The sequence below is a fragment of the Diorhabda sublineata genome, chromosome 5, assembly GCF_026230105.1.
Source record: "Diorhabda sublineata isolate icDioSubl1.1 chromosome 5, icDioSubl1.1, whole genome shotgun sequence".
NCBI classification, from domain to species: domain Eukaryota; kingdom Metazoa; phylum Arthropoda; class Insecta; order Coleoptera; family Chrysomelidae; genus Diorhabda; species Diorhabda sublineata.
In genome coordinates, this window is record NC_079478.1 from 29034376 (window position 1) to 29278168 (window position 243793).

Genomic DNA, 243793 nt, shown 5'->3' on the forward strand with positions numbered 1-243793 from the left:
AGAACACTTTATTATACACTTCCTGAACTAGTCCTGCCAGTGCAGCTACCAAGAACAAACCTCATAAACAAAATACACTCTTTTGCTACTCGATTATACTCTACTTCCACTGCAGTATGATTCTCACGGGACGCTGGACTTTATCGCAACTTTTTACATTTTGAATTTATCATTATTTAAAGTATAAAATTGTTACATAGATTACAATTTAATGTCTGGATCAAATTACATTATTTTTACACTATCCAGTGGATTTTGTTGCTACGTATCCAATACTGCTTTTAAAATAAGTGATCAAATTAGTAATTTTGCGGTGCCCCTACCTGCTTGTCTCTGGGGCTCCAGCCCCTTCCTAGACCCTCCATAAATTCGACGTTTCAGACAACCTAATAAAAATCTTGTGTCTCAGTATTAATTGTTATGACAATAAAATTGTATGTAAAATAAAGATTTTTTTTTAATTATTACTATAATGTATCCTCGGACTAATCAATGATGGTTGACCATATTATTTGTATTAAAACTACTTTGAAATAAACTATTTATTAAACGATAAAATAATTAGTTAAACTTGGTTTCAATCATCCGACGACCATACTCGACGAATGCCAGACTGTTAAAGGCCTCGTACCATGGCCCCCACATATGATTGCGGGCCCTGTAACCAGGATCAGATCCGCTTCCCCTTTCCTTTATGGTCGCGTGCTACCGGTATACTATGTTTCAAAAATTAAATGATAGAAGGGGAAAGTAGTGGGAGTGTGTGGGGCCTGAGCAGGCGTGGTATGCAAATTAGTAACTAACCTCCTACAATCTATAATTTACATTAATTTACGAAACTTTGACATTGTCATAATTATATATTTTAATGAAGATCCACGGTAAAATATTCTGCAATAAATTAAAAAATTATATTAAAAGAAGGCTATACCCAGGCCCTGTGACGAAAGTTGCACCAGCCCCACCCTTGTGGGTGCCATGCCTCGTACATGTTTACAAATCGCTTTTGTACAAAAGGCTATAAATAATTATGTGTATGGTCGTTAGAGTTGGGAACATTTGGGATCAATTAATATGGGTCTCCATTAGGATCGAGTACCATAAATTTTAATGAATACAATAATCGTTAAGCTAAGTTTATGATTCTTCACAGTCACATTAATATAAGTCAAAAATTTGGTAATTCTAGTCAATACATTAGTGGAAGGAAAAAAAAGGAACGCTTTGTATCGCCCAACCAGATGGTTATAGATCCTTATGGCTCCCATCAGGAGGTGAATCAATTTGTCCAAAAGAGGTTGTATCTTTGTCTGGCCCAAGCAGCACAGTGTCGTTACTATGACGTCAATTATAGGCCATTGGCGACCAATGGGAACGTCTAAAATGACGTGATTATGACGGGTTAATATCACATCCTACAGACGTCAACTAATGACGTACCTAGTCCGGCTGGTGAGACGTCAAAATGACGTACTTACTTTTGACAAATGACGTATAAGTAGGATTAAAAATATAAAAAAATGCGTTCAAATTAATACCAGTTTATTACAAAATCTTAAAAAACTACGTACTATTACACTTATAGAACATAAAAGTTGAAATAAGGAATTACTAATGATGCAATAATGAAAATGACAACCATTCCTGCTTGAAAGGAAAAACAATACATTTCGAAAAAACTTTGTGGCAGTGCAATAACTCGATATACTCTGATAAATTTTGGATGCGATAAACATAGAATTCTTTTGAGTCGACAGGGTATTTGTAAAATGAACGGTAATCCTGAAACCTCCTACCTAATATAAAAACTGCTCCATTATTATCCACTACTATATTTTCTATTTTGAAAACCAGTCCTTCTAAGGTAAGACAAAAACAATTTGCTTCTGAATATGATGCAATAGAAAAAATAAAATCTTTATAATGAAGGTTTTTACACTGCTTGCAAGAGAAATTTGGCGTTGGTCCTAAGAAATGGGACAATTCACATTTACAGAAGTGTTCATCATCAGGTGAAGTAGAGTCATGTTTTTCGTACACTGTCATTTCAATTTCTTTTAAGCGTCTATTAATCTGTTGTAACGGTTTATTCGGAGACTGAACTAACGATTTTAAATGGTGGAAATAATTTTCAAATGGAAATGCTGACGAATTGTCTAGTGGCCCGAAATTTTCAACGTCATCTGCCAAATGTAATAAGGAATGTACATTGTAAACTAAGAACTCTAATCCGTAGATCTTTTCACTGTGCGTTACGAATAAATGCAAAAGTTGGCGCGCAAATGGAACTCCGAATTTTTCAATATGGCGTTTAGAAATAAATATCATAATTGAACAATGAAATAGCAAAAAATGCTCATATATTGCCAAATCGACATTCCCATACAAAGCAACTGGCCCAATATACAGTAAAAATGTTCGAAATTCCGTTGCTTTCCAATCTGCCAACTGAGACAAACTGCGCCCTTTCCGATTGAATTCTACTGGAATACATTTACTGAGAAAAACAATTTTTTCAGATACATTTTGAAATGCAGTAGAGCTCATTTTGGCTCGGCTTGCGCGTCCTGTCCAAATACGCAAAAGTTTTTTCATTACACCTAGACAAACTAGGTGCATATAGTCTAAAGAAAAGACATAGATCAAATCTATAGGAAGAGCTATTAGAGGAGATTCTCCATGATGATGAGATACATCAATTTTAGTCCGAAAAGATTCGTTGTCTCTTTGTTAAAAGGTAAATTTTTGAAAATGACACGTCCCAGGTGTTCTCCAGAGTTATCGCACCTTTCACAGGAACTATACCCTGAATGGGTCTTCACACATTTCAGATATGCGCGCGCAGGAGCATCGCAAACAAAGCTGTGAACTTTTACTTCATGGATATTATTATTAATTTCAATGCCCGTGGTAAGTAAGTTCGATAACTCAATTAAAAAATCTTCTAAAAACGCTGACAATAAATTTGGTTTGCCACTTCCTAAAAAAGAACCAACAACAAACGGCTCACTCTTAAAATTTTTTACAAGTGCTAAAATGGGCCAGAGATCATGTTTCTGACCATTTCTATAAATGGGCAGTCCATCTACATTAAATGAAATGTTGATAATGCTGTACTGAGAAATATTAGGCACTGACAATAACTTTAATTTTAAAGCGTTAACAAGTCCAAAATGACAATATTCGCCATTTAACAACGATTTTGTTTTCGTTTCTCTGGGCGTTTTCAGCAGCGTTCGACTGTCTAACGGTAACTCATTATGGTATGGATGCAAGATATGCAAGAGATGAGTAACTACTGTACGTCGAACGTACCTTGAAGCTGCCCAGTTTGACAATTTCGAATGCAAATCGCTAGGCGGCGGGTCATTAGAAAATAAATCGTTAGGGGGCACGTTACTGGAATAGGAAGTCAAATGGGTGTATAACGTCGCATCATTGAAGAGCAAATTTTCATTAGGCGAGTTTACATTAAAATCTAAATCTCTTGAGGAACAGGTGTCATTTTCACTTTCACACATTGAATCAGCAAAAAAAACGGAATTTGATGATTCATTGGAATCATTATTAACTATTAAAGATGTATTATAACAATTCTGACTCACAGGTGCTAAATTTGCTTCTGCCACCCTTCTGTAGAGTTGTCTTTGACTAACAACACTTTTTTTCTTACGGGTTGCCATGCTGCTGCTTTTTCAATTTCTCTGGTGCATGTTTCAACCACACCTTGATGGTATCTTCTATTTCTTTCTGACTGACTAGAGGGGAGCTTTTTCTTACAGCACCTAAAAATGTTGTTTCAGATTAATAATAAGTATGCACCTACAAGTGAAAACACTTACCAATAATCACATCCTTTACGTTTAAGTTTTTAAAAGCCTTTTTCTCACCTCGTTTGCCACAAAAATTCCAATTAGTTGCAAGAGAATAAGTGAACAAAAAATTTAAAATGCGGTTTGTATGTCCAGTAAAATCTCTCCCTCCAAAAGTCGATAGATATGCCGACTGGAATCACATAATTTAAATTGTAAAATACATATTAAGTGGTACAGAACACCCACCAAAGCCAGGCAATTATTTTTTTCACTCAGGTATGTTTCCAATTTGGTAATATCCTCTTGAGAATTCAAAGGAAACTGTACGCCTATATCATCTGGTAAATCTGTATTACTGGCGTGATTGCCACTGCGATCTTGTTTTCGGATCCACTGCAAAATTTGATTGTTCTGTTCTCTAATGGTCTTCAATAAAGTGATTACATCATCTTGAGTGTTTGCTGGCATGGACAAAATATACCTTAGTACCAAAACAGTTTTTACATTATTTTTTGGTTTTTACCTCCATTACTTTCCACTACAGCTCTGATGTTGCTCTGTACATCAGTTGCTTTACTAGTTGACGGATTATATGGTGACGAGTTCGAAACAGCAGCCTGGCAAAATGACTGATTTGACGCAGAACCTGTAAAATAGAGAATTAACAAATTCTCCTAGGAAATAATGGACATAAATAATAACTCACAGTTTAAAGTATACATTTTAAACAATTCATGCAAATGGACAATTATATTTTTTACCTCTAATAATTTGTCCTGAAGATTTAGTCAATTGAGTATCTTTTGCTGAATGTTGAGGTGGCAAATAATAAAGTTGATTTGTAGAATCACTATCCTCAAACGACCTTTGCGATTGTCCAGCTGAAGCTAATGGAAAAGTTTGAATTGGGCCAGAATAATCTAAAACAGTAGACAGTTAATAATTTATATGTGCCAGATATCTTTAAGTATAAATCTCATTACCAGATAATATGTTTGTAATAGACTTCCGTATTATTGGTTTTGGTCTAGGTAGAGGTTTCTTGTTTTTTGGAAAATCATCTTCTGATGATGACAGCACTTCTTCCTGCTCATCATCAGTGGAAAATTTCTTTGGACGTATTTTCCTTCGAGGTGAAATAATTGCTGATTCCTCAGCATCTGTAGTTAAATCTGAGGTAATTTCAGCCTTTTTAATTTTTTTCTCCGCAATCTTATAGTCGTCTAAAAACAAGTAATAAATACGAGTTTTTTGAAAAAAATTACAGATATTTAATAGAAAGTGATAAAGCAGTTTAGGTTTAGGCAGCAAAACTAACCAGTCTGGAAAAAAATTCGCTTAATTTGGTGAAGTTTCCAGCTGTTATCCTGGGGAGGCTCTTGTCCAGATTTTAATAATTTTATAAAATTTCCGGTTGTCTGTTTTGGCGGCCAAAAGACTTCTCGTTTAAGCGGTGTTAACCAGGCAGAGTGAACAAGAGAAATTCCACCATTGTTCTGGAATTCAACGCCAACGTAACAATTCATCTAAATAATAAAGACAGTTCCCAACACCAAAATTGTAATAAAATAATGCAGATTTATACTCACTTTGAAAAATTTGTTGCCACGGCCGAAATTAACAAGAATCACCCCGGAAATGCTAGAGTTACTTTTTGCTGCCGTCCGCCATTACGCGCACACGCGTTCACACCAGCAGTCCAGCACGCATGCGCCTGCACGTCTCGTATCGTATCGTGGCATTTCGATTAAAAACGCGCCAAAATTAAATCTTGATCGACAGCCTCGACAGGAATCGATGCTAAAAATAATTGTTTCCTACTAATAAAATAGTTAAATAATTGTTAATTACAACATTCTCACTTCATCTTTAAATTCAAATTGCATTTCCACTTAAAACGTCATTTTAGTATTTTCATTGCTAATTAATGAATTTATATTTATATCCATATTTTAGGTAAACAACAATTTAAAATGTACAATTTTTTATAAAGCACGTATAGGGCTTAGTTTTTGTAATAAACTTTCGTTCTAATTTTTTTTATAGTTGATTAAAAAGCACTTAAAACGACCGAAAACAAACGTACGAAAGACGTCTCTAGACGACGTCAAAATGACATCTGAAATGTCACGTCATATGGACGTCGCTTATTGGTCTACGACGTCGCCGACTAATAATGTCCAATAATTGACGTCATTATAACGACACTGTGCTGCTTGGGGGGTTACATTCGTGCAATGTTTTTAAAATTAAATTTTAAATAGGAAATCCGACTAGTGATCGGACACTGTCATCTAAGACGTCACCTTCACACCATGGGCATCATGGATGATACTGAGTGCTGTTGGTGCATGGGGGAGGACGAAACTGCAAACCACGGGTTCAAGCCAAAGCGTCCGATCCTCAAAGGACATTGGATGGTAATGTCAAGTGGGGCACGACGGGTTTATCTGAAGACCTTGTTAACTTGCTACCACTGAATATTAAATTATAAAACGTAAATAGACGATTAAAATGTACCTGCCTGTAAGGAAGTTTCGTTTAAACAGTTTACCAGACGTAAATTGAGCCCTTTTTGTACCCCATTCGTCTATTAGAACTTGGGTAGTCTTTTTTCTGACGCAAATAATCTTGTCGCCTTCGAACGATCCTTAACATTTCGGTTGTTACCATCCGTTTATTTAGTTTTTTGTGTTTAAAACCACATGCTGACAAAACTTGACGCAATGTTTCTAAACTGGTATAATTGTATTCTGGATAATTTGCCGTATTACTCCTAATGTCGCAACCTCGTTGTCCTTATATAAACTATAAATTATCCTACATATAATATCTTGAGTAGCTTTGTCAACAGTTATTCTTTACATGTTTTTCGTTTCTGTGAATGATCCACAGCAACCCCTTTAGTGACTACCCGATAAATGGAAAATTCTAAAAAGGAAGAAGCTTTGGAGACGAAGCAGTTATTGATAAGGCTATACTTGACAAAATTCATGAATGAAGAAGTTTCTTTAAATAAACCAAATTACATATTTCCTTTATTTGTAAATTTAACATTCTAATAAATTTATTTATTCTAGTTAATTCAGCAATTCATATTATGATTGCATTATCAGATTACTGAATATTTTCCTTTTTTAAACATTCGAATATATTTAAAATAACTTCGTGTGTTTGTATATCTAAATATTTATTATTAAGTTATTTAAAGAAATTTATGAATTAAATAAATCTTACTCAATCACGCCACTGCTTTTCGCAGACTGTCTGGCAGGAATATTTCAAAGACATTGTGTACATACGCCTTCCGACAGCTCCAGCCAATAGAAATGCATTTATGTTTACGATTCGATGTTTTCATTGGCCATTCATGAGACCACGTGGATTGATAGATATTTACCGAATTTTATACGGGAAGTAAACATTATTTTCCATTTCTTAATTTGGTATGAGTGTCGTACGTATTTATGAAATATTTATTGTTCCTCGCATAACTGTCTTCTGCAATGGATATTGGACGAACTTTACCGGCAATGGATGGAATTTTAACAGTAGTGGACGAAGATAAGGACTTGCCGGATTTTAAAAGATCAACATTATATAATTTATTAAAAGAAATGGGATTTAGATACAAAAAGCGATGAAGGAACAGTTTATTATTGGGAAAAGCAGATATAATTGTGTGGAGGCAAGAATACCTAAGAAAAATTAAGAAATATCGAGGAGAAAATAGAATAATGTAGTATATGGATGAAACAAAATAATTCATACAAGTTTTATTGGCATATGTTTATTATAATTATTACAAATCGATACATTTTATAACAAATTTACAAAATTACAATTTCTTGCTTTTGTCCTGAAAATAATGGAGTTCAGAACTACATTTTATATAGGAAATCTAATATATTTGACAATATTCATACTAAAACAACATTATAAGGCTCTTTCGATATTTTAAGAAATCTTTTTTTGTTATCTAATATCCAACATATCCGACTAGAATTAAAAACTACCTCCTACCAACAATTAGTCCAACAAATTTTTCAAACAATCCAAAAAATAATTTTCTAGGCGGTTCGTAATTTACGCGTTTGTGTCTGCTGTCACCTCTAAACTTGTCATGAAGCGCTTTTCACCAATCCATTTTTAAAAGTTTAGGAAGAAAAGTAATCAGATGGATCCAGATTAGGTGACTATGGTTGATAACGCAATAAAACTTAACGCAGTTTGCATAATTTCTCTACAACGATAGCGGGAGAATGTGCAGGCCTATTGTCGTGATTGTACTATACTCTATTCATCAAAATAGTTATGCATCATTCCAAGTAATGAATAAAGTACTATGGAATCCCAAAACACTATGGCTATGACTTTATTAGCCAGAAAACGCGGTTTTTTTGCTTTCTTTGGAACTCTTTCCTTAGATGTAGTCTATCGTTTTAAGTTTGGTCCGCTATTGAAACAAAATCTCAATCCTTGGGAGTCCCAATCTTTTCAGCCAGTAATAGCTAATTGGAGGGCTTATGAAAACTTGATACACTGGAGTACCGATAATCCGCTTAATCGAAAATATTCGAATAATATCGAGACCGCTTGCGGCTGAGGCAAGATAATCTTGAGGTCGTTAAAAAGTTTCGTACAATCGTTAATATAATAATCAATTTAACGATTAAAAAAATTATTTTCTGAATAATTATTTCAACATAATTCAAAATCAGAATCTTACTTCCAAATATCTTCTGTAGGTTCATTATTTGGTTTGTTTTTATTGGGAATCAAACCATAATGTCTTCTGTATATTCCTAGTGGTATATTCGCTCTTTATCTTGTTTTTTGTAGGAATCAAACTACAATCGTTCTTTTGAAGCTTTATTTCCGATTTTCGAATAATCGAAAGTTGATTATTTTGGATTGATCGACTATTTTCGATAAATCGATTATTTTTGATTATTTTATATAATCGATTATATTTTTTGATAATTGCCCAGCCCTAGACCAGACCCATTTCGGATTAAACGGTATCATTACCAAAATTCGTATAAATACCGATAAGGGCAGTTTATTTTATTTTATTAAATCTTAAACCATACAATTGTGTGTATAAAGTGCGTACCAAGGGAGCGAAAGTTTTTAAATGTAGCACAAGTAATACTGTACAGTAAAAGTAATTTTAGGGTAAGACATTCAAAATACAGTACAGTACATACCACTATTGTACTGTAGCAGCCATTAAATTTATCGGATATCACTAAATAGTATTAATATGCCTTTTCTTAAATTATTTTCCACAAATTTGCCAGAATATTTAATTTAATGAAATACTATTCTAGTTGACGTCAATGTTAGGTACTTACATGCTAATACCACGATAAATTTCAACATTTAGATCTATCTACTCTACATTCAAACGATTTTAACGTAGAGAAGATTTTAATTTTACTCTTAAATGTTTGAACAAAAACATTAGCGTTGATATTAACATACTTCTAGCAATGAAATTTGCAAGAAGAGAGTGATATGCAGTAAGTAGTGATGCCGTTAAAAATTGTTTCAAGAAAGCTGGATTTTGTAACAATAAACAAGACATTTTGTCAGAGGACAGTAAGATTGATGTTGAAGCTAGACCCGGTGATGACGAATTGGCCAAGCTTGTACCTCATGAAATGACTTATTTTGAGTTAATATCAACTTTCGATGATTTTACAAGGATTAACGACGATGTCGCTACTGGTGGAAAATTCATCGGGGAAGATTTCATTCAGAATTGTGTAACTGACGGAATTGAAAGTGAAGATGATGATGATGACCAATCATAAATTTTAGGTAGAGAAATCGAAAAAATTCTAAAAAGGAAGAAGCTTTAGAGACGAAGCAGTTATTGATAAGTCTATACTTGACAAAATTCATGAATGAGACAAACATACGCAGATAACTAATAATTAAGTAAGAAGTTTCTTTAAATAAACCAAATTACATATTTCCTTGATTTGTAAATTTAACATTCTAATAAATTATATTTATCTTGTTTATACCTGTATGTTTAGAATATTTTTAATTGACTTCTGTAAGTGAGACACACCTTTACTGCACCTCTATATAATTAGTGAGGAACCTCTATAAGCGAAAAAAGAATTATGCTTCCTTGAATTATCTTCAGAGGAGGTTTCACTTTATATATACTATCATACTATGAACCACCACGACTTCAACAATACATTCAACGAGATGTTTTCGCATAAATTTTGAAAAATGAGCGGATTTGTAACAGCAACATATTGATTATGAATACGCAGATACCAATGATTGAAGTACAACTCTTATGTAAGAGTAGCCGCTAAAAATAAAATAATCAATCGTTTGTACTTCAAACAAACATTATGTCGTTAAATTCATCTGAAGTAATTCTTGGGAGCTATTAGAAAAATAGACATCTAAAGAAAAACTGAGTTTATCCAGAATTTATCAACAAAGTTGTTTGTCCGCTCCGTCCAAATATAAACAGTTCAAAGGGCAAATTGCTACAATAACTTTAAAGACAAAAAATTCTATCGATTAATAATCTTCCAAGTTGTCCAATATCCATTCCATATAACTGGATACCTTCGTATAAACACCTGGTATACCTTCAGTTCCACAATTTTTAGGTCCAAATGACACAATCCCGTATTGCATAATTCGTATAACACCATTCACATCTCCCACTTCTTGCAAAGGTCCTCCACTGTCACCTCCGCATGAATCTCTTCCTTTACGTCCTCCAGCGCAAATTTGGTTGTTCGAAAGCGAAGCTGACTTTTGGAAAAGTCGGTTACAGTGTGAAAGTGGTAATATTGGTATACGGACTTTCATCAATACTTCAGTTTTGTATCCTAGAACATTTTAAAATCAGTTATTAGTCAATTTAATGTTAATCATTAATGTGTCATTGTTTTAATCACATAACCAGTAAATTGATAGAAAATTTTCAACAACATTTTAATTACGATATAAGGAAAATTAACTGAATTAGAAGTTGATGCATCAAAAATTTCAATTAGTATTCAATTAATTATTCAAAATTATGTCCATGGACACCTGTATCTGTTTTACTTTGTTTTTAGATATAGTTGTTATACTTGACTTGGTGACAGGCTATGATGCGGTGGTTCAGTTTGATGTCACCCTTCTGGGAAATTGAACAGATTCAGGAGGCATCACCCGGAGTTCCCCCAACTTAGCAATATATTTTTATGTCTCTATTACATATAAAATCTCATCAGAAAAGACTAGCATCTTACAGATTGTTTTTCGTTCTAGATTTCTTTCTATACTCGATACAATCGGCATCCACATAAATTCTAAAAACCTTTGAGAGTTGCTTCTACGATCTCGATAGAGATGATGAAATTCGCGTACTTTATTAATAGGATGGACACTATACTTTCCTTTTCTTCTCTTCCGCCGTCTTATACTAAAATTTTCGATTCGTCCTAAACGACATCCTACATCACCAGTAATCTCATTTGGTAAAAGTAATGGAGATGGCTTGCATCAAAATCTTCCTACGTTTACCAAGCTTCATAATAATTTTTAACTATATGGTAAAAACAGAATAGTGCCCTATAATACTGAGAAATATGTTTCTGTTTCTCTATTTAAAATTTTGTGTCATAACATGGCTCAACAATACGATTCCATAAATTCCTGCCCCAACGGCAACGTTTAATTTAATAAAATGCTGGGTATGTGGATTACTCTAGGATTTCATTCAAAGCAGAATTCGCAATTTAATTGATTTTCAGTACCGTTTACGAAGCATTTATCCAAAAAACAAATACCGCAGTCCTTTGTCGATTTCCTGTTCCTATATTTTGTAACGAGTTCAACAACTATGTCTTAACGACCGGTTACTTTTTGTCAAATCGATGCCCAGTATAATCAGAGGGAGATAAAGAGAGATTCGTTGGATATATTTGGGTGAGATGATTATATTTTTTATAAAGAGGTGGGTTCATTGGAATTGGCCCTGATATAGGAGTTACTCCTGCCGGGCTGGGGTTGTGGCTTTTGTTAGTTTTTGCACTACTGATATAATTCTAATTTTTATATTTTCTTGTTTGCTTTTTCGTTCATTTTTAATAGGAAAGCGGGTAATAAGGGGCGCGGGTACAGCTGCGGCTGTATTATTCCCTATTGTCGGCCACTCGGCTAGTGAACCGGTTCAACAGGTTACAGGAAAACCGCAGAAATATTTTTTTATCTTTATATAGCTTATACATACCGTCCTCAGTAACTCCCCATCCAGATACAATCCCTGACCGCAGGGATAATGGTGTTTCTATTGGTAAACAAATGGGCTGAATATTTTCTAAAAACAAAATATCTTATTCAAATTAAACATTTCTGTAGAGTAAATTAGTTTATGCCATCTGTGAAAATAATCACAAAAATCTGATAGAAAAACTATTTTTAATACTTATTAAAAAAAACTATTATCGTATAAAAAATTTCGAGTGTTAATCCATAATAATTTTTTACGTGGAAAAACAATTGAAGGGCCCGACTAAAAGTTACGTCAATATTATAGTGAACGTGTTTCTTCCCCCCATGAAATGAAGTGTAAACGGGTTTCTGCTTTTAACATTGGCCATTTGAATAAGGATCATGTGAACGTTTGGGACTGCACTAAAAATGGTTAATAACATCTATGCCCTTCTGGTTAGGATCATTTAATAAAAGTAAAGTATCTGTAAGGTGGGTGCCGCGATTGCTTTATACTAATTAAAAGCTTGCTTTAAAAATCAAAGGAATGTAATTGAAATAAAAGTTTTCGTCGATATGGACCTGAAACAATGGATTTTATTCACCAACGTGCTTCCAGAAAAGCTAAAAACAAACCGCTTTTTCGGCCAATAAGATCATGTTTTATAATTTCAGAGGTGTAATATTGATTATTTAGAAAACGGTAAAATGATAACTGACCAATATGATGCTGATTTGCTGACACGTTTTGATGCAAAGCTTACGAAAAAAGTTTAATCGGATGTTTTAATTTGAACTGCTAAAATACCCTCTGTTTTTAATCATCAACTTATTTCAAACTTAAAAGGATCCACTTGAACCATATGTTCGGGAAAAGAGTGGCGGTATGCAATCTTTTTCGTGGTTAGTGGCTTTTATAACTGACTGTTTATCGAGAACTGATTCGAAGTTGCTATTTTTCGTTATGATTTCTTTTTAAAGGGTTAGAAGAAAAAGCTATGTCGAATGACCATCTTCTAAAATATGTCTTTTCCTGGTAAAAAACAAAGCTATTAAATAATGGTTGCAAACTAAGAGTTCCCAGAAAGTGATTAAAAAGTCCTGAGCAGTATTTAGTCTAAGGGCCAGTGAAAAGCTACCTGTATGTATTTGACCAGACCTGGGCTTTTGTACATTGAGACCCCTATACCTACCATACATGAGATGGGGACTCACTAAGCCCAGAGTGGTGGACGCGGCGGGCGCTCAGGTAAGACAGGTAGTGATTTTTAGCAAATTTTAAATTCATTTGACCACGTCTGCCGTTTAGAAATTTAAAAATATATTATTATTATTATCGAAAAATAACAATGGCAGATCATTATCACGCGTTAAACATTATGGCAGGCAGGTATGAAAGTACTAAAAAAAATAAAATTTTCAAAGTAGTTGACCAGATCTGCCATTGATATATTTTGTTTAATAGGGTCTTAAAAACCTATATTCGCCACAGCAGACGTTTTCATTGAGTACACACTCCAGCAAATAACAAAACTTAGTCACTACAAGGTCAGAGATGTATGCAAAGACTGTCTATGTAGCTCTTTTTTTCCCCTATGTATTACTATTGTACTCATTCTAGCCTACAGTATTTTCTTTGATAGTTATTAGCATTCAAAGAATTCAAAATTTATACCTGAGAGGGCTCTGTTAAGTTCCCACCCTAACGGTTTTTGTCAGATGTTTTTAGTATAGTTGTAAACTCCCATCCAAATGCTTCGTGTTTGTGAATGTAATAAAATATAAAGTGTTGCTTTATTTATTTTCGTTAATTTTGCGTTCATTGAATTAATTTATTTTACATAATGTCGAATGAAAAAGAGAAATTGAAGTGTGTATTTTGTAGTGCCGTAAAAACTGATAAATTAATATTATTTTCTGAAGAAACCATGACAAAATGCCGAAAAATTTTGAGGTTAAGGAAATTGCATGACTTAAAGTATAAAGATATTATTTTACCGGACGAAATGTTTGACGCTGCATATCATAGTAGTTGTTATAAGACATTTACAGCACTGAAAAGGAAATTTTTTCGACAGATGTTCAAAAAAAACTTCCTTCACAGCCCAGTACGTCTTCGTCTGGAATTCAACAACCATCTACATCATCTGACAACTTAATAATTAGTGATAATGTCGCACATGATTCCCTGGTAGAAGATGTGAGTGTTACTGAAACAGAAGAAGCTGGAAAAGAAATTGAGGCTGAAGCAGAACAGCCGTTGGAGGAAGGAACATCTGAAGTTTTAGTGGAAGCATCAACTGTTCAGACTTCCGATCCTGCTGTTTCAACAAACCCAAACTTTTGTTTTTTTTTGTAACAAAAAAAAGAAGCAAAACCGGTCTAAAATTGAACCATTACGCATTTCAGAGAAAGAAGAATTTGAAAAAAGTATTTTATCAAAATTGAAGCTAGATACCGAAATTTACAATGAAACTTTAGTCAAAATACAAAGTATTCCCTCTTGTCAAATATACTATCATGATGTTTGTCGACAAAATTTCAGAAACCAGAAGAGATCACTCGTCAAAAGTCCTGTCCGTACTTCATGGCACATTCACCGAGAAATACATGCAACAGTTTATACAGAAATTTGTCATTTAATTGAGGAAAATGTAATTAATGGAGGACGTTGTTATTTTCTAAGTTATTTGCATAAAGAGTATCTCGAAATGTTTAAAGATTTCAGTGGAGGCCCTGATGCAACATCAGTATTTACAACGCATTACTTGGAAGAAAAGATTTACAAAAAATTTGCTGATAAAATTCAAATTTTGGTATGTAACAAAAAAAAGTTGTTGCCCCTAAAGGCATTTCAACAATTGACGATTCGTTATTTGCCCACTTGAAGGACCAAGATATATTGCAAGAAGCCGCAGCCATTTTGCGAGCGGAAATTTTGGGCATAAAAAGAAAAATTACCTGATTTTTTAACTGGTGAACGCCTAATAAAAGGTGAATCTTCAACACCACCCATGGTTTCCGATTTTTTCTCATCTATTCTTGGAAGTTACAATCGTAAGCGGCGGAATTGTGATACTTTTCAACATTATGTATCATCTTTGTCTCAAGACTTGGTATATATGACTCACAATGGAAACATTAAGACCTCGAAACACATCTGCTTAGGCATAACTTTAAAAAGTATCACGAGCAGTCGTAAGGTTATCGATATAATAAATCGTTTCGGTCATTGTATAAGTTACATCGCAATCGAAGAGCTAGAAACAGAAGCAACGTTTTCAACAGTTTCACGAACTTGAATATGTCCAGAGGTTATTAATAAAGATAAGAATCTTGCAGCAGGTATGGCATATGACAATTATGACCGATTCGTTGAAACCAAGGATGGAAAAGACACTCTTCATGATACAGTTGGAATAATGTATCAAAATATTGACCCCGATTTCGTAGACGACAATGTAGATGAAGAAGATGATAGAGAAGAAACTGTAGTTAGTGGACGTAGAAGACGATCTTTTGCAGACATTGATGTTGAGTTACCACAATGTGCTAAAAAACTCAAAAAAACAAGTCTTTACAATCGGATTGATAATATTTTTCTTCTAAGTCATGCTTTGGGATTGTTAAATACCCCTATGTGGACTGGTTTTAACAGAGGATAATGACAGATGACACTCCACGACAATTAATTTTGTATTTGACTCCGATTAATCACTCACCAACAAACAATGCAGTCGTTTTGGCAACTATGCAACAATGCATGTCAGCCTTGCAAGAGTTAAATCAAGAATACATGCAAGTGACTTATGATTTAGCTATTGCAAAGATTGCACTCCAAATTCAAGCGACAGAAAGTAATACTTTCAAAAAATTATTTATACATTTGGGTGCGTTTCATATAATGATGTCGTATTTCAAGGCAATCGGAAAAGTTATAAATGATTGCGGTTTATCAACCATCACGGTTGAAAGCGAAATGCTTGCTAGTGGATCTGTTTCAAGTTTCATTGAAGGCAAACATTTTAATCGCTGTAAAAGATTACATCCAATGATGGCTTTAGGATTACAAATAATGCATTTTAGATCTTTTCTAACACATAAAAATATTCAAATTTCCGAAGATATCATTGAAGAGATTGAACGATTACGAGTTGTCAGACACATTCATTTTTCATTCACAATGAAAGCTTGAAAGAGATTTGTAATGATTATGCTATTTACGAGCAACAAACATTAAATGGTGAATATGGTAAAACAGCTCAATTTTATATGATTTATATCAAACTCGTTCATCATTATTTACAACTGAACAGGAGCATTCGTGCTGGTGACTATCAATTGTATCTTAATACTTTACCGAAAATTACAAATTTATTTTTTGTATGTAATCATCAAAATTATGCAAAATGGACGGTCCAATACCATTACAATTTAATTAAAGTTCCTACTACTCATCCAGGCTTAGAACAGGACTTTCAAAATGGATTTTTTGGAATCAAGCGTACCAGTAAGCCGTTTTCAAGACAACCTATTGATCTTACATTAGAGCAGACTATTAATGCAGATGCTGCGAGAACGCTTACTGGTATTTCACATCTGACTCACTCGATTTCAGCTCGTCAAAAGTGGACGAGAAGTCACGACATTCGCTCAAGTATAATTACACACGTGTTGGATGAGTTAGGAATAACTAGAAAACAAGATATTTCAGTAGAGTTGCAACCACATAATATTAAGAAAAGTGTTCAACAACTCAAAAACTTTATCAATTCATTTCATCAATATATAAATCCCTTCAGCTCAGATTTACCGCCTGATCAATTATTTAACATAAGTTCCGGGAAAGCTGCATCAACTCAAGTGGAAGAATTTCTCTTAAATATCCAAAATATTGGTGAAGAGCTACGAACATGTTTTATATCTGAATGTGCATCTGATCCGAAAAGATTTGAGAAAGCCATCAAGAAAACACCACTACACAATTTTTCAAGTCTACTTGTAAAGAAAAAATCTGTTAAAATTGGAGGTAAACAGCAAGAGATCAAGTTACAGCGAGATTTATTCGGACGTTTGTTGGGAATTTCGATGGATCACCAAATTGATGTTCTCAAAATTTTAGCGTATCCAATATCTCCTGTACCTCTCGCTTTATGTCACCTAGACGGTGGTTTCTGTAAAACTGATAAATCTGTACTAACAAAGTGCCTTGAACCCAATATTGATCAGGAACCACCACCTAATACAGATGTATTCTTAATTGATGGATTTTTCATTCTGCATTCTATGAAAGAAGTTCCCAAAACATTCGGAAGTATTTCTAAGAAATTTTTACAAATGGTATCAAAATATTCCACTCGGAGATTTGATGTAATCTTTGATCAATATTTGTTTCCATCAATAAAAGATAATGAAAGGTGTTTACGTGATGAAGCATCGTTGATTGATTACACAATATCAGGGCCTGAACAGGTGCGACCATCAGATTTTGCAAAAGAATTGAAGAATACTAAATTTAAGGAAGCTTTGGTAGATTTTTTTACAAATCATTGATGTACTGAGGAAATGAAATCATTTTTGGGTAACCGACAAATTTTTTTAAATTTTCGAAATTGTCAATCATATAAAGTTATTGATGACAAAATTCAATGAAGTGTTGTTGAAAATTTATGTTGTCCTTTACATGAAGAAGCTGACACCAAGATTATTTATCATGCTTGCAATATCACTGACCAGTCGAATATTGTTATTAGATCTTCTGATACCGATATTTTAATTATAATGATTGGGAATATGAAACAATTACAAAATTCTAATTCTAATATTTGGATGCTCAATGGAACAGGAAATAACGAAAGATATATTGACGTCACAAAAATTTATAACGAGTGAATTGTTAGCCAAAAGCTTAATCGGCTTCCATGCGTTCACTGGGTGTGATTTTAATCCGGCTTTCTTTAATAAAGGAAAGAAAAGACCTTTCACTTTGCTGAAAAAAATGTAGAATTCCAACAAGCATTTGCTACTCTTGGTGAAGAAAATTAGACTGAGGATCAGTTAAACGAGGTGTTTAACAGTATTCAGAAGTTTACCTGCCAGCTCTACAATACGAAAAAATCAGTTGACGTTGATGATGGAAGGTACCAACTTTTCATCAGCAATTATAAAGCTTCGGATGTTAATGAAAATTTTAGCTAGAAAATTCAGAATTTTGATGCAAGCTCAATACCACCGTGTAAGAGTGAGCTTTACCAACAATTTCTAAGAGCAAATTATATTTCATCTGTTTGGAAAAATGCTTACAAAAAGCAACCTACTACGTTGGATCCATTAGAGTATGGTTGGATGGAACAACATGATAAGTTTTTATTTAAATGGTTCGAAGGAGACCAACTTCCTACATCTGTGAGTGACTTAATCACCAAAATCCCTGGTAAGTTTATACTAATTAATTCTTTACCCAATATATTGAATCAAGGAACCCATTATTTTTATTCTATTATTTACGTTTTATTTTTTCAGAATCCGATTCAAAGGATGATGAAGACGAGTTAGACAACGTCATATGTGACTCCGACGATGACGAATGAAGATTCAAATCAATAGAAAAATATATATATTTTGTGATGCATGATTTCTTTTTTTAATCTATTTTTATTGTTTTAAATGAATAAAAAAACAAAATAATATAAATGTTAAAATAATTATTTGTTATCTGTAATCAACCTCAATGTATGAGATTCATTCAAAATGGGTTTACTTTTTAATTATTAAACTTATAAATTTTGTTCCACAATTAACAAAATTCAATATTAATTACTATAAAAACATTGATAAAGTTGATCATTGATGTAAAACATAGACAGTCTATGCATACATCTCTGACCGTGTAGTGACTAAGTTTTGTTATTTGCTGGAGTGTGTACTCAATGAAAACGTCTGCTGTGGCGAATATAGGTTTTTAAGACCCTATTAAACAAAATATATCAATGGCAGATCTGGTCAACTACTTTGAAAATTTTATTTTTTTTAGTACTTTCATACCTGCCTGCCATAATGTTTAACGCGTGATAATGATCTGCCATTGTTATTTTTCGATAATAATAATATATTTTTAAATTTCTAAACGGCAGACGTGGTCAAATGAATTTAAAATTTGCTAAAAATCACTACCTGTCTTACCTGAGCGCCCGCAGCGTCCACCGCTCTGGGCTTAGTGAGTCCCCATCTCATGTATGGTAGGTATAGGGGTCTCAATGTACAAAAGCCCAGGTCTGGTCAAATACATACAGGTAGCTTTTCACTGGCTCTTAGACTAATTAGTCTGAACTTGAAATGAATCGGTTCGCATCTCATCACCGTTCAAGTTTTACAATCTGTACAAATGCTTTACAATTTGTTGATCACTATACGGTACGAAAAAATGTTTACTTAAACTACTTTGATTATGGGGGTATTATTTATAAACTCGATTCATAAGTAAAACAGTACAAGGAACAAAATAAATGATTATTAGTATACAAAAAACTAAGAAGAAAATCAGGCCAGTTGTCTAAAAAATACAATTAGGAGTAAAATACTCAAAATTAGAGTATGGTCAAAATGGTAAAAATAGTTTTTCGGTCATTAAAGTCATGTTTTGGAATATTGAAAGTGTAATTTTAATTATTTGGAAACGGGTTTTAATGCAGAGGCTAAGAAAAAGAAAAAAGTTTAATCGATTTATCCAAATTAGACTTAACAGTTCAACAATATTCTGTTTGTGAATTTTGGGGTTACAAATTATAATGTATAAAAAAAATTTTCGACTCACCATTGTTAAATGTAATAGGTCCTTTGAGTTTTATTAAAGCGATATCATTGGAAAAAGTTTTAGTATTGTATTCAGGATGAACAATTATTTTTTCGATTAAGAAGTCTTGTATTGGGGGAGAACAATATCCAGTGATTTCATCACAATCCACTTGCGATTTTACATTATATTCACCCAATCGCACTCCAACACTAAAATATAAATAAATTATAGAAAGACTAATTTATATGGATAATTCTTTATTTCTAGAATATAATGCAATTAGAAAATTTACCGTTCCAAGTAAGAGTAACACACACATTTGAATTGAGTCTGTTGTCACAGTTTATTCAACTCACTTCATCTGCTTGTGTTGTACCAATTTTGTCATGCAATTAACTATACAATTAGTAGTAATGTCAACAATAGATGCTCTCAATTGATGAGAGTTTGGCGGTAATAGTTTTCATTCTTCATTTCTTTGATTCAAATATCAGTTTATACGTTATAAATTTTTTATAACACCTGATATATAAAAAATAATAATATTTGATTAAAAACAATATTTTTTTTAAAACCTCACTTTATAAAGATTTAAAACTTCACTAAAAAAGAAAGGATAGGGGTCGTGTCGAACAAGGCTGCTAAATATCAGTGCTTTTCAGATAAAAGTATCCACCTTTAATAACTTTTGTAATACTGGTATTTAGAAAAAATCCAAAAACACGTCAATTTAGGTTGGAAGGGGCAAGCATTATGGCTTATTTAAACTTACTGGAAAAGCCACTCCCTCACCCCTAGCAGCATCCCCTTTATTTTTTTAAATTACTTTTCATATTTTTTATGTAAAATTTGGATACTCCTCTTTGAGCTGATTTCAAAAATGTATAATACTTGTAGGTTAAAGTGGTTAGTTTATGAGATAAACAATTTTTCTTTTAAGAGCACAAATTTTATTTATTATTTACTTTCACCTTATTTGCCTGTACTAAAATGGGTTGTACAACAGTTCAAACTCTTTAATCTTAAGATTAAAAATTTTTAACTGTGCTATTTATTCTACTTAAAAAATCCAAACAACAAAAAACTCTACTTTTTATTAAAGTTTGACATTGTCAACTAGAATTTGTAGTCACTATTGATAGTGTAATTTGATACATTATTTATTTTGTTTCTCTGAAATGGTTTACTCTTTGCACGAAAGAATTGAAATTGTAGGTTTATACTACCAAAATAATAATTGTGCAAGAGCTGCTGCTAGAATATTTAACGAATTACATGACGGAAGACATGCAACTCATAAGTATGTAATTCAACTGATGGTGAAATTTACCACAACAGGGTCTGTTTGCAATAAAGTGCATAAGCGAGAGGCACTCCTAAATAACGAAGCAATCCAAGTGGCAATTTTAGGGCAAGTCAGCTTAGAGGCTCAACAACCCCAATCGTTGTCAATGTCAATGTCAATAAGTAGAGCGATCGGTGTTTCATCTTCTACAGTTTTCCGAGTTCTACATAAATTCAAGTACCACCCATACAAAGTTAAGTTGGTGCACGAGTTGAATGAAGATGATTTTGATCGTCGTCTAGAGTTTTGCGAATCAATGATGCAAATTATCAATAACAATCCACAATTGTTAAACAATATTTGCTTTTCTGATGAATGCTCATGGTCATTAAATGGCTTAGTAAGTAGGCATAATTGTAGATATTGGGCTGAAAGTGATCCACATATTATGCGTGAATTCCATACACAACATCCCCAAAAGCTAAACGTTTGGTGTGGTATCCTAGGTGACCACATTGTCGGACCTTTCTTCATCAACGGAAATTTTAATGGTGAATCATATCTTGAGTTACTCAGGGAAGGGGTTGACCCACGTATTACAACAATAATAGAAAATGATGATAACCTTTCCGAAGATTTACTGGTATTTCAACAAGACGGAGCTCCCCCACACTATGCTATGCCTGTCCGACAATTTTTAAACGAAACATTCCCCGCTCGTTGGATAGGTAGAAGGGGGCAGATGATGGAGTGGCCACCTAGGTCACCGGATTTAACACCCCTAGACTTCTTTTTATGGGGGTATTTAAAAACAAAAGTTTATGCTACCCAACCAGAATCTCTGGATGATTTACGAGAGAGGATAGAAAATGAATGTCGACAATTAAATCCATCCGTATTAAGCAATGTCAGAGAGGCATTTCAAAATAGATTATATCATTGTATGGAAGTGAATGGTACTCATTTTGAACACTTATTGTAACTTCATAATAAATAGCACAGTTAAAAAGATTAAAGAGTTTGAACTGTTGTACAACCCATTTTAGTACAGGCAAATAAGGTGAAAGTAAATAATAAGTAAAATTTGTGCTCTTAAAAGAAAAATTGTTTATCTCATAAACTAACCACTTTAACCTACAAGTATTATACATTTTTGAAATCAGCTCAAAGAGGAGTATCCAAATTTTACATAAAAAATATGACAAGTAATTTAAAAAATAAAGGGGATGCTGCTAGGGGTGAGGGGGTGTCCTTTCCAGTAAGTTTAAATAAGCCATAATGCTTGCCCCTTCCAACATAAATTGACGAGTTTTTGGATTTTTTCTAAATACCAGTATTACAAAAGGTATTAAAGGTGGATACTTTTATCTGAAAAGCACTGTATACATATATAAAAGTTGGTAAAGGTAGAGTCGATCTGAGCTGAAATTTCTGGAACCATTGATGATATTCATACTGAACACACTGTTTACTGCTACCACTCCAACAGTCACAAACACACTATCTAACTCGCGTTTCTATAATAAAGTTATCGTCTTCAGAGAGTGGAAATAAACTGAAACTTACTAACTTGATCTACCTCAATAGTCAATTTTCTCACCAATGAACATCTTCCCATGAAAAACAATTTCAGTTAAACAACCACTTGGCAGGAAATTTAACACATTCAACAGTTTCGATACTTTCGAATGTATCTAGCAATCTATTATTGTATACATTTTTTAACAATTATAAAAATAACTACGTGATCATAGGGCAATTTGATAATGAAGGTACATAGGGTGAAGTGCAGATTAGAAAATATCTTCAACGGAGTTGGTAGATTTACATTAGAACACTTGTTGGGCAATCCCAAAAGCACTAGATTTTGAAAAGAGTGGTGTTTACAAAATTAGCAGTAGTAATTGTGATAAAAAGTATGTTGACCAAACCAAGAGGTTTTATACTATCCGGTTGAGTATTGGAATTGTTGAATTTAAAAATAGTTTAATTAGGGAATGAGGGCTAATACCTTACAGCTAACCAACCCTATTAGTTATTAGTTGATAAGTGTGAAATTTTCAGCCTAATGGAGGAGGCTCAATGTTTATTTATTAGCTACCGAAAGACCGATTTTTGGGTGTTTACTTGGCATTTCCAAATTTTCCAAAATCAAACTAGAATCTACAATAGACGGCACACTGCCCTTTGCAATTAAATTAAACTTTTGAGAATAAACAACTTGGACTTCCTTACTTATTCAAAAAAATTTTATGAAAAGGGTATGAAATCTTAGACACACAGGGTACAGGGTTTTCGCCCTGTCGAAACCTTGTCCTATTATTCTGTACATCTTATAGTTATAAAAGATCAACAAAAGAGCGAAAACTTGTATTAGCTTTGGTACTTTCATGAAAATTTAAGAAAATATTTAGATTACTCTGTAATAATACTTAAAATGACCGAAGTTTTGCATTAGAAATTAGGTTTTATTACTCTCTTATACATAAAAATGGACTATAGTTTTGATTTGTGAAATAATCCCAAAAAATTATAGTTGAGTGATTATTTTGTAGTTTAGTATAGTGATATAAATAATTCTTCTAAACAAAATATATCGATAACTTTTTGTCGTATTTGTACAAAAGTGTCTTCACCTATTCAGACACAGTATATATTCTAAATCTTGATCTTTTTGATCTATTAAGTGCTATCATTAACTTCTGAATAATTTTTTTACAATAAACATTAATCGAATGGGATAATTCTTTCATTTCAGTAGATAGTAAGAATCAAGGAAAATCAACACATAATTATTTATTGATGTTACTAAAAATATCCGAAATTGAAAAAACTTCTCGGTACTTACATTGATGAATTGATTATGCAATGTGCTGCAGTGAGTACATATCTGTCATTGATTACCGTGCCACCACATCTAAAATCTATTACACCTTCTGGAATAAAAACTAATTTGAAATTAAGTTCGAATTTACGTAATCACCATTCTAGTTACCTGAACTATTATAAAAAATTAGAGCCATCCATGGATATTCAATAACTCCAGCAGTATGCCCATTAGTAATCCTGGAATCTGTACTTATAGTTCCACATGTATCTTTGGGTAATAAGTGATAGTTTGGATGATTAGTGATTGGATCGGTGAATGCATTTCGGTTAGCAGTTGATATTAACTTTGTCTTTATTGTATCCTCTTCGGGAGTTTTAGTAGATTTTTCGCAACAAACGAAAGGAATTTTATTTTTAAATCCACACTGACGATCTCTTATTTGTGCTATTACATTTCGAGGACGTGGAATCGGACTGTTATTAAGAAGGTCGTTGAAATAAGGACATTGTCTTATTGCTATGCAGACTTCGTCTTTTGATGGCGTACAAATAAACGTTCCATAACCTGAAACTTAATATTTGTACTCACTAATCCTATACACCGAATTGTCTTCAATAAATTTATTAACTACAAATAAATAAGTGATAAACAATCAATTAATACATAAATCATAGAAAAATTCCACAAATATATGTAAACTAACAGAGGAACACTATGAAAAATCGAGAAAATATTGTTTCAAAGGTTTTCAAATACTCTAAAAAATGTCTTAACATTAATACATTGTACAGAATAAAATAAATTCAAACATCAGTGATATAAAGGAAATGTATTAACAAATAATTTAGAAACACTATGTTAACAAATAAAATATGATTTAATTTAATTTTTATACTGTTGAGACAATTAATTATTAAATAACAATTATCTTCGAAAGCATCAGCTTTTTATCATTATTACTGTGACGAACAAGCTCGCGAAATTGGTCCTTAGGCCGGCCCTGTCCAGCTACAATGGAATTTTAAAATTCGGTCAAGTCGCGATGCCTTTCATCAGTTTTTTATAAATGGCGGACGCGCCTTTGATGAACTTTTTATTATAGAAGGCGGTTTATTACAATATTTCTTTTACATAATTTCTAGGAAAGTCTATTCATCTATTTCTGTGTTTCTTTTTGTTCTAGAACTTTGTAGAATTCTATTTGTGGTTTATAAAAAGTTTATGTACCGCATTAAGTTAGTTTTAAATGAATAGTCGTAGTGAAAAGAACGAATTAGTAAAATTAATCGCAGAAATTATATATATAAGTATTTATAAGTTAAGTGTATTGTACAGTGTGTAAATAAAAGAAAAACGTAAGGGATAGTGTTTATTAATTCACCTTACGAATAGAACGAGTGTAAATGAATACGAAAAACGTTACATTACTATAATCAGATTAAAAAACTTATATATTAGCATGACTTAAGTCACCCCTTGGCGGAGATGACGTTAACAACTTGTCTTCATTCGTTTAGCATGCATGCAAGGGTTTGCCTTAAGTACTCAGTTGGGTTTAGATCTGATGAATTACCAACCCAATCAATCAATTCAAATTAATTTTTTCGCAATTTCGGATTTTGACAAAGAGCCAAGTCATTTTAAACGTTTAAACATTTAAAATGTTTCCATGAATGAAACAATCTTTACGTTATAATATTTCAATATATTTGACAGAATTAAACATGGTTCAAAAAGAGCTAAGCTCTCGGTGTTATTCATTTTTATCGGTAAGAGACTAAAAACACTTCTTTTTGGGTGCTTAACAGTCTGTTACATGTTCACCTTTACTTCTTATAACTATGGATTTATCGTTGAATATAATATCTTCCTCCAGTTTTTCAGGCCTCGATCGGTTTTTGTAGCCCATGCTATGCGCTATATTATCATTTTCCGAGATATAAATTGTTTATTCTTTGGTTTTATTGTCTTCCGGACAACTTTCAAAAGACTCCTCCTCACATTTCAGCCACTTACTTCAACAATGTACTCCAGAAAATCCCTAAGTATACACTCGAAATTGATCAGTTCTTGCATTTGTTTACCGTTACAAGCCACATTTTCTCTTTGAAGAAAATCTTGAAATAATCATAACATTTTTCAAATACTTGATGTTTCCACAATAAATACCGTAACTATATCTCTAACAACCATAGAGTGCTCATCAAGAACAATTATTTTTACACGTTTCTTAGGAGACATATCCATCTTTGAATAAGCAACGACCGAAACGCGGATACAATCACAACTGAATTAAAAACACTCTAACACCAGTCAAATGAGTTTTTAATGTTCAAGACAATTCTGCAAACTATTTTAAGGCAGTTAGAACCAGTTCGAGGTGTTCGGGACATCACCTAATATAGAGAAACAAGTTTTTCACAATTAATTAGAAACAACCAAACAGATAAAAACAAAAAATACATGGGCGGTATTTGGGGAAAAACAAAACAAATAACAAATGTAGAAGACTAAGAGGGCCTTAAGAAATTAAGCGAAAGTATTTAAATTAATCAGAGCATATCTACGACCAACAGAAGATTAACTCATTGCTCCAATAATGAAGGAAATGAGAATTTCTTAAGATGCAGAAATAATCCCTAAAGACTAAGATTTCTTCAAAGTTACAGCAAATGACAAAACAGTTTAATGTTCTAACTAAATCTAATCAAGCAGTAGATATTTAGCCATGTGCCCAAAAAACCAAAGCATCAGGGATAAATGTGGAGAAATAAATAAATGAGCGTCAAAAATCAAAAAAGAATTAGGTTACGTATGACAGTATGGAGAGAGTACTAAATAACTGATTGAAAAAATTGCTAAAGAAAAATGACAAATCACACCGTGGATACCTGAAAGATAGTGTTAAAGCTGTTCTTCATTACCCTAACTGCTGCTAGAGAAGTCAATGGAAAAGTAGAAGAACCACAATGGAAGCTGGCATTGAAGTATTTGGATCTCGCACTAAATGCCTCACTACCACTAGGAACTTTTGCAAGTGTCTTTTGAGTAAAAATTCTTGTTCTTGTATGGATCTGTAGAGAAATACTAAATAGCAGTCAATTATGAATCCGATTAAAGCGGTCAGCTCCAACACCATCGATTTAAAGCTGAACTTATGGACCTTGGTAATAACAATTAGGCCTTTTTGGTTTTTGTTGCGGGTAATTCGGAAATCAAAGAACACAAAGAGAACAATATACTTGTGAGAAAAGCAGCACAGAAAATTTAAAGAAAGCAGATATTTCTAAGCTTGGATAATTACAAAACAATCCTTAAATACTGCATTATCTAAGAAATATCTAGATCTTTAGTAGTACGATACTACAGTTTCCGACTGGTCTTCCGTGAGGAACTCCGGATCAACAAGTTCAGAATGTTCTGCAATCACTATCTAATTCAGAAAATGTTTTGGATGAAAATCTTGATCTTAAAACTACGAGTATATCAAATATAGAAACCAAATACGCGGGTTGTCTTATACGTTTGTTATTGTGAAGCCAGTGGCAGATTAGAAATTGACTAAGTTCTTCATAGAGAAGGTTTAAAAGAAGCAGGTTTGAGCAAAAATGGATATCACCCATGAAGGCTGGACGATTTTTTAACATTTCTAAGCAACAATGCATAAAATCGCTTCGAGCAGATTTGGCAATGAAGCACAATCAGGGAAGACTACAAGTGGTTCGTAGAATTTCGTCATATTCATGTGCCCGTCAGTAATAAATGTCGAGAATATCGAACAAAATTAGTTGCCATTCTAAGAAAATCGATGCAGTGCGCAACATGATTGAAGAAGAGCATGTGACTTACAGACAGATAGAGGTGTCTTTAAGTATATGACAAACTTCAATACAATCGATTTTCCATGAACATTTGGATGTGAGATAGATATTTTCCAGATGGATTCCATATGCCTGCTCTCCAACAACTGAATATTTCCCGTATTCACAGAATTTATCACCTAATGAGTTTTTCAAGAAGCTGTTAAAGATTTTCAAAACCAAATTTCTCTGATATAGAAAATGTTTCCAGAATTAGTTTGAACGTATGCAAAAATGTAAAAGCCTTGTACTAAATATTTCGAAAGGCAATAAAATACTTTGTTTCGAACTTGTACATTTTAGTTCCACTTTTTGTAAAAACTTAAAAGGCAACCATCGTATATATTAAAGCTCTGGAATTGGAGGGCGAGCACTAGATGGTTCAACGACGAGGGCAACTCTGATAGAAGACATAATAGACGTTATAGGTCACATTGTTTCGATTTGAATCTTTGAAAATGCGGGCATAACGAAACCGGACTATTTTTAAGTCATTTGGTTGGTTGAAAATGCTATCAATTCCTCTTAAATTTTCATAATATTTAACAAATATCAAACAGAGCTACTCAACTCACATAAAATGGCGCAAGTAGATATGAAGGAAATATTGCATAGTATGGTTTTTGGTAACTGATAACAAAAGAATTAAAAGTAGAGATTATACAACTAGGTTATACATTATATAATGTATCAATTAATAAAATTCATCATCTACAATTATAACAATGTCGTAAGAACCAAGGACTGCTTGAGTAGTTTGAAACGTGAAATTTTAGTAAAACTCTGATTTTTAACATGTTTCTTGTAAGCAATTGGACAATTATTCAATGGCAAATTTCATTAAAACAACACACATCTAATGTAGAAAAATATTTTAAGATTCTCTCAATTTTTCTCAATATATTGATATGGTTTTTGTTGTAATCAACTGAAAGAATGTATACTTGCCATGTTAGAATTAATAAACACTCCCTCGTACATAGCACTTCTTTATAAAAGCCACATTAATATTAATCCACTTTATATTAAATACTTACTCACGAGCAACTTCTCTTCGGATATTTTTACGAAAATTATGCACAAAAACAAATTATAAATTACTTCCATAGTAAATAAACAAGTTTTTCAATAATTAACTACTTCTACTTGACTTTAAAAGTCGAAAGGATATCAAAAATTGGTTTTAAAAAATTACTTGTGAGATTTCTTAAAATAATATTTGTATCCCTCGAATAGTTTATTATTGATAAATACTCAGTCACAGAATAATTTGTTACAAAGTCCATGCAAAACTGGTACAATTATAATTAACATTCAATAATGAAATTGTCGATTATTAGTGAATGATAATTTACTTTTACTCGAAGGAATCGTACGTTGTGACATTTTAAAAAAGTTTTTTGGTCTATTTCTTACATTTCAGTAATTATTAATCAGGGTTAGGTAGATAATCTGTCATTTGATTATCGGGATCAAAGGGTGGGAATGCCGCGCTTTGTGTTTTCGAAGGAAATTTTAATTTTGAAACTCAACTTATGAAAACCTTCTATTTTTATATAAAGGGTTCTAAATACTTTATTAGCTATTTTTAATCTAAGTGCTACTGATTCATCAATATACCCTGCAACGACTGTTGATGACTATCAACCGCCATATTACTTTAGTTTCATTAAATCTCCCCCAGATTCAACTAAAAGTGTAGCAGACAATCTTCGAAATGAAAGACCTGTATATAAGTTAGCACTTTGAAGTTGAAGAAGATTAGCCACTGTTTCGGGAACCTTATAAAACTGGTTTTTACCATAATATGCATAACAGGCGGCGATTCTTTGCTGTTGCTATGTACATTAGATAAAATTTAACATATCTTTTAGTAACTACTAATCTCCTTTTTGCATCATTTTTTGCTCCCTTAAGTTTCACAATTAATAACGTTCCCGAATCTTCAATATCATCTAATGTTACCTGGTTGATTTCACAAATTCGACAAACTCCTGCAATCCCAAATACAACAACAATCTTGAGCATTATATGAACTTCATCCAGAGCATTATTTAAAAAATTACTGGTATGTGTACTAGCCAAATCTCAGATTTTAAATGTATACATCAGTATTGGATCGTAAAATACTTTTAATCATAGAATAATTCTTTCACATTGTTGATGGATTTTGTTGTAACAATTTCGAAAAATAAGCCAATAACATCGTCTAGATAAAGAACTGCATATTTCTTTCATCTTCCATTCCATGAATCTTGAATATACGGTTTTGTAAATTTCACGCAATTTAGCTGGCAATAATTTTTGTGACGCTACTTCGGCTACTTCTACTAATTCCAGTGGAGTCGAAGAAAACACGGAATCAGATATTTTTTTATGATAATGAAAATAGTTTCTAAACAACCACTAAGTTCAGAATTTTTAAATCAAAGCACAAAATTAAATTGACAAATTATTTGATTACTTTAAAAGTTTCTTTAGCAAGGCAAGTCTAATTGTCAACGTACAACATAGCATACTAAATTCAAAATTCAATTTCCACATCGATAACTTTCTGAATTGAATATTGTAATAATATAATTTTGCCATATTAAATCATGATTTTTCCCATCACAGAAAAAAAATAGAGTATGGAGAGATCATGTCAATAGAATGAACAACGATCGACTGGCGAAAATCGCAAAGGAAGAGAGACCCAATACAAGTAGACCGCCTGGAAGACCACCAAAGCGCTGGTATGAGACCTGGTCCTCGCAGTCACAACTTAGGCTGCCTCTTTGAATACACAAGACACAGTCTTAAAATAAGAAGAAGAAGAAAAAAAATAGTATAGTATTCACGGAAGAACAGTAGCTTGGAACTAGGAAAGATACTAGCTTTCGGTTTTTTGTCTACAACCTCGTTCTAAAAAAACGACAAACTTCGGAATAAATGGTACTGAAGGTCTAGGGGTAGTTTAAACTTTAGTTTAACATGAAACTGAGAATTTCAACCTAGTTTTTCAAATTGTTTTTACAATACGTTTGTACAATATAACTTTGAAGGGTTTTTGATTTTTTCAGTCAGAGAAGTTGCATGTTTTTTGTTCATTCTTCTTTATACGCATATGTTAAACAATGAAGACCACAATGGAAAAATGTTGTTACCAACATGTTTGCCAGATCGGCAATTTTAGTGGAATAACATTGAATCTGACGATTGAACAGTAAGTGATGGGATAAGTTGGCAAGTTTGCTAATGCACGTCTAATGCTTCCAACGTTGGACGCTGGTATAATTGGATGCATCGAGTGGTCGTAGTGAGCATGTCATTCGACGAACAACTTGCTTCTAACGTCGGCTATGGAAAGTCGGTTTTTTTTACCCGCGTCAAAGGAATATTCAACATTGGAACGAAGCTGAAGCCAGCACTTGTTATACAACTACACATACTTCTTGTACTCTTACGTGTGAATGGTACGTGTTTTTTATGAAAAATCAAAGTTTCATGAAGTTTATTTCAAACTAATTTATATCTGTTGTATGCTGTTTATCACTTTTTTGCCAGATAGTTTAGGTATGGTACCAGATTTCGTCCAATTTTCAGCCAACATTGGAAGGTAAATGTTGGTGCAAACATTGGACGCATCGTCTAGTTGCATCAATGCATCCAGCCTTCCTTCCAATTTTCTGCCGTACGTTGGAGCCGAAAGCACCGGCTTTAGTGGAATAACGTTTGAACCGTTTAGAAATGGACGACGCAGTTGCTGTTGGGATGTCACCAGCCGGTTTAAAATCGTCAAAACTAACGTTTGAATGCAAGTACAATAGAAGACGCATATTAAGACGAGCAGTAAAAAGCTATGTGGTAAGGAAAGGAAAAGAAAAACCTGAAAAACAAGGTCCATTTCTGACAAGTGGAAAAACCTTGTAAGTAATGTGGACTGGTTTAAAAAGTATGTATTTATGTTTTTGTTTAATAAAACACTTTATTTCCGAAATATATGTAGGGTCTTTGTTTGATTCGACTAGTTTAATACTACATTTTGATAAACAATTTACGAACTTATGAAATTGTAACTATCAGGAAAAAAAAGTGAAAAAAACGTGTTATTCCTTCGCTTACACCTTCAATTAGAATTTAAAATCAACCAAGCGGCTTTTTTTCCTTGAATAGGTTGGGTATTATTTTCGCGAGGATAACAACTGACAAAAAAATATGGATTCAGCTGTGAACTGAAAATAAAACCATTTTGCTTATTCTTGTTCAAAATAGAGTTTAATCACCAGTTGTAGAGTTACGCCTTAATATACTTTTATTTATTTGTGTAATAGACTTTAGGTCTTCTTATAGTTATTATTGAGCAGTTTACAACATAAATAAGTAAAAAAATTGCAAGCCTCAGTAACTTGTCACTTAACTGATCGTAAGAATTAACCATTGATATAAGGGGAGTTAATTGAATCAAAATCAAAGGCAACAACTCGTCAGTTGGTATGAACGAACGAGATCTGATTACTTTTCGAACACTCAGAGCATGATTTTATAAATAGTTTGATCAAATTTGATTAGTGGTGTATTTAAAATGTGCGGGTGGATCGAATCTATAAAATTTTTTGGTATAACCATTTATGATATTCGTATGAAGTTTGAGTGCCATATCTCAATTAGTATGTGAGTGTCAGCTGTTTGTTTAGGATGCTAAAATTTTGGCGATATTGATCATGGAAAGAAAAACTGAGCAACGAGTTTGCTTGAAATGTTGTGTTTCCAATAGAATTGCGATTAGGCTATAATTGAAAATTTTGCAAAAGTGTTGTAAGTATTTTAGTGGCACCAAAGTTTAGCGAAGGTTGTGAAATCGTTGAACAATTCCCTCATCCACCTCTGTTAACGACGACCAAACAAGTTGAGTAAATGGTGCTCGAAAATTGTCGTATCGGTAGTCAGAGGCTCTCAACATCTCTTATGGATCGATTCAACATATTTTGGGTATGAAGCATGCCAATGGAAATATTTGTAACATTCTAGCAACTGGTACTTGAAAAAAAGAGCCGAAACTGGAAAAACTACGTTAAACTTAATCGAAAATCAAGGTGACGCTAATTGTTTTCTTCGATTATTTTGTCGTGGCTTACCATGATTGATTCCAGAAGTTTAAATAGGTGTATAAGAGCGATAACGATAATTCACAAATCCGCTTCGGCAAGTTGAATCCATTAAAGTATTTCGCTTAATAAGGTGCTGATAGCCATTTCAGCCGATACTTACAAGTATATGGAAAATTGGATTAAGCGTTGACATGCTTGAATCAGCTCTTTCTTATTGTTTATAATATTTAAGGATTGTTGAAATATGAAAAATTACTATTTATTCAATATTTAAATTAATGGGTAACCAGATGACTGATTATTTCACAGAGGAGGTATCAAGATTTTTAATAATTGTTATGGAATGATTGATTATGGGTGAAATATATGTAACAAAAGTTTTCGGAAAAAAATTGTAGTGCACCATTTGAAACAACAAAATAATGTTAACAATTCAATTCAGCACTTTTTTCTTAACAAATAGTTAACAAGAAACACAATTTAAATTATACTCAAAAGGATATTTTCCTTCAATTGCGGTAACTTTTGCTTAACGCGTTATATCATATGCTGAACGTGACTGTGAATTTCGCGAATTGTTTGAAATATTCTTTGTCGAAGCTGTTGCTTATTTTCCGCTTCCCAACCCTTATCATGCACTTTTCAACTCAATATCGAATAAAAATTTTTCAATAGAGCGAGCCTGGGGATTATCTTGCTTCGGTACAAGTGGTATGTCGTGAGCCTCTATCCAATTTCTGCTTATTCTGGCGTGCAAGAGGCTGGATCAGGTCAAAATATTATTTCAAGAAATTCTTGATTGCTTCCAATTTCTGAATGTGATAAGATGAAATATTTTTCGTCATCCATAATCACAACTCTGTTCTCTGTACAGAGACATCTTCTTGAAACACGCAGCATATCAGAATTCTGCGCAACAGATCTCCAGTATATTTTGGACATTTCTCCCCTTTTCTTAATTAACTCTCTTTCTCTTTATATCTCGATTGATAATCATGTGAGAAACCCGAAACGAGTTAATGTTCATAATTTGTCTTTTGCAAATTCCATCTATCTATTTAACTGACATTTATTGTTTTATGAATGGTCGAAAGTACAATATTCTGCTCTATAAATATTTCTATAATGTCAATTTTTAAAAAATACCTACATTTTTTCATACATAATAAAACGAATTTTTTCCGAAAACTTTTATTACATACTAAGTAAAAGATAAGTCCGTGAGGCCCAGGCCTAGGGCAGCATGCAAAAATAAATCCATATCCAATTATAAATATTTGTTTTTATTGTGTATCTCAAAACATAAGTAGCTGCCCTCGTATTAGTTATACTTCAATAAAATAAAGTTATTTTGAAATAATATAATATTGTATCAAAATTTATGAAATCCATTTTATTAAAAAAGGCGGCGCATCGAACGGGGCCTGGGGCGGCAGCAAGCCTAAATCTGTTACTGTACCCTTTACTTTATTTAACTGAAAAAGTTGCTTTACTGAGAAAATGAATCCCATACTGTGGAGCATCTTTAAAGTCATACTGTAAATAAATAGTTCAATTTTTTATTGTAGGAAATTTTACAAAATTCATCTAATTTCTACATCTATTAACATATCAGCATCTAAAGATCTCTGTTGTCTGAGTAATAAATCAAAGCTATCGCCATCATCGAAGAATTCTGATAATTCTCTATTCACTTCATGAATCTTTTTCTTTCCCACGTCGGAAGAAAATGTTTTGAGTATTGATAGTTGTGTTTTTGATTCTAAAGTTGCCGTATTAACGGTTTCATCATTATATTTGTGATTTTTATCCACATCTTTACTAGCAGTCGTAGATTTTTGTTTTGGTTTATTTTTGTAATTAATTTGTTTCCGCAAGTATTTTGGAATCGATTTACAACAAATTTTTGGAAAACCTTCTTCGAAACCGCATTGCTCATTCCTCAGATAATTTACTATGCACGCATCTAGAGGTTTTTGTACCGTATTGAGAAATTGCAAAACGGGTGTACAATATTTTAACGAGATGCATTGTGAATCTTCGCATTTATTCTCTAAAACAAAAAATATCGATGAAACTGAGTAAAATAGAAAGGGGTGTTAGTTTAAATCCATCTCCACATCAAATCATGTCAATTTCCAAGAAAATGAGAAGACATTCAAGGATTAGACGATCAGATCATTTTAAAAAATGGTTAGGAAACTTATATAGGGTGTTCCGAGACTTGATGCAGAAAATTCGGGAGTGAATAGATGACGTGAAAATAATACTGTGTGTGATAATTCTCATAGGTCCCCACGTTTCTGAGTTATATACAATATTAGGCTAGAGGCGGCTTATGCCCAATAGTTTACAATCCGTAACTTTTATAGGGACAACCTGTACCATCTAAAGATAAATTTTTCAATCGATTTTTCAACAAAAAGTTACTCCTTGTTTAACTTGATAAAATTTATGGTTTAGGAGATATGGAGAATTTTAGATCGTTGTACATATTAAGGAAATCGTTCGCCATAAAGAGACATTCTGAAGAAAATTATCATAAATTATAATTATTCGTTGGAAATACTTACGGGAGGTATTAAAACACACTAAAAAATTAGTTGGTTAGCCCGAAACAATAAAAACTATAATAAATGTGGGCAGTTAGCACTTGTACACACTTCGGAGTCTACGAAGGATATTTCTTTGAACTTGGAAAAGCGTTATAATGGAAGTTTATTCTATCGATCATTTCGTTCCTTGTATTTACCATTTACCAGTGCTGCATATACCAAGCTTTTAAGATATCCTCAAATGAATGAAACCATTGTATTTAATTCGGCGAAACGTGGTGGCCATACAACTAGACTTCCCCGACCAATTCACTTATTAGAAAAAATGTTATCAAGATGATTTTTTACATCATTTAGGACGTGGGAGGGGCTCCCTCGTGTATGAACCACATGCCTCTGTGAATGTTTAAAGGAATATCACAAACATGGGTGCGAAATCATTTTGGAGAAATTCTAAGTATTGCTGACCATTTAGGCTATGAACAAAAAAATATGGACCTACTGAATTATCACACACATTAACAAAAAATCGATGTTGATTCTCTGTTGAAATTATACTGTGAGGATTTTCATCTGCCCATTAATGTAAATTATAGGAATTAATACAACCGTCTCGTGTGAAACTAGCTTTATCAGTAAACAGTACTTTTCCAACAGATGTTTTATCAACTTGTTTATCTAGAAACCAATGAGCGTAGGCTAGTCTTGCTGAATAATCCTCTACTTCCATGGCATGCACTTTCTGGATGTGAAAGGGGTGAAGAAGTTGCTTCTGGAGAATCCTGGTGTTTTGATACCTCCTGTAAGTATATAAATAAAATCAAAATTGTCGAAAGCGGGTCGAATACTTTTCCCCCACGAACGACAAGTTTGAAAGTGCGCATGCGATCCGTCTTCAGACTGATTCGGAATCAGATCCACGAACAAAGCTTACTATTTTGGAAAGTAGAATCGGTGAAACAAATATTGCTTAGGTAATCACACAAATTTCGTTGATATTTTAACTTTTAATAACAAGTAAATTATTCTGTAGTATAAAATGGACAAAAAAGCAGTAGGTCACAGAACGTGATTTCAATATTTTCAACTAATTTGAATTTGAGCATATTGTGGAAAGTATTATTTTCATTAATAAAATTATTTGTTTTTTTTAAGAAAAAAAAACATCATATAGTTTCTGAGAAATTTTAGTACAAAATGCGAATATTTCAACTAAAACAGTTATTTTTCAATTAATTATTGTGACTTAAGTGAACTTTTAATCAAAACAGAATATTAGGAATAAATCATCCAGTTTTAGTAAATGTTATAAGTTTGAAAAATATCACAGGCGCCGACATGGGCAACTTACTTGGATTTAGTAAAAAATTATATAAAAAAGATTAATTGAAAAGCACATTTTACATTTCAGTATGGTTTACACTAGAGGTGGGGAACCTTTTTACCATTAGAGGCCACATTTAAATTAGGCAGCAATAAGAGAGGCCGCATAAGCTGATTGACCTAAGAAAGTGACTTTTGTGAAATTATTATAGTTTTTCTATAGATTTAACAATTTATTGCATTATATAGAAAAAATAAAATATAATACTACAAAATTCTAAATATAATATACATATAAAATAATATAAAAATATTACAAAAAAATACAAAAATATTTTTTTATTCACTAAGTTAGTGACTTATTTGGCTTTGTTTTTTGTTTGACAGTAATTGTATATTTGGATCAAGCTTCGTAACACACAGCCTTAATTATTGATCCTCTAAATGTGCATCTGTAATTTGCGTTCTTAAATTTGTTTTTATTTTTGATATGAGAGAAAAAGATGTCTCGCAACAGTAGGTACTTCCGAAGCAGGAATGTAAACGGCGTGCATATTCTCGAAGGCATGGATATTCCACAGCATTTTTCCAGATTTCTATGGGATCCTTTTTAGCGTTAAAAAGGGATTTGATGATACTATCTTCCCCTAAATCAATTAACTCCATATGTAGTTCTGCAGGAGCCTCGGATATATCTATTAAATGTGGTTCAAATGCCAGTTTCATAGCAGGAGTGTGCTCGTCAAAATCAGAAAATCTATTAGTATACTCTTTATTTTCACAGTTCTGCTCATTTAACATTTTAGCTAGCTCCGGGAAGTGTTGTGCAGATATTTCCGATCGACAAGGTAATGTTTTGAAAAATGATAAATTTTTTCTAAACGCTTGGATCTTTTGCAACACTTCATAAATATACCTCGTTTCACCTTGCAGGCAAATATTTAAACTGTTTTGTTTTGTCTTCATATCCGACAAAAATGCAAGGTTTCTGGGAAATACTTCATCTGATAGATCACAATGTTTTCCTTGTTCTTAATAAAAGTTTGTCGTCGTAAAGACAAAACTTTTATCAAAACCTGACCTATTGATAGCCAGTGAACCTTGCAGTAGTATGGTAGGTCAACACTATACGTTTCCTCATCTAAAGAGAGCATCTGCCGAAATTCACGATGACGCATTGCATTTACGCGAATATAGTTGACAATTGCAATGGTTCTATCCAGAGTGTCTTGCAAAATTGGTAGATTTTGCGCAAAGATTTTGTTGATGCAAAATGCAGTGAAATGATATCAATTTTTTCAAGTTTAAGTTTTCTTTTTTAACAAAGCAACGAATCCTTCTTTTTTGCCTCTCATGGAAGGTGCGTCATCGGTGCAGACACTGACTAAATTACTGACATTCAATTGTAATTTATTATATACTTCTTTAAAGTTTTCGAAAATATCGGCTCCGTGAGTGCTTCCAGTTAGTGTACCCAACGCAAGTAGTTCTTCGTAACCTTGAAAATCTTCAGTTATAGCACGAATAAAATATAAAACTTGTGCCGAATCTGTTTTATCAGTGCTTTCATCTGAAGCAATTGAAAAATAAACATCTTCATTTTGTATAATTGTTTGAAGTTGCTCTATTACATTTTGCGCTAATTCGTGCTGTCGATCTGTTACAGTTCTTCTGGAAAGAGAGTTTCTTCACTTCCTATTAAAGTCCTTAGTAACTATTATTTACAAGCCAAATAACCAATAATTCGGTTTCTTGGCTTTCTGATAAATTAAGCCTCTGAATAAATCGAGTTATTTGCCAAATAAGTCGATTTATATCCCTGTGACACTTATGACTGCCCAAATAATTCATAAGTATCAATTAAAGAGTTTCGTAGAAACTTAACCTAAAATATTATACATCAAAAGTGATTTGTTTGTTTATAATACCCATATACGTATGTAATGCTTCTATATAGACAGTTTCTATAGATGGAAGCTGTTCCGGCTAAGAAAGATAGAATGGCAACGATTTCTTTATCCTCCGAGATTTCAACTCAGTTCTGCGCATTCTCAAGCATGCGCAGTATAGATAAAGTGTCTCGAACGAGAGAGAAAATGAATATTGTCGGCACCGTAACGTTTTTTCCCGTACCAACTGTCCATATGATTATACTTATATTTGATTAGTTCATTTTTGGAAATATTCGTCAATATTTAATATGGATGCTTTCCAAGATTTAAAAGATTTATTTGATGAGGAATTGATTGAGGAAATACAGCAAATTCCAGAAAATCGAGTTAATTCCGATCTTCATAAACTTGATCATTACAATTTTTGGTCCGATAATGAAATTTTTTTGCCGTTTTCTGTTACCTTTGTAATTTAATTATTTTCAATATTTCTTTATATATAAGGACGATTGCTACATAGGCATCTTTCATGGTGTTACCAACATTAGACTATTTGTTGAGTATATAATAAAGTGACAAATACTTATTAGTTAGTTCGGATTTGAAGAAACTAGGGTGAGGAAATGGTAAACACTTATTCGACAATTAAAAGTTTCGACTAAAGTTATGAGGCTAATAACTATTTGGCACTTTATTAGAACGTGAAGAAACCGGACCTAAGGTATATTAAAGCTAATTTCGAGTGTCCTCATAAGAAACATTTGAAAAGTGTAATTTTAACGTTCAACGTTCAAAAAATATTCATTTGATTTAGCTGAATAGTCTTATAAATATAACAAACATTGATTTCCATTATCTTAACAGAACTTATCAAATTACTTACTTGGTAACATCTGGGTTGTAGATGTGATAGTTGTAGTAGTAAAATTGTCCTCGCAACATACTTTTATAGATTTATCCTGGATTCCACACTGTTTGCTTCTTAAAAATATGATAGAGGATTCTGATAAAGGTTTCTTTAGACTTAGATAATACCGAAGAAAAGTTGGACATTGTGTCAAAGGTATGCAACTACATTCTTCGCTACAGTCAACTGGAAATAAGAGAAATGAGGTTAGAGGCAACTATAATAGCACTCTCGTCATTTTTATTTTCTGGAAGAAACAGTCAATTAATATATTAATATGTATTTATTTTTGTAGTAGTCAAAATACTTGATATATTTTTATTGTGTGTATAGAAATGTGTAGAAGATACGAGGTGTGAAAAAAAAATGCGGTGGATGCATTTTCGTTGCATATATCGGTTTCAACATTAAGAAACATGTGTACGAGGTCTGGCTATTAAATAACGAGACCGGTTACGAAAAATGGTTTTATTATAAAAATTATTCTACATTCGAATGCTTCTCTTCAATATAATCCCCTCCCCTCGCCACTCACCTTTCCATACGTTTTTTCTATTGATCGAAGCAGTGCTGGAAGTCTTCTTTGGTGAGCGCCTTAAGGAGCTCTGCCGTTTTTTACTTTACCGCTTCCAACGACTCAAATCGGGTCCCTTTCAAAGCAGATATTTTTCTAACCTTTGAGGTAAATCTTAGCAGACCCGTTGACGCAAGAGCTTTTGGTCAGGAGTCAGATTTTCTGGCATTAACTTCGCACAGACTTTTGTCATGTGTAATTCATCGTAAAAATTTTCTAACCGTTTCTTTATGGGCGTTCATAGCCTCTGCATTAATCCGGATGCTTATTCGACGATCTGGTTGATTTCTATCACCGTTTCCGGAGTTGAAACAGTCACAGGGCGACCTCAGCGCTCGCTGGTCATCTTCAGGGGTCTTTCAGCCTTTACAAAAGCGCTTACACCACTCAAAAACAGGGGCACAAGATAAAGAATTGTCCCCATAGGTCCCTTGCAACAATTTATAGCACTCAGTCGGAGTTTTTTCCAATTTAACGAGAAATTTGAGATTGATACGTTGTTGCTCCTGTTTTTCGTCACACATGGCGCGCAGTCTCGTTATTTAATAGCCACTCGTAAGTGACATGAGCAAATTAAAAGTTGTAATAAATCAGACGAGTACAAGAAACGGTCGAAATGTCCTTCAGCAATAGATAAAAGTGTATCACAAGTGGACAAACTTGTAGAAAGAGGTCTAAAAATGGCTTTCTCTTTATCAAAACAACGCGACGTGCCACATATCGCTTTTGAATCACGAGTTTTAGGCACATAAAGTCTTCTCATCAGTCTACATCAACCTTAATCATTTTAACACCATATGACTTGTGTCTTTTTCCGAAAAAAAAATCCTAGAAGGGATGCGTTGTGACATTGAAAAGACTACGATTTAGTTATTCCATAACAACCCTTCTAAAAATGCTTCCTGTCATGGATTCAACTAAGTACTTTCAAAGAGATATTACTGTTTTTGATTAAATCTTAAACTCTATTTTTGCTCAAACCTCGTATTATTGACTGCAGTGTGTAATATCACATGTACAAGCACATAGATAAGTATCAACAACATATGTATTTGTTATTATTTTTTATGTATTTTTGGAAAATATTGTAACTGAAAAAGTTAATTAAAATCAATAACTAGCTACTTACCAACTAGACACGTTAATAATATAAGTATTACTTGTAAAATTCCATGCGACATTCTCTCATTGTGAGTTTAGTCTTTTTATATGATTCTTATCACTATCTAAAGTTTTTGACATACTAGTTTAGAATTAACGACACTGAAGAAGGTATTGAGTGATACTAATTAATAATAAACAAAAATTAATATGCGGTTTCCTAATAGACACTATTTTTAGGTTATAATTGCTGCCAAATATCAATAGTATGGGAGCCAGTTTACCGTAAACTCTCATAGCGGAAAGACAAAAGAAAAAAAAAAGAATGTGAGTTTTATGTCGTGGAGAAAATCAAGTAACTAATTGTGATAATAATGAGGGAGATAGAACAGAACAAAGGAGGATTAGAGCACTTGGTGCAAATATAAAAATATTGGTCGTTAAAGAAATAAAAATGAACGGAAAAATATATAGAACAATAATATGGCTTGACATATGTAGAAGGGAAACAAATTGTTGAAGAAATAAAAGAAGATTGGTGTGAGGAAATGTGACAAACATAACTAAAAAAAATAGTCAGATCGCTAGGACATAGATGGAGAGTTGAACTGGAAACTGGGCCAAGAATGTCGATCGAGTGGACGCAGATTGGGAGAGGAAGAGATTTGGAAAGAAAGGGTGTGAGAAATTAGAAAGAATGGCCATGGAGATGCATAAATGGAAATGGCTGGTAGACAAGGAGCTCCGCAAAGCTCATGGAATCGACCAAGTTCGACATAAGGGCTTGTCATGACTTTTACTGCATAGACAATGAATATGACAAAGAAAGAGGCAAAAATTAACTTTTATGAGACCGAAAAAAGAGAATGACATATGTAGAAGAGGACCAAATTGGTGAAGAAATAAGGGAAGATTGGTGTGAGAGAATGTGATAAACAAAACTAAAAAAAATAGTCAGATCGCTAGGACATAGATTGAGAGTTGAACCGGAAATTGGAATAAGAATGTCGATAGAGTGGACGCAGATTGAGAGAGGAAGAGGTTTGGAACGAAAGGGTGTGAAAAATTGGAAAGAATGGCTATGGAGAGGCATAAATGGAAATGGCTGGTAAACAAGGAGCTCCGCAAAGCTCGGGATCGGCTAAATTCGACATAAGGGACGGAGTGCCATTATATGTAATATGAATTATTGGTTAAATTGAATTGGATTCTTAGCTATGTTAGCACTTTTCCTAGCCTCTTCGATTGGTTCGAATCCTTACAACTTTTACTTTCTTAAAATAGATTGGGATAAACTATAATAAACATTAATAATTTAGTATAAAATTGTATTATTTTGTAGTATTTCAAAATTGTATGGAAATCAATCAAACGCACACGGTAGCTTTATAATTCAAAATACTCCACAAAAACTCTACATTGTGCTTTATAGACATATTGTTATTAAATAAATCAAATGATAACATGTGCGACTTGTATATTTTGTAGAAAAGGGTCACGTGATTGGATGTGACATCTAAATATTTAGTAACCCATGTTATTGATAATCTAGACCTACCAATCCATCGGTTAGAGAAAATATCATTTGGAAATTTCGTTAGAATCCGACTGTAATGAGCAAGACATTCTGAAAAATTTTGATGTGGTAAATTCGGTCAGTTGCAAGTGTTTAAAAATAATGAAAGAAATGTTAACTAAAAACTAAATATTGTAAAGTAGAAACGAATTATTCACACAGCATAAAACCAAGCAAGCGATTTTACGAATTTTATTATTTTTAAGCTTGTCAATCTTAGCTAGTAAAACCCTGTGCTTTTTGACGCTTCGTATTTTTAATTTTTTCGTATAATCGTCAAACTATTAATTTTTATATATATTTCAATTTGAATGTTTCAAAGCATATCCAGCAAATAAAAAAATGCGTATCTACAATAAAAATAACTATTGAAATGTCTTTATAAGGATTCATATATATTTGTGGTTTTATTCAGTTCTGCTGGTGTTGGTGCCGAGATGAGTGGAGGAAATAATGATGCCACATTCCGATTAGGAATTTTTATCGTTATAATGCTTAATCCTAAATTCTGTATTTGTCTCCACCAAGATTGTGCAAGGTTATTTGTTGTTATTTTATTATAATTTCAAATAATTTGAGTAGCAACATCCCGATCATATCTTTTTTGATTTATCACAGTTCTTCTTAAGGATTCACCAATTGTGTAAATTAATATTTTTTAGTGCACTTCCATGTAGTTTCACCAGCTTTAGTAATATTACTAAGGCAAATTTATCTTGTTTATACCACAACAAAGGTTTACCGCGCTCACTGACAATTTCTTTCAACTCCATCTACATGATGTCAGCGAAAATATTTCATTAACAGAAGAAATAAAATTGTACGTACCCCAAAAGTGTTAAAAGCTCTAACGATCACGATTTTCCAAGAATTTAATTCTTATGTTACAGCTTTGTACCGATTCAGTGAAAACTTCTCTTCTCCGTTTATGGATACTTACCTGTAACACTTTACAGCTTACAAGTGAATCCAAAACGAACCGTAAGTCGAGTTGGCCGAATGTACATCCCCCTAACGGCTTTCTTCTCAATCACGACAACGCACTCTGTTCGAGTCGCTTTGGATTTGATCACTAAAAGTCTTACTGTTTGTCTATTTTCGCCTTACTCACCAGATTTAAAGTTATTTCTGAATCTGAATAAAAATATACTAAAAGGCAAATGACAGAGCAGATAAAAACCATTTCGAAAGAAGCCTTTTATTACTTAATGCTTAATGCTTTAAAATCCAAAGTTGCTATAAATGCATTGTTAGCCAAGTATACGAGGTCTGGCTATTCAATAACGAGACTGGTTACGAAAGAGGGTTTTATTATAAAAATTATTCTACAATCGAATTCTCCCCTTCAATATACTCCCCTCCCCCACCACTTACCTTTCCATACATTTTTTCTATTGATCGAAGCAGTGCTGGAAGTCTTCTTTGGTGAGCGCCTTAAGGAGCTCTGCCGTTTTTTGCTTTACTGCTTCCATCGACTCAAATCGAGCCTCTTTCAAAGCGCATATTTTTCTAACCTTTCAAGGAAATCTGAGCAGACCCGTTTCCGCACAAGCTTTTGGTCAAGGGCGTTTACAGCCTCGGCAATCATCCGGATTCTCATTTCAATATCTGCACGCACAATTTTGTTGATTTTGGTCATTGTTTCCGGGTGTTGAAACAGGCATACAGCAACATGGGCGCTGGTCATCTTCAGTGGTCTCACGGCCCTCACTAAAGCGCTTACAGCACTCAAAAACACGCGCACGAGATAGAGAATTGTCCCCATAAGCCTCTTGCAACAATTTATAGCACTTTGTCGGAGTTTGTTTCAATTCAACGTTTTCGGCACGAGAAAAAAACGTTCTTTTCAAAACGCTGCTGCTCAAATACTATTTCAGTGACGAAAACGTGTTTTGGAATATGCATAGACAAGATATCTAGATACCCAACGCACTACTCTTTTTTTACCCCACCCGTCTAGGGCGCCCTGTAGGCGCGCAATCAAGTTATTTAATAGCCAGACCTCGTAGTATTTTTAAGGAAACTAATTCAAATTTTGTATTACTTTGTCTTCAATAAAAATTATTTACCATATTTTTCAGTCACTTCGTGTATGTATAACACGAATTTATGAAGTGAATACATTGTTGTTTTCGAAAATTTTGAACAGAGAATATTATTAGAGTTTCCCATTATCCAAATTTTTGAATTGTATGATGATTGTATATGATTTTCCTTGCTGGAAATGCGACTCTCTATAAGAATTTTCCGAGTCGATCGATATTTCCCTTGACAACGGCTCATTGTTTGAAAATTCAATATAAACAACTCGAATTGTGTAAGTTAAAATTGCAATGTTCAGTCACACTTCATCGACGTATAATAATTTGTTACTTACGGTTCCGCGAAATCCGATAGTTGGTTTACCTTTACCTAGTTACGAACAAAAATACAAATATCATTTGGAAAATCAAGATAGAATATTGAATATACCCTCGATGGAGGGAAAACAATATTTAGATAGAGAAACAACGAAATCATTCGTGGAGTTTTTTAGTAACATACCAGATTATGATGACATCCATCATTTATCCAATAAAGAATTCTATGAAAAACTGGAAAACTTGAAGGAAAAGAAAAAAATTTTCGAAGAAAACCTCAATAAGGAAATCAAATTTGATCCCCAAAACTCAAACGTGATTGAAGAATATAAAAAAGAAAAACTTGGTGCTAACAAAAATAAAGGAAAAAAGAAACCAGCTATAAAGCAAATCAGAGAAACACCTACAAAAAAACCTACAAATGCAGTTTTAACGCCTGATATTGATTCAGAATTTTCGGATAAGGAATATATTAAAGAAAAGAAAAAATCTTCTCTTAAACCTTACTACAATGTATTGAATAAAAATTTACGTCCAGCTATAACTCCTGACATGGACTCTGAATTCTCTGACAAAGACATTTCCAATAAACCTCCTTCTAGAAGATCGGTAAGAATAGAAACACCAAGTGATAGATATTCAAATGATGAAACTCCTGAGCCTTTTTTAAAACCAAAAACAAATACTTCTTTTCATCAGCTTAAAAGAAGTACTAGTCTTACAGGCTGGGAAGACTGGAGGCCTAAATCCAGAACTCAATTTTCGTCTTTCGGGACGAAACATAGTAACTGGGATGACATAAATTTAAAACCCACAGTTAACTATTCTTCTCAAGACTTTAAAAATGACGATTTGACTGACTGGGAAGAGTCAAAATCTAAATCAAAAGGAACCTATTTAAGAAGTACTGGAAATATTTCTGACTGTGATGGTTACAATCCCAAATCGACTGGTGAATGGAATGAAAAATCCAAAATAAAAAACTTTGATGACTTCAAAAACAAATTTGACAATAAAAGTGTTGGTATCAATAGTGAAACAGAAACAATCAGAGCAAAATCTAGAAATGATTTAAAAGGTAATTTAACTGATTGGGAAGATTTGAGTATCGAAAATTTGAATTTAAACTCGATAAGCAACAGTCCTGAATTGCTGGAAACTAGAAGCGCACCAGCTTCTCCAATAAAATCTCACCTAAAAACTAACTGGACTAATAAAGGTATCACTATACCAAAACCATTTCAAATGACTGTCAGGTGAGATATCAATTTTAATAGCACACAGCATTCACAAGTGATATAGTTTTTCTTATTAATTTCATTAAACAACACCAAGAGTCTACTTTGATTAGGTTTAGATCTTTGTATGGAAATTAGAAGTGGACTTGAATTATGAACAAAAAGCCAAAAATCTCATAGTTATACAATTTTACAATGCTCCAAATTCAATAACACTTTATCGAATCAACGTAATATATTTCATTCTTATTCAAACCAATTTAATCATCATCAATTTGACTTTATAGATAAAACTTTGACACACTTTTTAAAGTATCACATTATTCTTTATGAAAAAGGGTTTTTGATTGATTTTTTTGTTACTCAGTAACACATTTAACAAAAAATACATGATATAGCAATTCTTGGCTTCTTTGTTGACGTCGATTGCAGTTTTAACTTCCAGAATCTTAGTAAATTAGTTTTCCAGGAAGCAACATGTCTGTCGTTCATTATGTTTGATTTAGAATATTTGTTGGAGGTAGTTCAGATCCATTTATTAATTAACCCTTAGTTCAATCTTGAATTTTACCGATCCAGCGTGGTTTGTGGCTCTGATTTGTCATGATGATCTTTTGGTAGATAATAATTATAAAAATTTTTTGTAATAATATTTTTGATAGTGGATATGTCAGCATTGGAGGCCTTGGACAATTTCACTTGTTTTGTACCTCCTGCTTTGTACAGTGCTGTAGACTGGGGCACCGTAAGTTAGAATTGGTTTAATTTTTTTGCTTGTCTAATATCAGTATGATTTTTCATATTGAATTTATGCAATAGACAATAATGTTGACAAGTTGGACGAAAATCAAGACTCAAATTAACCAAAAGTAGTGTAGAGTCTACTTTAATTGCGTTTAGATCTTTTTATGGCAATTTAAAGTAATTGCATAAGTAAGTTCTGAATAAAAAGTATGAAATCAGCATAATATCTTGTATTCTTATTAAAATCAATTCAATCATCATCATTGTTAGATCGATCAAATTATGACATCATAAATAAAGCTTTGACATGCTTTTAGATCCTCTTATTGTAGGGATCAATTTATTTTTTATTTAAAAAGGTCTTTGATATTTTTTTTTTCAATTAGTAACAAAATCTGCTGAAAATACATGGCAATTCTTTGTTGACATCGAAAAGCAACTGAAAAATAGAGTATCAAAAATCTACCTGGTAAATTGGTTTTCGAGGAAGCAACATATCTGTCGATGATTATATAGATTTAGGAGATTTCTTTGTTAGGGTCAGTTCAAATCCTTCAATTAGACGAGGAGGAAGATCTTTTGGCAGATATATAGATGTAAGGATTTCTTAGTTGTTCATGGTTCAAGGTCAAAAGATTGAAAAATAAACGCGATCCTGATAGTAAAAATATTTATTATCGTAACACGTCGTCGTTATTAAGTTAAATTATCGAGAAACCCTCTTTATAAGCGCGGGCGTCGTCTTTGGCTGCGTAACCTCCGTCGTTTGGTATCGTATTCCACACCGACTGCAGACCGTTCTCGTTGATCTATTGCTAGTCGAAGAAAACTCATGGTACTGCTTCAGGGTAAAGTAGAGTAATAATCCTACATCCATATATCATAGACCACCAAGGCCTATAGCGTGGTAATAATTTTCTTCCATTCTTTTTTATTTCTTGTCATCTTCCAGTCCCAAACTCCTCTTTCTATTAGATATCATTGTGCCCTCTCATACCATCTCTTTTTAGATCTTTCTGTTTTTCGGTTTTCCCATTTTTATGTCGGTCATTTCCTATGCAGTTCTCAATTCCGGCATTATTTCTAAGTGTCCCAGCTACCCTAACCTTCTGGATCTTATAATTTTGCTAATTTCTTATTCATCATACAGGTTGTTAATTTCCTAGTTTGTCCTTTTTCTCCATATGTCTCCCTCCTTTTCCCTCCTAATATCCTCCTTATTTAGTATCCACTTTTCGCTCACATAAAGTACTATTGGTCTGATGACTATCTAATATAGATGCAGCTTAGTTTTTGGGGATATGTTCTTGGAGACTAGTATCTTGTTTATTGTTCCTTTCTGTTTGCTTCCTCGAGTTAATCTTGCTTCTATATTTTCTTCCACATCGCCATGGTCTTCGATAATTGTTTCGAGGTAGACGTAACTGTTGACTTGCTCGAATTCTTAGGTTCGCTACTTGTGCCATTTACATAAAAGCACTATACGTTGTGTTCAATTCTTTTTCACTTGTTTTATTCCGTTTCTTCGGACTATTCATCCCAGTATTATGTTGGCCAACGTAGTAGATAGAAGATTTTCCCGTTTCAACAACTAATTATTGTAAAAATTCGTTTTGTAATAAAGTTTTTGATAGGGGGTATGTCAGCTTTTGAGGTTCTTGATAATTTCAGGTAAATAGAATATCTGATTATAATACATAGACACTTGTACCTCCTGCAGAAAAATGGAAGTTGTGCTTTGTAAAATTACAGTAGATTGGGATACAATAATTTACAATGGGTCTTATTTATTGCTTGTTTGATATCAGTATGATGTTTTTTATATTGAGTTTACTATTTCTGTTTATGAGAGAATATCATCTACCCATCGCAATTTAAACTCTTTGTACTTGTTCAGAGAAATGTACATTGATGTTTGTGTTTCATCCGGTAGTGAAGTACGACCTCGATGTTGTTATTACCAAAAGTTGATGGGCACACTGCTGTTGGTTTAACCCACGTCGAAAATCATAGAAAATCATCACACGAAAATATTCGCGATTTAATTCCATTTTTTGACCAAAATGAATGTTTTAAGTATCTTTACGTGCGCCACTAAAATTTGAAACTATATGATGGTAATGACAAATTTGACATATTCACCTCAGTGTTGCCATTAAGAGTCAATATAAAATTTTCCAAGTACGCCGAAGTGAAAACAGAAAGCACGTTATTGAGAGAAATTGTAGTTACCTGTAATGAAAAGTGAATCTCCTCCTCATATGGGTTTTTTAAATGTCAAGAGAAAAGTAAAGGAGTGTCCTTTTCGAGAGAAAACCCCTAAGCGAGTACGCTGTAGTCCTTCCCGAAGAACAACCCGCAGCGGAAGTAGAAAATATAGTTTATAAAGGAAATTTATATGTCTTATTTTGAAAACGGCACTGAATAACATTAACAAAATTTAAACAACCTAATTCTAATATTTACTTGATCAAATTTTCTACAGCCATTTGTTTGATTTAAAGCAGTGTTCCGCAAACCTTTTGTGTTCAAGGTAACCTAGGAAAAGGTAAACTTTCAAAAGTACACCATAAATAAAAAAACTTTTTAAGTAATATTAATCAACATTTATTTATGAAACATCGAAACAATATTTATTATTAATCAAAAAACGTAACGTTTAAATTGTAAAAAAGGTATTTAATGCCAAAAATGAGCTTGTTCAAACGAGAATAAACGGTCTAAATTTGAATCTGCTCTCATTTGTTCGTCGATTGTTCTGAGGCATCTTTCTTTTTGGTTTTTACTGTGGTAAGAATTGAAAATGCTCATTCACATGAATAGGTCGTTGCAAATGGTAAAAGTATTGCAATAGCATGCTTAGAAAGTTTTTCTTGCTCATTTATTAGTAAGTGTACAAAAAGAATGCCCTCGAAGAATGGTTTTCGAACCCAGTCCATAGGTTGCCAATCAATCTTAGGGAAATAGAAATTCATTTTCTCTGCAAGAAGTTTCAAGTGCTTGACAAGATCCAATTTAGCGCGAATGCTTTCAATTTTATCTAAAGATTTAAAAATATTGGAATTTCTGCCTTGCATTTTTTTTATTGGGTTCATTTTAGTGAGGAAATAAATCCGCCAGATAAGCAAGTTTTGCAAGCCTTTCTTCTTTTTTAAGCAGATACTCAGTCTCATTTTTCAACTCGTAAATTGAGTGAGTGATGAGCTACCCTCATTTCTTAACACACTGCATTAAAAAGACGAGTTCAGCGGTCGCAACTTTATAATTTACGATTTTGATAATTTCTTGAAGAACGCCCAATAGTTCCTCTGACAGAGACTTTGTCGTAAGAGCTTCCCTGTGTAAAAAACAATGTTGTTTTTCAATATTAGGATTTTTTTCAGGAACCTTAGCTAGCCCTCCTGTCATAGCTGCTACTCCGTCTGAGTAAAAACTTATACAGTTACCCCATTCCAAATTATGTTCATTAAAATATTCGTCCGTTACTTTAAATATTTCTTCACCAGTTATATAGTTAGACAGTGGCAAACAAAATAAAAAGTCCTCTTTAATTCACATCTAACAAGGTATTTAACATGATTCACGTGAACATTGATATCTGTGGACTCATCAACTTGTAGATCAAAAACACCACATACACTCAATTTTTCAATCAACGTCGATTTAATATCGTTAGATATGTCATTGATTCGACGTGAAATAGTTCAATTTCTTCAGCATCTTCTTGGCTAATCATTATCTTGACAATTTCTTTGCATACAGGTAAAACTAAAGTTTCAGCAACAGTGTGCGGCTTTTTTGCTTTAACTAACATGTTAGCGATCACGTAGCTTGCTTTTGGAAGACGAATTCATGAGATTTACCTGCTTCTACGATTTATCTTTCAAACGTTGAAAATACGTTTTGTCTTTTTGAACTATTAATGGGTGTTTGGTGGTTAAATGTCGTATTAGTTTACTGGGCACCATCAAATTATTATATAAAGTTAGTCTGCGCACAAAAAATTTTGGTCTAGGAGAATATTCGTCTCCGCAATATGTAAAACCGTAACTTATGTAGCTTTCCTCATATTTTCGATGAAAAATTTTGGTTAGGCTCTTATGCTTCTTTATTACTTTTACTTGAAAAAATTACACTACGTTTTATGACTTTCAAAGGCGCACACGTACTGATTCGACGGGAGTACGGGCAACGGGGGCAGGAGGCCTCCGCCGTCCGCGCCAAACGAAACCACGCAATAAGTTGAATGAAACAAAAACCACTGCGCTCGCATGAATATAATAATAAATGATGGTAAGAAAAATATCTAGGAACTTATACTTATTTTTACTTATAAGTTTATGAAACAACTTTATTTTCACGAGATACACCAATGTACCAAGGTACACCAATGTGTCGTGGTACACACTTTGCGGAACACTGAGTTAGACCGCTTGTGGTCGTCCGTTTTTTTCATCGGACAACGGACCGGACCGTCAATAAACAGCTATTCTTGTATATATTTTGTATGGACGTTACCTGGGACTGCGCTAGTTAATAATTTTGAACTGGTAGTCAGAGATTACGCACGTGTGAAATGAATAATAAGAAAAAAATTTCGTATTGTCTTACTATTTGTACAAGAAGAAACAAAGAGAAATAGAAAAACGTAAAATGTCATTGTGGGAACATCCTATATTATTGGAAAGGGAAGATTATGGTGCATTTCATACTGTTTTTAGACAGTTGGAAGAAGATGAAACTAAATTTGACAATTACTTTCGGATGAAACTATTATTAACAGCCATATATAATAAAATAACACACCAGGATACAGCCATGCGTAAATCCATTTCACCGCCAGGGAGATTAGCTGTGGATGACAGCACTTTCTTACACCGTAACAGTGTCAATCGCGCCGAGGGGAAGCGTAAATCATACATTACCGCTAATCCGGCAGAAAACACTGTCTGTTGTCCGGTAAAAAAACGGACGTCTACAAGCGCTCTTAGAGCTTAAAATGAAACGTGTAATTCAATACCAGTTTTTATTTCTTTCAGAGATGAAGAAAACAAAATTGTCGATGAATTATATTTTAAAATGAAAAAACCCAAAGAAGAGAAGCCTGAAATGTTTAAAGCCCACGATATACCTATAGAATCACAAATTCCACTATTTGATAAAATCGTTGCAGATCAGCAAAGAAGGTAAAATTATACGATTCAATGAAAAATTTTAAAAATAGTGTTTGGTATATTTCTTCTCGTTTTTTAAGGAGCTTCATATCGAAACATAAGAGAAAAGAAGCTTTAAGAGCACAAATGAAACCATTCTCTTTCACCAAACGTGACGAAGAAATTCAAGAGCTTAACAGGGAATTGTCAAAATCTTCTCCCAATTTATATTCCGAACCTCCTTTAAAAATTAAAAAATTTAGAGCCAAACCTATCCCTAAAAGTTTGTTCAGTAATTATATTTACAGGAAAATGCATGAAGATGAATATTATAGGTAACCAAAATATATTGTAGTTAATTATTTATAATTATCAAGTGTTTTATAAAATTTATATTTATGTCTGATTATCGAACCCTGCAAAAGAGATAATAATTGTTATTTGGATTTAGTAATACGAAGCTAAACCCTGACCTAACAAAGAAAAGACAAATATTTTTGGAAGAAATAGCAATAAACTGTCCACATCCCTTTTTTTACCGTTAAAAATATTCAACCACCAGAAATCAAAACGGGTAATGGGATGTATCTAGTAAACTGTATTAATTAATTTTAGCTATTAGATTATCAGATTTGTGAGCTGACTCTTCCTTCTAAGCCAAATGTTATTTATTGGGGTTCATTTCTTGTCTTAGACGTTGCAATAAGTTCGTATAATAGCTCTGTCTCGCCAGCAACGCAGAGTCGGGAAATTGCATTTAGGAAGTGCCAAAATTAGGTGCTAAGTTCAAAAATCAAAGGATATATTGAAAAATTCTTAGCCTACTATACAACCAAACAAAGTTTCAATGTCAAAATATTTTATTAGGAGGAAAGAGACGATAGTCGAACGAAGCCAAATTTGGTGAATAATGGGGGTGTTCTAGTAATTCCAACCCTAAATCACGAAATTTTTGCATCGCAACATGAGATTTGTGTGCAAGGGCGTTGTCCTGCAAAAACAAAACACCTTTGGATAGCTTTCTGGGTCTCTTCTTATAACTTTTATCTTCAGTTATTGTTCTACCCTTATACAAAAAATCAATTATAAATACTCCATGGCAATCCCAAAAAACTGGAGCAAGAACTTTTCCAGCAGATTTTTGGGCACAAAACTTCTTAGGTCGTGGAAAACCAGTTACACGAATAACTTTTTTTTGTAGAATTTTTAATATTTTTTTTATTATTTTAGTTGCAAGTTTAGTCCAAAAAAAGTTTACTTTGATTTAATTAGCACAAACAAGTGTATCTAGCGCCCTCTATTAGCAATGTTAAATTAGAGTGCAAATTATGATTCCTCATGACAAAAAACGTAAATTGCCAATTTTCAAAGAGAAATTGTGAAAACATAAAAAATTATTGCGAAAATCAAAATTTAAATTTATACTTTGAACACCCCGTATCACGGAAACCAGCAATATTTGCACAAGGCATGATGAGCCGAATCATCATATTTTGAGATCTAGAATCTACAGTTCAGAGATTGGACATTCTTAATGAATCACCCTATATGTAATATATTCTTTATATGTTACACCTCGGAAGACTTCTACTTTCATAACACCTAACGTAACCTAACCTAAACTACTACTTTTTCGTTAATGTTATGTCTCGTACGGCTCCTATTTTCATAATACCTTTTTTTCCTTACTATTACTATTTTCATACAACTTTTATATGTTACACCTTCTACTTTCATAATACCTCTTTTCAATTTAATACCTCAACAATTAATGTATTATAATTATTTTCATTGCATTGCTAGCATCACGTTTTCCTAGCACCGCAACTATGAATTTTCCTCTGCTGGAAAAATTACAGAGCACCTACTTACTGACCTTGGTACCTAAAAAGCACCTAATTTTGGCATTTTATAAATGCAATTTCCCGACTTTGCGTTACTGGCGAGATGGATCTGCGTATAATACTTTCTTGTCTTTCAAAAATAGCCAATAAAAATTGTTTCTCGAGCATCCCCAAAAACCCTCGTCTACAGATAAAACGGTATTCTGAAGACTGTTGATAAAATAACTTTTCAAATATCTCAATTGTTCTCAATAAACATATAAATATCAGCCAAGACGGTAAAGCTTATTTCTCGAAAAATTTTAAGTATTCAGTAATTTTCAGAGGAGCGAGGAGCGCAAAAGGCACATTTAAAAAACATTTCGTCAATCTAGCGTACACTACCTGTATCGAATCCGAAATATCGTTCAACCAGCGCTCAAAAAAAAAATTAATCTGCCGATGTGAGTCCTAGAAATGAGCAAACATACGAACTTTTGAATAATTATTATCATTAAGACAAAACGAAAAACCATCAGCAACATGTAAGATTCTCAAAAATAAGCAAATGCTCAATATTATATAAAGTATTGAACAAAAATTGATAAAAAAATTATTTTTTCAAAGAATGGATGCATTTTGGTTAGGCTAGGTTCTTCTTTTATTTACGGTAATTAAATTAACATTTCAAGCTAAATATAGGGATTGAAGATACCGTTTTTATACATGAAAATGTGCGCTCGATGTACCCTCCTATATAATCTGTGCGCTATAACCACCATGCGCTCGATGCACGCATTCATTTTCTGTAACATATCGTTTGTTTGTAATTTCATTTTTTGGATAAATACAGTGCTTTTCAGATAAAAGTATCCACCTTTAATAACTTTTGTAATACTGGTATTTAGAAAAAATCCAAAAACACGTCAATTTATGTTGGAAGGGGCAAGCATTATGGCTTATTTAAACTTACTGGAAAAGCCACCCCCTCACCCCTAGCAGCATCCCCTTTATTTTTTTAAATTACTTTTCATATTTTTTATGTAAAATTTGGATACTCCTCTTTGAGCTGATTTCAAAAATGTATAATACTTGTAGGTTAAAGTTGTTAGTTTATGAGATAAACAATTTTTCTTTTACTTTACACAAATTTTACTTATTATTTACTTTCACCTTATTTGCCTGTACTAAAATGGGTTGTACAACAGTTCAAACTCTTTAATCTTTTTAACTGTGCTATTAATTCTACTTAATAAATCCAAACAACAAAAAACTCTACTTTTTATTAAAGTTTGACATTGTCAACTAGAATTTGTAGTCACTATTGATAGTGTAATTTGATACATTATTTATTTTGTTTCTCTGAAATGGTTTACTCTTTGCAAGAAAGAATTGAAATTGTAGGTTTATACTACCAAAATAATAATTGTGCAAGAGCTGCTGCTAGAATATTTAACGAATTACATGACGGAAGACATGCAACTCATAAGTATGTAATTCAACTGATGGAGAAATTTACCACAACAGGGTCTGTTTGCAATAAAGTGCATAAGCGAGAGGGACTCGTGAATAAAGAAGCAATCCAAGTGGCAATTTTAGGGCAAGTCAGCTTAGAGGCTCAACAACCCCAATCGTTGTCAACAATAAGTAGAGCGATCGGTGTTTCATCTTCTACAGTTTTCCGAGTTCTACATAAATTCAAGTACCACCCATACAAAGTTAAGTTGGTGCACGAGTTGAATGAAGATCATTTTGATCGTCGTCTAGAGTTTTGCGAATCAATGACGCAAATTATCAATAACAATCCACAATTGTTAAACAATATTTGCTTTTCTGATGAATGCTCATGGTCATTAAATGGCTTAGTAAGTAGGCATAATTGTAGATATTGGGCTGAAAGTGATCCACATATTATGCGTGAATTCCATACACAACATCCCTAAAAGTTAAACGTTTGGTGTGGTATCCTAGGTGACCACATTGTCGGACCTTTCTTCATCAACGGAAATTTAAATGGTGAATCATATCTTGAGTTACTCAGGGAAGGGGTTGACCCACATATTACAACAATAATAGAAAATGATGATAACCTTTCCGAAGATTTACTGGTATTTCAACAAGACGGAGCTCCCCCACACTATGCTATGCCTGTCGTTGGATAGGTAGAAGGGGGCAGATGATGGAGTGGCCACCTAGGTCACCGGATTTAACACCCCTAGACTTCTTTTTATGGGGGTATTTAAAAACAAAAGTTTATGCTACCCAACCAGAATCTCTGGATGATTTACGAGAGACGATAGAAAATGAATGTCGACAATTAAATCCAGCCGTATTAAGCAATGTCAGAGAGGCATTTCAAAATAGATTATACCATTGTATGGAAGTGAATGGTACTCATTTTGAACACTTATTGTAACTTCATAATAAATAGCACAGTTAAAAAGATTAAAGAGTTTGAACTGTTGTACAACCCATTTTAGTACAGGCAAATAAGGTGAAAGTAAATAATAAGTAAAATTTGTGTAAAGTAAAAGAAAAATTGTTTATCTCATAAACTAACAACTTTAACCTACAAGTATTATACATTTTTGAAATCAGCTCAAAGAGGAGTATCCAAATTTTACATAAAAAATATGAAAAGTAATTTAAAAAAATAAAGGGGATGCTGCTAGGGGTGAGGGGGGGCTTTTCCAGTAAGTTTAAATAAGCCATAATGCTTGCCCCTTCCAACATAAATTGACGTGTTTTTGGATTTTTTCTAAATACCAGTATTACAAAAGGTATTAAAGGTGGATACTTTTATCTGAAAAGCACTGTATAATATTAACTTCAAATAAATGTCATATTGCACTGAGATGCTTCAATAAATACCTATTCATATCTTTCACATACTTCATAGTACGAGGTTTGATAGAATAATACAGTTAATACAGACGAAAAACTCGGGAATTAAAAGCGATTTGTGACACGGAATGTTGGAACGTCAGAAGTGGAAAGTAGTTGACACCTCTACATCTATTCATCAGATTTTAATTTGTTCACCAAAGGTGGTTCCACATCTGGCATAAATTCTTGTCCTCTACGTGCCAACGATGCGGCGCGTAAATGTGTGCCGGAAAATGTACAACACAGAGCAAGAAAGACCAAACTTGGAAATCTCATCCGACACAAATAGTAAATTTTCTTCGCGAATTTGAGTGAGAGCAGTTAGTACGTCCACATATACATCATCATGTGCCCTAAATCCTTTGACGTTCGTTGACAAACCGACAACTGCCGGATAGTATTCGTCATATCCGACAAAAATTTTTTTAGTAAGAAATGTGCGCGTCACTTGACTTAAATCACATGCGGCGAAAAAAATTTTGCCAAATTCTACTCAACACAAGAATTTATATGAGATATGAACACAGTTTAAGCTTTCACCTATTTAAACGAACAGATTCGTGGACTTATTTTTAAGGTTAAAGAACGTCCCTACTATCGAAATTATCCACTTAAATCGCTTACAACATTTGTAAATAGTAAGACAGTTTCACTATAGAAAGATAGATTCTGACATTTCGTGAGAAACAATAAAAATTCTTTCATTGCATTTTGTATTACACCTCGTAAGTTGCACGCCAACACGAATCATTCAAATCAAATAGAAAGAGGTATCACAGACTTTCAACAGATATTGAAGCATTTTTTACTTCAAAAAATATTATGCTATTATTCATTATATTGATTTTTTATCTTCGATTCAGAGCACTGCAGAAAAAAATTCGAGCTGAAGAAATGCTCAAAGCTGCTTCATTACCACCATCCATGGCAAAACGAGAAAAGACGCAACCGAAGATGAATGTATGTCCACGTTCTTATAGCACTTTACCTAAAGAAGAGAAAATTAAGAAAAGCAGAAATATTCCTAACTATAAGATCTATCACGACAAATTTGAGAAGGAACTAGAAGACATTAAAAATGAATTTGTTACTACCAGCCCCAGACCTTACAAGCTGAAGACTTCTAAAAGAGTATACATTGATTATAACTTATATTATTAATAATTATTGTATAAAAATTTCATCATATTTTTAACAAATTTTCTTTTAGCATGTTTTTTCTTTCTTTTTATAATAACCAATTCCAATTAAAAGTGAATAAAATTTCAGGCACGAAAACAATTAAGACAGTCTTCTGCTAGCAGTAAGAGTTCATCGTCCAAAACGGTAACGCCGTGTTCCTTTGATATGTCATCTATAAATACTTCAAATTTAGCAGCAATTCTTAGAATTCAGTCATCAAGGTAACACCAATCAATTTCTAGAGCTAACTGAAAACAATTTCTAATTTATAAACATCCAACTTCAATCTCCATTATTGGATTGCATTGTGTTAGTTGCCTACTATCAAAATTGTAGTATTGATACGTTAGCTAAAGTTTAATTTCGTCGACAATATCACCAATTAAGTTTAGTACAGTACAGGTCCTATTGCTCTATTGTGGCACCTTACGTTTCTTTACCTCCGAGTAAGTTCTGATGTGTTTATACTTCTAGGCAAAAAATTATTTGATTTAAACTCAATTTCATTACGCCTGTCAAACGTCCGAGCTGCATCTAGAACAATAGCAGTAGAGACCTTTTTCTTCTCAGTAATATTTTGAGGCATATATGTATCCCAGTAAATGTTTACTGGGGACATATATGATGTTATTTCAACGGAGGTGTTTCTGGTTCAGAGATAATTGAAACCTTATCCTAGACTCAACGAATTGCAAGTAAAAGTTACAGGCCATACGAAAATCTGGACGCAAGTACTCACAGACAACAGTGAATAGGAGATTCCAGCTCGCAATACTGTATAATGGAGCCACCTGTTACTTATATGGCTCCAGAAGTAGCTATCACATCTCTAAGTAGTCTAGTGTATGGATACACCTGAAATAAGACCAGCTAAGGCACATTGACATAGATCTTCTCTTGCCAATGAACAGGCGCTAGATACGACTGGTGAGTCTTTGTACCTGATAGATCATCTATAATGCCATCTCCATCAATAGGTATCACGAAAGATCCGGAATGTACCCAGTACTCACACATAGGAGATTCAAAAATATAGGCACCCTTTACAAGTTGCCCAGTGACGTTAAAAGATTCAATTCGAGGTGCTTGATTATATATAACATTGTCCTTTGGTAGCTTAAGAAGGTTCTTGACCGCCCACTGTCTACTACGAAGCGTTAATATCAACAGTCTTATGTCCAACTTCAACCATTCTAGTCGTTCCAGGCAAACAGTTTTTTGGAAACTTAGGCCCTAGTGTCGTGCTCTTTATCAAACCCTTTTAGAATCAAAATTTTTGATTTGAGCTATTTTAAATCAATATTCATTGAATACCAACTGAAAGTTTTATTAGAGGTTGACCGAAATCGATAAAATTCAGTTTAGTCTCAAAGTATTAAGAGTCTACTAGCCCGGTTGCTAAGTCAGCAAGAAGTTGGTTTTATCAAAATAGAAACATTCTAATCACTGTCTATCTTTTCTTTTTCGTCATATTTATAAAGAGCTAGTTTCTTCAATAAATCGATTTTTTCTTGTTATAGACAGAAGATTGAAATGGCAATGTATAAAAAGTTAGAAGAAGTGCAACGAAGAGATGAAGCTAGATGGCGAGAAAAGTTATTTCGTAAAAAACCCGTTTGGCATTATTTGGACTATAGCCACGAAGAGGATTTGGCAATGAGACTACAACTACGAAAAGATGAAGAAAAACTGAGAAATGAAGAACATAAAATGAGAATGATGTTAATGTACGGAAGAGTTCAAAAACAACCTACATTATTTGAAAGGCAGTCTCAGGTAACAATATGTGAAAAAATTAAACTAAACTTATAAGGGAATTAATGAGGGAAACTATCCCCATAGTTTATAAAAGAATATTATGAATGTATATCAGCAATAATGTCTCTACAAATAAAAGTAGAAACCTTAAAGGCTTGAAGGTTACCGACCTCAAAATGGAGAGCTGAAACTGCAGTTCATCCTGACTGTATCCGCTCGCGAAATTCCAATTTGTAAACGAAATCAACCTCTTGAAGTTCGTGGAGGAAACGCGGACGGTAAACTCGGGTGCATGCGTTTCAGATTTCAGATGCGTGAACTTGTATTGGTTATTCAGTCTGAAAACGCGTCTACTCGACGAGCAAGTGTTATCATGACACAGACACAGCACGACCATGCTTCGTTTTAATCTTTTTCTACAGCATTGCCGGACCTATGCCTATTTTTCGAAAGCGTTGTTCGACTTATGCCGACCTCTGTATAACGTCTTAGAAACGTTTTTAAGAGCACATGCAATATTTTGCTACTTTTTTAATTTTTGCAGATAAAATATCCAATTACAAGAGAGGAGTTGGAAGATCAATTACGAGAAATTTATGGGAAGAAAAAAAATCAATCAGTAAGAAGTATAAGTAATTTGTCAGGTAAAAGGTCTGTAGGGAAAAAAGATTACAAAATCGATCCTTCAGAAAGCAACTTCCATATTGATTTAGAAGATAGTAACAGAAGCAAAGAGAAAGAAAGCTCAGAAGAAAAAGAAAAATGTGATTGTCTTAGTGATGATGTTGACAATGATAATAATGAAAAATTTGATTAGAATATTCCAATTCAATAACAAATATTGTTAGTAAGTATGTAGAGAAATCTACGGCTGCTTCTGTTGTTCTTATGTACAAAAGAACCAAACGCGACATTTCATTTCATTTGTTTTTATTAGTTAACTAATTTTACTTTATAGCTATAGACAAGTGAGATCATGTTCCCTGCACTTCAGAATATCGTAATAAATATATGTACAGTGCTTTTCAGATAAAAGTATCCACCTTTAATAACTTTTGTAATACTGGTATTTAGAAAAAATCCAAAAACACGTCAATTTATGTTGGAAGGGGCAAGCATTATGGCTTATTTAAACTTACTGGAAAAGCCACCCCGTCACCGCTAGCAGCATCCCCTTTATTTTTTTAAATTACTTTTCATATTTTTATGTAAAATTTGGATACTCCTCTTTGAGCTGATTTCAAAAATGTATAATACTTGTAGGTTAAAGTGGTTAGTTTATGAGATAAACAATTTTTCTTTTACTTTACACAAATTTTACTTATTATTTACTTTCACCTTATTTGCCTGTACTAAAATGGGTTGTACAACAGTTCAAACTCTTTAATCTTTTTAACTGTGCTATTTATTCTACTTAAAAAATCCAAACAACAAAAAACTCTACTTTTTATTAAAGTTTGACATTGTCAACTAGAATTTGTAGTCACTATTGATAGTATAATTTGATACATTATTTATTTTGTTTCTCTGAAATGGTTTACTCTTTGCAAGAATGAATTGAAATTGTAGGTTTATACTACCAAAAAAATAATTGTACAAGAGCTGCTGCTAGAATATTTAACGAATTACATGACGGAAGACATGCAACTCATAAGTATGTAATTCAACTGATGGAGAAATTTACCACAACAGGGTCTGTTTGCAATAAAGTGCATAAGCGAGAGGGACTCGTAAATAACGAAGCAATCCAAGTGGCAATTTTAGGGCAAGTCAGCTTAGAGGCTCAACAACCCCAATCGTTGTCAACAATAAGTAGAGCGATCGGTGTTTCATCTTCTACAGTTTTCCGAGTTCTACATAAATTCAAGTACCACCCATACAAAGTTAAGTTGGTGCACGAGTTGAATGAAGATCATTTTGATCGTCGTCTAGAGTTTTGCGAATCAATGACGCAAATTATCAATAACAATCCACAATTGTTAAACAATATTTGCTTTTCTGATGAATGCTCATGGTCATTAAATGGCTTAGTAAGTAGGCATAATTGTAGATATTGGGCTGAAAGTGATCCACATATTATGCGTGAATTCCATAGACAACATCCCCAAAAGTTAAACGTTTGGTGTGGTATCCTAGGTGACCACATTGTCGGACATTTCTTCATCAACGGAAATTTAAATGGTGAATCATACCTTGAGTTACTCAGGGAAGGGGTTGACCCACGTATTACAACAATAATAGAAAATGATGATAACCTTTCCGAAGATTTACTGGTATTTCAACAAGACGGAGCTCCCCCACACTATGCTATGCCTGTCCGACAATTTTTAAACGAAACATTCCCCGCTCGTTGGATAGGTAGAAGGGGGCAGATGATGGAGTGGCCACCTAGGTCACCGGATTTAACACCCCTAGACTTCTTTTTATGGGGGTATTTAAAAACAAAAGTTTATGCTACCCAACCAGAATCTCTGGATGATTTACGAGAGAGGATAGAAAATGAATGTCGACAATTAAATCCAGCCGTATTAAGCAATGTCAGAGAGGCATTTCAAAATAGATTATATCATTGTATGGAAGTGAATGGTACTCATTTTGAACACTTATTGTAACTTCATAATAAATAGCACAGTTAAAAAGATTAAAGAGTTTGAACTGTTGTACAACCCAATGTATCAAATTACACTATCAATAGTGACTACAAATTCTAATTGACAATGTCAAACTTTAATAAAAAGTAGAGTTTTTTGTTGTTTGGATTTTTTAAGTAGAATAAATAGTACAGTTAAAAAGATTAAAGAGTTTGAACTGTTGTACAACCCAATGTATCAAATTACACTATCAATAGTGACTACAAATTCTAATTGACAATGTCAAACTTTAATAAAAAGTAGAGTTTTTTGTTGTTTGGATTTTTTAAGTAGAATAAATAGCACAGTTAAAAAGATTAAAGAGTTTGAACTGTTGTACAACCCATTTTAGTACAGGCAAATAAGGTGAAAGTAAATAATAAGTAAAATTTGTGTAAAGTAAAAGAAAAATTGTTTATCTCATAAACTAACAACTTTAACCTACAAGTATTATACATTTTTGAAATCAGCTCAAAGAGGAGTATCCAAATTTTACATAAAAAATATGAAAAGTAATTTAAAAAATAAAGGGGATGCTGCTAGGGGTGAGGGGGTGGCTTTTCCAGTAAGTTTAAATAAGCCATAATGCTTGCCCCTTCCAACATAAATTGACGTGTTTTTGGATTACCAGTATTACAAAAGTTATTAAAGGTGGATACTTTTATCTGAAAAGCACTGTATAAATCGAACTAGTTATAAGAGTTTACAAAACCTTTTATCAGTAGTGTTGTTTCTTATATGTAACTTTATGGGTACTCGTGCAATATACTTAGAATTATACAACAATTATTAGTTTTATTCTCCCAAAATACTTAATAGACTAGTAGTTGACCCTACCATTATTTAATAAACAGCTAGAGTCATATATCGCCCAAACCTAATAAAAAAAATTGTATTATAGTCCGGTCAATTTAGACAAAAATTTAGTTGTCAAATAACACAAATTCCTGGAAAGCCAAATATTGGTGGAGTGCTGGGGTTTACCATTACAAGTGAAGTTTTAAAAATCCCCATCGATCCTATGTGCGCTACAAAAGTTATTCGGAAACAAAGGTCAAAATTTGAGTTTTTTTGGATCTCTCTCGAAAACGAAAAATTTTATAAAAAAAACCTCAAACCAAAATTGTAGATCTAAAAATTCTCTACATTTATGTCATAAAAAACTCATGACATTCACCATTCCAAATTATTTACATCTACACAAAAAATTTGGAATTCAAAGGAAATGGTTGAGAGGGGGAGAGTACAATTTCCGTGGCGCCAGAATTTGGCTATGCTATTTTGTAAATCTGCCCAAAATAAAACAAAAATGAAGAATAAAATTTTCGGTTATCTCGCTTCGTATATGAGATATAGATACTTGAAGTCACAACAAACAACAAAAGATTTTATCGATATCGATATCTCGAGAAAGAAGCGAGATATAGAAAAATTTTATTCCTTATTTTCGACTTATTATGGATCGATTTACAAAATGATTTACCCAAATCCGGGCACCACAGAAATCGTAATTGCCTTTAAGAGGAACGATGCACTTATGGCGAATTTGATCCACAAACCATATGTGAACTGTGATTTGATGGAAAGAAGCCATTTAATGGAAGTGCTTAACTCCTTCAACTACTATGAAATTTAAATTCTACACTCTGCATTAATTTGGATTTTCATATTCGTTTTAAATTTAGCGCGTACGCGTCATTTCATTGCCACAACGTAGGCAACTGATGTATATTCAGGTATAGTTAACGCGAGAAATAGCTTCTAACCTCAATCAGTCACTTTATGTATATTCCCGCCAAAACGATTTGTTTGAGTTAGTTTATAGTATCGTTTAGTTTAATTTCATTAAACAAATATGGAAGGTTTTGATGATCCAGGAACGTATTACAGTTCAAATTTTGCTCAAGAAGATACTCCCAATGATCAGATCAATTTACAAGCGATTAAAAAGCAATTTAAAGAATTTATTCGCCAGTACCATACAGACAATTTTAACTACAAATACAGGTATATGTTAATGTAATAAAGATAATACGTTTATTATAATAGTTAACGATTTTTATAGGGATAATTTAAAAAGGAATTATAATTTACGACAATATTATCTAGAGGTGAATATTGAAGATGTTGGTAGCTTTGATGAAAATCTGGCTGATAAATTATACAAACAACCTACAGATCATCTTATGCTCTTTGAAGAAGCCGCTAAAGAAGTAGCAGATGAATTAACAGCGCCTAGACCTGAAGGTGAAGAAAAAGTTGAGGATATTCAAATTATGCTATCATCTGATGCAAATCCTTCAGACTTAAGATCTTTGAGGGTAAAATAAATTTATATTATAATCTTAACTCTTCTACTGAAGTTTATATATTATTTTAGTCAGAAGTAGTATCCAGATTAGCAAAAATTCCTGGAATTGTGATTAGTGCATCGGGTATTAAAGCTAAAGCAACAAAAATATCCATCCAATGCCGAACATGCAGTGATATTATTCCAAACTTGCCTGTAAAACCAGGACTTGAAGGATATCTTTTGCCCAGAAAATGCAATACGTATGCTATGTTTTTAAACTGATAATTATTACTCCATAAACTTTGTTATATTAATTTTAGGGAACAAGCAGGTAGACCAAAATGTCCTATGGACCCTTATTTCATTATGCCAGATAAGTGTCATTGCGTAGACTTTCAAATTTTGAAATTACAAGAGCTTCCAGATGGTATCCCACAGGGAGAAATTCCAAGACATATTACTATGTACTGTGACAGATACTTATGTGAGAGGGTTGTGCCTGGTAATAGAGTTCAAGTCTTAGGCATATTTTGTATTAAAAAAATTAACAGAGCTTCCAGAGTAAGTTTATTCTATTTTTTAATGAAAAATGTTACATCTTTGAAGGTTGAATATAAAAATATAAAAATTTCAGAAAGAAGGAAGAGAAAAGGCTTTAACTGGTGTTCGGACTTCATACATGAGAGTTGTTGGTATCCAACTTGACAGTGAAGGCTTAGGATCATCTGCATGTTCTATAATATCATCTGAAGAAGAAAATACTTTCAGAAGATTATCAGCCCTTCCTAATATTTATGATAAAATAGCGACCAGTATTGCTCCTTCTATATATGGATTTGAAGATATCAAAAGAGCAATTGCTTGCCTCCTTTTTGGTGGTTCTAGGAAACGACTACCTGATGGCTTAACAAGAAGAGGAGATATCAATATTTTATTACTTGGTGATCCAGGAACTGCAAAATCCCAATTGTTGAAATTTGTGGAAAAAGTTTCGCCGATTGCCGTTTATACCTCTGGAAAGGGAAGTTCAGCAGCTGGTTTAACTGCTTCTGTTATGAGAGATCCAGCTACAGTAAGTATTTGGTACATATCAAAAGTTATGTTTCAAATGGAAATTTATTTTAAGAGAAATTTTGTAATGGAAGGTGGAGCTATGGTTTTAGCAGATGGGGGAGTTGTTTGTATTGATGAATTTGATAAAATGAGAGAAGATGACAGAGTTGCAATTCATGAAGCTATGGAACAACAAACAATATCTATTGCCAAAGCAGGAATTACAACCACTTTGAATTCTAGATGCTCTGTACTTGCTGCAGCAAATAGTATTTTTGGAAGATGGGATGAAACAAAGGTATGTTGTAATACATTCTCGCTTTGTATAGACATGAGTTTTTAAAATTTGCACTAATATTTGCAATTGTAGGGTGAAGAAAATATAGATTTCCTGCCAACTATACTCTCTCGTTTTGATATGATTTTCATTGTTAAAGATGAACATGATAAGAAGAGGGATATGGTAAGTTATAAGTAGACAATTTTATCTGAAAATATAAATCTACAGCTCATAATTTATTATGGAAACGATATTGCATTGGGAATAAAACCACTTGTATTAATTGAAAATGTTGGTATTTTGTTAAATTATACTCTATTCCATGTTATATTTTCTATAATGAAAATTTTGCATTCTATAAACTATATTTTAGTGGTCTCATACTGTAGTTTCTTCCTCCACATTTTAGTTTCTGTTTTCTGTGATAACTTTGTATTGCTTCTCAAACTGTTGTGATTTGGAGGTGCTGATGTAGAATTTGATTGAATATATACTACCAGTCAAATTTTATATTTTAAAGAAAATATATAGATAAAAATATAGTAATATTAAAATTAAAGCCTCTAAATTTTATGAAATAATCGTCTATTGTGTTCCATTCAATTTTTAGGATATTCCAAAGATGTGAAGGACATTGTTTTCTGACTTCCCTTTCCAATTTGTCCCACACCAAACTCAATCGGTTAAGGTCATTGGAAGATAAATTTTAATCCGATCAGGTTCTGGCTAGAACGTACTACATTTCCCTTTAAATTTTTTTATAACTTTTTTTTTCAAAACCCTTTCAATTTATACCAGGTCTCCAGTCGTCCTTCCTCTAAATCACCACCAAAATTTTGAAGTTGGTCTGGGCGCTGAGCCTACCCAGCTGTTATTAAATAATTTAGTACCACATTTTCTCACTACTTCTCTAAGTATTGATCGTTTTCTCTAAAGACAGGCCACTTAGCCTTATATCACGAGGTTCATTATACCAAGTTTGAATTTTGGGATACTAACTAAACAATTATATTCAAAGGGAGCTAGTTACCTTAAGGGAACTCTTATTTGAACATAAAGTAGGTCATATGCACATAAAATCAAAATCTAGTATCTTTAGTAGAAGAGTTTCTGGATACTCAGCCATATTTTTTCCAAGCTTTCCTTAATTCTATTGTTAATACATGAATTATTGTTGTTGTAGACACTTGCAAAACATATTATGGGAGTTCATATGAATGCGGGAGAAACAGCAAAGGATTCCAAAGATGGAGAATTATCATTAGAGTTTATTAAAAAGTACATAAACTATTGTCGGAGGTAAATATGATTTCATGCATTAATATTATCATATAATATGAAAATCATAAGAGCTATAAATATCTGATCATTAAATCACTATCCAACTAAATTATCTGTTTAGACATTGTGGACCCAGATTAAACCATGATGCTGCAGAAAAACTAAAAAGACGTTACGTCATGATGCGCACTGGAACTAATCAACATGACAAAGAATGTGATAAAAAAAGTTCAATACCTATTACTGTCAGACAGTTAGAAGCTGTAATTCGAATATCTGAAAGCTTGGCAAAAATGCAACTACAACCGTTTGCTACTGAAACTCATGTGGATGAAGCTCTGAGATTGTTCAAAGTCTCAACTTTGGATGCTGCTATGAGTGGAAACCTTAGTGGTAAGCCATTTCCCATTTTCAACATTTGAGATCTCATTATAAAGTAACAAAATTTTTTATTAGAAATATAATAAAACTGATTTAAACGTCTCAAACCTATTTTTTTTTAACCAACATTTAGAACTATCTTTCAAAATAATTATCAAGTTATGTAACAACATTCTATCTAAGTGCAATGTAACATCTGGCAGAAAAATAGATGAAAGTAGGATGTAGTCCTTGGTTTCTGAATAGCTTTACACCATGATTATTGAACCAAATAGAGCAATTGCCTGTGAAATGGACAGTAACATTGGACAAGGCAATATTTTAGCAAGGTGTAGAAACTACAGACTTGTTGGAAGAATGGAAATTACCTAAGCTTAACTCCATTGCAGAAGAACATACCATTCCTGTGATCAGATTGGTTGAAGACAAATTTAAAAAAGGGAGAATCTGCCAAGCTTGCAAATATCTGGTCTTGAACATTTGAGACTGTCTTATGACTTTATGAATAAATGAGAGTAACAATGAGAGCCACAATCTTTGATAACCCCTAATGCTGACCTCTAAATGCTGCTAAATGAACTGTAATGCATCTTGGCCAAATAAACTCAAAACTGAGTACCAATATTAATTGGAAATATTTTAAATGTTGAATCTCGAACTTAAAACATTAATACAAATCACCTAGATAATATGTTATTTTTATGATGAATTAAAAATTTTCAGTGCCAAATTTTTTTTTTCAATGTTCAAAATTTTTCAGGTGCAGAAGGCTTTATAACAGAAGAAGACCATGAAATGTTGGTTCGTGTAGAAAAGCAACTCAAACGAAGATTTGCAATAGGTACACAAGTGTCCCAGTCAGTTATAGTACAAGATTTTGTCCAGCAACAATATCCAGAAGGAGCCATACTTAAAGTTATACAAGCAATGATTAGAAGAGGTCAATTACAACATCGTATGCAAAGGAAATTACTGTATCGAATAAGTTAAATTGTGCTTGAAATAGTTTCAAGAGCTTTCCGATCTATGGAAATATCTTTTTAATAATTGAGATCTTTCAAACTCTCAGTAATTTGTTATCTTTTTATACATTATAAGTATTTAAAAACCAAGTTTGTGCTCAATTTAAAAGGTCGCCTATCAGCTACATCAGCCCCCGATTATAAAACTATTAATTCTCAATATCTTAAAAAACCACTGCAGGGATGAGAAAAACAGAAATACAACCCTTCAATTTTTTCGAATATCACATATCCAGCGAATATCTGAATGTTCAATAGAATTTTCTTTCTCAGGATAGAGTATCTGGATTTTTTTTCTAAATATATAGAATAACACTGTTTAAAGCAAATATTGTATATAATCGATAAAATATAGAATCAACAATAGGATAGTATTTCAATAAAGATTTGTAGTTTGAAGAAAGAGCACTGCAGATATTTTGAAATGTTAGCTTTCAATTTATTTTTTATTTATTTGTTGTATATGTTACAGTTAAAACGCATTTTTCGTTAATAACTAAAATTAGTACTAGAAAAACGAATTTGGAATTTAAAACAAGATATATTTTTAAATATATGTATTGAAAAGATCTAAGACACTGAAAACCAAATCTAACACTAAAGGAACATAAAGTGGACTCATTCTCCAATGATTTTCCACTGCACTGTTCCTTTCTACCTTTAAAAAACAAATAACTGCTGGAAATTCACACGTGGAGTGAGACTGCAACTCAACAGAAAATGATCTGTTGCAATTATTACTGACAGAACGTTTGAGCAGGAAAGACGCGCAGTCGCCTACTACGCACACCAATCACCTGCTGCAATCCTGCTCATCATACTGTGCGATTGTAGATTGAAAAAAAAGCAACCTTCGTATAATCAAGTTGAACACAATGTGTGATTGAATACAATTCTATATGATACATCAAATTTTCCCAATAATAAAATAGGAGCTTTTACTCAAAACACAAGAATATTTTTGAAACAATGTATTACAACATTGATCTACATTTAAAAGAAAATAATTTATATATGGATTATTTATTTAAAAGGATATTCAGGATGTTTTTCCACTCCTTTGAAAAATAGAAAATTGAATATCCTTCCAGATTCTTCTCGGTCTAAATCATCCAATTGTTGCATATCTTCTTCACTTAAATTGAAATCGAATAAATCAATATTTGCTCTAAGTCTTTCAGGATTGCTGCTTTTGGGTATAACGGAAATATTTTGTTGAATAAGGTGTTTCAATAATATTTGTCCAGGAGTTTTTTTATACTTTTTTGACAATTCTTGGACTATTGGCAAACCCAAAATGTCTGGATAATTATCAAATCTAAAATAAAAAACAAATAGATGAAAGTTTATTCAAGTAGCTCTTTACTAGAACTAGATGGTACCACCGAGTATTTTCGTTGATCTTTTCGTAAATAGTTTTAATATTCCGGTAAATTTAGTAACATACAATTTAAATTTTTACATAATATTGTGGAGCATGATTACAAAACAATTTAAGGAAAATAGTGGTAGTCGAAACATTTTTGGAAATAGGTTTTCGCGGCTGGGACTATGACCAAAATAACTATGTTCACGGGTTAAACAGCGTTAGAATTTTGAAAATTTTTAACGTTTAAGGTCCCACTTTGAAGCCAATATCAAGAGAGGTGCGGGATGAGGGTGATCATTCGTTTATTGATAAGATGTGATAAGCTGAAACAAAAATATAAAAAGATTAAAATAGACATGAAAGATAATGTGCTTAACACTGTGAACACCTTGGACCCTAACACTTTCACTGCTGGTCCTGAACTAGCACTTTTATATTTATTTTCCGCTTTAAATCCTCTCTATAATATTTCAAGGAGTGGGCAGTTTGACGCCTTGATAGGGCCATGGAATCGAATCACTTTACACTAGAGCTACTCGTTTGTAGAAGGTAGCCTTGGGGTACACGAAGCAGTCATGGCAACAAGGTGTTGGCCATGTTATTGATGTGTTTCGAGGATAAAAGACATACCGGAGCAATGCAAGTGATTATTGTTTAAAGAAGTATGACTTTGTTGAGGGGATATAATGATAAATTGACTCATCATGACCGTGAGCGCAATCAGAAGAAAGTTCAGAATTGTGGTTGCTACCCGTTTAAGCTGCGATACGAAGATAAGGACTAGTGGCCACGCGTCCCCGAATTAGACAGACCTAGTTTTCCACACGAACTTTACGAGCAAAGAAGCTATGAAGAATTACAAGAGCTTAGAAGCTCACAATTCCCTAACCTTGTATTTTCTTTTCACTTTCATTGCATCCAATTCTCCTAAATCATTACATACGACACATATAATGATTTAGGATTTCGATGAAACAATATAAAACTGAATAGTTTTTCTTCCTTTCCACTTGATTTCAATTTCCCTGCAGAAATTTATATCTTGCATCTCTAGGAGTAATTGTGATTTTTTTTAGATATTTATATATCAAAATAATAAATTCATCATCATATCATATTTGTTCAGTTTCATTATTTCCTGTGCGAAAAACCAAAAATTCATTATACTCATGTTGAATGTTTTCATCTGGAATATGGATTGATGATCCGTGTAGAGTAGATGTAAAAAAGCAATATGGGTAATTAATCCTTGGTAGTATCCTTCACACTTCTTTTCATCAATCTAGACTTTTGAAAAGATTAAAAAACGAAATTTGGCGTAATGTTAAATAGCAGCTAATATATATGAGCGATCGGATTGTTGATAGAAATTTCACGCGCCTTACGACTCATTTTTTAGTCTGACAAGGTATTTATCTGTCCTATGAATACAGTTCACTACAGCGCAGATAAGTAATTCTTTAAAAGAATTGGAAGACAAATGTTTGGTGCTATGATCACCTAAGTTTATTTACGAAAAAACGCATCAATAATATGACCGGCGCCCAGTTGTTGTATCTGACCGCTAGATGGGAACCCCAAAAATATATGTTATTTTAGAAATAGGTAGTGAATTCAACTGCTAAGAAAGAATGAAGATTATCTTCATTTCGATATAATATTTACATATTCCTGGGGGGACAGAAACATTTGTTACATAAACATATTATAAACTAAACCTCAATAGTGCCATCTAGTTTAAAAAAACTATATGGCTACCTATACGTACGCAAAATTATATTTTTTAGTAAAATGCTGATTTGTTCCTGGGCTTCCTAGCGGGGCGAAAGCTGTCACGGCAATTTCCATCTGATTGCACGCTTTCCTCAATTCCTTTTGTTGTAAATAAGCATGAAGTTCAACTTGTAAAACTACTGGTTTTATTTCTGCTATATTGTGAATCTTCTTCACCTGTTGTTCATTGAAATTTGACATACCTATTCCTTTTGTTAGTCCATTCTTGACTTGTTTCTCCATTTGCTAATAAAAATCCACAAATGTTAAATAAGAGCTTATGTAAAAGGTATCAATTTGCTAGAAGAAATGATAGTTAACACTAAACTTCTTAGTTAATATTTTAAGTAAATAAAATTATACTAAAATACATACAATATCAAAATCATAGTGATTTAGAATTAAAATCAACAAATCAAATCTAATTCATAAAAAAATGAGTTTATATTATTTTACTGTTATATGGTATAGCATCAAAAATAATTAATTTGTGAGAACTGGATAAGAGATGATGGAAGATGAGAACGAATTTATTCCTGAACAAACACTTGAAGAAACTTTGAAAGCACCTTAATATTTACAACTAGGCTTCGCAGCAATGATTATATCGATTATTAAAGCTTCGTCATAAATTGAATCGAGGGATACACAAAGTATCAGGGCTTAGTAAAAAAATTTAAGTTAAGCGCGGACATCATCCTGGATGTCCGCGATTAACTCTCCTCAGACCCAAGCAATTCACTCATATCTCAAATGAAAGGGCTTGATTTACTGATTATTCTTAGACCAAAAAGAATGACTTACCTCAATTAGAACTCGAGATGTGCAGCAAAAATCTCAGAAAAATATAAGAATGGAGTTAATTGTCCTCGCTTGACTCTCCTCAGACCTAATCAATTCACTCATAGGGGTTCAATTTACTGATTGTTCTTAGACCAACACGAGCGACTTAAATCAATTAGAACCCGAGATATGAAAAAAGAAACCTATAAAAACGTCAGAAATGACCAAGAAAATAGTATTTTTAATATAACTTAATGAAGGCATAAGATGAGTGACTTTGAATGCTTAATGATAAATATCGTGCGGTCAAAAAAATTGAGAAAATCGCCTGAGTAGAACGGCCGGACGATCTGCCATTTGATTTTTATATCTTTTTTTTAATACATATATTACTGTAGAAGTCAGAAAACGCCTAAGAAAAAGTATTAGTAAGGTACAATAATTGAATAGAGAAATTGGTTGTAGCTTGAGACGTTCTTATGGCGGAGTGGATGACAATTGCCTAATATCACAGAAAGCTACAATGAGATTCAGAAATGAGTTTAATAAACCATCGATCGCCTAAGGCTAGGGCACACCAAAGTGACACACTCCTAAGTGTGAAAATCCACCGGTATGTAACACTTGTAATGAAAACCTAAATGTGAAACATTTATTATTGAAATGTTAGAAAGACTATGAAACAACTGTTCAATAATATAATCTCCATACTAAACGAAAAGTGTAATATTGCAAACATAATTAAGTATCTAAAGACACTCAATTGTATAACAAACTATAAACTAACATGTCGCTAATAACCTTCGCAATACGGTACTTGCATTGTTTAAAAAAAAAATAGTTTTGGTTAGTTTATAGGTTTTTTTCACGTGGTATCCCAAGTAGGCCTACTCCAAGGACATCTTGCTTATAAGGTAATCCTCGATATGATAATATTTTTAATCACCTATTAGAATTCTTCTCATAGTTTCCGAGATATCGCGAAAAAGGTGTTTGCACCCCTTTTTCCAAGATAGCGGCCGGGGGATAAGGGTAGCGACCTCACAAACTTGAGGATGAGCTTCTATTGACCCCCCACACATGTCCAAAAATAAAATTACTCATGTCACATTTCAATGGACTAATTTAAGAATGATGAATATTTGAATCTTGTAGTAATTTTATCTAAGAATATTAATAGAATATCAATCAATGAACAGCAATAGACAAAAATCCATAGAATTTTATATTTTTCATGTTCAAACACGAATAAAAAAAACAAATATTGATAACTATGATGTATGAAATATTTTTCTTTTTCTGAAAAGTTGAAAAACGATGTGAAGTTTGCTTTCCGCGACCTTTATATACAGGGTGTTTCGGAATAGTACTCCAATCTCTCGAGAAATGATTCTATAGGTAAATATAAGGAAAAAGTTGGTATAACTCAAATTCCAAATTTGTTTCGTCTATACGTATTTTGACCTGAAAAATTGAATAAAATAGGTTTCAGATCTGTAGCTGTAAGAGTTTTTACGTTATCTAAAGTAAAATACAAAAAAACTCAACTCCAAAATACCCTTTTTTTTGTTAAATGCTCAATAAATGCATCAAACTTTCAAATAAAACTTACAGAAAATTAAATTCTGAAGAGAAATTATGTGTACAACCTCAATAAAAAATAAAAGCAAGTTCAAAATATGCTGTCTTCGACAGGATGGTGGCTACATAGAACAACATCGTTAAATGTAAGTACACAATTTGCTCATTTTTAATTTTCATTCTGTAAAATAAAGATATTTTTAACTTGCATTTGATTTTTATTGAGGTTGTACACATCATTCTCTTCAGAATTGAATTTTCCTGTAAGTTTTACTTGAAAGTTTGATGCATTTATTAGGCATTTAACGAAAAAAATGTATTTTGGAATTGAGTTTTTTGTATTTTACGTCAGATAACGTGAAAACTAATACAGTTACAGATCTGAGACCTATTTTATTCAATTTTTCAGGTCAAAATACGTGTAGATCAAACAAATTTGTAATTTCAGACCTGGGACATTCAATATGGCTTCTTCCTATGATTGGTGGATCAGGAATCCGGGCGAAATCTATCGCTCACTATAACTCGCTTACGAAGCGTTTTTGGAAGTTTTGTTATACCTACTTTTTTCCTTATATTTAACTATAGAATCATTTCCTGAGAGATTGGAGTGCTATTCCGAAATACCGTGTATATATTCTTATTCAGCTTAATTTTCTCTATAATATAACAAAATAAAATTTTAATGAAATCGGAGGGGTGATTGTTCACTAGTGATTTTTTTAAAAAACATGAGAATTTCTTCTCCATCGGATCCATGGTAGTATTTTTAAAAATTTGCTTCGAATCTGTGTTACGCTCTAAGTTTCTGTTATAACTTTCTTTTGTAAGATTTGTGTATTTTTCTAATCTGTTATAATTTTTCTGGTTTTAAATTTTATATGGTCTCGTGGACTGTTTCAGTTTAGAGGTCCTCTTTGGGTACAAACCATTAAACATTTGTTCATACATAATTTATTACTATATGTTTATTAAAAATTTAATCCTTGATGGCTTCCACTTAGCAATTTCTGTCTTTCACATTGTCTTCGAAAATATTTATGCACTTTTGTTTCTAATTCTAGAAACTCCTGCATAAATTAAATCTTTTTTTAGCCGCCGAACGTAGGTATATATTTTTTTCAATGAATCAGCGATGTACACTTACCTTTTTGGGTAACCTAACCTAACCTAACCTGTTACCCACATAATTTGACTCGATCGTCTCAAAGACTGTCTGTGTTTTTGTTTATGTTTTGAAAATATTTATCTAGTTGATTAGGTTGTTGTTTGTATTCTTGATTATCTTATTTTTAAAGATATGTGGAATTAAAGCAACTATTTAATGGTAAAACACTAAATTGTGACTTACTGAACCCACTAAATCAACTCATAATTACATTGTCCGACGTGCTTTTGGATAAGTTTCCTTCGGTTTCTAAAGACAATAAGGTTATTACGACGCGAACTGAACAATGTAAATGCGTATTGGTGTAGTGACAGTAAACAGTGCGTTTAACATCAACCAACAGATCCTGAAAATTTAACTGAGACTTGACGCTACTATATTTATATGATCTATAGTGGAGCGTCGATTAGTGACGCCCCATTTTTATTTCAATGACTCAAAATGAATAATTAACAAAATTGCACTGTTAGTTTCTGGACGGTTGATCTCGAATATAATCCTGTAAGTTTCCAAATCCTACCTTTATCATTGTGGAATTTTTTAATTTATATAGGTAATGCATTAAACTTACATAATGCTCTTTTAACAATTGAATAGAGATTGATTCAATTCATTAACCCTTTTTTCGACATTTTTCATAATCAATTTTCATCCATTACAAGATCAAGACCCTTCCTAGATGATTCCAATCTGTCCCATTTTTTGCAATCTCCAAATTTTCAGGTACATTTTGGTCTTTCTATCATCTTCTGGCGAGCTATCCAATCAAGTACCAAATTCAACTTTTTTTATCATCAGATAGTGTCAATGTAAGTGTTGGTGTAATGATAGTAAACAGCGCGTTCAGTATTAACCAACAGTTCCAGATAAAACATTTTAATTGTGGGTTTAGAATCGACGCTAGTGATGAGAACTGTACCAATCTACTATATTTATATGATAAATAGTGAATCGTTGATTATTGACGCCCTCCAAATGACTAAATAACAAAAGTGTACTGATAATTGTACAGGACAAAATGTTCTCGATTTACAATTGAATAGAGATTGATTCGATTCATTTTTTATAATCAATCTTCATCCTCTATAAGATCAAGACCCTTCCTAGATGATTATAATATGTCTCATTTTCTGCCAGCTCCAACTTTTCAGCTAGATTTCGGTATGTCTGTCATCTTCTGGCAAGGTATCCAATCAAGTATCATCTCAACTTTTTTTATTCAACAAATGCTATAAATTTGGTCAGTTCTCTAATCGATTAGTTTCGCTTTATATCTTTATGTCCAGTTGTTCTCGCTAATGTGCAAGATCCTGAAGGATATAGACAAAATATTTTTTGTTGTTTCTTTGAACCCTCTCCAAAAATCTTTAATTCTGTTTATAGTTTTTTTTTATGATTCAATTAATCATTGTGACCAGGGCCGGATTAAGATTTCAAAGGCCCGGGGCTAAAATAATGACGGGGCCCCCTTAAGGAATTCGAAAACCCGGAAAAATTCACAAAATAATATCAATACGTTAGATTTGTGGTATCAATACATCAAAAAATACAGAATGATTTCCAAATGATGGGGCCCTCTTGAACCTGGGGCCCGGGGCTATAGTCCCCCCAAGCCCCTAGCTTAATCCGGCCCTGATTGTGACTTATTTCAGTGTAACTACACACCTAATCCATTGACATTAGTCTTTTATGGTTAACTAAAGCAATGTCGAGATTCCTTTTCAATCCATACTTACATTTAATTCAAGAATCAATTTGAAAAAACCATATTATGAATATCATGAAAATTGAGAAAATCTTTGAAAACTGATACTATCATATCTATTGAACCACAAGCGATTTATTATACTGATTTAATTGGAAGAAACATTGCGTAATCTAGTTGATTCTTCAAATAATGTCACATCTATAATTCTTGATTACTATTTTTTATCACTTAGTATGTTGTATGGAGGGTAGAGACAAGAACAATCTGTATATACGAAAAGTTTCCACCTAAATGCAATAAATAAAGGTGGCGCCACATTCGCGTCAGGGTAAATTTCTTTTAGGTTATATTTACTACATTATTTTGTACACCGCAAGTTGTTAAAATTTTCAATAATGGTCTGTTTGTGTCAAAGAGGATATTGAATTTTTTAAATTCATTTTATCTACAATTGCTACATTCATATCATACCCTTGTCTACACCAACGCCATAGAGAAAAGTTTTTGAGCTGTTATTTATCATATACAGCTGGACACTCTTTCAACTGTTCTACCAAAAGGGATACTACTCCTTCTCTCTACCCTCCATAGTATGTTGTTAAATTTCCAGTTTTGGTTTTGGAATACAATTCATAAAAATTCTCATTGCATATATTTACCTTCCATGTTGCTGTAATATCACTTTCAATATCCAAACTGAATGTACCGTCTTCTTTAACCAAAGGAGCAGTGTTATCTTTATTACTGTGAAAACTAAATGGCATATGCATTAAATATAAATCTACGTAATCTAAATTTAATCGACTTAGTGATAACTTTAGATATTTTTCGACATCGTTTGGTCGGTTTCCCCAAACAGGCAGCTAAAAAAATAAATAGTTCCATCAGAGTATATTAAAGTTGACCGCTTGACATGGAGTTAGACTATGTGCGATACAATACAACTCCCTAGATCAAAAATCTCGCACTTGCAACCTTATCCGTTTGGTGATATTTTTATTTCATGCAAGTGACAATTCTAGGAGAAAAACTTTAGATTAAAAACCATACAAATGTTGGTCAGATCCGTTGGTCCATTTGACAACTTTGGTTACTAACTTTTTCATCTATTTGTTCCGGTATTTTTTCACTTTACTTTTAATTCTGAAGAATTGTCAGCCACGCAGCAAAGGAAATGGTTTTGTTTAGTTACAGCCATGATGCAATGGCAAGAACCTTGCATAATGTCAGACAACTTGCTATAGGTGCAATCTCATGCTTATGCTGGAGTGTATTAATCACATGGTACGAATGAGCTTAGATCGCCATCTGAAAAAGATGTAGCATCTAATGTAAAGAGCGTCAAGCATCAAAATCAGGAAAAGAAAAATCCGACGATACATTCCCGTGAATAAATGATCTTGATTTCGAATATCTTTGAATAAATAATTATATTTTATGAATATCAATGTTCATTTTTTTAAAGCACAATAAAAAAATTAATCGATCAATTTTATTCCATTAATCAAAATGATTTACGTTAATAAATCCTGTAAAAAAATTAAACAATGTTAGGTTTAAACCTCTTCAACATTTGACAGTATATCTATTATAGATGGCGTTTTAGTCTAATTCGTACCACATGACTAACTAAAACACTCGATTCAACCGTCTTACGTCAGAATTAAACATATTTTAACCTTGCATGCAATTTCTTGCAAGTGGTCATGTTCCACCTCAATCGGCCTTCAATTTTTTTTATCAATATCTGTTATACGTATATATTGATTGGTTATACTTCGGAAATACAAACATAAAGTTCTAGGCGTATTTTTAAAACACCATTTTTAAATAAAAAAATTTATTCATCTGAAAGACCATACTTTACTTTTCTACATAATTCCAATTAAAAATAAGAAAATTATCGTATCGTGGAACCAGCTTTTGTATTCCATTCCATCGCACATGATTCAAACGTTCGGACACAATTTTGTCATGTCATGTCATGAAACAACTGAAAATCTTTTAGATAAAGACGAAATCATGAATCATCTGTTCTCTTTAACTTTAATGTCCACTTTTTGAATCAAGTCATCGGTAATGTCTGAAGGTCATCCACAACGTATTGCACCACCCACTTCCCAGTCAGCAGTATTTTCAATAGGTGGTGGCATTTTCAAATCACGCAAAAATATGTAGACTCGATCGGATGGTTCCGATGGTAACGGCATCTTTAGCCCCCCAATAATAACGACGGCGTAATTTAAAAATGGTGCTTTTAAAACACGGCTCGTGTGTTATAGAATCGACCAATGGTAACAACCAAAACAAATAGATACATTCAAATATTTAGGGGTCAAAATATTGCAAGATGTAAGAAACTAAACGATTTATAAGACCATCACTACAAATAATAAAGAAAATTGTAAAATCTAAGTTGACAGAATATAGAAGTGAACAACAAAAAAAGAAAAATAACATTGGTGTGAGATTACTAAAAAATAAACAATAACAGGAAAAAATCGGAGAAGTATGTTAAAAGAAAAAACGTATCATAGTGAGAAAAGAAGATCAAGGAATAAGGAAAAAGAAGAGGTAAGCCGAGAAGTAGTTGAATGATTTTTTTTATGTAAACCCTTTTTAAGTAATTCGAGTAGTGCCTGCCGTATGGAGATGCCTGTGGATATTGATCTTGAACTTCTGTAGGTTGTTCTGTAGTGTTCTTTAAAGACGTGCTTTGGTAGCTGTTTCCACAAGCTTGCACTTCTCCAAAGAAAAGAATCATGATAAATTGACGTTCTCCAAGCGAACTCGGTGTTCATGGGCGACGTCTGCCTTCGAGTGAGTCTTGAAAAAACTGCTGTAGACGGGATTACGTTAGACAGCTCGGAAGAGCATTTGCCGTGGTAATATCGGTGAAACAGTCAGGTCGGCGACCTTTCTTCTATGCTCTAAGCTGTCCAAGTTTCTGGTCAACTTTGGATCGCCTATAAGTCGAAATGCTTTCTTTTGTATTGAGTCGAACATCTTCAAGGTATTCTTGGGATGAACGAATCTGGGAGGCCTTGTAGAGAATTAGAAATTATCGCGAAGTATATAGTCTTTTGCTCTTAAAGAGGGCTCCCGAATTTTTGTGAAGCTGCCTTGGCTACATCGTCCACGTGACTATGCCAAAAGATATTGATTTCAACCTCAACATCCAACAAGCGAGATGTTGATATTTTATGTCCAGTCAGACATGACCAAATCCTGAATTGCTGCGCCAGTTTTCTTTGTAAAAATAGCATCCTGGGTCTTTGCTGTATTAAACTCAATCATATTGGTTCCATCCCATTTCAGAATGTTTTCAAAATCGGTATTGGTGGTGATCTGATGCTGCCTACGGATTTGGGTAGTTTGTAGTTTTGTCGATGTTGATGTACAGGAGAAAGAAAATTAGGTGACAAGATGCATCACTGAGGAACACCAGCGTTGATCTAGATGGGTCGGTCTTTGTGAAACCTACTAAACCAGCCGATAAGAGAGGAATTTATTTAGAAGTTGTCATGCCAAACCCTATCAAAAGCCTTCGATATGTCAAGTGCGATTGCTCTGGATTCCCCACATTTCTCTATAGCTTGAGTACATACAGGAGATCCCCGGTTGATCTATATTTACGGAAACAATATTGATGGTGGCGGATTATGTTAGCCAACTCGAAATATCTCAAGATTTGCTGTTTAACGAGTTTCTCCATGGCCTTGGCAATGGCTGGGACTAAAACAATCAAACTATAGTTATTGGGAATCGTCTTTTTTGGTATGGGTTGAATAAGAGTACCTTTCCAATCTGCAGAAAAAAGACCTTACATGATAGAGAAAACAATTTGCATGGCATGACCCTTATAGTAAAAAAGAGGAGAAATAAGAAGTAGTGAGAGTACTGGCAGTAAATAATAAACTTGACATCAATAATTCTATAGCGAAATGTACAAGAGTTCCACATTTTCATTATTATTAAATCTTAATTTGTTGCAAATCTTTTGATTAGAAAATTAAAACATTTAAGAGTCTTATCATGGATATTGATTTATTTAACTTTCGTAACTCACTTTCGTTGTTATAAAGAGCTCTTCTCTTCGAACACTTCCTGAAGAAATCCATCTGTTTACTACTTTACCAACTGGTTCTTCTGTATTATAATTGAAAGCAGTATCTGTAACAAATTAAATTTCAATCTAAACTTTATATATGTCAATGTGAAATAGGAAACAAATATTTTCTAAGATGCCACGTGTCGTAAGGGAGTCTGGAGGGGTATGATACGATAATACTTGAATAAAGTACTAAACCATTTTCCTTTTTCCTAGAGGATCTGCTCAATATTGTATATTTATTGGTGTGGACTAAATTATATGCTTCTGGTAAAAGTGTCAATTTTATAATATTGTTATAAACTCGGCCAATAAATATACCTTGATCCGGTCATGTTATCGAAGATTTATGACCGGATTTATGTTTTTATAGTCAATGTCTAAGAATGCATTTTTGTTTGTTTACGACAGTCTTGAGATTTCGATAATTCGAAAGCTCTAGAAATGATTTTAATATATAAAGCAGAGCTCTAACAGTCGTAATCGGTCAACGATTTGATGCTATAGTCAATATATCGAGATAGTGAACTAAAAAGTGCAATTTAAATAAAGTAGATGTTGAATGTGTACATAAATATTGGTGAATTTAAATGTGTAAATTAGTGCATGATTAAATTACGTAAGTATAATACACCGTGTGTATAAATTCATCCCATCCTTTTATAATAAAAAATTGTTTACATAAATAAGAACATTAGAAAGAAAATGTACTTTTTCAGTCACCATATGGTTGACGAGTTTTTAAATTCATTGCAGCCATGTCAACAGAACACCAATTTTATATCAAAAATATATACAAAATCGATGTTCGATTATTTTTGTATAACCTAAAAATTAATAATTAAACATCTTGATATTCTATTAATATATGGATGAAAACTATTGAAAATGTATAGTATTTTCAACTTATCATCAATATGTTTTTGATTAGTTGAATATAGCTACAGTTCAAACTCAATAGGATTGTTTTCAATCAATTTAATGAATATAAAGCGAAAATCGAGGTGAACGATGAGAAGGGTGTGCAAATCGGCAGCTTAAAAATTTCACAGCAGGTGAATATATTTATATATCATTGACATCACATTCATCTATCGATATTTAAAATTAAAATTCACGTACATCATATCCTACGCTATTTCACTAATATTAATTCTTGTGATACATAAAACACTTCTAACCTTTATGATGAGATATATTCGGTTGGTACATGCCTTATTAAAAGAAACCATGTCTGATTCAATCAGTAAAGGCAGTAGAAAAAGAATTAGTATTCTATAAAAATATGTAGCTATGGGAAAATAAAAAAATTATTACAAAGAATATTCTTATGTACGAATGTTATAAAAATATTTTAAATACCTGTTTATGTACTCGCCTTGGGATCGGCGAGCTCACCGATGGGCCCAGAACCCATCCTTGGTGTAGTTAAAAGTGTAGCTAACGCGGACTCGGCAAAGATACATAGAAACACCTAGCATGAGACAAACGAAGGCACATATAGATGGACCTTCCCACACCAAACAACTGCTCCAACTAAACAGGCGGGAAATCCGAGTAGTGACCGAATATAATAAGCATCACGGACGATCCGGAGTGCAGTTGGTGCATGGAGAAGGATGAAACCGCGGATCACGTCATCTGTAGTGCCCTGCCCTCATACGAGCATTTGGGCAAGCCTTACAACTTGCCTAATGACATCAAAGGGTTCAAGCCAAATCGCCTGATCGGCTCAAAGGACATCGACCTTTGGTAACGTCAAGTGTGGCACGGCGGACCTATCTAAAGGCCTATGTGCTCGACGGTCCTTTGGCCGCCCACAATTAACTATGAACTACATGTTTATGTTTACTCATCCCCTGATCGGTGACATGTCAATTCACCATCACTACTATCATCATCTGTGGTAATGATAATGGGCCGATGAAAACACATAAGGATGCATTGTCCCAAAAAAGTTAAGAATTCTGTATAGTAATAATAAGAGGACTTCTTTGAGAAAATGCTTTTAAGTCATTTCAAATTTCATCATTCCTGTCGCGAACTTTTAATATACAAATCTTTGATTTTATGTAACAACAACAACAAGTTTTGTCAAAATATACATCTACATCCACAAATTTTATTAAAACACAGTATCTGCTTTCTCTATCTGAAAATTCATTTACAATTCCTTAATACTTCTACAATCATCTGCATTCATTTCTTGCCAAACGGCTAATCATGTAGGTATTTGGTTCCTTGTGGAAGTTTTTGTTAATTTGTCAAACATCCACATATACTCTATAAAAATATATTTGGATGTCTTCTATGTATCTTCTATCTTTTCTATTAACATACTGGTTGGTTCCATTTTATTGGATTCGACTTGGTGCTCATGAATGACTGAATATTAACTTTGAATACTTCTCGGTCAGGTTTAAAAAAGTATAGTTATCAAATGTATTAAATGGTTATAATACTAACATAACAAAAGATAATTCTCTCACTGTCCCATTTTCGGCATACTTTAGAACATTAGAACAATTTATTCAACCTAAATTTATGTATAAAAGCACAATATCTACAAAAAGTTAGTGTCAGAATGAAAAGGAAATTTTAAATCACATAACTTTTAGGAGGAAATATTTCTTCTTGCACCTCTAAAGGTTTCTTTTATCCATTAGGTGTATTTGTACTAAACTTCTAAATTAAATACAGAATCTAAAATTCAATTATTTACCTCTTAGGTTCGATCAAACTGAAGATTAAGCTCTGAAGTTCAAAGCCTTCCGCTTTAGAATGATTATAAAAACTCCAGGAGTTTCTGATTTAGATAACCTAGAATACTTGAAAAAGGAAATGAAACTGGAGAAATGAATGAAAATTAGTTTGTCTTACTGTTAGATAGATTTGGAAAGTGGTCAGCCTTTAATGGATTATCCAAAATTTAAGTGTAATAATGGCAATATCAAAAAGAATAACTTTTTTGTCACTAGATATAGTTTCCGGCATTAAGTAAAGGTAATTGCAGGTAATTGAGAGTTAAATTGCTTTAAATATTGTACGTTACGGATTATAACAAAATAATAATTGTATTCTGTAAAACATGCTTGAAAATACATACTTTTTTATATTGATTCCAATAAGTATTTACTTCAAGAAAAATTGCATGTCCTCGTCAATGACTGAGTAATGAAAAATTACTTCTGACTCTTGGAAGAGAAGCAACAAAACATTTTTTTAATGTCAAAGACTCAAACTTTGTACACAATATTTGTCAGATTTTGTAAAAATGATAAACTAATTTTCTCCATGAAACCTAAGATGGCAAAACGCCTAATTCACAACTTTATTTGACCCAGTAATACAACTCACCCCTTTTCTTTAAATAGTTGTTAAACATGATCAATTATTTGAAATAAGTTCAGTAAAATAGTGTATGCTATATTGAAATTAAAAAATTTTAACCAAAGTAGCTAAAAATATTGGCGACAAAGTAATTTCGGTTTTGTAGTATAAAATAAAACACTTTTTGTAACAAAGAATAGTTTCTAATCAATTATATATTTTCCATTTTGGTCAAGGACCTTTTGCCATCTTTCTTTCAACTTGATGATTCCGCACTCATAAAAGTTCTAGTTCTTATCAGCAAAAAACTGAACCAGGTGCGATTGAAGGTCATCGTCATTTATGAAAGTTTGACCATCAAAGAATTGCAAACTTCTAAATAAATGGTAATCAGATGATGTCAAGCTCCAATAGTTTCTTGAAAATGTGTGAGGCCTTGCATTATCATGGTGAAACACTAAAAAAATTCTGGTCGTTTTTCTTTGCTTTATCCAATTTCATTAAAAAATTGATCGTTTGGTTTCTTGGAAGCAGCTCGAAAAACAACACCTTTGTAATCCCACGAAACTGACAGCATTAGCTCTCCATTGACTATTTACAATATAAAAATTTGATAACTGATAATGACATTGCATTTGTAGTAAATATAAAACCAAATAATATAATTTAACAATTACTAAACTTTCTATATTCCTTGATGATTCTGACAATTTGACAATATAACAAGATCTTGAAGATAAATAATCTGTGGCAGTATTTGTATTGAAGCATTATTTAATATTTTAACAATACTCAAAATCACTACTGATCCATTAATTGTAAATAAAAGTATATGTTTTATAATAAAAGTATGCTTTCGAAATATTTAGACTTTGAAGCTCAGTTATTGACATACCAATTTTTTTGCATTAAAAATAAACTATTCATCTCAAACTTCAAATGTTTTATTGTGAAAGAAATATACAACTTAACTATTATAATATTTAAATAATTGACTAGAGAATAACTAGATGAATTCTAGTCCCTCGTACTTATCATCTGCTATATGTTCGTCTTCCAACAATATTTTTCCATCAATAGTAAATGCTGTTATATAAGTTGCTGTATTTCCATTTAATTCCTCAGTCCTCAGAGCAATAATCACTTCATCATTTGATGTTGGAATAAATTTAAAGCTTGAGAAACCTCTGGTCGGTTTGGCATTACCAATTTCTATCACATTAATATTATGAAATTCGGGATCTACTCTTAGGAGAACAGAACATCCCCTGTGTTCATCTAAACTTTCATTATATGGCTCTTTGCTACATCGTCTTGGTAGGAAAAACCATTGTTGATGAACATCTGACCAAAGTGCACTTTCATGAATCATATACCCTGGCCAGCTTATTCCTATAATACTTCTTAGTTTATTATATTGGTCTACCCAATTGATGTGTTTAACATAACCTTCTTTTGTAATTGTTTTTATAAATTGAGGATCATTATTTACAAATTCTCCAGTGGCAGTTGTCCATTCTTTGCCTATTGATCCAATATGTAACACTTCATCCTTGACTGTAGCCCATTCAGACTTAAATCCTTTGAGGCTTTTTCCATTTCCATCCATAAGTATTAACCACGGAATGATATTTTTATTGTTATTAATTAATTCAAAAACTATACCTGTTCTATCATCAAACGTTAATAATCTACCATCAAATGTTAGTAATTCAGATAATTCCAATCCTCTTCCTTTTAAAGCATAACTTGTCGTAAGTACTATAGGTTCTTTTTGATCCCAATTAATAATTATGCGATGTGTTTGAAGGTTATAACTTAAATATCCAGTTTTCAGGTAGGAGTACCATGTATTTTTTTCCTTATCACTACGTGAATTCTGGTCTAAATCTGCTATAACTCCTATTTTAAATATGTGCATGGTACTCGTTTTTATTGGCCTTGTAATTGGGTATGTATAATTGTAATTACTTCTTATATAATAGTTGCTGGTACTTCTAGTAGTAGAACTTGTGTACAAACAAAATAACAGAATCATACCTGTAATTCCCACTGAATATACAAAGAACGTCTGACAACATATTGTTTTGTTTCCGATTCTATATGTTGGTTGTGATTTCAAAGCTTTTCTCCAATCTCTTGTGGGACTCATTCCTGATTAAGAAACAATTTGAAGAAACACGTAAAATATAGTTTACAATCAAATGCCAAAGTCATTTTCTTCGACCAACAATTCTAATAATGCATCTTTCAAATTTATTATAAACTTCTCTTATAATTTCGTTGGAACAGCATTCTAACATATAACAGTAGGGTAATTACTGAATACAATTATGCCCCTTCTAATCGATCTAACCTAACGTGTCAAATACAACACATAGTTGAAATATGTCAATGTCAGCTGATCACCTAGGAAATTTTCGCGATTTTAACTTAACTGATTAAATGCGTTAATCGAGAGTATTTTTGATTACATCATAATTTTTTTTGTTCTATTTTTAATGTCTTAGCAGGACCAACACAGTATTGAAAAGACTTTTAAATGGAAAATAAATTTATGTTCTATTATCAACAAACGCTAAAACTTAATAGACAATTTTAATAATATGCTGAAGCTGTTTAGGTTGAAAAATATTTTATTGTTATAATGTTAAAGTCCGGTTGTTCTATAAGGGCGAATACTAAGCTATTGTATATAATCATGAATGTTTTATTAGTAACATGATAGACATATATTAATCCCGTTTTAGTCATGCGGAAAAAACAATTAAATTTTTTGATTCCAGCGATTTATAATATAGGAAATAATTCTAAATATTTTTAAGATGTTGATACAAATTTATTCACAATCACCTTGCAATTCAATTCAGTAGATAAATTTAACTGAAAAATTGTATTTCTCAGTAATGTCTAACATTAAAATACTGTACATTTAGTATTCACAATTTTTGAATGAAGAAAAACTCAGATAGAAAAAGAAAAGTATCCAAGCTCCTTGAATTATTATATTATTGTTTTTCTAACTATCACACATATGTTTTATAATAAATGAGATGGTGAACACGGAGTAGTTTAATAAAAAAAGAGAATTATTATCATTGCACTAAAACCAAACAGAAAGGGCGGTCAGAATTTCTGTTTTTCAAATGTGTGTCAGAACTAAAATCAATAGTACATATTTGCGTTAAATACAAACCTGCATTTATTAAAAGGATACTGCACCAAACAAGTAAATAACATACCTATATGTCTATATCCACTGTTTAAAGCAATTTCCACAACATTTTCGACCTCTTCCGGTTCTGTTTTCCATGTACCTAAACCTACAATGGGCAACTCACTACCATTTGATAGTAATATATACTTCATTGTATCGAGATTTTTTTGCAAAGAAAACGACAGAAAAGCCTTTTCCGCGCGCCAGAAACTCGTGCTAATTTTAAGCAACGTTTTAAATAAACTTCTATTTTTAGGTGTCAAATTTTTATATTCGATGAATATTTTTCTCTTTATGTGAAGGCTGCTTCCTTGATTTCGGCTGTCGTGGCTGGAATCAGTTACTAGGTTAAGGAATTATTGATTAACCAGGGAAAGGTCAAGGATGAAATGGCAGTTTGGAGAACCTATGAATGGCCAGTACATCCTGTCAATAAAGGATATAAACGAATAAAAAATAATTGTATAGGTATATAAGGTTTTTTTTCGTTTCCTACACATTTTATATTTTACTAAATCTTGTATCTTTATTTGAAAAATGTCCGACATATACGGGAAGGCTCAAAAAAATTCAACAGAAATTTTTCTAATAGCCAAATATCGTTCATCTTTCGCTAATATTGACAGAAGTTTGTATAGGACTCATAATTTAATTATTCAAAGAAATAACTTCTTAGAATACACAAACTAAATGCAAATAAATAAATATCAAAAATAATATTATATGAAAAGTTTGGCTAGCACAAATGTTGTACCCACAGAACATACCCTAAGAACAGTGTTCCCAGCTCTCAAAAATTCATCTCCCTAAAGCCCCAATCCAAAACTCCCAAAATCCTTACAATTACCAGGGAGTCCTCCTAAAAAATTCTATAATTTATAAAATAAATAAACAACATTAAAAAAAATCATTAAACAAATAAAAATTTCAAACAATCAAAAAATGATTTTATTCAGCAACACCATTTTTTTAAATTCTTTATTCATAAATTAACGAAAACTTCAAGCAACAAGTCATTTTCCTCAGATTCTGATTTTTAAAATCATACATATTGACATTAAATAATTTTAACATTTTTGCGGATGGTTGAAACGTTGTGCATGATCCACCATTCCGTTGCAGCGTGGACAGAACCATAATCATAATTTTTAACATTTTCATCCATATTCTTTACAGTGTTATAAAAATCGCTAAAAATACCCCTAAAAACAACCCATGCCACATCTTTTCCCCCTAAATTTGGGAGAAAACCCCTAAGTTGGTAACCCTGCCTAATAAGAAATGCAAACTTAGTTGTTATTGAGTGTAAACAACATGGCAGATGTTTGACGTCAGTGACCTCGATGGTATGTGGCAGAATGCAATTATTTTCACAGTTCAGTTTACGACACAGAATATCTATTCTATTTTTTGTTATTGATTTCCACCCAGTTCCACCAGAAATAAAACAGTAATTCAGTCAAACAGATTGCACATCATTACGATGATACACTACTACTTACTATATTCTGTAATTATATGTTATTAAATAAAATTGTAAGTTGAAATCCTTGTTTTATTTAAAAATATTTTTTATTCTTAAATTTTTCTCCCAAAACTAATAGCTGCAGAGGAAAAAAATATACACTGTAATTTACAATTTTTCTAATGAATCGAGTGGAAAACAGTTAAAAAACCCGAATTTTGTTTGTCAAACCTGGCTCTTCCATAGGTAAATTGCTAGATGTGCATGAGCACACGGAATATCAACTTGGTGCTCTTCGAAGATTATATCAGTGTCTACTATACCTGTATTAACCACATATGAATTTTTTTGGTTTACTATACACTCATGAACTTTGGCATAACTGTGATCTTCATAAATGGAAGTAGACAATGAAGGCAGATGAGAGACAGGAATAGATAAGATAGCTTAAAACTGTACTTATAAACTCTTACGTTCACGCCCGCGCTGACGCTCTCGCTGGCTTGACGTTAGAATGCGTAAGCGGGCGATTGTGTTTATAGATCACACTTCCTAATCTGTTTAATTTATGTTGAACGCGAAAGAGGGCGTAACGTACAAGTTTATAAATTGACCTTTTTATACTTCAAATTTTTTCTATTGAAATTTGTAAAATCACTTTCCAAAAAATGATTTTCACACTAGCGAAAATTTGATGTTGAGCATTGAATTTTACAAAATTCCTCCCATTTAGAACATACATCAGAAAAGCATTAGGGAAATTGAAATAAATGACACATTGACAATTGTTATTGACACTAATAACACAATTTTATTACACTAGCGCCACGTTGACCTTATTGGGTATGTTTTGAGGTTGTACCCTTAACAATTTAATACTCCACTTATAAAGCGATAACACCACAAAATTATTGTCTGTATTTTGAATTTTGAGATTAGTTCAATGCAAAATATGTTAGGACTGTCATTTTTCCAAATATGTTGAAGTGAAAAATTGCTAGATAAAATTCAACACCCCTTGAAATCGCCCTTTATATGCTACAGCCGCCTACTCGTAAATCTACCATTGAGTCTCACTGTATATAAATGTACACAAACCAGGTTCCAAAATTTTATTGTAAACTAAATCTAACCTAAATTGAATCTCAATATTATAAATAAAAAAAGTTTTGAGTTGAGATACCTATGTTGCATAAGGATTTTTAAAATTAATCTTTTATCATCTTTGTTCATAAGCAAAATTTAATAACCACATATTGTTTATACATCAATAGATTATACTTTGCAACTTGATACAAATATTTGATGGATTTTATTTAAAATATAAGTTGGTTATGGAAAACTAGAATTTTATTCAATTTTCTATTATTTTTTTTTTTGACAAGAAACGCCTTATACAGAATTACATTTTTGGTCAAAATTAAAAATGCTTTATTAGAAGTTAGAATAATGTTGAAACACAACTAGATATTAGATTCAAGTAATGAAAACTATATAAAACTGATAATTATATATTTCGCTCAAAGTATTATCCGAAGAGAAAGTATAAATAGTAATATGTTATTTGAAAAAATCTAGAGTGTATTATTTTTCTAAAATAATGAAACCAAACAAATTCGATTTGAAAGTGTCAGTTGTAAATACATGAAAATTGTTTCTCCAAAAAAATATAACTAAAATTTATATATGTATACATACTGTTGTAGATCTATGTAATTATTTCTCATTATAAATCACTTTCACTCATTTATAACTGATTGTTAAAATATCACAAGTTCGTAAAACACCCATTTTTAAAGGTGGTGGTACAGGTGTTTTCAGATTTTCAACTATGATATTCTCAAAATTTAAATCTACGGCTTTTACTTTTCCAGTAACTTGTGTATTTGTATACATATTTATAACGCATTCCTTTTGATTGCCTAAAATAGAAATTTATAAGATGAATATATCTATACAGCTGCACGAATTTACCACATATCGATGACAGGTAATGAATATATCTATTTCTGAGAAATGCATTAGCTTCTTGTTCTTCTGTTGTTAATTGTTCATTATTCATTCTTATTTTTAGTGGTTTAGACTGATACATACATTGTACGTTTAATTTATTTAAGGTTAGGTTTAAAATGTGGATAAAAACAAACTACACATTCCTTCGAACAGTAAAACCAATATATCTGGCTGGATTGGCAACATAGCAACAACTCGCCGAGCACTGCGCGTTGTGTGCACTGTATACAAGGTGTGATTGATAATAACATCATATTGGTTATTGAACATTAACATATTTTTTATACAAATAAATTATTTAAAACGCTAGATGACGATTAGTAAAACAAAAATGCACAAATAAATAAATAAAGGATATTTAGAGATGATTCCCTGTTGTTAAATTAAATCGGGAAAATTATTTCGTAGTATAGAAATTTTCATGGAGCACTAAGTAAACAAACGCATACCGAAATGCACAAATTTAATTATAAAGTTTCTATATTCTACACAATTTTCATTGAGAGTAATATAATACAAAACTAGAAGTAAACGTTAGTAAAATATTTTACATATATTAAAAATAAATTGGACTGATCACCGAAAAAGTATGGATATTAAAGCTCTTTTCCTAGATGACAATTCGAGGCGAACATGTTGGTTCATATTAATAAAGTCATATGTAACTGTACAGCTTAGCCAAGAAATTTAAATCCAAATTTGTTTGATTTTATTGGCTTTAGACTTCGGTGGTGTTGTTTGAGGTTGATGAAATTTGATTTATCCTCATTTTACGCACAATCCCTTGAATTATTGATTACAACGAACCCGTTAAAAACATCCATCATATATATTAAACACAATTGTCTTATCTTTTCTAACATACGTCGCGACTCTATAATGTGTGCAACAAAAACTTCAAATAAAATTGAGTATAACCATTATAAAGTCTATACACCTTCATTTGTTTGTTGTAGAACACTAAAATATTACATAAAAATATGTGATAATTTCACATATAGCCCCCGTAACAATTCATGTGGTAATATAATCTCCCACGGTTAGCAGTGATGTCAAACTATTTCCTCTCATGAAGATAAATTTTTCAATGGATTATTAATTCTCGACTTATCTTTTTTCCTAAACATATTCAAATCCTAGCAAATTACTTAACGAACCCAAACACGCCCGTTTTCATCACGTTATAACACACAAACCTATTTGAAAAAACATATATTCCTAAGACACAATAATATAAATTATCTTTCCCTTTCTTTATGAAATAAAATATATTGGAATCAAGTTGAAAAAAATCGTAATTAGAACTACTACATTAATTAATTAGTAATAATCCTGTATTATTATTTTTGTGCTATATAACCCTTGTGAAATTTTATTGTATCCAACAATAATTAGAAACAATAATTACAATTGTTTTTTTTTAAATTTGTTGAAACTTATTCTTAGACGCTCACTTTTATTTGTATTGTACTTTTATTGAATATTATAGTATATGCTACGCCCTTGGAAAGAGAAATTTACGAACAAACATGTTAGTAAATTAATACAATTTCCTTCTCAAAACAAGCTCAGACTTGAATAAAGCTTGCAACAGATCTGTACTAGTTGAGTCATCTTTTGAATTGAGTCTTAGAATCTTCCAATAAGTGAGACCAGTAAACAATGATTATGACAACTGCTCAATTATGTGTAAAAACTACTTGGCTTACTGCATCGAGAACCTCGATACCGGCATTTTTGCACGAATCACATCAGACCTTCTAAAATTTTCAATGATCGAAATCATTTTATCTTTGTCGGTTACACCCACGAGACAAGACGGCGTTGTTGCTCACTCTTTCTTCAGTTCTAGTTCGGCCTCCCGATGTTTTTTCCCTGTGCGCTGTCAGATCGCGCTTACGGACGAGTTGAAACTTTGCAAAATTTTGTAGAACATGTTATGCTGATTATCCGAGAAAAATCTAGTCGCAATGACAAGATTTAACAAGAAAATTAACAAAATGGATCTCCCACCTAAGTTTTACATTGGTTGTTCAACTGTTACTTATTTAATATCGTGTTTACAATTGTCAATCTATAAACAATGTCTAAATTTATTAAGAAAAAGATGCGCCCTGTTAAAGTGTGTTGTAGTGCCCTTGTAAATAATAGAGAAGTTGAATTATTTCTACTAATGGATATGGTCAAAATAAAAATGAAAAAACTGTAAGTACTTATTTAAAAAAATATTATTTTTCACTTATACATTTTTCGAAATTATTGATTCAAATAAAATTGTTCTGTTATTGAATTTGCAATTTCAAGAAAATATAACATCGTAATAATCATCATGGGTTCTAATGTAGGTTCAATATAGGCTTCTATAATAATGATGTTATTGATATTAACATCTGATTTCAGGAAACAGTTCATAACTATTTATCAGTCTGGTATAAACCGTTTGCTTAAATTATATGCTCAAACTCCTTATATACACCCCAGCTTTATTTTTTTGAAAATTTTGAAAATGATGTTGAAATAATAAATCCTATTTACCAAATGTGTATACTATTTAATCTTAATAACTCTTGTATACTATTACTGAAAGGATACATTAGTTTCTTAATTTTTACTCGTGATTACTTGTGCCATATTGAAGTGTTTTTGCATTTATGTTAATAAAGTTTATTAGTCAGCTCATTATATATGGGGCACCTTGCACTAGGAATTAGTTATCTAATCTAATCTTATCAAATTAATGTAATAACCCAGTACTAATCAGGATGTAACTTACAGATTTCAAAATAATACTCTAGAATAATAAAAAACGGCGCGTTATTATAATTATGTTTATATATAAAGTGATTATTTTCAAATATATAATTGTAAATAACAAATGCAGTAATTGGTATATTTTGTATCAATTTCAATATATAATTTCAATCTACTACACATTTTACTTTCCAGACACACTTAATTGCCATATTCTATTCAAGCTTCACACTAAGTACTTTGAAATTATCCAATTTTAATGAACTATAAATTTTATAAGCATTTAAAATAATGTCTTTTGTTATTCAGTTTTGGGTCTAGTACTTTTCACTTATATAAATTATTTTATTACTACTGAAAATTCAATATTTTTTTTATCTTTCAATGTTTTATTATCTTAGTTTTATGTTTTATTTCATTTTATTCTCCCATCGTCAATTATTATCGTTACTTGATTTATAGTTAAAAAATGTTGTGAAATTTCTCCAACTGTTGCGGTTTTCCTATTTTTTGAAATATGGATCTGTTGGAGATATTTGAATTCGAACATGGCCCTCTATTTGTTGAAACTCAAAACTGATCTGTGAACAGTTTCCATGAATCTAACTAATTTTATTAGTGTAACTTTTATTAGATGTCACTAGGATCTGTGCGTATGTCACTTTCAGTTGTCTCCCACTAATCGAAAGGCGCCAGCGCCATTATCGTGTCGAAATTCTGCAGTCTACAGTGAATATCACGGATGAAAGTGAATGCTCGGGGTTGAAATAAATTAATTCGTAAAATAATTTTTTCCGTATTTCTTGATCTAAAAGTACAATATCTAGTAACGACCATTGGTGCCTTTTTAATTAAACAGTGCATGATTAGTGGTCGCTATAGACAGAGTTTTGATAATGTCTCTTGGTAAACAAGCTAATTTTTGTGATGACTGGAAAATAATGAAATTTTAAATTCTATTTAGTATTAGAGAACAATTATTCAAACTGTCTAAGACGGCTGAAGCAATGGTCAAAAGGTATGTACTGTTGTTAATTGTGAAAAACAATTGTTTTTATTTTCAGTATTTTTTATTTTTTATCTTTAAAGAGAACAGGTTGGTATAATAATATAAACTTTCTTGTTCTATATAAAAGTAATTACTGATAAATTGTGATTGATCAAAGCATAAGTTATATTCAGTACCACGTTGAACATACAACGAAAGGTCATACTTTTAAGCCAAATTTACTTCATGTCGTGATTTTGTCTATGTTTTTAAATAAATAATATTTTGATGGCAAGAAACTTTTGTAAATGTCTATGTATAATAAATACTGAATCTAAAAAGTTTCACCCTTAAAATGCAGATAAATTTTGTTATTTATGTATTTTATTTGTAGTGATTAAAATATATTATCCTAACATGATAAATTTGAAATTGAAAAAATATATTTTGTAATGAAAGTGTTTTCTGCTAAAACAAATATTTTGTGTACCTAAATAAGTTTACTCTGACAAAACACAAATTTGTAAATAACTTAAATCACATGGCATGGCAAAAAAACTTGTATGTAAATCTGTACTTACAATATGGTCATTTTCATTTGGTTCATCAAGCACTAAGGCTTGTTTAATTCATTTTATAAAAATAGAAGTATTCCAAAGTATAGAAAAACTTATTCAATTTACTCCAGTCAGCTTCCTTTTTATATCTTTAAAATACAGCAAAATTTTATTTCCAAGATATGTTTTATTTCAAGTTCTGCGAATTTACATGATTTTGTATATTTATGTGATGACTGTTGGCAAAACAAGTTGTGTATTTAGTACAAACAATGACAATTTATTTTGAAATCTTATGATAGAAGTTTTTTGATATGAACAAATATTAGATATCTGAGGGTTGTTTTAGAATAAGTTCACTTATACTAAATGTTAATTATTGATGCTTAGCATTCTCTTTTGAATGCTGTACTTTTTAAATAAATCGAAATTGCAGTAGCGTTTATTTGTTAGCTATGGCATTTATCGATAAGGTGAATTTATTAGCAAAGTCTGCCAAGAGGTAAATACAACATTCCAGTGTTGAGTTATCCCACTTATTTCTGCAATATTCTATTGTATGGCATCTATCAGTTTTCCAATAAAAAAGCAGCATTAAAAGTTATAAATGGGATGACATAATTTGAATGAGCTAAGAGCTTGGAACAATGTTTCAAGCAATGAATTATGGCACAAAAAGTATTGTAGATACTTATAGAGGAAATGTGGATATCAATCCAAATAGCTATAGATGCTTACCACAAATTAAATTATTTCTAAACGTATTTTTTACATTCTACAAAGTAGAATTTAATGATTTTCCCAAGAAATTATGATTTATTCATATTGGGCGTCAAACTGACATGAAGTTCCCCTTTTGCACATGGATTGATATTTTTACTTCTATTTATTATGCGGCTTTTCAATACTTAATGAGTTATGTGTGTTTGTATCAAAATTTATATATCTGAATCTCCAAAGTTAACTTTCAGTATATTTCCAGTTGCGATAACTTAAGTCTTCTCATTTAACTTTACATTTTTTCATCTTATGATTTTAGTCTGTTTGAATTTGACTTGAAGTAAGTTATATTTATATACAGTCACCAATAGGGTACTTATATTTTTTAAAAAGTATTTTTTTTTATTTATTTAATAAGTTCTTGATATGAAATAATGTCAGAAAGTAAAATATTTAATCAAAAGTGAACAAAAATATCTAAATATTTGATTGAAAGTCTCAAAGATTTCAAATTTTTAGCCACATAAGAAAATGATTCTCATTGGTTTTCAGTTGTGACGTCAGAGGTTTAATAAAAATTGAGCAGTTGCCTGCTTGATGATCACGAGGTTATCGTTGCCGGCAACTAACGTATGTGTTATAAGACAGTTTTTATTTATTAATTACTCATAAATAATACATTTTTCTATATAAAAGAATAAAGTGAATAAACATTTTATAGGTTAACTTCTTACATAATTTCATAATCACGTTAAAAATTAAAAATTTAATAAACTTAATTACTATAAAATATTAAAATAAGTTAAATTTGAATCTTACTTACATTAAAATGATCTTAGCAACAAAAATGATTACATTGTATCATAAAGAGAGAGATTCGTTGGATATAATTTGATAGGATACGAAAAAATTTGATAGAAGGAGGGTTTGTTGGAATGGGCCCTGATATAGGAATTGCTCCTATGCAAGGCTGGGATTATGGTGGTTGCTTGGGGTTGTCTTTGCCAACTTTTCTGGAAGAGGAAAAGCGGAGACGAAAAGAGAGCTTGAAAGTAAAAAGGGTTCTTCTCGGATTGGGATTTTTTTTTGATTTTTTGGAAAATTTTATTTATTTTTCTGAGCTACAGCTGCGTTATTCCCTATCGTATACCATTTGGCTGAGAAACTGGTTCACCAGATTGCAAAGAAACCGCAGAAAACTTGCAACACTGACGACTTTGTATCATATGTTGTCTTTATTTGATACTTATGACGTCACGCAATTTGGCGGCTTTAACAAAATATTTAAACTACCTACAAAATTTTTGAATTTTATCCAATTTTTTTCTTTATAGACATTGATCGAAGAATTAAAAAATATTTAATAGAAGTTACATATAAACTATCCAAAACAATTTTTTTCTCAAACGTTGCAAGTACCCTATTGATGCTAAACAACCTTTGTGCTCTTGACGGAAATTCAAAGCGAGATTTCCAGTTTATTTATTTCTACATAATTACTATCGTTGTAATATATCATTAAACTATTAAACATTATTTTGCGATTTTAAATTCTTATGATTATTATGACTGGAAATTACTATTAAATGTAGATGATTCATGCTGATATAACAATCTACTGCAATATTCGCGAAAAATACGAAGTGGGCAGCATCTGTTGATTTTCTTTCAAACTTCAATAGGGTTGATCAATAAAGCCAGAATACGATTTAATTTTGTTGTTTTATAAATAATAGAAAGTGTTATTTGAAATTTTAGTCTAAATAATAAAATAATATACCTGTTTAAAGTGCTTTCTTAAGATAAAAAAACCACACAGATGTACTTCGAAAATAATAAAAATGCAGTAAAAGTTGTAGTGTTACAAATGTAGTGCTTGTTAAAATCCCATACTAGTGGTCAATAAAGCTCTTGTGCACCTTTTTGGTAGTTTCGTGTAGATATTCTTCCTCCCGTACTTACATGAACAAATGCATTTTTTAATCTTTAACTACATCATTCAGATTAATTGTGATCTCATAGGGCTGGGAAATTAGACCCGACGTCTGTAGACACAAACTTTAATGTTTGTTGTGCCTTTTAGGTCACATAATACTTTATGTCCCGTATTAGAAACCGCTTCACTTTCTTTTAGTGGTCTGCTTCTGACATAAATTTATTTCATTATGCTAAAAAGGGTACTTGAATTTTCGTCATTTTTAGACCAATTCTTAAACCCAACTTTTTGTTCTAACCACACAAACACGTTTAGGAAATAATTGAAACTACAAAAACCTTACCAAAATCACTAGAAACATAAAGAAAACTAAACATATGAACATATTGTTGTTCATCGCTGTAGAAGCCAAATTCAGCGCCATCTAGTGACACGTGGCTTTCGCCAATAAATTTAAAATCTTAAATTATGAATTTTTCAAATGGAAGTAAGTTCAGACGTATTGCTTGAGGTTTAACTTCAACATTTCAAATTGTACCTACGTAAGTATTTTTAGGGATGAATATTTGAGTCATCCACCCTTAGTTTTACATAATTTATTATTCAAGCAGTGACGCACAAAAGAAAAGAGATTTGAGATGTTTGATGTGTAAATCAGGTGAGGGGAAGATTTTTCTACTATAATGCCACGACATGTTTCACATCAATATTTTCGTTAATTATTCATCACCTTGATGCTGTTTTTAAGAAAATTGAATTTACTTGATTATTAATGACATTATGTATCAAAATTTTATCTGTTGGTTATCCTTACAATCATTTTTTGAATATTATTGTGAATAAAATTTTGAATTTGTATAAATTAACACATAGATCAATACTTTCCTAGTAAACAACAAACACGTTTCTTAGCAAAATTTATTTCTATTCATTAATATAATGCCTTCGAGATTTATTCCATCAGTCCAAGGTTTTTCCAACTTTTCCTGCCATTTTCATCATAAAACCCTCTCTCTCGTATCTCAAAATAGGATTCTATTCAGCAATGACTTCTTCATTTGATTGATTCTTCTTTTCTTGAAGCATAATTTAGGTCTGAAAACAGCCAATAGTCGTTAGGGGGTTTTTGGACAGTGAATGAAAATTTATTTCTTCTAGATATGTTACTATTTTCATGTGATTTACTTTTTAAATTGGCCTAATAATGTACAACCAAAGTCACTATTCATTGTATTTCCCTTTTCCAAATAGTCCAAGAAGAATATAGTGTGTGTATCTTGAAATAACTTAGCCCACCAAATATTGCTTTTTATTTGCTAGTTCCAAAGAGAGGTCCAAATAATTGAATTGTTGTTTTTGTAATTTATTGTCAAAAAGTTGTTACAATTTGGGGACAAAAGTTTGAAAAAACTAAAAACACAAACATAAAAATAACTAAATAAAGATACAAATAGAATAAAATTTCAATATTCAGAAAAAAACCGCAATGAATAACAAAATGATAGGTAATAATTAGTATATAAGTCCATAGCAAAATTTAACCAGTATGCAGCATACCCGGAATTAAATATTACTATTAGAATAGAAGTCGTTTACATAGTAGAAGGCACTCAAATTATTGCAAAATGTGGGAAAATATGATATCGATTCGATTTTAATTGGCAAATGATTGTGCATTCTTTTTCATTGTAAAATATTGAACCCTTCACTACTTCTGAACGTGGATTAGATAGAGGAAGATCGTTCTTCGCGTTCCTAAGTAGATAACCGTGCAACGATCTTTCTGAAATTGGAGAAGCATTCTTACGATTTAGGCAAACTTCAGAGATAAATAAGGAAGGAAGAGTCGAAATTTTTTATCTTTTAAAGAAGTCCCTGTAGTGAGAACTGCTGTTTAGCCCAAGTAAATATCTAACACCTCCCTTTTGTAGTTTGAAGATACGCCCTAAGAATTTTATAGATTCAAGTATGTCTATAGTGGAGACACAGAAGATTAGATACGCACCATGATTTAAGGGTGATTAGGTCAATAGATATGGTCCTATGAAGTGCAAAAGTCCAAAAGAAACTAGTATCGTCTGCAAAAAGACATATTTTATCACTGATATCCAAATAGGCGATGTCGCTTATAAACAAAAGAAACAAAATAGGGCCTAGTACTGAGCCTTGGGGTGCTCCACATTCTGTTGGATTGCAAGAAGTCATCGTTGTATCAACCCTTACAAACTGACTTTTGTTGGTAAGGTATAACTTAAACCATGCGAGATATATTCCCCTGAAAAACGACATTCGCTTAGAAAGAAGCTGTTCATGCTTAATTTTAAATCCGCATATCAGTTAATTATTATTTTTTTTGATAAAGAGTCAACATAATACTTATCAAGCGAAGACATCTTGACATCTGATATGAAAAATGCATTAAATTGAAATTTTACTTACAACTTCGGTTTGATTTTGAATTAGGTACCGATGTCATAAAAAGTGATTTTACGTAAAAATAAAGTACTGAGTGCTTTGTTGCCGAATTTTTATTTCCTGTTAAAAAAATATTATATTGTCAGCTATGATTGGTTTGATCAAATTACTATTTTTATTCATCAAAATCAAAATCAAATTATACCAAAAAATGAAATTTAAAATATAACGATATAATAACGACATATCCTGATTAATTTATTATAATTCTGATTATCTAAATGGGTTAAATAATAATGCCAGATCAATGCTCCGTATTACACAACCTTAAAATAACACCGAAACAATCAATAGTTACTAAATCAAGGATCCATAATTATTTCGGTTTATTTACTAGAGTGACTTTATGTCGGAATTCACTTTCATAGTACAACAATTCGATTGGATGTCGTTGGATATCGTTGTGGGCGGTGTTAGATTGAGGTAATTACAATATATGGAAGGTGGAATTAGCCTTCGGTCATTGTTTTTAAGTTAGGTTAGGTTCTACTCAAGAACAATATAGCGGGTTTTCCAATTAGAGGTGTTATTTTGATATTCAAAGAAAAATGCCATTTTTTGAGATAAATCGGATGTTTATTTCATTATAAAGAGGAAGGTATGCCGTTAATAATGGAACACAACATCAGCCAAATGGCCGCCACGACTGCGCTTACACGACCATATCCTTTTCATGAAATTTTCCGTAACCAAATTGCAAAGCGGCTGCCCTATGTCCTCGATAGCCTCACGAATTCCACCTTTGAGGTCTTGAATCGATGCTGGACTGTTGGCGTAGACCTTATCTTTCACGTGGCCCCAAAGGAAAAAGTCGCAAGGTGTTAAATCACAAGTTCTCGGTGGCCAATTGTGATCACCTCTTCGAGAGATAACACGGTCCGGGAATTTTTCCCGTAAATGATCGATGGTTTCGTTTCTTGTGTGGAACGTAGCGCCGTCTTGTTGAAATTAAACGTTGTCCAAATCAATACCATCCAATTCCGGCCATAAAAAATCATTAATCATCTCACGATAGCGCAATCCATTCACCGTAACTGTTGCTCCAGCCTCATTTTCGAAAAAGTAAGGTCCAATGACACCGCCATACCATAAACCGCACCAAACAGTCACGCGTTGAGGATGGAGAGGATTTTCAACAATAACTCTGGGGTTTTCCGAGCGCCCCAGATTCGACAATTTTGTTTATTGACGTAACCACCAAGGTGGAAACGGGCCTCATCAGTTAAGATGATTTTTCGATGAAATTCCGGATGATTTTCATGCATTTCAAGGACCCAAGCAAAGACACGACGTTGTTGATGATCGGCCGGCTTGAGTTCTTGTGTTATCTGAACTTTATAGGGGCTTAAGACCCAAGTCTTTATGCAAACTACGGTGTAATAACGTTTGTGGAATGGCTAATTCCAAACAACGACGAGGAATGGACAAACCTGGGTTTTCTTCAACACTTTGGGCTACAGCAGCAATATTCTCAGTTGTTCTTAAGCGACGTGCACGGGTTTTATTCTTCACATCACTAACTTGTCCCAACAGCTCAAATTTTTCCACCAATTTCTGTATTGCGGTCCGAGAAGGTGCTTCACGTCGACCCAAAAATGTTTTAGTTTTACGAACCGTCTCTGCCAAACTTTCACCATTTTTATATTGAATTTTAATAATTTCAATGCGTTGTTGAAGCGTGTATCGTTCCATTTTCATTAATGGCGTAGTTTCTACTTGTCAAATGTCAAAAAATGGCATTTACCGAAATAGCGGGCTGTTCAAAATAACACCTCTTATTTGAAAACCCTTTACAACATCTTTCCGTGCTCTTTTAACACACCCCTTGATCCTTTTTACCCTATTTTATCATAAAAAAATAGCTACTGAATTTTTAATTTTTCCATAAGTATTTTTCTATTATAAAATAATAATTATTACTTATGGTTACGTCAATTAACAATTATAATTGTTCATAATTCCACTGAATTAATTTCACGTATTATTTTATTTAGCTGTATTTTTCATTTATAGATTTTCAAATAATTTTTTAACACGTAATTCCGAAAATGTAAAAGTTTTATTCTTCAACCCTCTCTATTTTTCTAACAAGGGATGACCGACGTCTGGAATAATTTTTTTGTGTTCAGTTCAAGACTGTTGTTCATTTAAGGCATTGGGCCACTCTGAAATTTTCGAAAAATCGATTTTAATTTTGTTATTTTAAAGACATCAAAAGCTGTGCCCTGAACGATTATGGATGGGAAAGTAGGGGAGCCGGGGGCGCGTTGTTGTAGGGGTAAGAAGTTACACGCGTTTTTTACCGGGATTTTTAACTTGTTAGTGAACATAATTAGACTTATATTTTCTCAAAATGTTTAACATTAAATGACCATAAAATATCTGCCTTCAACTTGGGACATTGTTTTTTTCTATTATCCATATCCATTAGTGGTGACTTTAATTTATATTAAGAAACGTGTCAGATAGTTACAATTTTTAGGGGTAAGTTTTTGTAACAAAAATAGAGGAAAACGCAAAGATAAAGAAAAGTTGTCGCAAATGAACGAAGAAGGAAAAAATAAGGTAAAGAAAAAATGTTTGTATCCAATTCAGATTCTGATACTGATGAATGGTTTTGTTTAGTGTTTAGCAAAAGTTATTGTCCAAGCCTTTGAGAAATTCTATATCTGCCATCGATGAACCAACACCAAGCGTGAGTGGTAGTTTTACCCACAAATCAAGGGTTGAATTTGATACAAACATGCGATTCAACAAGTTATAGTCTTTTGCGGTAACTGCGTCTGACCCATCTTCTCCAGTCAACCGTGGAATTTTTGACTTACAAAAGCTTCGGCTTACCGCTTTTGTTACAGACCAGAAAAACCTTGATTTATTTGGACAATTGAGAAGTTTTTTCTCACCCTGTCATCATATCGTTTCTTGCAAGTATCTATGGTCTGCTTGTAGGTTTTCTCGAGAGAAGTTTGTACGATTTTCAGTACTAGGATTTTAGCGCTGGTTGTATTCATATTATATTGTATTTCTAATCTAACATTTTTTATATTTCTATTTTGCATTTATTTCTTTTCCACAGACTTACTAACTTTCTGATTTAGCTGTTTTAACCCATTTTTTGCTTAATTTTTTTTCAGGTGATATTATTCACTACAAATGTATATTTATGTTGTATATTTGTTCCAATTGTCAGATCATTTATTTTAAAAAATTCTAGATTTATTCCTTATCGTCTCTCTTTGTCTACAAGTTTTCCACTGCCTTCCTTAGTTCTTTTGAATGATCAGCCTCTACTCTTAGAATTTGTTATAATTTTCTGGACAGTTATTTTTAATCAGTTTTAGATCGTATATATTAATATTTGAATTGAAGTCTAACATCTAAAAAATTATACATTTTTCACGATTTTCGCATCCATCGCATCGCATCTAATGAATTTGTTATTTTGGCTGACTCTCAACGGATACATTTAATAAAAATTGGGACTGAGGGCTTTCATTTCTTAGTCTCAATTTTTTTTAAATGTATCCGTTGAGAGTTAGCCAAAATAACAAATTCATTGGATGCGAATATCGTGAAAAATATGTATAATTTTTCATTTCTTACATTTCACAAAAATCCAGTCTAATCAGTATAGGATCTTGTTTAAAGTTAAATAAGTATGGGCACCGAGCTACTGGAGGCATTAGTATGAAACAAACAAGCTGAAGATCATGTATTGCGGTTCTGGGACTCAAACTGTTGTTTGTTTCATACTAAGGCCCCCAATAGCTGAGTATTCATAATTATTTAGCTTTGAATTTCACACTGCGAGTTTGCCATGGAAAACTGTCATTCATTGATAGTTATGACGGTGTTGTTATTATATTAATAACCTTGTTATTTATTAAATTAGATATTGTTAATCAAAATATATACACTGATATGTTATTAACCACAGGAAACTCTACTGCAGCTGTTACACATTATGCAGAAAAGTTTCCTCGAGGAAACTTACCAAGTAAAAATACATTAAAAGCCATTGAACGATGTTGTTTATCAAAATCCAACAGCTAGCGTGGGAAATGTGGCAAAACAAACAAATAAGTCTTCTTCAAGTACTTGGAGAAAACTTAAAGAGTAACAGCTACATCCTTATCATTACAGACAAGTCCAAGAGCTCTTGCTAGACGATCTACCGACTAGGCCACTTTTACACGACAAAGTGTGTTCAACTGCCACAATACACACTCATGTCAAAAGGGTCTCACAATACTAACACTCATTTAAAGTTAATGTTTGGGCAGTAACTTTAGGTAACAAATTAATAGGTTATCATATTCTACCTGGAAATTTAAATGGTGATATGTACCTGGATTTTTTAGAGAAGATCTCTATTTTTTATGCACGATGTAGCACCACCGCACTTTGATAGAAGGTGTCGTAATTGGTTGAGTAACCATTTTCCGAATCGATGGATTGGTAGAGGTGCAGAAGCTCCGATTCATTGGCATGCCTGGTCATGCGATTTCCATCCCTTGGATTACACAGTTTGGTGGTATATTAAAGAAAAAGTTTATGTTACGTAAGTAAATTCACCTCAAAAATTGAAAGACGGAATTCAACGGGTAGAATTGTATATTCGTGAAAACGCTTACTTTAATTGAATTCTATTTTGAGTTATTAGCCTTTGGGGTGTAAAATTAAATTATGTTTAAGTTCACTTGAAATTTTGCTTAATAAATCTAATAATGAAAAAGTTATGTTCAATACTACTAGGTACGAACCGTGTAACTAGTGCCTTCTGCGAGAGTCAGACAAAAACAAATTCATTGGATGTATTAGCCCCCAAAACATATTCGTATATAATTTCAGTATTTCAGTTGCCAGTATTTGAGGCAAAATCGTAAAAAATGTGAATGTTCTTCAGCGCCCTTTATCTTGAATACGGGTGGCGTTTACTGAGCAAACCCTAGAGACAGGATCACCTTTTATTGAAATACCCTGTATCAACTTTAACCATTATAAAACGACTGAAATCATGTCGGAGTTTCCAAAACAAACGAGAGATTGTGCGCTAACAAAGTACAATAAATGAAACAACAAAACTGTTTATACATGTGACTACTTCTTCTTTAACCCAATTTCTCAGAATAGATTCGTTGAAAGATTCCAGCATATTTCGAAATGCGGGGACCGGATGCGAAGCGAACAATAGCGATAGCAAAACAACTTAAAATATAGGATTCAAATAGAAAGAAGAATCATATAACTCCAATAAAAATATGATTACATTTAATTTCATTTTAAAAATATCATTATAGACAACTATGGTTTTTATCAACTGAACATACAAAACGTACAAAATTTAAATAATTTACTTCAATAAGTACAAAATAAAAATATAGTTTTGTTCGTTAGTTCTTGGCGTCATATAGTAAACGAGTGCGTTCGCAAAAATCTTTATGAGTGCGTCAATGACAAGTCTCATTAACAGTCCGGGAGCCGGCAATCTCGAAAAACCAGTGATCGTGGAATTGCAAAATTTTTATATAAATCAATCAAGTATGAAAATCAAATATCAAGTATGAAAATAAATAATTATTTAAAAAAAAGCAAAAATGTTTCCCGTCATCGCGGATTTCGATAAAAAACGGTCTATTCAATAGAAAATTTTTTGAATTAATGAAAAAAAATCGGCTTTACAATTTTTTCCATCCAGAAGGGCCCGGCTTACCTATTTAAAGGGTGTGATTGGGGGATAAAATTTTCCCATAATTCAGGAAAACTTTAAATTTTAAAAATATCGTGGTATGCGTGCCTAAAAAAGGCCGGAAATATCGCGCTAACCATTTTTATTGTATACGGACTCGATTCTCATAAATGGCAAAAAGCCTTCAATTACATCATTTCACTCTGTAATATAATAAAAAATGTTATTTATATCTTAAATTTAAAGTTGTAAAAGGATAAATAGAATCGAGATTGATAAAAAACGGTCCTCGCATATGTCCACACAACGACTTTTGAGCTGTTTAAAAGTCCTTCATGCTTTCGGACTCTCTTCTTCCCAGTATCGAAAATTCACGGTACTCCGTCCGATACAAACTTTGAATAGTCACATAAGCGTCCCCGGGTAGTGTTCTTTTGCGATTAAAAATTAAAAACATGACAGACCGGATGATACCCTCCACTCCTCTGAATCAATTTTAGCGCTAAAACAAATACCATATACTCTTTTTAGACACACATTATACGTATTTGCCTTTACTTCCTATAAGCTATAAACTATGCCCTAGTAAGACTTCGACTTATTACAGCGTGTAATTATTTTAATGTATAATATAATTTCAATTATTTACAGTACATTTGTTTAGCAGGCGAAGCAAATTACCCTGACCTAAAACATAAACCAATAATAAGGCGCCACTTGGTGGCTCTCTCTAAAATAAATGCATAAACTCGCCTATACCTGTTTGTATAGTTTTATGGTGTTTTAACTTGAGCACCTTGTATCTTCATAAATATGTGACTTTTGGGTACATTAACAATGCAATCATAAAATATAAATGAGGCTTAAACTGTGCAATTTATGGAACAGAAAACAAGGAAAAATGTTAATGTTCAAAATTCCAATATTGTTTTATGTCTAAAACAAAGACGACTACGTTCACAAAAATTTACTTTATTTTTATTGCTTTCACTTGGTAAGCTTAACTAATGGTCTATAAATCCAAATTTGGACCCAAACATCTAATAAATTTGTAATCATGAAGCAATTAGCTATTATCAGATTTATTTTATCTTATAGTGGAACGAAAATATAAAAAAAATATTGTTTGTGCATTTGAATTCGTTTTAAATAATATTTCACTTTTGTGTACGTTGAATTTCACCTTTATACAGGTAGTATAATAAAATTCAGCATACCTGGTTGTAGATACCTAGATACAGGTAATAAAACGTGATGGAGTGAGGAAAATGGCAAATATAGTGATAATGTGGAAAATACACGAAGTTTGTGTATAGCTGGAATTTAGCGTAGTTGACGTTTGACGAGGGTGAGACAAGGCTTGACAGGCGAAGAAAACCTAACCCTACCCTAACTTATTTTTATTTAACGGCATTTAAATATTATATCTGGTGTATCAATTGTTAGTTGTACTACTCAATATAAATAATAAGTTTTATGTAATCAGTGAGAACTGATGTATTGATTAAGTCGAATGCTTCTAGTCAACAGCTAGGCGCGGATCTTGGTGGTGTACGCTTTCTTCACCTGCCATGTTCTACCGCCTCAATGGTGAGGCCTTGTCTCCTCTTCGTCAAACATGAACCTGGCGAGCAGTACGCAATCTTTGTTAAATTCCAGCTATAAGAAATTTTCGCTGTACGCAATCTTCGCAACACCAATGTAGACTCCTTTCCACAATATAGCACATGTACATATTATATCGTGTCCAATGCTATCGATTACCATTTGGTAAGTACAACCATAAGTCTATGTGTAAATTTTATGAAGGCGAAGGTGTATACTACGCTTCTATTAGGTTTATGGAAAATAAAATAGTTATTTATATGACAAATGCGCAAAAAGTTAAGTCGGAACTTCTGGAATTTCTGTCTGATGCGCGTTTCGATAACAAAGTTAAACTGTTTACCTTTATAGTTTATCTCTGAAGACGATAACTTTGTTATCGAAACGCGCGCGTCAGACAGTGTAATTGTGATTCTTGGTGAAAACATTGTATTCGTAAGTGCAAAAAGTGTGTCAAAGTTACACTTCCTTACAAGGTTCATTTGTGAAAAAAAATGCAAAATCATGTCACATAAGAATAAACTTATTTTGTGAAAAAAACTACATATTCAAAAAAATTAAGAAGATCTGTTTTTATCAATGTTGTAAATTGTTTTGATACAACTGTTTGTCAGTGTTAGTATTACAATTGATTTTATACAATTTTATTATTATGGCTCACTTAATCGAAAAAAAAAGGATAGAAACTCTAATGATGATAGATTACGACGATTGTTGAAGTCATGAAGAAGCATGTGTTTTATTTGACGAAACACAGTAAGCAGAATTGTTGCAAAATTTAATGAAACGAGAAGGTCAGGAACAAACAACGATGCAAAGTTAAATGCAGCTTTACGAAAAGCTCAACTTGCTCACGAACTCACAGGAAATGAACATGGCAGAAGTTTGTTATTTTGTGAAATCTTCATTAGGCATTGTGATGGAAATCGAAATTTTCTCAATAGTGCATTATTTTCAGTTGAGCAAAGTTTTGTTTGTTTATAAGTGGAAAACATTTTTGAAACATGTATTTTTGTACATATTTCACGATTCTGAACCAAAAAATAAGAAATTATTTAACCATTACAAAATTTACCTAATTGAAAAACAATTGACCAAACATTGAGAAGTAAGTATTTTTTATAATGTCAAAAAAAATTCGTAAAATTTACGATGGAGCGCTGACGCACATCGTTCGTTTTGAAATCGAATCCCTAAAATTTCTCCAAATTTACTTCAACTATTGCAGAGAACACTTAATATCGAATAAAAATTTTTATCCTATGGTATAGGTTATCTATTACAAAAAGTTTCAGATATGGAAATTCCACACATTTTTGTTTGGCGTACGTACATGACAATTTTTTGATAATAAATGACTCGTTAAGTATCATTCGCAATAGTTGAAAGAAATTTGGAGAAGCGTCAGCGCTCAATCGTTAATTCTACGAATTTTTTTGGGTATACTTACATCACTATTTTTGGTTAATTGTTTCTCAATTAAGTGAACATGTTTGAAAAATTTTTTATCCTTGTAATATTAAAATTTTTGTTGGTAAAATTATTTAGCCTATTATAATGTTATAATTTGTGTCCTCTAGCACCATTATTTCGCAAAAGTTCAGTTTATTTTGTGAAAAAATATTCGTGATAGAAATCCATGGTCCTATTTCTTTCGCGCAACAAAGCGATTGGAATATCCTCGGAATTGCGGCATTTTCGGATCCAATAATAGTTAAAACCTCATTATGGTCCCAATATTCGAAGTCTTCTGGATAACCAATTTTAAAGAAGGTGGATTAGAAGACGTGAATCTATAGGGTGGCCATCTGGATTAACTGCTGTTATCCTCCATTGGATATGAAATCACTTGTATAAGTCCAAAGATGATCGAAAAATCTTTAAATCAGGTCTACCATCGTCTTTGCCTATGTCAGATAGTGAACGGGACACAGTTTGAACAATTGCTGTAAGAAATAGTTTTGGTTTAATAGACTCTTTAGTTAATTTAGAAATTTATTTTTAAAAATTACGTTTATTTTGATTTTTATTAGTTTTCTTCTCAATTTTCTTTCTTATGTCACCCCTACTTTTCATTTTTTTATAATGAAGCTTTATCACAATGTAGAAAAATATTGACGTTATTTTATCATAACCCTATATATAACTTATTTTAAATCCGTATACTTTTTTCGATTTGTTGATATCACTTTTTATTCAATTAAATCACAAAATTGTTAGCTAAAAATTCCAATATATATTCTTAGCTCCAGGCGGCTCAGTAAGAATATTTATTCATTTTCAGTTAACACCACATAAAATATTATTTTTTGTCCTCAACGAAGATCAATAACTTGAATTTACAGTAATTGCAAGCGAAAGTGTCATTTTCCTATTATTTTAGTATCTAATATGTTTATAAAAAAATCTTACCGTGTCACTACCTTCCATTATTGCGCCTTGACCTCATTGGACTCTTTATTATATTATCAAAGAAACGTTCGTTACTTTCATTCAAATTTGAGGAACTCCGGCTAACGACTGTTTCAAGGTTTGCGGATTCTCAGTTATATTTTAAAACGTAGAAAAAAGTGCTTTTTCAACTTTGTCATTTCGCATAATACGGATGTAGATTATAGATTTAATTTCTCAACTCTACTTAATTTTTATATTATTTACAATAGTAGAATTTGACCCATTTATGTATTTACCAATTCATTTCGGTTTGTTTCTCAAGTACCTTGACCTTATGGGTTATTAATTAAGTAATACGCCATCAATATTGAACGTTTTCAGTGAATTTGTATGTATGGATATGTGGTAGAATACTTTTATTTAAAAGACATTAGTCCAACCAATATAAGAGCTAAACTAGATTCTACTCTTCGTGAGACTGCTCCTTCGTTATCAACTGCAGAATATTGGGCAGCAGAGTTGAAACGAGGCCGTACGACCTGAGAATACCAGCTTCGGACCAAATGAGATGACGACTCCAGAAAAGAAAATCCACAAAGTGGTACTGGAGGATCGCCGACTGAAAGTACGCAAGCTAGCAGACTTAGTAGTCTGTAGGCGGTACATCGCATATTAACTGAAAACTTGAACATGAGAAAGATGGGTGTCGTGTTTGCGCACAATGGAACAAAAACAACGTCGTGTTTGACAATGTTTCACTGAAATAAAGCTGAATTTTTTTCCCGTTTCATAACCATGGATGAAACGTGGACCCATCACTTCACCCCCGGAATAAAAAAACTCTCAATGGATTGAAAAGGGAGAGCCGGCTCCAAAGAAGACAAAGACAGTTCCATCTGATGGCCAGGTCATAGCGTCGGTTTTTTTGGATGCGCGTGGGATAATTTTCATTGACTATCTTGACCTATTTTAATTTAAATATTTGAATACTACCTCTTTATGGTGTTAAAAAGATCTACAGAATTGTTTTGTCAAAATTTACAAAGCGCTTAAACCTTCTTCCCTCGTCGACATTTCAATCGCTGTCGCTTGGGGTGGAGGTGTGAGAGATATCAATAATGTTAGGTTCGTCCCAACCCATCAAAAAATCGTCCTTGGTACGATGACGATTCTGTGCAATAGAGATTACGTGTTCCAACCAGGCGGTTATACGAACGATTCTGTTTTGTTTTCCAACCGACTTAGGTATTGTTTGTGTGAACCGTTTCCGGGACGGTCTTTTCGATCCTTGGTTGATAGCAAGCACTGTTACTAGAATCGTGTATAGCCGAAGATTGCGCAGAAAATATGATTTAAACGCTCCCAATAGCCGTTTCAAGAACGGTCCAGACTAGCAGGTTGGTACAAACCTAACAATGGTCTCATTCAGCGGACGAAGCGCTTAGCGCTACTACTACCTATAGGTAACGGCAAGGATCGGGAACATGTTGAGCATCCGCTGTCAAGACTTTTTGTTTTGGTTTTGGTTATTTTGGTTGCTTTTATTTAACTTAATAAATGATATGGAGGTACTTTGTCTAGTTCTGGGTGTATTCAGTTCCAATTTATTTTACTTATCTTCAAAAACGAATTCGCTCATTTTTTTCTAAGAAAGGTTACAACGTTTGATCACAGAACATGGTCGATTTTACAAATCTCACTTTCGCTGCCGCTACCTAGCACATATTAAAAGCCATCCGAAATATGGCGTCCGCTCCAGAACGTGTTGAGTGTGTAGAGTATACGCCAGCGAACGATTCCGCTAGGGTTGTGCAACAGTTGCACAACGGTTCGTCCGATGAATGCGACCAATGAGTTTATTTTTTTTTAATTATTATTATAATGTGAGAAAGTAATAAAGTATATAGTACCGTATTATCTTGACTTAGATATTTTGGGATTTTCGTGGACCCATCAAATTTAATGAAATGAGCGTGTGGAAGAGTCCTTTTTTGCTCTACATCAGGGGTGCTCAAACTTGAACTGCTGGCGATCTACCTCAATATTTTTAGACTACTCTGAGAGGCTGCAAGTATGTGTGATGCAGGGTTGTCGTACATAGACGATACACCCTACCTACCTAGGTAGGGTGTACCGTAGCATATATAGATATTAACTTTCTGCACAATATAGGTACATTATTTTAGTCAAGGTTTGGGTTAGGTTTAGTTAGGTTCTTCTCTACAATATCAATGAAAAAACTCATAGTTATTCAAAATTGCGAGTTTATTGGTTGTTACAAAACAAAAGAGTTACATATGGTTTTAAACCTAACTAAAGAGTGACTTTGGATGTTGAAGCGTGGCACTGCATGTCCTCAGCATACTTTTCATAAGATGGTACGTAACCACTGAGTGCTAATCGCAAGCATGATGACATATGATCGTCAGTTAGTCGATTGCGATATTTTGACTTAATTATGTTCATTTCAGAAAAAGCAGACTCGCATAAGTAAGTTGACCCAAACAATGCCGTCAGTTGAAGGGCGATTTGCCTTAGATTCGGATATTTATCTTCAGATATAAACACCAGAAATTTGTATCAGATGCTGTAGCTTTGAGATGTATATCTGATATAATCTGCACCAACTCATTTTCAACAGAACATGAGTTCATATTAAACTGACTTGCTATTTCAGTAGCTAATTCCTCAATGTTTTTACATGAAAAAGGATAACTCATAAATGATGCTATATTTTCCAATTTAATGCAATCATAAAAACGCATTTCGAATTGTCCCAAAATATTTGATAATTCAGCCTCATACGTATCATAATTAAACTGAGGAATGCTTTCAAAGACGGAAAATGTTTCAGGTCCTTTCTTTTCAGTTGATCTATCATAAGTTGCAATTTACTTTTGAATGCGTTTACTGCGCTAATCATCTCAATAATAGTTTTTCCTTTACCTTGAAGCTCCAAGTTAACGATGTTTAAGTGTATTGTGATGTCAGTCAAAAATGCCAAATCAGTCAGCCATTTTTCGTTTTTCAAAATCTGAGTGTCATCAACTCTTTCGTCTAGAAAAGCTGTTATTTCGGGCAATAATTCTTGAAACCTTTGTAGGAACTTTCCGCGACTCAACCACCTGACGTCTGTGTGAAGAACTAAATCAGTGTGTTCAGCTGACTCCCTATCTTCCAACTGCAACTGAAAGAGCCGCCGTTGCAAGCTACGTGCACGGATGGAATTCACAATTTTTGTTGCAATGCCCATAATTTCCTCCGTGTTTAAAACTTTGGAACACAAAACTTGTTGATGTATAATGCAATGGAATGAAAAAAATGAAGGGAATTCTTCATTAGCTCGACACAATGCCACAAAACCGTTTTTGTTTCCAGTCATTGCTGGTGCTCCATCGGTTGAAATGCACACTAATTTATATATTGGTAGCTCGTAGTTTTTTACAAAATTAAAGAAAACTTCATATATATCTTCGCCACGGGTCTTCCCCTTCAGAGGAATGATTGTCAAAAATTCTTCCTTAGCCGACATGTCATTGAATACCATCCGAATAAAAATACACAGCTGGGCAGTGTCTGTCATATCGGTGGATTCGTCGAACTGTAAAGAAAAGTATGTACATTCCATGATATCATGTTTTAGTTTATCTGCGATGTCCTGACTCATGACTTCAATACGCCTTGTGACAGTCGGACGAGATAACTGAAGTTCTCTAATAGCAGACATGATTTCTGTTTTATTTTTAAAATCTCCAAATAAAGTCTCACCCGCTTCAATAAATGCTTCCTTCAACACCGATCCATCTTCGAATGGTTTCTTGTGTTTCGCCAATATATGAGATATTTTAAATGACGCGATCGTAGCAGCTTTTGATTGTTTGGCTGGTCTTGTGAACATGGTTTGTTCTTTTTTCAAACAAGATATAAAATCACTTACTTTTCGTTTTCTTAATTCACTCTGTGGCGGAAAATCCTTTTGATAGTTTTTATGAACCGTTTTATGATGCCTCTCTAAGTTACCACGCTTAGGTATTGCAACTGACGCACGACAAATAACACAAATGCACTTATCCTTCACCATACAAAAGAAAAATTCTTCCTCCCAATCCTTATTAAAATGATACGTTTTAGATTTCTTCACTGCACATTTTCCACTATTTAATAATAAACTTTGTATCGACGTAGTATCGCTATCAAGTTACAATTCAGAATGACTCCAATTCATGCAGGCGCAACATTTATATCGGCGTGAAAGAAAGTCTCGAATGTTCCCGTCAAACGCGCCGCCCGAAACTAGACAGTACAGTCTAGTCTAGAAACAACGCGGCTTTTCTTTGACAAGTGCCGCGCGTTCCTTTGATAAAGCCGCTTTTTGCCGCAAGCAGTGGTATTTTATTACGTAATACATTTTTGTAGTTTACCTTGTATTTACCTACCTACTTATTAAAAAATTTTTTCTTCTCGAAATCTACTCAAAAAGCACTCGCGTTCGACCAGTCGATCGCGATCGACCGTTTGAGCACCCCTGCTCTACATCGTAAAATAGCAATCATCTAGTCCGGGACCTCACCTTAAGAGTTAACGTTACCTTTAGCTGGCAAGGTAACGCCGGGTCCGTTTGATCCGGGTGTAATAAACTCCTTCAATTCAATTCATTTCGGGATGACTCAAACTGAATAATATGGTAGATTATATTGTATATTTAACAAAAAAACCTTCATCTGCAGGTAGGGTGACGGAAACGCTGAAGGTCTCCCCATGTATCAGCTTTGATTCTTTCTACCCGTGAATTACCGACTGAATGTTTTATTTTTGTTAAATACACTATAAATGATCGGATACTTTAATACCTTCAAAATAATTTTATAAACAATAATTTTAGAAAGTATTGGCACACACGACAAAAAAATTTTATGCGCCCTATAAAAATCAAAAATGTATCTGAACAGTTACCTGTATAAATAAATTTAATAAACTATTAACTATCTAACTGAAATTAAAGTGATCGATAGTTTATAGTGTATTTAATAAAAATAAAATATTTAGCCGGTAATTCAGTTTTGCGATCAACGCTGACACCAATGTACCTACGCGCGCGCACTCATGTAGATCTTCAGCGTATCAGCTTTCCGTCACCCTACACGCAGCTGAAGGTTTTTTTGTTAAATATATAATATAATCTACCATATTATTCAGTTTGAGCCATCCCGGAATGAGTTGAATTTACGGAGTTTATTACACCTGGATCAAACGAACCCAGCTGAAAGTCATTACGTTAATTCTGTCAGGACAAGCAGAATTGGGTGGAACGGACTATTCAAAATATGCAGCTGACTCCCGGACTTAACATCATTTGTCGATTTTACGATTGAATTTTATTGTAGTAATTGTCATTTTACGCGCGATTGTAAAAAAAAAACGTTTACATTAGTGCGGAAGCAGACACCCAGAATTCCAATTTGTCGAGACTCATTTTTTTTTGGAGAAGTGCAAGCCTGTGAAATCAGCTACTGGATCACTACAATCTACAGTAGTTCAAGATCAATATCCACAAGACATGCACCACTCGAATTACTCTTGTGCTTGATTTTTACATAAAAAAATTTATGACAAACAGAACCAGATTTTTTCTTTTTCAAATTTATTTAAATGGAAAAACTTTTTATTTCATATATCTTTCGAATCGGATGGCGTTGGTTGCGGCAGAATCCTGTTTTTTTTACTCTCAAGTAAGAATAGAACTACTGCAATTTAGTCGGCTACCTGCTAAGTTGATGTTTAATGTGGAACCGCTCCAATGAGGATTTATTTACTCGAAACAAAATATAAGTGTATCCCAACCAACACAGACATAAGTGTAGTAAACAGAATATTAATTACTCCGACATGAGGACATGACGTGTTATTGTTCTTTGTTCTAACCTAAAAAGGCTTGTTAGTTATTTCATCACTTAATTAATGAAGTTACTATAGACGAAAGTATTTGCAGATGTTCAAATGTATTTAAAACTCTTATTATATTAAGTAGTTTTCATTTAATTACGTTGAAAATAAATGGATTACATTGAGAAATTCCTTATTATTGTTTCCGGTAGCTGTAATAATATTTTACATGAATATATTTAATAACAATATAATAATATAAAAAACAGGTATATTATCATACAACTTGTATATGAGAAAAAGGTAGTCGTGGGAATAATCCTGAAGAGTACTGTAATTTTGATTAGTTGCTTATTTCTAAGTGCGAATAATTATATTTATTTATTTTCTTCAACATGTCTATTTATATAGAATATGAGGAAGGCGCTCCTCTACATATATTCCACTCTAAAAATGGAAATTAATGCTTAACAACTGACTTTATCGGCTTCAAACAAGAATACATTTTCAATCGTTGTACACTAGAGACGACATTATACAGGGTAAGCCATAACTTCATAAAATTGCAACACATTGTATTAAACAAATGTTTATTTAGAATGAAGAATATAAAATGGGAAAATGTTTCTAAAATCTAACCCATAGATTTACGAAAAGACATAACGGCGAGTACATTACCTATTTCTTGACGAATTTTCTCCTTCAATTGAACTTTTATTTTTGGTTTAATCAGGTAGAGTCGATTTCAAACAAAAGTTTCAGTTTTAGAGAATGTGGTGTTTAAATTTATTACAAAACCTGATATTTAGTTTGCTGACATGCCTATTTAAGTAAAAGTGCAATTTGAATCCATTTTTATTTTCCGACCCAAAGTTGTTCTGGGTCTAAGCATCGATCATCCTTCAACAATTCGTTTACTTACGCTTCGGTCTTGTCGCTTCTTCTCCCTGTTTGTTTCTTATTATAAGTTATACCTATTGCTTTAATTATATTTACACTTGGTGATTCATTGATTACACAATGAATATGGATGTTAAGTCATAACGTAAGAATCTATGATTTTGTAAAATAGTTTTGCACAGAACGCGCGTTGTTCTCCCGTGTATTGAATTTCCAAGAAGTGAAGAAAAAAGTGCAAATATTTATGGCCCATTTTGTATTAGGAAACTACCTGTTAACATCCGTTAACGTGACACCCAATGAACGCATTCAAGCGGTACAGAACAAATGATAAATGAACGGATAACTAACAATCAAGCCGGTCGTCGATATCAGGAGCCACACATAAGCGGTAAATCCTTTATCAGGGCAATTGAATCAAAAACGAAGTACCTTTAAAAAATTACTCGAAATCAAGATAAAAAATGGGGCAGACTGGGGCCGTTACAGATGTGGCTTCTTTGTCAAAAAACCTCTTGACATCGCTTGACGAGGGTTGTTACTTAAATTTTGAGACACACACTGGTATGAATATGTCAAATCTGATATTGCAATTGTGAAGTTTGACATTTTAAATGGTGAACGTACTCAGAACGTGCTGATATTCGAGAGCTATTTGAGTTGTTTACAGAAACATTCATCTAAGTCAAAAAATAGGATTGAATTGCCAATATTTTTGTGTAATGATTTTCTATGACTTTCGACGTGGATTGAACCAATAACAGTGTGTCGATCAACTCGCTTCAACTTTTGGTGATGAAGCTCCATCTTGAATTTAATCATGGCTGCTCATTGCTACAGGATGAAATTCGTGAAGGTCGTCCAAAATCGGCTATTGTACCAGAAAACATCCATGCTGTGCGTAAACTTATATTGTAAAATCATCATCATGACATACCGTGAGATTGAGGTATACTTTCCACTCGCATACATTCAATATTGCATGAAATTTGGTTGCCAAAAATATTTATTCACGTTGGATACCGCAAAATTCGTTTGGCACCCAATTATTTTTTCTTAGTCCCGCAGATCAAAAATAAATTGTGAGCTAAACGTTTTTCTACACCTCAAGACGCGGTTGATGTATTCAAATCACATGTTTTGGAGGTACCCCAATCGGAATGGAAATTGATTCAAACGCATGCAAAAGTGTATAGATAATTAAACCATATCCAATTATAAATATTTGTCTATCGTAAAACTTAAGTAGCAACCCTCGTATGAAGAAAACACTCCGATACATTATCACAAATTTGGAATTATTTTACTTCAAAATAAAAAGTAGAAAAATAGCAATGTAAATAATAAAAATGGTAATGGAATGACTTACAGAAAATTCCATTAATTCTCACAAGCGTTATTATCAACTCGCTAGCTATGGAGCGATCCTTTCAAGCAAGTATTTGATTGACAGCGATTTTATTTTTAGGATTTTTAAGGAACTTATTTTCTCGGAAGAAGTTGATGACCTAAACGTAAACATAAATTTTGGTATCGCGATACGACGTTTAATCGTATTGGTAAAAATGAAAATTAGCAGAGAAATACAACTCAACATATATAAAAAACAATATTGACTTTGTTCGCCTACTACCGCCTTCCAGGAAAATTTTATTCTGCTTATATAAGGTCTTCTAGTACAGAAGTTTCCTAACTTTTGAGATAACGGAACATACACCAAATATATTCCATTTTATGGAACCCCGAATCAAAGATTACACATAAGAGAAAATAAACTTTTATTAGAAATATGCCAAAAGTGAAAATACTATTTTTAATCTCAACTTTTAATGGAAAGAATGTTTATCACTTTATAGTTCGGTTTTAAGGTCGCTTGACAATATGCAATGCAATGCAAGGCGAAATATATCTTGATAAAAAGCATGCGCAGATGAAATGCATCTGATTGTTTCATGCAAGATCTCGCTGAAATTCTAGCGAAAAATCTCAAGAAACTTTTGACTTAACAACCAACCTTTTCGTAGGCTCCAAAAGCAAGGCCACCGACCTTAATTTTGTTATTCTCATTTTTAAACCGTTTACAAAATATTAAACAAAATTTGAGGTTAGGAATTTGTTTACTTTTACTAATAGAATTTTTGTTAGTGGCAGCCAAGTTGCAATCGCAAAACATTTGAATAATGTCAATGGACTTGCAATATGCATTTCTGTGATATTTCACGATTTACCTTATGCCCCAAAAGTTTTATCCACAAGAAAGTAATGAGATGGATACCACCAGAAAGCCCAAAAAGGAAGACCAAGGAAAACATGGATGGAGTGAATAAAACGATCAATAAACGAGCTAGGATTAAGAGAGGAAACTGTAATAGAAATATCCGTTTGTCAGGGATATCATCAACTTTTGATCTGATATTGTTTGTTTTATAATTGTAAACCATTTCTCAACGATATCTTGTAATAAATGTTATCAGGATATTTACTCTGATATTTACTTCAAAATAATACTTGTACCTACTGGGTTAAGAATATGGTACTAAATTATTCTGCGGAACCCTGGTAATCTTTAAGGTAGTCACACACTTGTCGTCATCGGACGAGCACACGCACGCATCGAATTTTCCGAGTGTGATTAAAAACGTTGATTCAAATGGATCTGCGCTCAAAAATTCACATCGTACGTATCGGAGATCAGCAATACCGACGAGAATCCGAAAAGGGGCATTCATTCCGAATCATCTGTACGGAGTGTCAACAGTATCAGGAATTCCTGGAATATGCGCGCCCCCTTCTTTCTCTTCGTGCGGAGCCGATTGTAGTTAGGATATTCAGTCCGACGTTTAGCGCGTCTTGGACCCCGTGTCATCTATCTATATATTATTTATTATAACTCCATTGTTACCTGAGATGGATGCAGCTCAGTTAATTGTGATCGTGCAGGAGTATGAAGAGTTATATAATCTGAGCAATCCTCAATACTGAAATCATCAACGCAGGGACAATATTTGGAAAGAGATAGGAAGGACGATTCCTAAAATGTAATAATAATAATAATAATAATGAAAATTATGGGAATAGGGAATAATGAGTGAATAATGGAGTGATAACCAAACGCACGAGACTTCTACAGCAACAGGATGACACTCAAACTCACGACTGACGACAGATCTCGGAATCGGTAATTTGTGGAGCTTATATGTGTGCGCAGCCGTAGAAATAAATCCGATCCGTCCGTTGCGAACGCTCCGTCCAATGACAAGTGCGTGACTACTTTAAAGGTTGATATTCGGAAACCTTGGATTTCGCGGAATCCTATTTTGGAATCAATACTCTAGTAGTCCAATATACACAAATTCTATTATTCCAATTCAATGGAACAAAAATAATACCGGTAATCGAATATTCGGGGACGGCATAACTTCATTATCATAATAAAATCGTTACTTCCTCGGCGGATGCTCAACTAATTCGAATCTGCCTGAGATATTGCGACCATTGCGAAGGCAGACCTGTGACTGGAGGTGTAATTCTAATGTAATACACATTTCCACAAATTGTGAAGGTGGTGAATCTCGGTATTTCCTCTTGGTGTCTACATCATAAGCAGTCTAAGGTCAATCAATTCAAACTCATGTATTTAATCACCACTCGTGACTCGAGACGATCTATTGTGATACTGACATTGGAAGCTCTCGAATTTCGGCTTCTACTGTACTGATGAGTAGTTATAGTAAATGATTGTTCCGGTCGTTCAGCATCGTCCTTGTTCATCTGAATTAAAAATTAATACGTAGAACCAACTGTTATGTTATTCATAAGTATTCTAAAATTAAAAATAAGTACATTTTATATATAGTTTGTCGTTATTATCGTTTATTTTAGGTTTCACAATAAAGCGTTAAATTTGAACTTTGAACATAACGATTGATAATGATTTCATTTTTTTTTTTCAATTTATTCAGCCTACCAAAGGCAACAGTTTTCTTTATATATGAGTTGAAACTAATGTATCTTTACATTTATGTGAAATTTTAACAAATGACCCTAGAATAGAATTGGCAACCTCTGAGGTCACTTGTACGACAAACTTATCTAAATCTTATTGTTAGAATTAGAGACAACATTCATTTTTGATATCTGTTACGAAATTTTTAATTGATACGTTTTTGAATATTTTTTATTTGAACAGAATAACTATAGTCTAAATAACGTGCAGTAATGGCAGATATACACTATCAAGCCAGTGCTCTCACCGAGCGCTGTCGCCCAAGAGGCTCATTCACGAGCACTCTTGCCCAAGAAGCTCATCCACGAGCGCTCTCGCCTAAGACGCTCATCCACGAGCGCTCTCTTCCAAGAGGCTCATCCACGAGCGCTCTTGTCCAAGAGACTCATCCACGAGCGTTACCATGTTCAATCGCGGTTGGAAACGCTGAGAGGATGTACACATTAGAAGTAGCTTTCGCTGTTACACTATGAGCCATCAATTATTATTTATATGTACATTCGTATCACACAAAAGTGTCCTCTATATGTTGTCATTAAGAGGTCTTTTTTCACTCAGTTCATTTATAGAGAATTCAGTCTGTTCCGATATGCTAACCCAAGCATCATGTAACTTTTTTTTTGTCTTCATGAAATTTATGACTTGATTCCATAGAACGGGTTCTGTTTAATATATATTTATAACGTTACTGTAACGTTGTAGTGACACATGTATTCCGCACGACTGCTCACTGGACACTGAAGCGCAGGAGAATGTACAGCAATGCTCTCGGCTCCTTCGCGAGACATGCCGAGAATCTTTTTTGTCTCATGCACGTAAAACTGACACGCGAGCGAGAGCTACCCTGTACACTCTCGCACTCTGCATGTCTTGGGCTGTCTCTCGGAGAGTGTATAGCCGCCATAAAAGTAAGAAATATCATTGTCAATGTCGTATCGACAACGGAATCGCTCTTAGTAATAAATGTAATTATAATACGAGGGTTGTCTGAAACGTTTTCGATCTCATCGTAGATATAAGTTGAGAAATATATTTGCTTACGCGTTGAGAGATTCTCACTTAAATTTAAGCCAATTTTGATGCTTAGTTTTTGTTCGACAATTGTATAAGTGAGGCGTTGTGAAGAATATTCTGAAAAAGCAAAAAAAGTTATCATTGAATATTTATTTTTGAAAGGCAATACGCGTGATTAAATGATAGAGGAGTTAGAAGGGATGTACCATTATTTACAACCGTAAAATATTTTCGGCAGATGAATTAAAACGTGGTCTTATCAGTTTGACTAACGACGTGCGTTGAGACTACCAAAACCTGCGACAACTAGCGATATCATCGGAAAAGGGAGATAAAAGAGGTATTCTTAAACTATTCGCGAGTTGAGTTTGCGTTTGCCCGCTTTGGACGAAAAGCCTATTCGAAAGAATATTTCTCGGGCCTCATTGACGCGGTTTAAGAATAAGTCTAGCTTTTTGCGTCGATCATGACTGTGAATGAAACATGGATCCACCACTACACTCCTAAAACGAATAACTCAAGAAAATTGATTGCAAATAGCGAACTTGAGTTTAGTTAGGTTAGGTTGAGTTTAAAAGGGCTAAGACAAAGATCCCCAGTGACTATTCCTAATCTTAAAGTTTCTCTTATTACAGTAAAGAGGTTTCCATCAGACATATTTGTAAACTCCTACTTTGGGGAGAAAGATGGCTACTATTTGGAAGACTTAAAAAGGTCTTATATCTATATAAGTCGGAAACTTTTCACACGCCCCTAGTATAAGAGCACTGGTATATTTTCGATTTATATTCATCAATATTCATTTCTTGTAACGTTGTCATTGAAATGTTATCATTTATATTCGTTGCCATTTGTTTCAATGGCAACCTTTATTATTTCGATGTTTTCAATTCCATATTTAAAATACAGAGTCCATTTTTAAAAATTTGTATTTATTAAAGTACAAACGGTACATGAATAATTTTTATACCAATGAACTGAGAAAGTTTCATAGTTTTATTATTGTATTACAATACAATAGTTGTGAGTGCGATGGCGACTGTGGATCACAAGGTATCACATAGGGATAGTAAAGTTTAAACCACACACTGAATTTAAATAAATCAGAAAAGTGTTTAGTGTAAGTGATAGTGTATGAATAAATTACGTAAGTAACATACATTGTACGTATAAATTGTACTTATAAACTGTTTAAATAAATAAGAACATTATTGCCATTGTTTCCCAAAGATATATTACATTATTAACGTCAATAACCCCTTTAGCAACATATGACTACCTCCTTATAAGAGAATCAACTTTTTAACTTGAAGTTTGATCTATTTTATTATACTTAGTCAATGCGTCATTCATATAAATTGGTTTTTTTTTTTTAAATTATAATTACAATTTGCAAACCCGTGCTTCTTTTACATTCCAGTTTATCTGTTACTCAATATAAGTTTAACATAATAAATTTAATATCATAATGAATATGTCATGTTCCGTAGTTTCCATAAAATACGCTGAAAGAGAAACGTCCAAGACAAATATTTCATTCTCAGCCCGTTATTGATGACTACCGTTATAAATTATCAATATCTTGACAATACGAAAGGGGCTAAACTCATCTGCCCGGTAGAGAAATAGATAAAATATCAATATTTCAATATTACTTGGATAGTACATCCTGTATTAGTTTGGCAAGGACCAAAAAGAGTTATTATCTCGTAGGATTTATGAATAAATTATAATCTTTAGTAAGCATTTTTTGCTACGATTTGAGCAACTATAAAGTTATTATTAAATGAGCCTACTTAATAATATTAATTCTAAAACAAGTAGAGCTGTAGAGTAGATTTTGAATCTTTTTATACTGTTTCGCGTACTCCATTATCGATTTATTGTTTTTGAGAACTGCTCATTGTTTCATTGCAATGTTATTACGAGTTATCACTTGTAATGAATAGTTACTAACAAAAGAGAGGTTAAAAGCAACTTTCATTATAACTGCTAAACATTTTGTAACTCAAATTAATATAAAAGTAAAAAAAATATTTCAATTTTCTTGAAATCGATTCTAGTAATCTATTACAAGTTAATTCTATAATGAAACTATGGGATATTAAGAGTAATCTTCATGTATTACATTTTTTTGTATATATCACACCTTAATTTTTTTTAACACTTCTCTTGTAAGATTCAATAAGTTCCATATATTCTTGAAAGGAAGAAAACGGTTTAACGGATGGCGCCTGCCTTTCCATAATTTCAAAACCCTCAGCTGTGGCGATATTCTTGGAAATGACGTTCCTACGAATTTTAGAAATTTCCGCGATACACAGTTTTCAAACAGATACAGAAACAGTAAATAATATGTCCCAATAAAACTAATTGAAATTTCATCGAAAATGTTTCTATAAATAACTCGATATGTATCGAACTATGAAGTCTGTAAAATGTTTTGATATAATATGGACTCGGGATCGATTCCTACCCACATGTTTTTTAATTATCGTTTAATTACGAACTATTTTCAATTGGATATAGCCACTGAAAAATATAATTTATTGTTATCACATTTTTTGCCAGGGACGATAAAAAACTGGCTTGAATTTTAATGTAAATGTTATTTTTTCGCCATGACCTCAGGCCAACGATTAAATTTGCATAAATTTGTTAAACCATTTCTGTAGGTTTAAACAGGCAATAGTACGGGCACATTTAATAAGATATGGCCATGAGTTTTTCAAATACTATGAATAACGTACTACCTAGATAATTACCCTATCACCACTAGATAAAACTCACTCCTGAACTCCATCTTGTCGATTTTCCTGTAACTTGTTCATCAGCTAAAGGACCGATGGTAGGGAAGAATAAAGTGATGGCACTACCTGCATTTACTTAAACAAATTATTGTACTCTCCAAAAGCTCTTCGTCGAGCCATCGCGTGATACTAGGGAGAGACACACACAGTACTAAAAAAACCATTACAATCCCAGCCCTGCAATAGAAAAGTTTTCATATTTCGCGGCCATTCGATAAATTAACATTATCCTAAACGAAATTGTTCCATTCCAAAATTTTTCAAATTATAACTTGTTTGTTGTGGGAATCTTTTTTATGAAGATTTATGTGGTGAAATTTTATGAATGTTACTACCTCATCTTTTTTAAAATTGGTATTGTTGTATGTTACTGGCAACTTGAAGATTAATTACTCGTTTTTCCCTTGAGTAATAAGGATTAAAGACATAATTTTTACAATCATCAAATTAGCCGTGATTTCAAACCAGCTTTGGTCCAGCTACGTCGTGTATATCAATCTAGGTTTCGTCTAAATACATTTTATCTCTTGTTGAGTCTCGGTATTTCTGCATACTTCGTGAATATTCTTCTTGAAGTTCAACAATACAACTTGATTGTATAAGGACCATTTTGTTTTCAAGTTTTTTATGTTTAAAACGCTTAAAGCTGATTAGTACGTAAAATTGGTTTGAACAGAACAGGGACAATACATCTACTCACATACGCAGACGATGTAGTAATCAGTGTGGTAAACGGCAGAGACAGTGAATCTACGAGTAAAACAAGATAAGTCTAAGTTCATGATAATGACACCACAGAGAAAAAGAGCACTGAGAAGTTTTTCAATACAAATGAATGAAGAAAAAGAGACCTTAGAAGTTAAAATTATGTATATCTTGGGGTGGTTATCAAGGACGACGTTGACGAGGGAGGAAATCTAGAAGCAAGGACGACGAATAGAAGTAAACAATTGGGAGCACTGAAGTTTTAAAAATCTCTTAATTTTCAATTAATCAATATTTCTACCAACGTCAATTTGAATATTGAATTTTGAAACCTATGAATTTAAAAATTTTTACAAGAATTAATACGATTCAAAACCACCGAAAATTAATTCTTACCCAGACGATAAATAGATAAGTATTCGAGAGCTCGGGAAATATATTAAAGTTAGTCCACTTTGGTGTTTCATTCATTGCTACGTTATATATGTAAAGAAAAATATAATTTTCTTTTGTGTGTTATTTTGCCGTACGTCACATAAAGTCCGTTTGTGACAGATGATCTGTCACTGTCATCGATGGGAAGCAGGGCATAACCTCGAATGTCGTGTTGTGTGATTGTGTGCTGGAAAACTTTAAGTTTATTTTAATTTGTGATTTTGGAACAGACATTGTTAATAATAACATTAAATGTCGTTTCTTTTCTTACAGGTATGAAATATTTGTTTAGTACTAAATAGGTGCATACTTTTGTTTCATGTAATTTTCAGTTTACATGTTAATAACAATAAATCTCTTTTCTTACAGAGAAACACAATTGTGTTTGATTGACTGTGTCACCAAAACCACAGATATATTGGAAATTGTCTTATAAAACGACATTTATTGTCAACAAAATGGAAAAGTTGAAGTTTACTTTTCAAGTGAAACCAACAACAGACGGAAAGTCAAACTATATCGCCATAACCGCAATTATGACTGAAGATGAAAAATATTTCCTCATTCCTGAAGAATTCCAAGCTATTTCACAGCACACATATATTCAAACTTCGAATACTTTTGTCACAGTGAAAAATACATTAAAAAAAAGACATCAAACTAGAAGTGTTTGGATAAAAACAACAGAGGATATATTAAAAACATATGTTGATGAGGATGGCAATATGATTTTTCAGAACCAATTTCTAGAGGAAACTACCAAAGAACAATTGACTGTCGTAAGCAAAACGTGTTCAGAAGATCCTATAGCCAAAATTTTAGAGAAATTAATAGAAAACCAGGAGAAAAAAGAAAAATAAAGCATAAAGAAGCTAGCTGACAAGTTTGTAATTGAAAAATTTGATGGAAAGAGTTCAAATGCAAATCAGTGGATGGAAGTATTTGAAAAAGAATGTGAAAGGTTCAATGTATTAAAAGACGAAGAAAGAATTGAAATCTTTAGATTATTTCTTGAAAAATCGTGCACTGATTGGTATTCTTCCATGATAATCAAACTTACCTTACATTCCGAGTGGTTACAATGGAAATCGAGCTTTATACAGACTTATGCAAATAAAGGTTGGACTACTAGCAAGTATGCTTTATCGTTCAAATATCAATATGGATCTTTATTAGAATATGCAGTTAAAAAAGAAAAACTTTTACTAGAAGTAAGAAAAACAATAGATGAAGGGACACTTATTGATATAATTGCCGCCGGCTTACCAGATTTTATAACTGATCGAATCAACAAGGAAGAAATTTTACATACTAAAGACTTGTTTAGTGAACTTGGAAAATTAGAACATTTGGTAGCAAAGAAAAAAAAAATTAAAAAAAAGACGATACCAAGCAAGTAAAAGAAAAATGTAGTATTTGTGAAAAATTAAAAAAGGGTGTACGCTATCATTCAGAAGATTCCTGTTGGTTTAAAACAAAATCAGATACAGAAAAGGATAAAAAGCAAATAAAGCTCGTTAACAATTCAGAATTGGAATGTGAATTGCAGTGTGAAGATCAAAAAAACTAATAGTGCCGCCATTGATCAAAGTCAAATTAGTACTCAATAAGAATGTTGAAGTTTTTGGGATCTATGACTCAGGCTCTAATGTCTCATTGATAAATTCAAGATTGTTAAAAATAAATAATAAGGAAACCAGTCACTACAACAATACTAATTTGAAAACGATTAATGGCGTTAAAAAGGCAAATGGCATAATTACAATAGATATAGCCATTTTTGATGTGGAAAAGAAAATGAATGTTTTTGTAATAGACAAGGAAAATTTCGATTATGACTTCTTAGTGGGACTAGATTGTATAAAAGAGTTTTACCTAGTTCAAAATGCAAACTTAGAAATTAGTCAGAAAATACCCATACAAAGAAGTGGAACAGTTTCTAAGGAAACAGATTCAGATATAATTTCTATAAAAATAAAATCTGATAATTTAATAAACTTCAATGAAGGCATATGTGGAAAAGACTTTCAAATTTGCATTAATCATCTAGACTTTGAAAAACAGGCATTGATTGATGAATTAATATCAAAAAATAAGTCAGTATTTGCAAAGTACAAATTTGACATAGGAAAGGTAACGGATTATGAAGCACAAGTAGACCTATTAACAGAAAAATATTGTAGTAAACGTCCATATCGTTGCACAATTGAAGACAAGAAAGAAATTGAGAATCAAATTGCAAAATTATTGGAAAAAATATAATAGAAGAATCATATAGCCCATTCGCAGCACCGGTCACATTAGCATATAAAAGAGAAGAAGATAAAAAATCAAGATTGTGCATTGATTTTCGAGACTTAAATAAAATAGTTGTGCCTCAGTCACAGCCATTCCCTCTTATTGAAGACCTAATATTAAAGACAAGGGACTGCAAGTTTTTCTCAACACTAGACCTAAATTCAGCGTTTTGGTCTATACCATTGCGTGTAACTGACAGATACAAAACTGCATTTGTGACACAGGAGGGGCACTACCAATGGACCTGCTTACCATTTGGATTAAAAACATCTCCAGCTATATTGCAGAGAATAATGTGCAATATCATACGGAAGCACAAGCTGGAAGAATTTACGGTATGTTTTATCGATGATATTTTGCTATTTTCAAAATCATTTTCGGATCATGTAAGGCATCTAGAACAACTCTTTCAAGCAATTAAAAGTGAAGGTTTGAAACTAAAATTCTCTAAATGCACATTTGCAGCGGATACAGTCAAATACTTGGGTCATGTGATACAAAATAATTCAGTTAGACCGTTGAAAGACAATTTAATATCAATAAAAAATTTCCCGATTCCAAAGAATCAGAAAAATGTGAGACAATTCCTGGGAAAGATAAACTTTTATCATAAGTATGTGCCAAATATAGCAATAAAGTTGGAACCATTACATAACCTTTTAAGAAAAGGACAAACCTTTAACTGGACCGAAGCATGCCAAGAGTCATTTGATGAAATGAAACAAATATTATGTTCTCAACCGGTATTGACAATCTTTGATCCAAACCTACCTATTCACATATACACAGATGCCAGTATACTAGGAGTAGGAGCAATACTAAAACAGCCACAAGGAAATAAGGAAGAAAAACCAGTAGCATATTTTTCTAAAAAGTTAAATGAAGTCCAAAAAAGAAAGAAAGCTATATATCTGGAATGCCTGGCAGTCAAAGAATGTGTAAAGTATTGGCAACATCTATTAATGGGTAGGAAATTCATTGTCTTTTCAGATCACAAGCCATTAGAGAACATGAACATAAGGTCTAGAACTGTCGAAGAACTAGGCGATTTAACATATTACTTATCACAATATGATTTCCAAATTAAATATTCTCCAGGAAGATACAACACTGAAGCTGATTGCCTGAGCAGGAACCCAGTGCTTGATCCAAATGAAAACCTAGAGTATCAGTTGAAAGTAGTGAATACAATAACACTAGAAGATATCTTAAAAGATCAAATTAAAAATGAATATATACAATGCAGAAAAGGAAAGTTAGTAAAAAGAAATAATGTTTACTACAAGCAAGTAAAGAAAAAGGAAAAAATCATTACATCAGAGGAATTGAGCATAGAACTCATGAAAAATGTACATACAGATCTAGGCCACATAGGAATTAAACAGATGCAGAAAATGATTAGCTCAGTGTATGCAGCAGAAAATATGACTAAAAACATAAAATTAATCTGTGAGGGTTGTATAGTATGTTTAAAGAATAAATCAAGAGGACATAATAAATATGGACTGATGTCTCATTTGGGTCCTGCTACAAAACCTTTTCAGATATGCTCTATTGACACCATAGGAGGTTTCGGAGGTTCCAGATCAACGAAGAGATATTTACACCTTTTATCAGATCATTTCACCCGATATGCATATATTCTAACATCAAGTACCCAAAATGCAAATGACTTCATAAAGCTGATAAAGAATTGTGCAGAGAGTGATAACATTGAATTGATATTATCAGACCAATACCCAGGTATCAACTCTAAGGAATTCAAGAGATTCTTGGATGAAAATAATATTCCCATAATTTTTACAGCAGTGAACTCTCCTTTCTCAAACGGCTTAAACGAGCGATTAAATCAAACATTGGTCAATAAAATAAGGTGCAGGATGAACGAACATGACAAGAAAAAAGCATGGACATCTGTAGCTCACAGTTGTGTACAAAAATACAATGAAACGTAACACACTGTTACTGGATATGCTCCAAAGTACCTACTTTATGGCACAGATGTCACGATTTTGCCAAATGAGCTGAAACAAAAGAAGTCTGACTACGATTTAATACAGGCCAGAGAAAAGGCACTAAAAAATACAATCAAATCACATAATTACAACAAGACAATTTATGACAAAAACAGAAAAAATATAGACTTCAAAGTTGGTGATACTGTTTTTGTAGAAAATGGAAACAAACTCAATAGGAAGAAGCTAGATGAATTGAGACTTGGACCCTACAAAATCATAGAAAAAATTTCAAACTCAATCTTCAAGATAAGCACTGACCATAGAAGATCAGAGTCAAACTTTTTCCACATCTCGAAGCTAACGCCAGCTCCTGCCTACTTTTGAAGACATGCATGTGAAAATATAGTCTCCTATCTTCGCTGGGAGGGGAGATGTAAAGAAAAATATAATTTTCTTTTGCGTGTTATTTTGCCGTACGTCACATAAAGTCCGTTTGTGACAGATGATCTGTCACTGTCATCGATGGGAAGCAGGGCATAACCTCGAATGTCGTGTTGTGTGATTGTGTGCTGGAAAACTTTAAGTTTATTTTAATTTGTGATTTTGGAACAGACATTGTTAATAATAACATTAAATGTCGTTTCTTTTCTTACAGGTATGAAATATTTGTTTAGTACTAAATAGGTGCATACTTTTGTTTCATGTAATTTTCAGTTTACATGTTAATAACAATAAATCTCTTTTCTTACAGAGAAACACAATTGTGTTTGATTGACTGTGTCACCAAAACCACAGATATATTGGAAATTGTCTTATATATATATATATATATATATATATATATATATATATATATAAAGTTATCCATACATTAACCAATCAGTATTGAACATCATTCACTACAACTTATCCTTATCTAACCTATAAAAATTCAACGTCATTGATAAGTTCCTATAGTAACCAGAATCAATATTTTAATTAATCAATATTTCGATCAACGTTACTTTGAATATTGACTTTTGAAACCTATGAATTTTAAGTTTTTACAAGAATTTATACAACTCAAAGCCACTACAAATCTCAATTAATTATTATAAGTAAAATTTCATTATTGATATACATTTATACATATTTCTTATATTGTACTTGACCATAATTTCAGTCCCAGGCGATGAATACATAAGTATTCAACAGCTCGGAAAATATATTAAAGTTAGTCTAATTTGGTGTTTCATTGTCACATTCTCAATAAGAAAACGCTCTTGTCAAGTTTGTCAATACAACTTTGCGAAGATATGAGCTAGAACAAGTTCAAAGTTATGTACATCTAGGCACAGTGGTACAGTTAGCTACTAGGCGAAACGTGGATTTTTACCAAAGCAGAAGAAAACAAGTTACATATATATGGGGAAGAAAAATACTTGGAAGGATACTAGGTGGTGAAAAGGAGGAAGCTTTATGGCTGGGAAGAACGAATAATATGATCCAAAAGAATAGAGTTGTTCGGTCACATCCAGAGAATTCCAGATTTTAGAGCAACTAACAAAATGAAGGATATTGAATAGTGAGGAACAAGAAAAAATGGAAGACCAAGGAAATATGGTACACAAAGCTGATTGAATACCTAAGAGAGAGACGAATTCAGAACTCGAAAATATCTGTAGTCGTAATCGTAGTTGGTTTTGAATCATGTTCAAAGTTGGTAGTAAATTGGCTTTACGCCAGCTCCAAATATAGGGACCACCAACATTCGTCCTATGTGTGGAAACAAGATAAGGTTGGACGTTCGCGCTGGTCGTGGGAGTCAACAATCGGTTTTATGAAGAGGAATTGTTTTGTCGTTCGTCTTGATGACCATACATTGATTTGAAATTCAGTCAGAGCTCAAGGTGTTTTAACTTATAAAATGAATTATTGTTAAAAATAGTTTTGTGTTTGGGAAATGAATTATTTTTAGAACCCCGGAACATATTAAAAATATAATATAATAATAAACTATAAAAATTCCATACTTTTGAAGTGGAAACCGGTGTTATAAGCGCTTCTTTAAAACTCGCCTAGTTATACAGAGGTCGGCATAAGTATGGCAACAAATTTGCAATAAGAGAAAAAAATGCAGCATCAAAGGGATTCGAAAAATGGGTTACCGTTGATCTTGATCAATGCAGTTACGGCAACATTTCTCAACGGAGAGGCAGGTCTTGCGAAGCATGTCAAGCTGATCTGTTCAGCTCAAAGGTTGCTTCATCCAATCACAAAATGGAATACTGGAATTGAGGATCATCCTGACTGAATCCGAGGTAATATTCGCAAATTTCCAATCTGTGATCGCAGTCATCCTCGTGAACTCAATAGTGCATGCGTTTCAATATTCGTCGTAAAGAACGATCGGAGATTTTAAGTTCTCAAGATAGCCGCACGCAATTGGTTCGGCTGTTCAACTAACGCCATCGCCACTGTTTGGTTAGTTGTTACAGATACCTGCGCGTCAGCAACAGAGCCCGTTTTTTAAAAATTGTATTACGACTTCCACATTACTGAACGATTTAGTAGAGACGAGTTCGGAGTTTTTTATTAAAATTTGTGGAATATAGTTTCGTAATCCGCGATCGTACGCAGATACCACGTAACAACGAAAAAAACTCTTAAGCGTGAATATGTATCGGCTATTCATTCTGAAAACGTGTCTACTCGACGAACACGTGTTATCATGACACAAACACAACTGTCGGAAGCACGAACTTCATTTTAATCTTTTTCGAAAGCGTTGCCAGATTTATGTGCTTTGCCGGACTTATGCCGATTTTTCGAGAACGTTACCTGACTCAGTATCAATTTTGCGATCGGAATTCACTGATAAAGTAATTCTTTTTCTTCAATTTTTCCGATGCAAAGTAATAAGAATTCGTCTTTCAATTTGTAGAAGATTGGATATACATTTCAAATTTCAGTTAATTATATTTTAAAATGAATAAAGCAAATAATCTATAAAGTATTTATATATTTTGACCAAGAAACAACATTGATAATTTCATATTTTTCTTTCGTTCGAGTTTAAATTTACTTTGTGTTATAGAATAGAGTCAGTATTAAAACTTCCTGACCTTATCAGCTCTGAAACTTTTATGAATCATGGCTGTAAAAAAATTGCTAGTTAATTATCTTCTTAAGTCTAAACAATTCTATATTGTAATGTTTAACCTCTAATGAGTACAACAATCATTCGTGTTCATTGCAGAAAATAATTTTCGATTGTAGGTACAACAATGGGAAATAGTTCAGAAGGTCACTTAAAAAAAAAGAATAACGAAACATAGTTAAATTCCTATACAATGATGATGCGTTCAGAACAAAACGATTATATGAACTTGAAACAATTACAAACGCATATATTCTTTCAGTTTAAAAAATATTGTTACTGCAATGGACAAAAGGCTTAAACGCCATTCAATTTCTACTGTTTGTGAAATTGAACATAACAATGAGCAACTCATACAATGATTGAAAGTGAAATAATTCAAGCAGATAATTGTTACAACCATATTTGTTATAGTTGAGAATAAGATAAATAAATATCCCGTATTGAAACCGAAATTTTAAAATTTAATATCAAAGAGTGGGAAATTGGAACCTGGTTTTAAATTTTTTTGATGAATGCTCTGATTAAACCTCATTCATAATTCAGATTTAAATCTCTTGCATCTTTAGAATAAACAAATTAAGAATTTTTCTATAAAACTTTACACACATCTACGAGAGCTGCTACCAAAATCGGCCGTTGTACCACTAAACATCGATGCTGATATTGCAAAATCGTCATGTGGCATACATTGAAATTGAGGCATTCTTGGACATTAGCTCCACTTGCATACATTCAATATTACATGAATATAACCCTTCATATCGATTGGTGCAAAAAAACCTGAAAAAATTCAATCGCGGTGCTTCAAAAGGCGTCTATAACAGGCGACGAATCATGGATCTATGGATATAAACACGAAACTAAACAAGAACTGTATGAGCCTAATCCATCAAAAGTTGTTCGCCCACGAAGCACTTCAAAGCAAATGATCACCTGCTTTTTCGGAATAACTGGACATGTTGCCGCCGCTCCATCAGAACAACGTAGAGCGGCATTTGTTTGCTAGACGTGTTCCAAGAAATCAGAGAAACCAATCGCAGAAGAATAATCATCTCCACCACCACGTTTTTGAACAGTCAAAACATCGAATTGATGGGTCATCCGCCTTAAAGTCATTGTTTGTCGCCCAATGATTTCTCCTTTTTCCCGCAGATCAAAAATAAATTGTGAGCTAAACGTTTTTCTAAACCTAAAGATGCGTTTGATGCGTTCAAATAACATGTTTTGGAGGTACCTCTATCGGAATGGAAGAAATCTTTTGATAATTGGTTCAAACGCATACAAATTGATGTTAATGTACAATATCTTTGCAAAACTTTAGTAGAAACCCTCGTATCACATATTCCTTGAACCAAAATAAGCCGATTTAAGTTTTTAAGTAATTTACCTCACGCCAAAGTTAGTTTATGTGCTATGCGGCTTTAAAGTTAAAATTTAGAAATTTTTTTACTTTTAAACTGACGCCAATTTTGATGAGATTTATAATGATAATTTTGAGAAAATTTCAAGAAATTGTTTACAATACAATCTGATCATGGAATGAGTTGAGAATCTCATTGTCGTAATTTTATTGGAGGAGATAGGGAGAGAGGTGAGAAACTCATTGTCGTAATTTTATTGAAGGAGATAGGGACAATTTTGTGTGATATATGGTTTATTTTAGTAATGGCAGTGATATAGGAAAAATACTTCCCCTGTAGGGCCGGGATTTCAATGATTTAGACGAATCAAACAGCTTTTGGTGGGTGTGTGTAAAGGAGGTTAGCTGAAGGTGTCGGGTATTTGGCTGATAAACGCGTTTCTCAAAGATCCTTCAGCATCTTACAGCTAATATATATATTACTACTCTGTAACTAACGTCTTACTCAATAGCAAAGTTCTAATAGATTCTCTACACTAATTAACATACACTTCAACACCCACATTACGCTGCTTTTGACAATCTGACTTCACCATCTCAAAAGGTTTAATACCTTGATTCTTATCTTTTTCCCTGCAGCCTCAAGTAGCTGGATTATCTCAACATTGCAAGATGTGATTATGAAGTCGTAATTCACGATTCTTGGCAACTTTAATTTTAGTTTGGTCAACAGTATCCACATTCATATCGAGTTTTGATTTGTATCTAGTTTTTAAACTCGTTGCCGTTTGTAGTGGAAGCACGAACCGTTTTCAACATCCTTTTATTACCTTCACCTGTACGTGCGTTTGGAAGCTTGTAAGTAACTTTTTTGGACTAAGAGCAAGTGGCTTATTTGATAAAAATTAATAACCTCTGATCTCCGTGTTGGAAATTGAGCACTTTGGCAACCTAACCAACAACACCGTAAGGCTCGATATAAGCTTCGACAAGGTGTAGGTATATAATTAGCGAATCCGTTATTCGAAGGTGGTATCAATTAAAAAAAAAATGCGGGGTATAAATACGGTCAAAATGTATAATACTGTGGCGGCTCGACATGGTAAAATATTTTATACAGGACGTATCAAAAAGGCAGTTATTGGTAAATTTTCGGTGAAGAAGAGTAATCGTAGCTACAAGGAGTAGCTTCTGGAGACATTTTCAAGAGATGAAAAAATCGTGTTTGTCCGCATATCATTCGCTCCGTCCCGGTCGTAATATTTGATTAAAAAAATTGTTGAAAATCATCATGCACGCGTCACTCTGCTTCTCCAAAGGTCATGATTTTTTGTTGTCTAAGTAATATTGTGAAATTATAATTATTATAATAGGTATATTATTATTATTATTAAAAATTTAGTTGGTTTGGATGTTATCATGAGAAGATAAAATCATCCTTCTTCTTAATCAGAATTTTCATTTTATCTATTTTGAAGGAAATTTATAATTATTATATTAAAAATGAAACCATGATTGTTTTAAACAAATAATTTAGTTTTGTGATAATTTTAAACGTGTATAAATAAATTATTGGTTACTTATTATACCGTATATTCCAAATTCATCATACACGTCAGGAGAGCAATACATTCATTTTATATAAATTGGAAACAGTAAAAATTTAATCTAATCTTCGGACCTCTCTTTTCTTCAATTTGTGATTGAATGAACTCTCCTGTTTTCACCCCTGGCAATAGTATGATTCACCCTAGAATATATTATTGCATTGCAGGGCAATGACTTCTAAAATTTGAACCAATAACTTTAAGGGTGACTACCCTGAGCGATTATTACTAAGCACAGTTTCTCCTTTCTTGTTACCATTAGTATAGGTTCATTAAATTACACCAAGAGAAATAATTTTGACAGATACAGTTGTATATTTGTAGTTTCATCTTTACTTTTATATAACAGGGGCCAAAATTTTTCTGTTTTTGGAAAACGAAGTATAATTTTCGGAATTATTTTACTCAGAATTGCATATCTTTAATTAAACTTATCCCCGACGCAATGGAGAAGATATTTTGGTTTCACACAGTTTATAAAGACCAAACGGCACAATTTCGGAAGTAGAATCCATATATAACGACCTTCAAGGTATTACAAATTCGATGTAGGTAAATAAAACATTTTATATTTTCTTGCTTTTTGAACATTAAAAATTACATAGTTGTACATAATGTACTGTACTACAAAGACAAAAAATTACGCACACGATACATTAAAATCTCTGTATTACTAAAGCATAACTATTTATTTACCCAATAACCAAAAATTCGGTTTCTTCACCTTCGAATAAATTAAACGTTTGGAGAAATCGAGTTATCTGTCAAATACGTTATTAGGCAATCACAAGGGCGTCGCCAACTTTTTATTTATTATAGCTCTGTGTACACTCGTCATTGCCAGACCATTAAGGCGATCTTCTGCCATGTTAGCCATGTTTTTAGTCTTCTGAGGCTGCTAATGAATTGCTGTACTGTACAGGTCATCCATGGTAAAGCTATCAAAATTTTTAATGTTTTTTCCGTTTCGGGTAAGAAGGAATTTGTTTCTTTTAGGACATCAACAACTGTTAGATTTGTTAGATTAAGCCTATTGTGCGACAATTGCTGCCAAAGCTCGATTTCATTCTTTATGTTCGGTCAATCATAAAACTGGGCAATAGATTCACAAGTTTGTTTCAGATTTTCAGTTGTCATCTTTTGCATCTGCGCCGGGTGTAACTTAGATAATGCGAATGATGGCGTCAACAAAACCTACTTCAAGGGAGATGATAATTGAATCCAAGTATGGTATTACTCAAGACCTCTTCCAGTATTCTAAAGGGCTTTCTGCTAGATGATTGCTTCTATGACGTTGTTTCCCCGTAATACGCGGCATTGATGTAATGTCCTCCTCCAGTCCGACTTTCTCTGCAACAACAGCAGCTTCCTTTATAATTTCGTCTATCATTTTTTACGGATTTTCGATGTGGTTTTTGATTAAAAGTAAAATCCATTTAACGTGTTCCTGGGCTTTTACCATATCCAAAGCTACAGATTAGACAAAACTAACGTGAATCCTGGTGAACGGCTGTAGTAGAAAGAAATGCAATGCACACACACACCATACCTACCTACCTACATATTTTTACATTGTTTAATGGCCTTTCATTTTTGCAAATCGTAATTTTATTCTGAATATTTCAATACTTTCTACAATATACATTAAACCTTTTAATTTGTCACGGGATGCACAATTTATTAATAGGTAAGGAAGTCAATTGCTCGCACGTCCTTAAGGCTTTGGTCGCTTTGCGGCTAGCTACGTTTGATCTCTAGAGGGCGCAACTGACCCCCTGCCCTCCCTTTGCGACGCCCGTGGGCAATCACGTTAGTTAGTTCAGTGTTAGTTCATTTAGCTTTCGAAGATTTAGAAGATTTGTTTGATGACGAAATACAGTAAAGGTCAGAAGAACGAGCTTTTTCCGTTCGTCATAAAATAATTACAATTTTTGGTCCGATGATTAATGTTATAAACAGTTCCGCTTACAGAAGCCCACTGCTCAGCTTTAGTGTCAAGAAATAACTTCTTCGTTCTCTTCTTTCTTGCGTATTTTTAATATAATCTATAATTTTTAAACTAACACAACTAGCAACTACTTCAAAATTAACCTCACTAAAACGTCTTTTTCTTCTCTACCAAAACACGTGCAAATATAATTAGGCACAGATCCTTGTCACAAACACAGATCATGGGAAACCGTCAAAAGAAGAAGATTTTTTCTCTTATTTCTCTCCTTATTCGATATAAGGACGATTGCTACATAGGCATCTTTCACAGTGTTACCAACCAATTAGACTATTTGTTGAGTATATAATAAAGTGACAAATACTTATTAGTTAGTTCGGATTTGAACAAACTAGGGTAAAGAAACGGTAAACATTTATTCGACTAAAGTTATCTGGCTAATAATTATTTGGCAATTTATTAGAACGTGAAGAAACCGGACATAAGTTGGTTATTTGAGATTGTTTTTGATAAACTTTTGTTCCGTAGTAAAAATTCCATACAGACATTGAGCATTTCTGCAGTTTCAGAGCATTGGACACACTCAAGTGGTGCATGTCAGTAAGCGTTCACAGCGCCTAAAATACAGTTTTGGGCGTCAACATTGCGACCAAGATCGTTTTCCCGCGGCGAGATCGTCACTAATGATGTCATGACTAACGCTCACGACGACTCACGTGAAGCGGTGGGTCGAAGTGAGTGTTGAAAGAATTAGCGGAATTTTCAAAACTCAAAGCAACCATGAGAATATCATTATTTGAAGCGCTAAGGGGTATTATAAGTATATTTGAAAATTCTTGCCACGCATCACCAAATTTTACTATCGCAGCAGAAGACATATTGATTTCACTTTAATATAAATTAGTTGAACACTTCACTAAAAAAATTGATGACTTGCATAACCTCTTAAAGCTTTTGCTTCATTTTTCTGTTCTGTCATTTGCTATTATTTACCCCAACTCTCAAAACGCTCCAAAATCCATTCCACTTGGGTTTATGGTTATAACGCTCTGGTTTTAGCTGAACGGAGAAGACAGTGGTCGTAATCGTCGTGAAATGCACCAAAGGTTGGATGAATTTTATCTGGTTCGTCAGCATCACCGTCACTTTGCGCGTTATTAGCGAAAATATTTTCTACGATGTTTTTATCAGGCGGATCTACAAAAGTGACAACAGCATCATCGACACACGCGTATTGTTCGAGGTCATTGTTTGTTATGGATAACTGATGTTTATCAATAGCCTTCGAAATTCACCGCCGTACAACGTCTTCTATAAAGTCTTTTGCGTTTAAAGATATGGTACAATCTTCACTGCTTCGTACACAAACAGCATGTTGTAACGGTTAAAAATCGTGCTTGCTTTAGTTGGTTCCCGGCTTCTTGAATCGTGACAATAGCATCAAGAACAGTTGTCTTTGGGTTTTCAACACCGTCTAGTAACTGGATCATTTTGAGGATAAGGTTTCCAAGAAAAGGTGCTCTCGAAGCTCTAATAATCCTTTGATTAATGGGATGGGTGCAGGACACTTATTAACTGAAAGTAGGATTTTCCTGTTCTCTTTTGCAATCATATTGTCATATCCATTTATTAAAAATATCAGCAGTCACCCAGGCTCTTTGATCACCTTTATAATTCACTGGCAAATGCCGTACATTTCGAAATCATTTGGAACGTTGAGATTTTCCGACTATGAGAAGTTTTTTGGCTATCACTATCACTAAATTTCCGCTTGTACATTATTCGCCTTTAAATTTCAACGTCTGGCCCGGGATTAAGAGTAAAAATTTAATCGTCTCTAAATTGCGCGCTCCTAATAGGCCAAATTGTACTGACAGACTCGTCAGCAGTCTTATCACTGAGGATTTTGTGACTAAGAAACGGTTTTAGTATGTCTGACTGTCTAGCAAAAAGGTTTGCTTTCTTTTTAGCAGTACATATTTTTGAAGTTTGATGTTAAACCTTTTAAATTTAACACTCAATAATCATATATCCTATGATTGGGATCAAATGTACTTAGATATCTTCCGCAATAAACATCTCTATCATGTCTAACTGTCGAAAAAGGTATCTCCAAGGCGTATCAAATTAAAATTTAGTTTCTGATGAGCAACAATCGAAATATTCCCAATGTTTATCATGTACATGAACATTCCGTTTATAATTTTCAACTAGTAGAGTGTAGATAAGTGAAAATTAACAAAAAATTTATGCAAAATCATCAATAATGTTTCAATAAACAATGAACATAATTTATTTAACCGATATATTGAAAGAAAATGAATAATTTTTTGTTATAAGTTCGATATGTTTCGAAAATATGCTTCTGTTGACTTCAAAGTAACTTAAAGTATCCAATTTTGGTTTATGAAATATTAGTTACTTTCTTACGTCTTTACTTTTATCAAAAAAATTATGACCATAAAAACCATGTTCATCGATATTATTCCATTCTGTTATTGAAATTCCAAAACCGAACATTTCCGTTTTGGCTTGTATTTTGTAAATCCATTTCCTAAAACTACAAAAAGTGCTGTTGGAATTACTATTGATATTCCACTAGATTCTTTTATAGCAATTCACCTTTATAATATGATCATTTGTAAATGACAACCAATAGATTCATAAACTATGAAACAAAATGATTACATTAGTTTTAAGAAAAAATTGATAGATTACTTGTACACAGAGGCAACTTCAAGCGACAATCAGCTGTATTATCGGTATTTTATAAAAACGTTTAAGTGCCAGGGAATTAAATAGTAATGATTTTATTAAAATGATTGATTGAAAGTGAGTCGCTTAAATCGTTTAGTCCGCTTCTGTTCATATGTAACTATCACTATACGTGCCTAGTAGATCCCAACATGAATAACGACTGGTTTAAGAATACTACATTCTCTTATGCTAATTTGGTTACTACATCTATTGCAGTACATATCAAAAGCTTCAGGGAACTCTGTTTTCAAAAAAGCTCTATAGTGTCAAACTTTCATTGATCTGTCGTAAAACTTTAATACTTTAATACTTTAATCTCCGACAACGTGTTGAATCAATATAGGAGAGTTGTCTGTAAAGTTCAGACCTCAAAAAGAAACCAGACAGCATTTTTCCATAATTATTTTTATTTTTTAACATAGTTTTCTTTTAAGAAGACTATCGTCCTCATCTGATGAAAACCACTCACTTGTAGGTGAAATTTTAAAGTTTGTTGCTAGGGGGGCAAATATGCTGGGTGGTCAACCAATTCGAAATGAAATTCGTGAATTTTAGTCATGGCTATCACCGAAGTGTAAGAAGATGTGGTCGCTTTTTTGTAATTTCTTCCTTTCTTTCTCCCTAACCGTTTTTAGATAGTCGATGAACAACTCATGACTGTCCCAAGAAACGGCCTCGAGCAGGTCGTTATTTGTAATCCACTGTTTCGGGTAGTGGACTCAGATTTCATGTACAGTTTTGAACCGACCCAAAAATTCTGTCTCATTTGACTTAAACCGTGTCAATAAGGCCTGAGAAATGATCATTGAAATACGCTTGTTAACCAAAGTAAGCAAAAACGGCACCCAGCGCGTAGTTAGCTCATTCATGCATAATTCGAAGTCTGTATATGGCAAATGAATTTTTTTAATGTACTGATAGCCTCTTCTATCTCTCCTTAATCCTAACCTAACCGACTATCCTCCAGTATCATTTAGTGAACATTTTTGATGATATCGCTGGGCTTTGCCGTCCTGAACGCTCGTCATTAGTCAAGCTGATACGGCTACGTTTGAATTTAGAGATCCAAAATTTTACGGTCGTTAATGATGTGTAGTCTCCGTACACAGTGTCTAAATCCTCTTTCATACTCGTGAGCGTATTGCCTTTCAAAAACGAATATATATAATGACAGCTCAGTTTTTCCATTTCCACAACGACTCAATTATACGATTGTTAAATATAAACTAAGCGTGATAATCTTTAAACGCATGCTCAACTTATATTGATAAGAACTAAGGCTGACATTGGAAACGTCAATTTGCTTCAATCGGAGTATCATCGTATTCAATCTTCTTTTAGTGGAGACCTAGTTGCATATCAGTTTTTTAACTGTTTTGAGAACTGGAAATACGTTTGCTTTTGCGACTGCAATAAAAAGAGATTTTTTCAATAATATTAGAATATTTTGAACTAATCTCATAGTATAAACATCTTGATACTTTCCTCCTAAAAACACTCTTATTAGTGCTTGAAAACGTGTCGATAAACCTTCATCAACTTTTCGACTACTTGCGATAGTTGTGTCAAATCGTAGTCTTCCAAAAATGCGATGCTGTTCTATTTTACACAGGGAAATTCATCGCCGTATCGTTATTTCCTGCCTTTATATCAATGCTGATTCTCTGTTATCCAAGAGTAAATTTGAGTTGTGATCCTTCTGCTGCTGCCGCTTGAATTCGAATGGTTTTAATTTCCGATAATATTTCCGAGTGATTTTATTTTTAACTTCTTAAACTCTAATAATATAAAAACTAATTTAAACCAAAAATATCTCTCACTGATACATTTTCTATCGAGTTTGTTGGGTACTTTGAACTATCGAATTAAATCCCTTCAACATCCTATTCATATTTAACACCTGTTACTTTGTTAGCTGTTCTGTATTTCTTGTTAGGTATTATATATCTTACCTGACCCTGCTTGATAGATATATTTATTTAAAAAGCAGTATTGTAGATTTATGCTCCACAAACACTAGGTGTCCGTTAGAATCTACTTTATAACCAACTAGAAAATTATACACGAGCAATATAAAATTACAAGTATTAGATATTTGATCCATAGGGGAGATTAAAATCACAGAGTATAAGATAATATCAAATTTGTGATAAAAAGTTAACATCCCATTATCTTTCCTTTTATATTAAACATTCTGTTCGTTTGTAATCCAGCAAAATGTAATATGATATTCTAAATAAGCACTCCTACATTTTCATGAGAAATTTTTGATTCTGCTTATTATAGATCAAGATGGTTCAGTTGAAATTAGCCACTGTAGAATTTATTATTATTTCAGAGACCTTGTGGTTCCTAATACCTCATGAAATCTCTTTGCTGTTACTTTGGTCGCCTTTGCTATGTCATGGAGGCTCTCCAGAATTGGAGAATCCATTTGTTGGCTACACCAGGTTCTTCGACAACGTCAAATCCTCCTTTTGTTATATATGTGATAAGCTGTATCAAAGTCTGCATCTTCTGTACTTAACTGCCAATATAACGAACTTTCCATAGAAAACCTTGGAGGCAGACAAATAGTCTAGAATAAAATATTTGATTGTTACTCCCAAAGAAGCAGCCGATGAAATAAAACCAAACAATAAAATCTTCAAGAGACAAATCAATGAATAAAAGTTTATTCGTTATCACTCCCAGAAACTATCAGTAACTTCTTTTTGATTGATATTATATCACTTTAATCACTAGTGCGATCCTGATTCATAATTCGATGATGTTGGATTGAAAGGACTTCGTAGTAAAATCTGTTAATATCTCGGAAATGAAGAGCTCGTTAAATATTTGTGTCACATTATTAAAAATTTTCCAATTCTCTATCCCACACCAGTAAACTTCGGTCTAAACGTAATTTGTTCAGATTTTTCTTAATCGAAATCATTGTAATCTTCTGGTCTGTTGATTTCTTGAATTATATCAATATGTGTCATTTAGTTCTACATCAGCCAAAATGTCCTCAATATCTGCTTGAGCTAAATCATAAAAATCCTCACATCCTATAGAATGAACCAACTAGGTGATTTGGATATATTCATGCTTGGACGATTGTTTCCATGAATTCGTATGACTTATGAGTAATTCTCATGTAAAGTGCTTTGGATGTCGAAATTATCCCTTGGTCTAAAGCATCTTTTTTGTTTCATAGACCATTTTCACAATTTCGTTGTATTCGGTGAACCTCCTGCAGCTACATTACTACCAATTTCCAAATATCGGAAAAAAGTGGAAATTAAATCTGTCTATAGTAACTTGCGTTGTAGCTGAGTTTCAAAGACGAATCAACAGTTATCAAAAAAAAAAAATTAGAATTGATTGCTTAACAGGGATAATTATTTGATAATAAAATCAACTACACAAATTTTCAATTAAATTTTGATTGATTGTGCTGTGAGTGAATATTAAAAAAAAAGCAAAGTTGACCAATCGAAAAAGTTCATCCCTCCAACTTTACTTTTTCGAAATCTACAGTGACTCACGGCACGAGAACCAGTCCTTACAAATTTTATTTAGAAAACTTTCTATATAAATTATTACACTATTAATTATTATTGTTATCGTAATATAATCAAAATTAAAGACTTAACGTAACTTCTACAGTGGTAGGGATGTACTTGATGGATTGACAGCAAATTATCAATATTTAGCTTGAGCTTTGTAAGAAATAACCGCAAATCTCCCCATTCTGTGATATTCAATCAAATAAGTTCATGCAAGATTGCAAACACATACACCACAAGTCGTATTAATTTGCACGTTGGATCAAGCGTTGCGGGCGGCGCGGCAACGGCAAGTCTCGACGCGTTTCACTGAGTTTTTATAAGTAACAGTCGATGAGCTTCTTAAAATATTATCTGCCTATATTGATAGAAGTCAAGCCACCATTTTAGTTCATCAAAATCGAAACCCTTTTTTGTCACGCCCAACGTAGACCCGCGTCGAGTCTCCCGTATACCTCTGGTGGTTCACCCGGGAATCACGGGTCTAATGGCTACAATAAGAAAGTATTCTTTGTTAAAAATACAATTTTTAGTTTCCAGATTTAAAGCATCTGGAAACTAAAAAAAATATATTATCGATTAATAGCAGCACGTTGAAAGGCTGAAAAAACTCTTAATATATGGGCAAAAAAAGTCACGAAACCATTCTTCGAAGGCCTTGACAGTGACTAATACTGTTTCATTAGCCATCCAATAAACGAGAATATTTATACCTATTCCTTTAAATGGATTACTTTTATGTTGATTTCTGTATTTTCGAAGTTTTTAACATTTTGGAAGCTTGCCAAATGGATACAAATCCCAATTCCTATGAAATTGATAATCTACCAATTCAGATAAATAAGCTCGGAATAATAAAAAATTTGAGATTTTTCTCTTTACTTTCAATGATATTGCTTTCACATGACATACTACACGCCCCTTTATGTATATATTAAAGTTATTTCCCTAAGCTCCTCATTATTTCCGTCAGTGTTGCCAAATTGTGTGAATCTATCTCTAATTTTTCTAATCTAAACCATCGAAAATAATAGAATTTTTCCACTTCTCCAAAATATCAAACAAGATGTGGCAACGCACGTTTACTTTTAATATATTTACATCGCAATCGTATCCAATTAGAAATATTTTGGTTATTCAGATCACGGAAGAGTAGGTCTGAAGCCGTCTAAAAATAAAATGGGAACCGAATACTGTTCGTCTGCTAGAACGTTTGCTTTAACTTTACTACGAGCCTACTAATGACACTTAATTACGTTCGTTTTGTTATATAAGATAATTGTGACACACTTTTCGTTCCTTTTTTTTAATAAAAGTGTCGTTAGTGTGTTCTACTTGTTAAAATATTCATCACTCCAACGAATATATGAATATTGAAAATGTTAGTACAATTTTTTTACATGAAAACTCATTGTTTTATGTATCATGAATTTATATTAAAGTAATTTCTAATATTGTTATATTTATATACAAAGTATATATTTTTACATTATACTTGATCATACTTTCAGTTCCCGATTATGAATTCGAAAGCTCGGAATATATATTAAAAAGAGTGTACTTTGATATTTCCCCAATAGCTTGCAATAGCTAGGAGAGGTTGTGAGTACTGACTAGTTTCGACTTTATTACATCTCATCAGAACAGTTTAACAACCCTCGTTCGGGTTTGAGACCCGAACTCAAGACAACGTCAAAGAGCGTCGCTATTTGGTTCATTTACTCGTAGTTGACATTCCCCAGCGAACGCTAACTGGTCCCATCCTCACTTTCAACTGCGAACCACTGGTCAGGTAGAAATCTAGCCTAGTCGCCGTTAATACAGATTTCTACTATTGACCCCTGAAATAATTAAATATTTCGATAATGTATTCTGCCGTTCTTCAAAGGAGAAAACAACTACTTTCCTGGCTAATGCCTCAACGAATATTGAATTACTTCTCCCCTGAAGAGTGTATTGTATATTGATATATTTCTAATTTTTCACTATTTTTTATTGAATTTCATTGACGTGGTTTGCTTTATATTAATTTTTTTATATAGAATTTTAATAATAGTTGATAATTCTTATCTGTTATACGACACTGTAAACCGATCCAAGATTATTTCAAAGTCTAGTTTCATACTGGTACTATGAGGTTTCGTTTTAGAACAGATTCAAAAAATATATGCCGTGTAATTTGAGTTGATATTTGTGAAAAGGTGGTACTCTTTGTCGCAAGTCATTCTATACATTTCTTTTCTATAATATCACTTCCTTTCATTGAGTATATTGTCATTTGATATTTGTATAGCACAGTATACAGGAGTTGACTTGAAAATGTTCTTTTGAACTGATCCAAAGTAATGAGACAAGCGGTTTCCTTCCATCTATCAGTCATCGTGTACATTTTAATTACTTACAATTATACATTCCTTTCAATTAAAACGAATTGAACGATACTCGAACATTCATTTTGTTCATTAAAAATATAATAATTAAATATCGAGTTGATTTCATTCATCAGATAATTAACACTACGTTTATCTAATTACACTCCAATCGTGCATAGAAATTTTACATGAGTGAAAGCAATAAAAATAATGTTTATCTTTACTAACCATAACCGTCCCTTTCAATATATTACAGTATTTTTTTCTCATAACAAAATTTCGTCAGCCCACTCTTTACGGACATATTTTCCTAAAAGGTAGCAAATGTAATTGAGTTTTGTTCTCTCAAATGTACTAAAGATTTACAATCAAAGTTTTATACACTTTGGTCCAATGAAAATTACAACTCAAACTTTTCTATTACGGCAGTCAAGTGGTTGGGGGTTAACTAGATCATTTCTATTTTTTCGTTTTAACCTTACATGGACCTAGGTTCATGGTCGCCCAGTCAGTATATGGCAAAGCGTCTGTAACCTAAATCAGATCGTCCAGTACCATTTAGTGAACTTCTTCCATTCTATCGTAGTTTTTGGACGCCCCGAATACTCGTCGTCCGTGAAGCTAATACGGCCATGTTTGAATTCAGCTGCCCAAAATTTGATGGCCGTAAATGATGGTGCAGTCTTACTCTTCTTGATTTTGCCTTAGCGAATTGCCTTTTCAGTTCGATACTCAGTTTTTTTTTTCATTTTGTTGCCAAAAAGAAATTAAGCATCCAATATGACTGAATTATATTTCCCAACTTCAATCAATACTGTTGACATCTTTCGGTTGAGGTAGATATTTCATGTTTTTTTAATTCTATAGTTTCACAAATAAGCAAATATACATTTCAGTATTTACTCTAGAAGTAATTGCAATATTGTTTATTAAATAATAGTATATTATTCACGAGTGTATAATGAAGGTTAATAACTTATACGCGAGTAGAATACTATACTTTATCCGAAATATTTTTGTTTGAACTCATTAGTTCTACATGCACCCATTACTGCCATCATAAAGGGAGTTAATAATCATTAAAGTAACCATAAATTACAGAATGTAATGAAATAATTATGTGTACGATTTACTCAATATTTCACTTTTTTGCTAGGTATTTGTCATTAGATACTCTAGTTAAAAAGTTATTAATACATTTTTTATAATTTTCGGAATTCATACCTTGATGTAAGGTGTTCCTACCTCGTATTGAATAATGGTCCATAGCGTCGGATATTTATATTTTACGATTAGATTAGATTTTTTTGTCTTTTGCCAGTAGAAGTATCCATAGACCATATTATATACTTTCTATGACTTTTCGGTTTTAAATTTAATGACGCAACGTCATCATCTTCTCTAATTTAAATTTGAGAAATCTATGTATATAAACAATAATTTTGATAGATTTGAGTCAAATTTATATCGTTTTGAAAGCTACTTAGGTTTATAAATTATTTCGAAAAACGAGGTATCTAAACAAAACAATATACAGCACCCACTTTACGAATTTGGTCAAGAAAAATTTACTTTTTGAATTTTTTTTCTGTATACAGAAATGAATTGGAAATATTCAGTGGTTTCGAAATTTTGAAAACCAATTTTTTGTAGCAAAACAAAACAAATACTGAACATACTGTTTACACTACCACTACATCAATAGTCACTATTACTGAAGGTAAACTTAAGTTTACCTTTGGTCTCTGAAGACGATAATTTGGTTATCGAAACGCGAGTCAGACAGTGTAATTATGAGTGTTGGTGTAGTGGTATTAATAAATAGTGTGTTCAGTATAAATATCACCAATGGTTCCAGAAATTCCAAGATAAAAAATAATCACTCATACTACCATAAACTGATGGAATAAAATTAAATTATTTTCATATATTTTATTCTAACATGGGTCGACGTTTCAACTCTCTTAATATCTTTTCCGTTATCACTTTTTCACTATTATGATGTGAAGAACTATATGCATCATTGGCTGGAAGTTGTCATCATTATTATTTTTTAAATAATCACTGCTACTAATTTTTGAATCACTACTACTGTTAGAATAATTATCACTAGTACTGATAAAATAATAATTATTAACACTATCTAAATTATTATTATTATTAAACTTTTGTTTATTATACGAGTATCTCCATTAAGATCGTTAACCTCACTCAGAAAGCTGTTGTTTACACTTTGATTATTTAAACTTTGAACTCTACGCATCAGACATGGTTACTTTTGAGAATAATAAATAATATAACTTCAAAACTTATCATAACAAGTACCTTGACTGAAAAACTGAAGGTCGGGTTGATTTGTCACATAATGAAAACAAGTATAGCTGGCGATGTCGCTTTGAACGAAAATACTCGAATCACGCCGTATGTAACTTAACCTTGGTGCAAGCTTGGGTGATCATTGATGTGGCCAACGCTTGATCAAGCATTTCTTCCAAAGCTTAGGCGGCCATTGTTTTGGTCAAGGATTGGTTAACCAGTCTTGGCCCAAGCTCGCACAATTATAGGCTCGACCGGAAATGCGTCATCCTGATCCATATATGGGCCAAATCAGGTACACCAAAGAAAAGTTTTTAAGCACTAGTTCAGCGAAGCTAGAAGTACCTTTTCTACAAAATTAAACAAAAGCTTATTTTTTAATTATCTTCATAGTCAAATAAAGTCTTCCATTTGAGCATACGTAAATCACATCACTTCAGGCCAGAGGAATTTTTCTTTTTCTGTATTCTTACGCAGAACTAGGTTTCCTTTTAAAAAATTTTCGAAGCTATAAGTCAATTCTACGACTTTAAATTATTTTTTCCGTTCAGCTGATCGTACCAATTGGTAATAGTCTCTTGGATGATAAATTGATAAAGTGATATAGTGGTAATCGCACTTCATATTTGTGTCATTAATTTGTTGAATGAGTGGACTATCTGAAAAAAGAATTTTTATTATGTCCTCCGCATGTGTCTTAATAAAGTATAATCTGTGTTGCAGGAATTTCGCACCTTTTTCAAATAATTATAAAGATATGGCGCAATCTGATTTTCTCTTCGTTTTCCAATTGCTCCGTGCTACATATAACACGTAGTTTTAAAGTTATGTGTAGTTAAGTTAAATGTCCAAAGGTTGACTACAAGATAGACGAGGTGTAGGCATTGTTGGTCAAACGTTACCACTGATAAAGAATCGTCTTTTTGGTCCAATTACTTATCTGCATCCTCTGAATCATAAGCTCTGTTTGCTGCTTCTTCGTGCTCTAATACGCTTTTTACTGGTTCTTCTTTTTCTTTAGAAGATTGTGTTTTAGTTATTTCAACTTGAGGCGTGTCACAAGTTGAAAAGGTTTCCACTTGTAGGAAAGATTTAAGAGACCAAAAATTTGTGTATATTTTTTTATTCTCTACTAGAAAGCTAAAAATAAGTTCAATTGTATCGTTATGTACTTGCAATATGTTTGTTTATAAGGTATTAAGTAAAGTTATTGCACCGTGCAGGTTATTCTGGAACATCATTAGTTGTTTCCTAGTAACAGCATCGAATTATTTTATAATTATACTTATGTCTCTGAACCAGTGATTCACAAAGTTGTCCAAGTACACCCCCAGGGGTCCATGAGAAGCTTTACAACATTAGTCTACTTGAATGTCCATAGTTAGATATTTTTTGAGTTGATAATATGGTATAAATGTATCAACTAAAACTAGCACTAAGTATTTTGAAAGTGGTTTACAAGGAAAACAAGTTTGGGAACTTCTGCTCTAAGTTATCTAAAAAATTTGACGCAGTGCGATTTATGCTTTTTTGAACTACTCACATCTGGATAACCAATATTTAGTTCAATATACAGGACGAGTTATGCCCTAAGTGCTTTTTGTAAATAGTATTTGGGAGTAAGATGGAGTTATACCCTTTCGATAGGGTATAGAGTTGGACCTGCTGGTGCTAAAAAAATAATAAAAACATAAGGGCATAACTCAATCTATTCCTGTTTTCATTTGAAGCAGTGACTTTTTGTAGAGTAGTGTAGTTGACCGTTGTTATGAAGTCAATATGATCAATATAGTAGTACTCTGCTCAAGGATGATTTTTGTATTAATTCGTAATAATCTGCTGCTCTAAACTATCATTAACTGCACGCGACGTAGAAACGATTTGTTGTTTTTTTGTTTTGAAGAAAACACGCAACGTTAAAACCTAACGGAATGTTTGTAATCGTAGAAATAGAATTGTTTCAAATAATTTGTGGTTGTTTATTACACCTGTTCTTAATTTTATGGTTAAAAATGGAATAGATTCTCACAATATCCAATATATTTAACAAATTGATTACTGATCCGTTAGTATCAATTCATCTGTAACTAAAATTTCAATTTCACGATAAACGGAAACTATTGTTTAATTCAAACGTGAAATGAAAATTGCGATGTTTATAAACCGTTAGTTACTATTTTATTTAAAGCGCTAATTACTCAATTTAACTTTTAACGAGATGAAGATAACTATGCATTTCGTCTTAGAAATAAAATTATTTTCAATATACCGGCTGTATCAAAAGTAGCGATTATTAATAACTTTTGTAATATTTATGTGTGGTATGTCCGGAAAGTAATACATCAAGGCCTGGATTCAAAAATTTATTGATTGGAATGGTGCAATTCATCTTCGAAATACGAGTGTTACTACTTAAGTTTTGATATATGGAAACACTGATGTGAATATATCAAATCTGAAATTGCAATCATGAAGTTTGAGATGTCTAATAGTGAACGTACTCAGAACGTGTTGACATACGAGTGCTATTTGAATTGTTTACAGATACTTGAAATATTCATCTTGGTCAAAAAATGAAATTAAATTCGTGCGCTGATTTTCTATAACTTTTCCGCGCGAATTAAACCAACAGAAGTTTACCAATCATCTCGCGGCTCCTTCTTTCGGTAGTTTTCCGAATTCAAATTCAATTTCATTCGTGTTCGTACAGGATGAACTTTGTGAAAGTCGTCAAAAATCGGCTGTTGTGACAAAAAACATCGATGCTATGCTTAAACTGATATTCCAAGATTCTCATGTTACATACCGTTAGATTAAGGCATACTTGGGCATTAACTCAACTGGCATCGATTCAATATTGTATTAATATCGCTCAATCGCTCAAAAAAATATCTTATCGATTGATGCAAAGAATTGTTGAAAAAAGAGGCGATGAATCATGGATCTATGCATACGAACACTAAAGAAACTAAACAACAATCGACTGTATGGATCTTACAAGAAGAGCCAAATCCAACAAAAGTTGTTCGTGCACGAAGCACTTCGAAGCAAATCTTAAAAGAAAACGTAAAGGAGTTAGCGTCAATTCGCCTCAAAAGCTTTACGACTTATAATAAATTTCAAGTAGAGACATAGATTTCAAAGAAGTGGTGAGGAAAATAGAAGTGTTATTAATACGATTTGCTTCGTGGATATAAGTGGAAGTAGGTTAAGTGCAGACCAGTTTGACTTGAACTATTAATATTTTTATTTATTTTACAAATAATAAACTTGTTTAGTATTATTGAATTTATATGTTACTACTAATTAATTTGTATTGATAGAAGTGTAAATTTTTATTCAAAAATACGTTTAATGAAAAAATTGTCTTTCTGCAGTTTCCCCGAAAACGGGGCAACGGCGTACAAGCCGTATTAGGAACGGAATGAATCTTAGCTATATGATAAACTACGGGGCAAGAGCAGAATTTTACACATTTTTACAAAATACTGCTTTTTACAGAACTAAAATAAGTAGTTAAGTTCTAAAGTGGTGTAATAATGAAAAACATTTATATTTTAAAACTTATATCAATCGTCCTCTCATTCCTATTAATTTTTTTCATTGAATCCAATCGTCATTTTCAGTATAATACGGGAAAATCGCATTTACATATACAGCATAATCTGTCATTAATTTCTTCAGGAATGATTCCTTTCTTTGAAATTCTACCTTTTCCTTTGTTAACAGTTTTCTTTCTTTATCATCCTAACCTAACATCCTAACATTTTCTGTAGCTATTACTTCTGCTTCACATCCAACTTTTTTATGTAAAAGTTTAGGGGCGTTGTTTTTAATAGAACTCATTAGAAGATCTTCAAAAAAATTTCTATTTTTTGTGGCTTAAATTTAGCATAGTCTTCGACAAAAGTTTCTCTACTTCCTGAAGATTGTGCTACTGTACTTTCCAGTACAGTAGCAGTGTAAAGCATCATTGGAAGAAAAGTCAATTAGAATAAGTTGGTGTAAAACAGCTTCTAAAATATTTAAACTTGTTGGGTTTTCGAGTATTTCTGGATTATCTGTTTTCGTTTGCTTTCATTCGGTCTCCCTTCACTATTCACTAATTGTTTACAATACAATCTGATCATGGATTGAGTTGAGAATCTCATTGTCGTAATTTTATTGGAGGAGATAGGGAGAGAGGTGAGAAACTCATTGTCGTAATTTTATTGAAGGAGATAGGGACAATTTTGTGTGATATATGGTTTATTTTAGTAATGGCAGTGATATAGGAAAAATACTTCCCCTGTAGGGCCGGGATTTCAATGATTTAGACGAATCAAACAGCTTTTGGTGGGTGTGTGTAAAGGAGGTTAGCTGAAGGTGTCGGGTATTTGGCTGATAAACGCGTTTCTCAAAGATCCTTCAGCATCTTACAGCTAATATATATATTACTACTCTGTAACTAACGTCTTACTCAATAGCAAAGTTCTAATAGATTCTCTACACTAATTAACATACACTTCAACACCCACATTACGCTGCTTTTGACAATCTGACTTCACCATCTCAAAAGGTTTAATACCTTGATTCTTATCTTTTTCCCTGCAGCCTCAAGTAGCTGGATTATCTCAACATTGCAAGATGTGATTATGAAGTCGTAATTCACGATTCTTGGCAACTTTAATTTTAGTTTGGTCAATAGTATCCACATTCATATCGAGTTTTGATTTGTATCTAGTTTTTAAACTCGTTGCCGTTTGTAGTAGAAGCACGAACCGTTTTCAACATCCTTTTATTACCTTCACCTGTACGTGCGTTTGGAAGCTTGTAAGTAACTTTTTTGGACTAAGAGCAAGTGGCTTATTTGATAAAAATTAATAACCTCTGATCTCCGTGTTGGAAATTGAGCACTTTGGCAACCTAACCAACAACACCGTAAGGCTCGATATAAGCTTCGACAAGGTGTAGGTATATAATTAGCGAATCCGTTATTCGAAGGTGGTATCAATTAAAAAAAAATGCGGGGTATAAATACGGTCAAAAGGTATAATACTGTGGCGGCTCGACATGGTAAAATATTTTATACAGGACGTATCAAAAAGGCAGTTATTGGTAAATTTTCGGTGAAGAAGAGTAATCGTAGCTACAAGGAGTAGCTTCTGGAGACATTTTCAAGAGATGAAAAAATCGTGTTTGTCCGTATATCATTCGCTCCGTCCCGGTCGTAATATTTGATTAAAAAAATTGTTGAAAGTCATCATGCACGCGTCATGCCAAGGTAGTGAAATATTTTTGAACTGGTCTATTTTTTATCCTTCTAACTTTATCTTCTGTATCTTCTCCTTTTGTCTTATTATCTTAGTCTTGTGTACACGAAATACATAAAAATGTGTGGCTTCAGTGCCACTGAATATAAAAATTCTAAAGAGATGATTGCATGAAAATAATATTTGATTGCTTTAACTGATGTTAGTAATAAAATAATTTCGTGATTTTTGTTAACTTAAATGGTTCGTTACATTTTTACGGTTTCTAATTATTGAGACAATAAGATAATTCTTTTTTTTTTAGATAAAAAATATTCAACGACCGTTTAATTTGATAAATTTTATTTCGGCTGTTTATTTTTAATTCAATTCAATTTAATATTTTAATTAGTACTATTTAGATATGTAGTACCTAATGTTCCATAAAAATTAAAGGTAAGCTGAAGAGGTTAATAAACTCCAATCATAAAGTGTATGAGTTCAAATATTTTTACGTTAAAGTTGTTTGGCAATTATACTACCTTCCTCTCTCTTTATCAGAGAATACATGTCGTAGTAGGTGGCATAAATCACGTTAATAAATTATCCTGTTACCGACAATAAATCGGTGTATAATAGACGTGAACCGGTACTTCAATAAAATTGTACCAACACTGTTTAGAATTAACGATTAAGCTTTTTTTTTATTTGGACAGCATATGAATGATTTTCAGATAGAATACAAATTTCAATTTTTCGCAGACAAGTGGTCAAGTGGTTTTTACCACTTTATTTAATTTAAGTTTGCCCGTTTATTTGTCTACTTAAATGAAATTTTCTCATCTGAATAAATATTAAAAACTTATTATCAATTTATTGAAATTTAATATAGTTGCTGTTTTGAAATATTTAATGTTATCTTGAATTAATTGATTCATTTTTTGATATGAAACAAAATGTCCTATTTTGTATTTTTGTGTTTCCGTGAGAGTATGTTTAATTTAATTAACTCAATTCATATGTTCCAAAAGGACTTTAAATATAAAATAGCTTCGACAGCTCAATAGTTCATGAACGTGGGTTACAATTCTATAATTTTTTGGTATTTTCACTCTAAAATTATTTGATGGTGGTAATGACCATGTCGAGAATTATATTAACATATATGTACAGAAATGTATAAAAAAGTTGACCACAAAGTGATTATTACTTAACTGACTTAATCATATGGCTTTCTACCCTTGCGGATGTAAGGCGTGTATATAGTTGAGCTACCCTGGGAAAGGGAAAGGGAAAATATATTAAAAAATGATCAGTTTTTTTATTTATGATTTTTCTTTCTATGTTAAGCTAGAACTTTGGACTGTATATGTATATGTTATGAATAGCAAATATTGTTAGTATTTTGTCAATTAAACAGTTACACCTCACTTTTCACAACTACAATTATTACATTTCCTTTTTTATCTATTCCTAGGATGTTTCTAAATACATGCATAAAAATTAGGAAGAGAATTGCATCCATATTATGGGTCTTTCCTATAAAAAATTTCCTCAGCTCACTTCCGAGATGGTGATAATACACCGTATAAATTTAATAATACACCGTATAAATTTATTGTCACCTCTGAACAATCATTCTCTCACTCCCTCGTATTGTCTTATTCTGGAACAAAATTCTTCTCGTTTCCTTTATTTTTGATCATACCTTATAAACAAAATAAATTGGTAGAATGTCGAGGGATCTTTGAAAAAAAAAATCGAGAGGAATCAAACTTATCAGTTTCAATAAAAGAAAATATATAATGGGATGACGTTGTGAGTATTTCAAAGTAAACTCTACAGTAACTTCCAACTACTTCGGTCCACCCTCGTATAACCATTCTGGCTTGTCAGTCGATCTTGGAAATTTGCAGACGTGCTATTAGTAACTCATTATTTGATGTTTCTTACTGTTAACACCGTGTTCATTTGATTTTACTTTAAAGTCTCAAGATGGAATTTGTACAATAAAATCCATATCTATGGTGTAAGTTTCCAAAGGCGGTCATAGTATCGTAATTTGTTTAAAGGATGGTGTTCTCATGTTCAAATAACGTTGAATATTTATGTGATCGGGGAACGTGTATTGTCTGCTCTTGGTATTAGCTTACGATCTGTTCGACGAATTTCTAGTCTAAGCCAGCGGAAATACAAGAAGTAACTTTATGCAAATGCAAGACCAAGACCGGAATTGCATTTGTTTATCGTGGTCTTGGTCTTGCATAGCCCCGTCTTGATCTTGGTGTTGCTGCAATAGTCTTACATTTTATAATTGATCCTAAAGAGTGTATAAGTATACAAAATCATCCCATAAAAGCAGTTTGGAATATATCAAAATCTAAGAACGTGAATATATTATCTACACCAAAAGCGCCCGTACACGATGTGGAATGTGTATTTTTGGAATGGTAGGTAACTGAATTGTCTTTAAATAAAAATTGGTTTTGAAATGAAAACCATTTTGAGTCATAGTCGAATCAGGCTGAAATCAATGATAAAATTAGTTTCTGATTAAAAGTAGTAAGTATTAATCATTTTTCACAAAATTAAGTTGAGGTTCTACTAGTTTGCTATTTTGCTGTAAATCCGAAATGTAGGTGATGATGCCCAGTTATATGGTAAACAAATTATCTCTTAACTACCCCCCATAAATCAACCGGTATTTCTTTATTTTAAATGGGTTTACAACAAGATCTTCGTTTTAGCATTTATTCTATTAGTATGTGAGATTATAGGTAATATTCTGAGTGGAACAATTTGATCATCAAACATATTTTTATTTAAATTAGCTGAACTTATTCAAAGTTCCCATTGCTTTGGAATATTATTTAAAAAATAAAAATAAAGCAAGACTGCAAGAGTCTTGCAGGCCGGTCTTAGTCTTGCATAAGTCTTACGCAACTTGCTCTTGGTCTAGGTCTTACAAAAATGCAAGACCAAGACCAGTCTCCCTCATTTCTAGATAACGCTGGTAAGATACTTTTAAAATTATTCTAAATTGCATAAAACTATAATTACGATGGGGAGAATTCATGAACAAAGTTTCCAAGTTGATTTATACGGCAGTATAAGCCTTGCCGTCATAAAATAATTTTCTATTTCTATTCAGATTCATAGCTTTGTAGCTTCTCACTATGCTTTGATCATTATTATTAGATAAAACTTGTATCGATATTGGTAATAAACTGGGAAATTATTCCTGTACGGTATCCAAATTCTATAAATGTGGAAATTTACTGAGGTACTCAATTTCTCTCCCTCGCGCTTATATCCTCAGTTTAATCTGTGAAATTTCATATTTCATATAAACTATAATTACAAACGATTAAGCTGGTGAAGATTAGAAAATCAATACCGATATCAACGAAAAAATAATATGCTGGATGTGTAACAACTGATTTTAAATTATTTGAAAAATCGCGACTACTAAGAAGGCCTGTGCTATAAATTCATTTCTATTTCAAATCCTCCAGTTTGTTTTAATGGACAAATTAAGTTAAATAAAACTACTGGAAAAGAGATAGTGAAACGGATTAAATAAATCTGAATGAGTTAAGAGTATTATTAAATTCTAAAATTTCAAAATTGACTGATTGAAATTTAATTTTGGTTATTTATTTTATCAAGATTTATGATTTAAATTCGTGTAGTTGAATTGTTCAATTTCGTAATGAGTTAATTTCAAAATTTACTTTGCTTTGATACTTTCTGATCAATAGTTTTATAATTTATTTTACAGTTAAATAAAACAAATGTTGTTGATGGAAGAATTTTATTCTTGTGGACACTTGATACATTAAAGGTTATAATAAGACATAAAAAAACTAAACAAAATGCTTTTATTTTAAGAAGAAGATATAGATAAGAAAAAACAATTATTTTTTATTAGTATTTTAGTATATCGCTATCAGAAGTTATAAAAGAGAAGCGTATTTTTGATATTAAACTAAATAAATTTTCCATACTTTCTACAGTACGAGGGTTCTTTAGAAAGTTTACGACCTAACAAAGGAATAATATTTTTTTTATAATCATTATTTTTGAACAACTCTTTTGAACGCTTCAACCTCTTCAACCCTCTCAAATAATAGTTGCCGTCTTTATCCTCAAAATAGGCGCTTCCATGAAACAGGAAAATATCACTGGGACCAGATTTGGTGAATCAACCAATTCGAAGTGAAATGATGGAGTTTCAGTCATGGCGCTCACCGAAAGGTACGTAATCCCAATGGAAAAACACTTTCCTTTTCTTCAAATGCGGTCGCTTTTTTCTATTTCGTCCTTTACCGTACCAAGCAATGATACGTAATCCTCTCCTATTATTGTTTTGGGTGGTTCCATCCAACTTTATCCAAAGTGAGCAAACGCGGCCTCCAACGCCAAAATAGGCTTCGCAGGCATAATTTTTCAGTCAGTATATGGTAAATGCGTTCTTTTGATATGCAAATAGCCACTCTAATCTTAATCTGGCGGTCACCCAGTACCATTTAGTGAACTTGTTTGATTATATCGCTGGTTACTCCTGGAAGCTCATCGTCAGTTAAGCTAATACAGCAACATTTGATCAGCTGCTTAAACTTAAAATCACATCATTATTATGTACTTACATTTATGTAGAACGCCTTTGCTAAATTATAAAAAGCATCCTTCTTCATGACAATTTAAATATCCAAAGATATAACTATTAAATCTTGAAGTGGGATCTTCTGAAATCGAATCCATTCGACAAATTTATTTTTAGGTATTCTTAAAGAATGGGTGCATCGAGCGCATATATTATATAGGAGGATGCATCGAGCGTACATTTGCAGTTATAAAGACGGTACTTTCAAACCCAGTATTTAGCTTGAAATGTTTATTACCGTAAATAAAAAAAGAGTTAATATCAATGCGATTATAGTCATAGTCTCCTAACCTAACCTAACCATTCTTAAATTGAAAGGCTGTTTTGTGGAAAATTCAAAGTACCCATTTTTTAAATTATTTTGAATCTAATACCACAAACTCATTCTTAGGAAAAACAATTTTTTTCTATCAATATTTGTTCAATATTTCATATAATATTGAACATTTTGCTGATGGTTTTTCGTTTTGTCTTGATGATAATAATTATATATAATAAGTTCGTATGTTTGCCCATCTCTGAGACTAACTTCGGCAGATCAAATTTTCTTGTGCGCTCGTCAAACAATCTTTCGGATTCGATACAGGTAGTGTGCGCTAGATGCACGGAATGTTTTTAAAATGTGCCTGTGCGCTCCTCGCATCCCACCTTCTTAAAGTGGGATTGCCATCCGTCCGGGTTTCTCCGGAATTGACCTTGTTTAGAGGGCATCCGAGAACTATCCGAACAGGACTTTATTTGTAGTTCGGTTTTAATAGGAAAAAGGAACTAATAAGGTTTTCACAAGCTGCAAGGAAATATAAACTCTAACATTGAATGTGTAAATGTCATGAACAACGCAGTACACCATGGATGTGATTTACTGTCAGTTCACGTGGAATCTTTACATTATACGAACCGAAGCTCTTAAAGAATTTTGAGCAATGGCTGATAATAAAAATTTGAAGATTATAATTATTATTGTGTTAAATGAGTTACTTTACAAATTGTAAGTTTGAAAATTTAAATGAATATCATTAGGTCTAATATTTCAATAATCTTTTGTAGTATATCAATAATTTGAGTTTTATTTCGATAATAAAAAAATTCAACTGATTTTTATTAAAAAAATTTGAAACAAACTGTAATGAGATTCTGTTTTGTTAGATGTATTTGAATTGATGATAAAAGATGACTAAGTTCAATTTTAAGGTCTCAAAAAAAAGGTGATGACATTTTTACTACGCTTATAAAAACTTTTTGACATGTCCGGATTTTGGGCTCACAAATCCAGGGTTTTTACAAGTCGTGATCTAGATACCAACAGATGACAACCCCATCTTTAAGTATATTGCTAAATCAATATGATTTTTGAATGAAATATTGCGAATCTAAAAACTTGTTTATCTCTGTATATCATTGCTTAATTTGTGGAATATTCAACTATAAACAGTATTACCAGCTTGTGCATTTTTATTGGAATCATTTTGAAGTTCCAACTTTTAAGATACTAACCATCAAAGTAAAATTTGCAGCCATTTGAGAGGAACAAATACTTTTTCAAACTATAGACAAATAAAACAACCCGTATACTGATCGCATTTGCAAACAGGTCTACCAGGATAGAAATAATCCTATCAGATGACCGATTAACTTAGTTTCCTAACAACAATGAACGTGATCCAAGTTAGTTTCTGAACTTTCGGATCGGATTAATCCGATCATAGTTCTCGAAAAGTGTTCTAGACATCCATACAGTTCTTAATACTTCTTGAATGTTCATAGTTTATTAGTGATTGTATTCAAGTGCACCCGCAATATTTCCAAAAGATTTTAATCTTTTTTTCTACGTAACTCTATCCGTTTATACTTACGAGTATATATATATCAGCCTTCTAGAATTGTTATTTTTATAACTACAGCGTTGTAATTTTAAAATGATTCTTATACTACGCCTCGTAGTATATATTTACTTTTTCTGTGTTCAATAATACAATTTAATGAAATTTTCTCAGGTCTGTGCATCAAAATAGAAAAGCGAGTCATTCATTTATTACATTATTCTTCTTTTCCCAAACCACTTCAGGAAATTGAAAAAAATCAGTTTACCTATTTCTCGTGTTGCCACGTGGTAATATTCAACCATCAATCAATATTTCACCCCAATTTTACCCATGGGAGGTCGCAAGACGAGGCCCTAATCCCGGTTACAAATGCAGTTTGATACTATAAATAATTAGTCGTGTTTCATATAAGACTACAGGGAATCATAAATAACCAGCGGTCCAGATATCCCAAAGGTTTAATTTTTGAAATTATAAAGGACTTTTGCAAGGGAATGTTAGCTTTCAAGACAAATTGATTTCTAAAAGAAATGGATTTCTGAGTCTTTTGCAAGTCTGATAAAATTAACTTTAGTTAAGTGTGAAACGACAAACAAATCGTATAAATTGTATAATATTCATGATTTTAATATACCAACGTTTTACGATCTACTGATTCCTTTGAGGTGATTCTATTCTTACTTGAAGGACGGTGAGAAGTATCAAAGAATTCCGACCTATAATATCCATTTCCACGACAAAATTAGATAATTTTACCAATTTCTAACCCCAATAAGAAATTAGTGTCGCCATAGAACACATGTTCCTGAAAGCGATCAGATCAAACGAGCTGATTATTCACATTATTTGCATAAAATAAAAGATCTAGTTTGGTATCGACTGTTAGTGTGGCGATTTACAGTGTCGTATTTAAGGTACGTTATAAATATTGTAATTTGATTTTGGATCAGTGATGGATTTCTGGTGACCATTTGAAGTTGACTTGTAAGAAGTATTCCAACGGCAAATTGTTATTTAAAATATGCTTAAGTGAAGTCGAGAATATTCTATTATTTAACGGATTGAACAATTAACTTTGATATTGTTACTTTTATTAATTAGAATAAATAGACAAACGTATGAACCATGTTCAGTTGAAGTACTGCCCTAGGAATGCGAACGAAATTCCTACCGAATGAGACGTATGCACATAGGCATAGATAGACGTAGGCATCAGTCGTTAAAGCCAACACGTATCTCGTATATGATGAAAGCTTTTAGGTCTTTTAATGTAAATAAGACTCAATAAAGTCGTAGATAGATAATGATTTCATTTTCATTCGATTCGACAATGTTATTGACTGACGTTTACTAACTCGAGCGTAGAGAAACAGTGAACAGTAAAAGTGAAATTAATAAAAATATTTCAAACAATTTTCTGTGTGAAAATATACGAGGGTTGCCTTTCAAGTTTTTACAATCTAATAATAGATGGCGTTAATGAGTTGTCACACCACTGTATTTGTGAACATTGACGTTTTTTCTTTCCAGTGACAATTTGTGTATAGTGAACGTTTAAGAGAATATGTGCCAAAATCTGTTGTCTTCGATTGACAGATGCGTCTCTTAGAATATAGCAAATTTCAATACAATCCATTTTATATGAACATATAGGTGTGATAAAGCTATGATTGAATTCTCCATGCCAGCTCCTATCAAGCACAAAAAACAACTGAATATTTGAAGGAGAAAAACATCGAATTAATGTCTTCGTGTTTGAATATATGGAAAAATAAAATAGGATTTTTGTGGGAAAAATCTACAGAAAACTTTCAATGAAAAACCGTGATATCCGTTATTGTGTAATTTGTATGCCATCCAATCTAGAAATGGAACAGGATCGATTCTGTATATGGATGTAACTCATATTCTTAGTAATCACACTGTGGCTATTTGTTAGAATGACTATTTCAATAAAGGACTATTCAGGACACAAGGAGTTATTGTTTATGCTGGACAATTACAACTTTATTCCGAATATTCAATTGATTTTTTGCGGTACAATACTACAATGGTAGATTGACGTGGTTGATGATAATGGTCAATGTTCCGTATTATAATGATAAAAAATTTATTTACTATACAACTCAATAATTAAATAAAGTAGATACTAGTTTTTTATAACAAGACAGCTATAGTTTTATAAGAAAAACTTGTTTATAAAATTCCTTGGGCCTTACTAATGCACACTTTTCTTTTTCTGAATACAATCTCTCCCCTCGACTCAGACCTAAGCATAACTCAGCCAGTAGTTTCCTTATCGGACAGTTCTCGTTTTGTTAAACGTATCAGGATATTCCCAATCTATTATTGCAAAGAAAAATTTCGCTTTTGTAACAATGTAACAAATATTTTAGAGGCCTTGTTTATGGTATCGGTATTTGTAGTATATAGTAAAAAAAAGTATAACCCACTTTAGCAAAGCTGGAATAAATTATACTCGTACTACAACTCACCGTTATTTGCCAAATTAAGAGCTAAAAAGAATTCGGAGAATTTTGTAAATATATTATCGTAAGGTTGTATAGGAATGCTGTGCATTAAATAATATATCGATTAGCTGTAAATTCCAATAAGACGAGAAACAAATATATTATTCATACTTGATTTGGGCGAATGAACACCATATTGTATCGAAAATTATAAAGTCAAGAACATAAAAAATTGTCGTCAAGTATTAATGGGACTCGAGAATTAAAAATTACTTTTAAAAAGCTCGATGGTTGTATGCATGTTGTATGTTAAGTGCACAAGAGGTCTATGATAAATAAACGTTGTTTGAAACAAACCTTTTGAGTACAAATTCCATTATTTTTTAATTATAGTCATATGACAATGAAAAAATGCATAATCTATAACTTCCAAAATTGGACTAAATCTCATCACTTCCCTCTTCACCCCCATAATGATGTACAGTGTGGGGACTCAGAATATTAGTCGAAAGAAGCTCCACACCTAGAAGGATGTCACCCTGGAGCAAATAGTGAACGCCCATTGATAGATCAAGAATCGAAAAAGTGGAAGTAGGGTTAGGACATCAAGGACTACACCGTCAGTAGCAAAATTTACCAGCTGACGATGCATTCTACATCCAGGTGAGGGAGCTGACAGTTCTCTTTAAAAAATACTACTACACTAGGTCGTCCAAGACCTAGAAAACAGCTGGACCATGACCAGTGATATTATCAAGAAAAATACTAAGAAAGAATTTATTAGAAGTCCTCTTGATCCATAATAGATTGTTGTCAGCAAGTACATCCATTTTTTAACCATTATTACTGTTTCGAATTTACCCATTTTAGAAGCTATTAAAAAACCAATGAGACCGTTAAAACTGAAGAAAAAAATGAGGACATGACGTAGCTTTTAAAAATTCAGCAGGTGTTCAATTAAATCCGGAAAATTTTCATTTGCCGATTTTTTTACGGCTTAAAAGTACAAAAATGGTTAAACTGTGTATTTTAAGAAAGTGAAATAAAATATGTTGAAAAATTTTCATTTGATAACTGTGTGAATCTATTTCTGAAAAATTTCAGTAATTTAACTTCCAAATACTTTCTGAAATATCTAACTTCGAAGCAATCTTATTAGTTTATCTTCCCTTGGGAGTTAATTTACTAATTTTTATATCTAATCAAATAAAAACATTCAATTCCTCCCTGTATGCATATGATTGTTATATAACTGATGTAATCGGTAGTCGTTGGTAGTGGCCCGTTATGTTCCCTAATAAAGATTGATTACGGCCTTGCGAATACTTGAACCTACGGATTTTAGTAAGACCTACCTACATATTATTGTCGGCAACGCCAACAATCTGTTTTTATTTTCTCGCCTTAGGTACTCATCTCGCAAACAATTTCCCAATTTTTTTTATTTCTTTGTTTGCCGTTCATCAGATTAGAGATACCGCTTGGGTGTATCGATTAGTTATGCAAGCAGTACAGATAGTGAACATTGCGTTATTTCATTTTTACGATGCGTATTTAATCATAAAAGAAATTTTTCGGTGTCGTAAACTTTTAATAATAGCGGAGAAACAGGATTTCAGTGGTATCAACATTAATACGAAATTTATATTTTTCTTGATTATATTGTCGGCATTACACAAAAGAGGAATATGGGACATGTTAAAAGTGCTTGATTTGTTGAATGATTTAGCAATAGGCTGCGAAAGCTGCATTTAAAATGAAACTAAATCATTTTTCACAATCTTCTTCTATGGTGCTACACGCATTAACCTCCCTATGTTTGCTTCCCCAGCTGTTCTCTCTGTATTATCTGTACATCTATTCGCAATATACGGCCTGCCTATTGCACTCTCTGTACTATGAGAAATTCTAAAAACTGTACTTCCTTGTATTTTTGATTTAGCTTATGATTGATTACATCTGGATCTCCATGCTCCGTTCTCTCATTTTGGACCATATATTTTCTTTAATATCTCCATTTCAAAGGATGGTATCGAAGTTGGCCGTATCTTACATCAATAAGGTCTTAATGAACTTAAGGAACATCCGTGAATATGTTATATATCCTGAAGCGTTGATAGCACTTTTCACCAGCGAACAAATATATTATGACGCTTTAAAAACCAGACATGCGAAGGTACTGATGCTCTTCCATAATTATTAAAAAGCTTTTTACACTATATTAACGTAAAATAATATGGACTTTTAGTGTCTATCTGGACACTGGACTATCTGGGTGTTTTCTGGCCAACAGACAATAAAATCGTGAATCGATAATGGAAAACATGATGCTTTCTGCTATCAACGCATATTATTTTTCTTTCCCTTTTCGTTATTATCCTTCATTTAGAATGGAATGACGTTTTTTATTATCATGTAAATACAGTTTTCTAAGCCAAACAACAATTTCAGAAAACTACAGGGTTACCACAAAAACACTGTTTATTTCTAAAACTTCATTAATTCAAATTCAAATATTCATGATTCCAGGTCGACGTGTACACAAAATAGCGTATTAGCACAAGTACTATATTTGACTTGACACACACACATATACGTGTAGATATAAAATCCCGTTCCATAAATCATCTCGTTGATCGCGCGTAGTCTCTGTCTAGTATTGAGGGTGAATCCACGTAGTCTTCACGTCTTTACTTCCTTATTCTCGCCATTGTTAAGTTACGTTGAGTTGGGTTAGTATCGAAAACTTCGATCTAGACGGCTGTGGTTCAAACGGAGGCCTCGAAACCATTGTATTACCCTTTATACTCCACAATTTGGAAACTAGCTCTAGACCATCTCATCTTTTTTCGTTTATACCTTATTTTTAATTATTTCCAACCCAAAAAAACTTTTTATTTTTGCTATTTTTTTCGAGGCAATCTATTTTGTCGTCGTCCATCAGTTGACGTGGTTTTTTCGTTAAGGCAGGTAAAGCAGATGCTCGATCGTCTCAGCTTTTACATTGTCCTGATATATTTTGTTTTGTGTCAACAGTACAATGTCCACTGATGGTCTTCTGGATTGAGTATTTTGAGATCCTATTTTTTTTTGTTTTCTCTTTATTGATCCTTAGAGAAACCTATATGTCCTGATGTTTGTTTCTGATTTCTGTATCAATGGCATCTTTCAATAAGTACTGTTACTGTTTTCCGGCATTCTCTCATTTTCGCTTGTTTATATCACCGAAAAATGTGTGATTTTACTGCTGCAGTTAGAACCTTAGCCTTTTTTTGTATTAAAACTCTAATCCTTCCTTCCCCTGATTCAGAGCTGTTCCATAAAAATAACTGAAAACTTGCCTACAAAGTAAGGAGTCATAAGAATCCATACAAGAAGAAATAACTGGGTCAGATATGGACCAAGACAAAGGCTGTGCAACTTTGGCCCAAGCTTGTAAGCCTGGCTTGACCTAGCCTTGGTAAATATCTATAATGATAACAGGGTATTACCATTGGCCCAAGCATCACTGCCAAGGCTGACCCATGCTTGGTTGCCGTAATTGGGTCATGTGTGCTAGTCTAGACTGGGCCAAGCTTGTAAGCCCTTCTTGGTACAACCTAGGCTAAAGATTGAAATCATAACAGTGTACCAGGCTTGGTTGATAACATTGGCCCATTGTTGGTTTATTTTATTTTAATTATTTTCATTTTTTATTGCACCACACTGACAAGCTTACTTGAGATCTATCTTTTATAAAACTGTAGTTTTTTCAATTATCAATAGTTGATATAAACATATTCTTATAATTATTCTAAAATCTTCTTTTCTAATAATCAAAAATAAGTAGTAAAAAAAAGTATTTTCAAAACGTTGAACTAGTATTGATGATCAAAATAGTAATTTCTGTAATTGTGATTTCTAATTCTTCTTGAATTACTGAATTTTTATTTTCACGCTGAGCACGGCCTCCTTCTCGATCTTTTGCACCTGATAAAAAGCGACTAACCTATTTATTGTTGGCTGCATGATACTTAGACGAAAGAAATTCTGGAACAATGAACATAGTTATAAAATCGAAGTTAATACGTAAATAATCACATGGTTCTGTATCAGAAGAATCACTATTGACACTAAAACAAATCTTCATTAATAGTATTCTTTATTTTGATGAGTACTCGTCACTTCTTAATTCTTTGATATGAACTAGACATTGTCTATAAAGAATTTAATTATAACTTTAGCTTAACAAAGCTAATTGAAAAACAGCCAATTAAAACACGAACCATCCTAAAAAGAAAAAATTGAGCGGTAGTGCAATCGACGGTAGACTTAAACGTATTAAGCATGATGTTAGGGACTTCACCTTCTCTTCTAACGTCAGTCACAATCGGATACTTTCGTGTATTTGGTAGCAATGAGAGTGGAAGGTTTTTGCCAAAGAGTCTAGATTACCCAGATCTGGTCCTACTCTGGGTTCCCATAGAACGGCCAAACTTAAGCTCGCCAGCCAATGCTGGGAAACCACAGACTTATACCAGATCTAGGTAACCCAGCCCTGGGTTCCCATTGAAAGGCCAAACTTAAGCTCGGCAGTTTTTACGCCAATGGTGTGAAACCGCACACATGGCTGAGGCTGGGTTACCCAGATCTGGCCCAAGTCTAGGTTCCCATTGAAAGGCCAAACTTAAGCTCGCCAGTCTTGAGCTAAGGCTGTCGCGCCGAACCTTAAGTTCCCAGTCCCGGCCCAGGCTTGGTCCTGTTGTCTAACTTGCGGATTATTTTTTAAGTAAATCATGTTACCCGAGACTGAATTCTCCGTGTTGGTGAAGATTTCTTTAATATGAAATTGAACTATTCTAATTTATGAGGAATTATGTCAAAAAGCTAAGAATATAGAGCCCCTAAAAGCTCAGAGAATGGTATTAGAAAATTCAAGGTATGTTAAAATCGTACTTATAAGCTTTTTTTCTTTGCTGAAAGTTATAGTTTTTTTTTATATTACAGTTTATCGATATTTTTGGAGGGAACCGGACCTCGCAAGTTTTTTCTCGTTACAAGCAATCAGTTACACTAAACTACACACTACACTAAAGAATTTTAATTTTTTGAAACGATAAAATTTTCTATCGATCACTACTACTATCGTTATCATAGTTTATAATTAAAATCAACAATTGGATTCATTTAGGTTTTACGTAGAAACTCTGTCAGACGAGGGGGATGAAGACACGTTTGAAATTTGTGTGAATATCCTACGCAACGTGGTGTACGTGTTCAATCCACAAACGAATTATTAGATCGCGACTAAATGAAGCAATTTAAAGTTAAAGTTCGTTAACGCCATGTCCTTTAAATGAATAAAACGTTGAAAATGTCAAGGAAAAAACGGAACAGCGTGAGTCTGGCCGTCTACGTCTGCACCGAGTTCAAAAAAGTCATTCACCGTATGCGTTTTGTATTTCGACATTGAGATAGGAGAACACCGAGTGTGTGTTTATATTTACGAGTGGCAATTGAAAGTTTTACAAAATGTTTACAAGAACTGAAATTATTCGATGAATGAAACTTATCAAAATTTTCTATAATTTCAGTTTTTCAGTAAATGTATTTTGACTAGTGTTTATAATTTTTAGACTTTCCGATACTTCATAAATAATTTTAATTATCAATATAAAAAAAATTTATGTTTTATGCCATAAGTTTTCCATTTTAACTGTAGAGAAGGCAAAGGGCCACTCAGATTAGATCTTTTCTTGCCGAAGAAGGTTGGAAGAGGTTTACGAAAACATACACACATTAAGACGTCCAGACCAAGAAGTCAAGAGTGTATAACCAACAGACTAACATAAAATAAAAGATAAGACTTCCTAGAATCTCCCAGACAACTCAGAGGAGAGGAAGGAGCCTACGCGCGAAAGAGGATGAGGAAGTGTCGAAATAGGTGGTGGAATATTCTTCATATCCATCGATTTAGACAGGGGTGGATGCTTAGAGGGACGAGACTTCTCACGCGCACATGTGTGTGTGTGTGAGTGTGCGGGACATTTTTGTTGTCGTTGGGGATAGCGGGACAGACAACGGGTCAAGTTAAACATACAGTAATAGTGATATCCAGTAAAAATTTATATATTCAAAAGAAAATATTTTATAACGCCAGTCTCGTTATTTAATAGCCAGATCTCGTACAAAGTATTAAAAATCCTTAAGTGATCAATTCCTGATTTGTTTATTTAATTTAAATGATTTTTTGAACAAAAAATATGTTACTGTTTCATCCATTCTTAAGAATCCCAAAAAGTTTAAAAATTATTATAAACAAGAAATTCTAAAAAGTCATTGATTTGAGTTTCAATACATTCAAACAAAAGCATTGTTCAGTTTTCGGAAAATACGAAATCGATACCGTGTAAAGAGCACAATACGAATGGGAAATCTAAATGTAGATAAAAATATAATCCTTATCTTCGTTAATTTTCGTTTACATTTCCGCGAACTCCGTCTCCTTCAGTCAATTTATTGCTCGGCCCACGTAAGCTGACAACGCTTTGTATGTGCCTGTTTATTTATTTTAAAAATCCTTTTTTTACGGCGCTAACCGTCTAGGTGTTTATCTATTCTTTGTTGGATGTGTGCATTTATTGTGGCGATAAAATGAGTAAGTTCACACAAAACAAGACAGTTGCCGAGAAAAGGTTGATGTCGTTTAATCATAAACGTTTCGCGAAAAAACAACTCGTTCGCCAGTGAATGACAGTTAAAGATCGGTTTAGAAGTGCAGTCATGCGATATTGAAAATAATGCGGTGTTTGTGTTTATTGAATATTCACAGAGAAGTCAACATAAGGTAACGGCATTATTTATTCTATTTTATACCGTTTGTTTGAATATTATTATATGTAGATTCCAGAATTTCAAAACAATTCGATAAGTAATTGAATTTATACGTGTCAAGCACTAATGTTTACCTTTTTATTACACAAAAAAAATTCTCGTCCCAATAAAAAACAATAATATTTGGTATAAATATTTTCTATTACAATTATTGCTCGAAAAAATATTTTTTTCACTCGTAGATTGTACAGTTAGTAAATAAATAAATTGTTATTGCAAATTTTATATTTTATATTGAAATTACAAATGCGTGGAAATAATCAAACGACAAATTCAGAAATATATTACTAATTGTTGAGATTTTTAAATAGAAATCACAAATAGTGGAGTGAATATACAGGGACTTGATGCAAAAAATTTGGGAGTGGGTAGATGACGTGAAAATAATGTTGTGAAAAATGAAATGAAATGCTGTGAGAAAAATTCTCATACGACCCTTCGTTTTTGAGTTATATGCCTTTAATCATCATCGTCATCAAGCTTTTCCACCCTTTGGATTATGGCTATTGCTTATAGCGATTTGAAATCCTTTTTTTGAGGTTCGTTTTCTATTTTTGTTTTCTTTATAGTTTATCGTTTGTTTGGCTGCTTTTGTTATTATTTTCCATTCCTTTTCTATTTCGTTTCTCCAAGTCTTTCTCGGCCCGCCTTGGCCACAATGGGATCCATTGCGTTATTCTTTTGATCTTTTCAGTTGGTTGGTTATATGCCCTGCCCAGTTGAGTCTTTGTGCTTTTATGTATCTCACTATATTTTACTTCTCCAGCTTTTTCTCTATTTCTTCATTTTTCTTTGCTCTCTATTCTCCCTCCTGTGCTATGTTTGGACCTGTTATAGTTCTCATTATTTTATTCTCGGTTGTTAAAAGTTGTCTTCCCCCTTTTGTTGATTACTATTGTTTCCATCACAAACGTGATTACTGGTCTTATTAGGGTTCATTACATTTTTATTTTGATTTGTTTGTTTATGTTTTTGATTTTTAATAGGTTTTTTCTTCCATAGGTTTGATAGCCTTTTTGCGTCCTTTATTTTATCCTCTCTCTGGTTGTTTGTCCCAACGTTATTCCTAGATAGGCCTTTTTAGTGCTTTTAAGGCAAAAAAAATTGAATCCATTGTATTTAGTTCAGGAGAACGCGGTGGCCGTGCAAACGGACTTCCCTGATGAATCCACCTATTAGGAAAAACATTGTTAAGATGATTTTTTTCATCATTTAGGAAGTGAGGAATAGCTTCATCATGAATGAACCACATGTGTCTGTGGAGAAATCCATAATCAATGTGAAGAAATTCTAAGTATCGCTGAGCATTCAGATTATTATAAAAATATTGGGACCTGCTAAATTATGACCAATTATTCCTACCCACACATTAACACAAAATCGGTATTGATTTTCTATTCTTTAATTATAGGAATTAATAAAACCGTCTCGTGTGAAACCAGCTTCATCAGTAAACAGGACTTTTTCCAATAAATATATTATCAACTCTGTTTATCTAGAAACCAACGAGCGTAGGTCAGTCTAGTATGTAGTAAAAATGTTTATTCATTTATTCATTAGTTTAATACTTCCTGTCAGTTTTTTCAATAAATAATTACAATTTCTGATCTTTTTCTTCAGAATGTTTCTTTATGGCGAACGGTTTCAACGATCATTTTATGTACAACAATCTAAAAATCTATATATCTCCTAAACCATTAATTACATAAAGTAAAAGGACCATCGTCCCATTACTAAATCCATGTCTTGCAGTACCTGAATGGATGAAAAGTATTGTATACAAAACTAAACTCCTCATCTTAGATGGCTTAAAAAAGACGAATCACGCGTACTTGACATTAATGTTTCTCCATTATTGAATAATAATCACTATTAATTATTTGTTTTTGAGTGTAATGTAGCTAAAATAAAATAATTTTCTTTTTTGTAATGTATAACGCACTTATCATTTAGACACAAATGACTGTCGCTTTTGCTATTTCATATTATTAATTAATTGGCAGTTGTGTGATGAATAAATCTCTACCTGTATTTTTATTGAATCAATTCCCCACGACCTAAAGGTAAAAACACTTATAAATGTTAATTTTGGTAATAGATCTGAAACTACTCAATATTTCCGAAACAGGTGAAGATAGATAGGTAAATGAATTATGTCCAGAATTTTCTGAATAATATTTCAAAAAAGTAAATAATTTACAGTTGGCTGCATTTAAAATAAAAAAGTTGGTAATTGCCACTGTCACATGACACACCCTGTATAATTTTTTTGAAGAAAAAAAAACATTTAAAAGCAAAAATCGAGGTGTCCAAGCGTTTTTCCTTTCATGTTCTTATTTCATAACGAATTTATTCCATTCGGCTGTTCCACACTGTATAATGATTTGCACCTCAAAAATGAGGCTGAGAAGTGTGGCGAGAATGCTGGCAAATCATAATATACAGGGTCGGGTAAATTGAGCGGATAACCGAATTTGTGGCTTAATTATGACTTTTATGAAAAATTGTCTCAAAAAATGTACGTACAAGTTAAGATTTCTTAGTAGTAAACTTGAAATTATCTGTACATACTAATTTATTTTCATTATAATCCATTTCTATTATTCAAGTTAATTTTTCTTCATTGCAATGAGTTTTTTGATACACTCATACAGGCTTCGAATATCCTAAAAAGTTTCACTTCCGAGACTGTTTTCGACTGATATTTTTTGTAGATATTTTCATTGATAATAATTGATAACGAAAAAAATATATTTCATTAACTGATTTGAAATTTGTATATCGTATATTCCTTCATCACAAATAAATTCTTTAAAATACAGGGGGCTCAAACAATACAATATATATTAAACTTATAATCATAGAATTAATACATCATTAGTTTGTTGAGTTTGTATCATTTAAAACATAAGATATGGTTTGTTAATAAACTAAACCAATGAAATTTTATTCCATGTCTTCAAAGTTAACATTGGAAAGAAATATCTTGACACCAACAAGTTTTAGTTAGGAGATAAAATCAGAGTTGATATTAATGATAGAGATAGCAATATGTGATTGGAATTGTACTATTGGAAGAAGAGAGAGAAAGAGCTTCGATTTACCACTCTCTATCTTTCTGTACTATTAAAATATAAACTTCATATGTGATGACGATCTAATCAGTATAAAAGAGAGAAATAGAGAGGGATAATAGTATACCAATGTTCTTTATCAGCAATTAAGGTTTTCTCGTATAAGCTCTCGTATCTCGCTCTCTCTATCTTTACTCTTAGTTGGATTCATAAAGTCCTACGTTCGCGCTCGCGCTGGCGCTCTCGTTGGCTTTACGATCGACTTCACATTAGGTAGGCGTTGGAGCGCGAGCGCTGGGGTTCGTGTATATAAATCACACTTCGTAATCTGTTTTAGTCATGTTCAACGAGAACGCAAGCGCGAACGTACATATTTATAAATTGACTAAATCTTTGGATGAAATACTGGTATTTAGTAACATATTTTAATTCTTATTTAACTCAATTTTAGATCGGATGGCACCGAATCTCCAATTTTAGAAGAACAGGAGAGTGCCAATTCAGAAAAACCGAAACAAGTCAAATATGGTGAACTAGTCATTTTAGGGTAAGTGTATCACTATTATACTCTTCCTAAATTAGGCCAAGACAACACTTTTAACAAACGAGCGCGGTGAGAGTGGGAATGTTTATGCGAGTGTGTTTTATCACTTTTTCAGCGAGTTGCGTACAATATTTTCTCACGAACCTCAATAAACTTCATTTGAAATTACATGTTTTCTAATTAACAGTTTATATCATACTACAGGGGGGTCAGAAAGGCGTACGATTTTAAAAACTCCCTTGCGTTTAAATGTTATGAAAGGGAGCTGCGCGGGTGGTGGGGATGAGTAGCTCGGTTCTCAGAAATTTAGACGCGATGGATGGATTCGATAGTGGATTAGAAAGTTCGAAGCTACTGGTTCTACTGCTAATCAGAAGCCTGCGGGACGCCCAAGATCAACAAGTTGGAGCCTCAGTTCAGCGTAATCCTGGTCTATCGACTCGCAAACGATCGCCTGAGCTTGTGGTATCCAGAACATCTTTGCGTCGCATTTTGTCGAAAGATATGAAATTACACCCGTATAAAATTCAACTTTTGCAGAAATTATAGCCAAATGATTTAATTTTAAGACGAACTTTTGTTGGAATAATGTTGGAACTCTTTCAGAGTTTCAACAATATTCTGTTCTCCGACGAAGCCCATTTTCACTTAAATGGGTATGTCAATAGACAGAATTGCCGTTACTGGGCTGCAGAGAACCCAAGTGCAAAACATCAAAAGTCTCTGCGTTCGCCGAAAGTAACCGTTCGGGTAGATCACGGAATTATGGGACCCTACTTCTTCCAAAATCAACAGGGGCAATCTGTCACTGTAAATTCTCAACGATACATAGCCATGTTAAGGGATTTTTTCTTTCCGCAACCACAACAATTTGAAGCCTATAATCGTACGACATGGTTTCAACCAGATTGCGCGATATGTCATACTTCTAATGCCTCTTTGGTGGTCTTAAACCAGATGTTTGCTAGGATTCTGATATCTCGTCGAGGGGACATTGCATGACCGCCTAAAAGTCCGGACCTAACACCACCGGATTTTTTTTATGTGGAGATACCTGAAAAGTAGAATCTACTCCAATAATCCAGCCACGCTTAATCAGTTGAAGACCAATATCCGAGAAGAAATAGCAGCTATTCCCCGCGCAATGTGACAGCGAGTTTTTACCAATTTGAAATCTAGATTCGAGGAATGTTTGCAGCGCGATGGTGCACACCTGGATGATGTTCTTTTTAAGAAATGAATTTCCCAGATGTATATTTCAAACAAAATTAAAAATTGTATTTGTATTATATTTATTTTATTATTTTTTTAAATTCGCAAAACTTTCTGGCCCACCCTGGATTTTAATTAATTAATTATAGCATATTTTATACCGCTCTTGAGACTTTCTCGGTAAAAGAAGCGAAAGTAGTATTTTTTGCCTCTTTTGTGATATTTGGCGGCGTACATTCTACTGAAATTCATCGTCATTTTAAGCGATATCCATATTTCAATAAACTCCAGCCGCTTAGAAATCGACAATAATGAACTAGATATCTAATAATATGAGGTATTTACCTACTTATTTTAATTTTTCAATTGCAAATCAGTCCAAGAGAAGCATCATACATCAAATATTACAATTAAATTATTTGCATTACACGTAATCTGCCAGAAAACTTTCCGTGCAAAAAGTGGTGCTTTTCCGCACGGAATAATAAAAAGGAAAAAGACACTTCTATTTTGTTAACGTACATTCTGTTTAAGAATCGATGAACATAAATCTTGAATTAATTTGAATAAAATAATAAGATATCATAATTACAATTACACAATTTCATTTGATATTAAAACATAAACTTCTTGTTGACAATAGAACTTTTCACAAGAAAAAATATGCGATAAATTTACTTTTAAATCGATCTAGTAATATTTCTCTCATTTATTTAAACTATTTCAAACGATTGTGTGGATTTATTCATACGGTGTTTCTGACTTACTTTATTTATTCATAAACTATCTCATTTCTAAACACTTAACATATTAATTTATCTAGACACACCGCTCACTTGTCTATCCCGTTGTATTCGGGATGACATCAGATTATTTGATGACTCTCGCTGCTAAACAAGCACGAATTTATATCCACAAGAAGTTCTCGCATAATTCTAGAAGGTAAACAAACTTACAAATGAATGAAAAAGATCTTCCTAGAAAGTGGTTCTTGAAAACAATATAAATAACTCGACGCTTTGATAAAAACATAAATAAAAACATCAAACGAATTCCCCGAACAGGCTCGTTCGCCAAACTTTAGATTCTTCTACCATAACTGAACAAGACCAACACGGACCATGTCGTGGACGAATTCGTAACAATTGAAATACTTAATGCATATCTCTCAACTGACAATACTGTCATTCGTTACAATATTCCACACTTAATTCTCATTGAAATTCGTGAAATCTTATGAATGATTCTCAAAATAAATTGAATTGTATACGAGGTCTGGCTATTAAATAACGAGACTGGATACGAAAAAGATTTTTATGATAAAAAGGATTGTACATTCGAATGTTTGAAAGTCTTCTTTGTTGACGACCTTTAGGACCTCTGCCGTTTTTTACTTCTATCGACTCAAATCCGGTCCCTTTCAAAGCAGATCTTTTTCTAACCTTTCAAAGAACAGACTTTTGTCATGTGTAATTCATCGTGTAAAATTTTTCTAACCGTTTCTTTATCGCCGTTTACACCCTCGGCAATCATCCGGATTCTCATTTCAAGATCTGCTCGTACAATTTTGTTTATTTTAGCCATTGTTTCCGGTGTTGAAACAATCACATGGCGACCTGGGCGCTGGTCATCTTCAGTGCTCTCTTGGCCCTCACTAAAGCGCTTACCACTCAAAAACACGCGCAGGAGATAAAAGAATTGTTCCCATAGCCCCCTTGCAACAATTTATAGCACTCTGTCGGAATTTTCTTCAATTTAATGAGAAATTTGACATTGATGTTGTTTCAAACCGCTACTGCAAAAATACTATTATAGTGACGGAAATTTGTTTTGGGACATGCATAGACAAGATATCTAGATACCCAACGCACTACTCATTTTTCACTCCACCCGTCTAGTGCGCCCTCTAGGCGTCAGTCTCGTTATTTAATGGCAGACCTCGTATTATTCAAGGTAACAAAATTAAATTTTTAATTATTCAAAGAAATCGAAAATAGTATATTGTATGAGACCATTGTACGACGAGTAAAATACGATATTTTTGCTATAACTCTGTTTACATCATAACAATACTTTCAGCGCAAACACACAAATCTAAATAAATAAACAGGCAACTATATTAACTTGATATAAATTGTTTTTTATTTCACGATGTTTATACGTTTTTATACAACTGCCATTAAAAGTGACACTTTTAATGACAACCAACAGTGTTAAAAGTGATTGTTTACGTGGAAGCATGTAAAGAAACTAACTGAAGAAAACGTAGAAGTAGGTCGCGTTTAAAGATACGAATCAAACTTGTAAATAGATTCATTTAAAATATAAAAACCATCACTTATAATTATAGTCCATGTTGTCATAAAGACTTATTTAATTTAAAAAAAAGACCCTTATTGGAGGATACTTCTCCATTGCCATTTTCAATTGATATATCAAGTACCTATTGTCCTATTACGACAGATTGTATACTACATGAAGATCTACAGAAATAATTTGCAAAAGAAATCTTTTTAGCAATTTTGCGCCATTTCTATTTTCATTCGTTGCAGTTTTATCATCCATGGATTCGGGCGATACTTGAGATCTTAATTGACAAATATTGTTGCACACTATTAAACACGTTCGTGAAACACATGGTCAATAAAAATTTTGACCAAACATGTCAGACATTTACATTATTTGAGAAACTAGCTTGCACATTTTCAAATAAAATTTGACTAACACGGTTGTCAAACAAAAATATAACAAATTATTTGACCGTGTACTTCAAAAACACTTGCGTGTTAAACGATTTTCTTCGGAAAATTGACTTTTATGTGCGGTAAATCAGTGGTATCCACAGATTAATAATCTCTCTTCCGAGGCGCCTAAGAAGTTGGAAAAATATGTTAACCTTTATGGAAAAATAGAAATGATGTACAAAATTCTTATAATGTAGTGAGAGTGGGAGTTGCATCTTCCACCCTTAGATATAGGAGGGTGTTTGTAACCATTTTTATTCGATCATCATAATTATTGTTTCAAGAAACAAAATATAAACTAAATACTATTACATAATATTAATTTAATTAATTGGTCCTTCGAATACCAGGAACAAATGATAACTTATAATTTTTTATAGTAAATCGGTTTAGAAGTTAGCCTTCGTATACATTTCAATTCGAACAATTATTACTTTATTACTAATTTGTTTGATGGCTTCGACGGTAAAAAAGTAAGAGTTATTTAAATTAAAAGGAGAAATTTGAAACTTGTCTCAATGAACTAATTTCCTAATCCGTATGATTTATATAGTTTTATCACCTAAGAATTTTATTTATTCAAATGTTCATAAAACATATTCATACAAACGAAATTATTGCGAATATTTCGCTAATCGCTATTCATGAATATCACTATTGAACAAAATAATGAAATTAAATTTTTTCAAAAAATCAACATAAAAACGAAATGATTTATACTAAAAACTAACTTGATATTCAAAATTCACTCTATCTAACCAAAAATATATTGTTTAATGTATCAACTAATGAAAAAACAATATATGAATTCTAACAGGAATCTTGTAAGGACATTGCCGCCTCAATGGACACTGAAGACGTTAATTTTAACAGAAAACGCAACATGCAATTGTGTTATGTGGAGGACGAAACTTTTATCCACATTTTCTCGAAAGGAACTACGGGGTATGTATTATATCTGCGATCGTATGAACTAAAGACGAAGATCTCTGGCAGCTAGAACTTATTCCACTACTCTAATAGGAGTAGGATTAACAGATCAGCTGTAAATACTGTGTATCATCAGTGCCACAGCAAGAAAAGAGTACACAATAGATCCTTAGAGTTCCTAATCACAATATACATACAACAAAAAATCAGTGATTGTTTGTTTGGTAGATAGAGCAACAACGGCAACGACGACGCTGAACCGCTTACCAAACTTGAAATAGTAAACCCAACAATGGACCCATAACCCATTCTTGGCATGTTCAAAAAAGTAGCTATTACATTTTTCAGGAGTCTGTTTGAAAAACAAATTGTGTTGAGATGGTTGAATAGACCTGGCATTAGTCAAGATGGAACACATGGATAGGTCTTTTACGTGTCTTTATAAATCAAACGTTCCACTTATACAAACGCAAAATTCGTCTGGCGACTGGTCTTTTAACCAGTCACGACCATCTAAGAATCGATCTCCATAAATATCATGGACGATCCCGAATGTCACTGTTTCATGTAGGAGTAAGAAACTGCAGGGAATTCACAGGTCCGGGATTCAAACATTTAAAATTTGCCTAGTAACGTTAAAAGGATCAAAGTAAGGTACCCTGTTATCGACCTTTATAAGTTTTAAATTGGACACGACAGGTGTATCAGAAAGCCTATGTGTTCAACAGTACATAAGCGTGCAGTAACCGAACTATAATGGAGCTACACGGGCAGAAGAAAGCGAGCATACGCTATAGGCGAGTGCGAAACTTTCGCACTACACTTCGTATTTTTGACACTCAGACGTCATTCGGCGTAGTGCTACGGCCACGAAAACATGTCCGCCATTATAGATACTCCCGCCAAGTGTGAATTGCGAAGTGTGATTCGTTTTAAACAGTAACCGTAAGTGTACCAATCTTTTGATTATAAAATTATTGTTTTGTATGAACTTGTCTTCTATTTATAGCCTATCGGAAGTTGAAAAAAAAACGGCCTTCGAAAATCGTTTTCTCTTTGCCATATACACAAGACTATTTTATCAGTTATCAAAAAGTTTTAGCGATTATGTAATTAAGATAATTTCCATTGAAATCACACATCATCAAAATTCTTAAGTAGACAAAAACTAAAAGCAACCTTCAACATGCATGAAATTTCTACCAATAATTATGATAATCTTTAGATAGGACAAACAAAACAATATTTGGAAAATAGATCAAAAAGTCATCAACGCGATAAAAAATGGAATAGTATCAACTAACAAAATCGAATGCACATGAATTTGTGTGCGCTATTTATGTACATGAAAATAAAAAATTTCGTAATGATAAAAATATCTCAGTAATCTAAGCAAAATAAATGATGTTTCATTTTATTTTATGTATGAGCTGTGATAAAACAAATACGATGAAATATTTCATTAAAAACAAAGTAAAAACTTAATAAAAACTTTTAGTTAATCTTCTTGAGTGTATTGACCTTGCATTATTCCAAGATGAATCCCTTAATAACAGTAATTCTCGAAGACTTTTTTCTGGTCTGGCGTGGCCTTCTCAAAGTTAGAAAGTTGACAAAAGGTTTTTCTTTTATATTCGGAAAGAGACTGGTACGGCCAAACAATCTCAAAAATGTCTTGTGGTGCGAAGGGTTATAATAATGATCAAGAAAGCTTATGGACTATATTTTAGATCAGTTTCTTCGCTGAGCTCCCTAATAGACAATCACACTTTCATCCTCTTTACTTGGGTATCCTTGTAGGTCTCAAATAGAAGAGCTTATGAAAGACTCAAATTTTGAAATTAACTGATTGAAGCTAAAAAAAGGGCTTTCATACAAGTTTTTTGAAAAGTGGAAATTACAAGGAAATTATCCAAGAATTTTATTTTTCTTCTTTTAAAGCTTCAACATATTCCACATTTATTTTATAGATTATAACTTGATTTCTTTGCCGAAAATATTTGAATGGTTTCTGATTAACACGGTGAAAGATTTCATCATTGACAGTCGGAAGCAATGCTAGCCGATTGTTGTTGATCGATTAGTCGATGATAAAATGTATAATTATATTGTCTTATGGTTTTTAATGTTCTTAGTGTATTTATACGAGAAAACATTTTATTTTGATATTTTGTATGTTTATTTATCATCACCTTCAATATATACCCCTCCTCTATCCCTACATGGCTCCAACAGACTCAAATATTGTTCCTTTTAATGCAGATTCGACTTTAGGAAAGAGGTAGAGGGCACATGGTGCAATATCCGGTGAATAAGGTGGTTTGTCTAACTCTAGGCTATTTGGCTTGAAACCTCTTGATGGACAGCGCGGAATGAGTTTTGCACAGACTTTTCGCATGTAAAATTTTCCACACATTCTTTATCAATTCCTATGGGTTCAGCAATCGCCCAAATACTTAGTCGCTAGTCGTATCGAACAAAACTACGACTTTTTCGATATTTTCATCCGTTTTTGACGTGGAAGGGCGAACCCAACGTGAATTATCTTCAACATCTTTTCGGCCATATTGAAAACGCTAGAACCACTCAAATACACGTGGATGCCACAAATATTAATCACCATATATTTGTTTCCATAAATTACAACTTTCAGTTGATGTTTTTCCAGGTTTATGTGTAATTTTCTAACAATCTGTAGATCATCTTTAGGCAAAACGAAAAAACAGTCCCTATACAAACAAAGGCAACGGCTGTACTGGTTTGTCTACAGACACGGTAGACATCACATTCGAAAGTCTGTGGCTCATGTGTACTTTTTCTGTCTCGTTACTTAATAGCCACACCACATATGTAGTATTTTGTTCTAATTATTAAAACGAGGATTTATTTTTCTAAGAAAAAATTATATTCTTCAAAAATTCAGAATTATAAAAATTAGCAAAAAAATAAATTTTTCTTCGCAGACTAGTGTCTTTAAGCATATGTGCTACATTTGCAATAAATTTCATTAACATAATATATTCTGAAAGAGTATGTTCGACGGCCCCATAGTTATATACAGTGCTTTTCAGATAAAAGTATCCACCTTTAATAACTTTTGTAATACTGGTATTTAGAAAAAATCCAAAAACACGTCAATTTATGTTGGAAGGGGCAAGCATTATGGCTTATTTAAACTTACTGGAAAAGCCACCCCCTCACCCCTAGCAGCATCCCCTTTATTTTTTTAAATTACTTGTCATATTTTTTATGTAAAATTTGGATACTCCTCTTTGAGCTGATTTCGAAAATGTATAATACTTGTAGGTTAAAGTGGTTAGTTTATGAGATAAACAATTTTTCTTTTAAGAGCACAAATTTTAATTATTATTTATTTTCACCTTATTTGCCTGTACTAAAATGGGTTGTACAACAGTTCAAACTCTTTAATCTTTTTAACTGTGCTATTTATTCTACTTAAAAAATCCAAACAACAAAAAACTCTACTTTTTATTAAAGTTTGACATTGTCAACTAGAATTTGTAGTCACTATTGATAGTGTAATTTGATACATTATTTATTTTGTTTCTCTGAAATGGTTTACTCTTTGCAAGAAAGAATTGAAATTGTAGGTTTATACTACCAAAATAATAATTGTGCAAGAGCTGCTGCTAGAATATTTAACGAATTACATGACGGAAGACATGCAACTCATAAGTATGTAATTCAACTGATGGAGAAATTTACCACACAGGGTCTGTTTGCAATAAAGTGCATAAGCGAGAGGGACTCGTAAATAACGAAGCAATCCAAGTGGCAATTTTAGGGCAAGTCAGCTTAGAGGCTCAACAACCCCAATCGTTGTCAACAATAAGTAGAGCGATCGGTGTTTCATCTTCTACAGTTTTCCGAATTCTACATAAATTCAAGTACCACCCATACAAAGTTAAGTTGGTGCACGAGTTGAATGAAGATGATTTTGATCGTCGTCTAGAGTTTTGCGAATCAATGACGCAAATTATCAATAACAATCCACAATTGTTAAACAATATTTGCTTTTCTGATGAATGCTCATGGTCATTAAATGGCTTAGTAAGTAGGCATAATTGTAGATATTGGGCTGAAAGTGATCCACATATTATGCGTGAATTCCATACACAACATCCCCAAAAGTTAAACGTTTGGTGTGGTATCCTAGGTGACCACATTGTCGGACCTTTCTTCATCAACGGAAATTTAAATGGTGAATCATATCTTGAGTTACTTAGGGAAGGGGTTGACCCACGTATTACAACAATAATAGAAAATGATGATAACCTTTCCGAAGATTTACTGGTATTTCAACAAGACGGAGCTCCCCCACACTATGCTATGCCTGTCCGACAATTTTTAAACGAAACATTCCCCGCTCGTTGGATAGGTAGAAGGGGGCAGATGATGGAGTGGCCACCTAGGTCACCGGATTTAACACCCCTAGACTTCTTTTTATGGGGGTATTTAAAAACAAAAGTTTATGCTACCCAACCAGAATCTCTGGATGATTTACGAGAGAGGATAGAAAATGAATGTCGACAATTAAATCCAGCCGTATTAAGCAATGTCAGAGAGGCATTTCAAAATAGATTATACCATTGTATGGAACTGAATGGTACTCATTTTGAACACTTATTGTAACTTCATAATACATAGCACAGTTAAAAAGATTAAAGAGTTTAAACTGTTGTACAACCCATTTTAGTACAGGCGAATAAGGTGAAAGTAAATAATTAGTAAAATTTGTGCTCTTAAAAGAAAAATTGTTTATCTCATAAACTAACCACTTTAACCTACAAGTATTATACATTTTTGAAATCAGCTCAAAGAGGAGTATCCAAATTTTACATAAAAAATATGAAAAGTAATTTAAAAAAATAAAGGGGATGCTGCTAGGGGTGAGGGGGTGGCTTTTCCAGTAAGTTTAAATAAGCCATAATGCTTGCCCCTTCCAACATAAATTGACGTGTTTTTGGATTTTTTCTAAATACCAGTATTACAAAAGTTATTAAAGGTGGATACTTTTATCTGAAAAGCACTGTATACTCCTGTATATGCCTAGGCATCGACAAAAGAAAGTTTATGTCTTCTGGTGACTCTAGTTTCAAAAAATTTCTAACTTCGTGAATTAACGCTATAGAATTTGTAGAAGCTGTGCGAATTGGATAGTTTTCTTTCTGGTAATCTGGTAATCGGGATGGCCACATCAAGGCCATCTTTTTGGATGGCGACATCTTACTCTTCTACGGCCGTGTTGCACACCTAAACAAAATCGTGATTCGTTGCTGTATATGATATTTGTCCATTCTGCCTCCAAGAACTGCCGTTCTCTGCGTCAGATCAAACGACAGTAGCACTTATAGTAATAGGTCTACTTCTCTACACGATTGGTCAGTCTCACAGAACTAATTTCCTGAGCCTTGGTCGACTATTTGGTCTTCTTCGTGTTACTCTACCTTCTAATGCCCATATACGTATGACCATGATTGGGAACAAATAACACGACTGGTAATTTCGGAATAGAATAGAAAACCATCATAACTCTACCAAAATCGATAATCGTGAACAGGTTTCTTCAGAAAAAAATTGTTTTTTCTTACATTGGTAAAAATAAAACATTGATATTTTAAGCATAACCCGCTTTAAGTATTGTTAAGATAGTGCCTACAAATCAAAATGAAAGAATTATTCCTTTTGAGTGTAACATTTTTAATAATTCTGTGTGTTGGCAACTTCACTTCTATATGCTGAAAATATGTGGCAAAAATTCTTGTCCTTTAAGGTGTTGAAAAAATTTTAAATAAAAATACATAGACGATGTATATCAAGGAAATTATAATCTATATTTAACGTATTGAAAACTTATTAATAGATCGGCTTCGTTTTGCTACAATCAGAAATAATTTGTTTAAAATGATAACGAATCATTTTTACGGTTTCTTGACGGATTAAAGTCAGTTGACAGTGTTCTACTTTTGCTTCCCTTTCATTTGTGGGTATTCATTCCTCGAAGCGAAAATAATAAAAAAAAGGTCAAGAGGTCGAATGAGATTAAGAGCAACTCATTTTGTTTCATACGACGATACATTCACTCCAAGTAAATAATAAGTAGGACAAATATAGTTTCGTCTATCTCTTCTTGAATCAATTTGTCAAAGATAATTGAAATTGAAACTTTTTAAAATTAATTTCCTTTACTCGTATAACTTTTTTTAATAACATAAAATTATACGGTACCAGTAAGTTGCAATTCAGTCGGAAATACATGTAAAAAGGCGTTTTTTGGCCAATTTTCATTCATTTTTTCAAGCTGTGAAAAATTGATATTATCTTTTGAAACTATTAGTTATTTTATACGTATATTGATGAGTATTTTCCCATATTTTACAAAAATATAACTTTAAAAGTAACGGAGATATCAGATGATACACATCGTAGTTTGTCATCCGACTCAGCAGTTGGTGAATACGATGGAAGCTACAATTTTTATCTGAAATCTATATCATAGAAAAATTACTTTTTTATACGAGAATATCTATCTTCTATATAATCCTCATTTTAATTCATGTCTTTTACCATTTTTCAAATATTGTTTACTATAAAAAAAGTAGTTAAAATAAAAATACGCATTACGATTGAGGTTCATATACAGCACACTTGGGTGAGGAAATTATAAACTGTTTCGAAATAACTTGTTTCACAAAAAACGTTTTTAAAAAAGTGACAGAAAAAGTTAATGTAAAGTTGTATTAAATTAATTGAAACAACTTATCAATTAATCAGCTATACCAGCAGCATATTGCAAACCTTCTTCAGGCTCATATGCATCATTTTCAGCTTGCAACTGTTGGTCGGTTGTGAACTAATATTATATGATAGTTTGTTACAAGGGCACTAATGCTTCTAATAATTTCAATACGAATAAAAATATCTCTTGAAAATACATACCTGGTAGTATATGAATGCCTACCTCCGTTCTGCAATCATGTTCTCGGATACTGTACCGAAGGGCACTTACTAAATAGCTTATAACTTTGAACGAATAAGAATTTTGACTTTAATTTATATTTTTGAACAGTTTTACAATCGATTCATGAAACAAAATTGAATTCTTTCAAGCCTCTGCACTTATTTCCACCCTTCAACAAAACAAACTGTTTGGTTAACATGGAACCATTACTAATTGAATAACTTTACATGAAATACCTTCGATACCAAAGTTTAAGTTATTAAATTTCATTATTTCCGCTTTTTTATATTTAAATTTCATTATAAATCAGTCGTGATGTTAAGAAGGAATGTACCTCAACCGAAACATAAAAATCCAAAGTTTATTTATATTTAATGTAATAAATGATAATTTCTTTAAGTTCTTATTTCTTAGACCTTTTGATACATTAATGCATATAAATGTTTTCGATTTTAGGTCTCTTCTGTTCTAAAATAAGTTTTTTTTAATATTGGGTTTTCCAATAAGAGGTGTTATTTTGATATACAAAGAAAAATGCCATTTTTGAGATAAATGATCGGATGTTTATTTCATTATAAAGATGAAGGTATGCCGTTAATAATGGAACACAACATCAGCCAAATGGCCGCCACGACTGCGCTTACAGGACCATATCCTTTTCATGAAATTTTCCGTAACCAAATTGCAAAGCGGCTGCCCTATGTCCTCGATAGCCTCACGAATTCCGTGTTTGAGGTCTTGAATCCATGATGGACTGTTGGTGTAGACCTTAACTTTCACGTGGCCCCAAAGGAAAAAGTCGCAAGGTGTTAAATCACAAGTTCTCGGTGGCCAATTGTGATCACTTCTTCGAGAGATAACACGGTCCGGAAATTTTTCCCGTAAAAGATCGATGGTTTCGTTTTTTGTGTGGCACGTAGCGCCGTCTTGTTGAAAGTAAACGTTGTCCAAATTAATACCATCCAATTCCGGCCATAAAAAATCATTAATCATCTCTCGATAGCGCAATCCATTCACCGTAACTGTTGCTCTAGCCTCATTTTCGAAAAAGTAAGGTCCAATGACACCGCCAGACCATAAACCGCACCAAACAGTCACGCGTTGAGGATGGAGAGGATTTTCAACAATAACTCTTGGGTTTTCCGAGCGCCACAGATTCGACAATTTTGTTTATTGACGTAACCACCAAGGTGGAAACGGGCCTCATCAGTTTAGATGATTTTTCGATGAAATTCCGGATGATTTTCATGCATTTCAAGGACCCAATCAGCAAAGCACGACGTTGTTGATGATCGGCCGGCTTGAGTTCTTGTGTTAACTGAACTTTATAGGGGCTTAAACCCAAGTCTTTATGCAAAATACGGTGTAATGACGTTTGTGGAATGGCTAATTCCAAAGAATGTTTTCTGGGTTTTCTTCAACACTTTGGGCTACAGCAGCAATATTCTCAGTTGTTCTTGAGCGACGTGTACGGGTTTTATTCTTCACATCACTAACTTGTCCCAACCGCTCAAATTTTTCCACCAATTTCTGTATTGCGGTCCGAGAAGGTGCTTCACGTCGACTCAAAAATGTTTTAGTTTTACGAACCGTCTCTGCCAAACTTTCACCATTTTTATAGTGAATTTTAATAATTTCAATGCGTTGTTGAAGCGTGTATCGTTCCATTTTCATTAATGGCGTAGTATCTACTTGTCAAATGTCAAAAAATGGCATTTACCGAAATAGCGGGCTGTTCAAAATAACACCTCTTATTGGAAAACCCTTTAATTATTTGAAGATTAAATTTAACTACGATATTGACACTGACAATTTGCGTATTTATATTAATCAATACATCACCTATATCATGAACATCAAAATAAAAATTAAATCAAAATAGAGAATGTTCTAATGAGAAAAATTAATTTTTCCTTAGTCCTTACATCTCAAATATGTAGCAGTACTTAATCAATCAAATTATTTGTAGCTTTATTAGAATTTACAAAATAGAGCTATAAATTTTACTTAAATTATTTAGGTCTTTTTTATTATTTATAGCTTTTTCGTTTTTAGGAATGTGAACTATTTCTAGAAAGTCTCTTTTTCTTGTATGAGATTCCGTTCCAAGAATTTTGGAATCTTCATAATTGAATTCATATGTTTTTGATATTTCATGGTTCGTTAACGCAGTTTATTTTTTTATCGTATTGGGCACACCTCACAATATTTAGAAAATAGACTAAAAGGTCATCAATACGATAAGAAACTAAAACTGCGTTAACGAACCTAACCTAACCATGAAATATCAAAAAACATAAATTCAATTATAAAGATTCATAAATTCTTGGAACGGAATCTAATACACGAAAAAGAGAGTTTAAAGAAAAGTCGAAACGTCAAATTTTATCTTTCTTCTAAAATTTAATCAAGAACATTTAAATGCATTAATAAATAATAATTATAATAACTCGAAGACTAGCAACACTTCGTATACATCTGCCCATCAAACGAGCTGTCTTTTTCAGTTTTTTAGTGTGTTTGATTTCAAAAAAAGTGTTTTTCTAAAGAAACAGTTTTGGTGGTATTATGAGAAATGAGTGACTTACATTGCAAACAACGTATCATAATTCAATTACTACTAAAATCTGGCGAAAACCACCCGTAAATTGCAGTTAATGTCTTAAGACAAGTGTATATCAAAACCATACAAGTTTGAGTGCGAAACGGCCCAAAAAGCATAGAGAATACAAGACGGTTCACGTGAAGGAGCTATTAGTACCGATGCGAATTTCGACCATTTGCTCTTGCTAATCACACCTAGCACTAGTACCTTAGCAATCATGTGTTGACTGATGAGTTGAATATAAAAACAACGACAGATTTGCGCAAATATGACCTGAAAATATCTCACATACAATCAAAACCAAATGTGACAAGCGGTGTGTAAGGATTTGTTGTGTGTAATTACTGTACATGAAATCTGGCTATTGGAGTATATCTCCAAGACCCGTAAAGAAATTCAGCAGTGGGTAGAAATTGGTGGGGAACGTCAAATAAACGCGAAGAAACCCAAGTCGTTACTGAAGGCAAAGTATAAATTTTTATAGCAGCATTTACTTATGATTGGAGACAAGCAGGGACGTTAAGGTATTTCAATCACGTAAGATAACCGCTTTAGTGAGATCGTTTGAATGTTAGTCGTTCAATAGTACAAAGAATACACCAGCGGTTTCTGGCGACCGGCTCTCACCAGTGTACGGGTGGAAAACGAAAAACAACAGCTCGGATGGATCGCTGTCTCACAATTGCTGCAGTACCAACGCAAACGCTAGAATGCTTCAAAGTGGCTTTCAACAAGCTCATGGAATAGCAGTTCAGCATATCTACTGTTTTGTTTGTTGGTAATGGTTAAAGATAATGCTCGACCGCACACGGCAAGAATAGTAACGGAGTACCTTGAAGAGGTTGGTATTGCAAAAAAGGACTGGCCCGCTCAGAGCACCGATCTCAATTCTATTGAGCCTATTTTAGATCAGCTCAAAAGACGTGTAAGACGTCGCATACTTGCTCCATCAACACGTGAAGAGCTCCTATTGGTCCTGATTGAAGAATGGACCAAGTTTCCTCAAGCAAACATTCAGAATGTCTTACTTTCTATGCCCACTCGCATGAGAATTGTCATCCAGTATCCACGTGGCAATACGCCTTTTTGAAAAATAAACCCCGTCAATTTTTGTGTGTGCTTTATTCAATTATTGTAGTGTCAACTGAAAGTGTTGTTTTTTAATAAATTTATAAATTCTTGAATTGTTGCCTACTTTCTAATTGTAACCCGTATAAACATCATATAACATGCTAAAAGCATCAATGAATAAATACATCATACATTTATTAAAATAAAAATAAACTACATATAAAAATTTGGATAACCTCGTGTGGCCCTTTGTCGTTGACGCACAGTGTATATAACTAATTCATATTTTGGACGACATGATTTCTTGGAGGCAATATGCATCAAATGTGTCTATTGTGATCTAGTTGTAGTTGCTCTAAGAGGGGCCGAATGCTTATTCATTTGCGTGTAATTGCAGACAGACCACTTTCTACAGCCGCAGTTGACAGTAAGAAGTTCAGCGTTTGTGGTTGTCCGAGTAAAGATGAAAAAGAAGCATACCTCGAAAAATTTATCTACATTTTAGTGGTTACAGGCACAAACATGTAAACATATATACCGATTTCATTTTTTTTTTGTTAACACTTATCTATGATGAAATATTATACTTATCTTTTACCTTTCCAATTTTATTACTGCAAATATCATTATTCGGTATGAATTATTTCGGCAATAAAACGATTCAATTTTATAAACGGTGCACTTGATGTCATCCACTAGTGAAAAGAAGAACACAACAGTCGGCGACACTAAGAACAGTAGAAGTTGAATTGTAGGGAGAAACGATATTGAATGAACTTTTTAAATGGCAACGACAAACACTCGACTATTGCTGCTAACCTTGACAGTAAAAAATCCCCCCGTCTGCGACTTTACACCATTTTTTGAAACATATAGGGCTCTATAATTCTATAACAATGTCACACATCTGGTAAGATAAGAAATAGAATTAACCAATACATATTTGAACAATTATTCGCGCCAGCCGAATCTCTAGGAGCTAAATAGCTCCGCTAAGATATAGGCGTTCAATATTTGCTCACTACATTGTCCCGCGGAAACGTATCGCATGGGTTCGTGTAAGTAAGAAATAGGGTGTCCATATGGAAAGTGGAAGGATGTAGGTATGTTTTTGCTTAGTGTTATGTTTTATTGAGACAGAAGACCCTTCAATTTAGAACAATACCTACTTTCTTTAAGATTGTTCCGTTCAGCAAGATAGTTGATTGATATATGTTTGCCCATAACTCTACCCATATGTTGATTATAACTGCGGTAATATTTTTATTACTAAGCTGCTGTTTTTAAAATTAATATAACCATTTTTTCTCGATATAATCCTCATAAATATAAAACAAATACATAATTGAACACATCTGCTATTAATACGTAATTATTTGACAATTATTAACACTTATGAATTATTATATATTTATGATACCGTTGTTCGGTTATCATCTTTTATAATAAAATTTCTACGAATAAAAATATCGACGACTGAGTAATGGATCGGAGTAGTAAGTATTTCTCCATTTTTTATATGCGTACAAAACTGTACGAAGAACCAACTAAAGTTATCTAACAATAAAAAAAATATATCGAAAGAACAATGTGTAATTAAACTGACATTTTTATAATTTTTTTATTTTGGATAAATTGAATACATTTCCAATGGCATAAGTAGTTATATACGATTCCTGTTATCTTATGAATATATTTTTCTGCCTATCTCTATATAAAGTATATATTTCCTGGCCCCCCATTGTAGGGAGTAAAGTCGTTTTATCCCTCCCTAAAAAAGAACCTCGACAAGTTAACTTGCAAATTCTGGAGGAGGCATTTTTGCTTTGAAGCAAAACGGAGGTTGGAAGTCTACGAATATTGTTGAAGGATATGTGCAGCAATATCTTGCAAAAAAGTGTAAAATTTCGTAGTTAAGCCGATAATTCCCTAATATTGACAAAATTTAGTGGATTTATGCAGAAATATATAATTTTTGTACATATGAACAAGAGACAATACCAGAAATGTGGAAAATGGCAATAATGGTACCAATACACAAGAAAGGAAAAAGAATTGAATGCAGAAACTACAGAAGTATAGTACTACAAAATTTTGGCAATAGATAAAAGTTTGAGAGTATATGGAAAAAACTTGTTCGGAAACTACCAATGCGGGTTTAGATCTGAAAGATCAATCACAAACCACATTTTAACTCTGAGGCACATGCAAATAATCGGGTATGAATACGATTTGCCAATTTACTCAGTCTTCATAGATTTCCAAAAAACGATAATGTGAACAGAAACCATTTGTACAGCATTATGAATGATGTTAGTATTCCAAAAAAGCTTATACGAAAATGACACTCGAACACACAAAAACGAAGGTATAGGCAAATCAAAGAATATCAAAATGTTTCTAGACCAACACAGGACTAAAACAGGGAGTTCCTTTATCCACTGCACTGTTCAACAGAGTATTAGAATAGATTGTACGTGAAATCTATTTGAACATAATAGGGTCAGGAAAAACAAGAACGATGGCAAACGAGTCAATAAAGATAAATCGAAGTACATGTTAATGACAAAACTACAAGGGAAATAATAAGACCAACAGTAAGCTACGGAGGCGAAACGTGGATTCTTAACAAAACAGAGGAAGAGAAATTAGATATATGGGGAAGAAAAATACTTGGAAGGATACTAGGCGGTGAAAAGGAGGAATATTTATGGCTGGGGAGAACAAATAATTAAATAAGGAATCTATTTGGAGAAGCAGAACTAAGCAAAATAATAAGATCCAAAAGTATAGAGTGGCTGGGTACATACAGAGAAGTTTTTGATATTATTCTAAATAAAATTTCGATTTAGATGATTAGAACATTAACATGAGATTCTAAAAACTGTAATATATCCTTAAAGGGTGCGATTTTTCAGTTCTGACCAATTTTTTTTGAGTTACTGTGAATTTGAAAAAAAATCAAAAACGCAAATTTTGTTCAATTCGTATTTGGCGCACTTAGTGCTAAGCGTATCCTTCTTAAAGAACACTGGTGTAGTAAAGTTTGTATTTTTTTGTTAAAAAAACGGATATTGAAAGTGAAATAGATAGTTGGTCTATTAGTTTTTCCTGATAAATATTTCACCTTTACGTGTAATTAAGCTTATGAATTACTGATTTGCGATGAATGAACGCTAATTTCATCATTTTTGAGAGGTTTGAATCATTAATTTAAGAGCAACATTTCAGGGTAGGTTCTCTGTGTGGCCAAACATTAAATACCAAATATTCGAACTGCTGTTAAATAAATTCAATTTCCGTAGTTTGTATAAAGTTTTTTTCGCGTATATATAGAATGCCGAATGTCTTCACTCGTTACTTCCTTTGGTGCCCTGGTGATCTCTCTTACCATATAATTAATATATTCATTAATAGAAACAATAAATGGTTTTCGGCTTCTGAAATAGACCGAGACAAAAAAAATAAATCTGAAAAGATCTAAGAAGTAGATTTATTTAATGTTATTTAAACATCTGGCTGTTCTGTTTGCCTCGATCATCTGTTTCCTTATCCACTTTTCCATTATTAATTAGTTGACATGTTCTATTATCATATTTTTGTTGCAACTGTAAACAATAATGAAAACTGTAAACCTTAAGTATAACTACATATAATTTTATGATGTGGAGTCCGTCTGGGTTCCAAGACTAATTATTATTATTTCAATTTCCGATAAATATACTTCTCAAAAAATAAAACAAAACACACTTGAAATAATAATCAAATGAGATTGGAAAATATTTCTGACGTGCACATATTTTTCCGAACAAGGTCAAAATAGTTTATTTTGCGATTTTTGTAATTTACGTAGTATAGCTACATGCGCGTTCCTATATTTTCATACCTTTTTTTAGGGAAAAATAATATAGATTGTGTAAATAAATATTGTTTATATGCGCAAGGTGAATGCAATGTTAAACTGATTTGTTTTAATTCCGTTATATACTGGAAAAATTAGCAGAAAATTATGCATGTTTAATATTTTAATTTGAGAAAAACAACGATTGCCAATTGACAATTGTCAAGAAAGCAAGATAATCTTGAATATGGAATCAATCAATCTACAATTAACTATTGAATACAAAGTAAAGAGGTAACATAACATTTAATCAAAGTTTTACCATTGGCTAGCACCTAAGCACTTATCCCAGTTTAATCCATAACTAGAAGTATTTTGAGAAATCGGAGTGGCTTTCATTTGCTCTCTCATGGTCTCCTAAATGTCTTGAGTGGTGCTGAAACGTTTGTCTTTTGGCATATTTTTTTCTTCTGGAATAACTTCTTTAAATATTTTAATATTCCTTGGTTCATTTATTGTTCGACAAATTCGTCAATATAGATACTGTTAAGTCGGCTTCTATATTAAGGATAGCTAAACTCTTAAACATTCTTTCACTTATACGGAAACGTAGATAACTTTTTATTCTTTTAAGAACGGAAAACGACGTTCTGTATTGCATTTTGTTGCTGCAATGCACAGAAAAATGCGGAATACTATTTCATTATATGGAAATACTTCCTTTAAATCCTTTTCTTTAATAAATATGTTAAGTTGCCTTAAACATTTTGTTCTCACACGTCAAGAATTGTTTTAATTGTAGATCATCCGCAAGATCAAATGGGCATAATTTTTTTTAAGTTTTATGGCGTTATGAAAATGCAAAACTGGCGGTTACTGCATCATAAGAAGTTTGGCATCTTCTTAACTCGCTCAACAATTGGTCGCATATTGGGAAGAAGGTATTAACCCTAAAATGATCACGTCCTCGCGACTATTTTCTTGTGAATGCTTCTGTATTCTTCTGAACATGTTCTTTTACCAGCTTTTTCAAAAGCATTAAAAGATCCCCTTTTGACACATTGTAAAAGTCTAGAGATTATTTACAATTGTTTTAAGACAGATCCCTAAAATTCCGATGGATGTTTCTAGACAATTTAGTTGAGCCATTAACCCTACAGCTCCATTTTTAACCAAAGCTTTTTTTGGGGAAGAGTTACTTTTTATAGCTTCAAGAGCCGACATCAACTGATCTCCAACCTTTAAGGTTGACAGTATCGTCCCGGGATGACCATCGGACATGCCGTCAATACGATCGCTTCTCAGACACATGTTCTGTGTAGGCTTTGTAACTAGTCCCTAGTCTGTAACCCCAGGCTATGGTAAATATGCCACTGACTGCAGTCCAAAATGTCTTTTGTAACCCCGTTTCTTTCTGCGGCGTAGAATCTTACACGTCCTCTATATAGAAGAATCTGCACGCCGCATTTTCTGCTAAACCTTCAGGTGTCTATCGAAGCGATAATTTCCCGAATAAACTATTGTTCATATTCGTAAATTATTCTTGTTAAGATAGATCTTCTTTGGAGTATTTTTACTTGTCTCAACCCCTCTAAATTAAACCAGTAACAGTTTTTCTCTGTCTACTTTCTTTTAGTCTACAGAAAAGTTCAATTCGACCAAGGGTTTAACTGCTCCTTGTTAAGCAAGTCTGTCTGCTATTTCATTTATCTGTGCTCCAGTGTGTCTCAGTACCCAGGATAACTTTATTGTATTTTGCCTCCAGGCATTCCCAAACCAGCATCGATATTGTTCTGGCTATCGGACAATATGATAATCTCCTATTCGCTATACGTTCTCTCTAATTTAATATATTTAATTTAATAATTTGACAACCAACTATATGTAGATTGATGAATCGTAAGTTTGGTCACAAATTAAATTTCTGAACGCAACCATAATATTTAATATTTGACAACCAACTAATATGTCGATCCATTCTCTATGTCGATCGATACCTCAGACAAAGAGTGCATCCTTTGTGAGTGACGATAACCGCTACGTGCACCGCTTTCTTTAGTCCAGTGATACTTTGTGATAATGACATTTCAAGTTTTGTGCTCTTTTCTTTTTTGATTTTTTTTGATAGAGAGACTTTACTGCTAGCATGCGAATATTTTTGCAACAAAATGAAACTGCAAATGTGTTAGCGAAGCAGTTGTTAGACATTGGATATAATAAAGTCGCAGTGGACACCTCAACCGGATTCATCACATTACCCACAATTTTCTATCATATCACACTTAAAAGAAGAGGTTATTCAGCGTGTTTTCCCAGATATAGCGCGACAGTTCAATAACCATAGTTGGCTGGGTGAACAAGCAATATTGGCGACAAAAAATAAAGATGTAAATGCAACCATTCAGAATTTTCTTCCCGGACGATTGGTTTCCTTTAAATCAGTCGACACCGTTATGAACCAAGATGACGTAGTCAACTATCCCACGGATTTTTCAAATTGACCGAAATTGCCTGGATTACCACCTGACAATTTGCAGTTAAAAGTACGATCAGTTTTCATCTTAGTCATTAATCAACCTCGACTGTGCAATGGAACAAGACTGGCTGTAAAAAATGTGATGAATAACTTCATTGAAGCAACAATCATAAAGGGAAAATACAAAAATTCTGCGTATGATGATGATTCTAACGGATTTGCCATTCGATTTTAAACGTGTACAATTTCCGGTACGTCTGGCTTTTGCGATGACCATAAATAATTCACAAGGCCAGTCGTTGGAAGTTGGCGGAATCAACTTGGAGTTTCCCTGTTTGGACAATTGTACGTCGTATGTTCGCGCGTCGGAAAACCGTCATCTATGTTTATTTACCTACCACATAACAAAATAAAAAATATAGTTTATCAGAAAGCTTTAAATTGATTAACAGATTGTACCATAACTGTGTGTGTGTCTAGCAATATCAAATTGATCCCTTATAAATAGCCAATATTTCGGGGAAACTTTGTTTTATTATTAAGCATAATCATGTCTAACTAACCGAAAGTAACGATAAAACTTAATTCATACCGAGCATTTTTTAATTTCTTTTAATAAAAAAATGGATTTCTTTTGTTTGTTTCAAGTTTATTTTATACAAAAGTTTAAATCAGCTAGTAACGTTATAAACGCAATTGTGTATCCGTCGTATAAATTTTGTTCTAATGATTGAACACGAAATATAAATTCATAATTATAATCATACAATTATTGTTTCTACTTTCACAACACCTTTTTTTTGTTCAATTTTCTAAATACCTCGAACGACACCTTCACCGTATACGCCATACAATTCATCTCCACATCTCACGGCTTTTCAATCATCGCACCTCACATTTCGCGGGATTTTCTATAACGACGTATATGTTGACATCTTATTCTACATTGGTCCTACGATACTATCAGTCTTCAACTGGAAACTTTACTCAAACATATTTATCTCGTGCATTAGCCACTTTTACCATTCTTTCAACGTCACCCCCAAGCGGCGCAGCGGTCACTTGTAATTGCACTCACATTTATATGTTCTTTCTTAAATTTATTTGACGATTGTTTTAAAAATAGTACTTCCTGTTACCTAATAACATATAACCGTTAAAAACAGGAAGTTAAGTAAATGTAAAATTATTTTTTATAGACATACCTATTTGAAAGTAGGTTAAGATCGCACTAAATGAATAAATTACATGCTAATAATTTTAAACGACCGATTTTTACAGTGTTTGTGTAAGGGTCATAAATATTTTACCAATTCATAAGTTATCTTCTTGATAATCTTTTTTAAAAAATATCATCCTTATTCATGCCTTAAGTATTTTAAGAACGTCATAAATTGTATTATAAAATGATTATGAGACTTACAATTAAGTATTCCAAAAAGTAAACGCTAAAATTTTCAGTCGAACTGATGGAAAGCCATTTCCGGTTCCCATTGATCGAATTAATCCTTTAGTAGTTAAATTTAGCTTGAATAACAATTTTTTTTGTTTGCAAAAGAACAAAATGAAAAAATAACAGCAAGGTTTTTCAACATCACGACTTATCAGAAGATGCAGGTATCCACGTGGATCTTTACCATTACATTATAATGCCAGCCCAGGTTTATCCACTGAGTGCTTGATCCGAATAAGTTATTTTATAAATTCACATTGAAAATTTGTTTCATTTGAGAGTGGTTTTGGTAAGAACTTAATGATTCGGTTAAACCGACACTATACGAGGGATTATTTGTTTTGGCCCATGATCTATTTAAAATAAAAAATTGGCATTGCAGCTGTAAGTTCTGGCTATCGGAATCTCTCTAATTTATTGATAAGACAGGAAGACTTTTAGAGTACAAAAACTCGCCAATTAAAAACGGATTGTAACACGGCATATTCTCATAGTACGAAAGACGGCCGTTAGCTCATTTTTCAGTTTCTTCGCAATCTTTCCATTAAGCTAGAGTTGACTCAAATAGTCAATAGCGTCGAGTTTTTGGGAATATTAAAACGTTTTTGAGATCGAAGTACATCTCTACCGATCCTCGTTCTTAACTGACTCATATCCACTTTTAAATCACTCAAATAATTGCAGAAAAACACGGAAAATTTGCTCTGATACATTTCAATTCTCATTATACAAAAGGATTGGAAGGAATATTTAGCAGAGTGGGTTTTAAATTGGTTTATAAATCCAACAATACATTAAAACAATTGTTGGGAAATCCTAAGCATGAAATACCAAATTTGGAAAAGAGTGGTATATATGAAATTAGCTGTGGTGATTGTGACCGAAAGTATATTGGGCAGACTAAGAGCTCCGTTATTGTCCGGTTTAAAGAGCACTTAGCTCATTTAAAATATGGAAGGACGGGAAAATCGGGTATTGCAGATCACGCTATCAGTCATAATTATGATATAAATATGTAAGATTCTTAAAAAATGTATTCAATAATAAATTGTTGGATGCATTTGAAAACAAGCTTAAATAGGGGCAAAGGGCCAATGATTTAGAATAAAAAATTGGCAGATATATTTTTTTAATATGGTCTACATTAAGATTAACACATTTTTCTCATTTCTTATGCGTCTTGAAAGAAAGATTGTTCATCCTCTGCAAACCACTGAACTACCGCACGTAGGGCACTTAGGGCCAGATTACGCATCCATGTTAATCTGAGAAAAATACTTTCTATGTCTTATTTGTACTGCGTGTGCAAATGTTTTTTCGAGTTTGCTTGTGTGTATCTGCTAACATTCGTGGTACCCATCGTGGAGCCACTTATTTCATGTTCAGTTCCGCAGTAAGAATTGTAATGTGTTTCTTATTTATTCCAACTATTTTTAACAGAGGGATGAATTGATTCACACTGTCTCTTACTTGCTTAATTGATTCACACCAGATACACTAGACTTACTATTTATAATAATTAACTAATCACAACTTTTATAATTTTTGTAAATTGACTGGTTACCTCTTACTATTTCGATTTGTTCACCATGACATTTAATTATACACTGACGCCTTAGAACACAAATACACTAGTATTTGTACCAAAAAGGATTTCTCGAATAATTCTGTAAAGTAAACAAACAACTAAATAAATAAAAATGCCTTCCTAGAAATTGATTCTAAAAACCAATATTAATAAATCACCGCTATAAAATCATGTAGAAAAAAATTTCCCGAGAACCGACGCATTCGCCAAACTTTATTCTGTTTATCCATAACCGAACAGGACCGGCTTCACGGTCCATGTCGTGGACGGTTTCGTAACAGTATATTATGTATCACATCATGAGAGAACACAATCTTCAACAATTTGTTTAATGACAAGATCATAGAATCTTAAAATTTTCGTGTGTTACCTGTGGTGGGTGTCCCAACTGCGTTTTCGTCTGTACTCACGACTCCACCTTTTCACTATGCCATATGATACTGCGTGTTTTGTTAATATATTCACCAAACCTTTGTGAATTTGCAAAGGGATCAATTCTTTTAAACGCAAATATTTAATCACCGGACGTTATTTGATACGATCCATTTTGTTACTGAGATGTGCTACTAAAATTCGGGTTACAACAGCTGTCAGCTTTTACCGCGAGTTTATACAACGTGACATGAAAAATGTTCTGATTTATATTGGGCCAGGGGTAGAGAAACCTAAATACATTATTTTTTAATGTTGGTCTACGTGACACCTTCTATATTACAATCTGTTACTCTGATGTATGCTATAACATTTATAGTATTAATCGTAGTTTTTCATAATAACTAAAATTTGCATCTGTCATATTAAAAATAGTAATTTGAATTGAGTTTAATTTTATTTGGTTGTAACTTCACATATTTTTTAAATTAAAATAATTAAAGTCATTGTTAAAATTAAATTATTAAGAAATATCGGCTTTAAACGTGATGAATGTTACGAGTACATTTACAATCTTTCTGTAACAATTTCCTTTTACTTCTGTATCTGAATAGTACATGTTAAACATGTACTTCATGCAGTGTTTCAAGCTTTCCAATCTTATTATATATTTATTTTCCGCTTCTCTTCTTTCTTAGTTCTTCTGTATACCGTCTCTCCTTTGTTCGGACTTTTTATCTGTTATGGGTCTATTATTTGTTTTACTGTTCTAAAATCTGGAAATTCCTACAAGTGACCCAGTAATCATATTCTTTTTGATCTTATTATTTTGCTTATCTCTGCTACTCCAAATTTTTTTTGTAGTTCGTTTTGTTAAGCGAACTAATATATTTGGTAATTACTTTTTCCCAATATCCATGTTCTGTTTATACTGGTTCTATGTACTATCTATTTTAGTACAATTTTAAATAGCGACGAGTAAAAGTTTTTTTGACACAACCAAGTTAAAAGTGTCATCTATCAATAGGGACGAGAAGTTTCTGCGCTATAAACAAAGTTGTTTCCTTGAGATTAGAAAATAGGCACTTTAGTATTTTATCATATTTAGGCCCAATTTTACAGGTGAAGTTTAAACCTCAAATGTCCGTTTAAATTACAGATACCATTGATTTTACGTTTTATCGAAGGCGTGTAGTGACAAACTTCGGTTTAAACGTTACCGGCTGTCTGGGGTACAGGAAACGGAGGATCCGAACCTATCTTTTCTGAATTGCTCATATTTTTACAATATTATGAAGGATTTTTGTAGAATTATTGAAGATTTGCACTTTATATTAGATGAACTTGATGAAGAAATTATCAACAACGACAACGACGCGCGTTTTCGTTCCACAGCGAATCTTTAAATTGTCCCGCATTTTTTAAATTTGTTGTGATTCTATCGAAAACATTTTTGTTATTTTCATTATTAAATTACCTTTCCAACTCTTCCCAACCTTTTTTTTCCTTTTCCTTCAAAGTTACCGTATTACTTTTTTGCTTTCGACTGTTCCTTTGTATTTCTTCACAAGCTTAACCAAAAGCACTACTTCATAGAAATTGCACGATTTTTTTGTTGTTTGTTTATTTTCGTTTAAATACAATTTTCGTAAAAATTTTGATTATATTTGTGACAACTAACAGAAAAATGTCTTTTAAACTGTTACCTGTAAAATAGAGCAATCCTGTATATTCTTGGTTTAAACTAGAGTTCAAACCATAGTTTAAGCTTAAGTTTATTCACCAGTTCCACCCTAGGTGGTAAAATTGGCCTTTAGAAATATTCATCATCTATACCAATACGAATAAAAAAAGTTTTACTGTACGATTTGAGATGAGTTCGTGTAATATATTGATAGCAATTGATAGAAAGACATTTTTAATGTCACGGGTATAAAGAAAAGAAACACAACTATAAATTTCAGTAGTAATTTACCTTTTATCTATCCGAAATGGGTTACGAAGAGAGAAAAATGGTGAGACAGTAATTTTAGATCGAGTGCTAATCGATAATTAATTTTTTGGTTCGAGAGAAGGCAGAATCTGATGTTAGGTTCCGCGTATTGATTATTTTGGAATTTTATTCATTATTGGCACGATTGCCTTTAATCGGTATACAAAATAAATATTTATTGCTTCGGTGATAAAAAAAAGTTATCGTATAGTACAACTAACCTATATTTAGTACATTTGTGCAAACACAATTACACTGCCTGCCGCAATTTCCTACTTAAACCTATTTCAGATCTTCAATAAAATCTTTTTAGTTTGAAAAATTAACTTATATCAAAACCTCCATCAAGATGTAATTCATAAAAATGTTGTTGAAATTGATACTGGATGTATTTACCATTTTCTTGTGAAACTTTTGGAACGTGTATAAAAAGTTTTTGTAGCATACTTTTCCGCATAACATAGTATTTGTCACAAGGAACGCATACAACTATTAAAATCATAGGATTTGACCAAGTGACGTCTGAAGGATTTCTCAACTCTGGAGTAGCTCCATTTACTAGAGCTACCAAGAATACTTCTATGGGATTATCCAGGCAGTCAGAACCAACAAAGCTTCTCCATTCTTAGTATTAGTATATTATCGTGTGGTAGAAATAGTGAAGTCCTATGGAAATTATTTTTTCCCTTATTTAAATAATAAAATGTGATATAACATCATCAAAATAACAAAATATATAACATTTTATTTTTGGATTTTTATTAATTTAATTCGATTCTTTTTCCACGGAATTATGGACAGCTTCGATAATCTTCTATAGCATCATAAGCATTGTTATTTTATCAACAACGTCAAGCGGACTGAAAAATTGAGAGAAATTGAAATTATTGATTTTTATAACAAACAAATAGATATAGAATATTGCTTTTTGGTCACTGCTGCCAGAAAAATCTAGGGAGATAAATGAAGCCACTTCAAGGAATGGTGCCCTTCAAAAACTGTTACTGCAGTTTCAGAAATCGTACTTTTGGCGTACTTTCGGGTTAACCTGAGCATAGTTTCCGACAAACCCTTAAATTAATACTAGGATGATCCCAGAAGTACCTGTACCAACAAAGAGAACAACAAAAATTTTAGAAAAATATCTTTTTTTCAAGTCTGTGAACAGAAAATATTCAAAACGGGCTAAAAATGGCGAAAATGAGGTAGGAATTTCAACTTTAATTGATTAATTTTGACCATTGCAATAACGGATATGTGAGCTAGTGCATTGTCTTGATGAACAAACACTTTCTTCTTTACCTAATGCGGCCGTTTTTGCTTTATTTCTTCGCTCGCATAATACTCGTCGTTGATAGATTTTCCTTTTTCAAGATAGTTAATGAAAGTAATCTCACGCATCCCAAAAAACCGACGCCATGACCTCGCATGCAGATGGAACGGAAACATTGCCAAAGACTTGATGAAAATATCTGCACGATGCTGTTTTTTTCCATTGCGAGCAAATGTGCCACCCATTTTGCGCACAGATTTCTCAAGTCCAAAGTTTCAGTTAATATGCCATGTACCGCACTTTTTGAAATGCCTACTATGTCTCCTAACTCCTAACTTGGGCTAATGCCTTTAAAATAAAAGTATTTTGTCAAATAACGATGACCAATTATTTCCATGTTTACAAATTCACTGAAAACGTTCACTATTGATGGCTACCAAACAAATACTAAACAACGTGGCGTCTTCAAACTTAAAACATATGGTGTATAGATTGTGTACTTACTATTACAGTAATATTTTTAAAGGAAATACCGCCATCTATAGGTAATTCCGGTACCATTCTCGTATATGGCGTTTTATAAGGCATAAAATGACTTACAACCCGCATCAGGGGCAATCGATGCCTTTTTGCTTACGTTCTTCAAAACAGTATCAAAATGCGTTGTTTATAATATAGGTGGTGAAAATATTCACGTATTTACATTCTTCCATACCCAAAATCCTAACAGTAAGAAATCAGTCAAATCAGTAAATTATAATCACCATACAGTCTGGAGCATTTCATCGTTTATTCATATTATCAAGCAATTCCAACGAGTAACCAATATTTCTATTCCACGATAAAACTACAAATTACTGTATTAAGGGCTGTTAATCAGTAGGTAAACTAATATTGATAAAGTATAAGGCAATATTCAGAGTCAGTTAAAAAGTAAGTACAATCAATTAATTAAAAATTTTGTAATAAATGTTGAGACTAATGAGACAACAAATTATAATTCCCTTCTTGATGTTATATAATAACGATACCCTTAGCAACATCTACTATATAGTGCTTCAAGACAAAATCAATCGACTTAATTAAATATCGATTTGAAATTATACGGGAATTGAGAAAACCGCTAATGCGGATTCTAGATTGCATAATATGCGGATTTTAGATTGCATAATATTTGAAAATGATTTGATATTAATAATCTATCGGCTGCGATACTGTAGGTGAGATCGATGTAAGACTTTGTGGCAGACGAATAATTTAGACTTCAGAGAGAATACAGACTAAGCAACTGCTCTGGTACGGACATGTGATGAGGATGGAGCAGAAGAAAGCATTGATGTATCAACCGCAGAATAGAAGGAGACGAGGACATTCAAGGACCTGGAAGGAAGGAATTGAACAAAATATGGAAGACAGAGAAACTTCAGCAAATTTACTTTTCAGTTTTATTTTTTTTTCAGATATAATGGATTTCTACCTCAAGGTGACAGAGGCAGAAGACGAAGTAAATTTGTATTTTACAAACGACAAGTTGCCAACGGCGTTAAAAGGTTGCGACATTACGTAGTTAGAACACCACATTCGACACAAGCAATTTTAGATGCAACCCAACATTCAATATCCTACACATTATCGAGAAATCACGCCGTCATAGTAGAATATACAAATGATGAAGACACTGATATGTTCCAGGTAATCCAATTTTGTTTGTTAAGCTATAATTGAATATACTTACTTATCCGCAACCTTTTCTTCCGTAGGTGTATAAAATTCAATGATTCCTTTTATATTTTCTTAACGAGCGTTTTCGTAGTGGGATTGTGGCAAAAACCGAAACTCTCATAAACTAGCTGGCAAAGAATTCGTTCCAATTCATAAATTCTTAACTATATTTATCAATTGTTTACTAACTCCTCTATTCCTTATTATTTTCCTTTTTTTGTCCTACTGAAGGCTATCTCTAAATCAACTGCTGTAACAGAAACATTTTCGTGTTTGTTATTTTTTCTGTTATTTGTCTCAAAGTTGATATCCAATTTGGCGTTAATCTATTGGATCTAAATGATGCCTGTGTATGATTTAATGTATTGTCTACCTTATGTCATAGTATATCTTCAAAATCATACCTTCAAATAGTTTGCATGTAGTACAGCATACAGCGATATCCCCCTGTAATTTATGCAGTCGTTATAACTTCGTTTTTTATATTATCGCTAATTTCCACTCCTCTGGAGTAGCTTTTGCGTATTCCATGCTACTAGTAATATTTTGTGTAATAATCTCATACTCTTATTTCCTAAATATTTCATTTCTAGCCTTATTTCAACTATTCCTGCTGCTTTCTCTATTTGTAGTTTTCCTCTCGCCTTTATTACCTTGCCCCTTTTTATTTCTACTCCTCGTGTGGGGCTTATTTCTTTTATAATGTTATATTGTCGTCTTTTATTTCTGATTTTACTTCATCTCTTTATGCTTCTAATTTTGCCACTATTAGCTTGATTTGCTTATTGGATATTCCTTCTTTTTTCTGATTGATCGCAATATGTGATGCAGCATTTTTGCATTGCCACCGCGTTTTTGTTCCATATTTCCTTCCACGATTTAGCATTTAGCTTCTTTTACTAGGTTTTTTACTCTGTTCGTTGTATATTTGATAATCTTCCTAACATTGATCATTTCACATAGTTGTTTGTATTTAATTAACAATTTACCCTCGTCAGATTATTATTTTTCATGGTGACTCGACATGCATACATAAATATCTTCACTTTCGTTCTATTCCAAACTCATGATATTTAGCATTCTATGCTCCTGAAATTTTAATGATCAATAATTCTCCTTCCGAATACATTTAGGGGACTGGTTTTCGATTATTGTTTGCTTAAAATGCCTAAATGTCATTAAACACGATCATTAAGGTTTTGGCAAATTTAGATCCAAACTAGAATGTGTTTGTTATGTATTCTATTTGATTAACTGTACTTTAGATCTAGTTGAAAGTCTTATATGGGAAGGAAATTAATGATAAAAAAGTAAATATCTCCACTCTTATGTTTCTTCAATCTCATCTGTGAAACATAGCAGAATTATTATGTGACATTCCTATTGACATTACGTGCCTTTACCATCCCTACCTAATTTGTGCACGCTTTCGCTCTCATCTAAATATTTATCTTGTCAGTAAAATTTCATAGTGAACACTTCAGTAAACTCTTGTATAGTTTGCAGTTCATTAGAGAAAGTCAAATAGACGATCACATTTGACCGCGCTGTCAAAAAAACAACAATTTTGGGTATTTTCATACAAATATAAATTATTGCCTTCAAAATAGACTTCCTTCGAGCCAATACAAACCTTTACTTCAATTTTCCATACACTTGTTGTAAGCCTCAACTGAAATGGCTTCCGGCACTTTATTATTATTCGTGGCTTCAATGGCAATGTCTTCATGGTGCGTTCCCCAAAGTGGATTTATGATTTTCAAACAGAGGAAAAAGTCACAGGGAGCCAAATCTGGTGAATACGATAAGCATCATCTCCTTTTTCGCTTTGACGTAGTTTTTTTTATTTTCATTATTTCATTTTTGGACAGTTTGGAGGTCAGTAATGACAAGTTTGATGAATTTAGGATCCTCCGTATCTCTTTTGCGATACCTCTACTTGACGTTGCTTTTGTAAAAGATTCAGGTCTTTCAGGATACGAGTCTAACATTAATTAAAATATGTTGATCTGATGTTGAAAGGCTCTGCTATCGCTCGTATGCAAACACGACGATTTTCGAAAACTATTTTTGAATTTTTCTAATGTTATTGTCGTTAATAGAATCGCATTAAACAAGTTCTCGACAACATTAAAAAGTTTATACCAATTTAGGAAAAAATGTTGCCGATTCAAGTTTAAATGCACCAGTCAGGATCAAATTTTATTAGACCATGTATATGACAGTAGGTCAGTTCAAACTTGACATTAGTATTTTATTAATTGTCGGTTTTAAAAGAGAACACTCAGTCTAAGCTTCTAGACCTGAAAACACAAAAAATATAATAGTGGGATGAAAGCTATCGAAGAAGAAGGAGAATATAATAAGATTAAAAGGAAAAATAATTTACGGGCGATTTGAGGGCGGGAGTAAGGGTAAAAAACAGTTTATCTCGATTTCCGGCAATACTATGTCTTATGGAAAAAAGTAAAATAGCAAAGTTGTAGAAAATAAACAAATGTACATCTTTTGTTTCTACATTTTTTTCACGTAACTTCAAAAATTCATTCATTTATCTTTCACAATAAAATTTTTTTTCACGAAATTTGGTGAAAACGTACCTTTTTGTGTCCGAAATACTCTGTAATTTATTTGATTTGAAATATTTATTTTTCACCTTATTTTGACTAAATATTGAAAATATTTTGAAACTAAAAATCTTTCTAAATATCAGCTTTCTTTGAAATAATCGGTGAATTTTTTGGTCGTTGAAATCTCTACTTTCTGATGGTGTAAAAAACCATGACAGTGGTAAATTTTCTTCCAAAAGACAAAAAAAAAGACAAAATGTCGTACTCGAAATTTTTTTTATAATTTGTGAGGTTACATGTTATATTTATAAATGCAAGTAATTAGAGTCTAGAACTGTGTAGAGCTTCCCTTGGAACCCTGGGGGTGCACCTGGACCACTTTGCGAATCACTGCTCTAACAGAACAGTGGCGACATTTGCTCCGAAGTGCTTAGAGTACGAACAATTTTTGTTGGATTTGCCTCGTCTTGAAAGGCTCATACAATCGATTATTCTTTAGTTTCGGGTTCATATGCATAGATCTATAATTCGTCTTATAGACGTTTCTTGAAGCACCATCTTGTAGCGTATTGCTACCACGACTGAATCGGGTAAACCTGCGAAACACGATTGTTCGAGATGTTGCTTCATCACCAAAAGTCGAAGTGAGTTAATCGGTACATTGATGTTGGTTTAATCCACGTCGAAAGTCATAGAAAAACATCGCACGCAAAAAATTCATTTTTTGACCAAGATGAAGTATCTGCAAACAACTCAAATAACACTCATATGATCACCTGTCCTGAGTACGTTCACCATTAAAAATGTCAAACTTAATGATGGCAATGTCGGATTTGACATATTCATATCAATTTTGCCATATCATAGAACTTAAATAGCAACTCTCGTATTTAGTAAATGTAGAGCGAATCGGAGTTAGCTGTAATCATCGGCAGCTTATAAAATTAGTAACATGGGTGATAATTTCTTTAAATTGGTAAATTTCATTTTATTGTTATTAACACGTATATTTATTAGAACATTGTTTGATTCAAAACTTGTCCAATAGCTGATATAAAACTTTATACTATACCTAAAAAAACAATTAACATTAGTTTTAATCAAGTTTACTTAATTTTTGCACGAGATGGCTAATAAAATCGCATTGTGGAGCGGCGATACACGCGAGATAGATTATATCTGTTTCCGCCACTCCAATTTCATGTTTAATTCACCTTTGGAATATCCTTAATATGTTTTTACAGATTGGACGATCATCGGAAACTCCCATAGATTTTGTAGTCATGGATACCATACCTGGTGATAAAACGGGAGATACGAAAGTTAATCAAAGTACGATATCCAGGTTCGCTTGTAGAATATTATGTGATAGAACAAATCCGAAAATAGCTAGGATATACGCCGCTGGTTTTGATACTTCTAGAAATATATTTTTAGGGGTAAGTGTAATATAATAATAGTATGAAGATAGTTTTATTAATTTAATGTATGCAGATTTTACGTTGATGGGAACAGTGACAACATTTTCGCCATGTTCATAAATCTGACGGAAATATTATTCATACAAAACATCTAAAGAAAGCTGTTTTATACATCGAATTTTCTGAATAATCCAAAAATGTGTATTATACAGGGGGTTGTATTTTAAATGAGAAAGTACGTATTCACCACCGCCGCATGACACACCTTATATAATTTTTTCCTTTCGAAGAAATTAATTCTCATATTTAATTGTCAAGTTTTTATTTATTGAATTATTATATAGTTTTTGTGGTTATTTATGCGTTTATTGAAGTGAATGTGTTTCAACTTAATTGTGATTATACAAACGGGAAACTTTGTTTTATCATATAATCAAATATACAGAATGAGTTTTATGTATGGAAACGGCTTGTACGATTTTTATAATTTTTAGTGCCCAAGAGTCTTGCGATACAGCCGGTATTATGGTGGTTTTTGCATTGTTGTCAGATCTTTCTTTTTTCCGGAAAAATAATGAAATTTGTTATTTCAAATGGATCACCCTATATATTTAGTATTTTTAGAAATACTGGATTATTTTTCAATCAATGTTCCGTATATCATAATTTCGAAGTTATAGCTATAGCTAATACAAATCTCGTAATAAAGTCTAGTGTCAGTGAATTAGTAAAAAAGTTTAACGAAACTGGTGCAGTAAAATATTTATCCAAACATCAAATGTTTGTGTCATATTAAAAGTAGATCCACATTTGCGAAGTAGAAAAATTACGAATTTTAGAAAACATACAGTAAAGGTAATTACAGCGGATGATCAAAATGTTGTCCATTTACTTCAATACAACAAGCCATGCGATTTTTAAAACTTTGCAACACATTTTGCAAAATCTTTAACTGCTTAATTCTTCTTATCTCTGTGGTAAACCTATCTTTTAATTTCTGAACCACAGCTGTTTATTTACATGAGAGTAAAAAAAAAATTGTGAATAAATAATTATTGCACTAAAAATTAATGATAAATTTACGAAGAGAGTGAAATAAACTACAGGAGTGTTGACGTTATACACCGCCATTCTTCGGGCAGGTCAGGGATCACTTCGCAAACAAAGTTTTAACTGCGTTGACGATCGTATATATATTTAGTGATTTTTTTTTTATTTTCTTTGACAAATACCTTCTGGCATAAAACATAATACCATATTATACAACAGTAAACTAATTACACACTTTTTAAATAACTTCAAAGTACACACACTACCTCACAAACTTTGTTGGAATATGGAATAATGTCAGAAAATAAAATATTTAATTAAAATTGCGCAATTGTCTGCTTGATGATCACGAGGTTATCGTTACCGGCATCGTAGCGTGTGCTGTTATAATACTGTTTTTATTTATTAGTTACGTATAAATAAAACATTTCTCTATATACAAGAATAAAGTGAATAAACCTTTTATAGATAAGTTCTTACATTATTACATAATATCGTTAAAAATTGAAAGCATAATATAACTCAATTACTATAAAATATTAGAATACGTTAAAATTAAATATTATTTACATCAAAACATTTTGGCAATAAAAATAATTATATCTCGCAGGATCGAAAACGACTAACGCTTGCAAACCATTTTTGTTGTATATTCTAATTTCTTGGCATCATAAAAAAAACTTTATCACGTCTTACTTATATATCATATAGACTTATATATCATTTTTAAGATTAATCAAAGTTTAATAATAACGCTTACTTTAAAATAACCGAGAGAATAACTGTCGTATTTACTTTGCATCATATGTTCGGTGTTTATTCTATACGTGACGTCACGCAATATAGCGGTCTTACTGAAATGTTTAAACTACCTATAAAATTTTTGATTTTTCATGAATTTTTTTCTCTATAAATATTGATAAAAGAATAAAAAAAATTATGATAAAAGTTGTATATAAGCTATCCAAAATTATTTTTTTTGATGAATTTTTCCAATATCCTAATTTTTTAAGGTGTTTAAGGTTTGTATAGACAAAATTAGCGACCGTGTTGGAACAATTTGGAACTGTTTACCGGACTCGTGTTGCACGAACGGTTTTATTTGTAAAGTTCATTTAATCGGTTTATAAAACTATTCAATCGCATTTCTCTGGCAAATTGGAAAAGTTTTAGAATAGCTAGTAAATAAAGTCCAGTAACAGAAAATTCTATAACGTTTCGATTTACATACAGTCTACAAAATTCTTTATTCTCGCATTACTTGGCTTATGCCTTCATGCTTAAGTACTTTCGACTATTCTAGAGTGTTTTTAACATGGGAATTTTTGAGAAAGAATAGGATCATGTATGAAAGCTGGGCATGGAGAGAAAAGAAGTTGATAAATGTTAAAATATTAAGTAGGAAGCTTCAAATCCTGATTTATACACTCAAAGTTTCACTTGATATCCAATTGTCTGCTTAAAATATAAGCATTAGATTTGTCAATTTTCAAAATAACATTCACAATTGATTGCCTTTTGATACTTTCTGAATTTCTTTGGATTATTAACAATTTCCTTTATGGTTAACAGAAGAATAGAAGTGGCAAATTTGTAAATGAAATAAAAAATTCTAAGAAGCATAATGAAAAAAAATACAGTGAAAGCAAGGTAGAAAGGTAACATACAATTTTAATTTATCTCTTTTAATACATTGCTCTTGGATGGTAATACACTCACCCCTTGTTGAATCGATAACTGGAAGAATTGCTAGGAATCTTCCATCCGCCTTCTTATTGTCAATACTAAAATCAAAATATCCCCTTTTCCTATGATGCGAATCTAATCAATGAAGTTTCCCTTGAAACAAAATCAGATCTCACGACCGAATAAAATAGTGACCATGACTTTTATGTTCGACTTTGATTGACGGGTTTTTAAAGGCGAGGTGAGTTATTGATTTCCCTGAATCTTTTTCTCACTCTACGGTAACAATTTTGGCAATTAAATATAATCAACAGGAAGACGATTTCACTTTTAATCAAAGTGAAATACGATCATTTATTTGCTAAAGTTCAGTAACAAATTTGCCTTTAATTTACCAATGATCATTGAAATGCTTCGCTCAGCCACTAAGTTCCTTCATTCCCGCTCTTGAAGTCAGTTTGAACGACTGTGTCCAATTTTTGTACACTTTTATACTTTACTTGCATGGCTCTTTTCCACTTTTAAATTCCTCATATACCTGATATGTTCCTCAAGATCCATGTACTACGACAGACATCATCTCACTAAAGCAGACTGCCGTACCGGAACAAGTTCAAACGCCACCGCTCTTGTTAACGCACGAGGATCATTTGCAGTATTTCTTAACACTCCTCATATTTAAAGTAAAAAATATTAAGAGTACAGTCTTTATGGATAACCTTTTTTCTGTACATCACGATCTACTTGACCACCATCTTAAGAACATTCTGGAAAGGGACCGAAGCAATCTAATTAAGTTTAATGCAGCAAAGACCAGGCTGCTGTTTTTATAAAGAAGTCTGGGACTGAGCTCAGGATTTGGTCGTGTCTTGAAATAAAATATTATCATCACCGCAAATTTGCTTGTTAGATGTTGAAATTGGAAGTAATATGTCCTAGCACAATCATGTGGTCAATTTAGACAAGGCAACTTCACAAAAACTTAATGCTCTATAACACGAAAAAGCTGTATATTTCGCAATAGCTTCTAATCCTATTACCGATACTAGCACGGCAGATGCTCTTTTGAGCTGTTCAACATTATCCCACCTAGAGCAGTATCTGCAAAAATCTACTCGACAGGCAGACGTTGCTCATGAATACCCAGTTCGCCTGCAGACGCCAAGAACGTCAATTTATTGGGGTTCCTTCCTTTGGAGAAGTGCAAGCCTATGGAATCAGCTACCAAGGCACGTCTTTCCCGAACATTACAACATACAAGGTCAAGATCAATCAACTACTTGAGTGTAATAGCTTCACCATTTTGCGATTACTTTTTACATTAAAAATTAATTAAATAATTTTAACTACACTCTAATATGTATACCAATTCAAAATTCAACAGAACGTCCCTTTATATTGTAATAAACAAAAGTTGAACCTTTTTGCTAAATTCATTTTTTCATTGGTGCCTAAAATCTGTGTATTATAAAATCTATGTAGATAAAACATTCGTTGAAAATATATGAGGATAAATCTAGTGACCTGGATTACCAATTTGATTGCACCATGTCAAGAAATTTATATTTATATACAAATTTCCGTTTTCGTTTCACATTGTGTTCGAGAAAGAGTTCTCAAGTTTTTGTAATTTGAAACCACGGTGAACATTATTTCATATTTTGTTTACATTTTTTAGAATTGCAATATTTCAGTGTATTTTACTGCAACTGCAACACATTAATACCGGGTTGATTACTAGGGCCATTTGTTATTTTAACGATTATATACTAGTGACTTCTACGAACATAGATGGAGACGACTATAGTTAAATTAATAAAAAATAAATTAATAAACGAATAAATAAACAAATACGAGGGCCGTCTTTTTTCAATCTCTGTCTTCAACCTGTAGAAAACGAATCACACTTGGCGGAAGCATCAATAGTGGCGAATATGTTTAAGTGGCTGTAGCACAACGCCGACTGACACCTGAGTGTGTAGTACGAGAGCTTCGCAGTGACCTACAGCGCATGCCCGCTTTCATCTGCCCGGCCCTTGTAAATAAATAAATGAGTTAGTAAATAGATCTTCTTTTAGGAAAAATCTTTAAAATGGCAAGAAAATGGCAGAGAAATCGATGGTTGTACAACAAACGGTGTTCTAATAATGCACCCCCGAGGAAACTTTTGTGGTGGTGAAGCAAAATATGGTTATTGGTTGGAAACGTCTGTAGGAGGAGGAATATTTTCATTGAGAGAATCACGATCTGCACAACAAAGGGGTCAAGTGGTAAGTATTTTATAACTATTTTTTTATTGTATAATATACAGTAGAATATCCTTAAGATAAAGACCAAAGGAAAAGTTTAATAATTTGAATTATCTAGGTTTTTACTAACTAAGGGTTTAAGTTAAGGATTTTTTATTGGTTCATATTTTTACTGTAACGTTTTTCTTATTTATTTAAACAATTTTTTTCATACAGTGGAGCGGATTTATTCACACTGTTTATATTTCTTTCTTGAATTATTTATACTCTTATACTAAAAACAATTAACTAGTCACTATTTACTACACTATACACTAAGACTGATTACTAAACAATTATCTAATTCTCAACATAATAATTTATTTGAACACACCGTTTAGTTGACTATCCAAAACACATCAGATTGTTTACTGACATCTTCACTGATAAACAAGCGACAATTTATACAAAAAGAATTTCTCGTTAATTCCTTTCTAGAAAATAAACAAACAAATAAAAAGGCCTTTCTAGAAATTAATGCTATAAAAAAATACAAACAAATCGCCGCTGTAAATAAGTCATAAAAATAATATCAAAAGTTTCCGCTTATCCCCTTAAGTTTGTACCAGGCGATCCATCAAATTTATTTAAATAAACAGAATCGGCTTCACGGTCCATGTCGTGGACGAGCTCGTAACAATACTTACAGAGCTTTATAACCCTTTTTAGGACTTATTGAGATAGATGACAGAGGTTGAATGCAAAATAAATTTTGAAATACTAATACATACGTACCTCATTTAAACGTACATTTATTGAAGTTTATTTTATTTTATAAAAGAGTCATTAATTTTTTTTGTTTCAAACTATTCACACTTCTTAAATCAATTTTATTTTCAATATAAATAAAGAAGAAAAAGCATCATCCTCTACTGTATTAGTGCATTGCTACATAAAAGATCGTAAAGTGTTTACAGCTTTTGTCGATAGTAATTTCTACGTGAGACATATACTTATTCCATTCTTCAGGCGTTTCATCGCCCTCCACTTCAATACTCACATCTGTGCTGAAAAACCACAAGCTTTAAAGCAGTTTTTCACTGCACTGGATGTTACATTGCGTCAAGCTTTGTTTAGTATCCTCATATCCACACTGATAGAAATGTTTTGAAGTTTTTGATTATGCCTTAATCCAGCGATTGAACTTGTGAAGTTGTGTTTGCTGAAAGAAATTGAACTTCGATGGCTTTCATTAGAGGTACGTCAGTATGTGCTGTGGAATTATCTGTGAAGAGAAGAATTTTTTTCGGTAATTGTTTAATACGCCTACTTTTGACAAGTTTTCCGGTCATCTATATTGTTCTATTGGCTTCATAGTCCAGAGGCAGTGATCTACAACCTTTCATTTGTTTTTATTTCAAGTCAACATTTCTAAAACCAAAGTTTTATCATATAAAAATACATTGCAGCCTTTTTTCTTAAATAACACCACCATTGACGTCGTTGAATCTCTAAAATTCTTAGTGCTTGTTGTGGACAATTCCTTGAAATGGGAGTTACATATTGCCGCCTTATTTAAAAAATTAAATTTCTCTTGTTTTGCCCTGAGATCAGTTTCCAATGAAATGAACTTATCCACCTCCTTAACAGTCTATTATATCCTTATTGAGTCGCATCCCTATCTACCCTTCTCTTCTGGGTGGTGCGAATCTTGAAACTACAACAGAGAGCTGTTAGATATTTACTAAAACTAAACAGCTGGGACTTCTTTAAAAGATTAAAAATTCTGACTCTCCCTTTCTTATTTATCGTTGAATCCGTTTGCCTATTTTGTAAGCACGTTTCTCCAATTTCATAAAGATTGTTGCACTACTTTTGTTGCTATCCACCTAACCTAACCTAACCTAACCCAACTCGGAACCTTTACTTACCTACTCCACGTTCAGAATTAGTTAGGGGCTCAATATTTTACTATGCAAAAAAAATGTACAATCACTTGTATCTCTCTCTCTCTCTCTCTCTCTCTCTCTCTCTCTCTCTCTCTCTCTCTCTCTCTCTCTCTCTCTCTCTTATTACGTTGTCGAGGTTCAAGTTTTATCAAGGTTCTACTGTATCCTGAATTTTTTGTGCAGAACCATTAATTTTTATTATCATTCTAAAACTTGTATTTTATTAATTTAGGTGGAAGAGGTAACGAATGTACTACAAGACGGTACTTTAATAGATTTATGCGGTGCTACATTATTGTGGCGTTCGGCAGAGGGGTTAGCAACATCACCAGTAAGTTTTATTATTTTACACATCTAGAATTGTTTATCTATTAAATATTAATAACTATAATTAACATGACATAATATAATTATTTCATTAGGGATTGCCAATAGAATAACTACTGTCCAAATATATTTTTTTGAGATGAAAACCAGCGTGTAAACAACATTAACAAAAATTGATTTTCAAAAATACAAAAAAGTCTGAATAGAAGTTTGTAAATAAAACATTTCTGCAACTCAAGGTCTAATTACCAATATTAATTTCTATCGTTTCTATTTTTTTCTCCAAAAATTTTGTATCATTTTCTACAGAGTGAGCAAACTTTTCAAAGTTATTTGTTACTTCTTCACTATCGGTTTCATTCTCATAGTTATTGATGTATACCATTCTTCGGATACAAAATTTGGTGTGTAACCACTGTTTTTCCAATCAATATTAGCTCTCTCCTGGCAAGCTCAAATAAAGCTATTTTAGATACTATAATAAAAATTATTAAGGAAACAAGAATAGTTCTTTAAATAATGCACTGAGGCCATCTCTGCTCCTACTCTCACACACACACACACAACCACTATTTTTTGGAAACAATTCAATCAAACCTAATCGTAATAATCAATATTTCCAACATAGTGGTTAAACACCAAATTTTGTATCCTGAGAATGGTATACACCAATAATTATGAGAATGAAACCAATAGTGAAGAAGTAATAAATGACTTCGAAAACTTTTCTCTCTATAGAAAATGATACAAAAAAGGATCAAAATTTATTTCTTAGAACTTGGACCTAAAATTAGTTCCAATTTCAAAAAATTATAAAAAAAACTTATTTTAAAACAGAAGAGACCTAAAACCAAGACGATTTAGAAACATAGTCATACATAAAAGGTCTATGAAATAAGAAATCAAATAAATGATTTTATGTAGACATTGGATCGGGTAATCTATTAGCGGATATTTAATTAGGTTTGAACACCATTGTCCCTATAACTATAATTCCTCTATAATGATGTATATGTATAAGTTTGTTTGATTTGCTACAAGGTCAATATATTTATTATCCCTAAATAACGATATCGCTCACTCTATAACGATATTTTCAATTCAAAATTTGGTAATTTTATTATAAATCGCAGTAACCGACTGGTTTGACGACCAACATATTTTTTTCCAATATAGACGGTGCTGTCTAGCTTTTCACATTAGTTCTGGATTGGTTGTTTCCACAAGGGTTTTCCTTCAGCTGATTATGAAAGTGCTCGCAATGTTAAAGAACTTCTGAAGGTGGAATATATTAGAAAACAAAGTCTAAGCTTCTATTTATCTAAACGCGAGAGATCTGCTGGTAGATTTGAGACATCTAAAGAGATAATAACCATACTTGATTGTAGTATGTAATACAAATAGCAATCAAATAACAAAGCCAATGATAGTCCATCGTTTCTTAAGTCCACGGACAATGAATGGTATTGACAAGACTATACTTAACGTTTACAGAAGGAGAAACAAGAAAAGATGGGTTACCACTGCTTTTTGCTAAGTTTATTCAAGTTATATTCTCAATATAACAAGAATATGAAATTTGTCCACTTATGTTTTCTTCAAAACATATATTCAGCTTTATTTTCATATTTAAAATTGCTTTTATCTCGTATATTTTTTAGAGCAAAAGAGACTTAGAACGAGAAATAGATGAAATTAACGCTGGTAGACCACAATGCCCTGTTGGTCTCAATACTCTAGTAATCCCAAGAAGAGTTTCGCCAAACGAAAATCAACAACAGCCATATGTTTATTTAAATTGTGGACACGTTCAGGGTCTCCACGACTGGGGTCAAGACAGGGATACAGGATCTAGAAAATGTCCCATATGTTTGGAGGTAATAATATTTCATCACATTTATTTTTATTTTAAACACAAAGTTCAATTATAAAAGATCTTAACCAATATCTAATAAATTGTGTTTTCTAGTTAAATCTAAAGAATTTAGTTGAGAATAAATGTAAAACCAATACTTAAATGACAATATTGTAATATTGCTGATGATTCACAATAATATCTTTAACTGTCATGAAATATGCCATTCTGCCACATAAACAGGAATCCAAAAAGCAATTTGATAAAATGTGTGATGTCAAATCAAAAACACTTCTACCTCTTCAACTATTTTCTAAAGAGATTGTAATGGTATCTGATTGAATTAAATCGGAAATTAAGAAGAAGATTAATTGAACAACAATGATTATAATTGAATTAACTTTTTAAAACTACTAAGGTGTTGCCCCTTCAAAAACTGGTTAGTCTAATTCAATTGGTGAGTGTATGGAAATGTGATAACAAAAAATATAGAATTGGATTGTCTTTTCCTGCAAATAATAAATGTTTCAAACAGTATCTACCAATATCAAACATAAGAAATGTTATTGTGGTATTAAAGTGAACATAAGAGATGTTATTATGGAATTGAAGTGAACCGTCAATTTCAAATTTGGATATTATCATTCTGTACAATCTTCAAAGTTATGAACATGTTCTAAATAAACCTTTCCTTTTCATCATGTCTCGTTCAATTTTCAGTTCTAGCAACTAATTTTATATTAAAGTTAATATTAGTGATAAATTTATCGCAGGAAGTTAGAGCAGGGGGTAGCATCGCTCAAAAAGTATAGTTTATTTTTCATCTGTACAATACATAATAGTTTTCAAAGTTTTGAAATTGAAATAATAAATACAGTAACAAAGTCATATTATCCAATTGGATAAGTTACTCTACTTGCTTTTTACCAATGTGATAACATAATTATCACAGAGAGGTTCTGTCACTTAATGCTTAGGAATTGTTTTAGAGAACATTGAGATACGAGAGAGAGTAGTCACTGATTAGTAAAAAGTTGACTTTTCAAATTGAAAAAATATTAATATTATAAGTTAGATAAACTGTCTTGGGAGAGGACAAAAAGATCTAAACTTTATTATTTAAGCTTCAATCTAATATTCAATTTAGATGAATTATATAAAAACTAAATAAAATCCCAATTTCAATGTTAATGTTGCAATTTTCAACATTTGAATCTGATCATTATAAGACAACGAACATTTCAATTTAGTTTTTGAATTTTTAAATCTCTTAATTTTGTTTTCAGAAAGGACCTGTCGTTAAAGTATTTATGGGTTTAGAACCAGCATTTTATGTAGATTCAGGACCACCAACTTATGCATTTAATCCTTGTGGTCACATGGCTACTGAAAAAACTGTCAAGTGAGTATATTTTTATTTCATTCATTATCCTTTCCGTTTTAAAAAACAATTCATCAAAGCTTCACTCAGTATTACCCTAAAATGTTTAATAAAAATAATCTACACTAGTGCCTCAATAATCCAGAGAGGCAAAAACAAGACTGTTACCGGATCATCGAGGCATCCGTATTATAGTATGACATATTTAATGGTAATAAGACACATATTTAACCCTAGTTTTTACAATCAATTTTTTCTATTAAAGTATAGAGACAAAATGTACATGTTCAAAATTACAATCATGTAAGATAAACATAAAGTTAAAATAGAAGAATTACCAGGTTACAAGGTCTCATCATCAGAAAAAAACGAATCAAACAAATCTGTAATTACGGAATAGAAAACACACGAAAGTATGATATAAAAAATTAATTTGAAGTCAGACAGCTAGACAAACATCAATATCAAACAAACCAAATGGAAGTATAGAGGAGAGTGAACAGGTTCAAAGGAGCAAAAATCTGGCTTAACGCCTATTCCACCACAAAAGGGAGGACTATCACTAAATTAGAAAAGACAAGAATTATGGGGTATACAGATTATCTCAAGTATAATATAAAAGATAGAGGAGAAGCTATCAACACAAGAATATCCAGTCCAAGGTGTTCTAATAACAACTCAGATAAAGAGCAAACAAAAAGTAAATATAGAATAAAAATTAACTATATAGAAAATACAAACATGGAACAAAAAGTATTACAAGAAAATAAAACATGTTGATTAATTTTTGAATACTTATTCTACTCAATTTATTGTTATAATTCAAAATATTTAGGTAGTATGAAATAATTTTTATTTGTATAAATACAATTTGCTGATAAAATAATTTTCGCTACAAAAATAACGTAGTAGAACCCATTCTTTAACGAATATTTTATTTCTAGATATTGGGCCAACTTAGCAATTCCTCATGGTACTAATGGATTTCATGCAGTTTGTCCTTTTTGCGCTTCTCCTTTATCCGGTACACCGGGTTACGTCAAATTAATATTTCAGGACAACGTTGATTAAATTATGATATTTTCAAACACTAAACCAATCTCAAAATACCAATCCTAGGAAAAAGTACTTTATTTTTAACTTTTTTTTGTAACATTTCATCTTGAGAATAGATTCAGCATATTTTTAATTTATTTGAGAATTATAAACAATTTAAAATACTAATATTTCCAACTATAAATCAAAGATGATGAACTTCCACAGGTTATTGTTTCATCAATTTAATTGCATGCTTCATAATATTTTTTATATTCCAGATATTAAAGTTTCTAAATTTGCTTGCAAAGTCCCAACTAATTTTATTTTTTGTTATAATTATTGAAATTACTTTAGTAGTTTTAAGTTTATATGTATGGAGCGCATTTTATTGGCGGCCATAATGAGCATCTCATATAGATCCCAGTTGTATAAACTACTTGCAGTATGGGAGAACATGAATAAGCTATAACTGCACTTAGGTTTATTATTTTGAGATAGGATGCAAGATGTAGTGTTTACTCTTAGTTCATTGTGCATGTAAATGAGTGAAAATATTTTGTATAATAATCAACCAAAGCTTTATTTATATTGCTAGAGGTAAGTGTTGATATCATGTTTAATACGTGAAATTGTGGAAAATCGTTAACTAAGGGATAAATCGATGCATCATCTATTGATATTTAAGTGCAAAAGTAACTTCAAATTATGACTAGTTACTTTTCCAAAATTTCCAAAAAACGGTATTAGTTAACGATTTTTCTCAACAACCTGTATATAATCGTCGGTAAATTTATATGTATTAATAAATGAGATGGAAGATAAAATAAGATGGAAATATTTTTTACATTTGGAAGCTTGGTAAGAAATAATTTAAACTCGATATTTTTACAGTACATGTTTGTTTAATTAATTATTGATACAATGAGCGTCAAATATAAAGAGATAGTTAATTTCAATTCTTAAAAGTTAGAAGCCTTAATTGAACTTAGTATATTTGCAACATAGATTGGACTTTTCTTTGAAGAGTAATCCCCTTATAAAATCTATTCACCAACTTTTCCATTGAGTAGTCTAACTTGCTTTCTTGTGCCATATTTGTTCACATTAATTATATTCTCATAAAATTATAAGTCTTGAAAAATTTCTTCTCCATCTTTTCGGATATTTGAGTAGCTCTAAGTTTGTTAATTGAATTCATTTGCAATATTGTTAAATCTGTTTTACCTGATTACATTTACAATAAACATATCTTTTCTCAATATTCTGAGCTTATCATTTTTCTATTTCTTATGGCGGATAAATTGAAACATAAAGTTTTATTATCTCAGTTTAGATGTCTAGTTGAGACTTTTGGAATGAATAGGAACGTATCTATATTTTTACTATCTGAAACAAGTTTAAGTAACTTTCTTGTAAGGTTCAAAAAATTAAAAAAAAAAGAATATTGCAATAAAAAAAATGTTTTACTACATATTGTGAATTGAGGAACAATGAAGTTTTTCGTCTAAGAATTTAGTATGTTTTGCTCATGTGTTGATCAAAAACATATTCAGCTACACTTGGTACCTTTGTACTTCATTTTTTGATGAACTTTAACGATTTTGCTTGCATTTCAAACAACTAATGTCGTAGATAAAATATTTACTCAGCAAAAAGTGGTGGCATTTATTATATTCGAAAATTTGAGTATCCAAAATGATTTTATGAAAAAATTATCGTGAACAAGTCAGAAGGTTAATTAAGTAATAATGTAAGTAATATGTATCATTTTATTGAAAACTGTTTTTCGTATATTTGACTTCATCGTCTCAGTTTGTAATTATTGTATATACATAATTGCACTTAAAATTATAAGAAATTGCGAATGGAAATAAACGTTTAGATTTTATATAAAGATAGTTTTTCTTGTAAGTGAACTGTTTAGTAGGTAATTATAATAAAAAAATGAGTTTTTAGTATAAATGTGTGAATAATTGCAAGACTGGCTAGATTGTAGAGTTTTAATATTTATAGCGTATATGTAGTCACAATGGAAAAATTTGTTATTGATTTTATTACTGGAATTACCAACTTACATCTACTTCAGTAAAGGATAATTTTTGCGTGAAAAAATAATTTTAGAAGGATATGAAAGATTGTTGTATTATTATAATGAAACATTTTGTCCATACTTGAACCATACTCAAGAGATATGGTATTTTAAATGAAAATGATACATAAGTATTTATTTTTGATACCAATAACATTGTAATTATTTTACAGCTAAAGTGGCACAAGAAAAAATCTAATTAAATTTATCTCGAATGTTAATATGTGGATTCGAGTACCACAAATTGCTGGAATCTGTAAGTTTATCACCTCTTCAGATCTGCAACGCAAAACTTTGGGAGTTTTTGTACACTTTAATATCTTTAGTTTATTAATTGGTGGGTGTTATTTAACTTTGTAACTAAATTTTTTTGGAAACTCAAAGCTAATTGATTTAGATGTTTTGTATTTAAAAAGTATTAACATTTTAAGAAAAAAACATTTCAGTTTTTGTCTTGTAAGAGTACATGATAGTTCTTCAATTTGCCTCATAGAAGTAACAAAAAAGTGTTAGTATTTTTGCAACATATTATAAAACAAAGTTCTTCTTCACTTCTGTCCCTATTTTTCAAAAGATATCTATGCGGTTTTCATCAGTAGAGTGAAAAAAAAATGATATAAATGTAATTTTTGCTATGATTGTAAAATTTTATTCAATCAATTTAATGTTTACTTTCTATATTTTGAGCTAGATAAATTTATAATTTGTTCAAACGAATCTCGTAAAACAATGTTTATAAAATATTTTATGCGGTAATAATTTTAAAAAATCACGCTGAGTTTTAAAATCATTTGTATGTTTTCTATTGAACATAGAAATCTGCACTTTTTCGTACTTCTTTAGAATCTGTATTCATTTTTAATTCATTTGTTTCTTGAAAACTACTTATGGTACGAGAGCTAGCAACGTCAGGAAAATAAGAATTTCAAGTAGGCCAGTTTTGTGATATGCTATCACTCTCCCGGACGTCATAAGAAATATCAATTGTACAAATATGGCGGATAGTTATATATGATATTATTTAAGTATCTAAAAACCTAAAATCAATTTGCCAAACAATAATTCGATTGTTAATTCTTCAACCAGACCGATTTAAAGGCAAAAAGTAAATTTTCCAATTTACATTATTGATGATTAAAATAATTTCACTTTTTGACTGTAAATATTCTAGCAACTTTTGATTTAGTTTGTTTTTAGTTAAATTCAATCCTATTCTATATATTGTATAAGAACCGATGTATGTACATAACATTTTACCAAATTTTGAGAATTGCTTTTTTGCCATTTCTACTTCAGCATAAGTAGTACTCAATTAAAATGTTAGTTGATTCTTAAACTACTAGGTAGATTTTATGAAGACTTATAAAAGATCTCTGTTTAATATTTCATTAGATAACCAATCAAAATAATAAAGAAATTTAAAACTTTAGGTTTTACCTAAATAAATAATAATACTAAGAGTTTTGTTGAAAATTTTTTTTTAATTTTTATTGCAGACATTTAATTATGTTTAAGAATGTTGCTCACTATAAATAAGCTTTTGTCAAAAAATTCCTGACGTTTATTACAAAATTATTACCTAGTATGGTGTAAGCAAACTGATGAATAAAAAAAAATGAAAAGTTTTAACTCCTATCACACTTTGCAACCACTACCGCCTGCCAGATAGTTCGTATGACGTCCGGGGGTATGAGAGACATAGTATATCACAAAAGTAGCCTACCTGAAATTCTATCTCAAAAATGTTGTTGTCTCTTAGGCTCAGAAAAAAACGGAAATTTTTAATAAAGTCATTCATCACTTCTGTCCGTCTTTCTGAAGAGATATTCATGAGATCAATAAAATAATTCATGAGGGCTTGAGTAAATGTCTTGTTAAAGTTTTGTATAAATTGGTAGAATTATGACGATAATTCTTGAAAGTGTCGATAAAAGTAAAGCCACAATCATCAAAAACGCTGCCTAATTCCTTTAAGATGACAAAATAGTGAAATATTTCTGTTAGAGATTTAAAAAAAAGTTCACGGCATATATATGTACATGTAATTAAAAAAATAGATACAGAAGAATACAGAGAGTATAAGAATTTCATGCATATTTTGTTTATTGGTGAGAATCCATTTTCAGCAGGTTTTAAGGTAATTTCCCAAGGATTTTATAATATGTAGTGATTACTTGTAGAACTAATTGCTAATCATATTTTCAATGATTTTTTATCAATATTTTGTTATAATTACTTCCCTTCTTTTGAACCATAATTCGTGATTCCTGTACGTTCTTCTAATTTGGCCTTATAAAAAAATCATTTTCTAAGTGTAATGAAAATATTGTATTTCATCCAGTATGTCCATAACTTCCATAGTTCCAGAAATTTTGGTTATTTTTATATTATTTTAGTTGTGTGGACATGTGACTGCAGATACCAGTATCATATGTAAAGGACCACACACAAGTATTTTTATAGTCTCCTTATTGCCATATCAGTTTTTGTGAAATTACTTTTTTTCTGAGATTGAAAATAATATCTTAACTTTAACTATTATGTATATCGCCGATTAGCCAAAACATATTTTTTGCGTGTGGTTCGTGATTTTGACAATATTATAATATCAATTTTTTAAATTATATTCATTCTTTCAATAAGTAAACGAAAAAAAAAAAAATGAAATAAAGAAATAAACGTAACCCTTGGTTCGACTGTAAATTTTTATTTAATTAATTTAATATTTACTTTTTCTTTTTTAAGCTAGATAAATTTATAATTGTTTAAACGAATTTAGTAAAACGATTTTTATGAAATATTTTATGTGGTAATAATTTTAGAAAATCATGACGGGTGCTAAAATATTATTCATTTGTATTTTTTAATTGAACGTAGAAATCTAACTACTTTTGTTAGAAATTGTATAAGTTTTTAGCAATCATTTTTTTGCGACAACTACTTAATTCACAAACAGTGTTTTCAAAACAAAATGGAAATTTTAATTTCAAAAAATTATTCGTCTACATCAATGGGGTCTCTTTAAAAATAGTAACCATACTCCTTTTCCAATTTGTTCTCTCCTAGCTTTTTCAGCAATGTGCATTTAATATCACCCTTGTTTGTATAACACGAAATTATATGTAACAAATATGAAGTCTGGGGTATCTTTTGACTAAAATTCAACATTTTTGGAATAAATTTGTTGCCATTTGGTTGAGATCCAAAACATTCCAGAAAAGTTTGTCATGAGCCGATTAGTAAACCAGCAGCATCATCGATTCCCTTGATTGTAGACTCCTCGATAGTTCATTCACAGATTTACTGCAAGTAGACTATTCATCTTTTGCCGCCTCTACTGACCTTTGATATTTGATACCTCGGTTCACAATTATTTAAATTACATTTTTGATCAAAAAAAAATTTTTATGTGAGATCCTTGATTGTTTTGACGGTATAGACAGTATAGAGTTAAAAGACATTATTTTGAGCAAAGTACGTTCATACTTTCTTTTTATTAGAAATAAAATACAATTGGGTGCCTTTAAATTCACAAAATAATTAATTATATAGTCATATGAAATCTTGTTCATTAGGTCTGACTCTATGCCTATAAGAGCTGAAATGTTCAGCTTTTATTGTCTTGAACGTCGTAGTACATAGTTTTTCATTCTTTTCAAGCAAAATAATCTCCCACCTAAATAATTTGTTGTTGGTGTATATAGTGCAATAAGAAGTGCTATATCAAAGATTGGATACATGTTTTCCAAAATCTATTCTCACTGGATCAAAGACGTACCTTTAAATGATCCAGAACTAAGTTTTATTAAAATTCTGTCAGGTGAAAGGTATCTTTGAAATACTAAGAGTTTTGTTGAAAAATTTTTTTTAATTTTTATTACAGACATTTAATTATGTTTAAGAATGTTGCTCACTATAAATAAGCTTTTGTCAAAAAAATCCTGACGTTTATTACAAAATTATTACCTAGTATGTTGTAAGCAAAGTTATGAATAAAAAAAAAATGAAAAGTTTCAACTCCTATCACACTTCGCAACCACTACCGCCAGCCAGATAGTTCGTATGACATCCGGGGGAGTGAGAGACTTAGTATATCACAAAAGTAGCCTACCTGAAATTCTATCTCAAAAATTTTGCTAGCTCTTAGGCTCAGAACAGAACGGAAATTTTTAATAAAGTCCTTCATCACTTTATTTATTAAAATTCTGTCAGGTGAAAGGTATCTTTGAAAGTGCATTGCTGAACTAATTTTCTAAATCATTGGGGTAATTTTTTTTAGGAAACTAACTTCTTCTATTAGAACCAATGGTAACAAGTGAATTTGGTAAGAATTGGAAATTTCTCTTTAAAAAGTCGTTATAAGCTTTGCTAACTTGGATATGAGTCTATCTATTTAGGAAACATTTCAATATTTTACTTAAAAATATTCTTGTTGAGCTATGAAAAACTTCGGACTGATACATACAGATCATCAATGGTGATCAAATCTCATCAAAACTTTTTTTACTTTTTCAAATCGAAATAGAAAATTTTTGAACGATGAAAATGAAATTTGCCTACTCAGACTGCTGGTAAATCCACCACCATGTTCGTCATCTTTAGCAGCATCTTTAAAAAAACTTGTAAACTTTTGTTTTACTCATAGCAGATCTACTATAGGCTTTGGATACAATTTATCCAATTTTCTAATTCTCTGAGCAAAAGTGTTTCTCAACTCAGATTTCTCATTTCTTCAAACTCATTTGTGTATTCTTCATTCTCAAGTTTTCTGTTATTAGTTTTACGGTAACCGTCAGCAATGAAAACAAAATTCGATCACATCAGTTGAAATCATAAAATATCTCCTAGCTGTTGTTAAAGTAAAAAAGAGGGTTTGAGGTGAATTTTGGTTGAGCTTTTCTTTCTACAATTATTATTGCATCAGAAATAGATATTGCAGTTGTTATTATTCTAATATTTGTTTATAATTATTCCGTTTCCCACCAATATTTATTGATTTTTCACAATGAAAAGAAAAATGCTAAAATATATCTTTAGCTTAACGATACTATTTTTGTTTAGGACTCAAAATGTTACAAAACTGTACCATATTCCAATTTTGTAAATGGATAGATACTAGTAAAATGATTGTTTTCAACAATGTCATCTCCCAATAGACTAATACAATTAGTAGAGGGTTGAAATTCGTCAGTTTTCATATTTAATATAGCATCCTAATGATTAACTAAGTGATTCCATTTTTTTTAATGTTATTGAATTTGATTATTTTTTTATATACAATGATCATGTCCAGCTTATATAATGTAAATATGTAGAAATAAGTTCTAATATGTAGTTAGTAGAGTGTATTGCATAATAGTCTCACAAAAAGAATTTATCTGTGCCTGGATTCACTAATAAAAAATATATGTTACAAGTGTTGGTTTTATTACATATCCTCTCAACAATTTAGTAAATATGCTAATAAAAATTGAATTATCTGGCTTATGTTACAAATACTTCATTATATGTAATTATTTTCTATTTATAACTTTTTCCATGTAAGAAATTATAAAACTTGTGCGGTAGATGTGAAATATGAATTACATTCCTAATAGGCCAAATAGGGGTAGCAAAACTTTTGGGATTCGTGGTCTATTCCACATTTAAAAAATCGAAGGCAGTCTACCAATCGCAGAGCTCAATTAACGTAAGGTACATTTGTTTATTTTATGTAGCAAGAAAAAATGATCTAAGTATTCATATATTAAAAATTTACCATCCCATTCACTTCGTTTAGTTGAAATTTAGCACTGTATATCTGCTTATTGCAATGTGTAAACACGAAATTAAATGTTAAACGCAACCGATTTTTGATTTTTATGGCGTTCATGGTTGAACATGCAGATTCCAAAGTATGATTTCAAATACAAAATCAATTTATAAATATTTGGAAACGTTTCCTCAAAAATTGATTTCCTAAAATCAGTATCGCTAGATGCTCTGGCCGCACACATAAAGAAAGCAATTGTCTGCTAACCGGCAACCGGCCCAGATAAGCGCCGATAATTTAAGTAGCTCGTCAATGGTTATGGACAAACAAAGCTTGTCGGAGCTTGCAACAAGCTTAAAACGGCACCGACGAATTTACCCAATGAATTTTTAATTCTTGGTCGCTTGTTGTCTATGCTTGAGATGATTGGTAAATAATTATGAATAGTAAAATTTCGATCGCCACAATTTTTAGAAAACCTGTCTTGTGGGATTAACGGCTAAAATCTCACGGCAATCGAAATCCTACACAAAAGTTCTGGAACGATATTTCACCCGAAATAGATGTAAAGATTTTTATTAATAATAACCTGTTTATTTCCATATATTATATGAAAAATAAACAATACATAAAGTAAATTAGATAAACAAAATGCAGTATAATCAATGAATTTGTGTTAGTTGTGTAGTTATATGCTGCATCGGCAAACCTTGGTTCTTCTATAAACTATACTTATCTGAGACCATTGACGGTTTCTTAGTTCAAATGATGTCTAATTAAACTTTAATGCTTTATAAATCAGCGATTGTACCAATTTTACTTGCCTTACCTAATCAATTCACATAATTTAACATTAATAGAAGAAAAATAATGCATATACCACTTTATTCCATAAAAATATTTAATCACATTTTATTCTTTATATACATATAAAAATAGTTTTGAATTTTTTTCATTGGTTAAAAACAGGTGTTGTATATCTTTCAGTGCTTCAATCTACCTTTAATCCAGAGATGTCAGGCAACGTAAGTATTTCTATTTTCTCATTCAACACTTTCTGAAGAAAATTATGATCATGCTAAAAAATGTTAATTAGTAGTAATAGTAAGTAGATGACAAATTACAAGAATGTTTTCATAATAAGAAATGTAGTACAAAAAATCAAAGAGCATTCTGAGAATACATAGAAAAGGGGAAGGTAAAAGATACAATCATCGATGAAAATGATCAGTCTCTTGTTAACAACGATAAACTCTAGAAACAGCAAAAACTGACTTATGTTCAGCACACTGGCCACTTCTTGTTGACTCTGGCCTTGTTGCAATAGGGTGACCGTTTGAGTAGCTTTGTCACTTTGTCCGTTTTGAAGTAGAATTTTTGTTGGCTACATCAGTTGACGTTTGATGGCTATGGTGATAGTGGCGGGCAGTAATTTAACATTGTGTACTTCATATTTATTATCCCCAAGATTTTTAGATTGAAAAAATACGTATCTAATACTAAAAAACTATTTTAAGAGAAGTACTCTATCGCCTGTTTGACTTGTCTAAAGGGCTTTTCGGAAGCTATAACCGAGATAACCTAATGATGAAAATATTTAAAAAAATATTTCGGATCGTTTTCATTCGTATATGATAGGATCCCTTCTGCTCTATGGGTAAATGCGATCCGCCGATGGGTTGTTCGTTTTGAAATGAATGTTACTAATGAATATTATATGATAAACCGAAATAATCATAGCCTATAATGAGACTAAAGGAGGAGTTGACTGTGTTGATAAACTGTTCCCGGCACATGATGTGTGAAGAAATACTCGATGATAATTTTTTATTCTTTGTATTGTATGTTAACTCCAAATAAAAGTAAAAATAATGACTATTGAAGAAAATTCATTTTGAAATAAATGTATATGAAACATTATTTTGGAATATTTATACGTTGCTACAAACCTGTAGAACCTGAACACCGTTCATTGATAATATGGCTAAATCTCTAACACCATCGCCTGTCATATCAACATATTTTATACCTAAAACGGGAGCTGTAACTAGTTTCAATTCTTCCAACCACCAAGTATTGTTTGAATCCTTTTTATAGAGTATAATTTCCTTAAACAACAAAAATACCTGCTATAAACCATTATTAAAGGAATTTTTTAAAAGTATTTTTTATAAAAAATATTGTTTTATTAATATTCCATATGAATTTATTTGCATCATTAAATTGTGCAGCAAAAATGTTAATATAACACCTCTCACTGTTAAGATGACAATCAAATACTCGCTCTTGTTTAAATGATAATTACAATTTCCTTACTAATTTACAGAAATAAGCAAAAATAATTTTTTATAGGCTTTGAAGTGATAGTAATTGTGCAGTGTAACTTTTTCGAGTTCAAACAAAAATTTTGTCTTGTTCTTTTAAGGAATTCCATTTATAATAGAAATAACAGTCAAACACTTATTGTTTAAAGGATTACTGAAATACTAGTGTATATTTGAATATTTGTATATCTGAATATGTAATTAATTATTAATTGCAAATATTCACGTCTATTTCTATGGGTATTATAGTGTGAACATTTAAATATATGTCCTGAGTATCAGGTGGAATTTAGATCAAGAATTAACAATATTTATATATAATGCCGGTCATCAAATAGCGAAAATCGTTAACGAAAGAGATAAGAGACGCCCCACTACAAACTGAATAGTAAACAACTTGTACGGGTCCGCATTACAATATTTAATTTTCAGAATCAATCAATAATTGAAAAGTATAGATAAACAATATTACACAAAAAATTAATCCCTAAATAAAACCAGTTACTAAATCGAATAATACTGAGACAATAATGAACGGGTATTGTGCATAAGTCAAAATATTTTTTCTATAATCATCAGGTAGGTTCATTTATTAGGGTTTCCAGTAGTTATTAACCAACTATATAGTCGAGGAATGTCCAGAAAAGATGCTATCTAGGAAACAATATTTTTGACAAATACTTCTCATACTTCATGTCAAAAAGACATGACAACTAAGTTGATATGGTAAATCAAATTACAAAAAAATGAACCGGTAGCTAGGAATGCATATCGAGAGATTTGTATAACTGGTCAGGAAAGTGAGTATTGATTCAAAACATTCTATTCTTACAGATGATTTTTAAGTATTCATTGAAATTGCCACTTATATAACCCTTGTGGAACTATTGAAAGAATATAGTAGTGAGATGCAGGCTATAACCATGTACTTGAAGTTGAAAATAATAAAACTTGATTAAAAGCTCTAAAATGTCGAGAAAAGTTAGGAAACTTACTTGGGTATTTGTACCCATTATGATTTCTTTTTCTCCATCAAAGTCAATGTCATTAACTTCACAACATGTCATTATACCTATGCTCTCCATCTTAGGAAGTGTTGAATAGTTACTGAGCCCATATTTCAATATATCACTAAAAACAAATTGAAATTGAATCATATAAATTGGTAGGTTACAAGAAATCGGTTGGAAATACAAAAGACTGTTTTTTAATTTTTTCAATAGTGCCTTTCTCATGTTGTTTTTCTATTTTTTGAAATGTTTTTATGTCACAGTTTTGAGTCTAAATTTTTATAAAACATGGTTTGAAACTCTGGAATGGTTGAATCAAATTATGGAAGTTATTTGTATATCTCATCTTAAACATGCTTACAAAGTATATCAGAATGGATTCACTGAAAATCTTAATAATTACATTGGAAACCAGCTTATTTTAAAAACTATCACAATGTATTGATTGGCGATTTATTTCAATAATATTTGGGCACAATCATTCCATTAAGCAATCTTTTATTTTGAATGTTTCAATTCCTCAATACTTACTGGAAAATTACTGGTGGCAATATAGTATTGACAACAATTAAATTAAGTTTGACCTCTTCTTCCTTATCACCTTCGGTTCTACGAATTTTATTAATTATATCACAATTTTTGGGCGAATTCTTATCTGGGACAATACACACTTTAGAAATATAGTTTCCAAATCTTGTGCAAAAATTATATTCAAGTACTTTGTTTTTGACATCTACTTTGAACATTTTGACATAGCCACACTCGCAACCAAAAGCAGTGACCCTCCTAAAAATGTATTCCGTTATACAAATAATACGAATTTTGTATTTTCACCCATCAACATGACTACCAGACTTAGTGTTTAAAGTTTCTATATCATAGTTTGTCTATAAATTTATTAATTTGAATTTCGATATTTCGGATACCCCAGATACAAGTTGGTACAGTGAAATAAAATGTTATTTGAAAAAAAATATTCAACAAGCATTCGTTGGAGACTATCCATCCTATATAAATCTGAAGACACCAATAATATAAATAAATGGTAATGTTATAAAAGCACATTGAAGAGGAGTTAATTTGAACATAAATATTGTAGTTTTTGCTTTCTATAAAAGAAGGTTCCAAATGTATAATACCTAAAATAAAAAGTAAATGATTTGGGAGTTATAAATACTTTTAATTCTTTCTTAATGAGAATAAATAATTTTAAAGTACATGCTGTATGTATTTATGAATGAAGGTGAACTATGATACCCTGATGATATTTTAAAGACCAACCAAATTAAGGTTTACCCTGTAAATACCGTTGTTTTTAACAGTTAATAATATTTTGAATACGAACTAAATGATAAACGTTCAGTAGTTAATAAAAAAATTACAGATTATTACAAATTTTCAATAATTTGACTGGTCCATACTGCTTTAGTATGAACAATAATAATTAAAAGAAAAGGATCAATGATTTAAACGATATTAATACTGAAAAGTTTGAGACTGAAGGAAGAAAAACAAAAATTGGAAGTGATAATCCAACAGATCATTCACCGTCCATTACATGCATATATAAAAGGAATTACCAACTGTACATACAATTAAAGCTATATTTATGCAGCCAAAGTTACAACTGACATTAAACTGAACTTTCTTGGTGTAACTTTCTGGTTTATGCAGTAAATTAAGGATAATAATTATAAATTACTGGTATACCAATAGAAATTCCCTGTATGGGTCCTTTTTCTCATACAAATGTGGAAAGCTCCTGACCCTGCCTATCATTGTTCCATCGTCTAAAAAGGACATTGCTTTTTCCTATTTTTTTGATATAAGTTTTAAAGATAACCAAAAAACAAGGTTGTTGTACACAAAACAATACCATCAATACAGACTTTTGTGCTCATAAACTCTCAAAATTACCAATTTAAACTAAAGCTTGGTTTATGCAGCTAAAATTTTTTAAAAAAAAACTTACTGTATATGCTGAAAAAACAGTTAACTAGACTTAGAAACCAAGAAAAGTTTCTTGGTTTGTATAAATTTTTTCTCTTTTTGAAAATAGTTTTCTCGATTCCAGGTTTTTTTCCTTGAATAATTAACCGTTTTCTCAGTGTATTATAATTAAATTAATCAATTTACTTTTCAATTCATATGTAAGATGTTAATTTTTTAATAAATCAATTATATTCTTTATTGAATAATGTTCTTGGACAAAGCGTTGTAGTTTTAATTATTAATTTAATTCTTAAGGTGTCGCTAGCTTTTCCATCTTTTTTATTCGTTCGTTAAAAAGCTGGTGTCGTCTAATTTAATATTAATTGTTCACCCCATCTGAGCACCAGTCTCCAGGAAGATTCTCCTGTCGAAGGATTAAGGTTATACACCATTTTATGAAGAAAGGGCGGCAGCAAGTCTAAATCAGTCACTGCTTATGAAAGGAAATGTATTGTAGGTGGGAAGTTATAATAAGTACATATAAGCAACAAGGTTATGATTTTTGATTTGGTTTGACAATATTTATATAGGGTGAATGGAATTATCTGTACTATTCTATATCATATTAACTTACTCTGAAAAGTTTTTGTGATAATATATGTCTATCCAAATAACAGGACTGGGTGTTTTAGTAAATTCTGGAAAATATTCGTGAATTTCTATTTCTTTGTAATTATGATCATCTGAGCTTTCTTTATAAGCATGTACTTGATTGTCATTACCAGATATTATGAAAACTACCTAAAAAATATGTAATAATCATTCATATCTACATAATAAACAAAATATTTTTAGTTTTTGTTGCTCATATATTTGTTACTATAAAATACTTCGATAAATGTTTTCAGCCAAAGAAATTTTTTAATTGAGAATGTAAAAAGAAATAAGGGATGTTTTCTATTAAAAGTTTGTGTACATATACAATATTGAACAATACTGCTACAATGCAATAGTTGTGAAAGTAAACATGTTGTGGGTGAAATTAGACATGTTTTAGAGTGTGGTAATAGTACCATTTATGTAGATATTTAAAGCTATAAAGAATAGTAATAATAAAAAGAAAACACTTGGACCTACAGCAAATGTTATCAAATGGATTTACAAAGTTTTAGATTTATATGTAATAATAAATATTTGAAAATAGGGAAAACAGTTGATAGGGGGAAATAATAACATTCACCAATATTGTGTATTATTATAAATTAGATTGCAACTCCACCTATTATTATTTGAAAATTATAAAATATGATGTTTTATCATTGAATCTTGGTAAATTGCAAATATATATAAACTGAAAGCCCTTCTACCACTTAGTGGTATAGGGTGTTGATGGTTATGTATGCACAAATTTCCTCCTTCGCTTATTTCCAGTTTAATCCTCGTTCATTCAATATTTCTGTTATAACTTTTTCTCATGATACCTCTTTTTTTTCTTATTTCTAATTTTCACTTTCCATCTTCTTTTAACAGGCCCTTCTTCATTCATCTGTTGTAAATGACATTTTAGTTGGCTTTCCTCTATACAATCTAATGTAGGTTGTATATTCAGGTATTTTCTTGTATCTATGTTTTTTATTTCATCTTTTTTTTCACTCCTTTTAGTCTTCTCAGATAATTCATTGCTGTAGCCTGAATTTTACTTTTCTGTCATTCTGTCAATACCCAAGATTCTTATCCAAATGTTAGAATTTATCTATATATTGTTTTGAATATGATTAGTTCGGTGTCTCTGGATATTTCTTTTTTATTTATGAATTTAGTTTTCATTGTGTGATTTAGTTCATTGGTTTATGCAATTTTGTTATTTATATCTGCATCCTGTGTCCCATTTTCTTCCTTATTGTTCCTAGGTATTGGTAGTGTTCAACTGGTTCCAGTATTTTTGTATTGATCCTCATATTTATCTTGGTCTCTTCTTTTCCAATAACCTTTACTTTTGCCTTGTTATTGTTTATTTTCATACTCATGTCAATCACTGCTTTATTCCATACCACAATATTTTCTTGTTACTCTTTTACATTCTTTGCTATTAGCATGACATCGTCTGCAAATGTTCCTTCACTGATGTAAAATTCTTTGTAGTTGTGAATGCCCTAAGCTTCGCCCTTGTCTGAATCCTATATTTGTAGTGAAGCCTTTTGATATTTTGTTATCTCTTATGACTGGATTCTCATTGTTTTCATAAATATTTTGTATCATCTTTATATTAACCCCTCTTTTCCATATTTTCTCTCTAAGTACTTTATCAAAGGCTTTTTTAGATCTAAGAGGGACAAGCACAATTTTTTCGTTTCTTGCATTACTTTTTTGTCCCATTCCCATTCGAAATCCACTCTGAGATTCTTCAAGTATGTCTTCTACTGTTAATCTAATCCTTTTCTCCGATATTTTTTCCATCATTTTCATCACTGTACTAATAAGTGTTATCCCTTGGTATTTATTACAGTTTTTTGTATCACCTTTTTAAATATTGGTACTACCATTGCCTTCTACCAATCGGCGAATAAATAAGAATAAATGCTAATGTAATAGAATCTTTTTTAAATGATATTTTAGATTGCAAATACATATCAAGATATGATTTTCCCTATTCTATTCAAGTAGCACTTCACAATTTCTAAAAACAAAGAAACCAATATTGATTTAATTTTTTTGAACTATAATTTTTGTTAATAGTTCTGGAATTGTTGATGAAATTTCCACTAAGCCCAAGTAATCATCTTCAGAGACAAAAAGTCAAATGGTTTATCTGTTATCTAAAGTGTCATTGTGAGTGTTGGTGTATAAATATTACTAGACTAAAGCTTAACACTAACATCATTTTAAAAGTTTGAGTTGGGAGTTGAGCCACCTGGAGACCATCTTTTTTTGGCCACTGTGGTAATAAAATTTATATTAAAAGTCTCTATTAAGAATAATTTTGAGGTTTACGCTCATTGTATTTGTATCTGGTAGGCAAGTTTTTTAGTGATACCAAACATGAACTTCTGTAAATTAGCAACTAACAATTGTATTCAGTAGCTAAATTTTTGATAATAAATTAAAGCCTGGATATTTATTAATATAACAATCATATATACCTCTTTGCTAACTAATTCATCTTCATTCCAAATTACTAGATATGTATGCAAAAGCTTGTAAGGTATATAACCAAGTTCCACACTTAAACAACTTTGAGCTATATTTTCTATATTCAGTTCATCTGAATCTTCTCCTGAGTAAATATTCAAATAGGTATCGAGGCGACTTTCTGTATCGTTACTATTCTAAAAAAGGTACTTATTAAACAATTGAAACAAGTATATTCAATTAAACCACAGAGGAAAATAAAAATATGTTTGTAGCTATAAGGTAAGAGCACCAGAGCCAGAGAGTGTACCTATAGCTGATACTTTTTAGTTTGATCCTCAAAATTCAAAAAACTATCATTGTTTCCATCTAAGTATTAATAGGTAGATTAAAAATAGGATCCCCCTTCATGTATTTACCATGTTAAACAACTTACATTACTTACTACATTAAAAGTAGTTTTTATCTAAAATGACGGGTGTGTCGACTTTGGGTACACATATTTTTTATTCATATCAGTGGTTGAGATGTTATAAATTCGAGCAAAAAAATCAACAGTTTTTTTTAAGTCGACATGCTTATGAAAATGTTGACACAGAGCGAAGAGAAGATTCTTTCAGGGAAAGTGGGAAACCTTTAGCCACTGCTATAAAACAGTTCAATTTATAAACAACTACCTTTTGGGAAACATTTTATGGAAAATATCCTGAGTGGAAAAAATGTTGATAGCAAAAAGTAAATTTCTAATAACTAATATTTATTCAATATCTTGTGCTAGGAAACTAGCAGCCGAGTTGAAAATCGATCTGGATGCAAAAAATTACAAGATATTATTGCGTATTAGCCAGCATTTAACTGAAAGTTTTTAAAGTATAATTTTGACTCAAATACCTACATAAAATCTGCATTTGTCAGATACTGATGATTTTTTCTACTTTTTATTCAAATAATTGGAAATATACTATTTTATTTTTTAACATTTCATTTCAAAAGACTCTCTGTCACTGGTTACGTCTAGTATAGGACCATTTGCAGTTTTCAATAAAAAATGCATATCCAAAGAAATAAAAATCTTGAGGACTCCTAATTATATGAGTTTACTAATTACCTAATAGCCCTGCATTAAAAATAGAAGATATTCTCTATTTTTATTAATTGAAATTATTTTTTATCCTTACTAGGTCAGTGTCTGCCACTGGCACTTTTACCTTAATGGGTATGAAATTTTTATACAAAAGGCAATTTTTTTAATATTTAATTAAGTGTAGTAATTTTTGCAACACATTACTTTTACCTTAATTATTGTGATTCCAATAACAATTTCAATGCTATTTGTAGACTTGTTAAATGCATCCATAGAAATAATCTCAGCTCCATCTATAATATGTAAGGAATTTTGTTATTTTTTGTCAAATACTGCATAATTATGCAATAAGTCTATTAAAATGTTTCAATACAATACAGTCAGTTGTTTCATTGCTTAATCAATATTTTTAAAGGAATATAACATTTTTAACAACTTTTAGAACAAAATGCAAATAATTTAAATGCGAGCGAAAATTTTTAACTATCAATGTATTGTTTTGGCATACATTATTTCTAGACAATTATCCAAAAAGTACAGCAATAGTAAATATTTACACTTACTGGGAATGTATGTGAATAATACTTCTTTACTAGAAGGAATAAGTGATCCAGAAGATGATTCCTGGAACTCAAAACAGTACACCTCTCTTTTTAATGATGCTACTAATATTTTGGTTGTCCCATTAGGAATTGGTAATTCGACCAAAGTATAGATATTTCCTTGTGATGCTGTATGAAAGAAGTGTACATCTTTAAATTGTCCTAAAATCATTTTTTTCGTGTTTTATATTTTTTGTAGCCTCATAAAATAGTTACAAATTTCAAAAAGCAAGAAAAAAAATATACATGTTGCTCGGATGTTACTTTATTAGCTGTATTTAATTTTTCCAATTGTTTTTAATCTCATACTTTCTCTCTCTTGCATTCTCATCAATCAAATATTCTATGTATAATCGATTAATAGAATTTCGAAATTACCTATATGTATTATTTTTTTAAGTTTCTTAGGCTTGTTTTATAACGAGCACTTCTTTTCTCGGTAAAAACATTGAATTATCTTTTCATTCTTATTCGTCAAAATATTCTAATCTGGGAAACGTGAATTTTACTGAAATATTTTCCAAAATATATCGAAATTATATCGCAAGTATCAATCGACTTACGAGAATGATTGAAATGATTCTCAGACGTAGGAAAGATTTGAAATTAATTTTTTTTCTAGAGTTGGTTGCGTAAGAGATTTAATTTGTTACACGTTTTTATGCATATTCTTTGTGTATTGCTATCCTGAAACTTTTGTATCCTTATTTCCAAGATAGATTGATCGTTCTGTCACATTTTCATTAAAATGGAAGTAGAAAAAAGTTTATTTTAGTTTTTCACTGGATTGGAGGATTCGAATGAATCTCAGTAGAACTGTCACATAAATGACAAGTTTTTTTGCTCACAAATTACACGTATTCGAATTCGCCTTAAGTCTATGTTTTACGGATGATTATGTAGGATACTATATATTTAATTTCATTAACATAAAATATTGAAAAATGTTCACTTTTGTACTTCATGATCCGAATTAGCTATAATCCTAAATATTTTTTCATCACTATCGGAGAAATAAAAAATTTCCTATAATAGAGTCTTGTCGAACGCACTTTAAATAAGTAAGTCGGAAGTGACGCGTATATAATAGAAGATAAAATCAAACATTTAAATTTTATTCAATAACCTGATTGCCTAATCTTTATGTATAAATAAATGTGAAGAAATCTACACGTATTTTGAAAGGTTATTTTCACATAAATTTTATTATATCCCTTATTTATACTTAGGGATTTTATTTTCTAACTGATAAACCGGAAATAATCGTTTCATTGGTGTTCTATGATGACATTCACTTCCTATTTGACATTTGACCGTTTTCTATAATGACAGCTGGATTTCCAGAAAAATAGAAGTTGGCAAATTTTGTGTCATTATTACCTTATCGTGATCTTGAATAAGAATTTGGCTGTTTAAGTAGTTGAAATATCATCAAAGAGTTGTATATGTGCAGTAAGAAAAGTTGTGGAGTGTTCTGAAACTTGTATTATTCATATTATAGTGCCGGCGTCACCATGTCGGACGAGAGTCATCCAAAAACACTTTATGTAGGTAATCTGGACGTGTCAGTGTCAGAGGACCTGTTGTGTACACTATTCTCACAAATAGGTCCAGTAAAAGGATGTAAAATAATTAGAGAGCCTGGAAATGATCCATATGCTTTTGTTGAATTTACCAACCACCAGTCAGCATCAACAGCTTTAGCTGCCATGAATAGGCGATTGTTTTTAGATAAAGAAATGAAAGTAAATTGGGCAACAAGTCCTGGAAATCAGCCCAAACAAGATACCTCTAATCATCATCATATATTTGTTGGTGATTTATCTCCAGAAATAGAGACTGAAACATTGAGAGAGGCCTTTGCTCCATTTGGAGAAATTTCTAACTGCAGAATAGTGAGAGATCCACAAACTCTAAAATCTAAAGGTTATGCTTTTGTATCTTTTGTTAAAAAAGCTGAAGCTGAGAATGCTATACAGGCTATGAATGGACAATGGCTTGGGTCGAGATCTATCCGTACTAATTGGTCTACAAGAAAACCACCACCGCCTAGAACTGAGAAACCAGCTCAAAGACAAAAGCAGCCAGAATTTGAAGAAATTTATAATCAGACTTCGCCAACAAATACAACTGTTTATTGCGGTGGCTTTGCAAGCGGACTCACTGATGAATTGGTACACAAAACATTTGCTCCATTTGGAACAATTCAAGATATTCGAGTATTCAAGGATAAAGGTTATGCTTTCATCAAATTTTTAACAAAAGAAAGTGCAACTCATGCCATTGAACATATTCATAATTCTGGAATTAATGGTCATATTGTAAAATGTTTTTGGGGAAAAGAGAACGGAGGATTCGGCCCAGATTCAACCTCAATGCAGCCAGGTGCTATTTCACAGTCATCTGCACCTTCTTATTCTTATGGTTATGGAAATTATTGGTACCCACAAGGTTACACAGGAGGTGGCTACATGCAAGGCTACCAATCCTATCAGCAATACCAACAATATCCTCCAGGTGGTCAGCAGTACTGTGTTATGCCTCAACAAGGACAGTGGTCAGGACAACCAGGACAACAACCAAATGTTCCCGTTATGTATGGTAATGTTCAGAAATATCCATCTCAGTGAAATGTTTAATAGACATTTATTTGGATTATATTTTTGTTGCAAAGATGAACTGCAAACTAAAGTTATACTTTGCCATATGCTCTGTGGCATTTAAGCAAAGGACATTTATCAAATAAACTAAATTTACTTATACATATTTTAATATATATAAGGGATATGAATTTAATCTAGTTGGAAGTTTTTGCTTCCAAATGCAAAATATAGGTGTATTTCTAATTTTTTACACAACTAGTTAATATTCACTTTGGGTCACAAGGTTTGGTCTTTGGTCTATTAAAAAATTGTGAGTACAGCATATATATTACGTAAAAGATGTTATATTCATGTATCACTTGATAAATAAAGACAATAATAGCAGTTAAAATATATAACTTGATTTCTTATTTTTCATATTTGAACAATTCACAAACTTGATATATGTATATATTCAATTCCTCCATTATATATTGATAACTATAGAATTTGTGGTCTGACTTTTAAATAATGATGTAGATAAACTTAAGTTATATTTACAATCTGTCTATTTTTGCTTTTTTATTTTATTGAAGTTTGTGAGGGGTGGAAAAATAGTAGAAAACAAAAAATAAAATTGTTCATTTACATTACAGTACAAATTCATGTAGAATGCAACACAAATGAAAAGTGAGTTATTGGAAGGTAAAGTAGTAGTGATTCAGTATTCAAATTCAGATGATACCAGACTGTAGAATATATTTTTAAACTGTTTAATGGTTTTTTATCAGAGTTAATTTGATATATACTTTTGAATTAGGCACATTAAAGTTGAAAAATGATAGTTTAAAAACTTTTTCATATTGTGTCCAAAAAAATATTAATTCTAAAACTTGAGTAATTTATGGTATATTGCAATTAATATACTGAAGTCTAAAGAATCAAATAAAAAGTGATCATAAATAATAAACTAGCAAAACAGATAACTGATTTTTCAATACTAAAGAATGATTTCATTTTTTACATTTGAAGTATGTGACTTTTCAAAACTTTGTTGAATAATTTCAACAGACTAGTAGTAGTCCCATTTGAAATATTTATCAAAACTACATTCTGTTTAGTGGAAACTTTTTCATTTTTATTTGTTTTTCAGAAAATTATATTAGTTTTGGACTATTTACAGGATTTTTTTTGTAAAGATTTTTGGAAATATTATACTGTTAATGGTATTAGTTTATTTTTTCATCCAGATTATATTGAACAAGAAATTTATTAAAATTTAGACATTGTGTTTTAATTTATCTGTATTCATTTGCAATTACTGATGAAAGGAATATGTACTGAGTGCATTCATTTCAAAGTTCACTTCATTATTAAATTTAAATGTTCATTTTTATATGTTGCATTAAAATGTCATTTTGATAAATCACAAAATGATTAATTTCATACTTAATTAGTAATTGAGATTATTTCAAACTGTGTTGTTAAGGGGGTTTGATTTGTATTTGCTAGTTTGATAATTAAATATTGTTGGTTTCCTCTTCATTAATTTCACAGTTTTGTCTTGTTAGTATGCATGTCAGTGAGTATGCGCTCATTTCAGAACTACTATATACAAACCTCCCATAGAATGAATATGTTCTTTTAACAAAAATCTCACACTATTCCTGCTTGTATGTCATTAACTTCATGATCAATACATATTGTTAATGTTTCCAAAGTATTCTAAAGTTTCATTTTGCTTATGATTTTATGAAAAAGTTGAAAATTAACATGTACAACAATATACTGTAACATTTTTGAATTGGTTTATATGTCAATATAGTGTAGTATTTTAAATATATTAATTATTAGAAATGTTTGCAATGACAGGATTTCAGGATTTTATTGAACTTAATAATAATGTCTACATGCCTCATCAATTTTTCGTAACAATTATATGAAAATGATTTCTATTATAAAAGCATCCTACATTGTTAAAAATTTGTACGAATTTATCTTTTATTTAGAAAATTATTGCAACATTTGTAACTATTTATTCAAAATATTTCTTATTTACTTGGTTTTTTATATATCTGAACAGTTATTTTTTATTCACTGTTTTTGGATTTGTTTTGCATTCCAAATTTATAGTTTATCTACATTTCTTTTCTGATTTCTTTGTAGAATTTTTATTTCTATTGGCTATCATTTACTGTAGTTACTGTTTTTTTTGTTTGAGTATTCTCTTTCATAGTTGATATTTTTTTTTCTTCTATGCTTTGATCATGACATTTATTAATGTTTGTTAAACAAAATTTTTTCGATTTCTTTGCTCATAACTTTTTTATGGCATTCAATGTAAAAGCTATTTATCAAAAAATCTAATGAAAAATATTTTGTTAATGTATGAATGATAATACTGATTACATAATGTAGTGGCAATGACTTTCAGGTATTAAGTCCCAAAACGTTTTTTCTACATCTCAAGGGACAAATGATGGAAAAATATACAAAAGTTGGGTGTAGGTACACATATATACACAAATGCAGTGACATTCTATGATTTTAAAACGGTCCAAACCTTGATTGTTATTTTGTTACTCTTTAATGACAATATAATGTATATATTTGTAATCAATTTCTGTTTTTTTTTCTTAATTTAAAAAGTGTTTAGATAATAATTGTGATTAAGTTCATATTCCTGCTCATTACACATTTGACCTCTAGGATTAATTAGAGTATGGTTTGCCGTGTTCTTTTGGTTGATGTACATAGGTATACAAATTGTTTTTTATCACATTAGATCATGAGTTTTTCAATCGTAAGTGTTAGTATAGAATTATTAATCTTGGATAAGGAAGTTCTCCATAGATATTGTCAACCTTGGAACATGACTTAAAGATATAAAACATTTGACGAAAAATGATGTACATATTGAATCTGAAATAAATTGGGAAGTAAATTATGACCGACCTATGTTTTTTTTTATTTACAATAAACCCGTTCTTTTTACAGAGAGAGAGAGAGAGAGACTTATTGGAAGTGTTTTTAAGAGGAATTTATATAGAATATGGTTAATTTCAGAAATGGCCGGATGAAAGTTTTTATAAAACTTCAAAGTGTATGACAATATACAAGGTGCTCAAAGTATCAAGATAAGCAGATTTAAGTAAACCTACCTTGAAAAGACATTTTTTAAAAACATCTTGAGGTATACTCCCAAATTTATCTG

General features: G+C 32.3%; 11 protein-coding genes and 1 long non-coding RNA gene across 18 annotated transcripts in view; 5 read left to right on the forward strand and 7 right to left on the reverse strand.

The window, feature by feature from the left end:
* LOC130443884 (UDP-N-acetylhexosamine pyrophosphorylase-like) overlaps nt 1–570 on the forward strand; it is a 7939-nt gene extending 7369 nt beyond the window's left edge. Inside the window, exon 2 of the mRNA XM_056778763.1 lies at nt 1–570. This exon is cut by the window's left edge and continues 4120 nt beyond it. The gene's annotated coding sequence lies outside the window, so the exon portion shown is untranslated.
* Nucleotides 571–3431: 2861 nt separating this feature from the next.
* Nucleotides 3432–5341, reverse strand: LOC130444708 (uncharacterized). Its single transcript, XM_056779983.1, has 7 exons — nt 5134–5341; nt 4799–5038; nt 4577–4735; nt 4339–4461; nt 4062–4276; nt 3843–4005; nt 3432–3785 (listed from the first exon to the last, which is right to left on the reverse strand). Exons 1-7 carry the CDS (start codon nt 5339–5341, stop codon nt 3670–3672), a joined length of 1224 nt encoding a protein of 407 aa, XP_056635961.1. The 3' UTR covers nt 3432–3669.
* A 2248-nt stretch (nt 5342–7589) lies between these two features.
* LOC130443886 (phenoloxidase-activating factor 3-like) lies at nt 7590–29337 on the reverse strand. 4 transcript variants are annotated; one of them, XM_056778767.1, is made up of 6 exons: nt 28867–29337; nt 24135–24533; nt 23988–24075; nt 19873–20063; nt 12079–12165; nt 7590–10687 (listed from the first exon to the last, which is right to left on the reverse strand). In XM_056778767.1, exons 1-6 carry the CDS (start codon nt 28934–28936, stop codon nt 10371–10373), a joined length of 1152 nt encoding a protein of 383 aa, XP_056634745.1. In that variant the 5' UTR covers nt 28937–29337; the 3' UTR covers nt 7590–10370. The 4 variants fall into 4 exon arrangements, with proteins under 4 accessions (XP_056634745.1, XP_056634743.1, XP_056634744.1 ...); XM_056778765.1 differs by having other exon boundaries at nt 23988–24087; XM_056778766.1 differs by having other exon boundaries at nt 24135–24539.
* Nucleotides 29338–34337: 5000 nt separating this feature from the next.
* On the reverse strand, nt 34338–41512 carry LOC130443887 (uncharacterized). Its single transcript, XM_056778769.1, has 3 exons — nt 41300–41512; nt 39573–39782; nt 34338–34972 (listed from the first exon to the last, which is right to left on the reverse strand). The coding sequence occupies exons 1-3, from the start codon at nt 41349–41351 to the stop codon at nt 34503–34505; spliced, it is 732 nt and encodes a 243-aa protein (XP_056634747.1). The 5' UTR covers nt 41352–41512; the 3' UTR covers nt 34338–34502.
* Nucleotides 41513–64355: 22843 nt separating this feature from the next.
* On the forward strand, nt 64356–69021 carry LOC130443888 (DNA replication licensing factor Mcm5). The gene is made up of 10 exons (XM_056778770.1): nt 64356–64628; nt 64687–64942; nt 65002–65174; nt 65235–65475; nt 65549–65986; nt 66041–66265; nt 66338–66430; nt 67431–67546; nt 67650–67921; nt 68670–69021. Exons 1-10 carry the CDS (start codon nt 64477–64479, stop codon nt 68897–68899), a joined length of 2196 nt encoding a protein of 731 aa, XP_056634748.1. The 5' UTR covers nt 64356–64476; the 3' UTR covers nt 68900–69021.
* Nucleotides 69022–69657: 636 nt separating this feature from the next.
* Nucleotides 69658–88331, reverse strand: LOC130443890 (aldo-keto reductase family 1 member A1-like). The gene is made up of 5 exons (XM_056778772.1): nt 87997–88331; nt 81383–81486; nt 77973–78176; nt 72069–72319; nt 69658–70249 (listed from the first exon to the last, which is right to left on the reverse strand). The coding sequence occupies exons 1-5, from the start codon at nt 88121–88123 to the stop codon at nt 69955–69957; spliced, it is 981 nt and encodes a 326-aa protein (XP_056634750.1). The 5' UTR covers nt 88124–88331; the 3' UTR covers nt 69658–69954.
* LOC130443892 (uncharacterized) lies at nt 81825–89518 on the forward strand. Its single transcript, XR_008909898.1, has 3 exons — nt 81825–82043; nt 84154–84427; nt 88228–89518. It is a non-coding gene; the product is annotated as an uncharacterized LOC130443892 (long non-coding RNA).
* Nucleotides 85672–87156, reverse strand: LOC130443889 (soluble calcium-activated nucleotidase 1). Its single transcript, XM_056778771.1, has one exon. It carries the CDS (start codon nt 86904–86906, stop codon nt 85761–85763), a length of 1146 nt encoding a protein of 381 aa, XP_056634749.1. The 5' UTR covers nt 86907–87156; the 3' UTR covers nt 85672–85760.
* Nucleotides 89519–90431: 913 nt separating the features above from the next.
* LOC130443891 (gem-associated protein 7-like) lies at nt 90432–91591 on the reverse strand. Its single transcript, XM_056778773.1, has 2 exons — nt 91411–91591; nt 90432–91358 (listed from the first exon to the last, which is right to left on the reverse strand). The coding sequence occupies exons 1-2, from the start codon at nt 91526–91528 to the stop codon at nt 91180–91182; spliced, it is 297 nt and encodes a 98-aa protein (XP_056634751.1). The 5' UTR covers nt 91529–91591; the 3' UTR covers nt 90432–91179.
* A 1739-nt stretch (nt 91592–93330) lies between these two features.
* Nucleotides 93331–221963, forward strand: LOC130443893 (protein pellino). Of its 3 annotated transcripts, none has more exons than XM_056778774.1 (9): nt 93331–93654; nt 174216–174311; nt 204309–204540; nt 208385–208579; nt 213376–213567; nt 215707–215805; nt 217463–217678; nt 218943–219058; nt 219982–221963. In XM_056778774.1, the coding sequence occupies exons 1-9, from the start codon at nt 93533–93535 to the stop codon at nt 220106–220108; spliced, it is 1395 nt and encodes a 464-aa protein (XP_056634752.1). In that variant the 5' UTR covers nt 93331–93532; the 3' UTR covers nt 220109–221963. The 3 variants fall into 3 exon arrangements, with proteins under 3 accessions (XP_056634752.1, XP_056634755.1, XP_056634754.1); XM_056778777.1 differs by lacking the exon at nt 93331–93654 and adding an exon at nt 94867–95218; XM_056778776.1 differs by lacking the exon at nt 93331–93654 and adding an exon at nt 170390–170643.
* A 6821-nt stretch (nt 221964–228784) lies between these two features.
* LOC130443894 (KICSTOR complex protein kaptin-like) lies at nt 228785–238501 on the reverse strand. Of its 2 annotated transcripts, XM_056778779.1 has the most exons (9): nt 238376–238501; nt 237959–238159; nt 237606–237688; nt 236323–236508; nt 233817–233983; nt 231782–232036; nt 231236–231371; nt 229866–230024; nt 228785–228994 (listed from the first exon to the last, which is right to left on the reverse strand). In XM_056778779.1, exons 3-9 carry the CDS (start codon nt 237666–237668, stop codon nt 228908–228910), a joined length of 1053 nt encoding a protein of 350 aa, XP_056634757.1. In that variant the 5' UTR covers nt 237669–237688; nt 237959–238159; nt 238376–238501; the 3' UTR covers nt 228785–228907. The 2 variants fall into 2 exon arrangements, with proteins under 2 accessions (XP_056634757.1, XP_056634756.1); XM_056778778.1 differs by lacking the exon at nt 238376–238501 and having other exon boundaries at nt 237959–238344.
* Nucleotides 238502–239296: 795 nt separating this feature from the next.
* Nucleotides 239297–243537, forward strand: LOC130443895 (nucleolysin TIAR). The gene has a single exon (XM_056778780.1). It carries the CDS (start codon nt 239512–239514, stop codon nt 240625–240627), a length of 1116 nt encoding a protein of 371 aa, XP_056634758.1. The 5' UTR covers nt 239297–239511; the 3' UTR covers nt 240628–243537.
* Nucleotides 243538–243793: the final 256 nt, after the last annotated feature.

Excerpts from the sequence above, each read along its gene's own strand:
- LOC130443893 (XM_056778774.1), top strand. The coding sequence starts at position 93,533 with ATGTCTAAATTTATTAAGAAAAAGATGCGCCCTGTTAAAGTGTGTTGT. Across the intron at positions 93,655-174,215 it reads AAAATAAAAATGAAAAAACT|ATCGGATGGCACCGAATCTC; the intron begins GTAAGTACTTAT and ends ACTCAATTTTAG. Across the intron at positions 217,679-218,942 it reads AATGTCCCATATGTTTGGAG|AAAGGACCTGTCGTTAAAGT; the intron begins GTAATAATATTT and ends TTTTGTTTTCAG.
- LOC130444708 (XM_056779983.1), bottom strand. The coding sequence starts at position 5,341 with ATGAATTGTTACGTTGGCGTTGAATTCCAGAACAATGGTGGAATTTCT. Across the intron at positions 4,736-4,798 it reads TATTACAAACATATTATCTG|ATTATTCTGGCCCAATTCAA; the intron begins GTAATGAGATTT and ends CTACTGTTTTAG. Across the intron at positions 4,006-4,061 it reads AAAATAATTGCCTGGCTTTG|TCGGCATATCTATCGACTTT; the intron begins GTGGGTGTTCTG and ends ATGTGATTCCAG.
- LOC130443889 (XM_056778771.1), bottom strand. The coding sequence starts at position 86,906 with ATGAGTCCCACAAGAGATTGGAGAAAAGCTTTGAAATCACAACCAACA.
- LOC130443890 (XM_056778772.1), bottom strand. The coding sequence starts at position 88,123 with ATGAAGTATATATTACTATCAAATGGTAGTGAGTTGCCCATTGTAGGT. Across the intron at positions 81,487-87,996 it reads CAGTGGATATAGACATATAG|ATACTGCTTTCAATTATAAT; the intron begins GTATGTTATTTA and ends AATTTGTTACAG. Across the intron at positions 70,250-72,068 it reads ACTAAAAAATATAATTTTGC|ATTTGATAATTATCCAGACA; the intron begins GTACGTATAGGT and ends TTTTTATTTTAG.
- LOC130443894 (XM_056778778.1), bottom strand. The coding sequence starts at position 238,169 with ATGATTTTAGGACAATTTAAAGATGTACACTTCTTTCATACAGCATCA. Across the intron at positions 237,689-237,958 it reads ATTATTCACATACATTCCCA|ATGGAGCTGAGATTATTTCT; the intron begins GTAAGTGTAAAT and ends TACATATTATAG. Across the intron at positions 236,509-237,605 it reads TTGGAATCACAATAATTAAG|AATAGTAACGATACAGAAAG; the intron begins GTAAAAGTAATG and ends TACCTTTTTTAG.
- LOC130443887 (XM_056778769.1), bottom strand. The coding sequence starts at position 41,351 with ATGTCGCATGGAATTTTACAAGTAATACTTATATTATTAACGTGTCTA. Across the intron at positions 39,783-41,299 it reads ATTATTAACGTGTCTAGTTG|TTGACTGTAGCGAAGAATGT; the intron begins GTAAGTAGCTAG and ends TCTTATTTCCAG. Across the intron at positions 34,973-39,572 it reads TACAACCCAGATGTTACCAA|AGAATAAATGCGAAGATTCA; the intron begins GTAAGTAATTTG and ends TTTTTGTTTTAG.
- LOC130443888 (XM_056778770.1), top strand. The coding sequence starts at position 64,477 with ATGGAAGGTTTTGATGATCCAGGAACGTATTACAGTTCAAATTTTGCT. Across the intron at positions 65,175-65,234 it reads TTGCCCAGAAAATGCAATAC|GGAACAAGCAGGTAGACCAA; the intron begins GTATGCTATGTT and ends TATTAATTTTAG. Across the intron at positions 67,547-67,649 it reads TACATAAACTATTGTCGGAG|ACATTGTGGACCCAGATTAA; the intron begins GTAAATATGATT and ends TTATCTGTTTAG.
- LOC130443886 (XM_056778764.1), bottom strand. The coding sequence starts at position 28,936 with ATGGAAGTAATTTATAATTTGTTTTTGTGCATAATTTTCGTAAAAATA. Across the intron at positions 24,088-24,134 it reads AATTTTTTATAATAGTTCAG|TTTTTATTCCAGAAGGTGTA; the intron begins GTAACTAGAATG and ends ATTTCAAATTAG. Across the intron at positions 20,064-23,987 it reads TGCATAATCAATTCATCAAT|TGTTGGAGTGCGATTGGGTG; the intron begins GTAAGTACCGAG and ends TTTATATTTTAG.
- LOC130443895 (XM_056778780.1), top strand. The coding sequence starts at position 239,512 with ATGTCGGACGAGAGTCATCCAAAAACACTTTATGTAGGTAATCTGGAC.
- LOC130443891 (XM_056778773.1), bottom strand. The coding sequence starts at position 91,528 with ATGTATCAGTCTAAACCACTAAAAATAAGAATGAATAATGAACAATTA. Across the intron at positions 91,359-91,410 it reads TTACCTGTCATCGATATGTG|GCAATCAAAAGGAATGCGTT; the intron begins GTAAATTCGTGC and ends TTTCTATTTTAG.